This window comes from Urocampus carinirostris, chromosome 19 (genome assembly GCF_059441175.1).
Source record: "Urocampus carinirostris isolate Australia breed hairy pipefish chromosome 19, RoL_Ucar_1.0, whole genome shotgun sequence".
Taxonomy (NCBI): Eukaryota; Metazoa; Chordata; class Actinopteri; order Syngnathiformes; family Syngnathidae; genus Urocampus; species Urocampus carinirostris.
The window spans coordinates 11,746,016-12,034,373 of record NC_142367.1 but is presented as its reverse complement, the minus strand read 5'-3'; the positions used below and the strand labels follow the sequence as shown (position 1 = coordinate 12,034,373).

General features: G+C 39.8%; 9 protein-coding genes and 3 long non-coding RNA genes across 22 annotated transcripts; 8 read left to right on the top strand and 4 right to left on the bottom strand.

The window, feature by feature from the left end:
- The first annotated feature begins 62,265 nt into the window (after positions 1–62,265).
- Positions 62,266–65,243, top strand: LOC148347345 (uncharacterized). The gene is made up of 2 exons (XR_015848179.1): positions 62,266–62,836; positions 64,961–65,243. It is a non-coding gene; the product is annotated as an uncharacterized LOC148347345 (long non-coding RNA).
- A 16,782-nt stretch (positions 65,244–82,025) lies between these two features.
- rpl38 (ribosomal protein L38) lies at positions 82,026–85,572 on the top strand. Its single transcript, XM_088323399.1, has 5 exons — positions 82,026–82,098; positions 82,286–82,313; positions 84,119–84,179; positions 84,253–84,375; positions 85,503–85,572. The coding sequence occupies exons 2-5, from the start codon at positions 82,311–82,313 to the stop codon at positions 85,526–85,528; spliced, it is 213 nt and encodes a 70-aa protein (XP_088179525.1). The 5' UTR covers positions 82,026–82,098; positions 82,286–82,310; the 3' UTR covers positions 85,529–85,572.
- Positions 85,573–90,948: 5,376 nt separating this feature from the next.
- ttyh2 (tweety family member 2) lies at positions 90,949–137,903 on the top strand. Of its 4 annotated transcripts, none has more exons than XM_088323809.1 (15): positions 90,949–91,357; positions 113,267–113,439; positions 117,940–118,051; positions 121,543–121,769; positions 123,284–123,379; positions 126,190–126,262; positions 127,621–127,690; positions 127,755–127,810; positions 129,606–129,698; positions 129,766–129,858; positions 129,933–130,075; positions 132,099–132,278; positions 132,347–132,425; positions 135,878–135,904; positions 137,344–137,903. In XM_088323809.1, exons 1-15 carry the CDS (start codon positions 91,229–91,231, stop codon positions 137,422–137,424), a joined length of 1,632 nt encoding a protein of 543 aa, XP_088179935.1. In that variant the 5' UTR covers positions 90,949–91,228; the 3' UTR covers positions 137,425–137,903. The 4 variants fall into 4 exon arrangements, with proteins under 4 accessions (XP_088179935.1, XP_088179937.1, XP_088179936.1 ...); XM_088323810.1 differs by having other exon boundaries at positions 90,951–91,357; positions 121,549–121,769; XM_088323811.1 differs by lacking the exon at positions 135,878–135,904 and having other exon boundaries at positions 90,950–91,357.
- Positions 135,134–143,457, bottom strand: LOC148347342 (uncharacterized). Of its 2 annotated transcripts, XR_015848046.1 has the most exons (3): positions 143,104–143,457; positions 139,980–141,066; positions 135,134–135,213 (listed from the first exon to the last, which is right to left on the bottom strand). It is a non-coding gene; the product is annotated as an uncharacterized LOC148347342 (long non-coding RNA). The 2 variants fall into 2 exon arrangements; XR_015848045.1 differs by lacking the exon at positions 135,134–135,213 and having other exon boundaries at positions 139,553–141,066.
- Positions 143,257–178,482, top strand: kif19 (kinesin family member 19). Of its 3 annotated transcripts, XM_088323807.1 has the most exons (22): positions 143,257–143,296; positions 144,385–144,469; positions 144,536–144,720; positions 147,410–147,490; positions 165,239–165,349; positions 165,427–165,514; positions 167,350–167,486; positions 170,172–170,297; positions 170,367–170,561; positions 171,182–171,328; positions 171,406–171,528; positions 172,305–172,461; positions 172,524–172,698; positions 172,772–172,967; positions 173,768–174,038; positions 174,102–174,226; positions 175,325–175,461; positions 175,539–175,644; positions 175,722–175,845; positions 177,208–177,578; positions 177,646–177,814; positions 177,873–178,482. In XM_088323807.1, the coding sequence occupies exons 3-22, from the start codon at positions 144,682–144,684 to the stop codon at positions 177,995–177,997; spliced, it is 3,003 nt and encodes a 1,000-aa protein (XP_088179933.1). In that variant the 5' UTR covers positions 143,257–143,296; positions 144,385–144,469; positions 144,536–144,681; the 3' UTR covers positions 177,998–178,482. The 3 variants fall into 3 exon arrangements, with proteins under 3 accessions (XP_088179933.1, XP_088179932.1, XP_088179934.1); XM_088323806.1 differs by lacking the exon at positions 143,257–143,296 and adding an exon at positions 144,098–144,291 and having other exon boundaries at positions 144,385–144,720; XM_088323808.1 differs by lacking the exons at positions 143,257–143,296; positions 144,385–144,469; positions 144,536–144,720; positions 147,410–147,490 and adding an exon at positions 162,746–162,765.
- On the bottom strand, positions 172,895–177,572 carry LOC148347341 (uncharacterized). The gene is made up of 3 exons (XR_015848048.1): positions 175,338–177,572; positions 175,123–175,226; positions 172,895–174,233 (listed from the first exon to the last, which is right to left on the bottom strand). It is a non-coding gene; the product is annotated as an uncharacterized LOC148347341 (long non-coding RNA).
- A 219-nt stretch (positions 178,483–178,701) lies between the features above and the next one.
- LOC148347339 (uncharacterized) lies at positions 178,702–183,537 on the top strand. The gene is made up of 5 exons (XM_088323813.1): positions 178,702–178,825; positions 179,062–179,543; positions 179,602–179,802; positions 180,256–180,385; positions 182,090–183,537. Exons 2-5 carry the CDS (start codon positions 179,174–179,176, stop codon positions 182,496–182,498), a joined length of 1,110 nt encoding a protein of 369 aa, XP_088179939.1. The 5' UTR covers positions 178,702–178,825; positions 179,062–179,173; the 3' UTR covers positions 182,499–183,537.
- A 135-nt stretch (positions 183,538–183,672) lies between these two features.
- On the top strand, positions 183,673–190,377 carry LOC148347338 (rap1 GTPase-GDP dissociation stimulator 1-A). 2 transcript variants are annotated; one of them, XM_088323815.1, is made up of 5 exons: positions 183,673–184,248; positions 185,855–185,962; positions 186,034–186,156; positions 186,224–186,349; positions 188,369–190,377. In XM_088323815.1, the coding sequence occupies exons 1-5, from the start codon at positions 184,158–184,160 to the stop codon at positions 188,821–188,823; spliced, it is 903 nt and encodes a 300-aa protein (XP_088179941.1). In that variant the 5' UTR covers positions 183,673–184,157; the 3' UTR covers positions 188,824–190,377. The 2 variants fall into 2 exon arrangements, with proteins under 2 accessions (XP_088179941.1, XP_088179940.1); XM_088323814.1 differs by having other exon boundaries at positions 183,673–185,962.
- Positions 190,378–192,911: 2,534 nt separating this feature from the next.
- On the top strand, positions 192,912–204,470 carry prdm9 (PR domain containing 9). The gene is made up of 7 exons (XM_088323027.1): positions 192,912–193,297; positions 193,376–193,469; positions 194,980–195,036; positions 195,104–195,381; positions 199,233–199,300; positions 199,383–199,564; positions 201,633–204,470. Exons 2-7 carry the CDS (start codon positions 193,385–193,387, stop codon positions 203,243–203,245), a joined length of 2,283 nt encoding a protein of 760 aa, XP_088179153.1. The 5' UTR covers positions 192,912–193,297; positions 193,376–193,384; the 3' UTR covers positions 203,246–204,470.
- On the bottom strand, positions 204,469–235,773 carry ppp1r9bb (protein phosphatase 1, regulatory subunit 9Bb). Of its 2 annotated transcripts, none has more exons than XM_088323029.1 (11): positions 235,664–235,773; positions 234,292–235,516; positions 220,449–220,581; positions 217,958–218,078; positions 216,369–216,473; positions 213,985–214,117; positions 211,872–212,024; positions 210,691–210,744; positions 208,560–208,789; positions 208,393–208,489; positions 204,469–205,218 (listed from the first exon to the last, which is right to left on the bottom strand). In XM_088323029.1, the coding sequence occupies exons 2-11, from the start codon at positions 235,366–235,368 to the stop codon at positions 205,168–205,170; spliced, it is 2,154 nt and encodes a 717-aa protein (XP_088179155.1). In that variant the 5' UTR covers positions 235,369–235,516; positions 235,664–235,773; the 3' UTR covers positions 204,469–205,167. The 2 variants fall into 2 exon arrangements, with proteins under 2 accessions (XP_088179155.1, XP_088179154.1); XM_088323028.1 differs by having other exon boundaries at positions 234,292–235,448; positions 235,664–235,760.
- A 437-nt stretch (positions 235,774–236,210) lies between these two features.
- Positions 236,211–249,495, top strand: sgca (sarcoglycan, alpha). Of its 3 annotated transcripts, XM_088323760.1 has the most exons (12): positions 236,211–236,442; positions 238,321–238,381; positions 238,461–238,577; positions 238,644–238,795; positions 241,506–241,572; positions 241,652–241,850; positions 244,211–244,379; positions 245,773–245,981; positions 247,785–247,811; positions 247,882–248,070; positions 248,153–248,179; positions 248,247–249,495. In XM_088323760.1, exons 1-12 carry the CDS (start codon positions 236,398–236,400, stop codon positions 248,251–248,253), a joined length of 1,269 nt encoding a protein of 422 aa, XP_088179886.1. In that variant the 5' UTR covers positions 236,211–236,397; the 3' UTR covers positions 248,254–249,495. The 3 variants fall into 3 exon arrangements, with proteins under 3 accessions (XP_088179886.1, XP_088179887.1, XP_088179888.1); XM_088323761.1 differs by lacking the exon at positions 248,247–249,495 and having other exon boundaries at positions 248,153–248,183; XM_088323762.1 differs by lacking the exon at positions 236,211–236,442 and having other exon boundaries at positions 238,202–238,381.
- Positions 249,496–251,238: 1,743 nt separating this feature from the next.
- col1a1b (collagen, type I, alpha 1b) lies at positions 251,239–263,162 on the bottom strand. Its single transcript, XM_088324222.1, has 51 exons — positions 262,942–263,162; positions 261,749–261,943; positions 261,129–261,148; positions 260,950–260,985; positions 260,547–260,639; positions 260,362–260,433; positions 260,233–260,277; positions 260,101–260,154; positions 259,976–260,029; positions 259,847–259,900; positions 259,723–259,776; positions 259,588–259,641; positions 259,473–259,517; positions 259,336–259,389; positions 259,201–259,245; positions 259,068–259,121; positions 258,772–258,870; positions 258,639–258,683; positions 258,464–258,562; positions 258,331–258,384; positions 258,134–258,241; positions 257,972–258,025; positions 257,790–257,888; positions 257,655–257,708; positions 257,484–257,582; positions 257,348–257,401; positions 257,221–257,274; positions 257,092–257,145; positions 256,958–257,011; positions 256,834–256,878; positions 256,646–256,744; positions 256,293–256,400; positions 256,105–256,212; positions 255,964–256,017; positions 255,814–255,867; positions 255,633–255,740; positions 255,499–255,552; positions 255,367–255,420; positions 255,138–255,299; positions 254,955–255,062; positions 254,764–254,871; positions 254,606–254,659; positions 254,423–254,530; positions 254,281–254,334; positions 254,100–254,207; positions 253,932–253,985; positions 253,731–253,838; positions 253,376–253,658; positions 253,109–253,299; positions 251,849–252,091; positions 251,239–251,770 (listed from the first exon to the last, which is right to left on the bottom strand). Exons 1-51 carry the CDS (start codon positions 263,021–263,023, stop codon positions 251,624–251,626), a joined length of 4,350 nt encoding a protein of 1,449 aa, XP_088180348.1. The 5' UTR covers positions 263,024–263,162; the 3' UTR covers positions 251,239–251,623.
- Positions 263,163–288,358: the final 25,196 nt, after the last annotated feature.

Here is a 288,358-nt window from a genome sequence, read left to right as displayed (position 1 = left end):
AACGAGATGAATTCAATTTGACGGATTTAACTTAATATTTTAATGATTATTTTTAATCTTGATTATGGTTTCAAATTAGGGTTTTTAGCTTGATTCAGGGGCTCACTCAAGACTGGAATTTAGCTGAGAGTTTAAATCAGTTATAAGGAATTATATAGAGGTTTAAGGACGGAATACTTTTACTTTTAGCTTGAGTTAGGTTTCCAGGGAAGGTTTTTTTTTTTTTGTCGAAGTGCAGTAGAAAGTTGAGATGGGGTGTCCTCGCTTTACGACGTTTTCACTTTGCACTATGCAACAAGATCATTTTCCTGCCCTTCTTAACAGCATTTTCTCCACAATACAACATCAACAAATTATTTCACGTACCCAAAAACGTTTCAAAGATACCTCTCTGCTATTGGCCAATGTCAGATAAAATGCTGGTCTGCTATAGTTGGCGTGACGGAATCATGGAAAAGACGACACGCTTTTGGCTGGACAACCTCCCACAATGCCTTCCTCTTTCGTCATTCAGTTGAGAAACTTGTGTGATTCGTAAAGACTCAGCGAGTCTCCAATACAATACTGCAGAGGTGTCAAACTCATTTTAACTCAGGGGCCACAATATACAACATAAATTCTCTCAGGGGCCGGACTAGTAGTTTAGAGAGAAAGAGAGAAGAGCAAAGTGAGAGAGAGAGAGAGAGAGAGAGAGAGAGAGATTGAAAATCGAGAGAGTGAGAGCGAAAAGCGAGAGCGAGAGAAAGGGAGAGAAAAACAAGAGAAAAGTGAAAGAGAGAGAGAGAGAGAGAGAGAGAGAGAGAGAGAGAGGCGAGAGAGAGAGAGAGAGAGAGAGAGACAGAAAAGCGTGTGAGAGAGCAAAAAGCGAGAGAGAGAGAGAGAGAGAGAGAGAGAGAGAGAGAGAGAGAGAGCAAAGCGCGAGCGATATAGAGCAAAGCAAGAGCGAGAAACAGAGGGAGAGAAAAGCAAGAACGAGAAAAGTGAAGGAGAGAAAAAAGAGATAGAGAGAAAGGAAAGTAAGAGAGAGGAAAGCGAGAGAGGGAGAGAGAAAACGAGAGCAAGAGAAAAAAACGAGAGTGAGAGCGAGAGAAAGAGAAAGCGAAAAGCGAGCGAGAGAGAAAGAGTGAGAGTAAGTGCAAAGTGAGAGAGAGAGAGAGAGAGAGAGAGAGAGAGAGAGAGAGAGAGAGAGAGAGAGAGAGAGAGAGAGAGAGAGAGAGAGAGAGAGAGAGAGAGAGAGAGAGAGAGAGAGAGAGAGAGAGAGAGGAATACAAGTACAGCATTTGTGACCGGGACGTGGCTTTGGCAACAGCAAGTGGACATATTTCAACTCGCAGCTCGTTTTTCTCTTGCGCTTCCCCCACCGTTGTCTCGCGGGCCGGATTCAATCCCTTTGCGGGCCTGGTCCGGCCCGCGGGCCGCCTGTTTGACGCCCCTGCAATACTGTATTTGTGTACTGCATTTATTCGCTGTGAGTCCCAAGAATTGCAGTGGTGTTTAAGGGAGAAGCAAAAACCTGATAACCAGGGAAACAAAGTTTGTAATTATCAAAAAAACATGACGATTATTGCCCTCACTAAGAAATATGTCCGCAAAGATCGCAATTGGGAACATTATTAACAATAAAATGTTAGAATTTGAGTTTTATGCCAGAGTTAAGTGTAGTCTAAGTGTTTTCACAAAGTTTAAAAGTAATATTCAAAGTAGACATGTAAGCTTCGGAGCGTTTGCTTTTGGACAAAACTTCCAGTTTGAGCGCAAACGTTGGCCGTGCCAGGGAGGCGACGCGGCCAGGCGGACGCTCGCTTGCCAAACACGACTAATTAGAATGTAATTAGAGGCCACCATTGGTTGTGCCTCGCTTGATTTATGCTAATGAGACTGACAGTCATGTCCAAACACTCCACCGATTAATAAGCGGTGTTTTTACGATTTTCTTAGCCATTTCTTTCATTTACGTGCAGCTTTACACCAGCTTTTCACTGTGTTCGATTTGCCCTTCTATCTCTCTCTCTACCTCTCTCTCTCTCGCTCCCTCTCCCCCTTTCTCTCACTGTATGTGTCTTTCTCTGTTTTTCGTTGTCTCTTTCTCTCTCTCTTTGTCTCTTTTTGTATCTGTCTCTGTTATTTTTTCAGTCTCTCTTTCTAAGTCTTTCTTTCCCTCTCTCCCTCCATGTTTCTCTCTGTATCTTTTGGGGCTTTTCCTTGCCCCTCTTTCTTTGTCTGTCCTTCTCCCTCTTCTCTTTCTCTTTTGGTCTTTCTCCCTCTTCTTACTCTTTCTTTCTTCTTTCTCTCTCTCTGTCCCTGTCTCTGTCTCTGTCTCTGTCTCTTCTTTCATTCTCTTTCTTTTAGTCTCTTTCTCTCTGTTAATCTCTTTCTCTGTCTCTTTCTCCTTTTTTCTCTCTCTATCTGTGTCTTTCTGTCTTTCCCTCTGTATCTCGCTGTATGTCCCTCCTTTCTGCTCTGTCTTTCTGTGCTTTCTCTTTGTCTCTCCCCTTCTCTGTGTCTCTCCCACTCTGTTTCTCCCTCTCTTTCTCTCTACCTATCTCTCTTTCTGTTTGTCATTGTATCTCTCTCTCTCTCTCTATCTCTTTCCTTTTACCTCTCTTTGGATCTGCCTTTCTCTCTATTCTTCGCTTTGCCCCCAACCCGCCCCTTCTCTCTCTTTCTTTGTCTTTCTCGCTCTCTGTCTGTCTTTCTGTCTTTCTCTCTGTCTCACTTTCTCTGTATCACTTTCTCTGTCTCCCTCACTCTCTGCCTTTCTCCCCATCTCTGTCTTTCTTCATCCTTTTCTTTCTGTATGTCCCTGTATTTCTGTCTTTCAATTTCTCCATCATTGTCTTTATCTGTCTCTCTCTCCCTCTCTCTCTCTCTCTCTCTCTGTCTCTCTCCCTCTCTCGCTCTCTCTCAGTCTCTTTTCTTAAATGTGTCCCCTCTTTTTCATTTTCTCTTTTTTTGTTTGTTGATTCATGTATTTAAAGGCACCTGTGACTTTCAAATAGCGCATTCAAAACACACTGCAGACAGAACTCACCTTTGGCAAACTAAGAGTGTTTTACCCACATGCACTAAGAATTGTGGCTGTATTTCTGAAAGAAAAACATTCTCAATTTCGAGCTTTGCTAAACCAATAAGCAGTAGTGTCTGCCGCTTTAGCATTAAACTTTCATATTAGGGCAGTGGCCTCAAAGTATATACCCTGGGCCGCAAGTTTGAGACCAATGTTATAAACTTTGAAAGTCAGGACAGCAATCAACTCATTAGAGCGCGGCGACGATGCCCGGGACGCTTCTCCGTCGAGACGTTTGATTTGACGAGAAAAAAACAACAACGAGGCTTGTTATATAACTTCAAAGTTTGCCGTGGAAGTGGTGAAGATGTTTTTGTTGTCCCTGTAGAAAGTTGACTTGCTGGAGTTTGAGTCTCGGGGGACAGCGTCGTTGCCCCAAATGCACCGCTATGTTAGCAAGATGCCTGCGTCACTTTGTCAAATTTTTGTGAGAAAGGTCATTTGTAGAAAAAGTAAACACACCCCTGGTCAAATTTCATGTTTTCAGAAGTCAAAATAGTAAAATTAAAATAGTAAATGAAAAGTCAGGATAAGTCTACTGTTGGCATGCATAATCCGTGTTCTAATCAGCCTGTGGTATTCGAATTGAATAATTGGACCAAGAAAACAAAAGCTGAAGAGAGCAGTTCATTTAAGGAGTTTTATGACAAAGAAACAAAATAAACAGACCATATTCTGGGCTTGTGATCGAGAAATGGCTGATCACCATTTTTATTGGAAAAGGGCAAGAAATGACAAAAATGAAACTTAGCTGAAGAATGAAACTTACTTACATGGGATGTGCCAGTAAGCAAAGGAGTCACATCTTCACAAGAGACCTTTGTTAAGACTGGACCCAGATAGATTTTGAAGATTGTATGATACGAGTAGGACAGACTCATCAGTACACCACTTATAGAAACATTGCTGGGAAAGTACTCATTAAAACATCAAGAGAATAGAGCAAGTGAATCACAGTTGACAGATCCCTTAACCGCATGGGTCGTCGGGTCACCAATGAGGACACAATTCTGGACAGCTTTCTTCACTGTTGACGGTGCCTGGCGTGTTCTTGGGTCGTGGCATGTTGGGCACCTGTTCATCCTTAATGTCGGCCCAGTTCTTTTTCGGTCTTCCTCTCCTCCTGTCCCTTTGGACTATGCCCGGGAGAATTATCCTAGCCAGTCCTAATGATCTCGACCCGTGACCATACTGAAATTTTCGTCTGTGCACAGTTGACAACAGTTCTTTGTAGGATCCAATAGGCCCTCTGATGGTGTTGAGCACCGTTGCTGTTGTCACATGGGCTGAGTAGCTGATGCCTAGAAGTTTCCTGTAGCATCACATGTCCATGGTCTGGATTTTCATTTCCAGTTTTACTGTGAGAGTCCATGTCTCGCAAGCATAGAGGAAGAAGTAACCAGCGCTCGCTCGAGTCTGATCTTTGATTTCACTGCTATGCTCTTGTCCCTCCAGATCAGTTAAAGTCTGGCAAGTGTTCAGCAAGTAAATACTTCATTTAAATCTATAGATAAAAATAATTGCGTTCAAAACAACTAAATGTGATGATGAGAGAGTTAAAGTAATATAGCTGTAATACCTATATAATAGTGACATCATATTTAGTGACCCATTTTAATAATCTGACACTAAACAACCTCTATAATCAAGAGGTGCTCCTAATTAAAAAACAATCTATTTTAAATTGTTTGTTTGTTAGAGTCTATAATTTATTTTATTGTTCTCAAGGCACTTTATGTTTTGTTTCGTTTTATATTGTATTGCTTAGTATTGGTGTGATCAAAGAATAATTATAGTATTGTTTTACCATTATAGATTTTTTTATTTAAAATATATTTGGTGGTATTTACATTTAAAAAGTAGGATACATTTTTCTTTTTTTTACTTTTAATTTAATACATTTATTTATTCAGAAGTGTATATTTAATTATTTCTGTTTGTTTTTTAAGAACTTTTCAGGAGTGATTTTTAGATCTGATTTTAATTTTGATTCGTTTTTGGGAGGAAGTGTATTTTAAACAAAAATATGATGCAATATAAATATATCCAGGTTAATGAATTTTGGTTGTATTTGCCTTTTTAATTAATTAGATTCTTATTTTTATTTTTTTTAACTTTGAGAATTTGGAGATTGAATTTCAATGAATTTACTTATTTCAATTCAATTAATTTACTTTACAAATTTTAATTTTAGTTTACATTTAGTTTTAGATTTTAAATATTTTTGATTGTTTTTTTTAAATATTTTTGGGGTAAATCTTTCATTTAGATTTTATGACATTGGACTGTAGTTAAATCAATTATTTACTGGTTTGAATCTATATTTGATATTTTATTCAAAAGCTTGGTTTTAGTATATTTTTTTCCGACAACATCAAATTTCGTCAGAATAAAATAAAGAAAAACCCAGATAGCTTTTGTCTAACAAAAAACAGATGTATATTAGGTTAGGTTTCCAAATTTTATAAATACAATTTGCTATACGTTTAATGATATTTGTTTATTGATAAAATGATAAAATAATAAAATAATAAAATAATTAAATAATTAAATAATAAAATAATAAAATAATAAAATAGTAAAATAATTGTTGTGATTTTGCAGTGGAGGCAAACGCAGGAAGCCTGAAACAGAACAAGGTGCTGAAAAATGATGGTGTTTAGTAACAAGCTCATCCACAAAGTAATGGTCGAAAGGAAGAATCAAACTGTCTGAACCAGAAAACAAAAACTACACCTCAGAAAGCAGACTGAACTGGAAAAAAGGTAACCGTCCAAAGTGTCCTTATGAAGGCTCAGCATAATTAGGGACAAGTGTACGGCGATTGGACACACCTATCCCAAATCCAAACCCATTATAGGTGGATAGAGGCGCACCAGACCCCAACAATAATAAAACAATAAAACAATAAAACAATAAAATAATAAAATAATAAAATAATAAAATAATAAAATAATTAAATAATTAAATAATTAAATAATTAAATAATTAAACATTAAAATAGCAAAATAAAAATTACTAAAATACTAAAATACTAAAATAACAAAATAACAAAATAACAAAATAACAAAATAACAAAATAATTAAACAATAAAACAATAAAACAATAAAACAATGAAATAATGAAATAGCAAAATAATCAAATAATAAAAAGCTAAATAACAAAATAATAAAATAATAAAATGTTAGGATATTAAAATAATAAAATAACAAAATGATACAATAATAGAATTATAAGAATAAAATAAATTGTAATAAAATAACAGTTTTTCATTTGAAATAATCTTTTAACTTTATTTGGAGTATTTCTGAGAGCATTATTTTTTCAAAGTCTAAAAATCTTCAAAGGTGTCTGTTTAAATGAAATGGCTTGACCTTGTTAAGATTTTTTTTTTACGATTAAAAATCAACAACCTGTGAATACCATGGAGCTATTAAAATTCCTTTGAAAACACGCGAGGCCTTTTTTTGATTTTTTCGTCCGTATGTCGCGTCAGTGGCACTTAGTGCGTTCGAAAGCATTAGTGACGAAAAAAACACTCAATTTCTGTTGTAATTCCGCCGAATGATTACAAGGTTTGCCAAACGCGTGACATTTCATGTACGGCCCACGTGGCAAAGGCCAACAGCTGCTCCCATGCCTTTTAAAGGCGCCAATGCAAACAGCTAGCATAAATGAAATAAAAAGAACCCCCCTCCAAAACAAATCGGAAAATAATGGTGCCGGATGCTGTGCTTTCAAGATTGAGTGAAATACTTGGGAAACAGCGTGAGTGCAAAATTGCATCAGGGAGGCAACGTTCGGTGATAATGGCCAGGTCCGATTTCACCGGATTGGGTGGAAAGAGTTTAGCGGGTGCGCAAACGCGGAAAAGGGAAAAAGCACGCTGGCATCCAAGTGCAAATTTGAAGATGATAAAGTTGTTTTCCGAGAGGAGAGATACCGCTGGGAAAATGAAAGCGATACAGGAAGAAAACTTGACAAAACATTATACATGTGGTGTTCAAACTACAGCCCGGGGGCCTTTTTCGTCCTGCTCGCAAGACAAAAACGTTCGAGATATAATGACAATAAATAACTACTAATAATAAAATGTGGTTTCGCCACCATCTTTGTCCCCTCTCGCCCTTTGTGTGTCTACTACAAAATACTACTACAGAAATAGTAGAAAATGACTATAAAATTACTACAAAATTACTACAAAACTACGCGTGAATTTTTGCTTTCATTCTGAAAAGAAATAAAATGCTATTGAAATACTACAAAAATACTGCTACGGTAATAACTTAATCCAAAAACAGCTACAACATAAATACTGCAAAAATAACTTTATGGAAATACTACAGAAATATAATAGAAATAGTCAAGTCAAGTCATGTTTACCCTTAATCACCAAGAGTTTCAAAGGGCTACACAGACCACAGATTATTGCAAACCACAGACTATTATGACACCATCCCCTGATCTAAAACCTACATGATGGCAAATAATACACAGATATTGTCAGCATAAAATATAGGTTATTCATGTGCTATAGAATAGAAGTATGTTTTAAGCTTAGATTTAAACATTTCCACTAAGGTTGCAGATGGAATCTCAGGGGGCAGAGCATTCTGGAGAACGCTCTCGAACCTGCGGATCTCTTCTTGGCTCTTGGGATCACTGGCAGACCATTTTCGGAGCGAAGGCTCCGGACCGGAACGTAGGGGGAAATTAAATCTGAATAATACTAAATAAAGAAAACAATAAAGTATCAAAAATGTTTTGATTAGGATTTCAATTCCAAATTTTGGTTTAAACCCAGGATTGTGGTTTTAAGTTGGGTTTCAAGGCAGCACTGTATGAATTTGGTGTTTTAAAATATATCTTTAGATTATAAAAGGGAAATTGTAAAGTATGAAAACAGTTTTTAAGTAGGGCTTTAAATCAAGGTTGTGATTTTGAAAGATTGTTGCTTCAAAGTTGGGTTTCAAGGCAGCGCTGTTTGAATTTGGTGTTTTAAAAACTGCCTTTAGATTTCAAAAGGAAAACAGAATGGCATAAAAATTGTTTTCAGTAGGGCCTTAATTTAAGGTTGTAATTTTGAAGGATTGTTGCTTCAAAATTGGGTTTCAAGACAGCACTTTTTGAATGTTGGGTTCAAAATTAACTGCAAAGGAAGCAACATAACATAAGGAAAATAATAAAGTATTAAAAAGGTTTCGGTTAGAGTTACAAGATTTGTGGTTTCAACTGAGGATTGTTGTTTTAAGTTGGGTTTCAAGGCAGCACTGTATGAATTTGGTGTTTTAAAATATGTTTTAAGATTTCAAAAGGATAATAGCAAGGTAAGAAAACAGATTTTAGGTAGGGCTTTAAATCAAGGTTGTTATTTTGAAGGATTGTTGCTTCAAAGTTGGGTTTCAAGGAAGCACTGTATGATGGTAAGGTTTTAAATTCCACATTTAAGGGAGGAACATTACAAAAATGAAATATTAGGATATCAAAATGGTTAATGGTAGGGTTTCACTTCTGAATTATGGTTTCAAATGAGGATTGTTGCTTCAAAGTTGGGTTTCGCGGACGCAACATTTGAATGTTTATTCTCAAAATAAAAAAATTTGTATTAATGGTTCGGAACCAAATTACAAAGTACGGTTTCAAATGAGAATTGTGGTTTTAAAATCATAGCTTCAAAGCCGGGTTCGAGAAAGCTATATTTCCTTCAAAAATTGGAAAAGGGGGGACGACAATTAGCAAGATGTTCCCACAAGGGCAAATATATTAAAGATATCTTACTGTCTCAAAACCGTATTTTCTTTCATTGTCCTCCTTTGCAAAGTTTTCCCCCATCGCCGCGACAACCTTGAAGAGAAGAAGCGGTTCCGCAGCCACCGCGGTAAACATTGTCATTAATTGCAATGACAGTCTAATTATAAAAAATGCTTTTCCTGAAGGACGACTGAATTTGTGGCGTCTGGAAATTAAATTAAAAAATAAATACAACAAAAACAAGCAACTCCCTGAGCTGCGGTTTCTTGTTCTTGACAAAAAAACAGTGCTATGGGTTTTTTTCTGCTGCAGTGTGGAAATATTCCCTTCTCGGAGGGACAACAAAGGCAGAGCTCTGTACTCTGTCTTTTTTCCTGTTTGTGGGCGCCAGATTTCCGAGTGGCTCTCGTCGCTATTTCAAGCTAGCCGCAATTGAGCCGCGCCGTTCAATATGTGGCAATTTTAGCCTGCGATATCGACAAAGTCCTCGCCGCGACCTCTGCCAAGGCTGAAACAAACGTTTAGGACACTATTACCGAAATGGAAAAAAAGCCCAGGTGATTGTCGCACCATTTTAGTCCCGTGGGATCAAATGAATAGAAATGTAAAATATGATTGATTAAAACGCAGCTTTATGGGTTTTTTTTGTTTGTTTTTAGCCACTGAATTAATAGCATCATTATGCTCAGTAGATAAATGGTTTGCCAAAATCAATCCAAAAAAAAATGTACGAATGAATGAATGAATGAATGATTAAGTGAAATATGTATCAAATATAAATTTGGAATGTACTGCATAAAAAAAATTATTGGAACTTAAAAATAACAATATATACAGGTATAGGTCAAGTCATATTTATATGTACAGTATAGTACTTAGTCACGAGAAGTCTAAAAGGCTGTACTAACTACTATTACACAACATCAATCTATCCATTATCCACTTATCCTCAGTAGGGTCGCGGGGGTGCTGGAGCCCATCCTAGCAATCTTCGGGACACCCTGAACTGGTTGTCAGACAGTCGCAGGGCACACATAGGCAAACAACTCAATACCCCATTCACACCAAAGGACAATTTGAACTGACATTCAAGTTTTTGAAATGTGGGAGGGAACCGGAGTGCCCGGAAGGAAACCCACGAAAGCACGGGGAGAACATGCAAACTCCACACAGGAAGGTTTGATCCCATGATCTCAGAACTGTGCTGCCGTGCAGCCCTATTACACAGCATCTTCAATATGAAATACAGAGACCCCTAGTTACTTCGCGCTTCAGTTCGTCCACTCCTTGCAGCGAAAACAATTTTTTAATTGAAAAAGGAAATATTTAAAAAAAAAAACAGCGGATGTTTCCCGCACCATTAAGGGATGTTTCTGGCAGTCAAGATATGTGCTGATTGGCCATAAAATTTAAAAATAAAATGATTTCAAAAGAAAAAAAGAAGAATGTACCACAGAAGAATTTTTGTGACAGCCAACATTCAAGCACGATTCGCCAGCACCCCTTAACTTGAGATTTCCGATTGTGATTGGCCTGTTCATATCATAGCGTCTTTCATACTGCACTGTGACCGGACACCTGCTCTGCATTCATCTGCATCTCGTTGAGTTTGTGTCCTGCGCCTTCGTCGCGCCGCCTTAGCGATGCATCTGCTCTCTCCCTCTCTTTCTCTCTTTCGCTCTCTCGCTCTTGCTCTCTCTCTTTTTACTTTTGGCAGTTGGTTCTGGTCCACATTAACCACAAAAACCGAGGGATCTCTGTATAGGTAATAACTAAAAGTCTAGTTGACAGCTTCCTGAGGTCAACATCATTCATAAGCTGTTGAATATAAGTGTGTTTTAAGCCTAGATTTAAACACTTTCACTGCGGTTGCAGAGCAATCCACAGCACCGAGGCCCCAAATGGAGAACGCTCTCGAAACTGTGGATTTCTTCTTGGCTCACTAGTTGACATAGGGGGATACTATATTAGAAAGATACAGTATGAGAGGGAATTTCCACGATAACATTTGTGTAAATCCAACAGAACCTTAAAATCACATCTTAATATGGGGTGTGTAGTTTGAGGTGTTCTAAAAAAGTTGAAACCCCCAAAAATATGAAAAAAATAGTTTTTTTGAGCGTGTCCAAGAAATGCACAAACAATATGTTTCACTCTACTCCCATGTCCTGGCTTAAAGTAATGATTGCTGCCTTAAGTTTTCAAATGCCGCACCCCCCCTTTAAACTCACAGAGAGACAGTGCAGGTCAGATAAAATTGGGGTAATGTGAAACTTCCTTGTCTTAATCGAAAGTCTCGCCGAAGCATGTTGTACCAGACAAATTAATCAAATAAATAAATGAATTGTCACGACCCGTACAAGCAGGGGACCCGGATGCGTAACGTTTCACACAATGGTTTATTAAGGCATCGATACAGGAAACAGAATCAGGATACGGGTAGCTGGGACAGGAGAACAGAGCTTGGATCAGGGATCGATACAGGAAACAGAATCAGGATACGGGTAGCTGGGACAGGAGAACGGAGCTTGGATCGGGGATCGAAACAGGAAACAGAATCAGGATACTGGTAGCCGGGACAGGAGAACGGAGCTAGGATCAGGGATCGATACAGGAAACAGAATCAGGACACAAGACAGGTCGGGAACAAAACGGGAGCCAGGGTCAAAAAATGCTTGCCTTGCAAATGCGGAGGTTCGCTAACGAACCAGGAGTGAAAGGAAGCGTTGCGTTTAAATAGGAGGTGAACCAATCAGGCAACGAGCAGCAGCTGGGGCCAAACGAGCGGGCACAGGTAAGAGCAATGGGTAATCATGACATAAATATGAATTAGCAATTTTAAAACAAATAAATATAAATCAAAAACAACAATATGTAGATATATGTGTCACCCTGATGACAAGTGTTTTTCCCTAATAGATAAGTTACTATATTTAAAATGTCATACAAGTTCTAAACAGATGCAAGTTCATTATTAAGTGTTCCATGCAAATATTTTGTGTTTATTTGGGCTTTAAAATGAAAAATGTTGTAGAATAATACCACTTTCGTGTTTCTCCCGTCACTTCCATTTCCCCCAGCTCAACATAAAACAAAGACAGGCATAGGGTGACAGGACGTTTGCATGTCTAATTTATCTTCATCGATGTTGAAAGATTAACAAGGCGATGCCGTATGTTTCTAAAAGTGTTGATATGATGTGTCATATTGATAACACTACAATATAGAAGAATTAATAAATAATTAGATAACTAAATAAATCATAAAAAGTTAAACAAATAAATCAATCAATCAATCAATGGATAAATACACGAATACAAGTAAAAATAATAATTATATGAAATATTCATTTGAAATGCAACTGTCATGATTCTGTCACTTGCCCGCTAATTGCCCTAACCTGCGCTCACTCTCCCAGCCCCAGCTGCTACTCGTTTCCTAATTATCTTTCTCTCTATTTAAGCACTTCTTGGCCATTCTTTGTCGGTCCATCAGCGAACCTCCGCACATGCAAGGCAAGCACTTTTTGACTCTGATTCCCATTTTGATTCCGACTTGTTTCTGCATGCTGCCTGATTCCGTCCCCTGTTTTCTGTATAAATCCCCTGTCCCTGATTTCCCGATCACCTCTGGTTACCTGACTTGCTTCCATTCCCGACCACGCTTCATTCCCCTATCCCGGCTACCCGACTTGCCACCTGTCACCGGCCGCGACGACTCCCCGCTCCTCCTGCCCAGCGAGCACCAGATCGCTGGCTTTTCATCTCGCCCTGACTTCCCCGATCCCTTAATTAAGCATTGTGTGAAACGTTACGCATTTGGGTCCACTGCTTGTTCCGGTCGTAAGCGTAACAAGCGAATAGAAATCAAAACAAACAATAAATGGATAAATAAATATATACATAAATAAATAAATACCTCATAAACAAAACAAAATAATTACCAAAATATAAAATATGAGAAAAATATTGAATGAAAATATAAAAATACAACTGGAAATAAATGTATTAAATGTTTAGTTGTGAATAATTGAACATAAAACACACCCCAAAATATATATTTTAAAAATAATATAAAGGTGAGGGCAGCACGACGGCGCAGTGGTTAGCGCGTGTGCGGCACAGCGGGTTCAAATCCAGCTACCGGACTTATTGTGGGGAGTTTGTATGTTCTCCCGGTGCTTGCGTGGGTTTCCTCCAGGCACTCCGGTTTCCTCCCACATTTCAAAGACATGCATTTTAGGTGGATTGGCCGGTCCAAATTGTCCCTAGGTGTGAATGTGCACGCGAATCGTCTGTCCCTGTGTGCCCTGCGACTGGCTGGCAACCAGTTCAGGGTGTCCCCTGCCCACTGCCCGATGATTGCTGGGATGGGCTCCAGCAACCCCGTGACCCTACTCAGGATGAGTGGTGCAGCTAATGAGATGGGATGGGAGATGAGATATAAAGGTGCCATCAAAATTAGAAAAAATAAAAAAATATACATAAACAATATTATTATTTTGAAATGAATATTTTTAAATGAAAAAAAAGCATTATAGTTAAGCCTTAAGAAAAAACACACAACTATTTCCCACCGACAACCAGGCAAATTCTCCTGCAATCACACTGACGGGAAACGGCACATGGCAACAAAACGTGCAATAACCGGCCCAAATCTCCTTCATCAGACATGAACGGCGACGACAAAAGCGCGTGAGCTGGAAAAGAAGAAAAAAAAACATTTCAAATGTGCCTGGTGCAGGTGCTCCATTGTTTTGGCCATAAAAGCTAATTGTGTGGCGCTGAATTAGCTTTGCCGCCACGATGATGATGATGACGACTCGGAATTGTTCTGGTGATGTTAACGTGACACGCAGTGGTGGTCCAGTGGCTGTGAAGAGGGGGTTGGGGGGTGTTCAATGTCCTTTAATGCGGCATCTGTCGCACAAGTTTCCTTGCCAGCTGGAACCAAAAACACCTCGTGAATTGCAAAAACGCATCAGGTTGATTTGTATAGAAAAATGAACCCAAACATTTCAGATTTAAGAAAATATTTAAGAATATTTAAAAGGTGCACGGAATTTGGCGGTTATTCATCTGTAGCACAAATGACCGTGAACGCCTGGAACCAAAAACGCCTCATGAATTCCTAAACAACCTCAGGTTGTTTTGTATGGAAAAATGGTGACAAAATTGGCAAAAATATTTGGGATGTAGAAAATATTTAAGAATATTTGAAGAAGCTTTACGGAATATGGGGGGTTGTTTATCTGTAGCACAAATTTTCGTGTGGAACCAAAAACACCTCGGGGAATTCCAAAACCTATCAGGGTGATTTTTATAGAACAATACTGAAAACATTGGCAAAAATATTTTGATTGTAGAAAATACAGACGCTCCCGTACTTATGAACATTCGACTTACGAAAAACAGTACAAACGAAAACAAATTTGGGAATGTCGAAAAATATCCAGAAATTGCTGTAAGTTAGATTTTGTATTGTGTGCACCTTTTTCCAGGTACAGGACAGTACTTTAGTGCTTGTTTCCGCCGCTACCGGCGCTGTGAGACGTCACCCAGCATCCACCCCGAAGAAGAAATCGGCTTCCTCCTTCTAGTTTGTCTGTAAACATTCTATACTGAATCTTCAGCGCGCTAAGACATATTTATTGTTTAATATCTCTTCATTCAATATGGTTGGTGTTAACTGTAAAGAAGAGGCGAGACGTTTTTTTTTTTAAATGAAAGTGGAATAGGGTAGCTTGATGCGGTTGAGAAAATGTTTGGATTGCTTTCTTTTGTCCACTTTATACCACAGAGGAGGAAGTCGCCTAACTCTTGAAACTCATCTTCCAAAAGTAAGGTGAACTTAATTGTATTTATCTTTATAAAGCATCATATTTTATGAAATGTTTATTTTTTTAGGACAAAACCATACAGTTTACTTATACAAGACTTAAACATACTTATATAAACTTTAAACATACAAAATATAGCACTGAAGCAAGTAATTAAACTTACGGACGATCGTCAAGAACTCGTTCTTATTACCCTTACCATTTTCCTGCTACATTTAACAAAAAACTGTTTTAAAGAAACACGGAGACGAGCATGACTATAGCACTCAACTCAGCCACCATTCCTTAGACCTAATGTGATCCGCCTCGAACAGCTCTAATAAAAGTAAGATAAAGCAGATAGGCGCAGTGGAAAACATAGCATAAAGGCTCTTTGAACTCATTTGGGCAATTTTAACACCAACATTATAGAGAAAATAATGTACTTTCAACCTTTTAAAATAACACACCCAACCTTAAATAAATAAATATTTATGAAGAAATAAAAAAAAATTCTTTTAAGAATAAATGTAATATATATTAGGTCCCTGTTTTGAAGCACGAAATTGATATTTAGTTTTAAGCAATTTTGTAGTATTTTTGTAGTTTTTCTGTCATATTGAAGGGACCTATAGAGAAAAAACGTTTTTTTTACTTGTAGTACTTTATTTATTGCCTGTATTGTCATGATTTTAAATCATTTTCGTCCAGTGGGCCGGTTTAAAAAGCCTGCCAGGCCGCATCTGGCCCGTGGAACATAGTTGGCCCACACCCGATATAAACTGTAGATAAAAAAAGGAGTCTTTTTTCTTGTTTCTTTTTTTTTTTTCAAATTAATTTTTGAGTGTCATTTTCCATACACTCTATTTTCTTTGGTAGCGCTAGCGATGGATCTGAGGTGACGGAAGCGTCGCGCCGCCGCCATCTTAATGGATTTTTGATTTATGCAATATTTAGAAGACAACGTTTTCTTTTGACGTCTCGCTCGCTCTCTCACTCGACGGAGCTAAATTCCATTAGCAGGTAAAAGCCCCTCGCAGATGCGCGATAAACGGCCGTGTTGTTTTCTTTGCGCTGTGTAATGTATGCGACGTGTCAACAACTTTTTATTTGTCTTGCTCGAGCAAAGTGATATGCCACCATTTTTTTTTCTCTTTATTGTTTTGTTGCAACCGGCGCGAAACAGATCATAGGAAAATAAAATAAAAACGAAACGGGGACTTGTTGTGTTATTATCGGGAAAAAATATGGTTTCCGAAAGAGCTTGTTTTGGGAGATTTTAGCCATCTGTAATTTTATAGCTGGGTTGTCAAAACGCAGTCCATGCTCATAAATTTAGGTACACAGCACCATCATTGACATATTGTTGTCCTGAGCGTGCCAATGCAGTTATACTCCCGTCCAACAGGGGGCAGCAACTTGCAGAGTTGTTAAAACACAAACAACGGTCATTAAACTAGGTACACTGCACCATTTATAAACTAACGCAGTCCTGAGTGTAAAAATACAGTTGTACTCCCGTCCAGCAGGGGTCAGCATCTTACAGAGTTGTTAAACCACAAACAACGGTCATTAAACTAGGTACACTGCACCATTTATGAACTAACACAGTCCTGAGTGTGCAAATGCAGTTGTACACTAGTCCTGTAGGTGGCAGTAATTAACGGTAGGACAAGCAACACAACGAAAACCAGAATAAAACTTGTTTAAAAGCCGTCGAATACGGACCGAGTCAGTCGCTAAGCAAAGAAACGAAAATTACAATTAGAAAACGTTTCTTAATTCTCGAAGAACATATAGAGATTTTTTTAAACAACTAATTAGGAAGTGTGTTAAATATAAATAACAAAAAAATCTTGCTTTTTTTCAATTTATTTTTACTATTCTATCAAATGTTCAACTTTTTTCTTTACCAATCTAAGCAAATTTATTAAGTATGCTATTAATATTTTTAAATAAGGAAAATCAAAATTCTATATAGTGAATTAAAATTACAACAGAAAAAAGAAGTTTTATTTAAATGTTTTTTCATGCATTCCATCAAAATAAACCACAATAATTGTCCAGTTAAATAAAAAGAAAATACAAATTAAGCAACAATGCCCCATGCATAGCTTACCTTAGATTTAGCTTATTAGCTAACGCTAACCGCAATGTCTACTCCTTTAACTATAGGAAATACATTTCAATAGCGCAGTCTTTATTTTTTGTATCTATTTTTAAATGCTCTTTATTGCATCATCACAAACTGAAATGGCATGAAATCAGTCAAACGAGAATACATAGTAAAAAGAAAAATCACAGGAACAAAAAGTGCTGCAGAAATACATAGAAACAAAATAAATAGAGTCAAAAGAAATAATAATATTGATGTTGTGTTTAACTCAACACAGGGGGAGAGATTCTTAAGTATATCATATATCTCTTGTACATTGGGAATGTATATTATATTCAAAGATCTGACTCAGATACAGGACCTTCACTAACTGGTCGCCGTTGTTTTCCGGATTACAGCGTGACCCACAGGTAAGCCGGACCTCGGCAATGGAGGGCAGTCTTGTCTGACAATGCTGATATTAAATCCTAAATCTGTCATAAGCCAGAAACGGAGACAGGACCCAATTGCGTTCGATAAACTCAGTTTTATTGAAATAAAGAGCAGTGCTTGCTTCCACGATGATCGTCGGACATGGGTGGCTGGTGGCAGGAACGCGGAAGTGGCACTTCCGTGTCGAGCGAGAATAATCGTAGGCAGCAGGGATACTGGTCACTAGCCGGGACGAGAGAGCAAGGGCGGTATCGAGTCCAGAAATGAGGTCGGCAACAGGTATCAGGGCAGGAAACAGGGCAAAACAGGTCGATGGTCGGTAAGGAAGAGCAGGGCAGAAACAAGTCCAGAAACAGGTCGGCAACAGGTATCAGGCAGGAGAAAACAGGGCAGGAAAATGTCGGAAGGTATGAGCTTGCCTAGCTGGGAGCATAGGTTCGCAAACGGTCTGACAGGGACAGGGAGCCGGGGGGTTTAAAAGTGGCAAGGAGCAAATCAGCGACCAGGGCTGTTGGCGGCAACGGGGCAAACTCAAGTGCTCCGAATCCGTAATCATGACAAAATCACTGGGAAAAACTACTTTTTTTCGGAAATCCAGAGAATCACATTGTATCATTTGTGACTTTCACGCTTTTGTTGAAAAATGAACCTTGTAGTGATTCCATTATGTACTTTGCCTTTATGAGATATTAATGGCAAATGTACACGTCTTTGTTTAAGGTAATTTATTGTAAAAAAAAAAAAAATCATCATATCCAATCTTTTACGTCGCAGTTAAGGGAAATAAGGCCGATTCCAATTTGAGTACAGTGAACCCTCACATTATATTGACTTACAGACAGGGTTGGGTAGGGTTAATTTAACTTGATTACTTTCAATTACTTTGGGATTACTCCAATACCAAATATGCTAATAAAAGACAAAAGAAACTAAATATGAATAAAATTACTAAATTTTGTGCAGGCTTGGGGAGTAACGGAATACATGGAACGGGAAAAATTATGTTGGACAGCTGTTTGGATTTATTTTCATTTTGTTTCTGTCGCATTTTATGTTAGTTTTGCCGGAGATCAAAGCCAGGAGAGAAAGCTTACCACGTGTTGTGAGTCATAATTTTATTCATATTTAGTTTCTTTTGTCTTTTATTAGCATATTTGTTATTAGAGTAATCCAAAAGTAATTGAAAGTAATCAAGTTAAAGTAACCCTACCCAACCCTGCTTACAGATATATACAGATAAGGTTCTCGCACGACGTTTTTAACTAACCTTGGAGACGTATCCATGGAGACAAAACGCCAAATGCCAACTCGACTGTAAAGAAAAGCAACTCCTCTCGGAGGTCGTCGCTAACTTCAAGCTTACCTCGGCGGTAGTTAAGTACTGAATAAGGCTAATTAAAAATAATGTTAAAAAATATTTTTAGGGGTGGCATCCACACTAGCTACGGCTATTGTTATCGCAACAGCGGGATAAGAAAAAACGACACAGTGTCTAGTTTGTTTGGAGAATGAAGGCCGGGAAAGACTTCCAGAAAAGAAAAGGACGACGGAAACGTGTCGGTTGGACGAGCGTAATGAGCCGTGGCTTTTGTTGCGTTTACAAACGGTGCTGGTGGTTGGTGCCGGTGGTTGGCATCGGTCCAAGTCAATCACGGGCAGCGCCAGCTGTGCTTCTTGGCGACGACAAGGTAATTAAAGCCACCCGCGTTTCATCCACTCGGCTAACGCACCTGAATGTATCCTCGCAATTTTGTTTTATTTTGCTGTGTTGTCGTATTTAGACAACAACGGAAGGGATATTGGAACTAGAGTGGTCGGGCCTAAAATGTCAATCATTGCAATCGGGTTTGGGCCAAGCTTTCCTATCGCAGTTTTTTTTTTTTATCATTGATTTAATTTCCCCCTATGCTCCTGTCTGGAGCCTTCGCTCGGAAAATGCTGGTCTGCTAGTAAGCCCAAGAGCCAAGAAGAGATCCGCAGGTTCGAGAGCATTCTCCATTCGGGGCCAAGTGCTGTGGAATGTTCTGCCCTCTGAGATTCAATCCTCAACCTCAGTGGAACTGTTTAAATCTAGGCTTTGAACACACTTAAATTCTATAGCTGACAAAAAACCTATGTTTCATTTTAACAATGTCTGTGTATTGCAACATCCATTGGCGGCAGTGGCTCAGGAGGTAGAGCACTCGTCTTGGGATCAAGAGATCGCAGTCCGAATCCCGGCTCCTCCGTGTTACATGTCGAAGTGTCCTTGGGTAAGACACTGAACCCCTAATACCCCTAATAAGCAGGTTAGCGCCTTACATGGCTGCACGGCCGCTATTGGGAAATGTGAAGCACACTGTAAAGCGCTTTGGGAAGTCTTGACTTGAAAAGCGCTATATAAATGCAGATCATTTCATTTCATTTCATTGCAGCCTGGTCATCCTGGAAGAGGGGTTACTTCATGTGCGGTCCCCTCTCAAGGTTTCTTTATTTTTTTCATTCTGATGTTTTGAGTGTTAACCTGCCCTCATGCAGGCTTTAGATCAGGTTAGGTGTAATAATAGTCCGTAGTCTGCGCAGTCCTTTAAGACTTCTTGCAATTAAGGGCTATACAAATAAACATGACTTGCTTTAGCCCGCGGTCATTGTTCTTTGTTTCTTTTTCTTTGTGTAAAAATCACGTGATGTATTCTGTTCCTCTCTGGCGCAGTATAGCCTGTCGATGAACAGCACTGAAAGTTATCCATCAAAAACGAAACTTCTCTTTTCATATCATCGGCGTCAATGGCAGGTCGCTGAAGTTTCCTTTAATCCTCGAGGAATGATAACAAGTGAATGCAATATGGTCTGTTACCACGTCAGCCACTAATAACAACAACACAAAATACACACACGTCTGTGTAACTTTTACATTACTCTCCAAATTACTGTTGCCCTTGGAGCTGTTGTCTAGAAATACAGGTGTCATGATTGCCGATTCAGAGCACCTGTGGCTGCTCAATTGGCGCCAACAGCCTGGACAGCTGATTGGCTGATGTACCCTTTTTAAACCCCCGGCTTCCAATGCCGTCAGATTGTTATGCAAACTGTTGCCACCAGCTCAGTAAGCCCTTACGTCCGACTCTGTTCCTGCCCTGCTTTTCCCTGCCTGATCTTCGTTGCCAACCTGTTTCCGGATTTGACTTTGCCCTGTTCTGCCTGCCTGTTACCCGATCTTGACGCCGCCTTTGCTCTCCAGTCCCGGCCAGTGACTTGTAATTCCCGCCTGTCTTCGATCCTCCTCGCTAGACACGGAAGTGCCACTTCCGCATCACCCACTCCTCTTGTCCGTCAGCCATCGGATCGTGGAAGCAAGCCCTGCTCTCCCTCTTTATTAATAAAAACTGAGAAAACGAGCGCTATTGGGTCCCATGTCCGTTTCTGGTCAGTGACCATAGGCCTAGTATTTTACTCGACACAGCCCTTATTCATGTTTTCCTTCCGTGTAGTAGTAAATACAGTGCCCTGAGAAAGTATTGGCCTCCCAGTAACCTTTTGTCTTATTGCCTGGCAGAAAATCTGTTGTCTGAGAATGGTTGCGCAGATTTACTTTTCAACAGGAAAATGAGCCCATACATAAATCAAAATCTATAGAGCAATGGTGTATAACCATCCATCCATTATCTGCACCACTTATCCTCAGTAGGGTTGCGGGGGTGCTGGAGCCCATTCCAGCCATCTTCGGGCAGTGGTCAGGGGACACCCTGAACTGGTTGCCAGCCAGTCGCAGGTTACACAGAGACAGACAAGTCACTCGCTCATTCACACCTAGGGACAATTTGGACCGGCCGATTAACATGAAATGCATGTTTTTGGGATGCGGGAGGAAACCGGAGTGCTCACGGGGAACCCACGTAGGAACGGGGAGAACATGCAAACTCCACACAGCATGGCTGGAAGCTGAGTTTATGACCTATGACCTCAGAACTGTGCCGCAGAAGTGCGAACCAACATCGTTTATAACCAGCGTTTCTCAAATAGTAGGAGGGGCCCCTTGGGGGAGGTTCTGTCAAGGTGTGACCTCGTGGAATAAAATATTAAAATATTGGATATGATGATTTTATCTACAATAAATTACCTAAAAAAATCAAACATAGCACAGTGAAACAAAATATGCCGAAGAACTAGCTTTTGTCTGGAGTGTGGGATTGGTGGTTTCATTGAATTTTGTCCAAAAATATATGGTCTGGCTCTCTCAAGAAAAAAAGAAATACAAATATTTTGGCTTTTATGACTCCTTGAGTCCAATAGGTCCCCGACCTCAGCTTTATATGGAAGCTCATTTAACAACCTATGTTCATACTAGAGACAATTTATGTAAAAAGCCGCAGAACAAACTTTAACCCAATACAAACTTTTTACCTAAAAGCTCTAGTAAAGCACTTAGAGCATGTTGATTGGGTAAGCAGTAGGAATGAGTAGCGCTATACACAGGGTACAGGTACTCTTTCTGCTCACCCAGTGCCGTCTGCACTGAGGGGAAATACTTTGCTATCCTCGTTTGCAGTATTTTGTGACATTTTTACAAAAGAACTTTGCTTACACCTTATTTTGAAGGCATCATTTAGGACAAAAATGGCAGTCTAAATGAGTCTCAACACTCTTGAGTAACTGCAGGGGAGAAAGTGATATATTTATATTGATATGGGACACAGGGTACCAGCTCAGTAGCCTAGACTGGGAGGTCGCTGGTTCGCGCCTCGGCCGAGTCATACCTAAGACTTATAACATTGGTAAAATGGCGGCGCCCTCTGTTGGCTGCGGCTGCATCGGCTCGCTACAACGGGTCAGGTGTATCGACATTTCGTTCTTACAAAGAATGACAATACAAAGGAAATTATTATTATTATTATTATTATTTCATTGATTGTATCAAATCATCAAACATCATAAAGTGAAATAAAATGTGCTGAAGAATTAGCTTCTGTCTGGAGAGCGGGTTTGATATTTTTGCTCTCACGAAAAAAAATATATATACATATATATTTTTGTTTTTATGGTTTTTATGGCTCAAAAGGGCTCCCAACCCCTGCTATAGAGCATTTGTGTAGAGATCTAAAAAATGCTGTGCACAAAAATTCACCATACAACCTTGAGGGACTTGTTTTGTAAGGAAGAATGGGCACATATTTCTGTTTCAAGATATGCAAAATGTATTGAGAAATACTCAAAAAGACTTGTGGCTGATAAGTCATCATAGAACTTCTGGAGTCAGTTTGTCATAAACCAGGACGGAATCTTGGACTTTATAAGAAAGAACTGGCTTTGGACGCCGGCGTCTGTCAACTGCTTCGGACGGAATGGAAGTTCCGTGACAGGTAGGTGGAATCGGTACAGCTTAGCAGGCAGGTCGATGGCCAGGGCGGGAGAGCAGGTCGAAAACGTGGAACGGAAACAGGTCAAAAACAGAAGGCAGGCAGGAATCAAGCAAGAGTAGTCTTTGGTACTTAGTAATCTGGCGAAACACATAGGAATAAAGAAGTACGGTCTGACGTCCTCCTCTGGAGGCTGACTGCTTAAGAGGAGAACGTCAGCCAATCAGAGTGCACGAAACGATTGCCCCCAGGTGACTTCACTTTGGCAATCATGACACAGTTGGCTGGGGTGCGAGAATAAGGGGCTTACATTTTTGCAACACTTCATCCCTCACTCTCTCATCAGCTACACCGCTTATCCTCAGTAGGGTCGCGGGGGTGCTGGAGCCCATCCCAGCAATCATCTGCCAGTGGGCAGGGGACACCCTGAACTGGTTGCCAGCCAATCGCAGTTTGCAACACTTACTTTGCATTTTTCACGTTATAAATTTGACAAAAATGTTAAAAAAAATGGTTCCACTTAATCAATGTGTCTCACATGTTGATGTTTCTAAGTAAATATTTTCAGTTCTTTAGCTTGAAGCCTGAAATGTGGCAATATAAGAAAAAGTTCTAGGGAGGGGCAATATTTTCGCTAGGCACTGTATATATCTGGAGTAAAGATTTCTGCCAACGATGTAACTTCCTTTTCCTTTTTTAGTTTCGCAAGGTCACACGATGGGCTGCGTCCAAGACCCCGTCACCTTCTGACCTTTCGGTGGACAAACGTCTCCCGCACTGTCCAGCCCTGAACATATTGACATTTTGAAGCACCCGCTATTAATTGTCAAGCAGGCGGCGACTCCTCGTTTGTTTCGGCGACATTTCGCCTCGGCCTGATTGTCCGTTTAACGACGAGGAAAGCAAAATTAATTGGAGTGAGGCCCTAATCTGTCTGCTGGAAATGTCACCCCCTTTATTGGGGACATCCAGCAAAGACGAGGAGGAAATGCAAAAAAATTACGGAAAAGAACCCCAAAAAAGCAAATTGGGATGTAAAAAGCGTGGCCTTTATGTCAAACGTTTGCGTCCTCGTCCGCTTTTCTTTTAACAGAAATGTTCAGCATGTTAATTGCTGACATTTGCGCCCGGGAATCGCCTGATTAAAGTTCCCGCGCCCAACACTAATCCATCTGATTTAACAAAGAATAGAATAAAATTCCTTATGTTGTAGATTTTAAACTACGAGAAAAAAAAGGTTAAACTTAAAATGTCACCAGCCACATAAGGACATTTTTATATTTGTATTTTGTTTTTTAAACTAGAAAAAAATATCACACTGTAAATTGTAAATATTTTTGTTATTTAAGACTTGCTTTCTCCTCAGATTAGAAACATAATAACCCAAAAACAATAATAATAATTAAAAACAATACGATAATACGGTAATAACCCAGTCACTCCCACAACTTGTGCCTTATTTCAATTAATCATAGATCCATTCATTGTCTGCACCGCTTATCTTACGGGATACATACAGCAGCTAAATTATTTTATATCCGAGGACAATCTTTTTGAATCAATGCAATCAGGATTCAGGGCTAACCACTCTACTCAGACAGCCCTGATTAAGGGCCCGGTCACACAGCCGTTTGCGTCTGTATCGCGGGTAAAATTTTCCGATTTTTTTTTTGCCCGTGGTTGCCAGCGATGGAAAATGCGCAAAATTGGCCAACCCGCTGTTCATCGGTGGAATGCCCGCAAAACAGACGCCGGCGTCATTTCCGCGTCATTTCCGCGTGTGGACCACGGCTATAAAAGCTGCCGAGCCGGTGTTATGCCGAAAAATGCATCCTTGCCGAGATTTGCATCCCCTCGCTACTACAACCACTTTTACCTTGTTTTATCTCACTTTTATGGAATTTAATGGCGAACATATAACCAAAACCACTTCGTCTTGCATTTATTGGGAATGTAATACAACTTAAACCATTCCGTCTTTGTATTTGTTGTGAATGTAATCGAACGGTAATGCACGCTGTATACAAATCACTTTTGAGCAGGTAACATGTTTATTTTGCCTTTTTCTATTCAAATTGCTCGTATTGAAACTGTTATGCACTCTACCATAAAGCTTATTTCTGCATAATAAACTTTACGGTAGAGTGCATAACAGTTCTCAAAAGTGATTTGTATACGGTGTGCATTACCGTTCGATTACGTTCACAACAAAAACTAAGACGGAATGGTTTATGTTGTATTACATTCCCAACAAATGCAAGACGGAGTGGATTTGGTTATATGTTTGCCATTACATTCTCTAAAAGTGATATAAAAGTGAGATAAAACGAGGTAAAAGTGGTTGTAGTAGCGAGGGGCTGCAAATCTCGGCAGGGATGCATTTCTCGGCATAACACCGGGCTGTAGAAATCATAACCGCTCAAGACACAGTCCCGTGAAGATCAAGATTTCAAGCTATGGCACCGAAGAAGCCAATATGTTATTATTGTAATCGTTTTTCATTTTTATTTTATTATCTTGTTATGAAATGAAAAGAAATGTCAAGAAATAAAAATGGATTAAGACGAGGTCACTAAAGTGACGGGGATCCATGTTCACCCCTTGACGTCTCCAGCACAACTGACGTGTTCTCGGCAAATTGCGCTGTATATACGCGGAGAAAGGCGTTTGACCGCCACATGCGTAACACGCTAATTTCACGTAATAACACCGCGATGCAGGCGCAGAACACGCTATGACTGTGCTCCACCCACGATTACCCGCTGAAATTTCGCGTCGGACCCGCGTGTAACCACGCCCTGGCCGCGGCCATAGCACGTCGTTCTGCGTCATTTCCGCGTCATTACCTCGTGTGGCGTATGCGGTTAATACGTGGTCTAAAGTTTTGAGCAGCGCAAAACTTTTTCGCGTGGCCAACCGCGTGTGAATTTCCGACCGCGTGTAATGCATTGCTGTATCTCGTCTGTATGGCGATCTCAAAGCGTCTAACAGCGTCTGCTTCACGGGCAGAAATTTCTGGCCGTGATTCAGCCTTGATACGCCTGTGAAAGGCTGTGTACCCGTGGTCTAAAGTTTTGAGCAGCGCAAAACTTTTTCGCGCAGCCAACCGCGTGTGAATTTCTGACCGCGTGTAAAGCACTGCTGTATCTCGTCTGTATGGCGATCTCAAAGCGTCCTACAGCGTCTGCTTCACAGGCAGAAATTTCTGGCCGTGATTCAGCCTCGATACAGACGCAAACGGCTGTGTGACCGGGCCCTAAGGTAACCAATGGACTCTCGCGCTTCATCACTCTTGCTGCTGCTGGACCTTAGTGCTGCGTTTGACACTGTGGACCATAATATCTTACTAGAACGGTTGAAAAAAATGGATTGGTCTCTTAGGGACCGTCCTCTTATGGTTCAGATCCTACCTCTCAGATAGGACGCACTGTGTTAAATATGGTGAAATGACATCTGAGCCCTTTAGTGTTACCTGTGGTGTTCCACAGGGTTCAGTACTTGGCCCCCTTCTTTTCAGCATTAATATGCTTCCATGAGATGATATTATTGGCAAGTATAATACCAGTTTCCATTACTACGCAGATGACACTATATCTTCCGATAGAGGAATCTGACACACTAAATTGTGGAAAATTGGAGGCCTGACTCACTGAGATAAAAGAGTGGATGTCACTCAACTTCTTCCGCCTTAACTCTGAAAACACCAAAATGTTAGTTATTGGTCCATCTAAATGCCGTGACTTGTTCTCAAAAACTGCTCTGAACATTGACAAATGTAATATCACCCAGAGTGATTCAGTTAAAAATGTAGGTGTCATATTTGACCCCGATCTGTCTTTTCAAACACACATTAAGAATATTACTGGAAAAGCTTTCTTCCATCTTCGCAACATTGCTAAAATTCGTCCTATGATGGCTCAGTCAGATGCAGAGATTATAATTCACGCGTTTGTCACTTCCCGTCTCGATTACTGTAATGCACTGCTCTCCGGTCTCCCGAAATCCAAAATCAAGACCCTTCAGCTGGTACAAAATGCTGCAGCGAGGCTTTTTACTAAGACAAGAAAGTTTGATGACATTACCCTGATTTTAGCTAACCTGCATTGGCTCCCTGTTAGCTTAAGATGTGGTTTTAAGGTTCTTTTGGTATTATACAAAATCATGCATGGACTTGCTCCCTCATATATTTCAGATTTAATTTCCCCCTATGTTCTGGTCCGTAGCCTTCGCTCTGAAAACGCTGGTTTACTAGTGATCCCAATAGCGAAGAAGAGATCCGCAGGTTCGAGAGCGTTCTCCATCCGGGCCCCGGTGCTGTGGAATTCTCTTCCCCCTGACTCAGTGGAAATGTTTAAATCCAAGCCTAAAACACACTTCTACTCTAGAGCATATGAATAATCTATATTTTATGTTGATAATGTGTGTATTACTTGCCCTCATGTAGGTTTTAGATGAGAGGATTGTGTCACAATAGTCTGTAATAATACCTGACACCAGTGTTTTTGGAATGTGGGAGGAAACCGGAGTGCCCTGAAGAAACCCACGCAAGCACGGGGAGAACATGCAAATTCCGCACAGAAAGCCGGTAGCTGGATTTGATCCCATGACCTCAGAACTGCGCCGCGGATGTGCTAACCGCCCTTCAATTAATCGACCTTTATAAAAAACATACCCCTTCCTTGAAACCTAATTTTATTCTTGAAACTCTAATCTTTTCTGGAGAAGCTGATTTCAAACATTACTTTCAAACCCTGACCCTATCGAATCCCTGTTTCGAAACCATAATGAATAATTTACTCAGAATCAGAAATTATTGTGACGCCTCATTTAAAACCTTGAGGTTCATTTTGATGCTTGAAACCCTAACCTCAGGTTAACAACCTAAAACTACCATACCCGATTGAAAACTTGACCTTATTTAAACTTTAAAATCCTAATATTACTTTGACACTAACCCCAAAACCTTCAAATTCAAAGCTCAACCCAATTGATACATAAAAGTACCTCAAATACATAATAAATCAGCCAACCCCTACTTGAACCCTTAATTTGAAACTCTAACGCGAAAGCCTTCAGCCAAACCCTAATGCAGCCAATATCACAAATAATGCCTCATTTAAAAGCTTTACACAAACCCTACTTCTTAATACCGAATTAGGAATTAGAGTGCTGTCTTATTTAAAACCATTTTTTAAATATAACCTTTACATGGAACATAACCTGAAGACTTAAAACCCTTTGGTTATTTAAACCCATATAATGCCTAGAAACCTCTTATCCAATCTTGAAACCTCAAAACATTTAATTTTAAAACCGTAATCCAGTCAATATCACAAAAATCTTCTCGTTTTGATTAATCAACCTTTGTGTAAACCCTGCCTCTCTCTTGAAACCTTATCCAATACATGAAAAGTTGTCTGGACACCCTCCTTTTAAACATCACTTTGAAACCCTGACCCCTTTTGAGTCCCTGTTTTGAAACCATAAGATTTAAACCTCAGAATCAAAGATTATAAAATAATTCACCACGTCGATATTAATTACAATAAAGGCAATCCAATAATTTAAAACCTTAAAACCTCATTTTGATATTCGAAGCATTAACCTCCAGGTGAAAATCAACTTAACCATCCTGGCTTGAAAATATTAATTTTTTTGAATATAATGGGACCTTAAAACCCTAATACTGCCTTGAAACTGTAATCCAAAAACTTTCAAACCCTTATCCAGTTGATAACACAAAACTGTATTTCATCCATTGTACAAACCTTACCTAAACCCTTAATACGACACCCAAACATAAAATGGAAACCCAATCCGTCTGGAAACCCTACTTTCCACTAAAACAATAATAAAACCATAGCACTGTATCCGGTTTGTTTGTCGAAAACGAGGTTGGAAATCAAATCGTCGGCGCGTCAAACGCTAACGAGCGTCAAACTGTCACCAATTATCCGTCAAAGATGGCGACGTCGGCGCCGTATTATTAGCGCCGAGAAAATTAACGACAACAAAGATGTCCTCCTAAACTCACGCTGACTTCCTGTCGGGCTCGTTGATGTCTTTTTTCGCGCTTCCTGTTTGCGGTCGTCTGGCGGCCCGCCGACACTCTGATCAAAATTGCATCGGATACCGGCAGGGGGGCGCCGCTTGCGCTTCCCTACCTGTGGACCCCTTAAAAAAAAAATGTCCATCTGGATGAGTCGTGGAGTGTGGGGTGTCGCCACGGTCAACGAGGCGCTCGCTAGCTAATTAGCCCGCTGTCCGTCTGGCGAGATAAGATTCCCGTTGCGACGTGCGGAATTCTCTTATCTTTCTCGCAGGTGTTCCCATGCCAGATTTCTTAGCGCCAGACTTTAAATATAGAAACGCTAAGCGATTTAAAACATTTAAAGTGAGTGTGCGCTGTGATTTCGTTGGTACGCCACTTTTTCTTTTATTTCTAATGTGCAAAGATGTTATATTAGTTTTAAGTCCATGGATATTTTAAAAATGTTCTGTTTATTTATATTGCCCAAATGATTTCAACGTTAATGATTATTTCCAACTATCCTGTTTATTTCTAACAAGCACTGCTTGACTGATAGATTAGATTCGGCTGCTTGGAGTGGGTGGTGGTTGGAAGCTGCAGTGCCAAATTTGGCCACCAGTGGCCATTAGGGACCCCGCGAAAGCAAACCACATGAATTCAGGTGTTTAACAATTTTTGTTTTTTTGGGAGGGTGACTTGACACAAAACCTAGCTAAAAACACTCACAGAGGCAAAAAGTACAACTGTGTATATTTTCTCCATCAGTTCAGTCTATAAATCACACACATATACAAACACACACAAACATACACGCACACATACACCAGCACACATACAAATTAGCAATTATAAAGTACTTTAGATTGAATTGGATTTAGATGATTCCAAAAACATGCATGTCAGGTTAATTGTCCGGTCCAAATTGACCCTTGAGGTTTGAAAGAGCGAGTCACTTGTCTGTCTCCGTGTGCACTGCTACTGGCTTGTGACCAGTTCAGGGTTGCACCTGCCCACTGCCCGAAAATAGCTGGGATGGGCTCCCATCACCCTAATGAGCAAATAATGAAATAATGAATTTCTGAGTAACATGACAGCTTTTTGCTGCTAGAGGCTTGGATTATTTGTAGTTACGTTCTTGTTTTTCAAACTATTGGGTTTATTTTCTCGGCCGCACCATAACTGTGTTTAAATCAATGGATTATGTTAGTTTTCAGTGTATCTATTTATCCCGCTCTGACTTTTTTTCAAGGCAATGGACTCAGTGACGTAGTGACAGTGATTCTGTAAAAAAATTCTAAAAATTATGTTTATTTCCTATGCTGATTTTTTTCTTTTCAATGTGATTGATTGTTACTATTATTAAGTTATTTTGTTGATTTTCAAATAATTTATTAAAATTATTTTGTGCAAGAAATTTTTTCAGTTGATTTTTGTTGCACAACATGACATTTTTTTACATCTTATCTACACAAATTTTGCCCAAAAAAAAATCGATTTATTATTTTTATTTCTATTGCGCAAGATTAATACTGTTTTCGAAGTTATGGACTATAAGTATTTTTGGGTAATTTTTCAAACTATTCTGTTTATTTTTATTGCGCAAGATGGCAGTTTTTAACTCCATGGATTATTTTGGTGTTTGGATTGATTTCGATTGAGCAACATGACTATTTTTATTTTTATATTTTCCAAGGCCCAAAATCCTGTCCGTGAGCTGATTTCCATTGATACATGCTCACGGCAGTTGGACATTATGAAAAAAATATATATATTTGTTGTCGGTTCCACTGCGGATTTGATGAATGGAGCCCTAACAAACGATCAGAATCTTGGACGGCTCGTTTATCATTGTAGAGGAGGAGAAGTGGTCCCTGTAGTCCAGAAAACCTAATCACTTACTGCTCTTTGCTGACCCAAGTAGTCGGATCAATCCATTTTTTTTTTTTTACAGAATTGTATTATTTTTTATGGATGGGGGCGTGTATGTATTTATGTGATCCCTGTATTTTAGGGATACAGCGTTACCTCCTCGTACAAACTAAATTTGGTCAAGCATCATGCTTGTAGCTCCAATTGCTCGTGTAACGAGTAAACTTTCCTGATATCAAATGATTAAAAAAAGATTGGTCTGTTCCTGACCTCCCTAAAGCACCCAAGGGAAACCTGAATAGCTACAAAACACAGCATCCCGATTACTAAAACCACATTTAAATAGTAATTATACATACAAAAAAACACAGTAATAAGATAAATAAAATGATATTAACGGAGTAAAAAGCAAGTTTATTATGAGCACTTTGCGTGTAGGAAGTCGCTGTAACTAAGGTCTGCGCGTGGTTCTTTTATCATTTCAAGTTGTGTACGCCGCATAACATTTTTTATGCGGGAGATAAAATAAAAAATTAAAAAATAGTAAAGACCAATATCGGCTTGCTCATTTTGGCTCTAATCCGGATCATCTCGGTCACTGGTGGTAAAAAACAACGTCATAGTACATTGCTAATATTGTCTCGGTATTCTGCATAGTGTCACGTGGCGTGGTGGAGTGGAAGGGGTGACCGGACCAGAACGGAGGCAGGAAGGGAGAACTCATATGCGTTGACGATCATAAGTTTTATTTAACAAAATAAAAGTCGCCCAATACTCCGGGACCAAAACAGAACAATACAGAGTTCCTCCGGCACGAACTCAACAGGACAAGGCATAACAGACGGAAAATGTTTAAACCTAAAACAGGACAAGGCATAACAGACCTGGGATTGTGTAATGAGCCAGCGCCCGCCAAACCCAAAATCCAGCCTTAAATAGCAGACCAGCAATCAGCTGATCTGCTGCAGCTGAGTTCGGGGGCGCGGCAGACTGGTAGCCATGGCGACCGTGACACATAGTCTGTCTTGCTACGAGTAAATACAGACGTTGTGTGTTTGAGGTTTATTATCGCTTAATAAGGGGAATTGCAACCATTAATATGGCAATTGGCTGGTTGACAGGAATGAGATCGAGAGACTGTTGATGATACTTAAGCACTTACTGTACACTTAGAATTAAAGTTACTGTGACTTTAAATAAAGATATAGACAATTTTCTTACATTTTTTTTTTGCCTGTGGTGATTTGCATGTGCAAACTGGACGAGCTGAAGCTGGCAGTAAGCAGTCACGAGCGGTGAGCGGTCTCTAGTGGCAGCATCTGTAGCTTTTATTTATCCTAGTATGTAGAGTAAAATTTTTCTTCCAAATGAAACTTTTATTCCGTGAAATTCTCTTGTTTAAAAGAGCTTGTATAAAGTTTTAACAATATACATTTTATATAATATATAATTGTATAATTATATAATTTTTTTCCCAATTTTTAGCAATAACCATGATGTTACACAAGAAAGAGTTCTAGCATCCACCAGGAGGAGAAAGCGGTCAGATTGACAACCCAATTGCATCCATATTGTATGAAGCGCTCCCTACTGGCACTTCCGTTCAAATATTTTGCTCTTTAATCCCCTGTAATGGCACGAGGCATCACGGGGTCCGGGGGGCCCCTCATGTCAGTCAGAGTGGGCGACAGCATCCGACAGGAACAAACATCAGCTGTCGCCGTGGCAATATTTGGCCAAATAATCTCACTTATCGCCTCTCACGAGCACTAATAGCATTGAGTGCTTCTTATCTGCGGCGCAAGTGTCAACAAGCGTCTGCCGGAAGACGAGTGGAGAGTCATGAGTGCGTTGGTGTGCCCCCTCCCCACCCGTAGGGTCCCCATTGCGGTGTGACCTCGGAATAAAAATCAGAGGAGGTGGCGATAGGTTAATGCTTGAAAGTTTCGTGGCTGGGAGGAGGAAATGAGATTTGATGACACAGAGGTTTCATCTGAATTTCCATCCACCCATCCATTATCTGCACCGCTTATCCTCAGTAGGGTCGCGGGGGTGCTTGAGCCCATCCCAGCTATGTTCGGGCAGTGGGCAGAGGACACCCTGAACTGGTTCCCAGCCAATCGCAGGGCACACAGGGACAGACAAGTCGCTCGCTCATTCACACATAGGGACAATTTGGACCAAACAATTAACCTAACATGCATGATTTTGAAATGTGGGAAGAAACCGGAGTGCCCGGAGGAAACCTAGGCAAGCATAGGGAGAACATGCAATCTCCACACATGAGGTTCGATCTCATGACATCAGAACTGTTCCGCACTGTTCCGCCCTAAGCACTGCGCATCATCTGAATTTGTGAAATAAATCTTTTTACCCAAGCATGATAGCGCAGCGTTGCCGAGCCTTTTACTTGGGTGAGGTTGTTGGGGCCATAGTTTGTTGACAAACATTTGCATCAAGGTGTTGATGTATTGGATTTGGCTGCTTGGAGTGGGCGGTGAGCTGCAATACCCAATTTGGCCGCCAGGGGGCATTAGAGACCCGCATGACCGCAGTCTCCCAAGGGGGGGCGTGATTGCGATGGTGAGAGACTCAGGAGGATGGATTCAATGGTAATGACTATGATACGAACACAGACGACGAGATGGCTTATGAGACGGTCCATCAAAAAACTGGAGGAAGTGGATTAGGAGAAGGATTTTCCTATCTAAAGTGCTGTTCCCATGCCACTACACTGTAGGATGCCGAAGTTAGACTTGTCAGCCCCCGAACCACCTCTCTCAACCGTCAGTTTTAAATGGGCTGCGCTTAAGGCGGAATGCAGATAGATTCAAAACAAGTGAGGGGGGAATCCGGATGTTTGCGTGCGGCCTGCTATCGTCTTCCATGGGGCCTTCTTCACTCCGATTCCAAGGTTGTGACATTACCACGCGGCGCTTTGGCTCGTCGGCACCGCCGCCATTAGTCACAGCTGCTTCCTCCTGCCATCTGGACGAGTGATGCGGGCAAACTAGCGCTACCCCCCAACCCCTCTGCCTGCCCGCCAGACAATTTAGACATTAATGAGAGGCGGAAACTCAAAAGAACTGTCAACATTCGAGCCCTTTAGCTAACTGGCATTTCAAACAAGTTCTTCTTTAGCTAGCAAGCTAGCACATCAGTATTTGAATGACTTGCGCTTTAGCTCACATTCATATCCAACGTTCATTAGAGGTTGTTCAACTAATCCTTTTGGACTACTTGAGGTGTTTTTTCACAATGCTCTCTGTCTTGAAACCGACCAAAATCACTCGTAAGACTTACAAAGCAATTGAACTCATAGGTCTACCCACACCCAACCTCAGAGACTTAAAAAACAGGTCCATTATCTGACTGGCAAACACAACAGTCCAGAATATTACTCACCCCCTACACTTATACTTTATCCCACAACCGTCAGGCCCCAGATACAGGACAATAAGATTTAGGAGGGGCTGCTTCAGGAAAACCTGATCTCCTCTGGCATTACACTTCAAAACAACAGCCCCCGCTGACCTGTCCAATCAGTCTGCTCTTATAATTATGAATTTGTTATCATAAATCACTTTTCCTTCTCCAGTGTCCTCAGGAATAAAATATGAAATTTGGGGTTTGCTTTGGACATTGGTGCTGCAAATCAAATAAATTGGTCAGGCTTGGGCTTGACCAGGCATTAATACCCGTGAGCCTGATTGGGACCGGATTTTTTAGGCTTGATCTGCCTCTGATACTTATTTAGCTAACAAGTTAACCTCCAATCATTACAATACATATCTCAACCATTTCATATTTTGGTTGTGCATACCTAACTGAAATTTCGAATCATTACTTGCAAGTTAAAACCAACAAATATTATTTTCGTCACTTGTGCTTTAGCTAACTTACATTTTCAACCAATATTTCTTTAGCTAGCTAGTTAAAAATCAATTAACTGAATTGCAGTCACTTGCACTTTAGCTACCTAGTAAGCATACTCGCCAAACACTGCCGTTGTCATGTCCTGCATGGTCGCCATGACACCCAGCTGGTCCCGCCCCTTGACACCGGCTGACACAGATTGACTTAATTGCGTGTGGGATTCCTAAGGGCTCGTTTTGGGACTGCCCGTTGCTATACCATTGTTTTGTTTGACTCGAGCAAAAACCTGTTAATGCCCGTTTGTTCTGAGTTACTGCCTTTCTTTCTTGAAGACCTGTTCGTGCCCGTTTGTTCTGAGTGATTGCCTGTAAGCCTGTTTTTGTTTTGTCTTTGGTCCCTGCGTGTTGGACAACCTTTATTTTCTAACAAATCGTACACGCAAATGAGTTCACACTTCCTGCCTCCTGGTCCGTTCCCTGACAACCGTTCTATGCGTTCTATGCGTTACACAACGGCTTTTCTTTAAAATGTCCTTTTTTATTTCAAATTCATACAACAACAACAAAATCTTTAATCGTGACTAGAAAATTATGAAGAAGCCTGCTTCATCTTATAGCGAGACTAAGTCTTTGTGCATGTATAGACCGCTCTAACGATCCATTCAATTTCTGTTTTGGTAAAAGTTTGCCACTCCCGGTTTTTAACAAGCTCATGTCGTCGTTTTCCAATATTCTGGAAACGGATTGTGTTTCTGGCCTAAAGCATGATAACATGTACTCTCTTTTCAAAAGGTTAACAGGTATTTAGCATGTCCAATCAATACTTAAAGCTAGAAAGTTGAGACCCAATTAACAGTAGCTGAGGAATTTTTTTCTTTAGCTTACTGGAATTTAAAACCAATACTTCTTTGGCAAGCCAGTTGATAAACAATAGACAGTAGCTCAAACACCTGCGCTTTAGCGAAGTGGTATTTCTAAAGAATGCTACTTTAGCTAGCTTATTTACACCCAATAAGCAGTAACTGAGGTATTTGTATTTTAGCTAACTGACATTTCCTACCAAGATTTCTTTAGCTTGCTATTTAAAAAATACAATTAAGAGTATCTAGTGCAATTCCACATTAGCTAGCTGCACATTTCAAGGCAATGCTATTTTAGTTAATGAATACTTTAACTCAGGTACTTACCAAATTGGCATTTCCAACTTTAGGCTATATGTGAGAACTTATGAAATGAACTTAAAATGTAGCTTTCTCGCAAGTAGTCAAGACTGCATCAAGAATCTTTACAAACAAAACTCCTTTTGTTTGTTTTCTAAAACTGAGTCAACAGTCACTTCTGTGGATACTCTTCCCTTCCTTTGGGTACCTAGGAATTTAAAAATAACATAAAACATCCATAATTGCGAGAGTGGCAGTCGGCAGGCGGCATACTTAGCACCCGTCAGTCTTCATCGGCTCGACCTCTGCCGAGCCGCGTCCTTGTATCATTACTGCTGCAGTGCCTGACACCTTTTAATATCCAGGCAGAGTTGGCAAGGTGGCGGAGGCGGCTCGGGAAAGGGGGTGTTACAAGTGAAGTGCGAGAATTCATTAGTGGTACCCCCACGCCTGTGAAATGAGAGCCGTGGCCCGGTCGGCAAAACTACTGCAACCCCATTACACCGCCTCACATACGAGCCCGAGCCTCTCCATAGACAAATAAAATCACATTACTGTAGTGTGCCCTAGCTAGAGCTGAATGAAATTGCAAAGCTATTTTTGTGAAAATCAAATGGACTATCCTGTTATTACTTTGAATTGTTTGTTGAAGCATATTCACAAGAAACTCCAAATCTGAGCGTGACCACCTTAAGTTTAATTGGACTCAGGGTCCAGCCCCAATAATTCTGACGGGGAAAGAGAGAACCCAAAATACAACCTTCAGCGCTGCCCTACAAAAGTGTGTGTGGGATTAGTACCAGTGATTTCCCCTTCTTGTCCTTTAAAAAAATAAAACAAAGGAAACCAGCTTGGGGACAAAACTACAAAGTAACTGAAAAAAAGGTGTGGACGTCAATCTCTTGAAAGACATTTTCAAGTGTTGATATGATCAAATTAAAAGGTCACATTGAGTAGTTACCAAAAACAATCACAAATCATCAGGTAAGCACCCGCATTGAGAGTAGCAAGATGAGGTGGCTCGGGTATCTGGTAAGGATTTCTCCTGGAGGTGAGCTGGGTAAGTTCCAAAGGCAGGAGAGCCCCAAGGACGACCCAGGACAAGATGGAGAGACCACATCTCTAGGCTGGCCTGATAATGCCTCAGGATCTAAACCCGCCATGTCCAAAGTCCGGCCCGGGGGCAATTTATGGCCTGTGATAAAACGTTTTCCCATGCTGCCTCTGTCATAAAATCAATCATATGTGGCCCGCCAGTAATGTTGACCACAGTGTAAAACATTCTTTCAAACAAAAAAATTACCATTTCACCCAATGTTGGCAGTAGCCCCTTGGCCGCCTTGCTCTGGCCTTTTTGTAAGAATTTTAGCCCACCCCATTTCCGACATGGCTTTATACAAAAAAAGGAAAGTTGACTGTGAGAAATTGGAGTTGTTTTTTGTTTTTTTTTAACCAAAATCTCAAACAACTGCATCAGCTTAATTTGCCAAGAGTTTAGCTGTTTTTAAAGAATATTCTATCAAGAGGCGCTGCCAGATGAAACATGCTGACTACAAAAACATAACTATAAACGAACGCTGCGAAAAGGTTTGCCTGTTTTAACGGCAAAGCAAGACTTGTTCACAAGGCCCTTAAAGTCAAATGAAAATGTTACAAAGGCGAGCACAAGGTCACGGCGCTGATCACAAAGCACTGCAAACCATTCATGAAGGGTGAATTTAATAAAGAATTTATAAAGAATGCCAGGCTAAATAGTCGTCTGTCACACATTTTCAGCTTAACAAATTCGGGCCGCTTTCCGAAAAGCTTGGACACCCCTGATCTAGACAAAGTGGCTGGGAATAAAGAGGGCTGGGCTGCTGCCCCTGTGCTTTGAAGAGATCCATTTGAGGAGGCGGGTAAGGATGCCTCTTGGATGCCTCCTTGAGAGTTTTTCCGGGTATGTTCCACCTGCAAGAGGCCCCAGGGTTGACCCAGGACATGCTAGAGAGACGACGTCTATAGGCTGGCCTTGAAACACCTTGGGATCCCTTCCCATTGAATGAACTGGACGAAGTGGCTGGTGGCAAGGAGGTCTGGCCTTCTCGGAAGAGATGAAGTTGCTTGGCAAAGTCATCAGATACCCATGGAAACTTCTTCATTGAGAAAGGACTAAGGACATGCCAGAGAGAGACATTTTTTCTAGGGTTAAAACACCTCCGGTTCCTGCCAGAGGAGTTGGCTAAAGGGGCTTAGGGATCGGGAGGTCTGAGGGTCCATGCTGAAATGAGGTGGCTTGGGATCATCATCAAATAACTTCTTTAGTGAAGAAAGGGGACGACCGAGGACATACCGGCCAGACATTGTTTCTAGGTTCGGATAAGTGGTACATAATGGATTTAAGGACTCGTCCTCCTGTTACTTTTTCTGACTTCAGTGTTCTTTTTCTTTTCACACTAGCACACCCAAGTCTTTGCAACGACCTCTTGCAAGTCACCAAATGTTTTTCTCCCAATTGGAATTGCTCAAAGGAGCCGAGGCACAAATTGAACACATTTTTCTCTATTTCTTCTTTTTGGGGGAGGTGGTGGGGGGGGCAAAGCATTGGTGGCGTTGCCGAGGCGGCATCACGCGGGCGCGTTTAGCGGCGCCTCACAGGAATACTAAGCGGCACTTTAGAGCTCCCAGGGCTTAATCTATGAAGCTGTCACGGGCCTGGGGAGGGGATAGGGGGCCGCAAAGTGGCCCGAAGAGAAGGAGCAGTTTATTTATGTAACCTTTACACACTTGCCTGCTACATTATGCGCTGTGCCGCCACCTGCGAGGACGGCAGCAGCGGCGGAATTGTTTTTTCCCGCCGCTTTAAGGATGCGCTGCAGAAATTTGTGAGTCAATGCCCCTCCACAAAGAAACCATCTATATGCACTCGCCTAAATCCTATTGGTGGCTCGGCGCAACCTTGATACCACTTTTTAGTATTCGACTCTTCACTTCCCCAATTATACCGATACCTAATGTCAGTACGGTCATGTTCTGCACTTTCTGTGTTGTCATGTTTTGTGTTTCGGTGCTTTCAGTAGTATGCATACCTGTCAACCTGTACGGTTTTGCCGTACAAAGTACGCTTGTTATGCATTTTAAGACGAGTACGACGTACAAGGAAATCTGTACGAAAAATTCAAATTTGTCAATGATGGGTACCATCCGGCATACACCGACTATCACATAACGGCAAATCCATCAAAATAAAGTCAAAGGAGTTCGCCGCGGAAGCCACTATCTCGGTATTGTTTTTTTTCGTTGCTAACGAAACGAGCGTTTTGATGCTACTGTGGGCATGCGTCTGCCGCCTGGGGATTTCCCATTATGCATCATTCCGTAAAAAAAAAAAATATGGTGTACGATTATTTTGTATTTTGTACGGGAAAATACGACATGGAGGTTGACAGGTATGAGTATGTCCTTCCTGATTGCTCATCGCAGTCGTGCCTTTCTTCTGGTAAAACCTGTATTTTGTGGTCTCGTAATCATGTCCACGTGTGGGTGTATGTCCTGCGTCATCTTACATCCATATTTTGTTCAGCTAGTCTTCCTTTCGTGTTTTGTTCAGTTAATTCTATTTGGTGTGAGAAATTATGTAGTTGTACTATCCACACGTGTTTACTGTGTCCTCCTTAAATGATTTGTTTAGTTAGATCCAGTTGATATTACAACATTTCCCATATCTTCTGTCATTCATGTATTGTTATAGCTAGTTAGTGTCCCAACATATTCTTAGTTGTCTTACTTTCTTACTTCTGTGCCGGTAGTTAGTATTCCAACCTTTCCTCCTGTTTTATATCCATCAATTCATTCATTATCTGCACCACTTATCCTCAGTTGGGTCGTATATATATATATATATATATATATATATATATATATATATATATATATATATATATATATATATATATATATATATATATATATATATATATATATATATATATATATATATATATATATATATATATATATATATATATATATATATATATATATATATATATATATATATATATATATATATATATATATACACAGTGGAACCTACTGATAGTAGATTTAGCCATGCTGTATTCACTAGCAAGATCGGAAATTCGTACACCTCTCTTATATTTAGCTATTATGTCTTTCTTAAAGGCAATAGTTGGACAACTAACTTGTTTTTTTTTCCCTGTCCTGCTTGCACCGACCTTCTCCGGAGGCATGATTAGGGGCTAAAACACCCGTACGCCGCTCAGCATCGCACCCTAGCGTACCGGCGTTCGAACTCCGATTTTTTTGACCGAACAGCGAAGCAAGAATTTCTCGAAATTTTTGGTCGAACACCGATTTGTCCGAACTGAGAGGCGTTCGAAAACTGAGGTTCCACTGTATATATATACATCCAGTATTTATATGTGTGTGTATCTAGACTGGGGAAAAATGTATAAAATAAATAAATTGTTCCCTCGACAACAGACAGGCAGTGAAGATAAGCACCACTCTGGCATCCCATTATAATCACCATAACTGGAGTGGTGACGTGAGCAGTGCCCCCCGCGTAACCCAAATTCCTTTTCCAATCAACGTCCCCCTTTAAAGATGTGGCGAGATTTCTCGTCTCGCAATATTGGGAGATGGAGATTGTCGCCGGCGAAAGGTGCAACGGTCTCCGGGCAATTTCCAAGACGGTAATTGAAACTGGCACACAGGGAAGTTGGCGCTAATCCCGAAACTGAGTTAGGCTAAAAGGCCACGTTGTGTTTTATGTGAAGGGCATTTGAATCAGGCCGGGATTACACATTAGCATAATGATTCCAGTCGGCAACATCAATTTCCAGCATGCTATCGTAGTGACACTCAGATATGTTATATTTCAAGTATGTGTTACTTCTTCATTTTCCTGACAAAATAATCATTAAAGTGTCTTTTCTAGCTTCATTTTGCCAGTTTGGCTAATGTTAGCATTGTCCGATCTCGTTAAGAAAAAAAACAACTCTAGTGCCTGAAAACATTACTAGAAAAAGACCAGATGAATTGAGAACCACACCTATGAGAGTATTCTAGTTCCTTTATCATCTCCGGCTCGAGCGACGGCAATCGTGACTCATCTCCGCAAAAGCGGCTGTGATTTGTCATGCCGTGATATTTGCACAAAGTCTTTAGCTTCAGGTCGACTCTCGGAACACGCCTTGTCACATTTCCACTTCCGACAGCTCGGCGAATGTCTTCAAGCGACGCTTGTGAGCTGGAGGACTAACTGTAATCCTTTAACAAATGCAGATAAATTGCAGGGAAACCGTAATAGGACCTGTCTGGAATTGAAAAGGCATCGGAAAAATATTGTTAGCGTAAGTTTTAGCCATGTTATGTCAATACAGTAGACCCCCGGGATACGATTTGAATCCATTTTGAGGTGGGTATCGCTAATGCTAAATATTAACTAAATATTATATACTAAGCGCTATGTATGTGTAATATACTCTCATATGATTAAATAACATTAGTATTATAATGTTAAGCAATTCATATTTCTTTTTAATTAATTCAGAGGCTCGGCCTTCTTGAAATAAAAAGAACGTAATAGCTTAATCTTTGTTTCCTTTGCAAAAAATGATTTATGTGGGCTGAAGGTCAGTTGGCTTTGAGTTTGCGTTTAATAAGGCTTGTTTATTCATATTTAAAGGACACGTTAATTGAATTCACTTTAAAGTGTCAAAAATGACCATAAAACGGAGAAAGAAAAATGATCAACGTCCTTGGTGTGTTCAGATAAAAAAAACTAGCTCAAGTTGGGAGGGAAGAAAAAGTCTGGACATCAAAAATGAAATTTAATCTACCCTTGGTGTGCAATAACTTGGGCTGGTACTATGGAGTTAGCGGGTGGATGCAGAGAGGGAATTAATTTTCTAAGTATTGTCATAACCTTAGAAGATGTCCTTACTTAAATCAGCTCTTCAATTATAATGATAGTTCCGATCGTCAATTGTTTTCGGCCATCCGACTTAGCAAGCGTAGCCATTCCTGAGTTGTCTTGATATTTTTTAATAATCACAAGCTTCATTGTAATCGTTACCATGTTTTTCCTTCTCCCTTCAGCACAACTGCAACCCTTGGGGCCTATAGCCAACATTACAGTGAAGTATTTACAAAGCACACTGTATGTAAAAGAAAGGCATTGTGAGAAGTAGTTCAGCCTATAATGTATCAGTATTTTTATGGTGACGTAAAACAATAGCAAACGAGCATTTTATATAATGAGGACCAATGGGAGACAGGTATCTTGGGTCCGTAACATTTCATTTTTACAAGTTTTTGTGTACGGAAAATAATTTGTTGTTGATGTTGTTTAGTGGGGAAAATACTGTAAAGAAGGCTGAAAAAACATCAGACTCCATACCGTAAAGTGAAAATGTCATTAGTCATGGACGCCATATCCTGGGGGTGTACTGTATGTTCGAATGAGTTTGCAATGTCCTTCAAGGACTTAATCAATCTAATTAAAACATAAAAAATGAACTTTGCTTGTGAATCTAACATTTTAGACCACCCGCCATCTGCTTTAAAGTTTTAAAAATCAACGGTGACTTTCAAACTGAATTCCGCTTCATTTTACTTCCAGATGACATGCTAACAACTGCGCCGTCATCCATGCATTCAACAGGTGTCGCCAATGCTGGAACAATGCCTCCTGCTTAATTAGCTTCTCCGCTACAGTTGATTTACACGGCGAGCTCTTTAATGACACAATTCATCACCCTAGCCAACCCCTGACCAAACGTGAAAAACGACGTTTAAAGGCTCGCTAATTAAAGCGAGGCTGAAGGTTTACAGTTGTAACTCGGCGTGGTAAATCGCGACTATTCGGGCCGTGGTTGTCCCGCCGCCCGTAAGCACCATCAATTTCGCTTTAATCCCCCAATCCGACGCGACCAAAGCCGGTTGCAGGTGCTCCGAATTAATCTTGATGCTTTTTTGTTTGCCGCCGCTAATAGGGAGAATTGGAGCGGGGCTGACAAATCAGCGTAATTGACGAGCGGCAAAACTTTGCAGGTAAACGAAAGTAGAAGATAAACAAGCCGGTTTGTTTTGATTTGTCCCCTAAGGTGTTTCTGTCTGAAGTTGGGAAGCCCAGACTTCCTTATCCTAAGCCACTTCATGCAGCTCCTTCGGCGGGATGCTGAGGTATTCCCAACCTGGAGAAAATGTCCTGGGTTGATCCCTTTCTCAATGGGGAGTTTTAGAATCACAATGACATTCCCAAGCTACCTTACCTTAGGTGTAAAGCCAAAATTCTCTTTTCCCAGCCACTTCATTCAGGTCCTCCAACGAGATCCTGAGACATTCCCAGACACAGTCTCTCCAGCATGTCTTCAGTTGACACCCTTCCTCACTGGAGATGTTCCTAGAGGTATGAAGACATTACCAAGCTACTTCATTGCAGCAGGAAAGCCCAGCACTCCCGTTCCTCACACAATTACTCAAGTTGCAATTGTGTGCATGTTTGATACTAAACTAACAAACAGAATGTAGGACAACACAACACTCGATACAAACTAAGTCCAATCGGAGAAGAAAATGAAGACAGTAAAATAAAATTGGGATTATACGAATGAAATAAAGAGAAAAACTATGCCACAGTTCCCCGAGTTGTATATATATTTATAACTATATCCTTATCCTCCTTGTTTCATAACCTTATCCTTCCTTCCTTTATCTTCTTGGGTTTTTTACCTCACTGTGAATGCGTGAAACTGGATTGTCATGCCCAATTTCGTTGTCACAATATGTTAACCCAATTTGTAACAATGACAATAAAGGTATATTCTATTCTATTCTATTCTATTCTATTCTATTCTATTCTATTCTATATATTATTTGGCTATTTCTTATGAGAAGGATAGTCCAAATACTTTCACCCATTGGGGAGAACACAGTTAAGATTATGAGGAAACGGACATCAATGATGTTTAACTGTCAGATTCAAAGTAATTGAGGATTAACATTTGCAAAATTAATACTAAGTTGCCCGGTTTCTCAAAACCAATATCAGTCATGCATACCTGTCAACCTCCAGGGCTCTATGCCCTTACAAACTGTCGTATTTTCCCTTACAAAATACAAAATAATCTTACACCATATTTTTTTTTCAAACGTGTTTAATTATGTAGTTTAACATGTTATATTGTACATGTGTTTCGTTATATCATATGTATTGTTAATTAACATTTTGTTGTGAGATACTGAGTTGCTCGACATGAATGAGGTTTATTATAAAAAAGTTTAAAAATTAAGTAGTTTGGTTGTTCACTGTAGAAGGAAAAATATATGCAAATATATTGAGTAGAATAATACATTTTCTTATTCAAATTATTATTAATTCATTTTCTGCATTAAATTATTGTTGGTAATATATTGATTAAAGGGATAACCACAAACCTTTTTTCATTTTCTCCTTTTATACTTCATTTTTTTCTTAACTTCTTTATACAACATAGTAATTCGTTATATAATGCATCAAAACGAGTGAGCCTTTTGAGAGCCGGCTCTCTTTAGTGATTTGAGACAAAAAAGCCGGTTCTCTAAAAAGAGACGGACTTCCTAACACTACGCATGCGCACAGTAGCATCAAAGCACTTGCTTCCTTTGGAACGAAAATAACATTAACGAGAGAGAGGCGACCGCGGCAAACTCGTTTGACTTGATTGATTTGCCGTTTCGTGAAGGTCGGTGCATACCGGATGGTACCCATAATTGACAAAGTTGCGTTTTTCCGTACAGATTTTTTTGTACGTAGAACATGTCTTAAAATGCATGATAAACGTACATGTTGACAGGTATGGTCATGTGGAATTGGAAACAGAAGTAAATTGAGACAAAGAGGAAGGCCGCGATTGACGTGGATGGATGGTGTTATGAGTGCACTGCAGGAAAGAGGTCTAAATCTAGTGGAAGCTAGAGCTCTTGTTGGTAATAGGAATGAGTGGAGAGGTGTTGTAAAAGGATAGTGTGATGTTTGGAAGCGTTCTAAGGGATGGGCAGGGCACCTGTATGATGCGGCCGGGGTAAACCAGTGAAAGCTGTCGGGCCCTGCTGTTGAACAAGAGTGTGTTGTGTCACCCTGACCTGAGTGACATGGCCGCTTTCTTGTGTCCCATTCCATCTGGAGGGACGAAAGCATGACCAAATTAGGTGCCGAGGTGCCTAACTTGTTAGGGTGTTTGGGCATTTGGGTTGACCGTGGTCCAAAAATGTTTTTGTGTGTGGGTTTTTTTTGCTATTTTTTTCCCTTTTTTATTTTCTTTGTGATTGTATGTGTCTTGCTGTCGGTCAACCCTCTTGAGGGATATGACCAAGGTAGATAGATGGATAGGAATTGCAAACAAAGTATATCACACGTATTTTCTAGGGAAAAGGACACCAAGGCTTTTTCAATTTCTTACTTTGTTTAACCAATCAAAGATTATGTTTGTACATCAATGCTGAAACTGAGCAACTGGACACCAGCTTTCCCCCTACAAACAATTTACTTTCATTGTCAAGGTCCGTCTACCTAACTAGAACTCAGTTTTTCCTGTCCTTCTGTTTTGTTATTAAAGCTATCTAATCAAACTTCGCAAACATTTTCAAATCCAGCTGAGCGACGTGCTTGTTTTCCTTTGACTAAGCTAGCCGCCTTCAAGACGTTTGCTCACGTCGTCTTTTTAATCTCTCTGCGGCGTTATTTGGAAGAAGCGTGTACTGTACGTACATCATTTCCCGATTCACTTGGCAGGAGGAACCAATGTTGACAGTGAGAAGCACAAAGCGTGCCGGGGAATGAAACTGCTGTCTTTATAACTACGCGTGTTTTCCACCACACGGGCAGAATAGGTGAGGTCGTTATGTTCGAGACAAGACGATATGGAGAAAAATTGATGTCAAAAAGACCACAGAAACACGACTCGTACCAAAAAGCTACAGATAAAAATAAAAAAAACTATGGAAAACCTACGAGTCGAAAAGCTGCAAGTGCAATTCAAAAAAATAAGGGAAAACCTAAGTGTCAAAAGTACAAAACAAGCAATTCAGGCAAAAGCGTACAAAACAGAGTGGCAAATTAAGAAGTTGTCATGTAGGTTCCAGAAGTACGACAGAGGAAACTAGTCGAGTAATTCTTTAACCAGAGCAAAAAAGGAATTTGTATAAGCGAGGTTGGATCTTAATGTTTTTAGCGTTATTGTCATGATTACCAATGTGAATCACTTGTGCCCGCTCATTTGGCGCCAACCGCTCCGGGTTCTGATTGGCTCCCTGTCCCTATTTAAACCCAGTCCTGTCAATCCCCTGTTGTCAGTCCGTCTGCGAACCTCTGTTGATACAAGGCAAGCCTGTTGTCGCGGTCCTGTTTTTGCACCCGTTTTTTCCCCCCGGCCGTTCCTGATCACCCCATTTGTCTCCGGCTACGACCTGTTTTGATCCCGAACACGTCTGCTCTCCCGTCCAGGCTTATGATCCATTTCTGACCCCGACCATGTTTTTCCTCTCCTGTCCCGGCTATCGACCTGTTTTTCCGTCCCTGACACCGCCATCGTCCGCTACGGAAGATCCACTTCCGTATTCGGATCACAATCCGATTACGAGAGCGACTTGCTTCCCGCGTCTAGCGAGCACCGGATCGTGGGCGTTGCCCTTTCTCTCTCTATCTCAATAAACTTGTGAGAAACTTTACACGATTGGGTCCACCCCTTGTTCTAGATGTGACAGTTATTTTTTTTTAATGTTACTTCTTGCAAAGGCACATGAGGTCCAGCACCTGACTTGCCAGCCAATTTAATCTTCTTTGCGCAATCCTCATGCGCAGTTCGAAGAATCACGGCTAGAATGATTTCTTGTTTCCAATTTCCCCCATCCTCCTTCTCAAGCCTCCGTGACGTCATTGCAATTTGCATACCACTTTGATTTGTACTTGTCGCTTTTCAACACGTAGATTTTTATGCTCGTAGGTTTTTTAATTTGCACTCGATCTTTTCAGTGGTCACAAATTGTCTTTTTGACAGTGATCCTACTCCATAGAACGAGCGCTTTGTTTCATGTAGGTCTCAACTCGGGATGTAACAAGCCGTAAAGGACGTCGATTGAGGTAAACAGGGGCCAGCGGTGCTGCTAGCGCATATTCATTTGTGGATAATTCCCCTCACGTTGTAATTGCCCCGGTTTATATCTGGAGGCGACTCATCAGCCAATTGATTTGCGGCGCCTTGCAAAATGTTTGGCATGAGTCGGAGAACTGGGGGCCTTTTAAATGTCACCTTCTCAACATTCCGGGGATGCCTAGGCGTTTTAAATGGCAGCGCATTAACGATGCGCGATTAAACGCTGGCTATCAAACGACGGCTGCTCCAATTACATGCGCGCCGATGAGCGGCCTTCGAGCCAGTCGTCTTTTCACGCCGGAGTTTCTTTCCCAAGGCGATAGCTTGCCATTTCGCCGGCGAGAACCTCGCCGTCACAAAGGCTCCCATTGTGCCTTGTCGCCCGCCATCATTGTGACCAAATTAAAATCCTTCTTTTCCATAGTGACCCGAGACTATCTGGGGAGGGGAGATAGCGGCGACAATGACACTGTAGCAGCTTTTGATTGGCGCTGGGAACAGATTAATTTGGTCACAAATGAACTGCTAATTCTTCTCTTATCTTTGAGTCGAGTCGGGTGGTCTCTGACAGGCTTTGGTAGAAGCTCAGGCGAACCGGGGGTGTGGTCACGTGGAAACCCGTCTGGATGTCCTTCCTTGTTTCCTTTTGGTGTTAGTTGCCATAGTAATGTAGGTCTAAGTGCAGGTGTGGATGGTTGCTTGATAGGATTCACTGGATGTCAGGTTCAAAGAGTCTTAAATATTGACTTCGCTACCTTCCAACTCCTGAACAGAAGATGATTATTGGCACAGGTGTTAATGAGTTTGCCCAGTAGGTTGGAGCCAGGAGACCTTTTCAACTGATCAGGAACTGGTCAAGTTTTGCTTCAGACATTGAGTACATGGTAGAAGCCTCTACTTCTTAGGATGTTTAAAGAGATGTCTCAGGGTAAACTTAGGACTGACAGTTCCCAAGTAATTCCAGGACTCTTGGGAGTCTTAATGGTTGGGTTGACATGAAAACTGACAAGGGGTACTTTTGTACCTTTTTGCTTGGACTAACTCTCATACAAATAATACCACCCGGTCAGCCTACTTTCACCAGCGCCCCATCAACCGCCTCCGCCACTTCCTCACCCCACAAACAACAGCCATTCTTGTCCAAAGCCTTGTCACCTCTCGCCTCGATGACTGCAATTCCCTCCTTTACGGTTCACCTCAAAAGTCCCCCAATAAACTTCAGCTGGACCATAACTCTGGTGCACGCGTTATTACCCAAAAACCCTCTTGCCATCACATCACGCCTGTCCTTCAGCAACTCCACTGGCTCCCAATCTACCATAGAATCAATTACAAAATCCTGCTCTACACCTACTGGCCTTTCATAACCTTGCCCCTCCCTACCCTTATGACCTCCTTCACACTGCCACGCCATACCGCACCCTCAGATCATCTTCCTCCCTCCATCCCACTATACCCTCTGCCCGCCTCAGCTCCATGGGGAGCTCTGCCCCCTAGCTCTGGAACTTATTGCCACCTGACCTCCAAAATTCTGCGACCCTGTCCACCTTGAAATCCGGACTCAAAACTCACCTCTTCAGACTTGCCTTTTCTTGATCATCTGCCTTACATACAACTCCCTCTTAACTCTAATGTGTTTTATTTTGCTATTTATTACTTGTTTGTTTTACTCTTGCTTTGAACGGCTACCCTCTCGAGACCCTCAGCAGGGTCCTCTGGAATATAACCTATATTTCAGATAAAAGCATTGAGAATCTGTTTCCTCTGAAAGGTTTAACAAGGAGCCGTCTTGGACTGCTGTCCTCATAACTCAAACTCAACGAAGTGAAGAGAGAATGTGATGAAAGGTCTGGGACCAGTCAGATCTTGCTTCAGGTATTAAGTGACGAACTGTAGATGCCCATTCGATCTCTCCTTGGTAGGGTGTTAAAAGGGAAGCCTGAGGGTAGACCTTGAACTGAAAGTTTCCTGGTAATTCAAGGACACTTTGGTGTCTTAGTGGTTTGGTTGACATGAAAACTGGCCGCTAGTTGAGTTGCAAATCATTCTGGACTGTCGAGCTTGGAATGAAGTTGACTAGGGTCCAGAGCCTTTTCTTTACCAAGTTTGAGCATGGGGCATTTTTGGACTTTTGTCCCTGTAACTTAAACCCAAGTTGTAGGAGGACTTGTTTATTGGTTGTATACAAATATGGGAATTATTACCACATTCATATCCAAAAAAGCTGGATATGGGCCTTACATTTAGACACCTGCTACTTGGAAATACGAGCAGAACTTTGACGGACAGTGAGTAGGTGTTAAAGTTCATGATCGAGGTGACCTTTTGTCCTCTTATTTTTACTTTGCAGCTTACGTTGACGTTTTTATTAACACCTGACCCACCATCAGGTCCGGCACACGGACACTTCCAACAATAGCCCAACGAGGTGAGACCAGCACGGCGATTGACGGCGGCATTTAACTCAGCTTGGCAGCTCCTTTAGCCCTCCTCCCACCTCTACTAATAAGGCAAACTTATTCTTCGCTCAGACTCTCGTTTAATATTGAGATAATGTGTCACATCGGGTTTCTTAAGAAGTCATTTTTCATAAGCGATAACCTGTCTTTGAAAGGGTCAAGCGGGCGGTCTGTGAGCTAGGGTCAGTGAGCCACTGTCACGGATGGCAACGGGGCTGGACAAATGAGCATGCTAATGATGACTGACGTTTCTTTTAAAGCTGATAGAGAGAACGCTCGCTAGCAATTATCTTAAACGTCAGTGCAAATTAGCGCGCGTTTGTCGGAATTGTTAGCAGCTCCATTTCAAGAACCTGATTTGGGTTTGTGTCTAGAAGTTGGAGTCATTTTATCTTTGTCTTTTCCAAAGGAAAGAGTCACAACATAGCAAGGTAGAGACTATTTCTTCCAAAACCAACTTAAGCTAGTTGCATTTTTATCTGAAACCACAAAGGAATTTTTCATTTTTCTTTCTCAGTTTTATGGTCATTCTTATTTAAAAGTTAAAGTAAAGTCACTTAACGTGTCCTCGACATATCAAAAAAAGAAGCTCCATTAAACGCAATCTCACAGATAACCAACCTTCAGCCCACATGAACTATTTTCAATTTGGAAAACAAAATTAAACTATTACGTTTTTTTTTAAATTCATTTCAAGAATGACGAGCCTTTGATTTAATTAAAAAACAATATTCTTTGCTTAAAATGACTTGTTTTTTTAGAGTGCATAATTCTATTCAACTTTTCAATATAATGTCTGTTCTTAACTAATAAGGGTCAGCCTTTTTACGAGCAGTGATATGCAGGCTAACTATCAGAATTAATGGCTTTTATCCAAGTTTACTGTTTGTAATGCTAGCATGATTTAGCTAGCGAAACAATACAGCGATTTTTTTCAGTTTTTGTAGTGAAATCGCTGATAGTATTTACATAATAAAAATACTCAGACAAGCTATTTATATATATATATATATATATATATATATATATATATATATATATATATATATATATATATATATATATATATATATACACCAGAGCCATAGCTAGAATCAAGAACACATTCACGACTCTTTCTGGGAGAATGATACAGAGGAGAGGATTCCCACTCTTTTCGCTCAACCCCCATGATGTGTTGCAACATCTCGTTGGGAGTCATTAGGTGACCATGTATGTAGAAGTTGCCGCCATGTTTGTCTGGCATCTTGCTGCTCCGCGGTGCTCTTGACACTGTTTTTTTGTTTGCATTAGACAATACAGTGCCATCTAGTGGTCAAATACTTGACACTGGGGCTTTGAACTCTTTTAGAATTTTTACAATTTCTAGGTTTGTTTATTTTACGTAATTACATTTAGTTAAATTTATAAGTTACATCAGGCCCTTTAAATTTGAATTTCCTTCTCCTTGTCACTTCTTCTCCAGTTTTGCTCCACCCACGACTGCTGAATTATCCAACCTCATACTCAAATCCAAGCCCACCACTTGCCAGCTCGATCCCCTCCCTTCATCCCTTGTTAAATCCTGCCTCCCTGCTTCCTCTCATATCTGCCATTATCCACTCCTCACTCTCTTCTGGTATTGTCCCATCACTTTTCAAAACCGCTGCTGTTACCCCTACACTGAAAAAACATGGTGCTGACCCCAACAACTTTGACAACCTCCGCCCCATCTCCAACCTTCCATTTATTTCGAAAATCCTTGAAAAAAACTGTTGCTGCTCAACTCCACTCGCACCTGTCCCTCCACTCTTTCTATCAGCCCTTTCAGTCTGGTTTCCGCCCCCGCCACAGCACAGAGACTGCCCTAATCCATATTGTAAATGATCTCCTCATAGCATCTGACTCTGGTTTAGTCTCCATCCTCATCCTCCTAGACTTGAGCGCCGCCTTCAACACAATCTCTCACCCTATCCTCCTCAATAGACTCTCCTCCATTGGTCTCACCCATACTCCCCTCAGTTGGTTCCATTCCTACCTCACTGGCCGCACTCAGTTTGTCCAGCTGAAATCCTTCACCTCAAAGCCCTCCCTAGTCACCACAGGTGTACCCCAGAGATCTGTCTTAGGTCCTGTTCTCTTCATCGTCTACCTCTTGCCTCTTGGTCATATCCTCCGCAAATTTAATATCCACTTTCACTGCTTTGCTGATGACACCCAACTCTACCTCTCCTGCAAACCAAACTCCATACTTCCACCTCCCTCCCTCACCTCTTGCCTTTCCGATCTCAAAACATGGTTCACAACAAACTGTCTTAAATTAAATGCCAATAAAACAGAATTCCTCCTTCTTGGCACTAAATCCACTCTATCCAAAGTAAACAATTTCTCTCTCAACATCGACAGCTCCTTAGTGTCCCCCTACCCCCAGGTCAAGAGTCTGGGTGTCATCCTGGATAGCATGCTTACCTTCCACTCACATATCAACACCATCACCCGCACTGCTTATTTCCACCTCCGCAAAATTACCAGACTCCGCCCTTCCCTCACCCCCCGCACCACTGCTATTCTCGTCCACAGTCTTGTCACATCCCGCCTTGACTACTGCAATGCTCGCCTCTTCGGCCTTCCTCAAAAGTCCCTCCATAAAATTCAGCTGGTTCAAAACGCCTCTGCTCGCATCATCACAAAAACATCTTCCCAGCAGCACATCACCCCCGTTCTCCAACAGCTACACTGGCTTCCTGTTCAGCATCGCATCAGCTACAAACTGATCCTATATACATATATGGCCATTCACAACCTGGCTCCTCCTTATCTGTCCGACCTTCTCCAGGTGCACGTCCCCACTCGCTCCCTCAGATCCTCGTCCTCCCTCCGACTGTCAGTGCCCCCTGCCCACCTGAGCACCATGGGAGCCAGAGCCTTCAGTCGCGCTGCTCCAAAGCTTTGGAACAATCTACCTCCGGACCTCCAAAACTGCACACCTCTCTCCCCTTTTAAGTCCCGTCTAAAAACACACCTGTTCAGGACTGCCTACAACACATAGCTCCTCCATTTCCTATGTTTTTATGATTTTATGTCTTGTTTTTATTTATTATTTCGCTTACAAATTTTAAATTGTATTTTTTTCATTGTCTGTACAGTGTCCTTGGGTGGCCTGAAAGGCGCTTTTAAATAAAATGCATTATTATTATTATTAAAGGTGGCCATTACGACAATGTGGCCCTCCACGAAAATGAGTTCGACACCCCTGACTTACGAGATTGAACCGTTCCTCCTCAAGTTTCGTTATAAATGCTATGTATGGCGTCATCCAGTAACGCATCCACGCTATTTCTGATAAAGCACGATAGGTTCGCTTTTTGCAAAACTAAGACGTGGAAGTAAAAAGGAATCAAAATAAAAAAAAAAGCGGAAACTGAAATAATTCCTCAGCATCACATTTGCAGGTAATGCCCATGCATTTATGCATAGCATATGAAAAGGTGCGAGGAGGTCATCACTCAGCAGCTCGACAGTAATGATTGGCTCTCGCGCCGCCGCCGCCAAACGCGAGAATCAATCAATCCGGGCAGAGACACGCCAGCTCTTCGATTCTTCACGTTTGCTTGTTACTTCTAGCAGCTAGTGCCGATGAATTTTTAATCGTAAAAAGGACACTGTGGAGTATTTGGTTTGGTAATGTTGGTAAGGTTTTGTCTTCAAGTTAGTTATTTGCATTGAGTTTAGCCAAGGGGCAGATCCTAGAGAACTAACAAACTTTTTGATTTATGAATACATATACAGTACAGGCAGACGTGTATGGTATGTTCTGGGGTTTTCTTTGTGTTCTGTGCTGCTCCTTTTCTCTCTCCCTTTGTTTTCCTGCAGGTAATTGGGCACGTTACGTTAGAATTACAGTTACTCACGACTTCTTTTAAAAAGTAACTGAGTGAGTAACTGTATTACTCTATAGTTAAAGTACCTAGTTACCAGGGAACCTATCTAATTCCGTTATTTTAAATAGGAGTTGTTGTATGTCAAATAATTTGAAAGTTTCTTCACAAATACAAAACACCGTGGCGACGTCTGTGTTTTTTACTTGTAGAGATGTGAAGTATTTTTTTGGCTTGGCTCACGAAAAAGTTACTCCTTTTTTGGGTTCAAAACGGCTCTTCTGGTTGTTTTTGTTGCTTTAATCCCTACATTACTAATTATGATATAAGATTATGCATGGAATGTTTTAAAAAGGGGTAACATAAAGAAAAATATACAACCAGCTGTTGATTGGTGGGTAGACCGTTCCCTTCGCTCACTTCCAAGAGCCGGCTCATGGAGACGGTTCGTTCGCGGATGACATAAATTGGTTTCCATAGCAATGACAACAGCAATGGTGCTGTCAAACATAGGTATTACATTTTTCACATTAGTAAATACTATGTTAGTAATCGGTATCCAACCATATAGTAGTCGCTATTTTGAATGGTGACGTGATCCGAAATCAAGTGACCTAAACAACTCGGGGGAGAGCGGAAAACCACATAACATCAGGTGTCCTGGTTCTGGCCAGTCAGCTCTCTGCCTCAGCTACCTGCTCTGGTGTTGTGAATAGACCCATGCCGCTGTAACTTGCGACCAACTTGTAAATAAACTCCATAAAACTGCTTCCGTCTCACGTCTCGGCATTTGGGGTCCAGCCATTTAGAAAAACACATCCGGTTTCCTCCCACATTCCAAAGACATGCATTTCAGGTGGATTGGCCGGTCCAAATTGTCCCTAGGTGTGAATGAGCGAGCGAGTTGTCTGTCCCTGTGTGCCCTGCGATTGGCTGGCAACCAGTTCAGGGTGTCCCCTGACCACTGCCCGATGATTGCTGGGATGGGCTCCAGCACCCCCGCGACCCTACTGAGGATAAGCGGTGCAGCTTATGAGATGAGATGAGACATCTACACGTTATATTTCTTTTTAATAAGATTAGTCTCATAGGATTGGTTTTGAAATGTTCACAATTTAAGCAAAATAACGTTTTAGGTCTCTGTTTAAAGCATTAAATTCAAATTTAAGTTTTGAAGTATCACTGTTGTTGCACTTTTTAAGTATTTTTGTAGTATTTCTGCAGTTGGATTTCTTTCAGTATTTTTGTTATATTTTGTTGTATTACTGAAGTTTTATATTTGTAGTATTTTCGTAGTTGTTCTGGAGAAGTTTTTGTAGTATTTCCATAGTAGTATTTTTGTAGTATTACTGTTGTATTTCCACAGTAGAATTTTGTAGTATACAGAGGTGTGAAAAAGTATTTGCTTCCTTCCTCATGAAGGTTTTAGATCATCAAACCAATTTTAATATCAGACAGAGACAACCCAAGGAAATACAAAATGCAGTTTTTGAAATGTTTCCATTAATTAAGGCACAAAAATTTAACCCGTTCTGGCCCTATGAAAAAAAGTAGTTGCTACCTAAACCTTGTAGCAAGTTTGGCCACTTTTGGCAGCGATAACAGAAATCAAATGTTTACAATAATTGGTAAGGAGTCTTTAACAATGCTGTGGAAGAAATTTGGCCCACTCTTCTTGTTTCAAGTTTTCAGGCATGAACTGCCCCTTTAAGGTCACACCACAGCCTCTCTATTGGATTTAAATCCTGGATTGGACTTGGACTCTCCAGAACCTTCCTTTTATTTGATCTGAGCCATTCAGAGTTCGACTTGCTGAAGTATTTCGGATTAAACGCAGATACTTCTGTTTTCCCCGGCCTTGTTGAGGTTTTTTGGTTACCCGTAGCAACAACATGACGGACAAATATGTCAACTCCCTTTAGGTGAGGCTCATGTTACGTACTGTATTTTTAGCAATATAAGGCGCATCTCCTCCAAAATAGCCTTTTGTGATATATTTTTCACATATAAGGCACACTGGGGTAGAAGGCGCATGGAATGAACACTACAGTAAAAGACGGGGTTGACAAAATAATTAAATAAACGCATTTAAGTCAAAATATTTTTTTAATAGACCATATATCATTATCATCTAATTTCGCGACTAGAATTAATTTTAGCAACAAACAATTAACACATCAACCGCAGGAGGGCACTCAAAGACCACTGTATATATTTGTCAAAGGCAGAAGGGGTTACAGTATCATTAAATTGTAACTATGCATTTCCAATTTCCTTCAACATATTTTCCTGTCAATAAGGCGCACTTGATTATAAGGCGCTCTTTCAAATTTTGGGCCAATTTGCGGTTTTTCGGTGCGCCTTGTAGTCTGTGGAATATGGTATAATAAAGGCTAATTTCTCAACAAATGAGTAATGTAAATATTCCATGTATTTTTGGTTATTATTTAAATCAATATTATTTTTTCTAATGAAGAATGTTTTTTACTACTAAGAGGCGCTACATAATACACAACATCTCTTTGAAGGAATAGACCATTGCCGCTGGCTAATAAGCTAAAGCTAATGCAAGCTCAAGCATGCTACGCAGGTGCTATGTTGCTCAATTAATAATTTTGTTTACGTACAATATTCTTTTTTCACCACTAGGTGGGACTGAAGACTGTCCCTTATGGTAAACTAGTTAAGATAGTTTTATCAACTGTAGCTACCTAAGCTAGACTTAGCTAGCTAGTTAAGCTAGCTTTAGAATTAAAATAATGTCTTACTTTTTTAGATACCTTTTTTTTTTCTTGATATTTTCAATTCAAAATTTTACCTAATTTAAAAAAAATGGTAGTTAGCTAACTAATTAAGCTAGCCTTAGTTAGCTATTTGAGTCTTGCAAAAACATTCTTTAAATTGATTTTTGAATACCAGTGATTTTCTTATAAATAGAAGGTTTTACTTAATGTAGTCAAAGGTAGTTAGCTAACTAATTAAGCTCGACTTAGTTAGCTATTTGAGTCTTTCAAAAACATTTTTTTAAATTGATTTTTGAATACCAGTGATTTTCTTATAAATAGAAGGTTTTACTTAATGTAGTCAAAGGTAGTTAGCTAACTAATTAAGGTAACCATAGCTAGATAGTTAATTTAGCCTTGCAATAATATTTTGTCTGTTCTTTAAAAACCATTTTTTCTCTCAATACTTTTATTGCAAGGTATTACATAAAGTAGACAAAGAGAGAGAGGTCCGTTAAATATTGACTTTGAAGACATTTGAAAACATCCGCAAAGCTACGCCACGGCATCGTGGTCCCGCTGCATTTATTATGTATAGATAAGATACCTAGCACGCAAGCCAATGAAACGCAGACGATTCAAAGACGTTGTTAAAAATTCAACGGGGCTCCGAGGGCGGGAATGTGAGCGCTGAGGAATCCCGGCTGGTAATGAATCCCCGAAGGCATCAAACGTGACAAAAAAAACCAGAAAGGACGGACAGTGTCATGGAGGACGGATGAAAATCTTTAATAATTCACACACTTGACCTTTGTTGTAGCTAGCGTGACCACTTCCTAGTGCACTTACCCGACAAAAGCGTCTCCTGACAATAACATTCTGAAACAGACGTTGGTTGACTTAAAGGTGCATTACGGAGTGTAATATGTTATTTTAAAGGTACATTGTGTAACATTTGAATACTCAATGGCACTGTAATGTCTAATGCAAAGGAAAACCAGTGTCAAGAACACTGCGTAGCAGTAAGATGCCAGACAAACATGGCGACTACTAGGCATGGATTCCACAACGTAAACGCAATACAAATTTCTCGATCTTTCCGATTTTATTTCCCTCTATGATCTTGATAGGGAGCCTTCGCTCTGAAAATTCTGATCTACTCATGATCCCAAGAGCCAAGTGGAATGCTCTTCCCCCTGAGATTTGATCTGCAACCTCAGTGGAAATGTTTAAATCTAGGCTTAAAACACACTTTATTTTACTATCTATATTTACTAATATGTATTGTCATTAAATTTTGAGCATTTTTGTTTAGCGGGCTGGATGAAAAAGCTCGTGGACTGCGGACCGAAGTGTATCCACCCCTCTCTTATACTATTAACATTTTTATGTTAAGTAAAATGAGAAAAAACTATTATTCTAATATTTGCATAATTTATATTACTTGAAAAATACTTTGATACAATGAAAATATTTTCAAATTATAAACAATCTACCACATTCCATAATTGTGCTTATTTTGGAAAACATATTAAAAATATATATTTTATCCCTAAAATTAAACATAATAGGAATATTTAATCGTAAAAGTTAAAAAGAAACTGGAAAATGGAATTAAAAATTGCTGAAATCTGTTGCATAATTTAGCATATTTTAATAATAAAATGACAATAAAATAATTTTAAAAGTATATCATTATCCATCTGAAAAAGAATATAAAGAAAAATATGTAATGAAAAATTAAGAAAATTAACTTCAATCCACCATATCACAAGCTTAATATTTAATTACAAACAATAACTTATTTCAACTGACAAATATTCTATTATTAAAATGAGCTAAACCTACCATTTTAAAAACGATGTACTTATTTTAATTATAAAATAAAAAATAATAGAAAAAATACTCAATATTAATGAACAAAACTATCTATAATCTGCTGTACAAAAAAATCAATTTATTTCGAGTTAAATGAGAAATAAAAACATTTAAAAACTGGATTTAGAATACAACATTCAAAGTCAATGAGGTTTTTTTTAATAATACTGTTTAAATAGGCAAAATAATCTCCAATCTCAAGGCTCACAGCTCATGGATCCCTTTGTCTTGGGCAAGTACAGCCTGGCAGCGCCCATCCCTCTACAGGTCTTTTTTTTAATAACAGATTGTATTGTTTTCCATGGTTACCAGCAGCAGGAGAAGTCACCTGATTGTACTCAGATACAGCATCTTCATCAACTGGTTTCCATTTTGTTGAAAAATAAACATTGTGGTGATGGCATTATATCCTTTGCTTTTGTGACATATTAAAGGCGTTTCATTGAAAAATTTAAAATCAATCCGACAAAAAATTCTATCAACCTACCCTGGTCATATGCCTCGAGAGGGGTGACTGACTGCAAGACAAACACATGCAAAAACAAAGAAAATAAAAAAAGGGGAAAAGTACCAAAAACACACACAAAAAAATGCTGGACCATGGCCAACCCAAATGCCCAAACACCCAAACAAGTTAAGCACCTCGGCACCCAAGTCGGTCATGCTTTCGTCCCTCCAGATGAAACAGGACGCAAGAAATTCGCCATGTCACTCGGGTCAGGGTGACACAACACACTCTTCCGTTCAAAAGCAGGGCCCGACAGCTTTCACTGGTTTACCCCTGCTGCATCATACAGGTGCCCTGCCCATCTCTTAGAACGCGTCTAAACATCAAATTATCCTTTTACAACACCTCTCCACTCATTCCTATCACCAACATTCCACTATATTTAGACCTCTTTCCTGCGGTGCACTCATAACACCATCCATCCACGTCGATCGTGGTCTTCCTCTTGGTCTCCTTCCATTTACTTCTGCTCTGTAGATCCTCTTCAACATTCGCTCCTCATTAATCCTCTCCATGTGTCCAAACCAACCGAGTACTCTCTTATCCACATGGTTGCTCACTTTCACTACTCCTCCAGTTCTAATACATAAAATAGCTCAAATAAACTACAATATCATAACATTTTGGGAGGATAATTAGAAGGAAAGAATATTGTAATTTAAAAACAATATTTTGAGTTGTGAAAAAACAGAAGAAAAAACAATTATTATTTAATGAAAATAACGTTCATTTTGATAGGAACATAAATAATTATCAGAAAAATATTTTATAATACAGTGGAACCTCGGTTTTCGAACGCCTCTCAGTTCGTACAAATTGGTGTTCGACCAAAAATTTCGAGAAATTGTTGCTTCGCTGTTCGGTGAAAAAATCGGAGTTCAAATGCCGGTACGCTAGGGTGCGATGCTGAGCGGCGTACGGGTGTTTTAGTCCCTAATTATGCCTCCGAAGAAGGTCGGTGCAAGCAGGACAGGTGAAAAAAAAAAAAAAGTTGTTCGTCCAACTATTGCCTTTAAGAAAGACATAATAGCTCAATATGAAAGAGTAGCAGTAAGATAGTAAAGAATAAGAAGGCTGTGAAATCGAGTGATACGGCTAAGTTAGCGCTATAAGCAAGCAACTGCCGCAAGGTTTGGAAGAGGTTGAAAAACTTTTGATGATTTTTCTTTCCCCACCGTCCACCACAAAGGTAAGAAATCCTATTCATAATCCTTTGTTTATTTTTACACGTTTATGTTAGCGTAATCTTTCGTACGGAAGATTACGCTAACGCGAACGTACAATTAGCCTGGGTTAGCTTCATGTTTACGTTCGTGGTAAAAAGTCAGGGAGTTGGAACGGATTAAAACGATTTTACATTACTTTTAATGGGAAAAACGATTTTCTGTGATCGACCAAATCGGTTTTCGAACAGGGTTCTGGAACGGATTATGGTCGAGAACCGAGGTTCCACTGTAATTCAAAAGAGCATAATTATCACCAAATTGGCATCATACACAAAAAATAGACCTGTAAAAAATCTAATCAAATGGGAAAAATATTTTAGAATAAATCATGCATTGTTTTGCTGTTATATAAAATAATATCAGGTTTATCATTTTTAAATGTACAAAGCAATTGAGGACCTGTAATTAATCTAACCTATTTTCCCCCTGCACACCTTTGACATTATCTTCAAGCGTCTACTTGACAAACTGAAAAGCTCCATTGATTTCTCAGCATCAAACCTGACTTGCTTTTATTTTTCTCGCTAGTGTTATGATGCGGAGAGGCCAAAGCAAAACACGTTTTTCCCCGGAAGACCTTCGCATTGCAATCGGCGCTAATAAGACATCCACTTCACCCATGGTGCACATGAGTGCTGCATCTCAACTCAACGCGAATCAATATGTCAAGGAGACTCCATCGCTGGTTCCGCAGTTTCACAAAACAGTATTTTTTTAAAGAGTTTCACTGGATCATTTAAATTGTGCTGTAAAAAAAATGGCAAAAAAAAAAAAATTGGGTTTCATCTGCAAGTATGCATGGATTTATATTGTTCGTCACTAGGTGGCAGCTTTTGATGGAACTACACCGGTCCTCATACAGACGCTCCCCTACTTACGACATTTTGACGTACGAAAATTGGTACATACGACCATTTTTTTCGGGATGTCGAAAAATATCTGGACATTGCTGTAAGTTGGTTTTTGTATTGTGTGCACCTTTTTCCGAGTAGAGGACATTACTGTAGTGCTTCTTTCCGCCGCATTCCACTGTGAGAGGTCACCAAGCATCGACCCTGAATAAAAAATCCGGCTTCCTCCTCCTAGTTCGTGTGTAAACATACTATACTGTATCTCCAGCGCCTGAAGGACTTTGACATTTTTATTGTTTAATATCTCGTGCATCCATTCAATATGGTTGGTGTAAAGTGTAAAGAAGAGGCGAGCCGTTTTATTTGAAATGAAAGTGAAATATGGAAGATTAATGCGGTTGAGAAAATGGATCAGGCCCGATGAATGGATATCTAAATGAGAAAAAAAATCATTGTATGACTTGACAAGTTGTTTCTTAAAGGCACAGCATGTTTAGGAGCTGAAAAATCTCCACAGAAGGCAAACAAATATTTTTCTGATCAACATTACATTTGAATATTTAGAAAAAAGAATTGTATGGAATACGATGAAACCATAGACAGGTTAAGAAATAGTAGTAATAAATGACACCGATGGTTAAAGAAGTCATATTAATTTTTGGCTAACAGGATATAACAATGACGGTTTCTTTTACTTTTGTTTATTGGCACATCGGCAGACGGTGTTTAATAAGCATGCCAAAGAAACAGAGGTTACATCATCAAGTTGTCCTTAAAAGGCACAGCATGTTTTAGAGCAGGGAAAGCTGAATGCTTAAAAAAATCAATGAAATGAAAATTGCATAATCAAGTCAAGTCATGTTTATTTGTGACACCCTTACTCACAAGGAGTCTCAAAGCGCTGCACAGATCAGAGATTACTGCAAACTACAGACTATTTTTACACCCTTCCCCGGTCTAAAACCTACATGAGGGCAAGGAAAATCTCAAAAACCTCGGCATGAGAAAAATGAAGAAACTTCAAGAAGGGACCGCACCTGAGGTAATCCCTCTTCCAGAATGACCAGGCTGCAACGGATGTTGCAATAACAAATAATACATAGATGTTGCCAACATAGTAGTTTTATTTTTGTAGTATTTCTGCAGTAGTAATTATGTAGTATTTGTATAGTAAAATCTTTTTAATATAGCTGTGGTACTTTTGTAGTATTACTCTCGTTGTATTTTTGTGCTATTTTTCTAATATTTCTACAATACAATTATTGTAGAATTGCTAGAGTTTATGTAGTAGTACTGTACTTTTATTTTGTAGTATTTCTGCAGTAGTATTTCTGTAGTATTTTCTTATTTTGTAGTATTTTAACAATATATTTTTCTGTAGTATACCTGTCATATTTTTGTAGCATTACTGTGGTATGCTGTAATATTTGTCTGTAGAAGTATTTATTTAGTATCGCTATCATTAAATTTATGGAGAAGTATTTTTTATTTTAGTATTACCGTAGTCGTGTCTTTGTTGTATTTCTGTAGAATTATTCTTGTGCTTATTTTCATAGCAAAATGTAAAACATTTAAATGGAAAATCCTTTAACCCTAAAATTACAATTAATACGATAATTCATCATCAAAATTGTGCAGAATTTGGCATATTTTGATAGTAAAATGACCATGTATATATATTATTATCTATTTTATAAAGAATATGAAAAAATATATGGAATTAAAATTAGCAAAATGATCTTCGATCCACCATATTACAAGCTTAATATTTGTAACAAAATGAAACAATTAAGGACAATAACTAATTTCAACTGAAAATTTGAGACAAGGATTTTATAATTAAAATGAGCAAAAATTCCCATTTAAAAAAAAAGTACACATTTGAATTAGAGAATTAAAAATAGTAGGAAAAAGACTTAGTCTAACTGAAAATGAACAAAATTATCTATAATTTGCTGTACCAGCGTGTGGCCTTTGTACCGCAGTGTGCCCACTTCTGACTTAAAACGTCATTTCATTTTCATCTATCAGAAAATAAGAGTACCAATATCCTTCACTTCCTTTTGTTGGTGCGTCAGACGGAAGGTATTTAATAAAGTGGCAGCGCATCAATACAAAAGCGCGGATCTCTAATGAAATATACATAGACTCATTTTTAACACCTGTGCCTCCGCCGGCGCCTCTCGCATCTCAGGTTCTTATTCGCCTTTGCAAATCAGCAGAGGTCATTGGACGGCAAAAATGGAAATAAGCTGTTAAAAAATTCCGCCGCTATCACAGGACAACGCGATTAGATCCCGCGGGTTTATTTTTCTCGCCTCCGCAAGCACAAAGAAAAAAAAATAACATCCCCAACCCTCGGCGTGACCTTTACGCGCCGATGAATTTCGCTGGGCTTCAGCCATTAATTATACAGCTGTCTGATGATGTAAGATCCGGAGACTGCTGAGGATTTGCTGCAAAAGTTGGTTTTCGGCTAGAAGAAAGAAGGAAATGGGTCACACCAGTGCGCTGAGGTGTTTTTGTTGTCAGTGAAAGCGGAGCAATTAGACAAAGACGTGCACTAGCGCTGGGACGGCCGGATCCCTTTAGTTTCACAAAGGCAGAGTCTGTAAGACAGCTAGCGCCGTGTTTTGGAATGATTTTGCCGAGGGAGTAAGTACTCCTTGAAACAGGCACGTGGAATGAACTCTTCCTCCTCACCATTTGGGGGCATTGTTTTCATGAATTCACATAGGTAAATGTACATTTTTTTTGTTAGTCAACTGGAGAAAGTTGCATTCTTGTTACGTTTGCATGATGTTAGCTTCTTAGTGTTTCTTTTTAAAATAAATGAATCGTATTGTATTTTTATAATTTGTGATTGTCAATCAGGGTTGGGTAGGGTTACTTTAACTTGATTACTTTCAATTACTTTTGGATTACCCTAATACCAAATATGCTAATAAAAGACAAAAGAAACAAAATATGATTAAAATTATGACTCACAACATGTGGTAAGCTTTCTCTCCTGGCTTTGATCTCTTTGATCTCCGGCCAAACTAACATAAAATGCGACAGAAACAAAATGAAAATAAATCTTGCCAACATAATTTTTGCCGTTCCATGTGTTCCGTTACTCCCCAAGCCCGCACAAAATTTAGTCATTTAATTCATATTTAGTTTCTTTTGTCTTTTATTAGCATATTTGGTATTGGAGTAATACAAAAGTAATTGAAAGTAATCCAGTTAAAGTAACCCTACCCAACCCTGTTGTCAATCAGCTTAATGTAAAATGTTTTTTCTTACCTTTAGCGAACTGCTTTCGTTAGCTTGTTAATTGGTTGTGCAGTATCTCTTTTCATTTTCTAAATTCACCTGGTTTAAATGGTTAGTTTGTGAGTTTTTGGAAGACAGTAAGTTAGTCTCTTTATTTTTCAACCAACTAGTTTCTTTCAGTTAATGCTTTATTCACTTCGTAGTTGCTTGGTTAAAACATTTGTCTGCTAGTTTTTGTAAGGTGGATTGTTCAGTTTAATTTTTGGGTTAGGTAATCATTGATTTAGGTCAGCATCTCACAGGTTTGTCACTTCTTTAGTCCATTAATTAGTTATTTAGGTAAGTTTAATCATTCATTAGTTAGTTAGTTAGATAGTTAGATAGTTAGATAGTTAGTTAGTTTTCTTCACCTACAAACAAAAACATTATCTTTGTCAGTTAATTTGTTTGTTCTCTTGAACGATTCACATGTTAGTTAGTTAGTTAGTTAGTTAGTTAGTTTTCTTGAACTACAAATCAAACATTATTTTTGTTAGTTAGGTTGTTTTTTCTATTGAACTATTAACAATTTAGTTAGTTATCTAGTTATTGAGTTCCCGCCAACTATTCACAAGAAGTGAATGTCAGTTGATTTGTTCTCTCAAAGTCAGTCAGCCAGTTAGTTAGTTAGTTAGTTAGTTATTTATTTAGTTAGTTAGTTAGTTAGTTAGTCTGTGCTTTCACAGATATTGGCTTTTTTTTCAATTCTTGAATTCCTTCCTTTTTCCCTTTAGTTCATTACTTAGTTAAAACTATTTTGGGGGGCTGTTGGGTCTTTGCATTTTATTTTTAGGAATTTTGTCTTCTTTTACACTTCTTTACTAGTAACACGATTAGGCATCACCTTTTGTACTAAGGGATGAAACAGCGAATAATGTAATTTTTACCCTTTCGTTTTGTCACATATGCCGTTTTTCCACGCTGTCACTTTTGACGCATGTGCGACGGCTCACCTCAGCCGTAGACAAGTTGATGTCGACATCTGCCACACACACACCACGCATCAGTCGGTAAGCCACCAAATCTGTTCAGCATCGGGCCTCGTCATTGGCTGTCATCTTCATTTGGAGCTCGGCACATCCCAAAAAGACGCCGGTGGCAAAATACACTAAAAGGACCGTTGCATCTTCTTCGGGCCGGAAAATAGATGTGACCACCTCACTGTCTTCCAAATAGAGTAAATTTCCAGGGCAACATGGCTTTGATCTCACTTTTGCAAATGCACATTTTATCAAGCTCTCCCTGGTGAAATATATCCCTTTTAGCGGAAAGACCCTCCTCCCTCCCTCAACCCCCTACCCCAGCTCGGGGTGCCAAGCCTCTTATTGAAATTGCCATCTTATCAAACGCAATATCGCCGAGACATCACTTCACCAAAGAGTCGGTAATAAGTCTCGGTCAAGTGAGGTGCTTTTAGACGTCGGGGCTCCTCGGCATGCAATTGAGTCTTTTTTTTCTATTACTCAGATATTTGGGAGATAAACGTGACGTCTGGTCGACGCCGCGGGGAGACAACTGTCGGTGGAGCGTCGACGCTAATATCTATTCTTTTTTATCCTGGCAGAGAAATTGCTCTCAGCGGGAAACTCGTATCCATGCAAAGAGGAGACAAGTTCCGTCGAAGGGATCCTTTCAAGGGCGGCTGGGGAACCAGGCTTCTGTTGGAGGTTCACAGGTGTTGTTTCACCACCCCCGACACACAAAAGTGTGCCGAGAGACTCGTTCTGGTTTGCTGCAGGATATGGTCTAATTTGATATGGATTCACAAAAAAGGGAGCCATTATTGAGAATCTGTGCCAACCTTTCAGTGATTAAAACAGTAACTGTAATATTTTTGCTTTACAGGAGATGGCCACAGCTTTGTTTTTTTTTGTATTTTTTGTATTTTGTACTTTGAGAGGAGTGATACATAAAATTAAGCCTGTACGGTGACAAAATATGATTTATAACATTTTGAGAAAGAAAAATGCTGACATTTTAATGGACCCTTGAATAGAAAAAAATGAATAATTAAAAGTATTTTTTTTCAAGTTACAAAGAAATCAAAGACAAGTGAAAAAATAAATAAAGTATAAACGTAATGAATAAAAGAAAATTAAGGAAGAAAATGAAACAAAATACAACTGAAATAAAAATAACTAAAATATATAATCAATAATTTAAAAATAAATGAATACAAATAAAAATGAAAACAATAAAAGTCAAATTAAATGAGGGAAAAGACTCAATAAGACGAAAAAAAATGGTTGAAATAAAACCAATACAAAACACAAAAATCAATAAAAAATTCAACAACAACAAAAAAAGAGAAAAAACAAATCAAATTAAGTAAAAGCAAATATACATTATTTTAATAAGTAAAAATATATCAATAAAAGGAAGGTTGGTTGGTTGGTTGGTTGGTTGGTTGGTTGGTTGGTTGGTTGGTTCGTTCGTTAATTGGTTGGTTAGTTGGTTAATCTGTGTCAGAGACCAGAAACAGAGACAGGACCCACTTGCGTTTGTTTTTCTCAGTTTTATTTTAACGAGGAAAAGGCTTGCACCCACGATCCAGTGATCGTCGGTCACGGGTAGCAGATCGCTTGGAACGCAGAAGTGGTACTTCCGTGGCGAGCGAAGGCAGTGTCGAGAACGGGGGAAGAACAGATCGATAGCCGGGACGGTGGAGCAAAAACATAATCGAGTTCAGAAAAAGGGTCAGAGCTGGGAATCAAACAGGAATCAGGCCCGGAGAAAGTCAGGCAGGAGCTGAAGTTCGCAGACGGACTGACAATGGGAGACAGGAAAACAAGGGTTTAAAAAGAGATAAGCAGCCAATAAGCGTCCGAGGCAGTTGGCGCCAAAGGAGCCGATTCATGTGCCTCGCATCAGTAATCATGACAATCTGTTGGTTTGATCAATGTATTCCAAATATCTATCTTTCTTCATTTGGTTATGTAGTCAGTCAGTTAGGTCTTTAGATTCTGATTCTCTTAACACACATTTCATGGTTCTTAATCTTCCAATTGGTTGTCTAATTTTCCTTTCTGTATCAATTAGCCGGTAGTTTTATTTGTTATGTTTACTTGTTATGTTTAGCCTTAAAAAATGAATACAGAGAAGTTTTTGTGATTCAGTTTCAAGTCCAACTGAGAAATAAAATGAGCTTATAAAGAAAAGAAAAGAATGCCTGGAAAATGTCTGGAAAATGAAAGAAGAGTTTCGCACTTCTGCATGAATTAGTTTTCACACCGTTTTGGGGATTTTTGGATGTTCGTAAGAGTCTGGAAAATGCAGTAAAAGTGCAAATCCTTTATTTGAGTTGAAAAATACAAGATTTTTCGTCGCAGTAATACCCCCAAAACTGTATTTATAATCTTCGCGTTCATCACCTGCTATCCCTGACCCGGAAAATCGTACGTTTTGTAAGGTGCCCATCGCCGTGACCCCCAAGAGTGTAAAGTAACTCTAAAGTCAAGAGCCTGAAGTAACCGCAGATGTCGGACGTGGCATTATAATTGCCCCTCATCCGCCAAGCGTCCTACCCCATCTTAGTCACTTCTCAGAGCGGCTGTGACAGGTGCACGGCTCCTCCATGAATTATGGAACACTCCCGCGGGGCCAACGATGGTCCGAAATGCTGCAAAGGGCCCAGGCAGCCTTCATCGGCATGACACCCTTCATTCCATACAAATTCAAGTGACAGCGTGCTGTCCTTTGTTAGCCGGCTGCCAAGGTTGAAGTCTTCGCGATTCACCATTAAAAAAAACTCAGATATAAACCCATGAGTCGAGGGTCGGACGGAAGTGGAGGACTACTCCATCAAGGTTGAAGCTAAAGAAAATAACTCATGAACTCTTGTCGGAGGGTTGTGGTTACACTTGAGGCTCAGTGTTTGCTCATTTAGAGTTCGTAAATCCATCCATCCATTGTCTGCACCTCTTATCTTCAGTAGGGTTGCGGGGCGCTGGAGCCCAATCCTAGCGATCTTCAGGCATCTTCAGATCTGGTTGCCAGCCAGTTGCAGGGCACACAGAGACACACAACCATTTCCACACTCATTTATACCTAGGGACATTTTGGAGTCACTGATCAACCTGCAATTCGTGTTTTTCGAATGGGGAAAGAAAACGAAATTCCAAGAGGAAACCCACACAGTTACGGGGAGAATGTGCAAACTCCACACACAGAGGCCGGTAGCTAGATTTGAATCCGGAACCTCCTAACTGTGGGGCTACCCACAGAGCCACCACACTGTCCAAGTTCTTAAACATGCAAGGAAATAATTAGTGACATTAACCGTTGATCCAATTGACTTGCTAAGTATTGATCTTGGATCTTATCAGACAATAAAAAACTCAAGCCAAGATTATTAAAGATTTTCATGGAGTCTGAGGGGTGTTACTGTACATTCCAGGCAATAAGGTACACCAAAAACCCCAAATTGTCAGGGAGTTTAAAAATGTGCCGTATAATCCAATGCATTTTATATAGTGGGGAAAAAATGGAAATTCAAAGTTACAATTAAATGATACTGCATAAGGTAACTGTTTTGCCATTGAGAAATATAAAGAGTGGTCTTCAAGTGCATTATTGTCGTTAACATGCTTGTTGCAAATTCTCTTTGGTTGTTGCTTTGGACAGAAATTGTCCGTAAATACGAAAGGTGTTAGAATTACTTGAATGAAGATTTTTTTTTTTATTATGGTAACAAAGTCAAGTCATGTTTATTTGTATAGCTCTTTATCACAAGAAGTCCGAAAGGGCTGCACATACCACTATTACAGACTACAGACTTTTATTACACCATACCCTGATCTAAAACCTACATAAGGGCAAGGAAAAACTCAAAACCGCAGCATGAGGTTGTGTGTCACATGTTTGTCGCTAGTTTTTTGTACTTTGTATTTTATTTAATTTTTAGTTTTACGAGTAGTGTAATGGTTGACTACTTTGTCCGAATAAACAGCAACTGAAGAAAAGAAGTGTGGTAATTCAGGACGTCGTTGACTCGCTTTCAAGCTGGTGAAAAGGGGGATACTTTGGAATAAGGACAGATTGCAAACCATTTATGAAATAAATAAATCATTTTAGTGGTGAAACCAGACGTCATAATGGTAATTTATGTTCTATCCATCCATCCATTATCTGTACCACTTATCCTCAGTAGGGTCGCGGGGGGTGCTGGAGCCCATTCCAGCCATCTCCGGGCAGTGGGCAGGGGACACCCTGAACTGGTTGCCGGCCAGTCACAGGGCACACAGGGACAGACAATTCGATCGCTCATTCACACCTAGGGACAATTTGGACCGGCCAATTAACCCGACATGCATGTCTTTGGAATGTGGGAGGAAACCAGAGTGCCCGGAGGAAACCCACGCAAGCACGGGGAGAACATGCAAACTCCTCACAGGAAGGTTGGTAGCTGGATTTGAACCCATGACCTCAGAAGTGTGCAGAACACGCGCTAACCACTGCCCCGCTGTGCTGCCCTAATTTATGTTCTACGAAATTGATCATTTTAATTTCAATGTATTCATTTATTACTTATGCAACCCGTAAATCGGGCAGCGTCTGTATATCTAAATGGTAGCCCTTCGAGACAAAAATTAACTCTCAGTTTAAAAATATGTCGCCATATTTTATGTTACTATTGTACATTTCCTCTCTCTGATTCCAATCGTGTTAAAGGGCTCACAAAAATAAACGAAGGGCAATGGTAGCATCACAGAGGCTCAAAGACACGTTTGGTTACATGTGTTATGGTGGTTGGGCGTGCAGGCTTTGGAGGCGATTAAAAAGCTATTTGCGAAATGACTCTAGCAGGTAATTCACAAGGCAGTCATCAGAAACCCAGTTAGGGTCCAGGAGGGGCGCCTCGGAAATAAATGACGAAGGAAGATATTATATCAAATCGCTTGTGTGCAGAACATTCCCAGAGATTTTCAATCGCATTGCCTCACCCGGCAGGGAACGTGATGCTGAACTTGTACGTTCAATTGATCCCGTCCGTGCTCAAAACGTGATCAGAAATATATCACAAATTGAGAGAAGTGACTTCTTCTTTGAGCCGTGACCGTCGCGTACTTATTGCGTTGACTCGATGTGATTGTCTAACGTGTATTTGTGCTCGTACGTTGACCGGCGGCTCCGCTTCTGTTCTAATCTATTTCCATTCACGCCTTATTTGCTTCCATCTTTCATTCCAAGCTCCATTATCTTTGAAAATTGCCTCCCGCTGTTCCACGATATGAGACCCTAACAGACAGAATGGGCGGCGCTCGTAGCGCCCCGGATCATTTCGCGTGGTCACGTCCGATAACGAGTATGCCACTTTTAAATATATTTATTTATTTCAGTTTTGTCTCAGGGCTTGCGACCAGTTTGTAATTCAGCTGAAAACTTCAGTGGAGTTATTAAAAAGAAAGACTCAGCTCCAGCTAGCTACACAAGCTACATTTAACTCAAGATGATGAACAGGAAAGCGAGACCCATTCAATTTTTTTTGCAAAATAGAAAGTAAAGAAACTGGAGAACTGTCATGATTACAGATGTGATGCACCTGTGCCCGCTCCTTTGGCGCCAACTGCCTCGGACTCTGATTGGCTCCCTGTCACTATTTAAACCCACGTCCATCTGTCACCCGTTGTCAGTCTGTCTGCGAACCTAAGTTTACTCTATGCAAGCTTTTTTCAACCCTGACTCCCACCTGTTTTGCTCCCGTCTGTTTCCTGGCTTCGACCCGTTTTTTTTTTTTTTTATCCTGACCACGTCTACTCTCCTCTCCTGGCTGTCGACTCGTTTCCGATCCCAACCACGTTTTTTCCTCTCCTGTAACGGCTACTGACGCGTTTTGTCCATTCCCGACACTGCCATCGCTCGCCACGGAAGTCCCACTTACACGTTCAGAGCGACCTGCTTCCCGCGCCCAGCGTTCACCAGATCATGGGTGCAACCCTTTCCTTTCTTCCAATAAAACTGAAGGAAACGTAACGCAAGTGGGTCCTGTCTCCGTTCTGGTCAAGACAAGAACTTAATTTTAAATCCCTTGTTTTTTTTCAGTCTTCAAATAACCATAGATACTATTGATACAGTCAACATAACTCCAGTTAGCTTAAAATACAACCTATTAGATATAATACTCAAAATACTAACAAAGTTCCTTTTTTTGCTAGGAAAAATCACGTAACGTTTCTGCGTTTTTTTTCTTTCTTTCTGCATTTATATACAAACGCTCCCCAACTTATGAACATTCGACTTACAGATTCCGGCAGATCATTTTTTTCGGGATGTTGAAGAATATCCGGACATTGCTGTCAGTTAGATTTTGTATTGTGTGCACCTTTTTCCAAGTAGAGGACATTACTGTAGTGCCGGCGTGTGGTGGGGCTGTGAGAGGTCAGCATCCACCCTGAAGAAGAGCCGAGAATCGAACCTGTGACCTCTTGATCCCTCCTGAGCTACTGCCGTACACAAACTGGACAACATCTTATTAAAGCCCTCTTTTGGTTTTTCCTAATAATCACTGATACAGTCGAAAAAAAAGAAGAAAGAAATACATATAACTCAAGATGGTAACCTAGGAAGTAGGTGACAATTCATGTTTTTGCAGAGTAAAATCATAGAAGGTAGACAAACTACAGTACTTAAATTTAAATCCGCCGTTGTTATTGTTTTAATCTACAGATTGATAAATTGACAAAACAGTTAGCTAAAAACATTAGCTAAAAATAACTCAAAATGCCAACCAAAAAAGCAAGTGCCAATTTATGGGTTTTTTTTGTTTTGTTTGTTTTTTTTGCGAACAAAATCATAAAAGGTAGATGGACTAGAAAACTTAAGTCAAAATCCCATAACTCTAGCTAGCTAAAAACTCAAGATACATAGAACTCTAGACGCTGATCAAGAAAGGAAGCGGCTGTACATGTTTTTGTTTTTTGCTTGGTGAATTTTGTCAAGCAAACAAACAGAATAACTAGTATTTCTTCCTAGTGTATAAATAGCAATTGATAAGAGTGACAAAACTCCAACTAGCAAAAACCATAAGCAACTTATAACCCAAATGCTAACCAAGAAAGCCATTGACCATTCTTGCTTTTTTGCAAAGTAAACGGCACACAAACCTGAAAACTTGAGTTTAAATCTCTTTTTTTGTAGACAAATGACCATTGACATAGTCGACAGAACTCTAGCTAGCTAAAAACAAAAGGTGCTAGTTGCTAACCATAATAGTAAGCGACCATTCATATTTTTCTTTTTTTTTCTAGCTTTATTCAAACTGGAGAACTTAAGTTTACAGCATACTTCTACAAAATCACACAAATTAATAAAACACATAAAAAGCTAACACAACTTACAACTACAGCTAGCTAAAAACATGACAAACATCTTTTTTCATAAAATCTTTGCCAACCTGTTTGAAATGTTAATGCATTTGTGATCGTCTTCCAAGAAAGAATTGAACTCCAGTCAACAGCCAATGAGCAAACTCTCCAAAGTATCTAAGATGAGTAGCGACGGTTAGCTTATAGCTAATTGCTTGAACTCTCGGAGCAATTGGCAGCGCTCAGTTTTGAGTATCTCTCTCAAAGCCCTGAGGCTACTCATCTTCTTCTTCTTCTTGCCTGAGCCAATTGAAACAGCTGCAACTTATACCTTTGACTTTTCTTAATTTTTTTTTTCTCAGTAGCTCACTTTAGGCTTTTAAGGTGGGGTCAAACAAGCTGGCTGGCTTTCATTGGCATGTGGACCGCTCTAAAATTGTGATATCGACTGATTAGAACAAGTAATTTATTGGGAGTAATAGAATTCTTTTGAGCACTTTAAGTAGCAGTCCACTTACATTGGTCACCGGTAATTGAGGAAAACCCTTGAGATATTTTTGGGAGGCGGTACAGTAGACCCCCTGGATAAGGTTACTCCGTCTTTCACTCGAGGGTGTGGAATAAGATGTTTTTAGCCCCTCTTTATGTCATGTTCCCCACTATAAGTAATCAATTATTTTACTGGCCATACAAATTTGATTCAAACTTTGCGGAGTTTGTGCGTCTGATATGTTATGCCACTAAGATGCCTTCCCGGCATTAGTTGATGTCATATAAGATGCTCCTCTGCTATTGGTGATGCTAATATGCTATTGGCTGAACTACCTCCCACAATGCTCCCTTCCTCACCCTCCATTTAGTTCTGAATTATGTGTAAAAACAATGTTAAGCTATTGATCTCACGGCTAGCATTGATGCTAAAGGGGAAAGCAAAAATATGATAAGCAAGGAAACAAAGCTTGCAATTATCAAAAAATACAAATAAGGCACACAAATGGCAACACTACTAAATAAGCCCTGACCAATCGATATTTGATACTGTTATTGAAAATAAGGAATTGATTAAAGCGAGTAAATCTTCTGAGGGCATGTAAATCCTCACTATTGCAAGTTTTTAAATCATCTTAATCCACCGTCGCCGTCTTCTACCCAAATATGCATCCACCCGCTACACCTCCATACCACTTCAAGTCATCTCTACACCAAAGGTAGATCAAAATGAACTTTTCCTTTACATTTGTTTGTAATATATTACACATAAGTAATACTTACTTATATTATTTTCTTACAACAATGTTTTTTTATCTATGGTTCGCGGTTCATGGAACCCTTAACCATCGTGGTTGCTGTGGCATTACTTCCTGTGGTGTGTCTTGGGCAAGCAGAGCCTGGCGGGAGGATGTTTTGTTTAGTGATTTTCTCCCTCAGATGAAAAAGACAGTACTGGTTTCCTTTGTTACCAGTAGCAGGAGAGGCCTGTATATGAATCAGATACAGCACCTTCGTCATCTGGTCGCCCTTATTTTTTATTTTATTTTTACTTTAAATCACTGAAGAAAAACTATTTTGTTTCCAAATTTCAAGCATCACATTGTACAAATAGGCATTAGCCGGAGGTAATTACTATAGGTTTCAGTCCCCGACTATACGGCAATTTCATTTTGCAGTCCCCACCTCAGAACGGATCAATGTTGTATCCTGGAGGTCTATGGTACAAATGGAAGAGTGTTAAAGATTACTACTATAAGTTAAAAACCAATAAACAGAAAACTAAATCCTCACGCATATTAACAGCGAACTTCCTAAAAATTAAAATCAACCTGATAAAATTCTCACGACTATATTATCAAGGGACGAAACAAAAACACGTTGCTTGTTTCAAGGTGAATCTTTAATAACTTTGAAGCATTGGAATTCCATCGCGGCGCCATCGTCGATAACAGAGCAATGGCTGCCGTGTTATCGTCCGAACCGCAGATTAATTCACGGCGTGTTCATTATCGTGGCTATCTTCCTCCTCTCCTTGCTCGCTATCGTCTTTCACGATAAGTCCGTAATTGCATTAGCGGTGACAAAAGAAGGATGGACATGCGCGCTTGCGTGTTTTGCGAGTCTGTTCGGTAATTGAATTTTAATTGTTTTGGCGGGGGGCAACGAAGCCGTGTAAATAAGAAAGAGCACGAGAGCCGAGCGTCTTTGACGGGTTATTACTCAAAATTACTCCTTGCCGTAGTGAATTATTGTAACAAACTCTGGGAAATGCAAAGAATTGTTGACTTGTTTTTTTTTCTGCCAGGTATAGATGAAATCAAAGAGGTAAATTATGGAATGTTTGTATGTGAAATAGTTATAAAAAAGTAGAACTCAATGTTACACTTGTTGCTGTGAACATTAAACGCTTGCAATGAAGAAATACATTAAATACTACGATGGTGCTTCTAATGCCAGGGTTGGTCTATTTGTGGTCACTGTTTGCATCATTGTATTGGTCTTGTTTTAAATCATTGTTTTCGTCTGATGATTGAATACTTGCAATGAAGAAGAGCTTTGCATTCCCAGACTGTACTTGTCAAGCTGAAGTTGTTCTATTTTAATCATTGTACGATTGCAATGAAGAAATACTATACATTTCCAGACACTGCTTTATTTTGCCGTGGTTGTTCTATTTGAGGTCACTGCTTGCATCATTTTGTTGGTTTTGTCGTAAATCGTCTGTTTCATCTGATTGTTAAATACTTGCAATGAAGAAGTGTTTTGCATTCCCAGACTGTGCTTTTAATACCAAGCTTGTTCTATTTTGATCATTGTACGGTTGCAATGAAAAAATACTTTCCATTCCCAGACGGTGCTTCTTATGCCAGGGTTGTTCTATTTGTGGTTACTGTTTGGATCATTGTGGTGGTCTTGATGTAAATCGTCTTTTCCGTCTAATCATAGAATACTTGCAATGAAGGAGTGCTTTGCATTCCCAGACAATACTTGTCATCTCAAAGTTTTGCTATTTCAATCATTGAAGGCTTGCAATGAAGAGATGTTTTGAATTCCCAGATGGTGCTCTGTAATGCCAGGGTTGTTCTATTTAAGGCCATTATTTGCATCATTTTGTTGGTTTTGCCGTAAATTCTCTTGTTCATCTGATTGTTAAATACTTGTAGTGCAGAAGTGTTTTGCAGTCCCCAAAATGTACTTTTAATTCGTAGCTGGTTCTATTTGGATCATTGCACGGTTGCAATGGAGAAATACGATACATTCCCAGACGGTTCTTCTTATGCCAGGGTTGTTCTTTTAATGCTAATTATTTGCATGATTGTGTTTGGTATTGTTGTAAATTGTCCTTTTCGTGTGATCATTGAATACTTGCAATGAAGAAGTGCTTTGCATTCCCAGACAATGCTTGTAATGCCAAAGTTGTTCTATTTCATTCATTGAAGGCTTGCAATGAAGACATTCTTTGAATTCCCAAAGAGAGGTATTGCCAGGGTTGTTCTGTTTGTGGTCACTGTTTGCATCATTTAGTTGGTTTTGTCGTAAATTTTCGTTTTCTGAATGAATGAAAACTTTTATTTCGAACATAAAAATAAAAACAGGACAAAAACAATGAGCCAACAACAAAATAATGTCACATAACATGTTCGAAAAGGGGTAGTCAGAAGCAGATGCTTATTTTTCCTACCCCTTTATCTTCCCTATTAAATACATTTTACTTACTACTTTAAGTAGTTACTACTTCAACATGTTCATTGGATTTTGGCTGGTACGATGAGCAGATCCTTTGAAGGCTTTATTTACCATGAATGAATCCGACAATGGCTGCAGGCAGTTAATGAGTGCAAAGAGTAAACGAGCTTCCAATTACTTTTATAATAACAACACAATCCAAAGGTTTCACGAATGTCTTTAATGCCATATACATAAAAAGCCAATTACAATAAAATAATAATTATAATAATAAAAATATTAATATGTATATACAAAAAGAAAAACCTATGTTCATGTAGTCTGTGTTGTATATGCACATCAAGGTGGGGCTGAGTAATAAAGTGGGTTGTCCTAGTTAGACGATCGGTAGAGGGTTCTGATGATACATGACAGCTCTGGGAAAAAAACTGTCTCCGGATCTGTTTGTGGTGGCGTGTACAAAGTGGCTGAGATCCATGGCGATGGCCTTTGCCCTCCTCAAGACTCGCCCCGCATACATGGATTCCAAGTCAGGGGGGTGGGGGGCTTCAGTCCTAACCACCTGTGTCAGTGGTTTCCTCTCCTTTTCCATGCTGCTGCCTTACCACAAGGTCACGTTGAGGCAGAGGATACTCTCAATTTCTGCTCTGTAAAGGTTAAGGAGCCGCTGAGGGAACAGACCAGCCCGTTTAAGTTTCCTGAGAAAGAAGATAAACTCAAACGAAACATACATAGGGTAGAACAAAACTTAACATAACAGGCTCATGTTGCTTTATATACGGTTTGTGAAATGTTCAAAATAAGAGCCTTCAAGTTTTGGTTACAGAATATTCCTGCCACAAATGAGCTACAGGACCATGGCTGTAGAAATATAACAAGTGCAAGTAGTAAGGTGGCTGACCATTTATTTTATCCAAAAGGGGCAGGAATTTGAGGAAAACAAAAACCTTAATGCTGAAAGTGCAGTCCTGCAGATGAGTCAAAATGAAACTGAAAAGGTAAACTGAATTGGAAAATCCATGAACAAGGAGACTTTTGTTCAAACAGATTCTAACAGGAACTGATATGGCGATACCAAGGCCACGTCCCGCTACAGAAGAATACAAGTGAAATATTAGGACTTAATATAGGCTGTGACACTAGGAAAAATATAACATATAAAGAACAAGCAATACTTAATAAACTCTCATTCGTATCTCCGGTTTCCAAAGAGTTTGAGGCTAGTTTATTTGGAGTTTATTAGTAAGCTTCCCAATCAAATCTAGGCATGAAGAGCAAAATATGCCGTAAAACGATAAACTCCACGAGCAAAATTAAAAATAGTTTCTCGCGCCATGATTCCAAAGGGCCCCGCAGCCACACTGGCGCTTAATTAGGGTATTTAAAGGAACTTATCTCATCGTATGATACCACCCGTTGCCCTAAGAATTCATATTAGCATCTTTCGCCGTTGCGTTTTCGCCTAATTACTGGCGACAAAGAGCAGCTGGAAGGTACGCGGGTATTAAAGGGGAGTAATGACCCGAGTGAAATGAAAACAGCAAGTGAGATATTGAAACGGCGGCGATAATGAATAAGCCATCAGCCCGATAGAATTTAATCTCTTGGTCACAAAAATTGGGAGGGTTTAGGCTTTTTTTTCTCCAGCGTGTTGCAATAATATTGGAAACTTTGTGGGGTATCTGCCAATGTTCCCTGTAATTTTCCACGGGTCTGAGCGTTCACACAAATCGGTGAGCAACGCTTGGAACAACAGTGAGCAAGTCAAGTCAAGTCAAGTCATTTTTATTTGTATAGCCCTTAATCACAATTAGTCTCTAAGGGCTTCACAAGTTATTACATATAAGAAGATTAGGTTACTCGTATGCTATAGAGTAGAAGTGAGTTTTAAGCCTAGATTTAAACATTTCCACCGAGGTTGCAGATCGGATATCAGGGGGAAGAGCATTCCACAACACCGGTGCCCGGATGGAGAACGCTCTCGAACCAGCGGAACACTTCTTGGCTCTTGGGATCACCAGGAGACCGGCGCTCTCGGAACGAAGGCTTCGGGCCGGGACATAAGGGCAGATCAGATCTGAAAGATACGAGGGGGAAAGTCCATGTATGATTTTGTATAGTAGTAGGAGAACCTTAAAATCGCATCTTAGGCTAACAGGGAGCCAATGCAGGTTAGCCAAAATTGGGGTGATGTGATCATACTTTTTTGTCCTTGTTAAAAGCCTCGCTGCAGCATTTTGTACCAGCTGAAGACTCTTGAGTCTGGTCATCGGAAGACCGGAAAGTAGTGCATTACAGTAGTCGAGACGGGAGGTAACAAACGCATGAATTATGATTTCCGCATCCGACTGAGAAAGTATAGGACGAATTTTAGCAATGTTACGGAGATGGAAGAAAGCGGTTCTAGTAATTTTCTTCACATGTGTTTGAAAGGACAGATCAGGGTCGAAAATGACACCTAAATTTTTAAGTGAGTCACTCTGTGTGATGTGGCAATTGTCCAAGTTCACTGCGGTTTTAGAGAATAAGTCACGGGACTTAGAAGGACCAATTACTAACATCTCAGTCTTTTCAGGGTTAAGACGCAGGAAATTGAGTGACATCCACTCTTTTATCTCAGTGAGGCAGGCCTCCAAAGTTCCACAGTTTAGTGTGGTAGATTCCTCCATCGGGAGATAGAGTTGAGTGTCATCTGCGTAACAATGGAAACTGATGTTATACTTGCGAATAATATCACCTAGTGGAAGCATATAAATGCTGAAGAGAAGGGGGCCAAGCACTGAACCCTGCGGAACACCACAAGTTACACTAAATGGCTCAGATGTCAATTCGCCATATTTAACGCAGTGTGTCCTATCTGAGAGGTAAGATCTGAACCATAATAGGACGTTTCCTGAGAGACCAATCCATTTTTCCAACCGTTCTAGCAAGATAATATGGTCCACTGTGTCAAATGCAGCACTAATGTCCAGCAGCAGCAAAAGTGATGATGCGCCCGAGTCCATTGCCCGTAGGAGATCATTGGTTACCTTTATCAGAGCTGTCTCAGTAGAGTGGTTAGCCCTGAATCCTGATTGCATCGATTCAAAGAGATTGTTATCGGACATGAAATCATTCAGCTGCTGTGCCACTACTTTTTCAAGTATTTTAGAAAGAAACGGTAGGTTTGACACAGGTCTATAATTACATAAGTTTTCTGGATCTAGGTTGGGTCGTTTCAGTGTGGGTTTAATGACAGCGGACTTAAAAGCAGCTGGAACTACACCAGAGGCGAGTGATATGTTTAAAATATTTAGAACTGAAGGTGCAAGAACGCCAAAGAGACCTTTAATAAGTGAACCTGGAAGTGGGTCGAACTGGCAAGTCGTCGGTTTGGCAGTATTCACCATCTGTTTAAGATTTTCGAGTGACAGTTCACTAAAATGGGACCAAGTCCCTGGACAGCCACCATGTCGTGCATCTAGGGATTTGAGTGCTTTATTATGTGTTGAATTAATATTGTCTTTAGCAATTTCTTCCTGTATGCTCTGGATCTTCTTAGTAAAGAAGACCATTATGTCGTGAGCAGAATGGGTGGAGCTATCTGGGATAGTCTGTTGCCTTGTAAGTGATGCTACAGTGTCAAAAAGGGCCTTGGGATTGTTCTTTTGTGACGCAATCACTTTCGAAAGGTAGGCTGATTTTGCAGAGGCCAGGGCCGCTTTATACTTCAACAAACTATCACACCAGATTTGATGGAAAACTTCAAGCTTGGTAGCGCGCCATTTTCTTTCAGATTTCCTGCATTCTCGTTTAAGGGATCTAGTTTCATCATTAAACCAAGGTGTGCGTCTTTTAGGTCGTAATTTATGCCGGATGGGCGCAACTAAATCCAGGGCATTGGCCAGGCAACCATAATCCCAGGTGTGGCAAGATAATTAATGATCAAACATGTCCAAAACTTGACATCAAAGTACATTTTGCTGAGTTTACGGCAATGCAAAATGATTTTTCTCTTTTGAATGAATTGACTCATGTACTATTGCAAAGGTTGTACGGCCTACAAACGTCGTTTGTTCTTACAATTCTTTCACAAGATATCCATTTCCTGATATATTTTGTCGCATAATATTAACATTTTTGGGGGCTTATTTAGTCGGTTGTAAGATACAGAACTGTATTTAGTCACATTTTTTAGTGGAAGTACAATGTTGGCAATAAGATTCACTTGAGATAAATGCAAATTATTTGAATGCAACACATACTTTTTCTTCTTTTTTCCGTGTTTTTTTTTACTTTTTTTTTAATTCCTTAAAAAAAAATCTCATTGTGTTTATTTTTTCTGAGCTGTTACTTTTTTCTTTTTGTTCTATATTTACTTTTTTCCTACATTTCTTTCTTTTCTTTTTTTCTGGCTTTTTTCTAAATTTTTCCTTCTTTTTTCTCTTCCATTTGTTTCTTTTTTTTTCTCAGCTTTTCACTACTTTTTCATTTTTGTATTTTTTTCTTTTTTGTTCTATTCACCCCTTCCTTTAAGTCATTTCGTGCATAATTTTACATAATATTTGGTCATGTTGGGATTAAAGAAGCGAAAACAACCTGAAGAGCCGTTTTGGACCCGAAAGAGCCGGTTCCTTTTAGTGAGCCGAGCCAAAGAAGCAAACTACTAACTTTACTCAACTTTGTGCTACTTCGACTCGACTTCAAAATACCGCATTTATGACACAACGTCAGGGGAACTCGTGTATTTCTACCTTCATGCACTGTAACTTTGACTTAAGTCGCTTCTTAAATAGTAATTTTGAGCCCTCATTTTTGTGCACCGGCTAGATTTTCTTGTGCGCTGAGAATGTGCGAGCAGTGCGCAATTGCGCACACGCGCAGCTTAGAGGGAACACTGGTATCTGCTGTTGTAGCAAAAAAAAATGCCAGATAACTAGCAAAATTAATAAGAAAACTCCGAAAAATTAGTTAACTAAAACATTTGTGGTAAACTTGGTTGTGCAAAAACATTCAGGCATGTGAGAGGAAGAGACATACCGTGTATGTTCGCCAATTTCTTGGACAGGCCTCATAATGGCTAATAATAAGATCTCCAACCTACCTGAGCAGTGTCCACAAAGACTTCTTTCATCGCTAGCTGATTTCCATTCCAGAGGGCGTCGGACCAACTTTTACCATGCGTAACTTTACACTAGCTAGCTAGAAAGCTTAACACAGAACCAAACTAGAAATAAGATTTGCCCAAACCTAAGAGGAGACTGGCGTTGCAAAACTTTAAGAAGTAAGAGAGAGGCTGAGTGTGTACGCCATCTTTTTTTTCTGAGAGACAATTGTCCATTGACTGGCTCCATTGTTACTAATAAAAAACCTCATTTCAATTTTCTTGAGATGAGTCAGCGAAGCCTTCTTTCATCTCCAGCTGATTTCGGACCAACTTTTGCCATGCTTTACCTTATAATCCACGAGCTAGCTAGCAAACTAAAGACAACCCCACAATAAAGATCTGATTTATTGAAACTGTTTTTTGCAACAAATTATCTCTAAAATTGAGCGGGGAAATGATTTACTACTACATTTATGTGATGATAAAAAAAGCTGAAATATTGAAGCCAGTAAACTAGTCATGATGAAAAATATAGTTACAAAGGCAGGGCCTCACAAACGAATGACTCATTTCTTCGAAGAATTTATATTTAAAAACAAGAAATGCAATTTACAATTCAAACTGCAAACTCCAGCTTCCCAGAAATGTCTAAAACCTTTTTTCAGTGCTGTCATCGCTTGTAGCAATGAAATATTGAGCAAACGGTAGGAAATCACAAAAGAGCTCCATTTTCTTAGACAGCTGCAAATGAGTTTATTTGTTTGCCTTTTACCCAAATGTGCTATTGAATTTTTTCCCCGTCCATCTCGATCTGCATTTACCAAATTGGAAGCAAAATGTTTCCAGGAGAATAACAAGTGCACTTTTCTGATTTGTGTTGGTAAGTCATCATCGTTAAGATATATATATAGAAAAAAAAAAACGTTTTAAATCCAAGTCTAGCTGGGTTGGTTCACTCGTCTAGGCATCAAATGTTTGTTTAAAAATAACACCAGTGACTCTGGGAAGTTCTGCTTTGTAAATCCACAGTGTCACCTAACGAAAACTAATCGTATTGCATTCCTTTCGTGTCTTGTGTCGCTATGCTTATGAAAATAAATTCAAATCATAATTTAAAACCTATACCCAGTTATATTTTCGACCCTGGCGTGATAGTGGTACGTTACTGTCCTCTACTGGCCCAAAGTATTGCAAGCTTTCCAGGGGGGGGGGGAAATTGCACATCCGTGCACTTAAGATAACTTCATAAAATATTTCGGTCTTTCATTTCAAATGTATTTCTAACTGAAGCATAACTGTTACAGTATAAGTTACATTAGGAAACACGTGTATTTTCTCAAAAAAATAAAAAATTAAGTGCAGTAACCATGGAAACGGATCCTTAATCTCAAATGTTAACAACCAGGGCTCAAAAGGACTTTTTGAAATTCAAATTATGGACAACACTCACAAAGTATACAAAATGTAGCCTGTATGTGCATACAATATTATAAATAGCTATAAGAAAACTCATTTCAACAATGAGGGGGGAAATCGTGAACTATTTTGTCCCTACGCTCTTGCCTTCTGAAGCTGTATAAAGTAGCTAAACCGGAAGTTCCGCCCTCTTTTTTCATCCTCTCTAAGCAAGCTCTGGTTAGATCAGTTTTCTTACCCTAACATCGCATGTCAATCTCCATCCATCCATTAAAACACGAACATTTTACACTACAATTCGATAGTGATATATTATAATCCATTCTTTACCATATTCTTACGTAATCGTTTCTTACCTAAAGCGTTTGTTTGTCTGACTCTCGTGTTTTGTCTGCTCTTCCCACAGCGTCTCGTCCTCCTGACACGGCGCGATGGTAAGGGATTTTCCAAATGCCAACAACTGTTTCCAACCTGTTTTGTGTATGTCGCTCGAAATATGCGACTGTTGTTAGATAGATGATTTGTATTTCGGTGGAATATCATAACTTTCGCTGAGCTAATATTGCTAGCGTTAGCATGGTGCTAGCCGGTTTTGACGTCACCAAACTGCAAATCTGGATTTTTTTCGTGCTGGTTATTGATGCATTGAAATATAATTCAGAACTTTTCCCCCACATGAAAATCAACTGCAGTGAGACCAATTTTACTGGCGAATAAAGACATTTTGTCTTAGGTCTTGATTGAGAATTTACTGTTATTGTAGTTTTCAATGAACTTGAATGTCGAGAACGTGATGCGAAGGAGAAACGCTAGAGGATAGTCATTGTTGCAAAATAGTGCTTGTGGACCAAAGGTCTGGAACCTATGTCCTATTAATGAGTACGAATGACACCCTTTTTGTAGACTGTTTTAAATGCACCAGAACATGGTACTTTGACAAATATCGCAATGACACACGCTGCAACACATTTCCTGAATACAACTCGTGAATGAAATACAACTAACTTTTTTTGCAAAAGCCAGAAATATGAGTCTTGTAAGTTGGGATCATATCAGAATGTATTTGTGTAGCACCTTTCAGGCACTGACATGTGTAAAACACTTAATTTACTGTACAGAAACAGTCTCCATCCAACAATCCAGATCGTAAAGTATACAGTTCTGTAAAATTGTAAATATTAGTCAGAGTTAAAAATAAAGTTGTATCCCCCCCTCAAGAATACTGAAGAGTTTAACCAGGACCCGGCTTTTTAATCTAGTGTAATGTAATAAGTAAATTTTCTCAGGTTTAGGGGAATAAATCAAGTTTTAGTGAAAGTTTATCTAACATTGTTTAATAATTTATCTCGTCAAATGATTTGTGCTATTTAAGCTCAGGAGGTAGAGCGCTCGTCTTGGGATCAAGGGATCCCAGTTCGAATCCCGGCTCGTCCGTGTTACATGTCGAAGTGTCCTTGGGTAAGACACTGAACCCCTAATACCCCCAATAAGTAGGTTAGCGCCTTACATGGCTGCAAGGCCGCTATTGGGAAATGTGGAGCACATTGTAAAGCGCTTTGGGAAGTCATTGACTTGAAAAGCGCTATATAAATGCAGATCATTTCATTTTTCATTTCATTTAACTTGCCTTTGATTGGTCGGCGCTTTTAAAACTTTAATAGTAACAATTGTGGTTGACCAAAACTCTTATCATTCACTACAAAACCTTGAAAAAAAAACGCAGTGCTTTGCAGTTTCACAACCGCAATACGTTTAAACACCTGACTTCGGGCTGCCGCCCCTGTAGCGCCGCCTTCTTCCTCACCACCCCCCAGATCTTTCCACTGCCCCCAGGGGGGCGGTACTGCCCATTTTGGTAACCACTGCTCTAAGGGCTGTACAAATAAAGATAACATAACTTTAAACGACATGCAATTTGGATTCAAGCCTTTCACAGAATTGATTTACATCCTAAACATACATTCCTCTGCCGCCAGTAGTCATATAGACCTTTCTTTAGATCACTTTGAGATTTTCATCCGATGTTCACAAAAAGCAGCAAGGCGTCCAAGCATCTGAGACAGCTCGTGCCTCCTGATGCATTTACACACTTGCAAAATCAATCGATGGACCAAGTGCTGACTTTCGGATCTATACAGAAAGCCCAGTTCCACCGGTCCACTGACATCCACCACTCGTGTTCTGTCGACATGATTTTAATCCTGGATTCTGGTGACATTTACATTTCGTGTGTGTGCAGCCTCGCAAGATTGAAGAAATCAAAGACTTCCTGCTGACCGCCAGGAGGAAGGATGCCAAATGTAAGGGTGGAACCTGACACAAATTTTGTAAGGTCACAGTATGGTATTTTAACATTTATGTGCTCGTTTTCAGCCGTAAAAATCAAGAAGAACAAGGACAATGTGAAGTTCAAGGTGCGCTGCAGTAGATTTTTGTACACGCTGGTCATCACTGACAAGGAGAAGGCCGAGAAGCTCAAGCAGTCACTTCCTCCAGGTCAGTTTTATTATATTAGAATGGCTTGAATCCAATTTTCGGAAGTCTTAAAAATGTGAACACATTTAAAAGAATTACATTTGTTTGAACTAAGATTCTGTAAGATGTATCTTTTTTTTTTTTTTTTATCGCCGATTAACTTGAGGAAAGATGGCATGACCGCAATAACAGAACCATCAAACCGGTAATGTGGTTTCAGTCGGGCCTATCAGAGCAGGCGCATGTCGTAGCTCTACCCGCAATACACAGAGCACCTTCGGACAGAGACATTTACTTTGGACCATGCCTGGAAATTAAAATTAATAATATGTGGCTGTGTGACTAACGTTTTCTGCCATAAATGGTAATGGTAAACGGTCTGCATTTATATAGCGCTTTTCAAGTCACTGAAGACTTCCCAAAGTGCTTTACAATGTGCTTCACACACATTCACGCCATAGCTAAAAGCTCTGCCAGGTCGTGTGTACAGAGAACAATGCATTGCCTGCAAGAATTTTTTTTTAATTCAATTTTTGTTGACTATGTCTTAAATTTTACTTAAAACGGCTTCTGGACAAGTCTTGGAAGTTCACTTGCCTTCTGCTGTCATTATTTTTACATTGTAAGGACCTTGCGCTTATCCTGGTTTATTAAATGGATCTAAATGTATTTATTTAGGACTTAACAGACACTGACTTGCTACTAAGAGTGCTGTATATAAAAAATACAATGTATAAGATGTTATTGTACTTAAGTGACACTGACATTTTACTTGAACAAAAATTAAGTGCTTAAAACTTTTACGGCATTATTTAAATAAATAAAAACATTGCAAAAGAATGAATGGATCACCCATATCAGATAATTTTGTTATATATTCTTTTCGTTATACTTTTTTTAAAATACTTGGTTTTCATTCAGTTGATAAGGCTTTTTCACATTATCTTTGCTATTCTAAATACATACCTGCTTTTATTTTTTTGCATGAATGGAATTTGTTTTCAAATATTACCAAACCATGGAAATGCATCTCCGTGTTTTGGTAATGGTAGCGACGATATAAATCACGTCAGGAAATTACTGCAATACTAAGCAATGAAATCACCTTTGCTTCATTTCAATTATCACACTGTTTTTTCTGTTTGCAGGTCTGTCCGTCAAAGAGCTGAAGTAGATTTGTGATGTTCAGAAAATTGTAATAAAAATTGGAAAAACTGACTATGTGCTTTTGTTCCCATTACTGAGGTTGATGTGTTTTCCTATGAGGGTTTCAAGAATACGTCAACTTTATTAGTCTTGATTGGGGAAATTGAAATTCAGCAGCGTTATATAATAGATTAAGGGAATTGAAAATGTCATGAAAAGTTGAGAACATCTCTGTAAAGACTAGATTTGCTGCTTACTCAATGTCGAATACAGTGTATTAATGCAGCCTCTAATTCAATCCATAATTGGTGAACAGTACACTCCTGGGGTGGAATGGCTTTTCAGATGCTACTTTTTAATGTTAAAAGGTTGGCATGTATGCTCCTCAAACACGGCACTCCACTATTAATCCCATACACATTACTTTCATGGTTTCTTAACCACCATGGTTGTTGTATGGGGCACCACTGTGGTCTGTCTTTGGCACCAAGTACAGCCTGGCAGCCCTCATCCCTCTCAAGGCTGTTCTTTAGGTGGAGGGGTTTGCCTGCAAATAAAACTGCTGGTACTGGTTACCAATAGCAGAGACGGCATCTTCACCCGGTCGCGGTCGATTTTCTAGGTATTGTCATCCTGCTCTGGATCTTGGCCATACTGGTACTAGGTCTTGAATCACTGGGGAGACGCATACAATCCTCAGCAAAAAAAGTATGGAATCTTTAGTCTTGGACAGGTGCAATGAGATTTTATTCTGTAGAACAAACACCAGTAAAAAGCATGGAATATTCTTTTAAAAGTGCAACTCCTTGGCGTTTAGCGAAAAAAAAACTTTGGGGGGCAGTAAATACTACTTTAATTTTTTTGGTTTGAACAAATTTATTGACACTAAAACAGAAAACAATCATGACAATATCAACAGCAATTAAGCACATTCACAATATTATATTCCAATATTACGTTTTTAACAGCAAACACAAAGTGAGGTTTGAACAAACCTTCTCGAAAATCAAACATATTCACAATTTCATTATATAACATCTTTGTTAGTGTCAATAGATCCGTCCAGGCCAAAGTCGATTGTCCTCGGTCTGAACAAATCCACCGACACCAACAGCAGCAAAACACAGCCATCAAGCATATTCACAATTTTTTTATATTTGACAATATGACGTGACGATATGACGTTTTAACATTTTTTCCTGACATTTTCAACATCAATTAAACAATTTCAGAGTTATTTTCTTTTAACAGTAGTTAACCAGCGTGTAAAAGGCAATACTATTGTGCAAGGGCATAGCTCTGCCATCCCACCCTCCCAAGCAGCATTCTTCCAGTCCTCTGTGTGGGTCCTTTCCCTTCTGCGTGGGTCCTCTCCCTTCTGGGTTCCACAACCCAGGCCGTTGCTGCCGGGACTCCCACAGTGTAGCTCCGGCTCCCCCCTCCGGGTGGGTACAGACGAGTCTTCTTTATGGCTGCGTCCTAGGCCCGCCGCTCGCAGATTGTATGGTATCTGCAGCCATTTGGAGCACAGCCACGGGGGGGATCTGCCTGCACCTCCATACCAGCAAGCACAGGGGAGGGGGTGGAATCATGAGAAATGGATACTTTGCTGTGAACATCCATCTGTTGTCTGCACCACTTATCCTCAGTAGGGGTGCTGGAGCCCAGCCATCTTCGGGCAGGGGACACCCTGAACTTGTTGCCAGCCAGTCACAAGACACACGGAGACTGACAACTCCCTCGCTCATTCACACCTAGGGACAATTTGGAACGGCTAATTCACCTGACACGCCAAACAATTATCAAAGTCAAAAGATACTAGATTACGTTGTCCAAGGTAAGGTCTTCAAGTAACACAAAAGCGATATCTAGAAGAAAAGCTAACAATTAGCTCGAGTAGTAGCTTCGCAAAAAAAACACCAAAGGAAAAAAAAATACTCAGAATAAAGTGGTATAATCTTTTGTTCCAAAATACGAACAAACTACATCTACCAGCCAAGTGAATATAAGACAAGAGTGGCTGTGAGTCCCACAGCATCATTTCCAAACAGAAGAGCAGCTTCAGCGACACAGACTGCTGTCACAGTCTTGTTCCACGGGCAGACTGAAGAGATCATTTCTTCCTCACGCCATGAAGCTATTTAACTCCACCCTGGGGAGTAAAAGCCCACATTAAACCCCACCCCCACATTTTCATATTACCCTATTCTTTTTCCAGTGTATTTTACGTAGCACAATTTAAATACTCTATATCAACACATTATATTGGGTATTTTTGTATTCTATATCTTTTATTTTATTTTTCAACACAAGGATACTGCTGGATGTGTGAATTTCCCTACGGGGATGAATCAAGTATCTAGCTATATCAATGGATTCAAAGTTATTTGACGGGAAGGAAGCAATATGTGACAATGGGAGAGTTGTCATCTGAATACTTCTGTTGTGGAGCACCACAGGGTTCTATCCTGGGTCCAAAGTTATTAAATTTATAAATGATATTTTTAATGTTTCAAAACTATTAAAATTAGTAATATTTGTAGACGACACTAACATTTTCTATTCAAATGATAACTATATTGATTCGGTAACCTGCAGTAATCGTGAATTAATTAACCTAAAAGTTAACCTAAAATGGATGGTGCTGCAATAGACATTGTATCAGAAATAAAGTTTTTAGGGGTCATAATAGACACTAAATTAAGTTGGAAAACATATCAGACACATACAAACTAAGGTATCTAAAAGCATTTCAATAATCAATAAAGCCAAATTCCTTCTTAAAATATAATGCATTGTAGCCTAGATGGTAGGGCGCCCGCTTTGAGACTGGGAGGTCGCTGGTTCGCGCCTCGGCCGAGTCATACTTAAGACTTATAACATTGGTAGAATGGCGGCGCCCTCTGTTGGCTGCGGCTGCATCGACATGCTACAACGGGTCAGGTGTATCGACATTTCGTTCTGTGTACATTGTTACAAAGAATGACAATACAAAGGAAATTATTATTATTATATTGTTCCCTAGTTCTACCATATTTAACATATTGTGCAGAAGTCTGGGGCAATAATTACAAAAGTTGACTACAGCCCCTTTTTATCCTTCAAAAACGTGCATTAAGAACCATACACATGGTAGGATATCGGGATCATACTAATATTTTATTCATGCAGTCCAAATTATACCAGCTCAGTAGCCTAGATGGTAAGGCGCCCGCTTTGAGACTGGGAGGTCGGTGGTTCGCGCCCCGGCCGAGTCATTCCTAAGACTTAAAAAGTGGTCGGCGGCGCCCTCTGTTGGCTGCGGCTGCATCGGCTCGCTACAACGGGTCAGGTGCAATCGACATTTCGTTCTGTGTACATTGTTACACAGAATGACAATACAAGGAAATTATTATTATTATTAAAATTGGATGATTTAATAAATGTTTTCACTTCACAACTTTTATTTAAGGTCAACAAAAACATGGTGCCAGATTATCATTGGTGCCGCAGTGACAAAGATTGGTGTATAAAATATGTGATTATTGTAATTATTATAATTATTGATATCTGACCTATGCAATAAGTATATCCATGAGATTTTGTTATATTAGACACAAGAAGAGACGAGGATTTGTAAAATGTATTTAATAGGGAAGATAAAGGGGTAGTAAAAATGAGCGTCTGCTTCTGACTACCCCTTTTCGAACATGTTATGTAACATGATTTTGTTGTTGATTCATTACTTTTGTCCTGTTTTTATTTTAATGCTCGAAAAAAAGTTTTCATTCATTCATTCATCCTATCTATCTATCTATCTATCTATCTATCTATCTATCTATCTATCTATCTATCTATCTATCTATCTATCTATCTATCTATCTATCTATCTATCTATCTATCTATCTATCTATCTATCTATCTATCTATCTATCTATCTATCTATCTATCTATCTAATAGGGAAGCACGTGGCTAATAACATGGCTAACAATAGCAGTCAGAAAACAATGCTAAAAACATGAGTTGAATAAAAGAAAGTGGAAAAATATTTTCTCCAAATGAGCAAGGACCCAAAATATTTCTCCGTGGTAGTATCTCCAAGTCGCAGACCTATTGGGAGCTTAGCGCATTTCCTTTTCAATACAGTATTCAAAACACATAGCGAGTTTTGGTGGCAAGACTGCAGACAAATATGGCGGCAACTTCTAGACAGGTATTCCACGAGGTAAGAGAAATACACATTTTAATCAAGATTGTCATTGGTATGATAGTTCGTGTATTTTTAGTTAGTATTCAAATCATTTTTTAATAAATTAAAGTTTTTTGTACCACTGGGAGGCACAAATATTACATACTGTCCCTTTAAAAAATATATATCTTAATGGATATTTACTATACCTTAGACAAAAGTAGTACTATTTTATATTAAGATTTTTATTTGGGGTACCTGTGGTTCGTAAAGTATTAGCTAATTACCGTACGTTTCTATCTCCCAATGTACGGCAATTTCATTTTACGGTTCTCCACCTCAGAACGGATTATTGTATCCCGGGGGTCTAATGCAGGGGTAAGGAATCTATGGCTCGGGAGCCATATATGGCTCTTTTCATGAGTACGCAGGGCTCCGAAATAAAATGTAACTATTGCACATCTCTCTGTGGCGTTCCAAAGTCAAGTGATTTCATCCCGATTTTGGTCCATATAAAGCCGAAGCAACTTAATGCAGAAGTTCGATAAGAAACCATTTAAACTGATAAATAAAAACGCTGGCAAACGACTTTGATTGGGTGAGCAGTACAAGTGGGCGGATCACTGCACACAGCGCAAGGCACTTCCTTCTCTCTCTCGCTCAGTGCAGTCTACACCAAAAGTGAATAGGACGATATGCTTATCCTTTGCAGTAATTTGTGACATTTTTACAAAAGAACTTTGCATGCACATTGTTTTGAAACCGTTATTAAGGACAAATTTCATTGAAAAAAATTGCCTCAACACTTTTGAATTAAGGTGGAAGACAAATTGTAAATGGCATATTTACATTGATTTGGGACACATGATTTGGCATTATTAACATTTCATACATTTGATTAAATCATCAAATGACACACTGTGAAATAAAATCTGCTGAGGAATTAGCTTTTGTCTAGAGAGAGTGTTTGGCAGTTTCTTCAATTTTGTCTGAAAATATACGATGTGGTTTTCTCAATTTCTTTTTTAAAACATTTTTTGCTTTTATGGTTCTTTGGGTCAAAAAGGTTCCTGACCCCTGCTCTAATGTAATGATTTCTCTGAATATTTTTTATTTTTATACTTGGCCACCAGATAGCAGCAAAGCTATTTTAACAGAACAGCGACTTTTGTAGTTTCGTTAGCTGGCCACCAGATAGCAACAGAGTCACTCGTCACATCAGTTTTCTCCGATGATCCTTAAACGTATCATAACGACCTCGCGCTGGTCCACGCAGACCCTCATTAGCGTCACGTGTCTCCCATCAGCGCGTGGACGCGCACCCTAAAACTCGCACGAGCGTTCGCCATCACCCCTCCCCTCCCCCTTCTTGTCAAGTGTGGGCTTCAACCGGCTTGGAACATTGTTTCGTGTTTTCGCGTGGAGTGGGTGCGCGTTGGGGTTTCTCGCCAATAATGAATTCGTCCTCATCGGCGCCTTTGTCTCACCCGAGACGGGTCTAAGGAGGCGGTTTCAACTTTTCTTGGTTCGGACTTCTCGGAGCTTCTGTCCGGGCCGGGATGTCTTCGTCACGCGTGGATTACATCGCTCCGTGGTGGACTTATTGGTTGCACAGTTTCCCCCACGTCAATTTGAGGTTGCAGCCCGTGGACAGCAGCTTCAAGCCCGAAGACTCAAACTACCAGCAGGTTAGTGGAGCGTCAGGAACACCTGCCCACGTGGTCTTAATTGGAAACCCAAACACTGTCCACACTAAACCAGGTTTGGAATCGAATTCAAACCCTATGTTGATGCCCTTATTTTGAATCATAAGTCTTTAAGTCATTTCTTGAACCCCCCCCAAAACACCATGTCCACACTAGATTCGAAATCTAATCCTCGAAACCCTAATTTTGAATCTTAAATCCTTGATTGAATACCTGGACCCAGACCAAAAACCCTGTCCCTTCTAATATGGGTTATAAACCAAATTCTATCCCTCGTTGATGTTTTAATTCAGGGGTCTTCGACCTTGGTATTGGGGTTAAATAGACCTACTTAACCATTTAAAAATGAATAATTTCACCAGAAAGTCACAATGTCCCAGGACTGATGAGCTGTTTTCAGAACAGGTCTGCTGGCACCTTAGCTGTCCTTGAGGGGACCCTGTTCCCTTTGGGCACCATGTTGGAAACCCCTGCTTTAATTATTTATCTTAACACCTTCATTTGATATTTCAAACTCTTATTAAAAAAACAAAACCTATCGAAGTGTATTTTTAATGCCTGTTTTTCAATTTTAAAACCCTACACCCTAATAAAATACTCTAACCATAAAATTAGAACCACATTTTTCCTGCCTAATTATGAATCTCTAAACCCTAACTAAAAATCTCAAACCCTTGTTGAAAAAAAACACTAAATTTAGAACCATATTTTTGAAGGCTAACATAAAAAACATTGACGCTTAATTTCAAAGTTCAATACGCTTATTTTAAATCTCAATCCCTTATAAAAAACCCTAACCTAAATTTGAACCAGTATTTTTGAAAACAGACGCCTCATAATCAACGTCTAATTTTGAATCTCAAACCCTTGTTGAAAACCTTACTCATGATTTAAAACCCTCACCTAAATTTAGCACAGTATTTTGAAAGCAAGACCCAAAACAGTGTTCATACCCTACCTTTGTTTTCAAACCCCAACCCAAATTAAAAACAATATTCAGCCTTAAAGTTTGACCTGCAGAGAATAAACAAATGTAAATTTACAATCCGGATCCGTGTTGCAAATTCCAATTCGAAACCCTAACCATGATTTAACCACCCACTCCTTCATACCTTACCCTTTGCTTTGAAATCCTAACCCATGTTTACCAATAATCTCAAATCTTAACTTGAAGAAAAACAAATGGGTATGAACCAAATTTCTAACTTTCAATTTGAAACCCTAACCAACATTGAAGACCCCCCTTAACCTCCAACACTACTTCATACCCTCAATTTAGAAACTTTAACCCAAGCTTAAAACCCTACTTACCCTCAAAGTTTAACATGTACCTAAACATACTAAAGTTGAACCCCTAAACCAGACTTTGATCTTAAAACCATAATTTGAAACCCAAACACTTTGAGAAAATTCCCGTACTTTGTCTTGAAATTCGACCTTTGAGACCAAATTCTGACCTAAATAAAATGTAAACTTTGCATTAAGATTTTTATATCACATTCGGCAATTTAGACCTTGAAACCCTACTCCAAACTTAAAGCCCACTGTTCATGAATCATTTTCTGTTCCTAATATTTCGTCCAAACAGTCACAATCCACAATGTGACGTTTTGTTTATTTGCCAACGCTGTGCACCATGTGAGCGTTAGGTTAGCGTTATTGTATTTTGTGGGACTCGACGAGCGCTCACAATTGAATTTTGGGCGACAAAATTGCAGCGTGAGCTGAACGTCGTCGGGGCGGGAAAAAATCTCGTTGAATTTCATCTTACTTCTCATCTAGTTAACTTCCAACAATGAAACTGATTATCTTAGCATTGCCGTTAATGAGCAAGGCATGATCCGTCAGAATGTCATCGGTAGTGCTGAATGTAGTTATTCTTTCCTTATTTTAGGAAATACCGTAGTCTGTCACATCGTTTGGAGTTATGTCACCATTCATAGATAGCGATTACCGTAAATTCCGGACTATAAGCAGCTACTTTTTTCCCAAACGTTCAACCCTGCGGCTTATTCAGTGATGCGGCCAATTTATGTATTTTTTCTAACGGCCGCCAGCGGCGCTCGAGTACAAAAGGTAACATTTAGACCGGTGGAATATATGCTCCGAGGAAGACAGCAACTTCTTAGCTTGTGCACAAATTAAATTAGCGTAGAAATATCCTCACCATGCAAATTGCAAAAAGAAAGGCACATGACGCAGCTTTCAAGCTAAATGCAATCGAGCAGTCCGATAAAGAAGGAAACGGAGCTACTGCACGTAAACTTTACTTTGCGAGCGTGTTGCTAGCGTGTTTTTGAATAAGGGAGCGTGGGACGACGTCTATATGACATGGTCTCTTTCCCATATTGGGGAAGACGACTTTGATGACGTCAGTTATAAGGAGGAAGATGAGGACGGTTTACCGTGATTACTACAAGTACGGTATGTTTTTTTTTTAACAGACCCGTTTACTGTGTCGCGAGCGTGTTGCTAGTAGCGTTTTGCTACCCTTCACAGGCACGGTTTGGGATGAAAGTTATAATATTATTATTAAAGCTTTGAAAACTCTCTCGGTGTACGGTCTTTCTTTGTAAAGATGTGTAACCATGTATAATATGTATTTGCAACTGTATATTTTTGTAATGTATTTATTTTATAGACTTATTCTGATATGTTTTCCACGGGCGAATCAAAAAGAAGGGGCGAAAACAACTGGGGCTGACGGGAAGTGGAGTAAAGGTGAGTGTTTGTGGACGCAGCGGACAATAGTGGATAGATATTTTTCCCACCCTTACCTTTGGAAATATACATTTTTTTCCCTTGGATTATTTTCAACGGGACCCGGACTCTGCATGTCTGCATCAAACTTTAAGTACCGGTATCATTTTCCGTTCATTTTGCCGGCTGTGGCTTTTGGACTGTGTACTTTATTTTCAGTTACACTCAAAGTCATGTTTGGGTTGAATTTGTGATTGTGTTACATGTTTTAATGTGGGCGCATGCGGCTTATATACAGGTGCGCCTTGTGTAAGTACAAAAGCGGTTATCCTCTTAAAATGTGGTGGGTGCGGCTTATAATCAGGTGCGCTCTATAGTTCGGAATTTACGGTATGAATACAGTGTTTACCAAAAAAGGCAAATGTGGGCTGCATCACAGTCGACTCTATGAGCCGGCTCTTGGAAGTGGGAGCCAGCTACCCACCAATTTAGAGCCGGTTCCATTCGAGACGCTATTTTTCTCTTCAGATTATAAAAAAGGTTAAAATTGTTTGGTATTTTATCTTTTTCTTTGTAGGTTTATAAATATTTTAATGTATGTTTCCTGTGTTTTTCAGTGTTTTGAGTGTTAATTTTCCTTTTCTCCCCTTTTTAAGTCATTCATGATAATACATACTAAATGGTAATAAATAAAATAAACAACCCCAAGAGCCATTTGGAGCTAAAAAATCTGGTTGTCTAAAAAGAGTTGGAAGTCCCATCTATACAACAGACCATTTGAGTGAATTTATCAAACTTACTTTATATTGTTTACTGCTGGGGCGGCATTAGGTAGAGCGCTCGTCTTGGGATGAAGAGATCATAGCAGGTAGTTGCCTTGCATGGCTGACGCTGCTATCGGTTAGTTAGTGTGTAAAAGGGAAAAGTGTGAAGCACATTGTAAAGCGCTTTGAGAGGTCTTCGTTGACTTGAAAAGCGCTATATAAATGCAGACCATTTACATTCTTAGCTGTGGTTAGCTAAACAGCTAGGTAGCTAATGCCTTATAACCCATTTAAACAAACAAAGCATAAGTTAACAAATGCTAGTTTGTTTTATAACTAAAAAGCCATAGTATTCTAACACATTTAATAGCCATCTCTGGGTGTTTAAATTGTTGACCAGCATGCTAAATAGCAAGACGATGGAAACAGTCATGTTCATTGTTTTAGCATGACAAATGGCGTAATTTTTAACTGCAGTCAATAGTCACGGTTTCACATCAACAAACTCAATTTTTGCTGTGTAGCGCTAAATAATCCTTTTATCTCATCTCATCTCATCAGCTACACCGCTTATCCTCAGTACGGTCGCGGGGGTGCTGGAGCCCATCCCAGCAAGCAGTGGGCAGGGGACACCCTGAACTGGTTGCCAGCCAATCGCAGGGCACACAGGGAAAGACAACTCGCTCGCTCATTCACACCTAGGGACAATTTGGACCGGACAATTCACCTGAAATGCATGTTTTTGGAATGTGGGAGGAAACCGGAGTGCCCGGAGGAAACCCACGCAAGCACAGGGAGAACATACAAACTCCGCACAGGAAGTCTGGAGCTGGATTTGAACCCACGCAGGAGGTTCCCAAGACATGAACTGTGCCGCACATGCGCTAGCCACTGCGCCGCCGTGCTGCCCCTAATCCTTTCATATAGAAGCTTATTAAATAATCCATGTACACAGTTGAGAGACTTTATTTTGAAAAGCTACCGAACAAACTCTAAAACCTCCCAAAAGGCCAGCAAGGCACCCAGAGAAATTTGGGTGGGAGGAGCTATACACAGAGCGCCAACACTCCCTTATGTCTCTTGCCCAGCGTTGTCTGCGCTGAAGCTAAATGTGGGTATTCTCGTTTCCAGAATTTTGTGACATTTTTACAAAAGACCTTTGTTCGCTTCTTAACACCATTATTTATGACGAAAACAATTGTCAAAAATGCGAAGTAACTACGGGGGGAGACAAATTTTCAGTGCTAGAGTACATTTATATGGGACATGGGCTTTGGCATTACAGACCCTGCCGACCTACGAACGAGTTTGGTTCCGGACGATCGTTCGTAAGTTGAATCTGTTCGTAAGTTGCTTTAGTGCTATATTTTGTATGTTTAAGGTTTGAACAAGTATGTTTAAGGCTTGTATAAGTAGCCTGTATTGTTTTGTACTACAAAATAAACATTTCATAAAATAATATACTCTATAAAAATAAAGTTGAGTTTAACTTTTGAAAGATGCGCTTCAAGAGGTCCTCCTCCGTGGTATAAAGTGGCCCAAAAAAAGCATTCCGACCATTTTCTCAACTGCATCAAGCTTTCTGATTCCACTTTCGTTTCAAAAGAAACGGCTCACCTCTTTAAACTTTACACCAACCATTTTGAATGGATGCACGAGATATTAAACAATAAAAACGTCAAAGTTCTTAGCGCGCTAGCGATACAGTACACGTGGTTATGATTACACACGAACCAGGAAGTAGAAGCCGGATTTCATCTTCGGGGTGGATGCTGGGTGAGCTCTCACAGCGCCACACGGCGGAAAGAAACACTATAGCACTGTCCTCTACTAGAAAAAGGCGCACACAATAGAAAATATAACTTACAGCAATGTCCGGATATTTTTCGACATCCCGAAAAAAAAGTTCATATCTACCGTTTTGTGTAAGTCGACTGGTTGTAAGTAGGGGAGCGTCTGTATTATGCTTTCATAGATTTGATCAAATCATCAAAATAAAACTCACTGAAGAATAAGCCGGCGAGTGGGTTTAGTGGTTTTGTTTTAAAATATATAGTGTGTCTAGTATAGCATAGTCTCAACATGTGGCCCACGTGCTGAGCGCGAGGCCGCAGAACGGGCCTGCCCGGCCGCGCCTTGCGGCCGTCTGGAGGCAGTAGAAAAGAGCGTGAATTATCGATCAGTTCCTCTTTATATATGGACCAGGAACGCTTGACCAGATCATGACTCTATTGGCGTGGTCTTAGACATATGATACTCACAGTATTGGGTCATTGAAGATGCTAAACTTGTTACCAAAGCTAAAGAAGTGAGAAATTTGCGAAATGTTCTGTACTTGAGAATGCCCCTCCTACCGACATAATTGCGTACTAGAACATTATTTTATCAATACATACCCTTGGATGTTTTGATTACATTCAAAACATGTTATCAGATTTTGTTATTCTACATGGTGAATTGGTACGTTCTGGAACTGTCCTAAAGGGGACACAGTCGTTCCATCCATTCCAAAGTTCTGAGTTATTTGAAAGTCAATTTTGTGCTGGGCTTGATTGCTCCAGTCTCCCCTTTTGGTGAGGGAGGCAGTTCCTCACGTTGCGGCCTTCAGCACAACTTGCAACAGTCCAGCACGGAAGTCAGCTTGGGGTGTCTCTCCTAGGTACCCTTTGCAACTGTCCCGCAGTGAAATCCTCTTGGGGTGCCTTTCCTCGGCACCGCTTGCAACAGTTCCACTGGGAAGTCCTCTTTGGGTGCCTTTCCTACTCACCGCTTGCAACAGTTCCGCTAGGAAGTCACCTGGGGGTGCATCCTTAGGGGGAGCTTGCAGTGCTCCACCAGGAATGTCTCGCAGGGAAGTCCTTTTGGGGTGTCTCTCCTAGGCACAGCTTTCGGTAATCCACCAGAAAAGTCTCACAGAAGTACTTTTGGTTGCTCTTTGTTAAAGCTCGCTGGCATTCGTTGGGGAAGTCCTTTGAGTTGCTTTTCTTACTCACAGCTTGGAGACAGTCATCTGGGCAGAAGCAGTGTACCTTAAGGTTACAAACAAACAACATGCTGATGGTTTTTCCCACCCCCCCATTTTATTGCTAACAGGGTCACTCCTAAGTGGTGTGTGTTTTTAGACTATTTTGAGGCTAAGGTTCAGCGCAAAGGTGTGGTAAGGATGGGAGCAGGGAATTACCAACGGGAACGACTAAGCCCACACATTAAGTCTACACTAAGCAAACTACCACAACCCGAGTCATAAACGAGAAGGCTTTCTAACAGACACAGCCTATGCTTGACACTGACCAGGTGCTTCAGATCATCATCGACTGGTTTTGTAGCGGGTGTGACGGGGTGGGGGACAAAATCTGATAAATGGTGACTGGTTGCGAGTATAGCTGGGTCACCTGCCTGTTTGCTTTTCAAGTTAGCTATTTCTATCTTTGAAATTCACGTGACAAGGGCAATCCGGGACGGTCCCGACTCATCAAGGGTAGCCAAAGCTGCCCTTCTCAATGTGGTCTGGCAGCGCGTGAGGACGAGAACATCCTTGGTGGGCATAGTTTTCCTAAGTCTCTCAAGTGCACAATGGGGACCCAAGGGTCAATTCCCCTTGATGTTGCACCCCACCGACTGCTAAGTGATGGTGAGGTCTTTAGGAATCTTGTTTGGGTGTCAGGTTCTTGTGGTTGGGTGACTAGGTTGTTTCCCAGACCTAGACCTCGGGAAAGGGACCCACTAGGTTGTGTTTCGGGGAGAGGCACTGAGCGTCCGGACATGTTCCAGTTCCCTTTTTGCCCGCGCGAGTTCCCATAATTTTCATTTTTTTTTTTTTTTTTTTTGCTGGTCTTCTGTAGCCCTGAGCTCCTCTGATTCCATGCGACCCCATTGAGCACGTTTTGCGTGAAGATCCTTGATGTCAGCATAGTGTTGAGCCTTCAAAATTTCATTTTGATGTCGGAGACGCTCTGCTTCTGAGACCGTAGTCAACTGTACCTTGGTTAGGTGAAGCTCACTTTCCATTGAGGGGCGCTCAGCCAATTCAGCGTTTTCCTATTTCAATTGGTTAATGGTTGCAGAAGCGTCTTTTAAGAGTTTCGCTTGGGTCTGCTTCTCACTTTCAGCTGAGGTGAGGGCGTCACACAAATCTCGTTTACTTAGAGAGGGCTCTGAGTCATCATCTGACTCAAGTCGCCGTCTTCAAAGGCAGCGAGTGCTAAGCGGGCTTTTTCACCCTCTTCTTTAGAGTGGACACGTTTTCTTTGTGTCTCGTTTGATTGCGCAGCAAGTTTTTCATTGAAATTTGTCAGATCAAGAAGCCAGTGTTTCATACAGGCTTCCTCGTCTGCACTCAATTGTAAATACGCAATAAGGTTGAAGGTAAGCCCTCCGAGTATTTATTGATCAGTGATTTATCTTTTAAGGGTTTGTTCGTTGCTTCGCTCATAAACTGTGCGATATTGTGATTTAAGGAGTCTGTGTCGGCTCATTGAATTGTTTCGGCATAGTCCGGTAACCTTTTAAAGGTTATCTGTTGGACCAGTTGTGAAAGTGTTTCCAAATTCTCAGCCTCTGCAGATGATCCCCTCGGATTGCAAGAAAAATAAACACGAAGCCTGGTAAACGAATCCAAAAAAAAAAAAAAAATCTAATAAATTAAAAGGGAAAACAATTGAAATAATATTAACAAAATAAAAAAAGAATGATAAAACTTAAATAACTAAAAAAAACAATGACAAGTTGACTATGGGAAGGAACCTAAAATTGAAGTATGGAAAACCCACAGAGTGGATGTTAATCAGAAGCTTGCGTTAAATCAGCTTAATGCAAAACTGAAATGGGTCTTATCTTTTTTTAAATTTTTTTAGGCAAAGCCAATTGAGTTTCTAATCCCAGTTATCACTGTTTTATTAATTATCGTCCTATCAATAAACTGTTCAGATGATTTGAAGATACGACAGGCCCAGCAAATTTAAATAAAGTTGTTTTTTTAATAATTAATGCTAGCCTTAAAGATAAGTAAACCAGACTTAATGGAAAAACTCAAAAGCTTAAAAAGAATTATAACATAGGAGAAAAGAAGAAAAATAAATGAATAATAATTGAATCCCTAATCGAGTTGAGAAATGATTAGGCTACTTTAAATAAACTACAATTAAAAGAGCATAAAACCAAGCAAATTAGATAAAATAAAATGGGTTAAAAACAAAAAATGCAAGCTAATTCGACGCGTTGAGCTTGTACAAAAATTGCGTTTCAGAACTAGCTAAGCTATTTGCCTCTGATTGGCACGCTTGCCTAAGCTAAGCTAATTAGCTATTTAGGCTGCAACTAATACCATTAGATGTCGCGATACGACAATAGCTATTAATGTACTGATGCTCTCGTTAGCGATCAGTAACAGCCCTGAGCTAAACCGGGTTAGCCACCCCTGTGCGGGGAAAGTGTGCTAAATAAAATTAGCAGTCCCTAAGATGATACCGATCGATTTCTGATTTCACACTAACACGAGTCGAACGATCTCGCTTTAGTAGTAATGCTATGATATGCAGACTTCGAACATCACGCTAAGGGTAGCGAATTGTGTTGAGCCAATGCTAGGCTCATGCCAGAGCTAAGTTAGCATAACATTAGCATAGGCTGCAGGGCCTTTAAAAGTGCGGGAGATAGCTACCCGTCTCTACTGTCATGATCCCTCAACATAGAACGCCATGTGATGCTACAAGTAGGTGTTTGCTACAAAGGGAAGTTGAATCCTTTCGGGTTTGAACAATTTATTGACACTTCCAACAGCAATTAAACACTGAAACCGTCCTCTTACTTGTTGTTGCGGAAAGATTTGGTCTCGTGCTCCGTAGAGTCTCAACGTTTGGCCCACGTACTGAGCGCAAAGCGGGCCGCCCAATCGCGCCACAGGCCGTCATGCAGTGGAAAAGAGTGATCTATCAATCAGTTCCTCTAATTATTTGGACCAGGGACACTAGACCAGATCATGCCTCTGTGGGCGTGGTCTTAGAAATCGGATCATGCCTCTGTGGGCGTGGTCTTAGAAATCGGATCATGCCTCTGTGGGCGTGGTCTTAGATATCTGATCATGCCTCTGTGGGCGTGGTCCCAGATATCCGATACTCATAGTATCGGGTCATTGAAGTTGCTTAACTTGTAAGAAAGAAGTGAGAAATTTGCGTTCCGTACTTGAGAATGCCCCTCCAAACGACATAATTACGTGCGGTGGGAACATTATTTTATCAATACATAGCCTTGGATTTTTTAATTACATTCAAAACATGTCATCAGATTTCCTCATGGTATATTTTAAACGCATCGATCTGGGGCATTTTAAAAACAAAATCAAGAAGCTAGATCTATGATCAATATTTGCCCTTCTATTCTTAGCATTGTAAGTGACATTCATTGTTATTGTAACACGTGAAATGCATAACAAAATCAGCATTAGTCTCTGGTACCGTGACTAAAAATATATTGATGAGATAAAATGAAGCTTTTTCGTATGCCATCTATATCACTGGTTGTCCAGTGGTTAGAATTTCGTGCTCTCACCGCAGTGACCTGGATTCTATTCCTGTTGCAAGATTTTATACCCATTTCTAATAAAAAATTAGGGGTGCATGTTGTACACCATTAAATATGGTCCATCTATAAATATCCTATTTCTTCATGGTACAAGTTCATAATACTCTGGTGGGACCAATTAAGACCTGGTGGCCCACCAGAATCTTCCTATGGTATGGAAAAGACTGCACGTGTGAGCAAAGAGAGGCGGTGATAATGTTTGTTTGGGATCGAAGTTCACGTATCCCTTAACCGCACGGGTCGTCGGGGCACCAATGAGGACGCAACTCTGGACAGCTTTTCCTATTGCTGACAGTTCCTGGCTTGTTCTTGGGTCGTGGCAAGGTTGGCACCAGTCCATTCCTTTACGTTATCGGCCTAGTTTTTTTTTCGTTTTTTCTCTCCTCCTGCCCCCTTGGACTGTGCCCTGGAGAATGATCTTGGTCATTCCTGATGATCCATTGACGTGACCATACCACTGAAGTTTCTGTCCGCGCACAGTTGACAACAGTTCTTCGTAGAGTCCAATGTGCCCTCTGAGGATGTTGCGCACCACTTCGTTTGTCACCTGGGCTAAGTAGCTGATTTTTTTTCCCCAAAATCGCGCAGCCCTAATTGCTATTTTCAGACCTGTAATGCATTTTGTTAATGTGTTTTTAAATTAGTTTTATTTATTTATGTATTCACAAGAAAACATACTTCTGTGCTTCTGTTTTGATTTTTAGGAGAACTTCAACATAATGAAATGCAATTTTACCTCGAAATTATGTCCTTAGAGACTGAACGTATACGACTAACAAAAAAAATCTAGATCCACAAATAAAAAAAGAATTGTAGTTGAATAGTCCTTAATTGTCATCATTCAAAAATACAACTAAATTGGAGGGTTTCCCCTTTCAGTGTAAGAAAATGATTTGGAGAGAGCCTGGCTAGTTACACACTAGCGTCAGACCCGGTCTTTGTAAACAATCATATACAAGAGTCCCAAATGTAGCAATTTGGTCGCTCAGTTTTCATGTGAAATTAATCTTGCGTTGTTGGCAAGCCACGTATGGCAATGATGGCTTAAGAGTTGTTAGCCTAGCTGTTAGCTTTCCCTTCCGACGCCGCGTCAGTCAATTCCCGGACACGAGAAATATCCAGGGAGCACCCACTTCTCTGACTTTCCTCAGAGTCCTACTTAATTCATGAATTTATTTTCAATATGACGAACTGCTAAAGCTATGAGCTACGGCGTTTGTTTTGGTGGCCATTCGTGCAAGGCCTGTTTGACTGACTAGCAGTTTACACCAGCCTATATCTCGTGCACACACGTCTTAAACTTTGCCTCGCCTTTATTGGTTGGTGCCATTAAAACCTGCTTCTGATTGTCCGGCGTTGTTAAACCACAAAATGTGACAATTCTTGTTGACCAAACACTCAATCACTTGAATAACAAACTGGACCTATAAATCCTTGGGAAAACCGCAGTGTTTTGCGGTTACACTATCGCACTACGTCACATCACAGTACCGATTAGATTTCTGGTAATCGTGCAGCCGTAGTAGCTGATGCCTTGAAGTTTCCTGTAGCATAGCATCTCCATGGCCTAGATTTTCTTTTCCTCTTTGATTTGACTGCTACTGCACTGTTTTTTTGTTTGTTTTCTGTCTTCACCCCCCCTAAAATAGGAAAGAGTCAAGATATGACTTCCATCTTTCACAGGCTGTCAGGTAAGTTACCCTAGATGTGATAAATGCCCCAAAAAGCTGACTTTACACTTTTTTACCCCCATTGCAGGACTTTTGTCTCAATCTGGACTCAATCTTACTCTTTTGGGTTTTTTTCATTCTCATGTGCCAATTACCCTACCAAAGATGGTTTTGCATCTCAACGTGGGTGATGGTTCAATGGCACACAACCATTAGAGTTCTTTATTGTCTTCGTCATTGACAAGGAGAAAAACGACACGCTAGCCCTTCCACTACCCGAGGCAAAACCATCAAAACGCTCTTCTCAAGTGATGGGGGTTGGGTTATTTTTTTCCCTACTCCTTTTGTTGCCGAACTCCCTTATCCTAATTCACCCCACTTGACCTCTTTGGGTCACCCAGCTCTGAATTCCCAGAAGAATTTTCGACTTTGTTCGGAAAAGTGCCTCTCCAATCGGAAAGTTATATTTAAATTTAGTCTGGTGGCTTGAAGGTCTTGCTCAGTGTTCCTCCCCCTAATGGCATCCCAGCTGCGAACAGGGCCCAGTCGAGCGCACTGTGTTGGAAAAAAAACCTTGTATCGTCCCCCCCTCCCTGAGGCATCGGGCAGAGCATCACTAAAGATGACAAGGGGGGGGTTCTGATGACTGGAGGAAGGGCGTGGGGGGTGCTTCTTGCCTGTAGTGCATTTGTCACTCACTTCTAGCTGTCTTTTTACGTCTTCAGTGTTTTCACAGGAAGCCATGATGATGTCATTATGCACTTCTCAGATACGATTACTTATACCGGAGGAAATCTTGGACGGTGAAATAAAAACTTAATGAAATCTAGAGGCAGAGTACTAAACTACTCGTTTAAAGAACAGTTATATAGACTACCTCGAGAAATGTTTTATATTAAAGCGGACCCCTGGGATACAGCATCCCCGATTTATGACGTTTTTACTTTCCTGTGTGGGATATCGTGACATCGGCTTACGACGTTTTCACTGGACTGTTTGGGATCGGACCTTTTTTTTCACCCCCCTCTGGATACAGCGACCCCACCTTACAAGGTTTTCTGTTTACAGCATGGGGCAAGATGTTGTTTCGGCCCCTCAGGATACAGACACCTCGCCTTTATAAGGCTTTTACTTTCCTTCGGTTTATGGTGTGGGACACGGTGACCCTGCCTTACGATGTTTTCATTTAACCGTGTTCTATCAGATGTTTTTTCAGTCCTTCAGGATCCTGTACCGGATACGAGGACTTCGCTTTGAGACGTTTTCACTTTATGATGTGGGATAAGGTGTTTTTTGGCCCCTCGGTTACGTTGACCCTGTCTTATGACGTCTTCATTTAACAGTGTGGCGTAAGCTGTCTCTAGCTTCTTGGCTTACGGCCACCCCACGTTATGACGTTCTCCCTTTATGGAGAGGAATACGTTTTTTCTGCCGCGTTTAGATGCAAACACCCCGCCTCACAACGTTTTACTTTTGTGGGATAAGATAGGGTTTTTTTCGTTCCGTTGGGGTGAAGTGTTGCCACATTACATTTAAATTTTTAATTTTGCAAAAATATGTTTTTCAGCCCCTTAGGATACGATGGCCTCGCCTTATAACATGAAAAAGGATGTTTTTTCTCCTACCTTGTGATATGCCCACCCCGCCTTATGTTTTCACTTTACAGTGTGGGATAAGATTTTTTTTGGCACCTCGGGATATGGTGACCCGACCTTAGGACGTTTTCATTTTAAGGTGTGGAATAAAAATTTTTTTTTTTCACCCCTCGGGATATAATACAGGTAAGATTGGGCCTAAAAAACCAAGCCCGACCTTGCCAGGCCCATGGGTATAAAAAGCCCTAACCATAAACCAGCCATAACCCTACTGAAGTGCGCACTTGATTTGAGGGACCGAGCCAGAAGTAAACCCAAACCTGCATTTCGGTGCCGAAAAGCACTTTTTGGGTAAAGTATGTTCGGCGCCAAGGTGCAGCTTGGGGTTTACATTGGGCTCAATCCCTCAAATTTGGTGTGTGTACTTCGGCGCAGAAGTACTCGCTAGGCCAAAGTGCATGCGCCGAAAGTGTGCATCAAAGTATGTTACTCAAGTACTGTTACTTCAGAACAACATTACTCAAGTAGAAGTAAAAAGTAGTCATCCTAAAACAAGTAAAAGTAAGCGGTCTGAACAGCATGCATATGCCCGGGTTTGGGCCCAAGAGCTTACCTATACGGTGACCCCGCCTTAAGACTTAATCACTTTATTGTATGGGTTAAGAGGGTTTTAAAGCCCCTTTAGATGAGGTATCACCATATTGCTACATTTTGATTTCAAAGTATTGAGATGTCTTTTGGCCCCTGTGTCCGCAGTTGACCCTGCCTTTCGACCTTTTCACTTTACAGTAGGATAAGAGGTATTTTCAACTCATCTGGATCAGGTGACCCTGCCTTGCAGCGTTTTTATTTTACAGTGTGGAATAAGATGTTTTTCGGGGCTTTTGGGATACGGAGACATCGCCTTACAGGTTTTCACTTTACGGTGTGGGACAATATATTTTTTGCCTCCAAGGTATAGGGGTTGACCCCCGCCTTAGGGTATTTTCACTTTCCAATGTGGAATAAAATGTTTAAGGAGGCATCCACCTACTACTCTACTCAACCAGCTCAAGTCATATCACCCAGAGTTCAATACAATTTCGAGTTTATTGAATTTTTACTGTGCCTAGCTACAAAAATAGGGCGGGGGGAAATTAAGCGTAAAAAAGCTCTTAAACATTGCAAAATTGTAATGGATATTTTTTTCATATTTTACTATACAATTTGTTATTTTACACTTATTTATAGGCGGATGCCTCCTATTTTTTCAGATTTTTTTAAGCTCTTACATTTTCAGTATTTAACTACCAATGAATAGGAAATAGAAATAAGAAAACAAAAATGGTAAAATGAAACGAGGAAACCAATATTTAAACTGGGAAAATTTATTTTATTAGGGTAATATTCTTATATTTTTATTTCATTTTGCTATTTGTCCCTGAAACTGTTAACCTCGAGATTTTGTATTTATAGCTACAAAAAAATAAGAGAAAAAAAGTATAGAAAAATAACAAAAATTGTAAAAGAAAAATAAAGTAATGAGTATTATTGTTGTACTATTGTTTTTCTTATTATATCATGGTTGGTTAGTTGGATGCCTTGACCACATGGGTCATAAGGGCACCATTTCCTGTGTGTACCGCCTAGTGGCGCCCACCCCTCTCCAGGCCAACATATTTTAATATACAATTTTTAGTATTATTTTACTATTTTTCACCCACAAAAGTTGAACCTTGACATTTGACAGTTTTTGGCTACAAAAATTAGAAAAAAATATAGACAAGTCATCAAAAATATTTATACGAAACAAAGAAAAAAAAAAAACTTAAACCACGCGTAATTATCCTAGTATTATTTTTCTTTTACCACACATTTGAGTATTATTTGACTATATTTCTCAATTTTTGCAATTTTTTAAAACTAAAAATGTAAATAAAAATGTGTACATATAAGAAAAATTGGTTAAATAAACAAAAATGACTTCATGCCCAAGTAATATGTGAAACATAATACTTTAAATGGGCCTGCCTAATAATACTGTAAAGACGGCTAACTGTCATAATGCACTCCCACTGAATGGAATTTGGGGAATTTCCCTTCCTAAAAAAATATATAGAAAAGGGGAATTCCACTGCCTGTTCCGTGACCCGCGAACCATTTAGCGCCTGTCACATTGAGGAAACATCACCATCCACACCTGCTGCGTTGCTCTTGCCATCGCGCATTTAGCGCTGGCGTCGGCCCGATTTCTCGTGCAAGCCGAAGATGTGGGAAATATGATTTTTACAGACTCAAAATACAGCATTTGGTTACTTGCTAGAAAGGGTATGAAAAGCAGATGATATGCTTCTAGTTGTTTTGTCCTTTTAATTTGATTTTTAGGCAGCAGACTAGTCAGGACTGGACTTTAAAGGAAATGTTTTTGGTGCGAAAATATCTTGAATTGAATTCATGCAGCAACCTGTCGAGGCAGCCATACTATTCGAATCAGTAATTCCCTTGACCATTGTGGCCTCTTAACACATTTATAAAATATCTCGATTCAAAATGTTGTTGCCGAAGTTTCCTTTGTACTGCTGCCCGTTTCTAGGTAGGAAACTAGTTGAGTCAGGAGTTCATGTAGCTACCCATTTTCACAATATTATCATTTAAGACATTTGCAAAATGTCTTGTTAAAATACTTCCTGCTAGGTTCTTATCGTAGCGCGTTTAGGCAAGAAACTAGTTGAGTCAGACGTTCATGTGGCCACTTGGTCATCAAGAACTTTTCTTTCCAGATATTTATAAAATACAGTCTACAACCAAATTGATTTTTCCGAAGTTGACCTTCTTTTAGGTTCTTAACACAACCTGTTCAGGCAGGAAAATAAGTGTTATTCATTGCATTTAGACCACCTTGGTGATAAAAAAGGTTGCCTTACAAAAGTACAATAAAGTTACTAGTGTGAGCTCAGTTCATGATTGGTTGGTGACAACTTCCTATGTCGAAATATTGAATGAATAAAAAAAATAGCCACGTGGCTTTAAAATTCAGATGCAGAATTTTTTTTTTTTTGATTTAACAGAAATTGCCATTAAGAAGGTACATCAGGAATTTCATGTCGTTTCTTAATTTCCTCATGTTGAGGTTTTTGAGTTTTCCTTGCCCTCGTGTAGGTTTTAGATCAGGGGATGGTGTAATAAGCTTGTAAGAGTCTGTTGTCTGTGCACCCCTTTGAGACTTCTTGTGATTAAGGGCTATAAAAATGACTTGACTAATATTTTGTCCTTAAGTATTTACTTTCTGTTCCTCAGGCATTAGGCAGCCCATTTAGGCAGCAATTAAGTTGGATCACAGGATTATTGTGCCATATCTCAGTAGTGATGTATTAGGTAACATTCACAACTAGAATATTTTTGGGCGTTCAACCTTTTTGTTTACATTCTGTTGTACTTCAAATGACAGCCTTTTTGGCAATAAAATAGTCGCGTTTGAAGATGGGGTATTTTTCGTATCCATTTTGAAATTTTTAGGCGGCTGACTCCTATTATTGTTTCTAATCCTACAGCAGCCCATTTAGGCAGGAAACAAGTTACATCCAAGGATAATTCTGCCATCTTATTCGAAATGTTCACAGTGAAAATATTTTTAACATTAAACCTTTTTGTTTTCATCCCTATTTACTTCCCAATGACAGCCCATTGGCAACAAACTAGACAGGTCTGAAGATGATTTTGGGGTTATAATCGTACTTTTCATCTATTATCTGAACCACTTATCCTCAGTAGGGTCGCTAGGGGTTCTGGAGCCCAGCTATCTTCAGGCAGTGGGCAGGGGACACCCCGAACTGGTTGCCAGCCAGTCGCAGGGCACACGGGGACAGACGGTTCGCTCGCTCATTCACACCTAGGGGCAATTTGGACCGGACGATTCACCTGACATGCATGTTTTTGGAATGTGGGGGGAAAACTGAGTGCCCGGAGGAAACCCGCGCAAGCACGGGGATAACATGGAGGTTCGATCTCATGACCTCAGAACCGTGCTGCACACGTGCTAACCACTGCGCCACCGTGCTGAACCCCGTACTTTTCATATTTATTTTTAATTTTTTAGGCGGATGATGCATATTATTGACCGTTTAGACAGGAAACAAGTTGGATCCAAGGATTATTTTGCCATATCTTATTCGAAATGATTACAATGAAAATATTTTTTTTTACATTAAACCTTTTGTTTACATCCATTCTTCCCAATAACAGCCCAATTGGCAACAAATTAGTCAGGGCTAAAGATGGTTTTTGGGCTATTTTGCGACTAGAAATACTAGGGTTCTTATTTTTTAAGGTTGTCACGCATTTGATGTATATTATTGCTGTTGATGATTCGGACCTTCCAGCAGCCCGTTTAGGCAAACGAGTGGCCGGTGCGTGTCTCTTATTCCGCATCCTTCCCTTCCCTTTCCTTCGGGTGGCTGCTGCATTATTTACAACCCCATCTTTTTTTCCAGGGACCATGCCATCGCAAAGAAAGTGTGCAAAGGCACTGAGTTTTGGTGGAAAATAAGGTTTTTTTTTTGTTTGTTTTTTTTGTTCTTCCTTCTCCCGGACAACGACCAAGAGGATATAAAGTATTCTTTTGACAGCTGAGATCAGCTCCGTCTACTTCCTTTGCGTCCCTCCCAGGGAATCACAAGACGGCCATTGAAACAGGCCCGTCACATGCTGCTTCGTTCAAATAGACGCCGACGGTTCCCTCTTTTCACTTGGTAGGCTGTGCGTTGGCATGGTGACTGCGTTTAACCCGGACTTCTCCCACACTGATGTTTTTTTTCCCCCCGTCCCACATTCTCTTCAGGCTGCACCAGTTTATTTGAAAAGATAAAGAAAAATTCCAACTGTGGCCTCAAAATGTATCATCAAACTCCAGATCAAACTTAAAAAACCTAGTTTGAATAAAAATTAACCTTAATTCAAACTGCGAGTAATCTGAAAACTGAGCTGAATAGAATATTTATTTTAAATGTAGAATCTTAATCTTGAAAGCCTAACTGAGTGTTTTATTTTAAACCCTTACCACTCCTTAGTAACTCAACCAAGGACCCCACAAAAGATTTCCCTGGGCCAATTTGACCCGGAGAATTTATTAAAACACAAATTTGATTGCATTTACAGAAAAATACAAACAAGTAAACCCGTTTTTGTTTTGTTTTTTACCATTTTTAATTTTTTTGCACAACTGGTTTAGCTGCCAGCACGGCGGCTGTGTGATTGTCAGAGTTTATAAAGATATAAACTCTTTGCTGGCGGAATTATTCAGATAAAAACAACCATCGAGTTTTGACCTCCCTCGCGAATGAAGCGAGCATGGCCCAGTCGCCATCTTCCCAGGTTGCCCGGGCCGCACTGACTACATCCGGTCAGTTGGCGTGGTTTATTGAGAAGTCACACATAAACAGGAAAGGAAGTCACATATGAGTGTCATACAACGAAATTAGACTGAAAACGTAGAAATAGACTGATCTTTGAAACATGACTGTGTGTGTGTGATGAAGATTACTTGTATATTAGGAATATAAAAACAGGTTAATTTCATAGCATGGGAGTCTGAGAAATACACAATCAAAAATAGCTAACTTTACAGTGATCCAGGGTTAGATTCCAGCCTCCCCGTGTGGAGTTTTCATGTTCTCCCTGTGCCTGTGTTTGTTTTCTCCGGGCACTCTGGTTTCCTCCCACATTACAAAAACATGCATGTTAGGTTAATTGGCCAGTCCAAATTGTCCCTAGGTGTGAATGAGCGAGTGAGTTGTCCGTTTCTGTGTGACCTGTGACTGGCTGGCAACAGCTCGGGGTGTTCCCTACCCAATTCCCAAAGATCGCTGGGATGGGCTCCAACCCCTCCCGTGACCCTAGTTGGGTATAGGCAGAGCAGAAAATGGATGGATGGATGGATGGATGATCTACCGAAGTCTGTTTGACTCTCAGCAGTTATGAAAACAAAGTCCAAAACAATACAAGAAATGTGAAAATAAGGTTTTACGCTCCACATAAATAAAAGGTTTCCCCGGGTCAATTTGCATTTCAGGTAAAAACAAAAATGAGCAAGGTTCTATCCCAAAATTCTTGTTTAAAGGGTTTACCCTGGTAAATTTGACCCACATCAGTTGTTAAAAGGTAAAATGGAATACAATTCAAGAGACAACAGGAAACAAGATTTTAACCTCCAAATACTTCGACAAAGAGGATTCTCTCAAATAGCCCCAAGAAATTTTTTAAAACACAAACTCCAAGGCATTGGCTCGCAACCAGTTCAGGGTGTCCCCTACCCACTGCCCGATGATTGCTGGGATGGGCTCCAGCACCCCCGCGACCCTACTGAGGATAAGCGGTGCAGCTAAATGAGATGAGAAACTCCAAGGCAATTCAGGTTTAAAAAAAAGAACTCCGCAAGGTTTTACCCTAAAGTTCTTGTGAAAAGCTTTAAACCAGGTCAATTTAACCCCAAAAAGTTATCAAAACGCAGCCACTTATTCGAAACTCAAGGTAAGATCCCAAAAAACCCAAGTCCGAGCCCAACTATGACATTTTGGGTCTGGCCTAAAATGTCCATCATAATGTTTGGGTTCCGGCTTCTCTCTTCCTGACTTTTTAGTTAACCACCCGTCTTCTTTTTTTGTCTCTTCTGAAGAAAGGGGACTGAAAATGAAACGAACAACAATGACTGATGGATAATTTTTTTTAAAAAGTCAGCAAGCGAGAAGACCTCATCCTCACTAATAAAATTTGAACATTTAGGTTTGCTTCGGGCTCGGTCCCACAAATTCATTTAATCTGTCGAGTTCGGGCTAATCCGGGTTTTTATACCCGCTGTCATGGGTCAAATTAGGCCATATTTTTTAGGCCCGATCTTACCTCCAATGCCACCCGATTCAACAAAATTAAGTAAACCATAAAAAGGCATTACACTCTCAACACTTCCACAAAGGGTTTCCCTCGGTTTATTTGACCCATATCAGGTATTCAAACACAAATTCCAAACCAATTCATTCAAAATTAAGACCACAAAAAGGTTTTGATCTAAAAATATTTCCACACAGGGTTTCCCTGAGTCCATTTGACCCGCATTATAAGACAATCACCATGTAATCTCTTCTCATTTGCCCATCCGTTTTATGCAGAAAACGAGCGCCCGTAAACCAACCGCCCCCTCCAGCTCTTTCAGTTCGCCGTAATCTGCCGGATTCTCTCGCGGGAACATATGGCTCAGCGAGCAGAAGATGTTAGAAAGGAGGTGGTGGATGTTGGAGGGGGTAAACCCATCTGCTCGCGTCCGCTGATCTATTTTCGTCCCATCTTCCACAGAAGGTGGGACCGCAGGGGGTGATTGGATGCAGAGCAAACGCAAGGAGGTGTCTGCTGGCAGAGAAACAAACAGACCCCCCCTCTACCTCGGTGCTTGGCCTTGTTTTCGTGGAGATGATCATGGCGCCAAGTTGAAAATATAACGTCTACAAAACTTTGGATTTTTGGTGTGACTCTCGAGCAAGGCTTGAAGTGATAAAAAGGAGCCGAAAACCTTAATCCTGATTTGATACCCTAATTTGAAATCCTAATCCCGTCTTTAAACCGCACGTTAAAAAGCAAAGCTGCCGTCTGAAATCCCGACTTGATCCTCTTAATCGCAACCTGAACTCGAAATGCTTATCCTGCCTTGACAGCCTGACCCGAACTTGAGTCTCTGACCCTCGTTAATTTGAACCTGTGCCTGCTACTCACGCATTTGAAACCAACAGGAATGGCCAAATGGATTCAAATTACCACTAGTAATAGGTAGTTAATTTTTGAATATATTTTTTTACCCTAATTGGGTTATTAGTTTACCAAATTTTGATCCCTAATTAAAACCCTACCCCCTACATGGATTTGAAACCCTAATCCTCTTAATAACTACTACACAAGTTTCATACCCTGACCTGAACCGACAACTCTCATCCGGTCTCAAAGTCCATCATGATATTTAATTTGAAACTGTACCCCACTATGCTGGATAATCCTTATTTAAAATAAGTTACTATCATAGGTTTAACCAAATTGGTTTAAATTACCACTAAATAATCGGTTATTACTTAATATTTTCTTCTCAAATTGGGATATCTTTAACCAAATTTTGTCTCAACAACCTTGGACCTGTCAAATTCGAAGCCATCAACCTAGCAAAAAGCCCATCTCGATTATCAAGTTTGATCCCTTAAATCTACTACCCAGGCTTGAGAATCTAACCCTTTGCATAAATTTGAAACCCTAACCCGGTGAAACCCTTCTTGATAGTCAAAGTTGATACCTTAACTCTGCTATCCAGGCTTTACAAGTGCCCTTGCAATAATTTGAAATCCTAAACCTGGCAAAAACCCTATCTCCATAGTCATATTTGATACCTTAACTGTACTATTCAGGCTTGATACCCAGGCCCTTAACCTCAATCTTAAAAGTCCAAACCTGAAACCTTGTTCAAAAGGCCCATCTCCCTAAACTACGAACCTGTTATAACGGAATTAAAAACCTTACTCCTGACTTCATATTTCCTTATTTGAATGTTGAACCTTATTTTTCTGTTGTTTTTAGTCCCTGCTATTTTGGGGCTGCGTGGCTGCAGCGGTTCTGGGCGTCAACCTTCTGGGCTTGGCTGTCTACCTGAGCTGCCTCTGCTGCCGGCGCAAGGACGACGACAATGCCGATAAAAAGCCGGCTTCTTGCTGTGTCACTTGGTCGGCGGTTAGCGCTGGACTCCTCACTTGGTAAGCAGAAGCAGTAGAAAACTTTTACAACTTTCCCCAAATCAACTTCTTTAGGAACCTGACTATCGTAACCCTAACACTGACTTAAAGATCAAGTAAACCTGACTAGTTTTCAAACTTAAATTAATTCCCAAAACCTTAAATATGAGTTAAAAGCACTACCTATGTGATTTCCAACCTCTACTTGAAACCCGTACTGTAAACCTTTACTCAAAGCACCAAATCAAAACAATTCTCCCTTCAAATATGCTTCTGTGTCACTCATGTTAGCTCCCTTTTGAAAAACCTAACTTCACACCAGGGTTTGACACCCAAATTTTAAACCCTGGCTTTAAATCATAACTCAAAATCTTAGTCCGAAACCTTAACCCTTGTATATAAGGTTAACGTTTAAAATATGCTAGCTGTGTCTAGAAAAACCTAACTTGAAACCAAGGTTTGAAACGGGCATAAACCCTCAACGGTTGTTTAAAATGTTAGCTGTGTTTAATCCCTAAAACAGGCTTTAAACCCCAATTTCAAACCCAATTTAACATATGTGAATGATATACATTTAAATGTTTTTGATTCGCCTATTTTTAACCTTAACCTGAAAACCGGAATGTAAGCCTTATTTTGAAAATTTGCAAGCCTGAATTGAAACCCACTCCTCGAACACTAAGATTTTAGAGCTGTAATTTGAGTAATGAGGCCAAGTAGTGTGTAGCGTTTCAAACTTTAAACCTAAAGTTGTTACACTCAGAATTAGCTATTTGAAAAAATGGAAACGAGGATTTAAAACCGTACTTTGAAAATTTACAAGCCTGTCTTAAACTAACCCTGAAACCACAACTTAAACACGAAGATTTTAGGACCATAACTTAAAAACTAGTTGGTCTCATTACTCAAAATTACAATTTAGTTTTTTGGGGTTTAATTTACAATTAGCTGATTTTAAACCCTAACCAGAATTTGAACCCTATTTTGAAAAGTTAGCAAACCAAACCATAAGATTTTACACCATCGAAAAATAAACAATACTTGGCCTCATTACGGCCTCATTTAGTTTGTTAATTTAAAATTAACTCATTTAAAACCCTAACTTGAAAACTTAGATTTGAAACCCTGTTTCTAAAATGCTCAGCCTCATTTAAAACCCAACCCTCAAACTTTCACTCAAATTTTAAAGACTACATTGCCACATTACTAGAACTTGAAACTTAAATTTGTTACACTAATTTGAGAATTCCAAAAAAGAAATTGATGATTGTTAAAACCCTAATTTAACATGCTATTTTGAGAGTACTATCCATAAATAGGGCAATAGGGAAGAATTCGAGTTTATCACGTGAGAGAGCGTCTCCACTCCTTAACTCAATTACTATTCTTAATGTCTACACACCTCAATTTTTATTAACACAACTGACTGGGAATTACCTCATTTGAAACCTAATCCTTTCTGTAACCTCTAACAAGCCACGGGATTTAAATACGGTTATTTTTACTCGACACAGGTAAAGTTTTCCAATTTTTTTCCTGGATTTATTAGATACACCTCCCAGATTCACAGCAATGGCACTAAACTCGTCCTTTGGCACAATACGGTGTCGAGAAAGCGATAGCGCGTGCTAGGCGCTGACGTCAGTGGCTTGTTAAGCCTCTTGCTCAATCCTCTGCTCTCTCTCGGCAAAGTGGCTAATTGAATTTCAAAACCATGTGACGGTCATGTTGTACAACGAGCTCCGGGTTTCTGGCGCTAGTATCGGTAAATGCTGCGCAACGATGCCCTTTTTCTCGGTGACCTTTACGACGCGTTACGTAACGGCAAAGGCAGTAAATTATTTATTGATTTGCCGTCAGTTGTTGCTGAAAAATGGGGCCTGCTCGCCTTCAATGCGTATTGCTTTTTGTGTGGATGTCAAAACGACATGTGTATTTTGCGTAGTCATTGATCCCAATACCACTTAACGATACCTTTAGTTCATCAAATTTAATTTCTTGAATATCTTTTAAATCATTTTTATTATAATATTGCCTAAAATAAATGTTGGGTTCCTGATTAAAAAATAATAGTAAAGGTACCACTAACTAGTATCGGTACTCGCCCATCCCTAACCTATACATACTGTATTTATTCCAAAACATTTGCATATCTTTATATATATTTATTTATTGAGGTTGTCCTAAACAACTTTTTTCCTTTAGTATTACTGATACTCAACTTTTGAGGTTTAAATGATACCCATACTTGAAATCAATAACATGAGTACATAAAATGTCCTCCCCTCAAACAGGCTGATGAGCAAATTTATAAACCCTATCAAATATCACTAATTGCGTTAAATTAATTAAAATAATGAGAAAATGTGTATATGTATATTTATGTGTGTAAATGCTTGAAATTGTTGCCATGTTTCTCAAATTTAAAAAAATTACACATACACTGCTTTTTGGTGGCTTCCTTTGCTATTGCATTTCTTATTCCTTCGTGATGAACTGCAGCCGGCACTAGTTTGTACGGCATTGTCTTATGAGGCATCATTGCCCCCTATGGGTCGTACCTAAGAGGACTGGTGCATGCTACACCTAAACCGGGTACTATGAAATGTGAATTGGAGTAAAGATTACATAGAATTATGGACATTTATTGTGGGTCATGGAAAAAATCAAGTTAGCTTTTACCAGTGGTAAATTGTAATGAGAAGAACTTCCTGCAACTGAAAATGCAAGCCGCATATTACAGTCATTTTACCAAACACCTATATGGGGAGACATTTGTCCCAAAAATATATACACACATATTGTTAAGATTCACAAATATATTTGCTTTTTACCTTAAGAGATAAAAAACATAGATATTGATAAATGCACAAGCAAGATTAAAAATCCCATATGTAAATTACAGATATATTTGTGGATCTGAAAAGTACTTGATTCACACCCGATTCCTTCCTTTAATGCTTTTGGATACATTTAAAATTTGGCTTCAAAAGTCCTTAAAGTCCTCGAATTTAGCGATGAAAAAGGTGTACAACCCTGACAAACAAACCTATATAAAAGTAGATACGGCGTACTGGTCCATTCAGCTGCCGGCGCGGGCCAAAATGTAAATATTTCATAAAGCCATTTCAGTCGATACGTTTTAGCCGGCAGCCTTTTTGTTGCTTTTTTTTTTCCTGCCACTGCGTCTTCTGCCATTTTTTTTTTAATTCCTTTTGACGTTTTCTCTGCGTCGCCATGATACTTCTACTGTCTGCTGTTCTTTCTCTTCGGCTTAGACTTCGGATAAAAGAGTAAAAGCACCATGTTTTTTTATTTATTTTTTTTACAAAAAGTTGAATTAATGAGACTTGCCTTGAGTATAGCCTTTTTAAGATATGTACAATGGTGGAGAAGGAGGTCGTAATTCAGAGAATCAAACCGATTTGAGTGTGCTAATACTTTTACCACGCTATATTTTTCCACGCGCCGCTCTGCAAATATTGTGATTTATTGATGTCATGTCTTCACTGGAGGCGCTACGCTCATAACACGAGCAAGCGGGCATGACGCTAACAAGACGCCGTGTTGTTTAAATGATGAGCCACCGTTATCATGCTATGCTAGTGCTAATGCATTCGTGCGTGCGGTAAACCGTGCGAAGGTTGGTCATTTGGAAAAAGACTTTGACTCCCCAAGCTCAATGTTGCGTAATATTAATGAAAACTGCTAAACTACGACAAAATATATAATTTATGGTAGCTATTAACTGTATCTAGGAAAACCTCAAGGCTAGACTAAAAAACATTGACAACAAAATTCAATCACAAGACAAGACGAGAACAGGACTAGACTATGACAAGACTAAAGATGAGACCAAACCCAAGACAAGACCAGAACAAGATGAGACTAGGACAGGACAAAAACCAAGACAAGACCAATATGAGACCAAGAAAAGACCAAAACTGATAGCAAAACTTGACTAAAACCAAAAAATAGACAGAGGCCCAAGGCTGAGGCCCAAGGCTGAGGCCCAAGGCTGAGGCCACAGGCCCAAGGCTGAGGCCACAGGCCCAAGGCTGAGGCCACAGGCCCAAGGCTGAGGCCACAGGCCCAAGGCTGAGGCCACAGGCCCAAGGCTGAGGCCACAGGCCCAAGGCTGAGGCCACAGGCCCAAGGCTGAGGCCACAGGCCCAAGGCTGAGGCCACAGGCCCAAGGCTGAGGCCACAGGCCCAAGGCTGAGGCCACAGGCCCAAGGCTGAGGCCACAGGCCCAAGGCTGAGGCCAGAGACAGGACCCGGGCCAAAGACCAAATCTGGAGACCAGTAAAAGTCATGAACCAATGACAAGACTGAATCCAAGCAGGAAGACTGGACCAAAACCTAATCAAGACAGACCTAGGACAACATCAAAACTGATGTTGTGACAAAAACCAAAATCAAGCACAAAACCAATGACAAGACGGACCAAAACAAGACAATAAAAGAGCAAGACCCAAACCAATGATAAAACGAGAACAACCAATTGTGCTTTTCCCTTAGTGTGGCGGTGGGTGTGGGTTTCTACGGCAACAGCGAGACCAACGACGGCATCTACCAGCTGACCTACTCGCTCTACAACGCCAACAACACACTGAGCGGCGTCGACAACCTGGTAGGTGTAACTTGGCGTCCGACTTTCTTGTATACATTTTGATGCCTTATTGGGACATTGCCCGGCTTAAGTCTCAATTCCCGGCGAGTGCTTTTGATTGTGTCTTAGATGAGATTTTGGTTCATTTAAATCCCTCCTAAACCCATACCTTGAAACCCTAACATAAATTTGGCAACTTCACCTTAAATTGAAACTATATTCAAAGTTAAAGCATTAACTCGAGTGACTGCATTTAAAGGTTTGACTCACCCTAGAAAAGTCATTAGTCAAAGAATTTGGAAAAGCTCCAAAGCTTGAACATACCAATGGCAAGTGACTGGTCAAAATGTAATCCAAACAAGTAACCCGAGTTAACTCAATTGAAGCTTTAACCTACTCACATCAAGCCACTGGTCAAAGTGTAGTCCAAACAATTAACTGCATTTAACTGAAACCAGCTTCAACTAGCTCTGGAGGGTCAAAGTCTCATCAAAGCAATTACCTCAATGTATCATGAATCAGCTTCAACTCACCACCATTTGAGAGTCAATGTTAAGGACAAGCGATCATTTGCATTTAACTTGAAGCAGCTTTGACAAGACAAGTTGATGATTAAGGTCAAGTCGAAGCAGTAAATATAGATGGTCAATGTCTGGTCCAAGCAATTGACTGCATTTAACTCAAAGCTGCTTCAAATAGTTGGACTAGGCATGTCAATGATCAAGGTCGATTCGAAGCAGTGAATACACTGGAGTCAAATCTTTAACTCTCCCATTTCAAGTGACTTGTATAAATCTAGTCTAAGCAATTAACTGCATTAACTTGAAGCAGCTTCAACGCTTTGACTTGGCAAGTAATGATCCAGGTCAAGACTAAGCAGTGCGTTAATTGGAGTTAAAGCTTAAACTTACCCACTCCAGGTTACAGGTAAGTCTAGTCCAAACAATTAACTGCATTTAACAAAAAGCAGCTTCAATGCTTTGAGTCGGCGAGTCAATGATCAAGGTCAAGACAAAGCAGTGAGTAAACTCGAGTTAAAGCTTTAACTCACCTATTGCAAGTAGGGCTGCGGGGGTGCTGGAGCCCATCCTAGCTATCTTCGGGCAGTGGGCAGGGGACACCCTGAACTGGTTGCCAGCCAGTCGCAGGACACGCAAGAGACAGACAACTCACTTGCTCGTTCACACCTAGGGTCGATTTGAACCGGCCAATTAACCTGACATGCATGTTTTTGGAATGTGGGAGGAAAGCACGGGGAGAAAATGCAAACTCCACACAGAAAGGCTGGTAGCTGCATGATCCCATGTCCTCGGAACTGTGCCGTGGACATGCTAACCACTCACCCACCGTGCCGCCTACTTGTCAGTCTAGTCCAAGCAATTAACTGCATTTAACAAAAAGCAGCTTCAATGCTTTGACTCGGCAAGTTGATGATCAAGTTTAAGTCGAAGCAATGAGTAAACTGGAGTTAAAGCTTTAACTCACCCATTGTAAGTGACTTGTCAGTCTAGTACAGGCAATTAACTGCATTTAACTAAAAGTAGCTTCAACGCTTTTTTGACTAGTCAAGTAATGATCAAGATCAAGGTGAACCTAATAGTTGAGTTAAAGCATTATCTTAGAACTTTAGGATTTCGATCCAATCTTCAAACCATCAATGTGTCACTCAATTGCCTAATTGGAGGCGTCACTCTTTGTTTGGGGAATTCCAAACTAGAAGCTTTTTTTGGAAGGACCCCGTACAATGCTCAGGGTCCAAGAAATGGTCGTCTCAGCCGGGACAAAGAGCCATGTGTTGCCGACGGGAAAGAAATGCGTCTAATGAGGACGGAATTCAGAGCATGGAGCGAAAATAGAAAGAAAGACCTTTGTGGTGCTGCCGCAAAGGAGGCAAGACATTGATTATCCACAGTTGTCCGCTCCCACAACGTCGCGCGTCGAAACAGACTCCCTTCCCGACGATCTCGCATCACGTCCGCGCCAACGACGGCTGATTTGCGAGCGGCAGCGTGGAGGCTACGCGCCGGAAATAGCAACTAATCTTCGGCACAACAATACGAGCCTGCTCTCCATTAGGCGCTAAGCGCCGACGGCTGGAGGGGAGCATTTATTAGCCTTTTTAATCAGCGCCGCATTCTTGTAAACAAGCGCTCCCTCTGAGCAAAGTCGGGCGTTATAATTAAAACGCGGGATGCGGCTAGCATCGGATAAATGCGGCCGTTTTGCCGCGTTCCTCCAAGGGGTTTGTTCACCGCTGATTTGAAAACCGGTGAGCGCAACCATAACCAACGTTAAAGACCCAGCTTTAAATACCTTAGTAAATGCCTAACTTTCAATCTTGAAACCGTATTTTGGAGTTTTATCATGAATCAATTGATTTTAAAACCTCATCCCATTTTTTATACTCTCCTCCAAAACCCAACACACTTAGTGCAACAATCCTAGTTGAAACTCATTGAAACACTATTTTGAACCCTACTTGAAACCTTATTTGACGGCCAATTTGGAAACCTTAACAGTGAATTATTCAAAGCCCTTTTTTAACACCTTAACTAATAACTTACCTCAAACCTATATCCATATCATGAAACGTGAAAACCTCCTTAGAAAATCCAACCCAACTTTGAAGCCTTAATCTGAGACTCTGCCCCAACTTGAAACCTGTTAAATCCTAACCTTGTTTTAAAGCCCTGATTATAAAACCCCTACTTCTGTTAGGAAAAAGAACCATAAGTGTCAGTAACTGGCACTGCCTTTAATTCCTAATTAAAATCCTTACTTTTAAACTCTTGAAACATTTTGGATTTTAAACATGAAAATCTTTATTGAGTTCATTGAAAGCTTATTCTAATATTGAAACCGTACCCCGGAGCCCTAACCTAAATTCACTAAATTTAACAACCCTTGTCAAAAACCTTGTCTTAAGACCCTATTGTGATTTATATTCGAAACCTTACCGCTGAATTTGAAACCCCATCCTCCTCTTGATTTTCCAAATTCCTAACTGTAAATCTGCTTTAAAATTACAAAACTACATTGAAGTGTTTTTCCGCTACTTTGAATCGCATTTGAAATCCTACCTGGCCTAAAACCACAATTTGAAACTCCAACACTGAATTCCAACACTATGAAACTTGATATTTATAGTTCAAGATCCTATAAGTGTACCAAAAAAAACCCTACAACTTTAAACCCTAACTTAGTCTTTAAAAAACATATCACTACATTTTTAGATTGGCATTGCTGACATTAGCAGTCTACAGCTAGCTATAAAACTACACTGATGACAATGGTGCTCTGAGAAATGAAGGATCAGATATACTGGGTTCGGGAAAAAACACTTAATTGAAGTCTTTTTCCACGACTTTACATTACATTTGAAGCCCTAACCCGTTCTTAACCTTAATTTTAAACCCTACTACTGAATCCCAATGTGGAGCTCTCCATCAGCCGCCTGTTTTCAAACCGTGATCCGGGAGCCTTACCGCAAATTTGTATTTCGGTGCCGTGAGCTGCAGGTGAGCGCCACGATGGGCAACATGAAGAGCGGGTTACAGCGCCACCTAGCTCGGCTGGATGAAATCTTTTCCACACGAGGTGACTACGTGCAAACGCTTCAGTTCATGCAACAGATGGCCGACAACATCATCAAGCAGCTGGTGGGCCTGCCCGATTGGGTCCAGGCCGATGTCAACCTGGCGACGGTGGCTAGGCAGGCGGCAACCATGGAGTACTACAGGTGAGCTGCTTGAAACCCTAACTTCGACTTTAAAATTATGTAATCCTAGAGCAAAAGTTTTAATGCACTTTAATGAGAAATCTTGCGTCAAAAATACATAATTGAAATTGTAATTTAAAATCTTGTAACCCTATGGCGAAAGTTCGTTTGACACCCTGACTTCAAACCCTAATATTTGTTTATGTAATGTCAAAAACAAGCTCTTAACACCCTCACCTTGACTAGAAAAACTCAAGCTCAAGGAAAAATACATAATTTGAAAGCCCAATTCGAAATCTTGCAACCCTACCAAGAAAGATATAGTTTGAAACTTTAACCCTGACTTCAAACGTTAGTTTCTGTTTATGATTTTTTAAAAACAACTTCTTAATGCCCTCAAATTGACTAGAAAAACTATTTCATTAACAATATATAATTTGAAAGCCCAATTTTGAAATCTTGCAACCCAGCCAAGAAATGATTTGTTTAAAATCCTAACTCTGATATGAAGTTTTGTTTATATTATTTTGGAAACAAGTTCCTAATGCCGCAGCCTTGACTAGAAAAAACAATAACTGGAAAAATATACAATTTAAAACGACTAATTTGAAATTGTGCAACCCTTCCAAGAAAGATCTTATTTGGAACCATACCTCTGACTTGAAACCCTAATTTGAAATTCTAACCCTACTTTCAATTACAAAGTCATTAAAAAGAAAGAAAAAAACAAACAAAATAATTTTAAATCTTGTAAAAATACGAAGATTTTGTTTAGAACCCTAACTCGTACTCAAAACCCTAATTGAAAATACTAATCCTACTTTTGATTTTTAACTATTTGACAAAAAGGAAAAAGAACATTTTTTGAATTACTTATTTGATATCCAAAACATGTCCTGAAACGTTATGATAGGAAACCTTAACTTTTATTTTTAAATGGGTAATTTTCTTATTTTAAAAGCCCTAATGAAAGTTTCAAACCTTAACTTTACCTCTTTAACTCTTGTTTGAAACCTTACCCTTGTCTTGTAACTTTACCTTGACAGGAAACTCAAATTTAATATACAAACCGTGTCTTTAAAACCCCAATTTAAATGTCTGATTCTTAAAACCCGATTGTTAAGTCCAAAATTGAACTTTGAAAGCCTTTTTAGGACACAGTATCCAAACTAAAAAAAATTAAAAAAAAATTTTGACTACAAACCTGAATATGAAATCACTTTTTTTCAACCCCATTTCTGGCTTGTAACTCTTACATTAACTTGATTCCTTAACTTGAAATTCAAAGTTGATCTTCAAATTCAGGCTTGAAACCCTAATTTAAAACCCTAAACCTGAAACACCACTTTCAACTTCTGACCTTTGTTTCATATCCTACTACAGATCGAAACCCTGGCATCTAATTCATATTCGTTGAAACCGTACCCAAAGAAACGCGACAATAAGACAAAATGAGTTGTTGAATCAATTTGCTTACTCGGCAAACGTGTTATGAGGGTAAGGTTTTTTATACTAATGTGGTTTTTGTGTGTCAGGTGGCTGGCCTACCTGCTGCTCCTCATCCTTGACCTCATCATCTGCCTCCTGGCTTGTCTGGGACTTGCCAAGCAGTCTCGCTGGCTGCTCACCACGTGAGTGCCGTGTCCTCGGCGCTGTAATCAGAGCTAGCATACAATATAAGCTGTACTCACATTTAATCAGCGGAGCAACTCTTCCCTCGACAAGCGAATCGTTAACAATTCAAACGAGTAATACCTTCCCTGCGGTGGAAATTACTACTTTAAAATCCTCTCAAGACTGTCTTAAACCCCTAATTTGATACCATAGCTGTAACTTGAACCTTAGCAGTTAGTTGAAGCCATATTTTGACGTCTTAATTAAAAGCCCTACTACAGATCCGATATCCATTTCATGAAAAAAGGAATATTGCTTTAGAAAGTCAAACCCTGCCTTGAAACCCAACTTTCAAACCTTACCACAGGTGTTATATCCCAACCTTTTTTTAAAGCTCTAATTTCAAAACCCTTAACTTTCAGTAACTGGCACTGCAATAAATCCCTTACTAGAAGCCAAAATTTCAAACTCTTAAAACCTTTTTTGGAGTCATATCATTTTATTTTTTTTTAAATTCAAACCATATCCCATTTTACGCCTGTCTCAGAAACCCTAACTTGATTTCACTTGGTCAAAAACCTTGACTTAAAATTATACTTTAAACCCTTCGCATGTGCTTTAAACGCCAAAACAAAGCTTGCCACTGGCATGAAACACTTACTAGTAACCTTTTAAACTCTCAAAACCTTTATGCCAGAGTCTTATCATAAACATAAACATTCCATCATTAAAGCCGTACTCTAAAGCCCTTTACTGAATTCACCTAGTTCAACAATCTTAGTTGAAACCTCGTCTTAAAACCTTACTTTAAACCTTTAGCATGAAACTTGGCTATAAAACCCTTGTTAAAACCTTACTCCTAAAATCTTCAAACTTAATTTTGAATGAAGTAATATGAAAATCATAAAGTATTGAAAAAGCATTTCGAATTCCTAACTCATTTACAACCCTAGTTGTAAATTGGTCTTAAAACCTTAATTTGATGATTAATTTAAAACCCTATCCTACTACTTTCAAAATTTTAAACTGCGAAGCTGCTTTGAAATTGTAAATTTAATAGTCTTAGGGTTCGTATGGGTACTTGAAGTCCTTGGAAATGCTTACATTTTATGGTTGTGTTTTCAAGTTTAGGAAAATGATAGAATTTTGGGTGAAGTGCTTGTATATGCTTGAAATTGTTGCCATTGCCATGTTTTTAGACAGTTTGACTCTATAGGCCATACAATAAATGAAGAATTGTTTTTAAAAGTGCGTGACGCCAACCTGCCTCCTGGTGGCTTGTCATTGCAAAGCGTCTTCTGGTCACACCTAAGAGGACAGCTCTATTTAGAGTAACGGCTCTCTTGGCTCGACTCACTGAGAAGAGCCTGCCGGCCCCTTGGGCTCCCAAACAGCTCTTCAGATGTTTCGTTATTTTTAATAAAATATTAACAATAATAATAAAACATTATGGATGAAATTATTTAGTAATTAATTATTCCGTATATTTTGCAGGGGATCCCTGAAAAACACAAGAAATATACATTTAAATATTCGCAGATCTACAATATAAGTCAGATAATATGAACTCTTTAGTGCTATAAATGATGAAATGAAAAAAACAACGATTTAAAATTCTATTTTTACCAGTTTGGACACAGATCTTTTGAAAAACACGCAAAAAATGATAAAATAAGTAAAACAGAAAGCAAAAAGTCAGTAGTCAATTGCAAGATTGAATGGACTCTGCTTCAGATCAATCAATATTGATAAAATGAGTCCAAATTTGGCTCATTTTCCTGTTTTTATACTTACAGTACCTTCTTTCTTTTATAATTTTCTGTATTAAACTCTATTACTACCCAACACCTATAGAGCCCTCTCAGTGTTTGTAAACAAGTATGACGTAGCCAAGCATTGTAGAGGCAGAATTCATGTCAGTTTATAGCAGCCTATTGACACAAAATTATTAAAGCTTATAGATGGGAACAGCTTGAAAAAAAGCACAAAGTCTGTGCTAGCAGCAAGATAGTTACTTAATTTTTGTCATCAAAGTCAACAAAAAAATGTTCTTTTGATGGGTGCTGGATTTTTTTCCTTTTGAACGTTCTGGGAAAAAAACGGCCTTGAAAGTGCTTGAAAATTGCTTTTCTGTGACTTTAAATCACATCTAAAGCCCTACCTGGTTTAAAACCGTAACATAAAACCTTAACACTGAATTACAGCCCCAAGGATCTTGATATTTGAAGTTAGTGGGCTATAAAAAACCTTTTAACCTAAACTATCCTTAAAACCCACTAAAATGTTATATTTGCATCACTAACGTTAGCAGTCTACAGTAAAGGCTAGCGTCCTCACTCCGCTTAGCCTGTAGTTAGCGCCGGACTCCTGCAGGGGGTTAGGGTTCACGGGTGCGTGAAATCCACCGGAACGTCCGTCCATCCATCCGTGCATCGCCCTGTCGCCCTCGATCGCTCAGCGCCGCGCCGATACTAGCCACCCTACTTCAACCCGTATTTGGCTCCAAGGTCCTCTCGGGAATGCTCTTTTTCACGCACTCGAGTGGAATTCAGGCAAAAAACTCGTGGCACAGAATTGTGTTAGCGGCGTAAGCTAGCAGGCTAAATTCCATCCAATGTGTAAATGTCACTCGAACCTTTTAAGAGTTGGGATTTCACTGACATCATTGTGTCATTGTGTTGTCGTTATAGAGCGCCTTGTTGTTCCTGTAGTATTTGAGTGTGTGTCTTGTTAGGGATGCTGCTGGAAATGTGAATTTCCCTTCGGGGATGAACAAAGTATCTATCTATCTATCTATCTATCTAAATGTTATTAAATGCCCTACCAGGATGATGCTCTGTGGCGTACTGACCTTAATACTCAGCTGGGCCTCACTGGGAGCAGAACTGGCCGCCGCCGTGGTGAGTTTACAGCCATTTAAAAGTTAGAAATGACTTTCATCTAACGGGACGGGTTTCAAGCCTGGGTTACGGTTCTAAGGTGAGGGTTCAAGCAAGGTCAGCAAGTTCAAAGATTGGTTTCAAGCCAGTGTTTTAAAGTAGGATGTCAAAGCAGGGTAAGGGTTTCGGATAAAGATCCAGTTAAGGTTGAAAGGTAGGGTGTCCATTGGATAAGGGTTTCAACTGAAGTTCTGTTAGTGATTTAAAGTAAGGTGTCAAACTTGAGTGAGGGTATCAGAGTTCAAAGTCAGGGTTTCAAGGTAATGTATTAAAGCTGGGTAAGAGTTTCATCTAAAGTTCAAAGTTTGGTCTCAATCATGGGTTTGAGTTACAACTGAAGTTCGAAGTTGGGGTTTCAAGGTAAGGTGTCGAAGCTGGGTAAGGATTTCATCTAAAGTTCAAAGTTGGGTCTCAATGAGGGGTTTGAGTTGCAACTGAAGTTTGAAGTTGGGGTTTCAAAGTAGGGTGTTAAAGCTGTGAAAGAGTTTCAGCTAAATTCCAAAGTTAAGGTTTCAAAGTAGGGTTCTGATCAATTTTAGGTTAGGGTTTTATGGTATGGTTTCAAAGCTCTGTTAGGGTTTCAGGGTAAGGTGTTAAAGCTGGGTAAGGGTTTCAGCAAAGGTTCAAAGTTGGTTTCAATGTAGGGTGTCTCAGTTGCATAATAGTTTTATCTACAATTATAAGTTAGGGTTTCAAAGTAAGCTGTCAAAGATGTGTGTTTCAGTTCAAGTTAAAAGTTGAGGTTTCAAAGTAGGGTGTTAAATATGGGTAAAATTTTCATCTTAAGTTCAAACTCTGGATTGGATTGGTTTTTTTTTTATCCAGAGTTTGCCTGAGTAAAATAAACTGCTTAATGGAGAATTTCATATTTGGTTAGGTTTTGAGCAATAATTTAGGTTTGAAATTAATTTATGTGACTGGGTTTGTTTTCTAATAAGTTATTTTCATATGGACTAGAAGTATCAAGTTAGGGCTTCTATGTGCGTTCCAAGTTATCATTATGCTTTGAGGTTAACAACTTAGATCATTTTTAGGTTTTAAATGTTGTCCAAGCATTGATTATGGTTCAAAATTAAGATAACAAGTCAAGGTTCAAATCACTTTTAAGCTTTGAACCTTATTTTTTAAACAAGGCTTAGTTAGGTTTTTGTATTAGTGTTTCAAGCCCAGTTTGGATTTTTGATTGACTTTTTCAAAAAGTAATAATTTCGGAATTCGTGTTTTCAAAATGAGGTCAGGGTTACGGTTTCAAGCTAGCTGGAGGTTTTTGGCATCCAATTTGAGCTCATCTGATCTGACGTCTTTTGATGTATTTATAGGGCACCAGCGATTTCTGCGTGGCGCCTGACAAGTTCATCATGAATCAAATCAAAGGCGTCATCGGCACAGGTGTGACGTGGTACGGCGCCGAGTCGAGTTCTTGTCTCCTTGATTCAGATTTATTTTTTTGCAGATATCGTTCATTACTACGTTTACTGCAACCAGACGCTCACCAACCCGTACCAGCAGGTAAACATCATCATAGTTAATGAGTGTCAAGTTAGCAAAGTTTAAAGAGCACAAAGGAGGTCCCTGATTGGCTGTTGTAAATAGTACAAGCTCCACCCCTTTTGAGAGATCTGGTGTTTAAAGGTCGAATTAGGGTTTCAAGCGTTCAGTCGGATTTCATTCTCACAAGGATTTCTATTTTTTTGATTGATTGGCAGCCATATTGTTTAATTACTAAATCTTGCTAGGGTTCTAAACAAACTTTCAATTAGAATATTTTTCAAATAATTTACATTTCATTTCAAATTAAGGTTCTAAAACTAGATTATGGTTTCAAATACTGGACTTTTTGAATAATTTACATATTTAGCTAGCTACAATCATAGATTATGGAAGCTTTAAGGTTATTAAAAAAATAGGGTTTCTAAAAAGGGTTGGATTGAAACCTTGTCAAATTATTTGCATATCATACATGCTCAAATCAGCGTTTCAAATTAGGGTTTCAAAACAAGATTGGGGTTTCAAATTAAGGCTTCAAATCGACCATTTTTAAAATAACTGACATTTTAGCTAGCTTAATCATTTTCAGTTTAAGGTGTCAAACAAGATTAGAGATTCAAATGAAGCTTGGATTATAAATTTTCAAATAATTTTCATTTTTGGCCATCTGATTAGTTTAAAATAAGGTTTTAAAATGAGATTGTTTTTAAACATGTTTTAGAATATAACTTTTTCGAATATTTTTTACTTTTAGCTCGCTAAAATCAGAACTTCAAATACAGTTTCAGGGTTTGAAGGATTGTGGTCTATAGACTGAAGCCTGTGTTTTTTTTTGTTCCTTTTTTGTTTTTAGAGCATTTTTTTATTCCAGTATTAGGGTTTTTAAATTGGGTTTTGAGTCTGGCTTTCAAAACGTGTCATTATTTGTTTCATGTTTCATTAATATTTTATTATTATATGTTAGTATATCAACTAGGAATGGGCAATAATGAATGCCAGATATAATGTTATTTGGTATCTGATAATAGCCCTAGTTAAATTGGTTTTATCACTATGGTCCCTGTATAAGATGCCCCCTAGTGGCGGTTTCCGAAATAGGAACTTGATATAAACTACCGGATGAAAGGTTAATGGAATCCTCTTTTATTTACTCAATTTATTGGTATGAGGTAACTACTCAAGTCGAGTATCTGTATCCTACCTAAAAATAATATTGAGACCGCACGTTATACTTAGGGTTTAAACATAATATTGCACAACACTGATTGTAACGGGATTCAAACCCGGGTTGCAGCAGTAAGAGTGTCACCACTGGACCACCATTGATACAGATGACTGATGAAAAGAATTTGGATTTTATCTCATCACCTTTATTCAAGGTACCAGAGAGAATGTTAATTCCGTCGTGCATTTCACACGTTACAATGTTGATAAATTCTATTCTTTCAAATTTATTGTCATTGTAACATGTGAAACGCAGAACATAAATAACATTTATCTCTGGTACCATTAAAAAACTGGTACCAGAGACAAATGTTAGTTATGATATAATGGTATAAATAACGGTATGAATAAAAATACTGTAAGGACTTTTTACTGTTTTTGAGTTTTAATCTATACTACTGGCGACAACTGGTTATAAATCGGTGCTCTTATAGCAGCGACTGGGGTTCTATTCCCGTTGCATCAAACTGCAAAGTTTGAGCTAAGAAAGAGTAATCAAAAACAACGGGTCCGCGTTATACACGAGTTTGTGTTATACACTAGTAAATACGGTAACTATAAATTCATATAAATAATAACGCCTTGTTTGCAGCCTCTGACACTTTTCCAGAGATCCCTGACCACCATGCAGATCCAGATCCAGGGCTTGCTTCAGTTCGCCGTGCCACTCTTCCCTACAGCTGAGGTGAGCCCCCAAGAAAATCACAACCCCACCCTCAACCCATACCAAAACATTGTCCCTGTCCAAACAGCGAGACCTAATGGGTATCCAGCGTGTCCTGAACTCCTCGGAGGCCAGCCTCCACCAGCTGACGGCCCTGCTGGACTGCAGGGGGCTCAACAAGGTGCATCGGTGCGAGCTAGCCACGTAAGCTAGCCACGCGAGCTAGCATGTGAATTCTCCGTGCGTTTTTCCCAGGACTACCTGGACGCCATGGTGGGCGTTTGCTATGACGGCGTGGAGGGCGTACTTTACCTGTGCCTCTTCTCCGTGCTAGCGGCGTGTGCCTTCACTGTCATGCTGTGTGCTATCCCTAGAGCCTGGAGACAGATTGCTAGCAGGTCAGTGAAATTCCCTTGTAGCGGGGGATAGAAACCTAATGGTTATTAGCTAATGCAGTCTGAACCACCAGTACCCTAGATTAAAAAATATTGAAACAACAAAATGGTATAAAGTACTGCTTATGTGCAATATGAGATTGAATAAAATATACATATTTACCTTTGATGCAATGTGACTTTAGCTGGTACAGTTGAGTGGATGCACAGGGTGGGAGGCAACGGCAAATTTAAAAGGAGATTTTCAATCTTTCACTGGCGGGGATTGTCATGCCTTAGAATATTTCCTTGCTTTAAGGGACACGCTGTAATATTTGACCACTACATGTGGATACAGTGAGTACTGCAACCCAAAATGATTGCTACAAAGCACAAGGAAGTATGCAAACGAAAGACTCATGCCCAAACAGCACCGATTTTTCTATTTTTGCCCGGCCTACAAGATTTTGGGGGGTACCTAAAGCAGTAAGATGGCAAACAATCATGTCTGATTCCTCCAGGTGAGCCTAACGGTATGTAAAATAAAATTTATCGACCTATGAGTATTTGAAAATATACATGTTTATACGATAGTTCATGTTCTTTTGCTTATTCATTAAATCAATAGTTATTTTCTCAATTAGGTTTTTTACCACCCGGCGGCGCTAAATAATACACAATAATCCTTTTATCTCCTTGTTATTTTTTTTAATACAATCCTGATAGTCAATTCGTGTGCCTTCCTCATATTTCTGGATCACCACTAGCTCCCTTTCCATGGTTATCATGTTTTGATTCTCCCTTTATCATCACTGCACACCTTGGGACTGTTAGGAAATAAATATTAAAATGTACCGTTTACCAAATTGCTCGAATTAGTTATCTGACTCCATTAACCAAACACAACCTACATTCATCTAACAATGCGTGCTCGTTTCTTGATGGAAAAGATGAACAAGAGACCGACATTTCCACACAGGGGCAGATTTAATTTCTTAAACAATTTAACTAAGTGAACTCCATCGAAATCGGCCGATTTAGTGGAATTAGTGTCGTCGGAGTTTCTGGGAAGCCTTCTCTCTCTCGTCCTACGTCTTTCTGCAAGTTGATTGGCCGGCTCCTCCCATGGGCGTGCCAGGGAACCCCCACGTGGGCTCCACCACCTCGCCTCGATGTCTGGAAAACTCAAAACAGCAGATTGTCTCTCAAAACAATCATCAGGGCCCATCCGCATCTGGATGCACTGATTATCTTATTAGCCTCAAACAATATTTCCAACCAGGGTGCCCTGAACTTTCACTGCTCATTGAACTTAAGCCTACTCGGTGAAAATCTTCATTGCACTCAATAAATGTATTGTATTCAATCATATAAAATCCTTCATAGTCAAATGTATAATATCCTTCAGGACCATAGCAAATAAACACAATAAAGTCTTTACAAAGCAGAGGAGATTTTGGTCTGAAAGAGGAGAGGGGCATTGTGGGGGCTAGTTCAATAGCATTTCAGCATTTTCATGATGCTGTGACGCAAACCAATAGCAGACCAGCATCTTGAATGATGTTGACCGATAGCAGACGAGTATCTTAAAGAAGTAGTCTGTCAGTCGTGTAGAACATTACAAAGTTCAAATTTTATACGTTTTTGGACACACAAAATTATCTGTTGATGTGGTATAGTGGGGTAAATGCCCTGTGAAGTGAAAACGTCATAAGGCGGGGTCGCTGTATCCTGGGGTATACTGGAATTTAGTTTTCGTTAACCTAACAGTAGCATCTCTCTTAAAGGGACAGTGTGTAATAATATTTCGTGCCTCCTAGTACAAAAAAACACATGAACCATCATACCAATGATAATTTTTATAAAAAATAAAAAAATTGAGAATATTTCTTTAACATAATGGAATCCCTACTTAAGTGGCTGCCATGTTTGTCTGCTGTGTTGCTGCTTAATGTGGCAACGGTAGTCAAATATTACACACGGGGGCTTGAAGGTTAATCGACAATGCTTTTAAATATTTCACCCCAAAAATTGTATTGGCCCGTAGCGAGCAAGACTATGACGACATGGACGAGGAAGACCCTTTTAACCCCCGCCGCAACCGGATTGGCTCCCACAACCACAACACCATCCACAGCTTCTGCAGTTACAGCAGCAGCATGGGCAGCCAGATCAGCCTGCAGCCTTCCGCGGCTCCCATCTCCCGACCCCCCATGCCCGACTACATGTAAGCCCGCCTAAACCCCCCCCAAATGTCCTCCTTTACGTTGTTTGACGCGTCTCGCTTTCCTTCAGGAACCAGACGGCGCTTTTCGGAGGGAACCCCCGCTTTGAGAACGTGCCACTAATTGGACGAGGTTCGCCGCCACCTTCGGTAATCCTAATTTTAGAAAACAACAATTGACATTTCATTGTTTTTCAAAAGCAAATTCTCACCTGTTGCTAGGTAGGTTTCCGAAACCTTTTTAGGCAAGGGGAAAGAACAAGATTATATTTTCATGGCAACGTGACGATCGTTTAGCTTCAAAGTCCCTTTGGGATTACCGTATTTTCCGCACTATAAGGCGCACCTAAAAGTCTTATTTTTTTTCAAAAGCTGACCATGCGCCTTATAACACAGTGCGCCTTATATATGGCTCAATATTAAATTCGCAAGGTCTCGCAACTACGAGAAACAGCCGCCGACTCCATTTTTCGCGCTGTGCATACTGGGAAATATTAAACGATTGGTAGTTGCCGGGGCTCGTGTTGTATTTGTTTACTAAGTGGCAAAATGGCTACCCCATTAAACTGCTTAATTCATATTCAACAAATACAGTATTTGTCTGAATCCAGGGTTATGACTGGTGAAGATGTAAAGCACAATTTACCTTAAACAAACGCAGAATTATTCAGAATGTCACGTTTGAGAGAGAGAGAGAGCGAGAGAGAGAGAGAGAGCGAGATTCTCTTTCATACGTGCATTTGTATAAGAAAATGGCTCCTGTTAAGAGACACGCGTACAACGCCGAGTTTAAACTCAAAGCGATCAGTCACGCAGCACAACACGGCAATAGAGCGGCAGCGAGAGAGTTGAACTTAAATGAATCGATGGTACGGAAGTGGAGAAAGGATGAAGATAAGCTCCGCCAAGTAAGGAAAACTCAACAAAGTTTCCGTGGCAATAAAGCAAGATGGCCAGAGTTAGAGGAGACACTTGAACAGTGGGTTGTTCAACAAAGAGCGGCAAGCAGAAGTGTCAGTACGATAACTATACGTATGAAGGCAACAGCGCTGGCACAAAAACACCGGACGTGTTGGATGGCCCATTCACTGAGATATGGTCAATTCGAACACAGCAGAAGAAGAATTCGAGGGATTCGTCGATGAGGAGCTTATAGAGTGATCTTTGTTTTTCTTTTGTGTGTTTACGTTTTACATTTTACAGTTATTATGTTATTGCTTTGCACTCGTTGTTTTTGCACATTACGAGTGTCACTTTATTGCGATTGCACTAACGTTTCATTTAAAATAACAGTATCAGACGTTTTTTTCTTTGCGTGTTGACTAAATGGACAAAAAATAAAATGATATGTCGATGTTGTTCAAAGATGTTAAAGATGTGTCACGAAAATGCTTTACCTCAGAGAAAATAATAAAACGGCTGTTTATTTATTTTGGGAGTGAATGGAGTTGTGGAAAGCTTGTTTGTTAATAAAGTTTGACCTTTTTGAATGTTTTGTTGACATTCCCTTGAGCGTGGCAACATCTAGAGGTTGCATAAAGTAACTACATTCTCTACTGTAGTCAAGTCGTCACATTTATTTACCGTAAATAGCCCTTAATCCCAAAAATGTCTCGAAGGACTGCACAGGATTACAATTACAAAATTGCACAATTACCTGATCTTAAACCAGCATGCACTTATAGCGCCTTATAATGGGGTGCGTCTTATGTATGGCATAAGTTTTAAAATATATCATTCATTGAAGGTGCGCCTTATAATGGGGTGCGTCTTATGTATGGCATAAGTTTTAAAATATATCATTCATTGAAGGTGCGCCTTATAACATGGTGCGCCATATAGTGCGGAAAATACGGTAGTTATCGACAGAGATAAAAGTTATGATATTTTTTCTTCAGTCACGTTAAAAATAAATTTAACAAGCTGACATTTCATTAATTTTTTAACCAAACTATTACCTGTTGCTAGGTAGAATAATTAATGTAATTCTGGAATTGAATGTCCCGAGTCCCTTTTCTTGCTAGGGGGCAACTAACAAGATTACAATTTCATGGTGGCGTGAACATCGTTGAGCCTCAAGTCCCACAGGACTAGTTAGGAGCCTGACAGAAATGTATAAAATGTATATTTTTCTTCTTGGATCATGAAAAAAATCATTAAGTTCCATTCTCCCAATTACTTATCCATGCAAAGAGGAAGGGGAAGTAATGAGATTGATGTTTTGAGGTGACGTGATCATTGTTTAGTAGGAAATTTTCCCAGTATTACAGATGGAAATTATCTTACCGTTTTTTTCTTCGATCTCGTTTAAAAAAGAAATGAAGAAGCTGACATTTCATTGATTTTTTTTTTATAAGGCAAATTGTTACCTGTTGCTCGGTAGAATTACAGACGCTTACCTACTTACGAACAAGATAGGTTCCGTCCGATCGTTCGTAAGTTGAATTTGTTCATAAGTTGCTTCAGTGCTATATTTTGTACGGAATATATGTTTATGGTTTATATAATGTGATAAAGGCTTGTATACGTAACCTGTTTTGTACCCAAAAAAAAATAAACATTTCATAAAATAATATGATCTATTAAGAAGTTAAGTTTAACTTACTTTTGGAAGATGGGCTTTAAGAATTAGGCGACTTCCTCCTCTGTAGTAGAAGGTGGCCAGAAAAAAGCTATCCAAACATTTTCTCAACCGCATCAATCTTTCTTATTCCACTTCAATTTCAAAAGAAACTGCTTGGCTCTTCTTTACACTTTACACTAACCATATTACCACATTTAAACAGTGAAAATGTGAACGTTTTTAGCACGCCGGAGATACAGAATAGTATGTTTACACACGAACTGGGAAGAGGTACCTGGATTTCTTCTTCGGGGTGAATGCTGGGTAACCTCTCACAGACCCACACGCGGCGGAAAGAAGCTCTACAGTAATGTCCTGTACTCGGAAAAAGGCACACACAATACAAAATCTAATATTTTTCGACAACCATAGAAAAATGATCGTATCTACCGTTTTTCGGAAGTCGAATGGTTGTAAGTAGGGGAGCATCTGTATTCATGTCTTAAATTGACCGCAATGATTCCCTTTTTCGTTCTAGGTAAAAGGGGAAGGGAAAGTATTGAGATTAAAATTTTAGGGGGCTTGAATATATTAAGCACCAAAGTCCGCACGACTGTTTTTTTTTTTGTGGTATTAATTCTATGTTGTGGTTTTGTCTTTGCTGACGTTTACGAAAATCTTTCAAAAAGGTGAAATTTTGTGGCTTTTTAAAGCAAATTGTCAGCTTGTTGCTAGGTAGAATCCCTGATGTAATTTCTTAAAGCGACTGTCCCAAGGAGGGAAAGAGAAAGTTACCAAATTTTAACCGCTTGGCGATGTGGATATAGTTTAGCATCAAAGTCTCCCGAGCCTATTTTTTTTTCTGGGGCTTGCCGATAGAAATAGAAATGATCACAGTTGAAATTTTTTTAAAAAGTGTTTCTCGTGACTGCTGCCATTATGCTTTGCTTATTTGTGCTCTTTGCTAACATCTATTTTTGTGTGGCTTGTTTGTGCGTCATTTCTCTTTTTTTCTTTCATTTCCAAACAACTTTTGAAGATTTACTCTCAACCATATAGAAGCAGAGTAAGTCTTTTTTTTCCCTTCCATCCCTGACTTTTCCTTACCCTTACATGGCCACTAAGGGCGCTGCAGTTTGCATGACTGTCACGCTATTGCTTTTTTTTTTTTTTTTTTTTCACTATTTTGCAATAATTTTATTTGTATTGTGATAATAGCGATACACACGGCAATAATAGTTTGAATCTGGCATCCATCGGTGGACAATTGTATGACATGTTTTTATCAAAATTTTAAGGTATTAGCTTCTGTAGGAATAAATCAAAGGTTAATGTTAATCTTGCTTCTGTAGTTTCATAAAACTATCGTAATTTATGTATTTTCTAATTAAATTTAACCCTCTCAAATATCGGTTATTTTTTTTAGCCATATAGGACTGTGTTTAATAAAAATGTGGACTATGTTTTACATTTTTTTTTCTTGTTAAATGATGAAAAGTAGGATTACTGACTTATTTAAAACTTGTTTTTTATTAAGAAAATAAATATATCTTAATATGGTCGAAATGATTTGGATGTTTCATTTTCTAATTTCAAGATAAATGTTGTTATATTTTGTATTGTTTTATGATAAGTATGATTATGAAAATAGTGCATATTTTTAACGTGTTATTTTGTAGTTAAAATAAGAAAAAAATTCAATAAAATGGTCAAAATTATTTGATTTTGCAGTTATTTTTGTCTAGTAGAGTGTATATAATATAGAAATATAAACACGTTTTTTTCCACACAAAAATTAAGGGCAAAAAGGCAAAAGAGAGAAGATGGGAGAAAATTAAAATGAAAAAAGAAACTGTTACTATATTTTATATTCTTGTTTTATGATGAGTATGATTATGGAAATAGTGCATATTTTTAACTTGTTATTTCGTAGTTAAAATAAGAAAAAAAATCAATAAAATGGTCAAAATTATTTGATTTGGCAGTTATTTTTGTCTGGTGAGTGTATATGATATAGAAATATAAACACGTTTTCCCTTTTCCAGGAAAAAAAAGAAGGCAAAACATGATAGAAAAGGATACAAAAGAGAAAGAGAAGGGAAAAAAAACTGGCAAAATTTTTAAAAAGTGGAAAAGAAAAATAGTGGAAACAAAAGAAAACGGGGGATGGAAAAATTAAAAAAAGAATACAAAATGGGAACATAGAAAGAGGCGAAAATGAAATATAACAGAAGAGGAAGGAAAGTAGAGAAAGTACAAAACAAAGGAGCAAAGAGAAACAAAGAATAATTTTTTTTAAAGAAAACCATAGAAAATGAAAAGGGAGGAATAAAAAATAAAACAAGAAGAAAAATAAAATTATTTTTCAAATAGGTCTCGAAACCAGATTCCTGATTAACTAACATGCCTCCCCCCTGTGTTTATGGGACCTATCACATGTTATTTCAAAATAAATGTACTAATTTCACCCTTATTGTCCTAAATATTCATTTTATGTCTTTTCAGTATTCCCCCAGCATGAGGACCACGTACTTGTCCATGACTGAGGAGCAACGGCGACATTTCGGCAACGATTTCCAAGTCTGAATAAACCAACCCTGGATTTTCATCGATAGATTTTTTTTTTTTTTCTTCAGGGAGGCGTCACCCGACTCAACGCCAGAAAAGACTTCATGGAAGGTTTGAAAGACACAAACGTGCACTTCTTTTGTGCACTTATTTTCCCCCTCAGCTGTTCTTCTGGAGTCCAAAACACTGTGGTTATTCATTTTTTTGCACATTTTTTTCTGTGTGCAAATCTCTCGAGACTTATTGTCTTCTGTGCCATTTTTTGAATCTATTTCTTTATTTTTCTACTCACTGCAGAGCCATTAATTTGTAAAACTGTTTTTTTTTTTTATTTCAACTAATATTACAACCCCTGGTGTGCTAATTATGATTAATCATATTAATAACTTGTACAGTATTTTTTCAGCATGTCATAAATGTACAAGCACTGAGAGTGATGCCAAAATCTGTTTAAAAAATATTTTGAGTCTGTGTGTTGAATAAATGTTTTTAGTATGTGTGTGTGTGTTTTGTGTGTGACCATCATTTAAAGGGGCGGTGTGTTTGTTTTTTGACACCTTTATGTCAATGTTTTGTCATGTGACCAAAAACAAGTGCTAAAAAGCTCAAGGAAGAATTAAACTACGGAGGCTCAAAGTGGCCAGAACAGATAGTTTTACTTCTGATTTTTGTGCACAGGTTTCTGGGTACCCGTAGAAACAAGATGTCAGACAATGACATCACCTCCCAAGTGAGGATCTTCTGTAAAATAAATGCAAATATATCCACCCACGAGTTCTTACAAAGTATTTATTTTTATGATTGTTCTTGTGTTTTTGCTTAGTATACGAATCCAATCTTTACCACGGGGTGCTAAATATGACACATTGTCCCTTTAATAACACCTTTTTAAACCCAACCTCTGGTTTTCGACTAGAAAAATAAAAATCTATTAAAATTTCATTGCCAGACTAGAAATATCACCTGTATTTATTTTTTTACTCCAGCAGGTATTGAGAGTTTTGCACTGTCTACCTCGGGTTACAATGGTACCTTACAGCAGTGTTTTTCAACCCTTTTTGAACCAAGGTACACTTTTATTTATAAAAAACTTCCGATGCACATCGTCCGTAGAGAATGTTTGAAAATAAAGTTATGTCAAATATTTCACTGTACTACCTCATGAGTAGGTAATTAGTATATAAAAAGAAGAAATTAATACTTAAAAAGAATGATGTGCTGTATGTTTTTTACAGTGCAATCTTAAACCGCTTTGTTAAACAAATTGAGTTATTAAATGTACTGTGCTATTTCATGAGCAGATAATTAGTATATAAAAATCTACTGATATGGATGACTATTACAGTTCCTCGGCTGAAGATAGCGAAAATATTGAACAATGGCCTGATTTTTTAGAAAGATAAAATTGGGTAAATTCCAGCGGCACACTCGTGTGCCCTGGCACACTGGTTGAAAAACACTGCCTTTTAGTACTTTTTGGATTTGTGTACTTTGTAGTATCGTATAGTACTTGTCGCTTCTTTTTAATGATAACTTTTGTGCTTTTCAGTGCTTTTTCTAGTTATTTGTCATTTCTAGTGCTGTATAGTACTATTCTGTACTTTAAATGCGTTTAATGCTTACCTTTGAAAACTTTTGTAATTTTCATTTGTCTTTTGTATATTTTAGTACTTTTATTACTCTTTAGGGATTTTAAGTACTGTTGAACTATTTTCAACACCTTTTGTGCGTTTTCATGGTATTAGTTGCTTTTTATTAATTTTTTTAATTAAGTGCTTTTTTTTTTTTAAAGCTTTCAAGATTTTTTGACTGAGTTTTACACATTTTTTCCCGTTACTTTTTTCACTCATTGTTATTTTTTGTATTATTTTTTAAACTAGATCCTGCATGCATGTTTATTTAGCCCCGCACCAACACATCTGAAAAATATTTGCATTTGCTTTGAGATTTTTGGGTTACTATTTTTAGCTCCATCTTGTGGTAAAATAACTTTGAACCTTTTTCAATGTATGTGATAAATTGATTGTTTCTGCCAATGCAGTGGCTGTTTTAGGCACGGGCGAGGCGGGCAGCTGCCCGCGGGTCGCATTTTTCCTATGACGCGCGGAGGGCGACACAAGAACACAACAAATCTTCTGGAGACAGATCACATTCAACTGTTTGCATTTAGAAATTCGTGTCTCTTGACAGTATTGGATTGAGTGAAGCTTTTCTGGCAAACACGGCTGGAAAACTCACTCCACTGTGGGTTCTGTTGTGCGATATTAAAATTGCTATGCTGGAGAATTTTCTGAAACAGAGCAGGAAAAAGGTTTCTCCTCAGTGTGGGTTCGCATGTTCCGTTTTAAGCTTTTATTCTTGCAGAACACTTTGCAAAGACTCGAGCAGGAAAATGGTCTCCCTCCCTGTGTGGCTTCTCATGTGCGTTTGTAATCTTCCCTTCTCAGAAAGTGTTTTGCCATAAACTGATCAGGGAAAATTTTCTCTAGGCAGTGTGCACCTTAAGTGCTTGTTTGACTGTCTCTTGGAAGATAACTTATGGCCACAAATTAAACAGGAAAATGGTTTCTTACCATTGTAGATTATTATGTCTTGTCTACTCTCCCCTCGTAAAGAATCTTTTGCTGCAAAATGAGCACGAAAAGAGTCTCATGAGGGCGGGTCCTTGTGTTTTTGGTCAAGTCACTCTTCCAATGGAATGCCTGACCTCTAACTGAGCAGGAAAAACTGTTTCCCACCTGTGTGGATTCTTGTGAGGGCTTGTGAACTTCTCTTACTTGTCAACGTTTTCCAACAATGAGAACATTCCCAGCGTTTCATTCCAATGTGCCAACTTGTCTTTTTGAGACGTGCATGGGGACACGCTGTTCTGATTTGATAGTGCAGCCAAGAGACGTCCTCTTGTGATTCTCTGCAATGGTCTCTGTCACTTTCTGTTATGCCTTGAAAATTATAGTTGCTTCACAGTGAATGTTTTGCAACACATTGAGCAGGAAAAGGGTTTCTCCCCAGTGTGTATTTTTATATGTCTTATTACGCATCTCTTGTGTGTGAATCTTTTGCCACAAATTGAGCAGCAAAAAAGTTTCTCGTCGGTATGTATCTCCATGTGTTCCTTCAAATTCCCTTTACTGGAAAACGTATTCCTGCATTGAGAACATCTCCAGCGTTTGTTGTCAATGTGAAATGTCCCAGCACTTATAGACTCATCACGATTGCCATCAATTTGAGACGTGCATGGTGACATGTCATCATAATTGGATAGTGGAGCGATGAGACCACCTGCTTGTGATTCTTTGTAGCAATGCTCTTCTCTCTTCTCTTTCATGCAAACATATTCAGGATCCTCCTCCTTTTTAATGTGAAGAAACTGCTGCTCCACTTTTTCCTTATAATGAGGAATCTCTTTATCTTCCTCTCCCCTTTCATTGTGATCTTTATCCGCCAAAAGAACAACAGTGAACGGCAACTTGAAGATATCCTCCTCTTCGATGAAGGGAGGCTCTTCTCTCTCCTCCATCGTGCAAGGATGCTCTGGCTTCTCCTCTTTTGTCATTTGGGAAGACGGTTGCGCCACTTCTTTAAGTTGGAAAATCTCTTCTTTTTCTTCTTCCTCTTTAATATGAAAGTTCTCTGGTATCTTTTCCTCAGGAGGAAAATCTTTGGAAGAGGAACACAGATATGCTAATGGTTATTGATGACAATAACTACTATTACATTAAGGAATTTGCACGGATGTGATCACGTTTCTCAAAGAATCCTATTTAAATAGTGTTGATGAATGAACTAACAACAAGCCCCGGTTTCAGCCCATCTTCCTGGCTTTCCATTGCCCTACTTTTCATTTTTATACCGTTTTCTTTTTAAATTGGTGAGTTCATTTGATTAACGGTAGCTAGGAAGTAGGTTTTCAAAAGCTGAGAAATAGGCAGTTTATTCCAAGGTTTTATTATGGAATATTCCGGGCATATATCAGTTAAAGGCAAAGACTATGATATTCATAAGTGCAAAGACGGAGATTGTTTATCATAATTCTTATATAAAAAAGTGCAACCCACAGGTTTATTGTAAGCCTATTACAAATGTAAATATGAAAGGGTTCCCAGAGATAAATTGAGCACTGTTCTACTGATGTAAGCATAGTCATCCTTGGGGACACTTGCTCAAGTTGCTTAACAGTTGCCCAAGGATATCAATGGTATTTTGTTAATAAGGACCAGAGTTGGTTTTTACTAAGATACATTCTTGCGCACTGGCATTCTTGAGATGATCCCTTCATGAGCTGAAATTGATGTATTCTGTCTCTCGTGTACTCCAGTCGTAGAAGTAAGGTAGACAGACATAAAAACATACCTGTCAACCTGTACGTTTTTGCTGTACAAAGTACGTTTATTTTGCATTTTAAGACGTGTAGGACGTACAAGAAAATCTGTACGGATAAACGCAAATTTGTAAATGATGGGTATCATCCGGTATACACCGACTATCACGAAACGGCAAATCAATCAAGTCAGTTCGCCGCAGTAGCCTCTACCCTCGGTATCGTTTTTTTTCGTTGCAAACGAAGCGAGCGGCTTGATGCTACTGTGCGCATGCGTCTGCCGCCTGGGGATTTCCCATCATGCATCATTCCGTGGTAGTTGTGTTGTGAAAGGAAGTCCATCTCTTTTCAGAGAACCGGCTTTTTCGGCTCAACTCATTAAAGAGAGCTGGCTCTCAAACGGCTCACTTGCTTTGATGCATTATATTACGAATTATGTTGGAAAAAGAAGTATAAAAGGAGAAAAAGAAAAAAAGAGAGGTTTGTGGTTATCCCTTTAATCAGTATATTACCAACAATAATTTAAAGCAGAAAATCAATTCATAATTTGAATAAGAACTACTTAATTATATTTGCATGTATTTGTTCCTTCTACAGTGAACGTCCAAGCTACTTAATTTTTGAACTTTTTTATAATAAACCTCATTCATGTCGAGCAACTCAGGATCTCACAACAAAATGTTTATTAACAATATATATGATACAACAAAACACATGTACAATATAACATGTTAGACTACATAAATAAACACGTTTGAAAAAGAAATATGGTGCAAGATTATTTTGTATTTTGCAAGGTAAAATACGACTGTAAGGGCATGGAGCCGTGGAGGTTGACAGGTATGGAAGATCAGGGTTAGGTAGGGTTAATTTAACTGGATTACTTTCAATTACTTTTGGATTACTCCTATACCAAATATGCTAATAAAAGACAAAATAAACTAAATATGGATAAAATTATTAAATTTGGTGCAGGCTTGGGGAGTAACAGAACACATGGAACGGCAAAAATGATGTTGGCAAGCTGTTTGGATTTATTTTCATTTTGTTTCTGTCGCATTTTATGTTAGTTTTGCCGGAGATCAAAGCCAGGAAGGAAAGCTTACCACGTGTTGAGAGTCATAATTTTATTCATATTTAGTTTCTTTTGACTTTCATTAGCATATTTGATATTGGAGTAATCCAAAATTAGTCAAGTTAAAGTAACCCTACCCAACCCTGTGGAAGATACACAATTACTAGTAAATAAACTAATATTACAACAACACTTAAACGGAAAGTTGCGATTTGTTTATAGACTAAAAAAAGAAATAGAACGAACTTGAGCCATCAATTATTTCCGCGTGTATGTAAACGAACCCAATAAGTAAGCCAACCTTCTCCGCGAAGAAAAAGACTTGTCTCGATGTCTTTTTTCGTTCCACAAAGCTCGTCCTCTTTACTGATTCTTAAAGACATTTTCCCACGTCACTCGACTGTTGGAGGAACGTGTCGATTTGTGTCACATTGTTTTTAGCGGCTGGAAAGCTAAGCTAGGCTTAGCTCAACTAGGCAGAGAAGCTTCGACGTGTGCGTAGATGACCCAAACCAAAAAAATAACCGAGTTCTATTTTAGTCACTTGAAATGTGGATATTTGACGTCTCGCGTTGAGGTTTGATCACAACGGTGACAGATTATAAACATTTTGAGAATCAAGTCCGTACACTGCATTTCTGCTACGCCACCGTGTGTGCGCATGCGCGTTTTCGATCAGTTCAACGCGGCATTAGTTCTACAGTATTTGGATATTTCGGACATATGTCAACGAATTAAATTAATTCAAAATTGATGCGGACTTGCTACGGGGAAGAAGTGTTGAAAAAAATAACCCTTTTTATTTACTTTTTATTTTTTAAAACAAACGCCTTTCCCCTTGCCGCTTTTGTAACAACCATAGAAATGTTCTTGGTATAGCCCAATTTTCTCATTGATTTTATTTGAATTAGCCCTGTATGGATGGTAATCAAATTGACAGTTATTTTCTTTGAGCCCCTCCCCCAAAGTATCTAAAAATACTTTTGCTTTGTGATGTGTATTTGGGGGTAGGTGTCAAAAACATCCATCATAAAATACGAACTTTGATATTAGTTTTTAGTTTTTACACACAAAAATAAAGTACAATGTACATATTGTTTAAAATAATCCAATGCTGATTTTCTAATACATGATATCAATTTTTGCATTTTTTATCCCGTATTTCAAGATTATGTTGTCTTAATGAACGTTAAAATAAAGTTTAGGTTATGCAAACGTTTTTAACTGCTATCAATGTGTAAAAGGTTTTGTTTATCGACAAATATACGATACATATTTTAGTATTGAAGTATATTTACACGTCAGTTTTCTATTTTTCCAAGAGGTGGCGACAAAGTAATGTAGTATCTGAAAAAATTATACAGTACTGTATTTACTTGTACTGAACAGTATTCGGAAACAAAAACTTTAATGACAATTCATACCGTCACATTACTATCGAAAATACCCGTAAAATTCATCTGTGACTGATTTAATCAAAATATTAAGGGTTTGTTCATCTCTAATACATAAATATTTCTCCAATATTTTGCTCGTGCACGTCACGTGATTCGCCACTGTCGCTGTTGTTTACCGCGTTCAGGTCTCCAGGGGCGACGTGCGCGTGCACGGGAGCATCGCGAACGCGCACGCTCAGTCACTCAATCAGTCAGGCTAGCAGGAGTAAGGTAAGAAGTAAGGTGAGTTCGGCACCTTGAACTGGGTCTAACTTAACCCACCGGACCGCCGCGAAGGAAGAAAGTTAAGAGAAAAGGAGGAGTTTTGTTTGGTAAAGGCGCCGACTGGAGGCCGAGGAGGAAGGGGCATGGCGGGCGGACGCTCCGAACCTGTCCGCTGTGAATGTGATGGACTCGGAACTTGGCTGTGAACCAAAGTTAGCATGAAGGACACTGGAGAGTCCAAAGAGCAACAGCTCACTGTGAGTTATTAACTTAAAAATCATTTTCTCTTCAAATTTTGACTATTTGACGTAGCCTAATATTTTCTGTGATCCTTCTTGGTGGTTGCTTTTTATTTAGGCACAGCCCATTTAAAAAACACATCAGTCATTGTTTAACAAAAGGAAACAATAACACAATAAAATTATTCGATGGATAACATGTGCCCAAAAGTAGTAAGTAGGCTGATGCCGAAGATTTTAAGTGCCTACCCCTATTTCATGTTTTTCATTGCAGGGGAGACATATTCAAAATCAAAACAACAAAACTGCATCAAACCCCACAAATGAAAAAGAAATAACAAGTCAAACTTATGATAGAATCACTATTGACCCACTGTACATATAATAACCAGGGAAACTTGATCTATTAATCTTGTTTAGTTTTTATCTAAAATGCGTATATTTATACATCCATCCATCCATTATCTGCACCGCTTATCCTCAGTAAGGTCGCAGGGGTGCTGGAGCCCATCTCAGCTGTGGGCAGGGGACACCCTGAACTGGTTGCCAGCCAGTCCCCTACGTATATTAATAGCTAATTTAAATCGTTCCATAAAAAAATAACCCGTTGGACCGTGGATTTATGGATTGCTATGAGGTAACGAGTGTCAGCTCTGAGGAGGATCAACTGTTGAATATTTGTTAAAAGTCAGTGCTTAATTGCTTTGTATAATAACTAAAGGGATTTAGGTTTCACTATATCTTCCAATTTTAACATGTTTGGATTTTAAAAACTGTATGTTTTTATATCCAGTGTTATGCACAATTTCAATAGCTTTCTTCTGTAATCAAATAGGTGATTCTATATTTCTTTTATCTGTATTCCCCCCAAAATCTCTATTCAATATATTTCATTAGGAGCACTCCAGGGCAGCACAGCAGCGCAGTGGTTAGCGCTTGTGCGGCACAGTTCATGTCATGAGAACCTGTCGTGGGTTCAAATCCAGCTCCAGACTTCCTGTGCGGAGTTTGTATGTTCTCCCCGTGCTTGCGTGGGTTTCCTCCGGGCACTCCAGTTTCCTCCCACATTCCAAAAACATGCATTTCAGGTGAATTGGCCGGTCAAAAATTGTCCCTAGGTGTGACTGAGTGAGTGAATAGTCTGTTCCTGTGTGCCCTGCGATTGGCTGGCAACCAGTTCAGGGTGTCCCCTGCCCACTGCCCGGACAAACCGTGCAAAAGTAGGACAAAAGAAAAAAACTTTCTAAAACAAAACTCAATGTAGTCACTAAAGTTCAGTACAATCACAACATTCTCACAATTTCATTTATGTGTGTCGATCTCTCTGGTGCCTCGTGTACTTTATGAAGATGTGAAGTAGACACGACCAACGTGTGCTCCTACTTCTGTAGGAATAAAAAAATCGCCACTGCTTTTACACATACTGACCCTTAAGACTGGCTGAGCTTTACGGCGCCTTGCACAGATAATAAAGAGGTAGAGAGGAGACACAACCAATTTTTTCTCCTACTTTTGTAGGAAGTCAAAGTGTATTTTAATGAGGAACTTAAGTGTTAATAATCTTTGTAACATGTTCTATCCACTGAGTGAATATTGAAGTGTGGCTTCAGGTGAATACTTTTTTTTCTATCGGGTCGATAACTGTAATGTCATTGGCTGTTATCGGCTCGATAATGGCCGTGCAATTCTACACATTTAACGCTTGTGCATCCCCGCAAAAAAGAGTAAAAATAAAGTGAAGCATGATTAACGACTTGTGCAGCGGTCCATGGCACCACGGTGAATTATTGAAGACCTCGTGTTTGTCGTAACCGAGCCGCTGTTATCCCTAAGCCACTTTCTACTGACCGCAAGTCCAATTAATAAATAAATACCTTTCGAATTTAAACGTAAGCTCAACGTTGAAGCATGAAAGGAATAATCCTAAGGCTGGGGTCAGAAATGTTTGGCTCAAGAGCCAGAAATAGCTCTTTTCATGAGTACATCTTACTCTGAGATAAATCAAGGGCCATTGTAATCTATTGAGTGACTACCTAATTTTTATGTGTGCAAAGCCGAAGCAACACAACACATTTTTGTTTGGCCTGATTATAAAGAGTTAGTTTACACTCATGGTGTTGCTCTAGAAGATCCTGTTTTGTCTGTAAACCTCTAAGAAATTCTATATACGGTAGGTCATTAAACAATATATGTTCAGTGTTGAGACACATTATGACGAAAACCCACGGATTAAACTATAAACACCTGAAAACGGCAGCCAACCACCTACAGCAATTTGATTAGGTGAGTATGTGTATTGACATATTTGTGACATTTTTACAAAATAAATCTGCTCGCACCTTGTTTAAAAAACGGAACTTACGACAAAAAAGAGGGTCAAAATGAGCCGCAACGATATTAAGTAACTGCGGTACTGAGACACATCTTAAATGGTATATTTGTTGATATGGGACACAGACTCTAGCATTATTTATATTTCATAGATTTTACCAAATCATCAAACGTCACCTGAGAAATCAAATAAACTGAAGAATTAGCTTTTGTGGTTTTGTTGAATTTTGTCTTAAAAATTATGACTTGGCTTTAAAATTATTCTTTTTTTTTTTAAATCAAAAAGGTTCTCGACCCTTTCCTTAGGGGATTAGTCACATTCTGTTTTTTCCCTGCTGTTTATTTTTGTATGCGTTTTTTTTCTTCTTTTCTGTAGGTGGCCTTGAGGATTCGGCCGCTCAGCGATGGCGAGCAGGAGGAGGCGGCGACCATCGTGGCGCATAGGCTGGATGAGCAGGTGAGGGCTGTGCTGTGTGCTGGGGTGTGTTGGGTGGATTGTGTAATATATGATGAGGGAGTCACTGGGGTCACCTTACGTCAGGGCCTGGGGATAAGATGACATCCACGACTTTAGGTGTCACATTTGGTGACGAGTCAAAAATCATGCATTTTTCCGGCTTCTTTGTGTGTTTTTTGACTGGAGGTATTTTTGTTTTGTTGTTTGATGTGTCTGTTCATGATGAAACATTTGAATCTATATTTTCAAAATATTTCTATGACTCCTGAAAATAATCAAAATTACTATGAATAAAATATCTCTTCTGGAAGGGATTCTTAACAATTTTTTTTGTGGGTCAACTCCTAATTTACAAACCAAGTTTTAATAAAGTAAAGTAGATCCCTGGGATAAAACATGAATCCATTCTAAGGTGGGGACCATAGGGTGAAATGGTCGTACGGGATAGAAACCCATGTTAATTAGCTAATGCATTCTGAAGCCACAGTACCCCAGATGAAAGTATTAGAATAACAATATACAGTAAGTACTACTAAGTGTAATACATACGCCTAAAAAACATTCTAGATAAATATAAATGTAAAGGAAAATGACATGAACTATTAAGTGGAGTAGCGGGTGGATGCAGGGGGAGATGACGAGGTTGAATTACAAATCATATCAATTTTAAAACTTCTTTTTTCAAGCAATGTCATGCCCTTAGAAGACTTTATTCCTTCAATGGCCTCCTTTTTCTTAATAATTGTCCCAATCGTCAATTGATAATGGCCACATTCCACAGTGATGGTAAAGATGTGTGTGCCTTTTCATTTTCCTTAATAATCACTAGCTATTTTTTATTGGTATTGTGTTTTTGCTTCTCCGTTTGGTGCCACTGGAAGTCTTGGGATCCATTGAAAATAAATACTGTACAAAAATAAAAAAATGTATTAAAAGAGATTCTGATTTGAATGAATAAAGAGAAAAGCATTGTGAGGCAGTTCAACCAATAGCGTATTGGCATTTTCATGATGCCGTAACGCAAACCAATTGCATACCAGCATTTTTATAGTTGACCAATAGCAGACACACATGTTAGATACATAACTTTTGAGTCTTTTGTGTATCAAAAACAATAACAAATAAAAAATTGAAACTGGCTTAGAAAGTTTAATATCCCAATCTTTTAAAATGAACCCTTACTGGACTGTCTCAGAAAATTAGAATATTGTGATAAAGTTCTTTATTTTCTGTAATGCAATTAAAAAAACAAAAATGTCATACATTCTGGATTCATTACACATCAACTGAACTATTTCAAGCCTTTTATTATTTGAATATTGCTGAATTTGGCTTACAGCTTAAGAAAACTCAAAAATCCTATCTCAAAATATTAGAATATCATGAAAAAGTATACAAGTAGGCTATTCAACTAATCACCTGAATCATCTAATTAACTCGAAACACCTTGCGAGGGTTTCCTGAGCCTTAAAAACACTCAGCTTGGTTCAGTAAACTAAATCACTGCTGATCTGACTGCTGTCCAGAGGACCATCATTGATACCATCCATCAGGAGGGTAAGACACAAAAAGAAATTTCTCAAAGAGCAGGCTGTTCACAGAGTGCAGTTTCAAAGCATATCCACAAAAAGTCTGTTGGAAGGGAAAAATGTGGCCAGAAACGCTGCACAACCAAGAGAGATGACCGCAGCCTTAACAAAATTGTGAAGAAGAGCCGCTTCCAGAATTTGAGGGAGCTTCAAAGACAGTGGGCTGAAGCTGGAGTCCAGGTATCAAAAGCCACAGTTCACAGACGTGTCTGGGAAATGGGCTACAATAGCCGTATTCCCATGGTCAAGCCACTTCTGAACTCAAGACAACGGAAGAAGCGTCTGACTTGGGCTATGGAGAAGAAGCACTGGACAGTTGCAGAGTGGTCCAAAGTCCTCTTTTCAGACGAAAGCAAGTTTTGCATTTCATTTGGAAGTCAAGGCGCCAGAGTCTGGAGAAAGGCTGGAGAAGAGCAAAATCCAAGTTGCTTGAAATCCAGTGTGAAGTTCCCACAGTCAGCAATGGTTTGGGGAGCCATGTCAGCTGCTGGTGTTGGTCCACTGTGTTTCATCAAGTCCAGAGTAAATGCAACTGTGTACCAAGAGATTTTAGAGCACTACATGCTTCCATCTGCTGAAAAGCTCTATGGAGATGAGTATTTCATTTTCCAGCATGATCTGGCACCTGCCCACAGTGCCAAAACCACCAGTAACTGGTGCACTGACCATGGCATCACTGTCCTTGATTGGCCTGCTAATTCCCCTGACCTGAACCCCATCGAGAATTTGTGGGCTATAGTTAAGAAGAAGATGAAAGACACCAGACCTACAAATGCAAATGAGCTGAAGGCCGCTATCGAAGCATCCTGGGCATCAATAACACCTCAGCAATGCCACAGGCTGATTGCCTCCATGCCACGCCGGATTGATGCTATAATCCGTGCAAAAGGATTCCCAACCAAGTACTGAGTGCATCAATGGACATTTTCAAATGTTTGATTTAGTTTTGCTGTTATAAAATTATTTTTTTTACTTGGTCTGAGGAAGTATTCTAATATTTTGAGATAGGATTTTTGAGTTTTTTTCAGCTGTAAGCCAAAATCAGCAATATTCAAATAATAAAAGGCTTGAAATAGTTCAGTTGATGTGTAATGAATCCAGAATGTATGACATTTTTGTTTTTTTAATTGCATTACAGAAAATAAAGAACTTTATCACAATATTCTAATTTTCTGAGACAGTCCAGTATGTATTGCAACAATGATTTTTGTTGCCCCAGTTCTCGCTTCTTCCGGAAGCAGCTATAGATGTGAGCGACTGTGCCTGAACCAATCATCATCACTTTATTGTCTTTCTCATTGACTTGAAAAGCGCTATATAAATGCAGACAACTTACCATTATACAAAAGTATAACAAAATTGTTTTAGACACATTGACGTGTGCGCCCACCCTGCTGTTTGACTAATGCAATCACCAGGCTATCACAGCCACCCAACTCACAAAGCCATCCCTAACCTGCCTCTGCACAGCATTTTCTGTGTGCCGTCATCCGAACACTATGCACGATTCGTTGATGTCAATGACAATACAGACAATTCAATTCAAAATCCGCTAATCAGTGAACCAGCGATAACAGAAGCGCGAAGTAGCGAGGGGTCTCTGTACTTAGAATTCACAGAGTGCTGGATTAATTCATCTGGCCCACGTGCCGTATGTTTGACATGTCAGGCGTAGCAGTATGAGCGGCAAAGTGGTGGCGACAGCCACAATGAGCGATGTGAGCGGTGCCAGTCGAGTATTGGCCTCCCGTCCCTGCAAAGTATCCACATCGATCGAACTAGAAAACGGACACTAAAAATTATAGACTATCCCAATCACCCTGCTTGCAGGTACTTTGATTACCTGCCGTCCGGTCGCCGTCTTCGCTCCATTGTCAGCAAGACTTCACGTCTTAAAGAGAGTTTTTACCCTTCCGCTATCCGTATGTTCAACGGGAATTGATTTAGGTTATTATGTCTAGTATTATTATGCCAACGGCATAACGGCGTTCCTCCGACCTATACTACTCTAGTCTTGTTATTTACATATTCTTTATTTTTAAACTATTCTATATAGATACCTTGTATTATACACTACGATATCTTTTTTACTCTATTCTTTTTATTTTTTTTAATCTATTATTTTACCATTATTGAGTGTTCGCGTTTAAAATGATTTCTTGAATATATCATGTTTATGGTTTATACTGACTGAATAAATGAATACAATACAATACAAAAATAATGGTGTCGGGCGTGTCCACGGTTGACACCGACGACATCATTGAGAAAGGCGTGTCCAAACAACCTGGAGGCCATGAGAGCTCTTCCCGAAAGAGATAATCCTGCCTCTTCCAAGGATCAGACACATTTACTCGTCCCATAATTCAATTAGAGCGACACCCTCAGCCAACCTAAGCAAGGTGACATCATCTCCGTCATCGTCAACAAAAACAACCATCGGGAGATATGGGGGATGAAAAGCCCCTGTTGGTGCTGACGCAGCTCCCATGTGCACGCCCGCCTTCGCCCTCATTAAAATGGCAATGTTTGCTTTCTTGCAAGCTCACAACGTGTTCTCGCCACTTAGGCTAGTTAGCGCTGCTGCGGGGGGCAGGGATTATGAGGATCTGTCTTGAGAAGGGTTTATGCCGGCAGGCTCGGGATGAATGGATAGGATCCAGGGGAGGTCACTACAACAATAACATTACAGAACTCATGTGAGATTACGATGCCTGTTATAAAATTGTCAACGTGATCAGATTATGTTGCAGAAACCCCCCAGAAAATAACTGTTTATTGGATTATGTTGCGGGAAAAAAACAAAAAATAACACACAATTTTCTTCTGCCTAAATAAAAAGTAATAGTTCGGGTGCGCGTTTTTTATAGGCGGTGAAACTGATTGATCAGTTGAAAAATATCGCTGACCTAAATTGCAGAGTATTGGACCCAACAGGAATCAAACCTAGGTCGCAATGGTGAGAGCACCGAAACCTTACCACTGGACCACTAGTGATATTTTTCTATATTTACAGTAGATTTGGAAGTCTTTTGATGTGTGTGTGTGTGGAGGGGGGTGGATTTTAATCCATAGAAAGTAGTAATGGTACTTAAGAATGGTGTTTATTTTTAAGTCAATTTCTTGTATTTGTATTGATGCTCAGTATCAATATCATTTAATTTCATAGTCGAGTTCTTGTGTCAATATCGATCTAAAAAAAGTGGTATCATAAAAAGTCTTTGTGAAAATAATTAAGAATGATGATCAATTTTAAGGAAATATGCTGTATTTGTATATTTGCTTAGTATTGGTATCAGTTGAGTTCTTGTATTAATAATGCTCTGAAAAAATGGTATTAGAAAGGTTTTGGTGTAAATCAGGAGTCTCCAACGTGTTGCCCGTGAGCACTAGGTAGATCCTTAAGAACACCTGAGTAGCCCGTGAACAGGTTCTGAAAATAACTCACTTGCGATAGGTCATTGTGATTTTCCAGGAATTATTTTTCTAATTTGAATAATATTTTAGGTGTTGACTGAGCCTATTTTAACTCAACTTCTATTAATTACAACCTGGTAATAACATGTCAAGTCATCATTTTAGAAATACATATAAAACTGGTAGCCTTTGTGCCAATCAGCAACAAAAAGTTGCTCTCAGTTTCATAAACATTGGCTACCCTAACAGTGTTCATTTACCTCTGAAAAGTGATGGGTCCCGGGGACTCGCATGCTCAAAAATCTACGGGTCCCAACAGAGATCTATGGGTCCCCAAAATGTAGTGTTATCGAGGTTGAAATTGTAAATCGGCAACAAATATATAATATAAATCTATATATTCATTCAGTTTTAATCATCACAGTTTATTAGTAATACAAATTAGTTATCACTTCAAGATTTTTCAGTTCACAACAATGTTGTACATTATACAAAATAATATTGCTGAAATAATTATTTTTATCTATATTTTCATTCAGTTTTAATCATCACAGTTAATTGGTAATACAAAACAGTTATCACTTCAGATTTTTCAGTTCATATATTCTTAGTGGTTTGCTGTCCCGCCACAGTTGTAATGCCTTCTCTTCCAATTGTTTGGTAAGATGCACCTTCACAAGAAATTACCAATTTTGTGTTGATTTTCACCTAATACTAACTGTTTTTTCGGAGGCATACTTAACCTTCACCTTCACTCGACGACAACCACCACAACAATGACGTAATCTCAAACCGCGAGACCAAAACAACACTGGCGGATCTGCCTGACGAAAAGTTTGGAGTGCGGTAAATCTTTGTTAAAAGGTAATAATGACAATTTTGTGTCAAAAGAAGTTGCGTCCCGGGGACGCACGTTGATTTGACACTATGCGTCCCCAGCAAAAATGATGCGTCTAGGACGCAGGGACGCGGGCAAATGAGAATACTGCCTACCTAATAAAAAATGATGATCCAGAAATATTTCTGTATTTGTATTGGCTCTTAGTATTGGTATCAGTTGAGTTCATATTTGAGTTCTTGAATGAATATCACTATCAAAAAAGTGGTATTAAAAAAAACAATGGTAAGATATTAGTTTTCTTGTTTCTCAGATGACATACTGTACTCTAGCGGCCAAAGAGTGCACACTTAAAGGGTTTGAGTTTCCGGTTACACTATCAAACTACGTCACATCGCGCTATTGATTCAATTTCGGTTAATCGTGCAGCCCTACTCCAGAGACACTTATGGTACAGTAATTACTTCATTTTTCAGTAACGGCTCCAACACTGGACATGAACACATTAGATCATTTCGTGAAATCTCACCAATAGAACGTATTTTTATGACCATAAGGCACAAATAAGTCTCAGATTTTGTTCATATCGTGCGGTGTGCCCTATCATGTTTTTGAGTTAAAAACTTGCCCTCATGTAGGTTTTAGATCAGGGGATGGTGTAATAATAGTCTGGAGTTTGGAATAGTCTGGTCTGTGCAGCCCTTGGAAACTCCTTGTGATTAAGGGCTATACAAATAAACATGGCTTGACTTGACTTAAAGGAGCTGCTGCAAAAAAATAGTAATAAAGTTGCTGGGTTGATTGAGGCCAAAATGTTTACAGCATTTTGTGCATATTTATTTTTTGACCTGATGGTTGTTTTTGAAAAAAGTCTCAAAGTCGTCTTTAGACATTGTATATTTTGTCCACACCCGTTTCATAACTTGACACCTCGGGTCTGTTTACCATGTCCATTAAGACTCTTGAAGACCATATGGTGTGCAGGCAGTGCTCAGACAGATTAAGGTGGAGGGGATAGTGGCAAGGGGGGTTGATCAGCACTAGATCTTGCTGTCTTGGCAGAGAGCACAACGAGGAGATGAGCTCATTGGACATCTCGCGGTTTAGGTTGAATAAGCTTCTTTGCCACCTGTAGTAGTAGTGGAAGATTTATCAATGAGGGAATGCAATATTGCATTCATATTTCTATTTGCGAGCCAAAACTTGCTTCACCACATACACTTTTACAGTATTTTTCGAAAGCTTGTTGAACTGGTCCCCAGGCTCTGACGTTGGCACATAAAAGAGAGAGGGGGGGGTTTATGACTTGGGTCTTGTCGCCATGGAGACATTCATACAAGGTTGGGGCCATTGTTTGTATGTTTTTTTTCCTTCATGATGCCCTGTAGTCCAACCTCCTCACGAGCGAGAGAACTATTTATTTGTTAATATATCATTAGGCACCTTGTTTCATGTGTTTCATGTTCATTTTCTTGGTTTACAGAATATGTTCATATTTACAAAGGTATTTCTGTCAAATCATATTTTAAAGACGAATAGATCAACAACAATATTGATGCAGTAGAATAAATAACCGATAGCATAGAAAAGAAGAGATAAGCAGCTTCACTTAAAAAAACATTTGATACCATTAATCTTGATAAACATCTAGCTGCCACGACCAGAACAGCATTAGGACCCAGATGCGTAAGGTTAACCACAAGTTTATTGAAATAAAGAGGAAATGCAGCGCCCGCGGTCCGGTGCTCGCTGGACGCGGGAAGCAAGCCGCTCACAGAATCGGAACGTGTTCCGAATGCGGAAGTGGATCTTCCGGAGCGGGAGATCGTGGTGTCGAAGACGGAAAAAACAGGTGGATAGCTGGGACAGAAGCGCAAAATGTGGTCGGGATCAAAAACGGGTTGTAAGCCGAGACGGGAGAGCAAAAGGTGGTCAGGGTCAAAAACCAGGTCGTAGCCGGAGACAAACGGTGAAATCAGGAACGGACGGGTGGAAAACAGGTGCAAAAAGCGGGACTGACAGGAGTCAGAGTCAAAGTGCTTGCTTTGTAGAAACAGAAGTTCACTGACAGACTGACAACAGGCGAGTGAAAGGACTGAGCTTAAGTAGGACGGGGAACCAATCGGGAAGCCCGCAGCGGCTGGCGCTAAACGAGCGGGCGCAGGTTAAACTAATCAGTCATCATGACACTATCAAAAAGTATGGAATCATCAGTTTTGGACAAGTACTCGTTCTGACATTTTATCCTGTAGAATAAACTCCGACAAAAAGCATTAGAAAAAAATAATAATTACGTTTTTTTAAAGTGTAACTCCTTGGAACTCAGAAACGAGAAATTAATAAAAAAGCTTTGTGGTGGTCAGCAAATACTACTTTCGTAGAACAAGCGAAAGGGACATAAATATGCTATTACTCCATTCTGAGGAAAAATGTATGGAATCATGAAAAACAGAAAAAGAAATTAACAATCAAAACATATCATTAATATTTAGTTGCACCAACTTTGGCTTCTCTGACAGCTCGCAGTCCCTGAGTCATGGACTTAATGAGTGGCAAACAATATTCTTTATCAATCTGGTGTCAACTCGCTTTGCTCTGGACAATTTTGTCAATTTCCACTACATGTTTAATTGGGTTGAGATCTGGGCTATTTGTAGGCTATGACTGGATGCAGCTTTCTCCAAGGAATGCTTTCACAGTTTTTGCTCTGTGGCATGATGCATTGTCATCTTGGAAAAAGAGTTCTTCATCCCCAAACATTTTTCAATTGAAGGAATAAGAAAGCTGTCCAAAATGTCAATGTCAATTTGGGCATTTATTGCAGCCATCTCCCCAGAGCCTTTGCCTGACATGCAGCCCCTTGTCATTAAGTACTGTGGGGATTTTGATTTTTTTTTTTTCTTTAGGCAGTCCTCTTTGTAAATCTCTCATGAACGGCACCAAACAAAAGTTCCATCACCTTGTCCAATGCAGATTTGTAACTCATCACTGAAGATAACCTTCATCCAGTCATTCACAGTCCATGATTACCTCTCTTTAGCCAATTGCAGTCTTGTTCTTTTGTGTTTAAGCGTTAATGATGGTTTCTTTTTAGATTTCCTGCATGAAAATCCCATTTCCTTTAGTCGATTTTGCAGTTTTGTCACATACATGGACCCCAACTTCCTCTCATTTCCTCTTCATTTGTCTTGTTGAGCATTTTCTGTTTTCAAAACATATGGCCTTTAGTTGATTGTCTTGACGCCTACATGTCTTCCTTGGCCCCTCAGTACGCTTGACTTTAACAACCTTCCTATGCCATTTGTATTTGGTCCAAATCTTCGATACAGCTGACTGGGAACAGCCCACATCTTCGACAACCATACGACTAGAGATACCTTCTTCAAGAAGTTTGACGATCTTGTCTTTGGTTTCAAAATACATCTCTCTTGAGGGAGATTCCTGCCAATCCACTTAGTCCAGGAGCCCTCTGAAGTGTGATAACTGCACTGTTTTTAACCGCTGACAAAAGAGCAGACTTAATATATGCCAGGTGCCCAATTGAGGAAAGGAAATTGACTGGGTGTGTCCCTATTTTCTACTCAAAATGCACTGATTCCTTATTCTTTCCTCAGAATGGACTGATTCCATATTTTTTCCCCTGTGCTTGGTCTATAAAAGTAGCATTTACTGACCACCACGAAGTTTTTTATTAATTTTATTTTAGTGTTTTTGAATGCCTAGGAGTTGCACTTTTGAAAAACTTTAGTATTTTTTCATGATTTTTATCTGAGTTTGTTCTACAAAATGAAATGTCGGAGTGAGTACTTGTCCAAGACTGATGAATCCATACTTTTTGCTAGGGGTTGTAAGCATTGAGTGCTTTGAGTGTCTAGAACAGGGGTGGCCAACCCGGTCCTCAAGAGCCGCATGTCCTGCATGTTTTTGGAGTTTCTCTGTTCAAATACAGGTGATCCCAATCACCTGGGTCATTATCAAGCTCCCGCACAGCTTGCAAACAATCTTAAAATTTGCATCACCTGAGAAACCTCCAAAACATGCAGGACATGCGGCTCTTGAGGACCGGGTTGGCCACCCCTGGTCTAGAACATAACAATGTAGATCAAATATATTATTAATATTAATTCATATCATTTATTAACATTTTGCAATTTTAGTTTTTTGTAATCAGCTCAGCTCAGCTCATCAGCTACACAGCTTATCCTCAGTAGGGTCGTAGGGGTGCTGGAGCCCATCCCAGCAATCATCGGGCAGTGGGCAGGGGACACCCTGAACTGGTTGCCAGCCAATTGCAGGGCACTTTTTGTAATCAGTGATCATTTAATTTTGGTTATTTCATTTGTTAAGCGTTTGTGTCTTCTTTGATTTTTTTTTTTTTTTTTTTGCATTTGCTTGGCCATTGTAACCTTCTTGAAGCATCACCATTATGGCTGATGTTCCGCCGTCATCTTTCATGATGAGAACCCATTACGGCCGATAATGGAAGGTGATGATGAGAAAAGAACACCTCAGTACTGTGTGATTTACAAACGAGGTTTAGAGAAAAACAAATTTGCAGATGGCACAACTTGACTCTAGTAACCTTGTTAAAAAACGTTCCCAGTAGTACTTGATAGTCTAGGAAGCGAAGAGAAAAAAGGGACGAGCTGTTCTGGCAATTTTTACGGGTGTTTGGCAAGGCGGGACAAGAGACAGACCACAAAAAAGCCATTTAAGGCTGTTTTTCTCCATGATGGATGCAAATAGCAGCAAAAGTGGACCATCCTGCCCCTTACACTTCTATTCTATAGCATATGAATAACCTATATTTTATGTTGACAATATCTGTTTATCATTTGTTACTGCAACATCCATTGCAGCCTGGTCAACCTGAAAGGGGATTACCTCATGTGCAGTCCCTTCCCAAGGTTTCTTTTTCCTCATGTTGAGGTTTTTGAGTTAAAAACTCAAAACGTTTTTGATCCCGACCTCATGTAGATTTTGGATCAGGGGATGATGTCATAATAATAGTCTGTAGTTTGCAATAATCTGCGGTCTGTGCAGCCCTTTGAGACTCTTTGTGATTAAGGGCTATCTATACAAATAAACATGACTTGACTGGATACCATAGACCTCATCCTGCTCATTGCGCAGTTAAAATTATTCAGACTTTTCAGATTGTACTTAACGACAAGGGCGGACTGAAGACCAATAACAGATAACTTTCTTTTTAACTGCGTAGTTTATAAAAGAAATAAAAGAAATAAACAACACACATACAAATTCAATGCTAATACTTGGAGGGGGGAAACTACATTGGGCAGATGCATCTTTTGGCCAATTACAGCTGCCCTAGTGGCACGGATCTTAATGGATGATGAGTGGGACCCTGAAGGGGGTTTAGGAATTGAGTGGCACTCTGGCAAAACACAGGTTCTGGCCCCTCATCGGAATTGATAAGGAGGAAATTCTGCTTGATATTTGGAAACGGTTGTAAGCGACTGAAGAATCGTCATAAGGATTAATTATTCAATGTCTTATTTCGATACCTATTTTAATTAGGATTTTATTTATTGTATATTCACGTTTAAACTAATAACTTAAAATTCAAAGATTTTTATGAGATTCAATTCAATGAATGAGTGGCAAACTTAAAAATCTTACAAAAGTGTGTTTTAGCGTGTTCAAGAAAAGTGACAAGGCAGCAAACGTCTTGTATAACAGCGGTGAAACGACACTACACTTGAAAGTTGATCCAGGCTGGCATTGTCGGGGTGCACAGAGGGCAGTCAGCAACCTTTCCATCAGATTACCGATGACTTTACGAAGCTTTGGTGGCGTTTCGGAAAAAGCTCCACGGTGGCAAATGTCACGCTTGATATCCACTAGTCCAGTGGTCCGCAATCATTTCTGTACCACGAACCAGTTTATTGCTTGACAATATTTTCACGGCCCAGCCCAAGGACTGCAATTAACATGTCTGTACTTTTTCTTAAAAAACAACGATAATTACCATTACACTTTTACAATAATTACAACATTAATAATAATAATGAGCATAAATCATTGTGTCATGTGGAACAATTATAAATCCTTGTAACATCACACTAAAATCACATTCATTTATTCTCAGAACCGCCTCCCTAATGAGGGTCACTAGGGTTTTGGGCCCATCTCAGCCATGTTTTTGGACACACAAGGAAACCGGGAGCTTGAATTTAACCCGGAACCTCTGAACTTTGAGGTGAACGTGTTAATAGCGACACTTTGGTCGCTATCTTAATGCCTAATCACAAGAAGTCTCAAAGGGCTGTACAGACTACTATCCCACCATCCCCTGATCTAAAACCTGCATGAGGGAAAGGAAAAACTCAAAAACCTCCGCATGAGGAGAATGAAAAAAACCTTGAGAAGGGGCCGCAGGTGAGGTAATTTTTCCCCTGGCGCAATATTCTTTATGTTCTAAATCCACGTAGTTGACCATTCTCTATGCTGATAAGTGCAAAAGTTACATTTGATTCATCCTTCATTGTATCTGTGGCTGGTAATCCTTGTTTCCAACATGGCAGTTGCACCGCCCGACAAGTTACTGCGCCCGTCCGTATAAACCACACTGATTTTATTTCAAATTCAGTCTGAAATGTAGCAGTGTCAGTAAAACAACAAGGGGCAAAAAATAAAGGGACTTATTATTCGTATTGTGTTGCCCGGCACCAAACTAGCCACAGCCCGGTACCAGTCCGAGGCCCCGTGGTTGCCGATCACTGCAGTAGTCGATATCCACCCTCATAATTCACTGTCCTCCGATACTATGCATTATCCCCGTTTTCACATTTTTCAAAAAACACAGCGTCTCCATGGCGTCTGAGTCATAAGACGACAGATGGACAGGTGGCGTGCGGGGAGATACGTATGTGCACACCCACGCGTGGCGACGCATACAAAAGGGGTCGTCTTAATCTTGTGGGCGCACGTTGGTAAAAGCTGACGACCCCTTGACCTCGAAGGCCGGCGTCAACAAGGCAACGCGTAAACGTGAGCAATAAAATTGCAGATGATGACGTACATTGGCCTTTTGTGTGTGCTGAAAGAAAGAAAATGCTCTTTTGTGTCCACTGAATTCAGCTTTTGATTTAAACTCTTAGGAAAAAATCGAATCGTAATTTTAAAGTCTTATTTATTGCCTGAAATTATCTTTTATATACCTCATTCCTCGTATAATTTGAAAATATACCACACTTTAGAATTTGTTACCTTAATTCAAAGCCCTAATTTGAAACCCTGATCCAGGTACAGATGCTATTCTACTGACGAACATTCGAATTACGAACGACGGTACATCTGAACATTTTTTTCGGAATGTCGAAAAATATCCGGACATTGCTGTAAGTTAGATTTTGTAATGTGTGCACCTTTTTCCGAGTAGAGGACAGTACTGTAGTGCTTCTTTCCGCTGCATGCCGCTGAGAGGTCACTCAGCATCCACCCCAAAAGAAGAAATCCGGCTTCTACTTCCTGGTTCGTGTAAAGTGTAAACATAACGTGAACTAAGAACTTTGACGTTTTAATTGTTAATATCTCGTGCATCCATTCAATATGGTTGGTGTAAAGTGTAAAGAAGAGGCGAGCCGTTTCTTTTGAAATGAAAGCGGAATAAGAAAGCTTGATGCGGTTGAGAAAATGGTCGGAACGCTTTTTTTTCGGCCACTTTTTACCACTGAGGAAAACCACTTCCAAAAGTAAGTTAAACTTAACTTTATCTTTATAGAGCATATTATGTTATGAAATTTTATTTTTTTAGTACAAAACAATACAGGTTACCTATGCAAACCTTAAACATACAAAATATATCACTGAAGCAACTTAGGAACAAATTCAATTTACGAACGATCGTCCAGAATTCGTTCGTAAATTGGGCAGCGTCTGTTTGTCAAAAATATTTAAACCCATACCCTGATTGAAAACCTTACCGATATTTTCAAACATTGCCTGATCCTGAACCTTGCCCTATTTTAAATGTTTTCTTAAAGAGAAATTAATTTAGGTGGCCTTGGGGTTGGGTGCCCGCCCCGATACTGGGATGTCACTGGTTCAAGACTTGGCCGAGACTTACAACATTGGTACCCATTGCCTCCCTGCTTGGCATTCAGCATTAGGGGTTGGAATTGGGTGCTGGCTTGGTCATATAATTTTGAAATCCTAATTTCAAAAATCTAGTTCTGTTAAAACATATTTGAAACCTTTTTGTAAAAACCCTCATTTTAAAATCAAAGTCTTGTTGGAAACCCTTTTAAAACATTTTTTTGAAAACCCTAATTTAGCCAGCCCTGTTTTTGTCTGGCTTGAATTCACCTCACGATGCCCTTGTAAGAGCCAATCAACGGATAAGACAAATAGGTGAGATGCAGGTCAGTGAGCTGTTGTTGTTTTTGATATTCAGTGCCAAGAAGACACTTAACACCTTACCTCTTACTTGCGAAACCATAAGGTAATTTTCATGTTATTACACACTTGACTTAGTGAAGCAGCATCTAAAGGTTCAGGTTTCTAACTATGATTAGGTTTTTATAATTAGGCTTTTATTCTAGGGTTGGCTTTTCAAGATAGGGTGAAGCTTGATATGCTATGATATAAAAACAGAGAAAGGTTCCAAGAGAGGAGTATGGCTTAAAAACAGTGTTTTAGGAAAGTGATACAGTTTCGAATGAAGGTTTTAAGACAGGAATATGGTTTAAATCTGTGTTTTAAGGTAGTGATAGGGTTTTGAATAAAGGTTTTAAGACAGAATTTTGGTTTACCAACTGTTTTAAGGATTTCATAGGGTTTCAAATATATGTTTTGATATATGAATATGGTATAAAACAGTGTTTTAAGGAAATGTTACGTGTTTCGAGAGAAGGTTTTAAGACGATACGTGGTTAAAAAAACGGGGTTTTAAGAAAGTGGCTGGGCTTAAAATTAGGGTTTAAGGAGAGTAATATGGAGTGTCTAAATAAAATTATACCAGATTAGGGTTTTAATGCCAAAGTTGTGCCTTCAATATTGTGAGGGTGAAAGAAAGCTCTTGTTTAAGATAAGGATAGGGTTTCAAGAAATGTACGAATCCTCCTCTTCTTTGCAAGACACTTAAAGAGAAGTCTGACGTTGTTTTCCATCCGACAAAAGATTGTGTTCTCACATACAAGCTCCTAACAGCTGGTAATCGGTGGGCGGATCCTCAACGGCTTCTGTAACTCAATAAATGACAGATAGGAGTAGACGTGTTATCAACACCTTGCCTCAACAGTCAACACCCACCTCGTTTATGCAAGAGCCCTGGGAGATCAATTTGGAAGCTTGTTACCAAAACAACCGCGCCACATCCTCAGGTTGCCCGTCATCAGAAATGAGTAACACCTACAAATGTCCCAAAAGATTGCGACTCACATTCATATTATGAATAGGGATGCACGGTAACTGTTGATTTTTCTACCAATATCAATCATCAGTAACCTATTTTTTACTGCATGCTATATTTTGAAAGAAAAAAACACACACAAATTCCATTTTGTTTACCTGTGTGTTTTGTTTTTAATTGCAATGAGATTATTCAGCTTTCGTAAACAAGTCTGCAAAAAGTAATGTTGGAGAGACCAGAGCTTATCATTTAATAATAGAATAAATGTAAAGCCAATATATTTTATGTGCACCATAAAACTAACTTATAGGCAGGGTTGGGAGGGTTACTTTAAAAATGTAATCAAATACAGTTACTATTTACCTGTTGAAAAATGAAATCAGTAACGTAATCCGAATACCATAATATTGCACAAACTTACCATGATTACTTTACGTTACTTTCGGATTACTTAAATACCAAATATGCTGATAAAAGAGAAAATAAACTTATCAGAAGCAAAATTCAGTAATTTCAAGATAAACTGAACAATGTAACATTGGTCAAGAATTGGAGGAAACTAATGTCAGGTAGTTGCTTGTAGTCGAATAAAAGGGTGATCCAAATTTAACCACGCAGTATAGTTTATTAAGCAAAGACAAAAGTTCAAGTTTTATTTGTTTGAAGTGCCAAACCTCTTGACAATATTCAGATAAACTAGGCCAAGTAAAACATTCTCACAGTATAACAATACATTGCCCAAATAGTGATTTTGAACACCAATTGACTGCAAAATACAAAAAGAAGACCTATTTACTAAATATCCCTGAATGCACAACTAGCCCTTAATTGTGCTGTCCTCACGTAACTACAGGCACACGCCAATTCAACAAATTGAGTCTTACATTGAAGGAGAAATTTAAAACGAACAAAAAGAAAAGTGTTTTTCTTTTCCACACAGTGTACGTGTTTGCCATCCGTAAAATCTGTGCAACGGATAGGGACATTACTACGACACACGCGCCATATCTTTTTCTGTCTCTCAAGTGTCAGTGATTCAAATGACAATAGACACAATTCGTCTATTGGTGCATCATAATATGTAAATATAGTTTTAAATACGATCGTAATCCTGCAATATAATCCTTATTTTAACTAAATGTATCTTTAATTTTATTACGTCTTTTTTTTCTGTAACTGTAACGGAATAACATTTTTTTTTTTTATATACTAATTACTTAGCGCCGTTACATGTGTTCATTACTTCCCCAACTCGGCATATAGATATTGCAGAAAGTGCAAATGATTATGGGTGTGTTCATGATGTGAATGTACATCCATTTTTAACATTATACAAGTGATAGAATGTGGAAGGTCACACATGCCTTGGCTAAGGAAACATAAAACTTATTCTTATCACATTGCATTAGAAGTAAGATCAGGCCTAAAAAATACCCAAGTTGCAGGTATTTTAACCCAAACCTGCCCAAACCTGACGGATTAACTTGATTCCATAACTAAGCCCAAAATAAACCTGAAGCTTTAATTTGCCACTAAATTAAACACAAAGCTTGAAACTGTATGCTTCGGCTGAAATATGCAGCTTGGGGTTTACTTGGGGCCAAGTCCCTCAAATCAAGTGTGCACTGCAAGCGCAGTGCCAAAATGAACTGTTCAGGGCCGAAGTGCGCATTTCGACGAGGTGCAGTGAGTGAAAGTGAAACTAAACGAAATTGCACCAAAAAGAAAATCATATTCTGCAGATTACAAGCTGCAAATGGTGAAATATTTGGCCGAAAAGCAGAAGTAAAGTTTGTAAAGCTTGTAAGCTATTGGCAAGAAGCGGAAATGACGTCTGACGTGAGGGAGGTGGAAGTAGAAAGCAGCGCATCTTTTACCCCAACACCAAGGATGAAAATTGTTTGGATTTAGTCATTTGGAGTTAGACTGATAGTTTGTTAGGCATTTTCTTTATTTAAATAATTACTTGAGTAAAAGTAACTGCATGCTGTGCAGATCCTCCACGAAGGGGGACATTTTTTTTTAATAAAGAGATAGAAGCCGGGCCGGCTCGATTTAATGATTGACATTTTAAGCCCAAAACCAGCCACAATTTCAGGTCGGGTTCGGGATCTTAACTCCATGTTGCATATTGGATACACATCGATTTACAATTTATCGCAGCTATGATTTACTAAATGAGGTCAAAATGTCAAAACATGTAAAACAAGAAGTCATCCGTAGGGCAGCAGCTGAGTGGTTAGAGTTTGCATGTTCTCCCCATGCTTGCGTGGGTTTCCTCCGGGCACTCCGGTGTCCTCCCACTTTACAAAAACATGCATGTTAGGTTAATTGGTCGGTCCAAATTGTCCCTAGGTGTGAATTAGCGAGTGAGTTGTCTGTCTTTGTCTCTGCCCGAAGATTGCTGGGATGGGCTCCAGCACCCCCGCGACCCTACTGAGGATAAGCAGTGCAGATAATGAATGGATGGAAGAAGTCATCTGTATTTAATTTTCAAACCTCATTTATGCCACCCTCCCACTCACTAGATGGTGATCCTGATGGACCCCATGGAGGATCCGGATGACGTCTTACGAGCCAACCGCTCCAGAGAAAAGACCTATGTCTTTGATGTTGCCTTTGACTACTCTGCCAGTCAGGTGAGTCCCTTGAGAGAAACCCACCCCATAAATATAAGATGTTTATACCACAACAAATTATTCTGTTCCATGTGCAGGAGGAGGTGTACCGAGGGACTACCAAGGGTCTGATCGAGGGCCTCATATCAGGCTACAATGCAACTGTGTTTGCATATGGACCTACAGGTTTGGGATATTATTCAACTAGTTTAATGTAACTCTCCTTGGTGATTTTTTTTACAACCAAGTACCATCATAACTATTGATTTCTTGAAGACCCTTTTCTCTGAAAAAATAGTCTGGAATAATTTAATTTACTTTTCACAATTTAATTATTATGATTTTGGTTTTCCATTATTTTTAAGTATATTTATGGATGAATTTATCCAGTAAGATAAAATGTTAATTTTTAGGAATTATTTATCTCATTTTTTTTTCAAACTACGTGTAAAAATAAAGTTAAAAAAAAAGAATAATACTTTATAGTAGCATTGAATTTACTTAATCATTTTAATTAATACAAATGTTTAGATCATATTATTAATTTCAAATATCCTTTTTTTGTACTGTATTTAAAAAAAATCCGCCAAGTATCATCTTAACCATTACTTCCCTGAAGACTTTTGACATTTTACTCTAAAAGAAAATGTCTTAGATGATTTTGCTTACATTTATTATCTTAATAATAAAAATTTGGCTTATCTAGTATCAGACATGGGACCAAGTCACACATGTGCAAGTCTCAAGTAAGTCTCAAGTCTTCACCTTCAAGTCCCAAGTAAGTCCCAAGTATTTTTTTCTTGGGCAAGTCAAGTCACAAGTCAAGTCCCGAGTCTTAGATTGCCAAGTCCAAGTCAAGTCACAAGTCATAAAAACAGCGACTCGAGTCGACTCGAGTCCAAGTCACTAAGTCTCAAGTCCCCATGTCTGTCTAGTATATTTGTTTTGTTTTTCCCCATATGTTTTTAATTTATTATGTTATTAAAATGAGATGCTAATTTTGGTTAGTGCAAAGTACTGCGGTGCAGCAGTCCAGGGTTCAATTCCAGCTACTGGAGCCTCTCCGTGCAGAGTTTGCATGTTCTCCCGATGCTTGCGTGGGTTTCCTCCGGGCACTCCGGTTCTTCCCACATTCTTAAAATATGCGTGTTAGGTTTATTGGCAAGTCCAAATTGTCCATAGGTGTGTATGAGGGAGTGAGTTGTCTGTCTCCATGTGCCCTGCGACTGGCTGGCAACCAGTTCTGGGTGTCCCCTGCTCACTGCCTGACAATAGCTGGTATGGGCGCCACCCTAGTGAGGATAAGTGACACAGAAAAAGAATGGAAGATGCTAATAATAAGAAATAGTTTCCTTTTGATTTGACAAGCTTAGTGTAAAAATATAGTAAAAAAAAATTGGCATTCTAATTTACTTAGCCTAGATGGTAAGGCGCCCGCTTTGAGACTGGGAGGTCGGTGGTTCGCGCCCCGGCCGAGTCATTCCTAAGACTTAAAAAGTGGTCGGCGGCGCCCTCTGTTGGCTGCGGCTGCATCGGCTCGCTACAACGGGTCAGGTGCAATCGACATTTCGTTCTGTGTACATTGTTACACAGAATGACAATACAAGGAAATTATTATTATTATTATTATTACCTAAGCAAAGATTTGAATTAGCAAAAACAATTTCAATTATTATTATTCTATTTTTACTATATTTTAACTCTTTTTTTTTCCAGCAATGTAAAAAGGCTCATTTTAAGTAATATTTTTTCATTTTTAGATTTCTTTTTGCATGCTTTCTAGTTAAATAAATGGTAAAAAAATACTTTAAATTATTAATTTGATTGAAGGGGAAACTACATTTGAATTATGAACTGTTTAATGTATATAATTGTACTGATTTCGAGGACTATTTTTTTCATAATAAAATCTGTTAAAAATTGAATTCAAAAATGCATATAGAAGATGTTTGGCCTCTGATAGCTTGTGATTTCGCTCCAAGGATTTAGAAGTTGATATTTTTGATGTGGGTATTGTCCAGGTTGCGGTAAAACGTATACTATGCTGGGCACCGACAAAGAACCTGGTATTTATGTCCGCACCCTCAACGATCTCTTCCGGGCTATCGAGGAAACCAGCGATGACATGATGTACAGCGTCTCCATGTCTTATCTGGAGGTAAGAGGACCAATTACTGTTTGAAATTTCCCGGATAAGAAAATATGGGCCGCCCAGACACTTTAATCACGCTATCAAAGTCGGGGCGACATTTTTTTTAAATTGAGCTGGAGCCGTATTCAGCCTGCAGCAGATGGCCTTGTGTCATATTTTCAACGACAAATGATTGCTACCATTGAAAGGAGTCTTCTCAGCTTCTGACGTTGAAATGTCGTTTCATTCTGCTGCTGTCATTTGCCGCTCATTGTTGTAGCTGGAGTGTAGAAAAGCGTGTCATTAAAATCCTTTGTTAAGTTTTGCTTGAATTTTTTTGTATTGCTCATACACAATAAATGATATGTATTATTATATCAATATTAAAAAAAACTAAATCACAAAGAAGTAGAATGGCGAAATTTGGGAAATAACATCTAGAAAAATCATGAAAAAAAAAATGAATTATGTTTTTTTGTTTTTTCTTGAGAAATGTTGAGGATTTTTCTTTGTTTGTGTTTGGACTTTTTATTTGGGCACAGCACAATCATTACTTAAGAATTTGAACAATAAACTGTACAATACAATTACACAATACATAAACATGTACCCAAGGGGAGTAGGCTGAAGCAGAATAAAAAGACAATAGGTTTTTTATGTCCATAAATGTAGCTAAAAGACAAGGTTTCCGTTTAAAAAGTTATTTAAAAGGTGTAACTTAAAGTCCTGAGAATAAATTATCATAGTTGTATTTTTGAAAAAAAAATTTTTTTACATGAGAATCTTTTTTTTTTAGTCAAACATTCCAGAATCCCTTTTAATCATTAGAATCGCCAATAGCTATTCCCATTAGAAAATAAAAAATAAGCTACACTCATAAAAAAATAAGAACAAAACATGAGAGAATCTTATTTCGCAAATGTTTAATTAATACAATGAATAAATAGAAATAAATTACAAACATCCATCCGTCTATTATCTGCACCGCTTATTCTCAGTAGGGTCTCGGGGGTGCTCAGCTATCTTCGGGCAGTGGGCAGGGGACACCCTGAACTGGTTGCCGGCCAGACGCAGGGCACACAGAGGCCTACAATTCACTCGCTCATTCACACCTAGGGACAATTTGGATCGGCCAAAAATTCCAAACATGATAACATTAAAAAGAAAATGTCAGATTTTTTGTAATTGTTCATTGAAAATAAATATCAATTCATTCGTTCATTTTTAACAAAAATACAACAATCAATAAATCACACTTCTCAGCCTCAGGTCTATTCAGGGGTACTGCAGACGAAGGTCCGTCGAAAAGTCAAATCTCGGATCCAAGAGAAGCAGTGTGGTTTTCGTCCGGGCCGTGGAACAGTGGTCCAGCTCTACACACTCTGCAGGGTCCTTGAGGGTGCATGGAAATTTGCCTATCCGGTCTACATGTTTTTTTGCGGACTTGGAGAAGGCATTTGACCATGTTCTTCGGGGAGCCCTGAGAGGGGTGCTACCGGAGTATGGAGTTCTGCACAGTATTTTTCGGGTTGTGCGGGCCCTTTATGCCCAGTGTCAGAGTTTTGTCTGCACATTAAGTCTGATTTTTTTCCCAGTGGGAGTTGGACTCCGCGAAGGCTGCCCTTTTTCACCGATTCTGTCCATTACTTTCATGGACAAAATTTCCAGGCGCAGCCTTTGCAGAGAAGGGGTCCGGTTTGGGGGCCTCAGCATTGTATCTCTGCTTTCTGCAGATGATTTGGTGCTGTTGGCTTCCTCAAGCCGTGAGCTTCAGCTCTCACGGGAGCGATACGCTGCCGAGTGTGAAGCGTCCGGGTGAAAACCAGCACCTCCAAGTCCGAGACAGTAGTTCTCAGCCGGCCGGAAAAGGGTGGCATGCACTTTCCGGGATCCTGCCCCAAGTGGAGGAGTTCAAGTATTTTGGGGTCTTGTTCACGAGTAAGGATAGGATGGAATGGGAGATCGACAGACCGATCCGTGCAGCGTCTGCCGTCATACGGGCACTGTATCGGTCCGTCGTGGTGAACAAAGGGTTGAGCCGAAAGGCAAAGCTCTTAATTTACCGGTCTACCTACATTCCTACCCTCACCTATGGTCATGTCCTGTGGGAAGTACAAGATCCCAGATATAAGCGGCTGAAATGGGTTTCCTCCACAGGGTCGCTGGGCTCTCCCTTAGAGATAAAGTGAGAAGCTTGGTCATTCTTGAGGGACTCACTGTAGAGCCGCTGCTCCTACGCGTTGAGAGAAGCCAGTTGAGGTGGCGCAGGTATCTAATAAGGATCCCTCATGGACACCTCTCTTGGGGGGTGTTCCAAGCATGACCCTCCAGCAGGATCGCCCGGGGACAACCCAGGACATGCTGGCGAGACTACGTCTAGGCTGCCCTGAGAACGCCTCGGGACTCCGTCGTATAAGCTAGATGAAGTAGCTGGGATTAGGGAGGTTTGGGCTTCCCTGCTGAGGCTGCTGCCCCTGCGACCAAACCCCAGATATGCGGAAGAAAATAGATAGATGGAAATATAATCAAATGAAAAAAAGAACATGAATTCATTTATATTTTATATCCCAATGAAAAGTTGCCATTTCGTAAGAATTAGTTACTACTTTGTCAGAATAATGGTTTATTTTTATCCGTATTCATAAAAATAACTCCTTCGCCGTAAACCTATTTCAATGACAAACGACGCTTTGATGCTCTTTCTTTCCATAGATATACAACGAGATGATCCGGGATCTTCTGAACCCATCAACGGGTTTTTTGGACCTCCGAGAAGATGCCAAAGGAGAAATTCAGGTGGCGGGCATTACTGAAGTGTCCACTGTCAACGCTCAAGAGGTCTTTCCGCCATCTTTTCTACAGTCGTGCTGCACAATAGTCACTTTTAACTAGAGCGTGTGGCTACAGATCATGGAACTCCTGATGAAAGGCAACAAGCAACGCACTCAGGAACCCACGGCCGCCAACCAGACTTCGTCGCGATCCCATGCCGTGCTGCATGTGGCCGTCAAGCAGCAAAACCGCTGCCGGGACGTTCTGCAAGAAGTCCGCTTTGCCCGCCTCTTCATGATTGACCTGGCCGGCTCTGAGAGGGCAGCGCAGGTGTGTGTTTGTGATCCGAATTCTGACTCTTTTAAATTAACTTTCTCTTTCGGCTCGCCTCACTGAAAAGAGAGAAAGAGAAAAAGAAAGGGAGAGAGGATGGAAGAAAAAGCTAAAGAGAGAACGCAAAAGAAAGGTGAAAGAAAGAAAAAGGAGAAAGACAAAGAGGAAAAAAGAGATCAAAAGAGACAATGAAACAGAGTAAGAAAGAAAGGAAGAATGAATGAGCAAAAGAGAGAGAAAAATAGAAAAAGCAAATGAACCAGAGAGGGCGAGGAGCATAAGAGATAGAAAGAGAGAAACAATGAGAAAGGGAGAGAGATAAAAAAAAGAGCAAGAAACCGATGGAGAGCAAGAAATTAAAAAAAGAGATGGAAGGAGAAAGGGAGAGAAAGTAAGCAACACAGAGAAAGAGATATAGAGAAAGAGAGCAAAAAGAGAACATCAGAAAGAGGAGCAAAAAAAGAGAAAGCATTTAAAAGGGAGTCATCTCTCGTTCACTTCCAGAGCTGTCATGTTTGCGAACGACCCATCACTAGTGTGTGTACAGGTGACCGACTGGATAATTGAGAAATATAGGACCACGCAATTATTTCTTTATTTATTGGTCTCAAAATCAGACCCAGAATCGAGGGCAGAGGTTAAAAGAAGGCGCCCACATCAACCGCTCCCTCTTGGCGTTGGGCAACTGCATCAACGCGCTGAGCGACAAGAACGGTAATAAGTACGTCAACTATCGAGACAGCAAGCTGACCAGACTTCTCAAGGTATTGATCGCTGTCGATTATTTAGAAGAGGCCTCTCGGGCTGGGTCAATTCGATTGACGATATCTTTGATCAACAGGATTCCCTCGGGGGAAACAGTCGAACCATTATGATCGCCCACATCAGTCCGGCTTCGGTAGCCTTCGAGGAGTCTCGCAACACTCTGTCATACGCCGACCGTGCCAAAAGCATTCGCACGAGGGTGAGTTGGAAAATTCAAGAATTTTTCTACTAGTATTATTCAAGGGTTAGGTATTTTCTCATTCTAAGGTAGGGATCACCAATTTAGTGCTAGAAGGCACCTAGTAGCCCCTCAAAAGAGACGAATAGCTCACAGACCGGTTCTGCAAATGACTCACCAATAATGGGTTATTGTGATCTTCTCTGGAATGTGATTTTTAACTGGCATAAGAAATAATTGACACAATCGATGTCTTTAAATCCACGATCAATTTTTCAAAGATTATTTTTGAAATTAGCCTACATATTATAGATGCAAATCACTCAGTGCCATTATGCAAGAAAGATTTTTTAATGGTCGACTGAGCCTTTTTCAACCCCACTTCAAATCATTAGAGCCTTGTAATAACATAATAGTAACATAGTGATAACATGTTAACTACTATAGAAAGGTATATTAAACTGGTAGCCCTTTGCACAAATCAGTCAGAAAATTTAGCTTGCAGCTGTTCTAAGCATTAATTTATGGATAAAAAAAAAAGAAAAATTGTGTCAAATGAGAATGAACGTTTACTGCACAGTACTTAGTTCGGCAAATCAGTTGACATTTATTCAACAAGCGCGCCCTCTTTTGATAGGTTAAAGTACTGCTTTTTAAGTATTGTCTTTTATTACCTATAAAACCACTGACTGCAGCTGTGTTTTCGGCTTTATACATGTTGTTAGCTACATTAGCGACATTACTAGGTAGGAAAATGAAGATATAAAAATAAACAATCCTATATGATTCAACCACAGGTGAAGAAGAACCTGATCAACGTTTCCTACCACATCGCTCAGTACACCAACATCATCTCGGACCTTCGCTGCGAGATCGAGCGACTCAAGAAGAAGATCGCGGACCAGGCCAGCCGCCAGCTCACTTCTGACAGGACCGACATCCGCCATGTCCAAGGTAAAAGTTAATCCAATTCTACTAACAATATAATTTAACATCTTCGAAACATTCGCTTCTAGCTGAGGTCCAGGCACATTCCTCCCACCACAACCGGGCCGAAATGGACCAGCTGAGAGAGCAGCTCCTGGATGCCTTCCGACAGCAGATAGACATCCGTCGGAACCTGATGGAGGTGGAGACCAGCAACACTGAGATCCAGATGGACACCTCCAAGCATCTTCTCACAATCGCTGAGTCAGTATCGGGAAAAGATTTACCAAACTGTAAAAAGTTTGCCCGTCACTCTTTGCCGCTGTCTCATCTCCAGCTGGGAACATGAACGGAGCCGGCGACGGCGCAAGTGGCGTGCGGAAAAGCAAAAAGAAAGCGCCTGTAAAGAAGACAGCGAGAAGGACTCGGACTCTGAGCCCCCACCGGATGCCACCGAGACTGAAGAAGTGGCCGCTGCCAGAGAGAGCCTGGTAGCCCTCATGACTGAGCAGAAGAAGCTCCACAAACAGAAGGTTGTCAAAGGAGATGGTTTTTGTTTCAATAAAACCCAAGTGTGTCATATGATGCGACCCCAAGTGGTGTAAAAATACTACATTCATTTAAAGAGCTGTTGGTTCAAATGATAAGCTCACAAACATTAAGTCTTTTAAGACACATATGTTCAGAAATTTTTTATTCTATAACACAATTTGAGACACCATTTGAAAAAAGTGACATGTTTGTCAGCCATCTTACTACTGTGGAAGCCTGAAAGATGATTTTACTAAGCTAGCTGGGCCAGGTAACAGCCAATTAGCTTCCAAGCTAAACCCTGCACGTGATGGTGGTTTTGTCCTGTGATTAAGATATTTTTTACTTTTTTCAACTGTTTCCTTTTCTAGTGACTCGTTTTAGCGACTTGGGGAAAGGCTATGGCTCGCCATTAGCCGCAATTATCATTCTTAGCTGCTTTTGCGTCGTCCTTCAGTGTTACTCCCCTTCCACGGCTGGCCATGCTTTTTAGTAGCTTCTCCATCTAGCCGCTAAAGTTAGCCACTTACATGAGCTCTGACCAACTCCAGGTATTGGCTCTCTTCAGCCACTCCGGAATTATCCAGTTTGCTCATTCTTTTGGTGAAGCTCGCCGGGATTCCTACCAGCTTTAATGTAGTTTTACTTGCTTTCCTCCAATTTTGCGAAGCGGTATCCTCCGGGCTTACGTTGTAAGTTTTCTAAGCTACAGCAAGCTCTAGTGGTGATTTATTACACACTGTCACTTTAAGTATCCCTTTATAGTGTATAATCTAATGGATTTTCTTTTCCCTATCTAAAGGCGCTGCTTGAGCGCCGGTTCCTGGAGTTCCGAGACCAGGCCCGGCAACTAGAGGAGCAGTTGCCTCGCAGGGTGAGCTCAGACGAGCAGCGCGAGGTCCTGGTCCTCCTGTGCAAGGTCCACGAGCTGGAGATCGAGAACGCCGAGATGCAGTCGCACGCTCTTTTGAAGGACAACGCGATCCGTCATAAAAACTTTGTAGTTCGCCGCTTCGAGATGCAACGGCACCTTTGCGACGAGATCATCCAGCAGCAACGGCAGTTCATTAACGGTTAGGACACCGTCGCATGGACTAGCCAAGGTGGACTGACTGACGTGATTTTTTTCTCTCTAGAACACAGTCTTTTGGTGCCGTCCCACCTACAGGAACTTTACGATGTGTACATTAGAGAACGGGAGGAGCGGAAACTCGACCGGGCTGTGTATCTGGAGAAGGCAACACACTGCCACGCCATTAAGGTACAATCTGGAAAAACAGAAGGAAAAAAAACTGTCCACAGGTGTATCACCATCCAGAGCTGATTTGAAGTGTTAAAACTGCTTTAGGTTCTGAATTAAGGAAACATTAAGGATTTAAGAGTCCAGAGTTAACTGTCAAGTTAAATAGTTAAAGATTGAAAAAAATATTTAAATCCAGAGTTAAATAAACTTAAAAACTTTCACTTGTGTTTAAGCTTTGACCTTGAGTGAAATTTCAAAGTTAAGATAAACTTTTAAACTTAAAATTAGAGCTATAACTCTAGTTCAAGCTTTAACATTTCTTTAACCTTGGAATTAACACATCTTCAGAGTCCTAGGTAAGCCCATAGTTAACTTAAAGCTTTAACTGTACCCTTAAAGTTTAATGGTAAAAGTTTTGAATCTTTTGAAGGCTGCTTGAGTAAAAGAATATTTAAAGGTGGCGTGCATTATTTGAGGTGTTCTTTAAAAGTTAAGAGTAGAATGTTTTCACTATGAATTATGTGTTAACAATGTCCAACTGAGTTCAAAGAGCCTTTATTTATTTTTTTTCCCGACCGCGGTGATCTTCTTTTATCTTTTAGCAACGCTTTTCCGGGACGTGCAACACATCTGGAAGCAGGAAAGGGGAGGGGGTGGAAAGCGTTTTCATGCTCGTCCTTGCATTTTTTTTGTTAGTGTGGCCTGGACAAGAGTGGGTGCCACCAGACTGTACACACCGCAGGAAATGGTGCCCCTACGACCCTAGTGGTTAAGGGATCCAACCAACAAACAAGCATAAAAAATGGTAAAAGCAGAAAAAGGCCTATTTTAAATACAGCTCAAACGCCAACCCAAACCCCCAAAAATATAAAAAAAGAAGAGTTTACTCGTTTGTGTTCAAGAAATGCACACACTTGAGGAATGAGCTGACTGAGGGTGTGTTCATGATTTGAAGCCAGGAGATGGCAGCAGAGAGTATCAAAGTTTCAAATTCCGGACGGCACCTTAATTTTGACTCCTTTCATTGCAAGGCAAAACAGGAAAAGTAAAGAACAGGAAGAAAACCATTACCAACACAACCATCCATATAGTCTTCCTATGTAATATGTTTTTCAGAGCAGCTTCCTACCCAAGATCGGCCCACCTCCTCAGGCTAGCGATGTAGACTCGGACCAGGACTGCATCCGCTCTGACGAAAATCAAGGACATGGAAAACTCCGTCGTCACACCTTGCCCCCCATTCTTCCTGAAAAGTGAGGACACATTTATAATAATCATGTTAACGAGCTACTTAATACACGCATGTTTTTTTCTTTTTCTTTTTCCTCAGGGACAGTGATCGAGTTTTCAAGAACATCGCTCACGCCAGACACATAAAAGTATCAGCAGTGATGACTCCTCCTCCCATACACATAAACGGCAAGGGCAACGGAGAGGTGAAATCGATATTTTGATGTCGCAGACAACCCTGCTGTTTGGGCCACCATCATAACAGCACCATCTGCTTGTGCAGCTGCAGCGGCTAGCTCCAGTCAACTCGCTGAGTTACACTCACCTCAGCCACAGCGTCAGCAGCCAAATTGATTCCTCGCCCGAGAGCAGTGAGGCAGGTGCAGACGGCCCGCTTTTACCAACTGGTGAGTGGGCGGTCAAGGAAGTCCTTTGGCTCAAAAACAGCATGAGCAAAGCGAGTTTTCACAATAAAAAAAAGTATTTGACGTCAATAGACCACTTTACTCGTTTGTAAACAAGTGTGACGTAGCTTAGCTTCGCGCACATTTTTACATTTTGATCGGCACTTGATTGTCGATTTTTCAAGCTACTTTGTGAAGCTTCTGTGTGTGACTTTTCTGCCTCCTATACAAAGCCGGTCCAAATTGGATAATTAACAAGTAAAACGCCTTTTAATGTCAGCAACATAAATGGGTTAAAAGGGTGGCTCAGATAACCAGTCCATATTTACAGAAGCTTAGTACACACAGAAGTTAAACTTCAGAAGAATTGACTTTCCTTGGCTTGCAGCCCCCTTTAAATACACTGTGTTGTGCTATCAATAATAGTATTGTATTTCATTTATTTTTTCTTTTCAATCATGTTACAGCAAACATCCCATCAGAAAATGGACATATCACCTGAAAAGAAAAAGGGGATGACAGGTTGAAGCCAAATGATAACAACAATTAGGATAATCGTTCGTTCGACCGTTTGTTTGCTAATAATGTTATCAAGAATAACATTATTATTTTTGTTAACATCATAAAAGATCTACCAGCTGGCACCCGGTGTTGTGGAATGCTCTTCCTCCTGAGATCCGATCTGCAACCTCAGTGGAAATGTTTAAATCTAAGCTTAAAACTCACTTCTACTCTATAGCATATGAATAACCTAAACTGCTTATGTGTAATAACCTGTGAAGCCCTTTGAGACTCTCTGTGATTAAGGGCTATACAAATAAAAAATTACTTGACTTGACCAATAGTAGCAAACTTACAGTCCATAGGAGGCATTTCTAGCAAATAATTTTCCCTCCGACACTTATTCTACTACTTACTTACTAGGGCATTCGGCATTCAGGTAAATCTAAACCAGATCGCCACGATAACTTAACAGATATGAAATGGAAAACGCGGACATGCCTAATAATCTCCTTGGTCCAGTCAGTAATTTTATTGGCTTTCAAGCCACGGGCTACTATGGTGCTTTTGAAAAAGCTTGTTTCCTTTGGGTACTGCAAAAAATTATGTTCCTTAAAATTGCGATTGGGGCACTTGTACACACAACAGGCGGGCGTGTTGTTTTTGTAAATTGTGACTAAAAACTCAACATTACATACAAATCTTCTCTCGCTACATTCAAACTCCTACTGCTCCTGTTTAAGGTCAATAATGTACGTGCATCCTGTGCTGATCCGCTGATGACGTAGCCTGGAAAAGGGTCTATAGTCGTTATTAGTACTGATCAAGTTAAAACTACCCGCATCTCATGTTTTGTATATAAAGAGAGGCAGCAGATCCTCAAAGGCGTCCACAACATTTCGGTGAAAGCGGCACGGCGCCGGTCCAAAGCCCGCGAGGTGGACGCCTTGCGCTTGCCCCCTGCGCCATCACCCATGGACCCCAACAAGCAGAAGTACAGCGAGGCACCACCCAGGGGTCTGCCGATGCGGCGCGGCCGACAACCGAGCCCCGAGCTCCGGCACGCCACCTCTGATGACAACCTGTCCAGCAGCACCGGTGATGGGCCTGACCTCCATGGCACCTGGACCCGGCATCACAAGCCCGGCGGGAAGAATCAGGCCCTGCGAGAGGCCGATTTTGAAGGGCGCCGCAAGAAGAGACGCTCACGCTCTTTCGAAGTCACCGGACAAGCTGTGAGTGGATTGTTCACAATTAAAGTTGCTTAATTGACATAAACATTTTTGAATGTTTCCGATGCAGCTACCTCAGTCCAAAACGAGCCCAGCCCCAAGGTTCCGCCCCTTGGACTCCACTTCAGACGCTCACCTCCACATCAGTGGGCCGTCCCAGCCCCCCGTGCTCCGCCCCCAGTTCAGAGTGGTCCCTCCTCTCGCCAAAGCAAGGGTTGCGATTAGCAGCCAGCAAGCAGGTACTCCAACAGAAAACCTGAGGAAAATGCAGTAGTTTGACCTCATTTCTGTCTGCAGGCTCCAACTCTGAGACTCTTGCAACTAACATAAAGCGCATCCCCTTTCTGCGGCAGCCCCAGCCCCCCCTCTACATCACCACCACCAACTCGACGGGGGGCCAGCAGCGACCACGTCGACTTTGAACCCAGTTTCCAGGAATTCTGGAGGACGGTTAAGGGGTTTTGTCATCGCTCCTGCGGACGCCAAAGATTGTTACATTGTGTATTGTTTTTCTTCTATGTGTTTAAAAAGAAAAAAAAAGATTGTCGTGTGTTTTTCATCTCTCAACAAAAAACTATCATTGCGAATGTTGGCATCACTTGTTAGCTAATCAAGGGCATATCAAGCAAGCATTCACTTTCACATGTTTTTGATTTGACGGCATGTATTTGAAATCTAGACTCTTTTTTTGAGTTTTCATTTATTTATTCAGTTTATTTTCATTATTTAACAGTTGCCTTGCTGTTGTTGACTCTGACACAGTTTATCATGGTTTAACTTTGTTTGCTGGTTTTTTAAATATTTTTATGGCTATTGAAATAATTTTGGAAGGAAATAATTACAAAATGTGTTTTTAAGCTACTTATCTGTAAAATAAGGGTCAATGATGAATGAAAAAAATTGACTATACAAACACTGACTACTTTTCGTTATTTTAATCATTTGTCCTGAGATGTTTCTTGTATGCCTATTATACGATTACTGGGACAACTGCAGCGTCTCAAATCGGGGCGAAACAGGAAATACGGGTCTCTCATTCTCTCACGTCATCGTACTTCCACCAATGGCACGTCCTTTGTAAATGACTGACGTGTTTCCTAACCAATAAGCGCTTGAATCAAGGCAAGCCGGCAACGGCTAGCGTAAAGCTGATTTGCAACCCGCCGAAGCGGAAGCAGAGAAGAAGGAAAATGTCGGTGGGTTCGACCAGAACCGTTCTAGGATCAGTGCGTGTTTAGGAGAGAACGCTGGTGAGTAAAACTACTGTCTTTCAGTCACGAGATGCTGCGGAAAAGACCGAATCTTCTACGTTTGGAGGTTCGGCAAAGTTTCTGTCTGAACCAAAATAATTAAAAAAAAATACACCACGAGTCCGCCATTTTAAAAAGTCTCGAAGAAAGAATGGAAAATTATCTTTATCGAACATAAAGTTATTGTTTACCATCTAAATATATATATTCAAATAAATGTTTTTTTTTTCTTAAAGAAAACGTCTCATTTGACCTAAAGTGAAGATGAACCTCCCCACAGTGTGAAAAAAATAAGACATATCTTCCACAAGCTACTTTTACTCCATGCCCCACTAATTCAACATTGAGATGGAGCAGTCCGCAAGGGTGGTGGGTTTGGACGCGCAGGGCAACATGCTTTTCACCATGGTGAAGCCGGTCATGGGAGTATTCCAGGTGTCTTCAGACCAAACCCAACCTGGGATGGGTCTGCAGAGTTTGCCGGAAAACACGCTGGTCCTGTCTCAACCACAAGGCCATGTCCAGCTGGAGACCACAGAGGTGGAGATGCACGCCATCCCGTCCCATATCCAGGTGTCTGGCCCTCTCCAGACCGAGGAACCCATCCACGGTCAGGTAGCGCTGCAGAACCCTGTTACCGCCGCAGAGTTTTCCACTCAAATGCCCTTTGCGGAGGTGTCGTCGCTCCTGGACCCCAACATGAAAGGGTCCAAGGCTCGTAAGTGCAGAATTGAGTTTTTTGAAGTGACCTCATAGTCACGGGACTTCGATTTCAGGGAAACATCTCATCTCCTACGACGAGATCAAACGCCGGCTGCAGGCCCCGGAGAAGATGTCCCTGCGCTCGTTGGCTGCCTACACCCGAGTGAGCCGAGGTCCGGCCAGCAAGAAGACTCTACTGGAGTCCTTGAATGTCCTTGGGCTCACACCTAGCACCACCACCTCTGTTTCCTCATCATTCTCTAAACTCACTGAAGGTGAAGAGATCAAACCAAAGGTTTTAAGGTCTGAGTATAAACATTAAGATGAGGTTATAAGAGTGGTGCTTCCCAACTCTCTGAAGTTGAGAAGACCTTAATGGAGTCTTGCCAGCAAGATTCTTGGCTTTCCAGCTTTTATTCAATTTTTTTGATTGAGAAGATTGCTAGAAAAGTTACAATCTTGCTCCAAAGTGCAATAATAAACTGGAGAGTGATTAGAACAAATACCAACTATCCATTATTTTGCTATTCCGATGTTCTACTTTAGACAGTTGACATTTCCAGACAGTAATACCCAGTGGGCTAGCTGCTAATGCTAGCTTCGCTTCTCTGCTACTCTAGCCGCTAAAGATGGCCGCTGTGTCGGCTGCACTAGGATTTGCGTCAGTGGCGCTTGCTGCTAATGTTAGTGGCTCTGCTAGCTACATTTTCATGTACATATTTTATCAGGTGACACCAAAGCGCTGTGCGATGACATGAAGGACTTCTCGCATGACTACATCGATTACGGCAACATGGCGAAGCAGCTCATCCCCGACACAAACACTGTCCAACACTGGTCCAAAATCATTGAAACCAAGTACGTATGTATTTATTTCTACTTACATTTACTTACATAAACTATACATATTTAAATAAACATTTCAAAGAACATTTAGATTAGCCTTATTATGAATAAAGAATCATAATATCCCAATATTTTACTTCCAATTGATACATGTATTGCAGTCTATAGTATCACCTGATACAGAAATTCTCCAATCTAATAACAGCAGGAATAACATGCTTTTACATTTATTTCTTAAAATAATTTTAAAAAATTTTAAAAGGCATTTGTATTTCGCTTTTGTTCAACATTGTAATTATGATTATGATTGGGATATTTGTTTTTTAAATGAAAAAAGTTTGTATGGTTCAGATAAAAGATTACACCACTTTTTTTGCAGGAGAAGTGGGTGACGGGGACATGGAATTACTATTATTGTTTTTTTAAGGTACTTGAAGAATCAAAGAATAATTAACAAAAATGGGACTCATATGAGATTGGGACACCCCTTATAAACATGTTTAATATAATGCAATTCATTTAATATTAATATGGAAATAAATATTGTATTCTATTCATAAGACTAACTCGTTCGGAAACACTGTTTTTCAAAAAATCAGATAAAGGGTAACTGGTCTGCATTTATATAGCGCTTTTCAAGTCAGTAAAGACCTCCCAAAGCGCTTTACAATGTGCTTCACACTTACCCATTCACATACCCACTCGCACACCATAAGAGAGTCAGCCATGCGAGGCGCTTACCAGCTTATTGGGGGTATTAGGGATTCAGTGTCTTGCCCAAGGACACTTTGAAATCTAACACGAGGAGCTGGGATTTGAACCTGCGACCTTTTGAACCCAAAACGAGCGCTCTACCTGCTGAGCTGTTGTTGGTTTTGTCCTAATAGATAGATAGATACTTTGTTCATCCCCGAAGGGAAATTCACATTTCCAGCAGCATCCCTGAGCTGAGAACAATCGAGAACAATCGAAAATAACACGGGAGCTGCTATCGGACCAATAACAATATCTGATCAAGACACCCCTGATGAATAATAATTAAGTTTAAATATATATAAATATCGAGGCTCCTGTCTGCAGCAGACATGAAAGCCCTACAGATGTTTATAAACACGGCCAAAAAGATCACCGGCTGCCTCCTGCCCAGCCTGGTGGAAATTGCCAGCTCTCACTACCTCGGCAGAGCTAAGCACATCCTGAAAGACTCATTACTCCCCAGCCCACAGTCTTTTCAAACTGTTAACTTCGGGCCGATGGTTTCGATCCTTCTAGGCCTGAATAAACGAACTGAAGGATAGCTTCTTCTCCAAAGCTATCGATACACTAAACCAGTTTAGTGTATAGTCCCGGTTTGAAGTGCAATTAACCGGTTTTAAATGCAATATCTCGGTTTAAAGTGCAATATCCCGGTTGTGCATAAGTATTATTTTAGATGTGAATATTTTATATTAGAGGTGAATACTTCCCATTCTTTTATTTATTTATTTTTACTGTATACTTTGCCAACTGGAGTGCAACCCTAATTTCGTTGTAGCAACACAATGATAATAAAGATGGTTCTAATCCTGCAAATATGTTTTATTATAAATATTATTATTCATAAAGCTTACTTATGCAGACAGTGTTTTTAGATGAAATCCACTAACACTATTGGATTGGGGTAGTCAAAATAAATATTATTTAATATAAATATACTTATATTTCTGTCCCATGAAGGAATCACCTAGAAGACATGCGCAAATGTTTCAAGGACCCCACCAACAGTGGCGCATTCGACAGCGCCACCCACGGCCTGGGCCTGGGAATGTTGGACGTGGCCTTGGACATGATAGTCACAGCAATCGATCAGCAGATCCGCATACTGTCCGGCACCTCTGCCACTGAGCCTATGGAGTCGACCGGACCGGCGCGCCGCGTCCGCAGGAGGCAACGGCGGTGTCACAAGGCACCCTTTGGCATCCAGGAGCAGGGGAAGGCCATCGCCAGAAGCAAAGGGCGAAAGAAGAAAGTCAATCAAGAAAATGCGGCAGGGGCAGAGCAGGCCAAGGCGGACGATGTGCTCACACTGGTGTCAGTAGGGTATGAGACCGTTCCCACAGGGATAGGTGGATCCAGACCGGCTTGATGGGCCCCGGGTTGTCCTTTATCCTCAGGGAGGTCCCAAAAAATTATGTGACATCGATAGGACATGCAAATGTTTGTTGATGTCTAACAGTTGGTTGTACAGAAGTGTGTTTCTTTCACGCTGGGGGTTGAAAAAAAAAACTGAGCCATATCATGTTTTTACACTGCAAAAAGGAATGTTTTTACACTGGCAGATAATTTTAAGATTTTTTTTTATTCTGTTTTCTTTTAAAATAGAAAAAAAATACTTAATTGACTAAATTGCCAGTTAATTTTGGTCTTTTTTTAAAGGGATAGTGTGTACTATTTAGTGCCTCCTAGTGGTACAAAAAACTTTCATTCAGTTAAAACACTCATTTGAATATTAGACAAGAACACATAAACTATTATACCAATGTTAATTTTTATTTTAAAAAGTCATAAGTCGAGAAGTGTGTATTTCTTTTAAATGGTGGAATCCCTACCTAGAAGTTGCCACCATGTTTGTCTGGCATCTTGCTGCTACGCTGTGCTCTTTGCAAGGGTTTTCTTTCGCAACCACCTAAACAATACAGTGCCATCCAGTGGGCAAATATTACACACTGGGGCTTTGAGTATTATACCTCTTATTTAAATAAGAGAGAAACACCAGAAAACAAGAAAAATAATATCAAATTAATAAGAAAATGTGAATTTAGATTACTCTGATAATATTGCTTGTTTTAAAGCGAGGCAAGACAAGCTGATTACTGGGGTAAAAAAATAGATGAAACAATAACTAAACAAATAAAAGTGCAGTATTCATTTTTTTCTGACAATATTGCTTGTTCTAGGTACATTTTTAATGTGTAATATTATTGAAAAATTGGATTTCAAATGTGAAGAATATGGGATTTATTTTACTTCATAAACATTTTACTGAACTCTTTTGCAATGTTCATAATTGCTTTTACATGTTTACATGCTTATTATCAAAGTTTTACATATGTTTCATGGATTCATTTTCATAATTTTACATAATTACCTCATCAGATAGAGATTAAATCTTATGTTAAATGGAATATGTCTCTTGTTTTTTTCTGCTGTGGCACTTTGACACAACCCACATTGATATGTTATTTGATATTTGTTTTCTAAACACGGTTTTGTTTTAGAGCGACATCTGTTGAATTACGTTGTATGTTTATTCAAATACAAGTTTATTTATTACACAAACCACAAAAATCAACTTTTTAATAACGTGCTTGATTTATTTTGTTTCCTCTTAGGAATGAGCGAGGACCAATATCGGTTATTAGTGCCCTCTAGCGGCTATTTGATAATCCATCAATTTTCTGCACTGCATATCCACACTAGGGTCGTGGGGGTGCAGGAGCCCATCTCAGCTATCCTACTTCCAAATCAATAACTGTAAATCACAGAAATATAACATTTGCATGGCTGATTGTGCGCTGGCATTGCCTCAAATGCTCCCGTAGCACCGTGGGAGGTTTTCTGTGAAGCTTGGTAGCTAATACCTGTACTGCGCACACACAACAGGTCCAGATGGCAGGAGAGGAGCTTTGAAGGAGGCGGGGATTAGCACTAGAGAGAGCTCGTGGGAACACTGCACACTTCTTTTCCCAGCCTGGGAATGTAAAGAGAAAGTAAAGAGAGATTGTTGGAGTAGAAGAAGACCAGAATGGGACATTCCAACATGCGGCTAACGCTCGCCTACCCGAGTGCCAACAGGGACAAGCAAAAGAGCTGTCTGCAACTTTCCACGCCAAATGGTGAGCACCACCCCCACCCCCAGTAAAGTTGTTTTCTAAATAAGGCCAAAAATTCCTTCATATTACAAAAACATTGACCAAAAAAGGCTAGTTTTTTTCATTTATATGAATCCCACAAAATTCTGTTATGTTTTTTCAAATAATACCTTATAACTAAGGGTCAGTGTTTTTTAATGCCAAAATATTGGGTTGTATTGTACTGAGCAGAAAAGACAATTTTGTTTAGGGTTGGTTGGCTGGTTCCCTTTACCCCTAAGGTGGTAGGGGGACCATTTCCTGTGGTGTGTCAGTGACACCCAGCCCTCTCCCGGCCAACATAACATGAAAAAAATGAATGTTTTTATTCAATATTGTGACAATTTGTATGTATTAAAAAATTACAGTATACTAAATTGTGATAATTTGTATATATTAAAAATGCTGTAAAAATTGCAGTATGATTAAAAACATTTCCCAAAATGACCTCATATTTCACAATTTATTTTTTATCACTAACTTTGTGTCAACCCAAAAACTTGGGTTGTTCTACTCAAAAGGGTTCTACAAAAATGTATGTTTTTGTTTTAATAACCATAACTAAAAATGGAGTCAGGTGCAAAGCAATAACCAGAATCCTGGTCATTTTATTTTGAAAACCCCAAATAATGATTTCCTTTTGTGCCTAAAAAACAGAAATTTTAATCAAATGGACCCAAGTTCTGGATTTAGTGACTCAATAATCACACAGTTGTACCAGAGAATATGAGATGATAAGAATAAAGAAATTACTAAATGTTAATAAATACAAAACAGATTCTCATGTGCTGTCCCTACTTGAGTTGTCTCCATTTTCCTCATGTTTTTGAGTTTTTCCTTGCCCTCATGTAGGTTTTAGATCAAGGGATGGTGTCATAATAGTCTGGCATTTGCAATAGTCTGTGGTCTGTGCAGCCCTTTGAGACCCCTTGTGGTAAAGGCTATACAAATAAACATGACATAGATAGGCAGTACGGCGGCGCAGTGGTTAGCGCATGTGCCACACAGTTCTGAGGTCACGATATCGAACTTTCCTGTGTGGAGTTTGCATGTTCTCCCTGTGCTTGCGTGGGTTTCCTCCCGGCACTCCGGTTTGCTTCCACATTTCAATAACATGCATGTCAGGTTGAATTGAGAGTCCATATTGTCCCTAGGTACGAATGAGCAAGTGAGTTGTCTGTCCCTGTGTACCCTGCAATTGGCTGGTAACCAGTTCAGGTTTTCCCCTGTCCATTGCCCGAAGATAGCTGGGATGGGCTCCAGCACTCCCGCGGCCCTATTGAGGATAAGCGGTGCAGATAATGGATGGATAGATGACTTAAATAGAAATTATTTTAAAAAAGTGGAATGCCTAATAAAACCAAAGTTTAGAATAAAGAAATAACAAAACAAAATGTGAAAAAATTAAGAAAAACATTTCATTAAAAAAAAAATCATGAAGAAAAAAACGATTTACATTGTTTTAATCTATTTACTTTTTGCAACATGCTTTCAGATCTAAAACCGGAAAATCTCCAATTAAAAAAAAAAAAGTTACATATCTGTAGCAATGATTCGGTTTTTACCTGTAATTTTATGTATACCGTCGAAGAGAACTTGAACAATGCACTGGGCGCCATACGGGTTCTGGGTCTTGAGCGGATCGAAGACGAGCTGAAGCCCCACTTGTCCACTGTGCTGGTCAACATCCAGGAAAGGAGTGAGTCCCCCCAAAAAATCCGGGTTCTAATGGCACCGTTGCCTTAAAGGCTCCGTCCCACTTCTTCCCACATAAAGGTGCCGCCGAGCAAGTGGTAATCAGTGGCATCCTTCCGGTTCTGGCGCTGGTGCTGAGGGGGAGAGGGCCTGTGGCGCTGTTAACCGCCCAACTGGTGGCTGAACTGGCCAAGGAATGTGAGTCTGACCCCGTCCTGAGTGATCTTGGTCCGCTTTGGTGACGTTTGGTTTCCTGTCCGTCCAGCCGTGATCCGGAAAGGTTTCGAAGACGCCGGCCTGGTGACGGCTCTTCTTTCAGTGCTGACCAGTGCGGACCAGGACTTGCTGAGGCATGCGGTCCAGGCCATCACTCGTGTGTCTTATGACAATTGTGAGTTCAGAGCCGTTTTTTGGAGGGTTGTGATGGTTAAAATCCAATACTACCTGTTTAATGTGGGGGAGCCGACCCAGACCCAAAAAAGGGGCCGTGATGCTTTATTTGCCAAAGACACACCACAGGAAGTGGTACCCCTACAACTATGGCAGTTAAGGAATCCGTGGACTGTATGTTGGTGGAAACATTTGCTCACTTTCCGTATCGTTCACATTTATGTACATAAAATGTTTTTACTGATAATATATAAACAAAAAAAAATCAAAACAAAAATTGATTGTGAGGGGTGTACTTACTTATGTGACATACTGTATATCTATTTACATGCATTTATTGCATAGTACATATAGCAAATAAAGTACCGTAAATTCCGGACTATAGGGCACACCTGATTATAAGCCGCACCCACCACATCTTAAGAGGAAAACCGATTTTGTACATACACAAGCCGCACCTGTGTACAAGCCGCATGCGCCCACATTTAAACATGCAACACAAACACAAAATTAACCCAAACCCGACTTCAAGTCCCGCGATTGAAAGTAAATGTCCTTCATTAAAGACCACAGTCCAAAAATCACAGCCGGCAAGATGAACAGAAAATGATACCGGTACTTAAGGTTTGATGCAGACCTGCAGAGTCCAGGTCCCGTTGAAAGTAATCCAAGGAAAAAAGTGTAGATTTCCAAAGGTAAGGGTGGGAAAATAATATCAGATGAACACATTTACTCACGCAACTCCTTTTTCTTTAACCAACTTTTTACCCCCTCTTCTTTCCTTGTCTATCCCTCACCTTTAGCCGTCCCCACTTAAACTCGGCACCCCGCGTTTGTTCCGCCCCTCATTTTTCGTTCACCCGTGCAAAACATATCAGAATAAGTGTCTAAAATAAATACATTACAAAAATATACAGTTGCAAATACATATTATACATGGGTTACACATATTTACAAAGAAAGACGGTACACCAAGAGAGTTTTCAAAGCTTTAGTAATAATAATATAGCTTTGACAGGGCAGTTAATGGTAGCAACACTCGAGCGCCGCCGGCAGCCAGTAGAAAAATTACATAAATTGGCTGCATCACTGAATAAGCCGCAGGGTTGAAAGTTAGGGAAAAAAGTAGCGGCTAATAGTCCGGAATTTACGTTAGGTATGAGTAGGGGTCACAGGGGTACCACTTCCTGATGTGTGTCTTGGGCAAGTACAGCCCATCCCTCGCCATTGTTTTTTTTTGAGGGGGAAGTTTTTTTTTCTTCCACTTGAAACAAATGGTAAAGGTTTCCTGACTCAGATACAGCACCTTCATGATATGGTTGCCGGTTTTTTTTGGTGTACAGCCCCATCCTCTCCATCAGAGATAAGCCGGGCAACGGTGTTTGTGTGACAATACTGATACTAAATTCTAAATTGCTGTGAAAACTATTTTTCCAAAATTTGGGATATCTTATTGTACCATACACATTGCATCCTTTTTGCTTTTATAATTTTTGTTGAAAAATGTACTTTTTGGTGATGGCGTTATGGCGTTTGCTATTGTTATATTAAAGGCACAGGTACATGTCTGAACTTTAATTGAGGTAATTTATTGTAATAAATTTATCATATCCAATCTGTGAAGTTGAAGTCACAGGAAAGGAAAAGAAGTACAAAATGGCCGCAAGTAAAATTAAAACTGACAAAACTTAAATCTTCATTAAAGCATTTATGCATAGTACTTGCTTGTAATATACTTTAAAATCTTGTTGGTAAAATTATTCTCACTGTATGAACGATAAAACGTGGATGTGATATTATATAGTACAGAAGCAATAACACATGTTGACTTACTGTTCAAATAAGAACTAGGAGCATAGTAGTTTCACCAAGATGCCATACTACACTATAAAACAATATCACTAATGTAAAAATATATAGTAGAATATTCAAATCCTGACATTTTTTTCCTTGGATTTTTGCAGCGTATATACACATATACATTTTCTAAAATCAATCATCTGACTTTTACGTCCGACAGGCAAGCATCAGCAGTTGTTACTCCGAACGGGGGCTGTCCCTCGTCTGGTGGCCGTTCTGCTGCGTTTCCCCGGCGACGAGGTTTTGCAGGAGTTGTGCCTCCGGGCCCTTTGCAACCTGAGCGGCATGAGCATGCCGGAAGATGCTGAGGTGACGTGGGAGAGCGCCACGGCCGCCCGGCCAGGGGAGCGCCTCTTCCGCAGCGTGAGCCCTCAAAGATGTGGCCTGGTGACCTCAGTGACCGTGGTGCACGTGTGCCGCCAAGCACCGGCGCAGTACGCCGTCAGTGTGGAGCTGGTGCAGAGATGTTCCGCCTCCTTCCTGAACTTTCCCAGGAGTAAGCGGCCCACTCTTTGGTTCCCTTTCTTCCTCTTCGGGAGATCTTCCAGGATAAATAACAGGAGCAGCCCGAGACGTTCTAGTCTCAAGTCGCTGGTCTTTCATACTTTCCTATGATATATACATTTTACTGATTTTATTTTCTGAATTTGGCTTGATATTTACCGTATTTTCCACACTATAAGGCGCACTTCCCTCAAAAACTGTATTTTATCATATATTTCATATATGAGGCGCCCCGGGCTATAAGATGCATGAAATTTAGGCTACAGTAAGAGCTACACAAAACTGTAATAGATTAGTGATCGATCAAACCGTCCCAAATCAGTGTTTGCAAGAGGAATCAAACCCGGATCATGGTGGTGAAGGTGTCTGCACTTTCCCTCTAAACCACCAGTGGTACTGGCAGCCAGGGTTGGGTAGGGTTACTTTAACTTGATTACTTTCAATTACTTTTGGATTACTCCAATATCAAATATGGTAATAAAAGACAAAGGAAACTAAATATTAATAAAATGACTGAATTTTGTGCAGGCTTGGGGAGTAACGGAATACATGGAACGGCAAAAATGATGTTGGCAAGCTGTTTGGATTTATTTTCATTTTGTTTCTGTCGCATTTTACGTTGGTTTTCACGGAGATCAAAGCCAGGAAAGAAAGCTTACCACGTGTTGTGAGTCATAATTGTATTCATATTTAGTTTATTTTGTCTTTTATTAGCATATTTGGTATTGGAGTAATCCAAAAGTAATTGAATAATAATATAATAATAATAATTTCCTTGTATTGTCATTCTGTGTAACAATGTACACAGAACGAAATGTCGATTGCACCTGACCCGTTGAAAGAAATCAAGTTAAAGTAACCCTACCCAACCCTGCTGGCGGCATATAAAAGGACATTAGAACTTATCCTCATTATCACACTATTTTACGGTGCTAGAATTACTCATTTGCATAGTGCATTTTCTTCTGCAATAGGTAAAACAGTCTCTCCACTTCTTCAACTGTGTATCAAGAAAGTTGCGGTTAAATATGTATACTTATGTAAAAGAGCTTGTATAGTTTTGTCAAAATACTTTGTTTTCCTCTTTTATAATGTTATTAAATCACAGGTAGGGGGACTGTTTAACTTATCAGAATGCATAACAAAATGCACTATGCAAATAATTGTTTCTGGCGCAGTGAGTAAAATAGTGTGAGGATGAGATGAGCTCTAATGCCTCTTCGTATGTCATCTGTACTACTCCGTCCATAAAAATGGCCTCACTGCCATGACCCGGGTTTGAATTCCCTTGCATACAATATTTGCGGTTCGAGTTCACGATCATAATTGAGTGATCAATCATTGCTCAAATGCGGTAATTTACCGTAAAACCTTGTATAGTAACGCACAGCTATGAATACTGAATACATTTCCAATCTTAACCGCTGTATTTGCGTTGTATAAGGCACACTTTCAGATTTCTAGCAAATTTGGGGTTTTTAGGTGCATCTTGTAGTCTGGAAAATACGGTCTGTAAAAGTATGTAAAAGTGGTCTTTTACAACGGTTTACATTGACAAAAAAGGCAGCTTGCTCTCAATTAGTGGCCATGTTAATTTTGGGCTCTAGAAAAGCATAATTGATGAGTGAAAAACTGGGAATTCCATAATAAAAGAGAAATATTTGTATTGGGCAAAGCTAGTTGTGGCTTATTCTGTTGAGAAAATATTTATAAGTTGTAGTTTCATCTGTGGGATACAATTATTAAGCTTCCTTTTATTATCGTTAATGGTAAAATCAGTGGCAGGCTGTGCATTTTACACCGAGGCCTTCAACTGCAGTCTGAATTACCGGTAGTCACGTGTAGGATTAGGGTTCTATGAGATGACTCTCTGAAGGGTAATTTCCTTTCTTTTATGTGAGGACTCGGGTAGAGGATAGGTGATCTGGGCTGACCCTGGTCCTTGGCGCACAAACGAGTGACACATAAAGCCTATCTTTTGGAACGAAATATAAGTTAAACAACACTGTAAAAAGAGACAAAGATTAATGATGGGTGGATAACCAAAACAAAAGTTAGCGAGAGTAGAACTCGAACGTAATTATTACAGTTTTAGGCCTGACCCAGCTCAAAATATGAGTCAGGCTTTGGCTCTGGTTAAGATTTTACCCCTACGCTGAAAGTGGCAGACAAAACCTTTCCCCGCTTGGGAGAGTCTTGCTCCATTCCGAGTTGTCCAACTTTCACTACTAAATCAATACAACAATATATTTCCTTTTGCAGCTTGGTCCCCAAATTTAATGGCTGTTGGGCCAATCACCCCGGTGGATTGCCGCCTCCTAGCCAATCATAGCTTGTGAAACTGGTGAAGTTTTCCAAGGCCAGCTAGCAGGCATTTAAATGCCAATTCGTAATCTGATTGGCTATCCCAGGCATGTCCAAAGTCAGGCCCAGGGGCCAGTTACAGACCGTTAAAATTGCAACTGCGCCGCGGCCTCTGTCAGAAAACTAATATGTGCCCTGCCAGTAATGTTGACCACAGTAAAATAAATGTGTACAAAAAAACACCATTAAACCAGACGATTGCAGGACCCCTTTGGCCACCTTGCCCTTTTTTTCTGTGAGAATTTTAGCCCACCCATTTTCCGACTTGGCGACTGTAAACAAAAAAAGGAAAGTTGACTGTGAGGGCCATCGCTTTCAGGAGAAATGGAAATTGGAGTATATTGTCACTGTAATCCCATACAACTGCATCAGCGTAATTTGCCCAAAGGCTGTGGCTGCTTTCAAAGAACATATTAAGAGGCACTGCCAGACGGCGTATACTAAGGACGATCTAACTGAAAATGAAGGCTGTGAAAAAGGTGAAGCAACCGGAAGCTGTTTTAACGGCGGCGCAGCACTTTTTCACGAGACCCTGGGAGTCTAATTAAAATGCTACAAAGGCAGGCTATGAAGTTGTTACCCTGACCGTAAATCACTGCAAACATTTTACGGAGGTTGAATTTATTAGACTGTTCAAAGAATGCCAGGCTCTCACACATTTTAAGCTTACCAAATCTGTCCCGCTTTCTGAAACGGTTGGACACCCCTGGGCTAAACCAACAGCTTTCTCAATGACTGATTTTATGGTACATGGCCTTCAGGGTTTTTTTTTGTGAATTCTGAGCCTAGCAACAACTAATGACTGAAATGTGATTGGTTATGAAAGCACATATCAGGAAATAGTGCTATCAGAGGAATATGACAATCTGGAGTTATTTCACTTTTGATGGACGGAATGTAATCAACATCACATGATTCTGATATTTATTACGCAAGCAGACAAGGCCTAGCAGGCCAAAATGTTCCGCCACTGGAAAAAAAATACAGAGCTAAAAATGTTTTTTTTTTAGATTTCTGTTTGTTGAGCTTTTATTCTGAAGGATTTTATACATTTCACTATAAAGGATTTTATACGATTGAATACAAATGACATTAATTGCAAAAGATATTCACTGACTGGGCTGTGGTGCGATGTCAGGGCACCCTGGTGGAAAATGTTGTTTACAGGAACGGCGGGAACGGGACGTAAGGCTGATAAGATAATCAGCACATCCAGACGCAGAAAGGCCCTGATGACGTAGAAACACTACTGTGTTGTTTTGAGTATTCCAGACATCGCGACGCTCTTCTCCAAGATGGTTAAGCCCAGTGGGCGTCATTGGCACGCCCATGGGAGGAGCCGGCACACCATCTTGTGGGGAGACGTGGGCCAATAAGAAGAGAGTTAAAGGACTTCAGAAGAGGGCTTCTCAGAGTCTCCAACGTCACTAATTCGGCCGTTTTCGATGGAGTACACTTAAATTGTTGATGAAATTAAATCTGCCCCGTGCTTTCTTCTTCATCTTTTCCATCAAGAAACGAGTGCGCATAAATTGTTGGGTGAATGTAGGTTGTGTTTGGTTAATAGAGTCAGATAACTAATTCGAGCAATTTGGTAAACTGTACATTTTAATATTTAATTCCCAACAATTCTTAAAATCTTACCACGTATCTTCCGGTTACAAGTAACTCAACCAAGCCCGTTTCTTTTATGTCACGTCGCGTGTTTGGTTTTAGTGAGCATATAAATCAATAAAGCATGTTTAATGTGATTCGAGTTGACTTAAAATAATGTAGAAAGGTTTTAATTTGAAAATGAGACCCCCGACGACTTCTGGGTCAGTGTTAAACTTCCGGTAGAGGATTGGTAAGCTGTAACGCATTTGATGTGAAGTATAATGTGTAATAAATCAAAATAATTAGTTAGATGTGATTGAATTATCTGTATAATCCATAGAAAACGATTCTGGGGTTGAGTTTGATCTATTCTAAGCTTTTATTTCGAAAAATTAGACACTGACAACATCAGAGTCCAAGTTGGACTTCCGGTAGTGTGGTGTTTGGAGAAATAGTCGTCTGAAAACAATGTTCAGAAATGAACAGGGACGTTTTTTTACTACAGGAACTGAAAATTTCGATAGTATTACACAACACTAAAGAGTTAAAGCTAGATAAGTGTCTAAACCTTTTTAACATTATTATCCCAAGACAACATAATCTGAATCATGCTAACTAGCTAAAGGTAAGTCGCCAACCCAACGTTTGTGTGGCGTTAACTATGCCGTTAAATAACTCAAAGTGCACCGTGTGTTTTCCACAGACAACCCCAATGTCGTGCACGACTAGCACAGTGGAGTGGGTTGAGTCCACCGAACAGGTTGTCGTCATAGAGGGCTGCAGCAACGACTTAGCAGGTACGTTGACTATGATATCAGAGACACTTATTCAGCAAAACACGTCAAAGAAAATGGTACTGTTGGAGCAACTAGATTCAAACCGAGAGTAGAAATTACGCATCAAATATTGGGAGGGTGGGATGGCAGAGCTATGCCCTTGCACAATAGTATTGCCTTTTACACGCTGGTTTACTACTGTTAAAAGAAAATAACTCTGAAATTGTTTAATTGATGTTGAAAATGTCAGGAAAAAATGTTAAAACGTCATATCGTCACGTCATATTGTCAAATATAAAAAAAATGTGAATATGCTTGATGGATGTGTTTTGCTGCTGTTGGTGTCGGTGGATTTGTTCAGACCGAGGACAATCGACTTTGGCCTGGACGGATCTATTGACACTAACAAAGATGTTATATAATGAAATTGTGAATATGTTTGATTTTCGAGAAGGTTTGTTCAAACCTCACTTTGTGTTTGCTGTTAAAAACGTAATATTGGAATATAATATTGTGAATGTGCTTAATTGCTGTTGAGATTGTCATGATTGTTTTCTGTTCTTAGTGTCAATAAATTTGTTCAAACCAAAATCAAATATTAAACTTTACATTTCCCCCCTTTTTCTCTTTTCTTTTTCATTGTATCTCTTTTTATCCTTTCCCACTTTGAGCCCCAGATAAAATGAAAGATGGCTCGGTCCAGTTGTAAAAGCACTTTTCTTTTGGGCATAAAAACTAAACTGATTGATAAAAGCAATGGGAGGATGATCGCTTTGATGATTAGGGGCGGCAGTAGCTCAGGAGGTAGAGCTCTCGTCTTGGGATCAAGGGATCCCAGTTCGAATCCCGGCTCGTCCATGTTACATGTCAAAGTATCCTTGGGTAAGACACTGAACCCCTAATACTCCCAATAAGCAGGTTAGCGTCTTACATGGCTGCACGGCCGCTATTGGGAAATGTGAAGCACATTGTAAAGCGCTTTGGGAAGTCATTGACTTGAAAAGCGCTATAGAAATGCAGATCATCTCATTTCATGATTAGGACCTTCCCAATAGTCAGTTTTCTTAGTGTCCAAAAACCAAGTCTTCGCTTAACTTTCCTTGTCACATCTGAGCATTCCGGGCAGAGGACTGGAGGATGCTGCTTGGGAGGATGGGATGGAATTCCACTTGAGAAGACAGAGCTATGCCCTTGTACAATAGTATTGCCCTTTACACATTGGTTAACTGCTGTTAAAAGTGTCGATAAAAATTGTTCAAACCCCATATTGTTAGAATATGATATAATGAAATTGTGTGTTTAATTGCTGTTAGAAATGTCGGAAAAAAATTGTTAAAACGTCATATTGTCAGATATAACGAAATTGTGAATATGCTTAATTGCTGTTAAAATTGTCGATAAAATTTGTTCAAACCTCACATTGTTTATTTGCTGTTAATAGTGTCAGTAAAATTGTTCAAACCAAAAAAAAAAATACTCAATGTCTTCTGTGACTAATCAAATATGTTTCCCCCTCCATCTCCCCTTCCAGTGATTCCACCAATCCAGAAGTTGCTGGTTGATAATGAAGAAGCAGGGGAAGGGTTCTGTAAGAAAAATATTCATCACATTTTTACAGTTATGATTGTCTAAACAATAGTCCTTTTTTTCTGCAGCTTGCAACGAGTGTCTCTCACTCTTCCCAAACAACAGCGACTCCTTTAAAACTGGCGGTCCATCGTTCATCCTGGACTTCCCCACCAGCGTGGGTGTCCCTGAGAGGGCCCTCCTGACGTTGCCCTACGGCCTGACGGTGGGCCGCTCCAGTATTCCCGGCGGTGGTGTCGGGGTCATCAATCACGGGATCCCGCTCACTCCTGGGATGCATTTTGGACCTTTCGAAGGCAAGGAGACCAGTGTGGATAAAGCCATCACAAGTGAATTCTCTTGGGAGGTAGATGGAGATTTTGATTGTATGTTTTAATTTGATGTTTTGAGTGTGTATTATATAGCGACCCTTAGTGTAAAGAAAATACGTGTTTCATTCTAATAAAACACTTTTGATTCAGATAAAAAGCAAAAACGCAAGTACTATCGCATCAACGTGATTATTTTTAAAGAAGTGTAGGTTTAAAAATGTATCAACCGCCTACCTTACACAGCCGATCCCTTCAGGTGATGGTCACCGATTTCCGTGATTTCAAGCTTATGCCTTTTTTTTTTACATTTTCTTTCTCTAGGCACTCTTGTTCAGATCAGATTCAGATTCAGATTCAGATCTACTTTATTGTCATTCTAGTACACGTGTATACAGAACGAAATGTCGATGGATCTGACTCCCACAGTTTCCCTCAGTGTCCTTCAGTGTACAGATATAAATAAAGCTGTATTGTGTTATTTACCATAGTGCCGATAGTGCAAGAAGAGACGCTAACCAGATGTGCAAGATGGGCAGTCAGGTTAACAAGTCAGGTACACAGTACCATTATATTGTAAACAATAACACTGTAAGTAATAACACTGTAAGTAACAATAGTGCAGAGATCAAATGTGCAAGGAGTGGCAAGCTATAAAAAAACTGCCACTAGTGCAAAAGTCAAATTAGCAGCCGTTTAGATTTAAGTTAACTATATGTTAGATTGACCATTTAACAGTCTAATGGCCAGGGGGACTAGACTATTGCGGAGCCTGGTGGTCCTGCACCGCACACTGCAGTACCTCTTCCCAGAGGCTAGCAGAGTGAATAGTCCATGATGGGGGTGAGAGGGGTCCCCGGTAATGTTCTTAGCATGGGATAAGCAGCGCTTCTGGCCAATGTCCTGAATGGAGGGAAGTGTAGTCCCGATTATTTTCTCCGCTGTCCTCGTTACCCTCCTCACACTACCCCAGTCGGTAGCGCTGCAGCCTCCACACCACACAGAGATACAGCTGGTCAGGATACTCTCTATGGTGCCCCTGTAGAATGTGATGAGGGATGGTGGGGGCAGGTGGGCTCTCCTCATCCTCCGCAGGAAGTACAGGCGCTGCTGTGCCCTCTTAACCAGAGATGCAGTGTTCACGGACCAGGTGAGTTTGTTTGTGATGTGCACCCCTAGGAACTTGATACTGCTGACAACCTCCACAGCCTTGTTGTTGATGCAAAGTGGGGCATGGTTGGGCTGGTTTTTCCTAAAGTCGACAATGATCTCTTTAGTCTTGTCAACATTCAGGACCAGGCTGTTGTCCTTGCACCAGCCCACCATCTGCTCCACTTCCTCTCTGTAGGCCAGGTCGTTGTCATCCCTGATGAGGCCCACCACCGTTGTGTCGTCAGCATACTTCACGATGTGGTTTGTGGCGGACCTAGGGGCGCAGTCGTGTGTCATCAAGGTGAACAGCAAGGGGCTTAGGACGCAGCCTTGGGGGGAGCCCGTGCTGAGGTAGATGACATCTGAACTGTTCTGACCTATCCGCACAGATTGGGGTCTGTCACAGAGGAAGTCCAGCAGCCAGTTCCGCAGGGGGGTGTTGAAACCCAGAAGCCCCATTTTGTCTACCAGATGTTGTGGGATGATGGTGTTGAATGCTGAACTGAAGTCCAGGAACAGCATCCGCACATGGGTGTTCTTCTCCTCTAGGTGTGTCAGGCTCAGGTGAAGCGCAGAGGAGATGGCATCCCTGGTGGAGCGGTTTGTCCTGTAGGCAAACTGAAAGGGGTCGAATGAAGAGGGGAGACTGGAGGTGATGTGCTCTTTAACCAGTTGTTAGCCACCTTGCTGCAGGGAATGGCAAGCCGTTATTGTTAGCACTCTTTTCGTCCTTCAGTGTGACCTCCCACAGTTGGCCGAGTTTTTTAGTAGTTTCTCCCACTAGCTGTAAAGTGAGCCACGTACACTATCTCTGATCAACTCTAATTATCGGCTCTTTCCAGACAGTCTGAGTGTGTCCAGCTAGTTCCGTTTGTTTTTGTCGCTGGTGGGGATTAACACTATATTTTATGTCCTGTGGCTGGTTAAAATGTAACCTTGCTCATACCAAAATTATGGAAATACACATCCAAATTTTGCCCAGTTGTACAAAAGTCAATTCCATTGAAGTTGGGAAAAAGTTTAAAATGTCAGTAAAATTAGAATAGAATGACTTGCAAACCTTTTCTAACCCATATTTAAATGAATACACCACAAAGACAAGATTATCCATGTTCAAACTCATAAACTTTATTTCCATGAGCAAATAATGATAAACTTAGAATTTTATAATTGCAACAAGTGCCAAAGTAGTTGGGAAAGGGGCTTCTTCACCATTGTGTTACATCACCTTTCCTTTTAATAACACTCAATAAACGTTTAGGAAGTGAGGAGACTAGTTGTTGAATCGTTGATAGTGGAATCCTTTCCCATTCTTGCTTTATGTACAGCTTCAGCTGTTCAACAGTCCGGGGTCTCCTTTGTCTTATTCTGCGCTTTATAATGCGCCACACATTTTCAATGGGAGACAGGTCAGGACTGCAGGCAGGCCAGTCAAGCACCCGCACCCTCTTACTACGAAGCCACGCTGTCGTGAGACGTGCAGTGTGTGGCTTGGCATTATCCTGCTGGAAGAAGCAAGGGCGCCCATGGTAAAGATTCTGTTTGGATGGCAACATACTTTGTTCCAAAACCTGAATGTACTTTTCTGCATTAATGGTGCCTTCACAGATGTGCAGGTTACCCATTCCTTGGCCACTCATGCACCCCCATACCATCACAGATGCTGGCTTTTGCACTTTGCGTGCATAACAGTCTGGGTGGTTCTGTTCTTCTTTGGACCGGAGGACACGACGTCCACAATTTCCAAACACAATTTGGAAAACTGACTCATCAGACCACAGAACACTTTTCCACTTTGTATCAGTCCATTTTAGATGGGCTCGGGCCCAGAGAACCCTGCGGCGTTTCTGGATGTTGTTGATGAATGGCTTACGCTTTGCAACATAAAGTTTTAACCCACACTTACGGATATAGCGTCGAACTGTATTGACTGACAGTGGTTTTCCAAAGTGTTCCTGAGCCCATGTGGTGATGTCCTTTACACATTGATGTCGGTTCTTAATGCAGTACCGCTTGAGGGCTCGGAGGTCACGGGCATTCAATAATGGTTTACGGCCATGCCGTTTACGCACAGTGATTTCTCCAGATTCCCTGAACCTTTTCACAATATTATGGACTGTAGATGATGATATCCCTAAATTCCTTGCAATTGTACTTTGAGGAATGTTGTTTTTAAACTGTTCAACAATTTGCTCACGCAGTTGTTCACAAAGAGGTGAACCTCGCCCCATCCTTGCATGTGAATGACTTAGCTTGTTCGGGTCTCCCTTTTTTATACCCAGTAACAACTCTCACCTGTTGCTAATTCATCTGTTCACCTGCAAATAGTTGGTTGATTTCCATTCATCCACTTTCTGAGTAGTTATTGACACCTGTCCCAACTATTTTGGCACGTGTTGCTGTCATCAAATTACAGAGTTGATGATTTTCTCCCAAAACAATAAAGTTTATGAGTGAAGACAATAAATATGTTGTCTTTGCTGTGCATTCATTTAAATATGGGTTGAAAAGAATTTGCAATTTACTTGGATCAATTTTTATTTGCAATTAACACACTTTCCCAACTTCATTGGAATTGAGTTTTGTAGTTTTCTGTCCTCTATGGTGTGTCTCCTTCGAATGCACAAGCTTCAGTTCCATTTTAACCTCTGGTTATGTATTAGTACACACTGTCGCATTATGCATTGAGTAAAATAATATGGCATTGAGTAGAATGTTTTTTTTTTTTTCTTTGTAGGTTTACAAAGGGGAGGAGTCTTATAGCTACATTGACGCGTCTACAGAATCTCTGTCAAACTGGATGAGGTAACGTTATCTTCTCTTAACACTACTCCTAGTTGGTAGTTTCTCCCACAACTCATCTTCTTCACTGTCAACGCTCCGCCAGGTACATCAAGCGCGCTCGTAGCAGGGATGAAAGCAATCTGCTGGCAGTGCAGTACAAAGGCAGCATCCTGTACCACTGCTGCTGCGGCGTCGACGCCGGGGAAGAGTTGTTAGTGTGGCCCAGTGACAAGCTGCTGGCGCGTTTCAGCCACACTTGGATGCAAAGATGGCTGCAAATTGCAGGTATGTTCCTGTCCGAATTTGACAAAGTCATCCTTCTATCAACGAGTCGGAAAGATTACAATTTAAATTGATTTTGAACAATAAACTTCACCCAACAAATGCTTATTGAAATACATCCTATGTACAATGATAACCATAATTAAATCTGGTTCAAAAACAATCATAGTTCGTGCCAAAAAATAGCTTTTACTAACTAAACTCATTCAATGCCAAACGGTTTTCTCAAATGGGAAGCTAATTTTTGCTCTATTGATTCATCTTCAAAGATCTACAGAAAATGTATTTCTGTAGCTTTATAGGCAGGGTTGGGTAGGGTTACTTTAACTGGATTACTTTCAATTACTTTTGGATTACTCCAATACCAAATATGCTAATAAAGACAAAGTAAACTAAATATGAATAAAATTATGACTCACAACATGTGGTAAGCTTTCTCTCCTGGCTTTGATCTCTTTGATCTCCGGCAAAACTAACATAAAATGCGACAGAAACAAAATGAAAATAAATCCAAACAGCTTGCCAACATCATTTTTGCTGTTCCATGTATTCCGTTACTCCCCAAGCCTGCACAAAATTTAGTCATTTTATTCATATTTAGTTTCTTTTGTCTTTTATTAGCTTATTTGGTATTGGAGTAATCCAAAAGTAATTGAAACTAATCAAGTTAAAGTAACCCTACCCAACTCTGTTTATAGGTATAGGGCACATCAAAAGAAAACCTCAAGCCTCTTACTTCAGCAGGGAAAAAACTAACTTTTACCATTATTTATTAAACAACAGTTTAACATTGCTAAGTTTCTTGAACATACTCACTTCCATTAAAATCTCAGATACAAATGGCTTTTGTGAATTTTTGTCTTTCAAGCAGAACTTACACATGGGTGCTTTTTAATTGCATTTGTGGTACTTTTAGTATCTAAACTGTGCTTTCCATAAACACACGGGCACTTTGTTGCAAAATAACATTTTATTTAAAAAACGCTAAACTTATTCATAAACTTTGCAAGAACTTTTCAGCGCCTGATTTTTCGGTGACGTGATCAGGCGATTTCAGTCGCTATGGTGATCACGTTCCTGCAGAAATGCATGAAACACTAATTTTATGCCCCAACAATAACAAAGTGACTCAGGCTTTTTTTAGAGAGAAAAAAGCTGTCTGTACTTATTTAAATATTAACTGTTCTCACACAATGTTTCACTACCTACTTGCCACATGAGGCCGGCTACACACTTCAATCGTTGTATACAGGAAGCAAAACCAGGAAGTGGGGGCTTCCTCGATGTTAGGACAAAGATCTGATCAAAGCCCCTCCTGCCATCTAATGGTGATTTTTTTTCATACTGACGTCATTCCCAGAGGCTCGATACTTACTGACAGTTTTTTTTAATAATAAAACAACAAAAAAACATATTTATGTTTTGGCACTCAGGGACAATAATTTTGAAAACAAATTCATACATTATGGCACTGAATGAGTTAACTGTCATAATTAACTGGTTGCTATATTGGTAGGTGATCAGCATTATTCAATAATTTAAGTCAAACTCTTTTGTTTCCATCCTCAATTTCTAGGGAAATTTCAAGTGATCAATTTTTACAATTAATTATGAAATGAACTTATTTTTTATATGTAGCTTTTTAATCTGGGGATGCTATTTAAATATTTACATACAATTTCCTATTAAATTATTTAAAAAGAAAAAGATCACATTGTGTGTGTATGTGTATATATATGTAGAGTATATATAATGTAAATTAAAGTAATTTTACATTTTGAAAGACCCCTTTATCAAAGAAACGTTGATTGCTATGAAATTGTAAAAATTCACTCTAAATTTTTGTTTTAAAAAAAACAATGTGGGTGGGTGACTAAACCTCAATCCTGAAGATAAAGTCTGATAAGAATGTTTTTATAAAGTAAAATTAAAGGAAAAGGAAAACATAGCTGACAGGGTAACAGCAAGTAACTTGTTGAATACATAAAAAAAGGAGTTTTATTTTTTTAATTGTGTAAATGCACCAGATTATCTTGTATTGAAATTTTGAGTTTTATTTATTTTTTTGCAGAAAAAATCCCCGCTGCTGCCTCTCAGGTCTTTGCTTGTGCCCACTGTCAGCTGACCTTCACCACCGAAGCCTTCCTCCAGCACCACACGAACTGCTTCCACTCCAACCCACATCCCGAATCCCCCCCTGACCAAACCGAGCCAGAAAATGACCCCAAAATGTCTCCGCCGGCCCCGTCGCCCTCTCCCGTCGACCTGACGACCTGCTCGGACTGCGGCAAGACCTTCAAGCAGCAGTCGCACCTGAAGCGGCACAAACAGTGCGTGCACGGCAACCGGCGGCCGTACTGCTGCACGCTGTGCCGGCGGAGCTTTAGCCAAGCGTCGGGTCTGTTGCGACATCAAGTCGTGCACACCAAGAACACGTCAGATATAACCACGGGCGAACAACTCGGTGACACAAACGAGGAAGTGGGCAAACACGTTTGCGCCGAGTGCGGGAAGAATTTCCGGAGCAACGTCTTCCTCAAGAAACACAAGGCGCTCGTGCACGACAAAATCCGCCCGTACGTATGCAGCCTGTGCAAGCGCTGTTTCGGCCAGTGCGCCGACCTCGCCCGCCACATGCGGCGGCACCCTGCCCGGCGGGCATACCCACTTCCCGAGGCGCCTTTCAGCTGTGCCGAGTGTTCGCTGTTCTTCTCCACTGTGGATCTCCTCCAGCTACACATTCGCGCCAGTCACTCGGAAGAGATCCTGGGGCAGGATCCCGTCTCGCTGCCCTCGAAGGAGGCAGTCGCCACGCTTCGTAGTCTGAGGCCGCGGCGCAGCGCCACCAAATTTAAAATCAATCTGGAGCTCTCCAGACGCAAGTTTTTTCGCTGCAGCTACTGCAGGGAGAGCTACGGCGACCCAGACGAGCTGAGGGAGCACTCGTGCGAAACGTGCCGCTGCGAGCACTGTGGAAAAGTCTTTGTAGAATCTGAGAGTCTAGCGCAGCACCAGAGCACTGACGTCTGTAAAAAGAACCACTGCGCTACCGAACTCTTCTCCTGCACCCACTGCCAGTTCTCCTTCACCGCCAAGAGTTTCCTGGCCAAGCACGTGCGCCGGCACCACCCGGCTGAGTACCTGGCAGACAGCCCCGCCTACCCCCAGGAGGACGGCAACGAGGTGTTCAAGTGCCCCCGTTGCAAAAAGGTCTACGAGGACGCCAAAGCTTTTAAAAGCCATTCGTGCTTCCAGCAGGTGAAGGCGCTTTATTCCTGCGCCGACTGCGGCAAGGCTTTCGGCAACCACTACTCGCTCAGGCAGCATCAGCGCAAGCACACGGGCGAGAAACCGTTCGGCTGCACGTACTGCCACAAGGGGTTCGCGCACTCCGGCCAGCTGACGGTTCACCTGCGCACCCACACAGGCGAGAAGCCCTACCTGTGCACACACTGCGGCGAAAGCTTCCGCCAATCAGGTGACCTGAAGCGGCACGAGCGCAAGCACACGGGCGTGCGGCCGCACACGTGCGAGCAGTGCTGCAAGAGCTTTAGCCGGCTGCAGAGCCTCAAGGTGCACCGCATGCTGCACCTGGGACAGCGTATGTTCTCCTGCAGCGTGTGCCACAAGAGCTTCTCCAGGAACTACCATCTTCGCCGGCATCACCGCAAGATGCACGCCTAATGTCATTTGTTGACATTTCAAGCATACAATAAGAGATTGTCAGTTTGGCTGGTTTCATCTCAGGGGTGTCTAAATCCGGACCTTGAGGGCTGCAGTTCTGCATGTTACCCTACAGGAGATTCAAATAATCCTCATCATTCTCCAGTTAGTTTTCAGAAATTTAACTCCAACAAGAATACACTGAGATTGCAAGATCTGTTGTGAGAAATAATCCAGTTTCAACTTACTCAGGGGTGCACAATTACAGCCCTTGAGGGCTGTAATCTTTATTATAAAACATGAGATTCATATAATCCTTATTCTTTCTCCCGTTAGTCTCAAAAGATGAATCCCCAACCGGCATAAAATAAGGGATTGCCTGGTTTATGAGATGTGAGCCAGTTTCAACTAATTTAGGGTTTCAAATCCTTGTGTGAAAAGAAGATTGATATAATCTTCATTCCTTCTCCAGATAGTTTTCAGAGAATAATTTCAAACAAGTATACGGTTAGAGTCGGATCACGAGGCTTCTGCTGCTACAGGGCACCCATATAAATCAGTACCAACCGTTTCATGTGGGGGAGCAAACCCCTACGCTTCCCGACTTGGAAAAGGATGGGGGCTGCCAGGCTGTACTTGCCCAATACACACCACAGAAATAGTGCCCCTACAACCCTGGTGGTTAAGGGATCCGTGAGTCATGATACGATAAAAGATCGCCAGGTCTGCTTTTTGGGAAGTTGATAATTCCCACTAAATACATAAACAGACTTAATATCTGTATTGTGAAGTCAGCCAGTTTCCTTCTATTCAGGGGTGTCCAAATCTTGCCACTGAGGGCTGCAGTCCTACATGTTGCAAAACAGGAGATTCAAATGATTTCAATCACTTGAATTCCTGAGAATCATACAGTAAGCGATCGCCATGTCCATTGTGTGAAGTTAGCCAGCGCCATCTAATTCTGAGGTGTCCAAATCCGGGCATTGAGGACCGCAGTCCTGCATGTTACAAAACAGGATTCCATCATTCAGCTTGAGAAGCTCTGGTTTCGTTCACGATTACAATCTTGCTCATTTGATTAATCTGCGTTGAAGGAGAGGCTCACAAAAACTGATTTTGGTCAGCCATGATTCAATTGGTCAGGAAATTGTAGAATGGAAATATCCTGCAAAAATATTGTGCTCCTCATGAATGCAGATGTTTTTTTTTTCCAAAACCGAAATAAAAGCACAGACTGTGTCCACCACTGTTGACCATTTAATCCACAAAACACACAATGCAAAGCATGTGCACTGTACAAGCCTTATTATTCATATCGTTATTAGGAAAAATACTCACAACCGTGCCTGTTTTTCTTTGTAGCCATCCAGATATATTACTTTTTTTGTACATGAAACACCATTTCGCTTGTGTTATAAATATGAAGGTAAAATAGAAGCTGGCCTCTACAAAGATGGCGGTGGCAGTGTGTGGATTCAATTTAATTCGATCATTTTTGTTGTGCTGGTTCCAGACTGTAGAATGTCCTCTGCTGGTACCGGACGTTCCGGTTAGTAGTCATGAATATGTTTAAAAATAATAATACTCCAAATACTCAGGCAGCATGTGGTTGCCATGGTTACAATCGGTCCAGTTTTGATCTGCCGGCAAAGCACCTCAGTCCTCAAGTTACATATACCACTTTTTGCGTCTAATCCGAGTGGTGTGATTAACGCTATGACACTTATTAAAAAACACACTCTTTCAAATCCCACCTACAGTAGTCACCTCTGGAAAAAGTCACCAAACTACAGAAGAAGGTTTGGCAATTTGAAAAAGAAAAGTGACAGCCTGTCAGGCGTAATTCAGGGACATAATATTCCACGTGAAGAGGAGATGAGAGATACCCTGCAAAGCCTCCTTGTGCTCTTTTTTTTCTTTTCTCTCCGAACCCGAAAGGTTTCTTATAAAGGTTCCGATTTCAGCTCCTCCACACGGCATTCCAGATCAGCCACCTGCGAGAGAGAACAATTACTTACATGCCATGCAATAGGAGGTGCATTTTTGTTTTACCCGAACAAAAAATTATTTTTATGTATTCCTTTCCTGCATTTGAAAATTTTATGACAAATAAATGGTGTTAGGAGTGATACAATTGAAATAATATACAGTCAAGCAATATTTTTCATATTTCTGATGGTTTTGTGCATGCCAAACCAATAGTTGCCACCATTTTCTTTCCTTTTTTTCTCACTGATATTAATTTCATTTCAACCTTTGGCTGCAGCGTGGCCGAAAAAAAAGAATTATAGGCAATATGAGTGATAAAATTGAAATAATTTAAAATCGAGTGGAAATTTTCATATTTTACTGGAGAAATTTGCGTTTTTTTCTTCCAATTGGGGAAACATTTTTAAAATGAGCCTAATTAGATGTGATCTTTTTGATATTTTACTAGAGAAGTAAAATATCAGAGAATTCTTACTGGTAATTTAATAATTATCAAGGTTTTTTTTTTTTTTTGCCAAAATATTACACAAAACAAGCATAAATTCAAGCCAAAAGGGGAGAAATAAGTTAAAAATGAGTATTAATGAGCACCCAGCAGAAGTTATTTATTATATTTTACTGGTAGGTTAATTTTTTTCTACAGGAAGAAGATTAAAATGCAGTAGATAAGTAATTAATAGTTAAAAGTGAGCTGAATAACATTTTGTTAGTTTTATGACAGATTTGGTATCTTAAATAACATATTTTTTTAGCCTATTGAAAAAAATAGTTTTATTTTACTCAGTTTTTTGTATATATTAAATTATTAAAATGAAAACTATAAAATAGCAAAACTGTTTCTCAATGAGACAAATATGCTTTTCTTTTACGTGGGAAAAAATGCTCCCCATATTTACACTTGTTATAGTTGAATCCATGAGGAATACATTCAAGTAAAAAGTAAGCATTGTAACACTTTTTCTCATTAAATATACTATCTATATATATATATTCGTGAAGAAAATAAGTATTTGAACACCCTGCTAATTTGCTATTTTATTATTTCTCCCACTTAGAAAACATGGAGGGGGTCGGACATTTTTATCGTAGCTGCATGTTCGCTGTGAGAGAGATAAGCTAAAAAGAAAAATCCAGAAATCACAGTGCATGTTTTTTAACAGTTTATTTGTGTGATACAGCTGCAATTAAGTATTTGAACACCTAAGAAAATGAATGTTAATATTTAGTACTGTAGACTGTTCGCTATAACAGATGTCAAACATTTCCTGTAGTCTTTCACCAGTTTTGCAAACACTGCACAAGGGATCTTGGCCCACTCCTCCACACAGATCTTCTCTAGATCAGTCAGGTTTCTCGGCTGTCGCTGAGAAACATGGAGTTTGAGCTTCCTCCAAAGATTTTCGATTGGGTTCAGGTCCGGAGACTGGCTGGGCCATGCTAGAACCTTGGTATGCTTCTTACGGAGCCACTCCTTGGTTTTCCTGGATGTGTGCTTTGGGTCGTTGTTGTGTTGGAAGACCCAGTCAATGCTCTGGCTCAGAGAAAGAGGTTGTTACCCCAAATCTCACAATACACGGCCCCAGTCATCCTCTCTTCAATGCAGTACACTCGTCCTGTCCCATGTGCAGAAAAACGCCCCCAAAGCATCCCTATGCTTCACAGTTGGGATGGTGTTCTTCGGATTGTACTCTTCATTCTTCTTCCTCCAAACACACTTAGTGGAATTATGACCAAAAAGCTCTCATCTTACCACAAAACTTTCTCCCATGACTCCTCTGTATCATCCAAATGGTCATTCGTAAACTTAAGACGGGCCTTGACATGTGCTGGTTTAAGCAAGGGAATCTTTCGTGCCATGCATGATTTCAAATCATGACGTCTTAGTGTATTACCTACTGTAACCTCAAAATCGGTGATCCTAGTTCTTTTCAGGTCATTGACCAACTCCTGTCGTGTAGTTCCGGGCTGATTCCTCACCTTTCTTAGAATCATTGAGACCCCACGAGGTGATATCTTGCATGGGGCTCCACTCCGATTGAGATTGACCGTCATGTTTAGCTTCTTCCATTTTCTAATGACTGCTCCAAAAGTGGACTTTTTTTCACCAAGCTGCTTGACAATTGGTCCATAGCCCTTTCCAGCCTTGTGGAGGTGTACACTTTTGTGTCTGGTGTCTTTAGACAGCTCTTTGGTCTTCACCATGTTACAAGTTCAAGTCTAACTGATTTAGTGGGGTGGACAGGTGTCTTTATGCAGTAAACCACCTCAAAACGGTGCATCTGATTCAGGATGATACATGGAGTGCAGGTGGACTTCTAATGGGTGGACTAACAGGTCTTTCAGGGCCAGAATTCTATATCGTACACAGGTGTTCAAATACGTATTTTCAGCTGTATCGCACACATAAATTGTTAAAAAAATAATGCGTTGTGACTTCTGGATTTTTCTTTTTAGTTTATCTCTCACAGTGGACATGCACCTAGTATGAAAATTTCAAACCCCTCCATGATTTTTAAGTGGGAGGAATAGCAAAATAGCAGAGTGTTCAAATACTTATTTTCTTCATATATATATATATATATATATATATATATATATATATATATATATAAAATTAAATCAGTAGGAAATGATTATTTTGGAGAACGTGATAAAATGTTACATCAAATTCACAAATTTGCGTTTATCTCCTGCCATTTGGATTATTGTAATTCTCTCCTCTCTCGACTCACGATTTTTTATTTTATGATTTCTATTTTGTTAATTTATTTTCAGATTTTTTTTTTCTCTATTTTTGAAGCCCTATCTGTTCCCTTGAAAATTGTTGACTTTGTAGTGTGTGACGGTTTTAAGCCAATTTTGTTTGTAATTATCCAATGTTTGATCACAAAGGTTTTTTTTTTTAAAGGAACTTTTATAAAAACTGTCTTGTGGCACCCTCTGACGGACCAAAGTGGTACTACAACTATAAACTTTACAACGAAATTCAATGCACTTATTTGCAATGATTTAACATGCTTAGTGGCTTCTAAATCACGCGACACAACAAATTGATGAGGGTATTAGTCGCTTTTGAAAATCGATTTGATCGATACGTCCTTGCAGTGTCCTCGAATCACATCTGTACTACTTGAAGACTTTTTAGCGAGATTTTTAGTCCAAAACATTTAGCGTCAAACCTGTTCCTGCAGCTGCCCCGACTCCTCTTTGAGGAGCGACGCCTCCGCTCCCGCTTGTTCACTTCGCTGCGTCTCCTTCTTCAGGTACTCCATTTCCCTGCAGAGGAGTCCAAATATGAGTATTTTTTTACTTTGTTTGTTCTTCACCAAGCCATTCAGGTTCTTACTTCTGCTGGTACTCCTTGATGAGGCGCTTGGCTTTGCCGTACTTGCGCTCCAGCGCCTGGTACTGCGCCTGGGTCTCCTTCAAATGCTCGTCCACCGCCTGACACAAACTCTGCGCTTCCATCCAGTAGCCCTCCAGCTTCTCCATGCGCTCCTTGTTCTCCTGCAGGGTTTGCTCCAGCTGGGCTTTGTCAAGGCGCCAACGCTGCTTGTCCTGCTCGGCGTGTTGCAGCTGCCAAAGGGGGAGACATTGGTCATGGTGGATGTTAGGAAACGGCATTGGAATACAGTAATCCCTCATTTTTCGTGGGGGTTGCATTCTAAAAGGGTCCCGTGATAAACCAAACCCGGGAAGTAGGATACTCGATTATACATTAAAATTAAAAAAACAAACCCAATTTACAGGCTCAAATATATGTTTAACAGATAAAAGCACCGTAGCCAACTTTATAAATGTTTATTTTTTTATATTCATAGATTCTGTACTGTCAAATTATAATTTAAAAAATAGTCTTGCCGCTTGATTGGACAATTGTATTAAGGCAGGGGTAGGGAACCTATGGCTCGGGAGCCATATATGGCTCTCATGAGTACGTATGGCTCCGAAATAAAATGTAGCTATTGCACATCTCTCTGTGGTGTTCCAAAGTCAAGTGATTTAATCCCGATTTTGGTCCATATAAAGCCGAAGCAACGTAATGCAGAAGTTCGATAAGAAACCATTCAAACTGATAAATAAAAACGCTGGCAAACGACTTTGATTGGGTGAGCAATACAGGTGGGCGGATCCCTGCACACAGCGCAAGGCACTTCCTCGCTCAGTGCAGTCTACATCCAAAGTGAATATGACGAAATGCGTATCGTTTGCAGTAATTTGTGACATTTCTACAAAATAACTTTGCATGCACATTGTTTTGAAACCGTTATTAAGGACAAATTTCATGGAAAAAAATGTCTCAACACTCTTAACTGAAGGTGGAAGACAAATCGTTAAATGGCATATTTACATTGATTTGGGACACAGGATTTGGCATTATTATCATTTCATACATTTGATGAAATCATCAAATGACACACAGTGAAATAAAATGTGCTGAAGAATTAGCTTTTGTTGAGAGCGTGTTTGGCAGTTATTTCAATTTTGTCTGAAAATATATGATGTGGCTCTCTCAATTTTTTTTTCAAAACATTTTTTGCTTTCATGGCTCTTTGGTTCCTGACCCCTGTATTAAGGACACGTTCCACCTGACTTCTTATGATACTTTGTCGTCATCCTGTGGACATTATGGAAAACTTCATTTACTTTCCGCTTGGCAACCGCAAATGTTGAATGAGCCATTCATACATTAGTAGATCAAAAAATAGATGTCTGGACCCGTAAAATCCAATGCCTTTTATATACTTTATAAGGAAAAAACGCATCCTGTTTCTATTAGGGCTGCAAGACTGCACGATTTTGAAAAACAAAAACAAAAAACCCTAGTTGCGATTTTCCAGACTAGAATTTTAATTTCGATGGGATTTTTGGTGTAACAGAAAAGTGCATTTTCTGTCCTAGTTTTTTTGTTGTTGTGAGAACTTAATCATACCGATATGCTTTAACTATAAGAAAACAGTGCCCTCATCTGGGGAGCTTTGCTAGGGTTGCTGTCTGCTCACACGTGTGTGGGCATGGCATGCTGCCTACGAACTTTGCCTCGCCTTTATTGGCCGGTGCCGTTACAACCTGCCTCTGATTGAACCCGTGCCATTAAAACCCGAATTGTGACAATTCTGATTGGCCAAACTCCCTATGACTTTCAAACATGGAACTATAAATCCTTGAAAAAAAAACAGTGTCTTGCGATTACACAAACGCACTATGACACATCGCAATATCAATTAGATATGGGTTACTCGTGCAGCTCTAGAATCTATATTTATTTGAAACTGTAAGGAATTGTCTTGTTTGCCCTTTTACTGAGACCGTTTATTTTTCCATTATCAAACATTTTTGAAAAAGTGCCAGGGAGCCACTAGGGAGCGGCAAAGAGCCACATTTGGCTCCATGGCATTTTTAAAAGGTCGAGAGGTACAAATTTGTTGGCGATAGAAACCACAATAAGCAAGGAATTACTGTAGAATGAATAGTACCTTCCTCTTCAGCTGCTGGATCTCTGCCTGGGTCACGGCATGCTTGATATGGAGCTGGATTGGGAGGACATCAGGTAAGAAGATGTGTCATACCGATAACACGCACAGGTGTCGACGATATTTCTATGTATCGCCTATCGAGTATGCACTGCTGACAGCTGTCTATCAAGATTTGTTGAAAATTGTTAGAAGATTATGATGATTTTTGTGTTTTTTGTGTAAATTGTATTATTATTATTTAATTATGTATTACTTTTGTTTTTTGAAATCATTATTCTTCCTTTATACCGTAAAAAAGTTATTAAAATACATTAAATTGAGGAAAATCTTTTCCCCCTTTTATTACAAAAAATGAGTTAGTATAGTTGAATAAAATAAAAACAAACTTTAATATTTTAAAGAAATTTGCTGCACTGCAAAACACCAATTTCTCTTAATTTGTTATTTTTTTAATGGATAATTTTTATTTATGTATTTTCTGAAATTATTTCGTAATTGTGTTTCAGTATACAATACATAAGTTCATTAAAAAATTGGAGTTAAAAAAGAATAGCATATTCCAAATATATATTTTTAGTAAATTCTCTGCACTGTAAAACTGTTATTTTGTATTTATTATTATTCATCATTAATTTGAGATTTTTTTTACATTTTTTTAGTAAAAAAATTACTGTATAGCAAATTAAGACGAATATTTTCTCCCTATACCAAAAAACACTAAATAAAATAAAAATGAAAAAATCTTTAAATGAATGAAATGCCTACAGAACAATACGTTTTGCACCATGTATATATATTTTAAGTATTTATCATTTTTTGTGTTACGCATATGATAAAAAATAACAAATTTAATAAAAAAATTATAATGTTTTATTGTTTATTAAGTTTATAAATAAGGACAACAGGCCCTGCTGACCCATCAAATTAGCCTGCCCTCATCGTCCCACTGTCATATTTGTTCTTTTATTTTATTTTTATTTCAATATAATTCCTTTTGTTTCCCTCTGTTACAGTAGGAATTTCTGTTAAGAGGACCAGTACATTAAACCTAAAACTAAATCAAAAGCACTATTTGTATCACAACTTGGTATCGCCGACTACTTGAGTATCGTTCTGGAATTATCGGTATCGAAAATTTCTAGTATATTATTGGCTATTAGTATTATTGACTTTGAGTATACCTCTTTATATTTATGAGCAAGCTTTTCGGGGTCGGTCTCCATTGGAGACAGGTCCTCGTTCTCTGCAAGGTCGAACACTTCAATGGCGCCTGTGTACTGCGGACTGACGTCTTCGTCCTCGTCTTCGTCCTCGTCTGTGCCGTACTCTCCGCCCTGGGGGGGGGACATAGGGGTACGAAACTTGGTTTCATACAATAAATATATATTTGTTTATTTATTTTTGTACATTATGTCACAAAAGTGAATACACCCCTCAAATTTCTGCAGAGATTCCATCATTAAGTTTAATTGAACATCACTGAAGAAACATTGATTTGACACAATGACAAGGAGTCTATCAGCAACGGCCATGGCTTCCTGGAAAAATATCCTCTGGTCTGATGAGACAAAGATTAATTAATTTGTCTCAGATGGTGTTAACCATGTGTGGCGGTAACCAGGTAAGGAGTACAAACATATTTTTGTCATGCCTAAAGTCAAGCATGATGTTGGGAACGTCATGGTTTGGGGCTGCATAAGTGCAACTGACATTTGGGAGTTGCATTTGATTAAGGGAAACTATGGGTAAAGGGGATGGATTGTCTCCAGATCTAAATTTAATAGAACATCTTTGGGGTGTCCTCAAGGACAAGTTGGAGAATCACAAGATCTTGAATATCCCCCAGCTCAGCCATGTTGTCATGGAGGCGTGGAAGAGCATTCCAGTGGCAATTTGTGAGGCTCTGGTTGAATCCATGGCCAAGAGGATTAAAGTGGTTCTGCAAAATCATGGTGGCCACAGAAAACATTGAACTACAGGAACTTTTACTTGAGGGTGTACTCACTTTTGTTAATAGGGGTTTAGCTACTAATGGCTATGTTTTGAGTTTTTGAGGGCAAAAAACAATTTACACCGTTATGTAAGCTTTATACATACTATCTTTCATTGTGTCAAAGCGATGTTTCTTTAGTGTTGTTCAGTTAAACGTTAAGAAGAAATCTCTGCAGAAGTGTAAGGGGTGTACATTTGAATAAAGAGGAGGGAATTAAAGATGTGTTTTTCAAAGATCCGAGTCATCAATTAATAAAAAAAATAAAAATAAATGGTCTAATTCACATACCTGTCAACCTGTACGTTTTTACCGTACAAAGTACGTTTATTATGCATTTTAAGACGTGTACGAGAAAATCCGTCAAAAACGCTAATTTGTCAATTATGGGTACCATCCGGTAAACACCGACTATCACGAAACGGCGAATGGATCAAGTCAAACGAGTTCGCCGCGGAAGCCTCTATCTCGGTATCGGTTTTCTCGTTGCAAACGAAGCGAGCGGTTTGATGTAGTGAAAGGAAGTCCGTCTCTTTTTAGAGAACCGGCTTTTTCGGCTCAACTCATTAAAGAGAGCCGGCTCTCAAACGGCTCACTTGCTTTGATGCATTATATTACGAATTATTATGTTGTATAAAGAAGTTAAGAAAAAAAGGAATTATAAAATGAGAAAATGATAAAAGAGGTTATCCCTTTAATTAGTATATTACCAACAATAATTTGATGCAGAAAATGAATTCATAATTTGAATAAGAAAATGTATTATTATACTTAATTATATTTGCATGTATTTTTTCCTCCTACAGTGAACGTCCAAGCTACTTCATTTTTGAACCTTTTTTATAATAAACCTCATTCGTGTCGAGCAACTCAGGATCTCAAAATGTTAATTAACAATATATATGATATAACATAACACATGTACAATATAACATGTTAAACTACATAAATAAACACGTTTGAAAAAAAATATGGTGTAAGGTTATTTTGTAAGGGAAAATACGACAGTTTGCAAGGGCATGGAGCCCTGGAGCTTGACAGGTATGTTATTAAAATAATCATGAGTTGCAGCCCTAGCAAGGTGAAGTACTGCAAACAACCAGTAGATAACGCCAAACTGCCATTTTCCACCAGGTTTGGATGCGTTTCAAGAACACCCTCCCTTTCAATGAACGGAGTCACTTCCTGGCATTGTCGCTGATGGAAAAGGTTGCACCCAAGCGAGTGCTCAGAAGGGGGAGATTATTATGGATTACTCAGCACTTCCCAAGCACAACCCACTACCGAGGAAAAAACGGACGTACCTCTTGCTCCTCCATGTATTGGTTGTAGCGCTGCTCTAGCATCTCGCGCTGCCAACGTTCTTGCTCCAGAGTCTGCTGGATCAGCTGCGCCACTTCGCTCTGCTCGCCGGGCTTCTCACGCCCGATGAAGAACCTGCACCCGGGGGATCGATTAATTAATCGATAAGAATAATCAGGGCAAACTTGAATGTTGACGTATACAGTATACAAGGTTCGTACGCGCTTTTTATGGCCAAATTCAAGCACTTTTCAAGCACATTCAGAGCCAATTTTCCAATTTCTCCAGTACCCGGTCTGATGCACCTGTCCTGATGCACCTGTAGCAGGCGATGATGCTTCACATGACAACGCCATACAAACTAATGCCAACTGTCGTTAAACGCGAGGGCATAATGCAATGGCCAAGCGAAGCCAACAGAGCAGGCCTGTTGGCGTTATTTTTTAGGAAGCCTTGTTTTATTTTTCTTTCAATCGAGTCAGACTAAAGAGAAACATGGCAACTATTTCAAGTATTTACAAGCACGTCACCCTAAATTCAAGCACTTTTCAATCCTTGAAAAGACATCAGAAATGGAGCATTTTCAAGGATTCCAAGTACGAACCCTGTATATTACACGTATAATTGTTGGTTAAATCTTAAAATTTACTTGAGATTTACCCTTTTACCTTATGAGTCAAAGCTGCTTTGAAGTTTTAACTCGAGTTAAAGCAGATTTAATGCAGATTTACTTTCAAGTGCTTCAAAAGCCTTAGCTTTTGAGTTAACTTTCTTGTTTAGACATAAAAGTTAAAGCTTTAAAGCTGCTTAAATCTTTGCCTTGAAGCTTTATATCTGATTTGGTACAAGAGTTAAATCAGCTTTATAGTAATCAAGTAACTAATCTAGGTTAGTTGCTTTAAAGCTTTAATGCAAAAGTTTAAGAAGCTCTAAAGCCTCAGGTTTTGAGTTAACTTTATGGGTCAAATTAGAAAGACTCATAAGTTAGGGCTTTGAAGATGCTTGAACTTTTGCATTAAAGCTTTAAATCTGCTTTAACTCTAGAGTTAAATCAGCTTTACAGTGGTCAAGTAACTAATATAGGTTAAATGTTTTAACTCAAGCATTAAAGCAGTTTTAAAGGTTTAATGCAAAATTTCAAGTAGCCTGTAAGTTATCTTTGTAGTTCAGAGTCAGAGGACTCGAAAATCAAGGCTTTAAATCAGCTGCATTGTATTAAAGTAACTAATATAGGTTAAAAGTTTTAACTCAAGAGTTAAATCAGCTTTAAAGAAAAAGTTCAAGCAGTTTAAAGCCTTAGCTTCAACTCTCAATTGAAAACATAAAACTATATTGGTTACCGGCATTACCGGTGCTTTAATACTGCAACACGGAATTAACTCTAGAGTTAAACCTTTAATGCAAACCTTCAAGCCGCTTTAAAGCCTAATTTTCAAGTTCACACAATAGAAATAACATTCTCATGGGGGCCGGACTAGTAGATAAGAGAGAAAGAAAAAAAGAGAAAGAAATAAGAGAAAGAGAGGGAGAGAAGAGTAGAGAGGGTGAGACAAAGAATGAGAGAAAGGGAGAAAGAGAGAGAGAGAGCGTAAAAAAACAAGAGATAAAAAGAGAAATACTGAGAGAGGGGAACAGGAAGAGAGAGAAAGAAAAAAATCCAAAGAGAAATAGAAAGAGTGAAGGAGATAAAAGAGAAAGGGAGACTGAGAGAAGGGTAAAGCAAGAGAGAGAGAAAGAGAAAAGAGGGAAAAGGAAAAAAAGAAGAGCGAGCAAAAGAAGGTAAAAAGACACAGAGAGAAAGAAACAAAGAGGAACAAAGAAAGAAAAAGAGAGACAGAGAGAGTGAAAAAGAGAGAGATAGAGAGTGAGGGAAAAAGGGAGGAAGAGAGAGAGAGCAAGACAGAGAGAGTAAGAGAGAGAGAGAGAGAGAGAGAGAGAGAGAGAGAGAGAGAGAGAGAGAGAGAAATACAAGTACAGGGCTTGTGAGAGGCACGTGGCTTTGGGAACATCAAGTGGATATATTTAACCTACAGCTCGTTTTTCTCTTGCGCTTCTCTGAGCGTTGTCTCGTCGGCCGGATTCAATTCCTTGGCAGGCCTGATCCGCATGTTTCACACCCTTGCTTTAAAGGCTGCTTTAACTCTTGACATAAAACCTTTAAGCAGCATTAACTTCAACTAGACAGCTGATTTAACTCTTGAAGCAGGTTTAAAGTTTTAACCTTTTAGATCAAAGTACGAGGACTCAAAAAATGCCTATGAGATAGTACATGTTTTTGTTTTCGTATTTTTCAAATCGATTGTGGTTTATTTAAATGAATGACATATTTTCATACCACTAGGGGTCAGTATAAAATTATAATTGCGTTTATTTATTTAAAACTCACTTGACAGTCCCCGACGTGTTCCTCAACACGGAGGCGGCGAAATTCTGGGTGACTCCCACCAAACTGGTCCCGTCCACCTCCACGATCAGGTCGTTTACTTGAATCCTGCACAAGCATCACAATCAAACCACCTCTGATACCGATACCAATATCGATACCACACCATATCACAGAGCGGAAGAAGTGACTGCACTGCTTGAAAGTGGGTGTAATCAGTGGTATCAATTATAAATGTATTTTCTGGATACACTGCTATTCAGGTTTGTGTTTTCTATGAAAAAGTCACACCTTTATCTATCAAGAGTTGTCCAATGTCTGTGTTATTTTGCCTGAATGGCTTTGCCACTCTGCCTTAAAGCACAGCATCTCGGAGTCACCTCCTAAGTGCCGATGTTGAGACTGGTGTTTGATGGGTAGTACTTAACAAAACCAGACATTTGCTAAAATAGTCATTGGTAACCTTAACAATGCATGCGGTGTACTTCTGATTAGTTTCATGCAGTGTTCTCGTTTGCCCGCATCCCTGCGTCTTAGACGCATCATTTTTGCTGGGGACGCAACTTTTTTGACACAAAATTGTCATTATTACCCGATTCCTTTTTTTTTTTAACAAAGATTTACCGCACTCCAAACTTTTCGTCAGGCAGATCCGCCATTGTTGTTTTGGTCTCGCGGTTCGAGTTTTCGTCTGCACGCCGACCTCGTTAAACGAGATCTCGTTGCTTCGAAATTACGTCATTTTTGTGGTGGTTGCCGTCGATTTAAAATGAAAATCAACACAAAATTGGTAATTTCTTCAGTGTCAGTAATAAGTCGACGCATAATGCAGAAAGTGACAACGGCAATAATTCCGGCACGAAAAAACGGCGGAGAAATTCTTCATAAGATCGCGGAGGCAAGGAAACCACGTGTATTGAAGCGAACGATTCGACGAAAGAAAATAAACAAAAGAATACACCTAGCAAGAAAAGGACTTTTCTGCCAAAATGGACTCAATTATATTCCTGGTTACGCTATGAGGAGGATGATAATGGATTGGACCTTGAGAAGGCATTACAACTGTGGCGGGACAGCAAACCACGAAGAATATATGAACTGAAAAATCTGATGTGATAACTGCTTTGTATTACCAATTAACTGATGATTAAAACTGAATGAAAATATAGATTAATATAATTATTTCAATAATATTATTTTGTATAATGTACAATATTGTTGTGAACTGAAAAATCTTGAAGTGATAACTGATTTGCATTACCAATAAATGATGATAAGTGATGATTAAAACTGAATGAATGTATAGATTTATATTATATATTTGTCGCCAATTTACAATTTCAACCTCAATAAGACTAAATTTTGGGGACCCATAGATCTCTGTTGGGACCCATGGATTTTTGAGCATGCGAGTCCCCGGGACCCATCACTTTTCAGAGATAAAATGAACACTGTTCATGTTATCTTTATTGAAAAAAAAAAACTGTTCTAAGCAACCCTAAACCTTTCAGTGTATATTGGGGCGATATCTGATACTAGGGTTGAATCTTGAAAGTATTTACAGCCACACAGTTGTTTGCCCAGGTACCCACCGGCCGTCACGGTGTGCTGCTCCCCCCTCGGTGACGGTTTTGACGAAAATGCCGAGCTTCTCCAGGCCCATGTCGGCACCCGCACCCATGCCAATGATGCTGATTCCCAGGCCGTCCTCGTCTGGAAGTCGAGATGAGGCGGATTTAGTTCAAAGCGCCTTTTTTGGGTTACATAACACTATTTCAGATCTGAGTCTTGGAAACCTAAATATCTACATCAGGGGTGTCAAACTCAATTTGACAGAGGGCCACTTCAACGTAATGGCTCTCCACAAAGGCCTGATGTAACGTATAATATATATATATATATATATATATATATATATATATATATATATATATATATATATATATATATATATATATATATATATATTTCTGAAATTTTCATTGTAGGTGGAAGTCCGCTGTGAGAGAGATAAACTAAGAAGAAATAGCCAGAAATCTCAGTTTTATTTATTTGTTTGATACAGCTAAAGATAAATATTTGAACACCTGAGAAAACTGACTTGTAATATTTGGTACAGTAGAGATTGTTTGCTATTACAGAGGACAAACGTTTCATGTAGTCTTTTGCACACACTGCAGGAGGGATCTTGGCCCACTCCTCCACACAGATCTTCCCTAGATCTGTCAGGCTTCCGGGCTGTCGCTGAGAAACACTGAGTTTGAGATCCTTTCAAAGAGTTTCGATTGGATTCAGGTCTGGAGACTGGCTGGGCTATGCTAGAACCTTGATTTGCTTCTTACGGAGCCACTCCTTGGTTTCCCTGGCTGTGTGCTTGGGGTCGTTGTCGTGTTGGAAGACCCAGCCACGACCCATCTTCAATGCTCTGACTGCGGGAAGGAAGTTGTTCCCCAAAATCTTACAATACACAACCCCATTCATCCTCTCTTTAATGCAGTGCACTTGTCCTGTCCCATGTGCAGAAAAATAACCCCCAAAGCATGATGCTACCACCCCCATGCTTCACAGTGTGTTGTTTGGATTGTACGCTTCATTCTTCTTCCTCCAAACACGCTTAGTGGAATTATGACCAAAAAGCTCTCATCTGACCACAAAACTTTCTCCCATGACTCCTCTGTATCATCCAAATGGTCATATGCAAATTTAAGACGGGCCTTGACATGTGCTGGTTTAAGCAAGGGAACCTTTCTTGCCATGCATGATTTCAAATCATGACGTCTTAGTTACCTACAGTAAACTTGGAAACGGTGGTCCCCGCTCTTTTCAGGTCATTGACCAACTCCTGTTGTGTAGTTCCGGGCTGATTCCTCACCTTTCTTAGAATCATTGAGACCCCACAAAGTGATATCTTTCATCAGGCTCCACTCCTACGGAGATTGACCCTCATGTTTAACTTCTTCCATTTTCTAACGATTGCTCCAACAGTGGACCTTTTTTCACCAAGTTGCTCGGTAATTGCTCCGTAACCCTTTCCAGCCTGGTGGAGGTGTACAATTTAGTCTCTGGTGTCTTTAGACAGCTCTTTGGTCTTATTCATGTTACAAGTTCAAGTCCTACTGATTTTATGGGGTGGAGAGGTGTATTTATGCAGCTAACGACCTCAAACCAATGCATCTGAGTCACGATGATTCATAGAGTGCAGGTGGACTTCTAATGGGTGGACTAACACGTCTTTCAGGGTCAGAATTCTAGATGATACACAGGTGTTTAGATACTCATTTGCAGCTATATCACACAAATAAATTGTTAAAAAATCATGCATTGTGATTTCTGGATTTTTCTTTTTAGTTTATCTCTCTCACAGTGGACATGCACTTTCGATGAAAATTTCAGACCCCTCCATGATTTCTAAGTGGGAGAAATAGCATAATAGCAGGGTGTTCAAATACTTATTTTCTTCACTGTATGTATATAATACATATTATGTAAATATATATTTAGATATTATATATGTAGTATATAGATATAATTCTTGTGATTATTATTATTATTTTTTTTTTCTTCTCATTTGTTTATTTTTCACAAATACAATTGTTAAAAACGTAAACAAAAATAATCTACCGTAATCTATGTATTTTTTCACATGTGCCTGGAAGTAATCTGTGATTTTTAGAAATTAATAATTAATGTTAAATAATGTTGCGGGGTAATATATATTAATTATAAAAAATAACTAAGGATAAAAAAGGTATTTTGTCGCTTATAATACTAATTTAAGAGAAGAAAAGATATCAATTGAATAATTGAAAGGAAAAGCCTTTGCCCTTTATTTCCAAGATGTCTATTTTTTTACTGAAGTATTAGTACCACATGAAAAGTCGTTTTTTTTAGTACCCCATCTATTTTCGTGGCTCTGCAGGCAGAAACAAAAGCTTTTAAGGCATATATGGCAAAGATGCACACACTTCTAACTATAACCTCTTATAAATATCTAAACATGCCTTTGTGTTGAAGAAATGTTGAAGGTTATGCTCTTTTCTCTCATATTTTTGCACAAAATCTCCATTATTTGGAGGTTCTGACCTTTCTCCAATTCCACCGGGAACAGATCCAGCCGCTCCACTCGCTTTTCCAGCTCGTACTCGGCGGACGCCGCCATTGGGTCCACGTCCTCATTGCGACGGTCGTAGTCCTCATTGGGGTAGGTGGCGAACACCTGACGTGCACAAAACATACAAATATTTGGTATTATCCCTTTATTTTTCCTTCATTTTACTATTATCAATTTATTATGGTTTTATGGTTCTGTTTGTCATGATTGCTGATTCAGGGCACCTGTGACTGCCCAAATGGTGCCAATAGCCCTGAGCGCTGATTGGTTCAAAGACTCCTTTTAAACCCCAAGCCGTCAGACCGTTTGCGAACCTATTTTCCCAGCTAGGCAAGCTCATACCTTCCAACATTTTCCTGCCCTGTTTTCTCCTGCCTGATATCTGTTGCCGACCTGTTTCTGGACCCGTTTCTGCCCTGGTCTTCCATCCCGACCATCGACCTGTTTTGCCCTGTTTCCTGCCTGATACCTGTTGCCGACCTCCTTTCTGGACTCGATACCGCCCTTGCTCTCCCGTCCCGGCTAGTATCCCTGCTGCCTACGATTATCCTCGCTCGACACGGCAGTGCCACTTCCGCGTTCCAGCCACCTGCTACCCGTGTCCTTCAATCATCGGATCGTGGAAGCAAGCACTGCTCTCTTTCTTTATCAATAAAACTGAGTAAACGAACGCTACTGGGTCTTGTCTCCGTTTCTGGCTTGTGTCACTGTTAGTTTTTACAAAATTCTGCATGGACTTGCCCCCTCGTATATTTTTGTTTTCATTTTCCCCTATGTTCCAACTAGGAGCCTTCACTCTGTAAACGCTGGTCTATCAGTAATTCCAAGAGCCAAGAAGATATCCCCATGTTTGAGATCATTCTCCGTTCAGGCCCCGGTGCTGTGGAATGCTCTAGCCTCTGAGATTCACTCCGCAACTTCATTGGTAGTGTCTAAATGTAGGCTTCAAACAAACTTATATTCAATAGCTCGTGAGAGATGGCGACCTCATACTCTTGTAGAGACAATGTCCCAAGCTGACTCCACTCACAGAACAATCCATTCACAGAAGGTGACCAGACTTTCCAGCTGTATAATAAAGATTTGAAACCCCAAAGTGTTTATTTGTAATCAAAGGATGAATGATCTGTATCTGTGTCTCATGTTCATGATAGGAACTAGTTCATTGCATGTCCAAATGAAATGTTGCCCGTTATACACATTTATAATTGTCATAATGATTATAATTAACCTGTTGGAGGACTTTATTTTTAAAAGCAGCAACCTGCCTACGTGACCTGATCCCCTTTGAAAGTGTGTGCAACCAGCTTTCTCGACCTCCTCTTTTTTTCCTGCTGACTTCACACGTGCTCCGTGGGAGGGAAAGGCCTCGCCTGCCGAGGTGTCCTGGGGACAATGGCAACCAACAATGAAAGCCACAGCCTCGTTTCCCCAGCCAGGAAACATGGCAAAACCAAGTCATGGTTCTCCTTTTCCCTATCCCTCGGCTGAGGAATGCGACAAATTGATTGAGAGACTTGTCTGAGGAGGGGTTTTTTCGCCATGACTTGATTATCTTAACCGGGTTTATGAATTGATAATTTTGTTATTGCCAACAAATTGGTTTCCCTGTTTTCGTTATCTAAGACTACAAGGCCGGTGTCAACAATGCCCTTTTTATTCTTTCATTTGATTACATTTTCCTCGTCATGTAAATAAATGTAGTTTGTGTCAAACACGTGCATTATTTATTTGTGTGTCTATTATTTTCCTTCTGGACTGATTGTTCATTATCCATATCAATTAATTGAAAAATTGATCATTTAAAGCTAAAATTAAAATATATTTAGAGTGTTGCTAGACACAATATGAGGCGAATTAGTTCGTATGGAAAACCGTGAGCAGTACCTACTGGCGAATTGGTCACCACCGAATTAGATTCTGAATCAAATAAAGATAATATGAAGCAATTACTCGACACTCTTGTCTTATTGTCCTCGAGGGAGAAAGATGAGCCTGGTTGTTGCACAATGCATGCATTTTGAGCCATCTTGCGAGCACTTGGACCTTATGTATCATCTAGAACAAGGACCTCCATCCTTTTTTAAGCTGAAAACAACTTTTTGTTACTAATAAGCGCATAAGGCAACCAGTTTGATATGTATTTCTAAAATAACCACTTATCATGTTATTACTATGTTGTTACTATGTTATTACCAATTTAATTATTGGAAGTAGGGTTAAGTAGATTCATTCAACCAGTAAAAAAAATAGTTTTACTAGAAAATCACATTGACCCAGCACTGGTGAGCTATTTCAGAACAGGTCCATGGGCACCTCAGCTGTCCTTAGGGGACATGCTGGTGCCCACAGGCACCACATTGGAGACCCCTGATCTAGAAAACACTGCATGCAAAAAATATTGGAACAGGAAGCTGTCAACTGAAAATTCCGTTATTAGCTATATTTAATGTTGAGAATGTCTGTGTATTTTCTGCTGATGCCCTTGCAACATCTATAACAGCCTGATTACCTCATGAGTGACCCCTTCTCTAGGTTTGTTGAGAATTTTGTGTTTTTCCTTGCCCTCCTGTAGGTTTCAGATCAGGGGATGTTGTAATGTTGAACGTGCAGCTCTTTGAGAATACTAGTAGTACACATTATAACAAAAGATGAAATCCAACATTAATCTTTTCATTTAAAGCAAGGGTCTCAAACCCGCACCCCGGGGGACATTTGCGGACATCAGCATGATAGTTCGATGCCCCCACTTTAATAAGAAAGTTGAAGGGACAGTGAGTGTTTTTGAGTATTTTGTAGTATTTTTGTAGTATTTTGTCATGCAACTAAAAATAAGTGCTAAAATCACAAGTAAGAATAAACATAACAGGGAATCAAAGTGACCATTAAGCACCATTTTTTTTTCTTTTTTTGCCCAGACTTTTATCCACGTTTTAGTTATTTTTGGGTACCCGTAGTAGCAAAATGGCAGAGTGATATAATGTTAAATAAATACAAATTTCTCGACCTACGAATGTTTGAAAAAATGCACATAGTTCATCTATTTTTGCTTATCATTTAAATCAATATTAAACTTGAGGACAAAGGTAGCTTTACTTATACAGCACAGCTAAAAATAGCGAGACATTGTCTGTAGCCAAGTGGCTGAGTGGCTAGAGAAGGAAACAGCGGGGGGAAAAAGATGCCTGAACGACAAGACTCAGCTAAGGCAGGCGAATTACACATAAAATAAAAGCAGGATAACTAATAATGAGATCAGCAACGGGCAGCTAAGTCAGTTACATGAGTGGCTAGAGACGGAAACAGTGGAAAAAAATTCCAAAATACTCAAATCACGGATCTCTGTGACTTTCACTTGTCAAAGGCGAGTTACAATGAAAGGAGAAGTAGGAGCAGCTGACAATAACAGGATTGGTGAGCTATAGCTTGTATCGAAGTGGCTAGAGAAGGTAACAGTAGAAAAAAGAGGAAGATGCCTCAATCACGGGACTCGGTGACCATCACATGGAAGACTCCGTTTTGGAGGTAACTGACTAGTAAGTGCTTTAAGCAGGGGTCTGGAACCGTTTTTTGACCAAAAGAGCAATAATAAGAAATAAAGATTTTTTTTTTCTTATAGATTCATACCATATATTTTGATGAATAATTCATACCTGCTCGCCGGACAAAATCAGCCCAGTTTTTTCACAGAGTAATGTTCCATGATTTGATAAAATTAATTAAACAAGAATAATTCCAGAGCCTGTGTCCCAAATCAACAAACATACCACTTTAAACTTGTCTCCCTCGCACAAATACTTAAGATCGTTGATGCTCATTTCAACCTTCTTTTTTTTTTATATAAATAATGGTTCCAAAACATGGTGCAAGCAGGGTTCTTTTGTAAAAATGGCGCAAAATACTGCAAACAAGGATCCTGACGTATTTAGCTTCAGTGCAGACGGCGCTGGGCAAAGACAAATGCGCTATGTGCATAGCTCTGCCCACCCCTACCACTAACACAATCAAATTGTTCTGTGTGCTTGGCTGGCATTTCTGGCTGTTTACAGTTTTTCTGTGGGTTTTCATTATTAAGTGTCTTAACAGTGAGCCTTAAATGTTAAATGAGTTTCCGCATAAAGGATTCCTTACAGCCCAAACAGGGTCTAGTGGTGTGACACCTTGATTTGTAAATTGTGGTGGGGCGTATGCTCTTTATATACTTGACCAAACTAATCTTGCTAGCAGCACTGTGTTAGCTATGCGCGCATTACACACGACTCTGCGTTTTTCAGAAATGGAACACTATTGATGAGATTTGCTCGAGTCTTATTTTATCTGTCATATATATACTCGTAAAAAGAGCCATATATAGGTTCCTGACCCCTGGCTTAAAGCATCACAAAATGGTCATTCAGGCTTCCGTAATAGCAAGATAGTGGCCGAACACCTTTGCTTCCTGAAGTTTTCTAATGTAATTACACATTTCTAAACCTAAAAAGACGTTTATGAGATGTGCCGTTGCTTATTGTTTAAATCAATAGTGTTTTATTTAAATGAATGTCACAGCACTATAGAGATCGCTATATACACACTGGGCCTTTAAAAAAACAGAGGAACGTCTTTCAACACGCCACATTTACTGTGCTTCTTTTTCCAAGCCTCGTCATTTACATAAACACCTCCGGCATGCTAATGGGGGTGTCCCGCAGTTGCACACACGCGCACGAAGTGATTATGCATTCAGCACCTCGCACATTCCACTCAATCGCTAGCAATTGTCGACGTCTCTTTTTTTTTCTCCTCCTCACAAAAAAACGTTTTTTTTCACACCCCGGCTCTATCCTTTTGCACCTCGACGTGTCGGTTTTGTAAGCGCCGCGCTCATTCTCATGACGCGGCTTTGCTCCGTCTCCATGGCGACACGCTACCAGCTCCTCGCATCCAACGACCCCTCTTCCTCTTAGTACCCCCCCTTTCCGTTTGGAGATTTACAGTATGATTGTGTTTGCATGCATCGCTGAACACTCAACAAGGGTTTGCTTTTTACATTTAAATCTCCTTTAACACCGGGAAAAGCTTCTAAGGCTGATTTAAGAGGTGTGCGTATTGTAATACTTCTTATAGTGGCCTAAATTAACACAGGATAAGTTCAGAAAAGTCTGACATCGATATTTGATACAGCATATACAATAATACTAAAAGTGATAGCACTTAAAACAAAACAAAATCCACACAAATACAGGGACTCATTTCTTTCATATTTTTAACATATTCATGAATCTGTGTTGCTTAGTTTCTTGTTTTTATTCCCAAATTTCATAATAAAAGACAACTAATGCTTCTAAATAAAGCAGATTATTTGCTCGATACCGATATCTGGTGTAGATGTTCACCCATCCTTGATTCACTCTAAAAAATTTGTCACCTTGACAAATTTTGAGCATTATTTTTGGTCGTTAAATCCATCCTGAGTAAAAAATAAACAAAGAAATTGTCACGGTTGCCATGGCGCCCAATTGGCGCCAGCTGCGGCTGGTTGACAGAATGGCTTTCTGTCTATTTAAGCTCAGTGCTCTCACTCTTCCTTGTCAGTCCGTCAACGAACCTCTGCCCGGCAATATGTGGGTTCTGACTCGTCCTGTTTCCTGTTGGTATTTCCTGTCGGGTATTGTTCCCGTTAATTTTGTCCTGTTTAATATCGGTTTCCAGTTTCGTTCCCGTCTATTTTTGTCCTGTTTATAATTCTCTCTAGTTTTAATTCCAGTTTAGTTTGTCCTGTTTGATTTTAATATCCTATTTCAATATCGATCCTGTCTGTCCCGTCCTGTCCGGTATCGACCCCATCTGTCCGATATCTGCTCAGGCAATTGGTATCGGTCTCGTCGGTCTCTGGCTTCCTGTCTTTCCGCGTCAGACCGCTGCCTAACGTGCATGACTCCTCATTTCCCGTAAAGTAAAAGCTTGTGTGAGAAACGTCACCCATTTGGGTCCTGATCCTGTTCCGGTTCTTTACAGAAACACTAACAAATAATTCAAAAAATAACAGGAAAGTCATTTGGAATTAAGATACAGAATACTTAATATAATAAAAAATCATTGTTACATCCAGAAGTAATCTAATGATTTATTGTGATTTTTAAGTAATGAAATCAGAATTTGTTCCTTTTAAAATCCTTTAAAATATCATTTAACAAATAAAGGACTAAATAATTAAATTTATCATTTTAATCTATACAATGATGTTTTGGGATTTTGATTGCCAAAATTAAGAAAATATTCGTTCATTTTTTAATATAATATTTTTTTTTGAAAAGTCATCATTAACACTATGATATTCTTAATAAAGTAATTCGTTATTTTGTTCTGATCAACGTACTGACTTTGAGGTAACTGAATTTAAAATAGTTTGAAAATGTGACCGATTATTTTTTTTTAATCTTAAAATTAATTTTGAAAAAAATACAAAATAAGGATTAAATAGTTTCATCAATTAATTTAATAAACGCAATTTTTGGATTTGTTTTGTTTTCTCAAGTATTTGAAAAAAAAAAACATTGGAAAGTTAATTTATTGAATTCTCTAAATCCTGAAAATGAATAACTAATTATTAATAATATTGAATAAAATGAAAGTATAACAACAATAATGCAACACAATATTGTTGTGATAAAATCAATAATAAAAGTATAAAAATAACCCCTTTTTAAAAATATTCTTGTAATATTAGTATAAATGACACATGGACAAAAACAAAATTGGCATCATAGGATCAAAAAAGAATGGAATTAAAAATGAAATGTGAATTCATTAAAAAAAAAGAAAAACAGTAATTTATCCTGCAAAATAAAGCCTTATAAAGCCTTAAACGAGCTTGCGCAGAGGTTTTTGATCTAGGTTACCTTTGTATTTAGTGGGATTAAAAGCATGTGGCTTACATAAATACAAACGCACACGCACAAAATAAGTGCTTGTGTACGTCATTGATTTTGAGTCGGGGTGAGGGATCCTGTGCAGGGGGGCTCGCTGATTTTGGATTTCAGTTTGCAGTTGATTGAAAGGGTCACACTTTCACCACAGACAATGTTGTTGTGTTTACAAGACAAACAGTAGGATTAGAGATGGAGGGGGCGATATGGGAGGGGGTCAGTGTACGCCAAAGAAGGACGCCATTCCAGTTGTGACTGATAGTAGGTCAGAAGAGCCAACAGATGGCCAGGAAATTCCCCCCACTCCTCCCCTCCCGATGCGGCATGGGATGTCCTACAAAAACGGCTAGCCGCGGACACTAAACAGCTGAGCTAGCGCCGGTGGCATTCGATTGACAACCATGGATTCGTTTGCATGTCAAAAAATGAGCGGCATCCCGAAGTCAAGTTTGAGTGGCGACTTTTAATTACAGAAAGTATTGGCCTCTCAAAAACTTTTTGTCATATTGCCACATTTCAGGCTTCAAACTTAGAGCTTAAAAACTGAAAATATTTCCTAAGAATCGACATGCGAGATGAAACAATGAAGTGGAACCAAATCATTTCTTCATCTTAAATTATATTTACCATGATATATATATACCGTATTTTCCGCACTATAAGGCGCACCTAAAAGTCTTGTTTTTTTCAAAAGCTGACCATGCGCCTTATAACACAGTGCGCCTTATATATGGCTCAATATTAAATTCGCAAGGTCTCGCAACTACGAGAAACAGCCGCCGACTCCATTTTTCGCGCTGTGCATACTGGGAAATATTAAACGATTGGTAGTTGCCGGGGCTCGTGTTGTATTTGTTTACTAAGTGGCAAAATGGCTACCCCATTAAACTGCTTAATTCATATTCAACAAATACAGTATTTGTCTGAATCCAGGGTTATGACTGGTGAAGATGTAAAGCACAATTTACCTTAAACAAACGCAGAATTATTCAGAATGTCACGTTTGAGAGAGAGAGAGAGCGAGAGAGAGAGCGAGATTCTCTTTCATACGTGCATTTGTATAAGAAAATGGCTCCTGTTAAGAGACACGCGTACAACGCCGAGTTTAAACTCAAAGCGATCAGTCACGCAGCACAACACGGCAATAGAGCGGCAGCGAGAGAGTTAAACTTAAATGAATCGATGGTACGGAAGTGGAGAAAGGATGAAGATAAGCTCCGCCAAGTAAGGAAAACTCAACAAAGTTTCCGTGGCAATAAAGCAAGATGGCCAGAGTTAGAGGAGACACTTGAACAGTGGGTTGTTCAACAAAGAGCGGCAAGCAGAAGTGTCAGTACGATAACTATACGTATGAAGGCAACAGCGCTGGCACAAAAACACCGGACGTGTTGGATGGCCCATTCACTGAGATATGGTCAATTCGAACACAGCAGAAGAAGAATTCGAGGGATTCGTCGATGAGGAGCTTATAGAGTGATCTTTGTTTTTCTTTTGTGTGTTTACGTTTTACATTTTACAGTTATTATGTTATTGCTTTGCACTCGTTGTTTTTGCACATTACGAGTGTCACTTTATTGCGATTGCACTAACGTTTCATTTAAAATAACAGTATCAGACGTTTTTTTCTTTGCGTGTTGACTAAATGGACAAAAAATAAAATGATATGTCGATGTTGTTCAAAGATGTGTCACGAAAATGCTTTACCTCAGAGAAAATAATAAAACGGCTGTTTATTTATTTTGGGAGTGAATGGAGTTGTGGAAAGCTTGTTTGTTAATAAAGTTTGACCTTTTTGAATATTTTGTTGACATTCCCTTGAGCGTGGCAACATCTAGAGGTTGCATGAAGTAACTACATTCTCTACTGTAGTCAAGTCGTCACATTTATTTACCGTAAATAGCCCTTAATCCCAAAAATGTCTCGAAGGACTGCACAGGATTACAATTACAAAATTGCACAATTACCTGATCTTAAACCAGCATGCACTTATAGCGCCTTATAATGGGGTGCGTCTTATGTATGGCATAAGTTTTAAAATATATCATTCATTGAAGGTGCGCCTTATAACATGGTGCGCCATATAGTGCGGAAAATACGGTATATATATATATATATATATATATATATATATATATATATATATATATATATATATATATATATATATATATATATATATATATATATATATACCACAGCCATATCCCCCTAGAGTAATTTCTGACTCTTTTTGGGAGATTGAGTCAGAGGAGGGGATTCCCAGCCCCCTCGCTCAACCCAACTGAGGTGTTGGGAGTCATTAGGTGATCAAACCCCCCAACTCCAACCCCTAATGCTGAACGCCAAGCAGGGAGCTAACGGGTACCAATGTTTGACTCGGCCAAGGCTTGAACCACAACCTCCCAGTCGCCATACCCCCAAGGCCACCGAGCTGGTTTACAATGAAAAAACTGAAAATTGGGTTTTCCAAAAATATTGCCTGCCTGTTCTCTCAGCTCAGCCAAATGACTCCAGCAGTTCCGTGATGGCTTCTGAATGATCCATTGTGGACCTAAATGACTAACGATGGAAGAACAGAGTGCAACTGTGTGTCATTTAGTTTTAGTTTAAAGGCACTTGCTCACAGATTGGCTCAGAGGAGAATAGACAGCATTATGAAGATCAAATAGAGATAAGGCAGATCCGAGATAAAGTTGTGGAAAGGTTTAACGCAGGAATGGGATACAACGAGATTTTGCAACATTTACACATTTCCCAGAGCAGAAAACAACTTTAAACCTACCAAAACCTGGCCACCCCTCTAAACGTTTGGCCAAAACAAGAACAAGTGCAATTACATTGGATGACCTGCAGGCATACACAATTGAGGTGGGACAATCTGTGCATAAGACAACTAAGACAACATACTTTGCACAAATCTGCCCTCTGTGGAAGAGTGGCCAGAAGAATTCCCTTTCTGAAAGATTACCATTAAAAAGCCTGTTTGACTTTTGCAAGAAGCCAAATAGGAGCAAGGTGCTCTCGGGTCAGATGAGCCCAAAATTGAACTTTTTGGGCTGAATGCAAAGTGTTACGTTTGGCGTAAGTTTACTGCGCATCAGACAGCAAACAACATCCCTGCTGTCAAACTTGGCAATGGCAGCATTATGCTCTGAAGTTCATTTTCGTCAGCAGGGACTGGGAAGATCACTAGAGTTGATGGAAAGATTGATGGAGCCAATGACAGAGCAAATCTGGCAGAAAACCAGTTGGAATGTGCAAGAGACCTGAAAATGACACACGGGTTCACCTTCCAACAGGACAAAGACCCAAAATATTAAGCAAAATATACAATGGAATTGTTTAAAACAAACAGATGTTTTGTAACAAAGAAAATTTCAGTTTCAAGCTGTGCAAAACTTATAGAGACATACCCCAAAAGACTTGTGGCTGAGTTTGCAGCAATAGGAGGTTGTATAAAGTATTGCGTAAAAGGGGACAAATAATTTTGCAACGATGACTTCAATTTTTCATTTGTGACTACAATATTCAATGCTGAATACATTTGGTTTCTTTTCATTATTGTGTCTCACATGTTGTTGATTCTTTGACAATTTTTTTGTTTTTTTATCAATAAGTTAGAAGGCTGAAATATGGCAATAATAAGTCCTTGGGGGGGACAATACTTTCGCAAGGCACCGTACTTTTAAATATACCGCGTCCAAGTGGTCATTGTGAGCATGTGAAAAGGAGCAATTTGCACTAAATTGAAGCAAAACCAAGTATCAGTACTAAGTATCTTGTTCGTGCTAACGCCAGGCTTATCTTAAGGTCTCAATAATTGGAAATTAGAGTATTATGAGGATACTTTTAAAGTAAATTTATTTAAAATTAAAAGTTGATCATATAATATTTAATTGTTAAAATCAGTGAGTATATCATTTAATCAATTAAATTATATAAAAATCAGTTCAGGGTGTCCCTGCCCGAAGATAGCTGGGATGGGCTCCAACACTCCCGCAACCCTAATGAGAATAAGTGGTGCAGATAATGGATGGATGGTAGAGCCACATAAATAATATTATAAATTATTGGATTAGTTAATTTTTAAATAAGCTAATACAATAATGAGATTATCTTTGCCTTTAAAAAAAATCAATATAATCGAACGAATTTTCAGATTTTTTTGCGAGTTTTCTAAGCAAATTTAAAATAAAACCGAAAAGTGGATTGATTAATTTCAATGATCTAAAAATAAATTATTAAAATAGATATTTACATGAATAAGTTGAAATATGTATCTTAAAAAGACGCTAATACAAACCATAAATTAAAAAATATGGCTTTTTGCACAAATAATTTTCTTTTAGTGTATTCATTTTAACAATTATTTTATTTACTATTAATACATTTTTATTTTTTATTTATTTATAATACTTATCTTCTATTTCGCTTAATTAATATTATAAAAATAATAGTTGATTCAAATTAAAACACCCGGCAAATACAAATTATTTTTCCATTTAAATCCAAATCAATTAATTTAATCTAAATAATTGAGTGATTTGAACTTTGTAAATATGTATGAATATTTGATTTATTCAAATTATTTTTCAATCTTCAATTCAATTAAAAAGTAGTAAATTTATGAGTAATTTATCTAATCAATTAGATTATTTATTTATAAAAGAAGCTAGTACACACAATGAACAAAATAACTATTATTCAAATCAAATGTAATTTATTTATGAAGAGCTTTTCAGGAAATGAATTACATTCAGTACAATAAGACAATAAAATCCCCTTTATTCCCACCCAAAACCCAAAACACCTAATACACATTACACTCCAGTACAAATGTAAAAATACATTTGTTTCTTAGTTTAAAAAAAAAAAAAATTAAATTCATCTCATAACTTTAACTGGTATTTTTTTAATAATATTGATCATTTTTATCTATATACTACTAATCATAAATATCTTTGAAATGAGAAGAGTAATACTGAATAATCTGTTGTGAGTCATATCAGATAATTTCACTCAATCTGGAGAAAATTATGATGATTATTTCAATCTCCAATTTTAAAAAAGTTTATCCACGAGAAGCAGAAAGCTGTAGTATGCCTACCAGACAAGCGGGGGGCGATGTTATCCGAATGCGACGTATTACAAAACAGGAAGTTGCACTAGCAAAAGGCTGAAGCTCATAAATGGAGTCATTATTGTCTGTTGTCAGTCTACATTGATGAGTTATTATTCTTAGTTTTAATTTTTTTAATTCTCGTGAATGTGATTTTAGAGGCCCTGTTTCTATTTTTACAAACAACAGCAGACTGATGACAATAAAGCCACAAAACACAAAAAGAATGAGCCTACGAACTCTACCCTTGATCGTATTATTTCTCTCCCTTTTGTATTTTTTTTAAATAGATGCCAACTCATAAGCAGCGTTTGTGGCTGTCACTGACAGGAAGTAAGCTCTAAATATGGCTACTTCCTGTTTGGCGAGTAACACAGAAGCGTGACATTTGAGCTGCATAATAGTATAATAGCATAATAGCATCTCCCCTTTTTTGTTTTCCTCCCCCTCCCCATTCCTGCTTGACCCTGACAGGCACTCACGGCAACAATCTCCAAAACAAAAGGCTGCGTGGGGTACAGTATGATACAGGCGGGGGGCAGGGGCCCTTGGTGGGGACGCAAAGCAAGACATTTCGGGGTCAAGTCGAGCAAGGTTGACCTGTCAATGAAATCATTTCAGTACACATTGTAATCCAGTAGCTCAACTATGAATGCTTATTACTGTATTATTACATTTATCTTTTAAACCTTAAAGTGACATTGCGTAATTCAAAGGATACCACTCGGCAAAATTTTGGAAACGTACTTCCGTATTTTCTTGAGTGGGCGAGGAGTTGGTTAGAGCTAGTATAAGTGGCTAACTTTAGCGGCTAGCTGGAGAAGTCACTCAAAATTCAGTCCAGTTTAAAATGGCAATGTACAATGTATCAAGCGTCAGGACCCTGAATCACGTTTGCTTGAATGACCAGCTACGGTAGGATAAGGAGAGCTTTATTTACACAGAGCAGCTAACAATAACAATAAGAGCTAGCGGCAAACCTACTTAGAGAAATAAACAGTGAAAAAATAGTGGAAGATACCGGAATCACTGAACTTGGTGACAATCAATTGCAGAGCTCAGCTGTGGAAGGCAGGTGGGACTGAAAGTAGCTAACCTTAACATTAGCAGCTAGCAATGCGCCATAGCTCTCAGCTAAGTGACAAATATGAGTGGCTAGAGAAGGAAACAGTTGAGAAAAAAGAGGAAAGCATCTTTCTTAACGGGACCGGGCAACCATCACATGCAGAGCTCATCTGTGGAAGGATGTAGCAAGCTTTATTTCCACAAAGCAGAAAACAATTACAATAGGAACTAAAGGCAAGCCATAGCATGCAGACAAGTGGGCAACATGATTGGCTAGAGAAGGAAAGAGTGGGAGAAAAAGGCAGAGATAACAAGCACCAGATGCCCGAATCATGGGACTTTGCAGCATTCGCTAGCAGCAAGCCGTATCTTGCTACCAAGTGGCTAACATGAGTGACTTGAGAAGGAAACAGTTGGGAAAAATGTCAATGATGTGTGAATCACAGAACTCAGCGACTGTTACATGCACTGGAGCTTTACGGATTCATTTTTTTACATCTCTAGTCGTCAATAGTATTTTTCGCTGTTGATTTGTCGGTACCAGAGCAGTTTAGAAACCTGGTGGTTCAGTTTTATGCTAACAGGTTACGCTAAGCTAAGCCACGAGTCAAAGGTAGAATAACTCTTCTTGGTAATGTTTGATGTAGTCTTTCGGACTTATATGAGAAAAGATAATTTTGTGGGTAGTGTCGATAGCGCTAATCCAAATACAGATTTACAAACCTTGATGGGCTCAGCGCTGAAGCGGATCTTGCGAGTCGGCGGCGGTTCTTCCTCCACGGGGAGCCCCGCGATCTCTACACAGCTGGACTCAGCTTCATAGCTGTCATCCTCATCGCCATCCTCGTCCCCGTCCTCGTCCTCCCCAGTCGTCCGTTCGGCCCCGCCTACCGCCTCGACCAATTGGCCGTTTTCCAAGCGCGCCGCTTCCTCCAGTTCCTCGGCCTTGGCCTCCACACCGGCATCGGACACGGTTTTTGCCCTGATCTGCTCCAGGTCCGAATGTTGGCCCCCGTTGATGCCCTCCCCGGTTCCGCCACCCCTGCGGGTGGCAAAGTCCTCCCCCTGGTGGCTGGAGGCCAAAGCGCTGGCTCTCTTGGTGATGATTTTGGAGTTGAGCACACCCACCTTGGCGCTGACCCCCCTGGAGGGAAGCGGCGGCGTGGACGAGAGCCGGTTAAGGTTGTTGCGGAGCTCGGCCGCCCGCTCGAAAACGGCACTCAGCTGGCTGACGGTGGGCGACACGGCCTCACCGGCGTCCAAGCTGTCCAGGGACTCGGTGCTGCCGTTGAAGCGGGCCATGGCGTCCAGCCGGCCCTCCGGCAGACCCTTGTCGGCCTTGAGGAGAACCCGGGTGGTGGCCAGCTTCTCCTTCTCCTGCTGCTCGAAAATGCGCCGGGTCTCCTGCAGCTTGGAGTAGCTGGGCGAGGACGCCCGCTGGTGCCCGTTTTCCGGCTTGGTGTCAAACTTGCTGACCCGCTCAGAAACGGTGGAGCCCAGCTTGAGCAGGGCGCTGTGGTCCACGTTTTCGTTGAGGCTGCCCGCCCTGGGCAGGGAGAGGCGCACGGCTTTGTCGCCCTCCTCGGGGTCGGCGTCGGTGGTCTGCAACTGCTGGAACATGTTTTTGATGCGGTGCACGTTGGACCCGTACCTGCGACCCCGGGGGCCGTCCTGAGCGTCGCCGTTGGCAGCGTTGTCATCGGCGGGCTTGAAGGCCTGCATCCCCGCCTCGTAGGCGCTCCTGTGCGGGGATGGGCTCCGAAGCGTGGTGCTTTTGGAGGTGGCTTCCGTCTTCATCATGGTGGTTGGCTCAGGCGTGGAGACGGATGCTCTGCATGTCTCCTCGCGCACCTCCCGCTGGCAAAGCTGCTCTTATCCGCCTAGCCGGCGCAGGTGGACGCAGACAAAAACAAGAGATCGCATCAAAGGCCTGCCTGCATGCACTGCGCTGCAGAGAAAGTGGGCACGATGCATCTGACATTAGCTTGCGCCGAATTGCAACGGTTCAAATAGCGGAAGCAAAAAAACACCAAAAATGACAATCGGACGTAGGAAGTGGAGCGGCGATCAGACTTTCCGACGACAGATTGCTTACGTTTTAATCCCGTTGGAAAGGCAGCATCATTTTGATCTCTTGCAGCGAGCAGCAGATTTCTGCCTGGTTCTCCTCCTCCGCCGGGCGAGGGGTGACACCGCTGCTGCGTGGAGGATAGAGGAAGCCGCTGGGCCCTAGCGCCCGTTTACTTGATAATTAATGCTGCTTCTCTACTCTTGTTTTTTCCCTCTTACTGCAGGGGTCTCCAAACATTTGGAGTGGTGGCCTCCAATAGCTGATTGACGTATTTAATATTTTTATTCATGCCAATGGGCTTAAATCCAATACCTCAGCAAGACATGAGGAAAAATGATAACATAACCTAATCAATTTTTCCCCACGTTTGCATTTCCCTGCACAGGTTGTGTTTCATTGTCGTTTTGTCCATAAAGTAGTGTTTCATAACTGGTGCGTCAGGACCCAAAAGTTGGTCGCGGACCCATTTTCAGCAGGTTGCGCGTCTTTCCCTGGACAAAATAAGACTAAGAAGAAGTAAAATGGAGAGTATTATACACTCCCTGACTGCAGATGACAATAATGTCGATCTCTTGTACCTGTTTCGCCACACTGCTGTAGGAGGGGCAACATCTCGTTTTAGTGCGATTTGGCTGGTTTTATTTCTCTTTTTTTTCTGCCCATTTTAATTGGTCTCAAGAAAGTTAGTGATAAAAGACAGGAAAAGTGGAAAACAGTGACGGCAACGATCGAGTCGAAGAAGGAAAGGATTGCGAAACATGAAAAAGGTGTACGGGTGTCGGACATTGAAGCGCTGCTGGAAGGTACAGTTCATTGTTTAAAAATGTTATATTTATGACGTTTTACAAATATATGAATATCTATTAACTACCCAATTAAATAGATGTGAATGTTTAGGTACGTGCTGTATAAATATTGTGAATTTCTCTAAGTATGTGACAATTTCAAAGCAGTTTTATATGCGATGTAGGGTTATAAGCAAGTATATACGGTATTTCAAGTAATTGTGCTTTTGCTGGTATTTTTTTCTTTTGGAAAAAAATGGGTAAATACTTTCTACTTCATTTGCTTTAAACTGCACATTCCTTCCATTCAGTACATTTGAGAAGTGGAAGTATTTTCTTTACTTGGGTCTCCACTTGTAATTAGGGAGTGATGGTGTGTCCTGAAGTCTGACCAGTGAAAAATTGGTTTTGAAACACACAAAATATACTAATGTATATTTTAATTTGTACATAAAAACTTTAATCAGGAGTTACAGCAAAGTAATATCCCCTTTTAAGTACCAAGTTTGTTTGTTTGCAAAGGAAAAACTCCATGTGATAGGCTAATTTAGAAGTTTTATTGCATTAAATTTAATACCTTGAATAATAAACTTGATTTTTTTTAAAAACATATACAAAAAAGTGTATGCAATAGAAATATAGTTTTTTTTGGGTTACACAGGGACAGAGGCTAAGAAATCCAGGTGAGTGCAATTCTATTGCCTTAAACAAAAATTCCGGTCTTAAATTAAGTAAGATTGGGATGGGCGTTTGCACAAATGTCCTATTTTTGATCAATCGTAGTCAGGAAATACAGCTATGGAGGGTGGTCTTAAGTCACGCTTAGCTTTGACGACATCCAGTGGATAATCCAATAACTGCAGGTCATTGTTTGACTAAAAACGGCTTATTTTTTTCTCATGCTTCTCTCAGCATTGTCTCACAGGCCTGATTGAATCCATTGGCAAGCCGTAGTTTGGTGACCCCTGTCTTACTGTATCTCAGATAAAAGGCCATTGTTCGTTGTAATGATTAAATGAATACAATGAACCCATTTGGTTCTTTCTATAAGAATACTAATACTGTTACTACACAGTAATATCATATTTCAGGTCCACGGATTACAGTAAAAAATAACGCAGATTAATAGTTTTTTGATGAGATTTGCAATTTACAGCTCAAAATTTTAAAAGTTTGTCACTTTATTGACTTAAAATATTTTTTTTATTGCAAATGTTTGGTATGTCCTGACTATTCATCACCAATACCACGTTAAGTCAAGTAAAGTCATGTTTATTTGTGATGCCCTTAAGGAATGTAAAAGGGCTGCACAGACCACAGATTATTAGAAACTACAGACTATCATTACACTATCCCCTGATCTAAAACCTACAAGAGGGCAAGGAAAAACGCAAAACCTCAGCATGGGGAAAATGAAGGAACCTTGACAAAGGGACCCCACATGAGGTAATTACCCTTCCAGGATGGCCAGGCTCCAAAGTATGTTGCAATAACAAATAATAAACAGATATTGTCAACGTGAAATATAGGTCATTTATAAGCTATAGAATAGAAGTGTGTTTCAAGCCAAGATTTAAAGAGTTCCACTGAGGTTGCAGGTCGAATCTCAGTGGGCAGACCATTCCACAGCACCGGGGCCCGAATGGAGAACGCTCTCGAACCTGTGGATCTCTTCTTGGCTCTTAGGATCACTAGTACACCAGCATTCTCAGAGCGAAGGCTCCGGACCGAAACTAAATCTGAAAGATATGAGGGAGCAAGTCCATGCATGATTTTGTATACGACCAACAGAACCTATCACCAGACAGAGTCCAGTCTGGTTGTCATCAGGAGGCGGGAGTGACTAAAATAAATCCCGGGCCATAACATTAGTCTTTCTCTCCTGTGCACATGCAGCTGTCAATCAAAAGCCCAAACAAGATGGCAGGCTGCAGGAGCTGGCTCTTCTTTCTAGCAGGCAAGTATAGAAATATATATTTAGATATATTTTTCCTCTTAACTTCTTTGATCATGTCAGTTGCGTTTGATCACAACAGCGGTGATCTCGGCTCATGCCGAGATCAAATTCAACATCCAGGCGGGGAGGTTCTTCTCCTACGAGTTGCTGAGGGAGACTTTCCAGAGTGACTTTGAGCCGCTTTCGCAGCTTTACCGTAAGATCCTGTGCCACCTTTCTTCTTTTAAGAGTGATTTTTCGACATTTAATTTTATATATTCAGAGGGACGCCTCTATGACGACCCCATGGTTTTCAAATGCAACCTGCAGTACTTCCCGGATCTCCCCGAGTGGCTACGCTTCACCCAAAGGCACCCCTTTGACAACGGATTTCTCTATGGGACCCCTATGGCTCCCGAGAAGAGTGTCATTGAGGTATGTGCATTCTTGTTGGCTATTTAGGATGTGGCAATGCAAGCTAGATAATTTATTAGGGTACTGTTTCTCGGCTGGTGGGTCGTGGGCCAATGCCTTGGCAAAATAATGCTCAGACCCAAAAAAAAAAAAGAAATTCGATTACCGTATACTCCTTAACAGTGGATAGCGAGTATGCCCTGCTCAAACTCATCTTTTTATTCAGTCAATCAGCGATAGTGTTTGAGAGGGACCACATCTCATTTTGCAGTGATTTAGTTTGTTGTATTTCCTTTTGCTTCCCATAATAATGTGTCCAAAGAAAATAAGAGTGAAGGGGATGGAAAAATGGAAAACAGTGACAACAAAGATTGTGTCGATAAGGGGAAACGATTAATGAATGCGAAAATGGTGTACCTGTCTGCCATTGAAGTGCTGCTGAAAGGTGCAGTAAATGATTTAAAAATCTTATATTTATAGATCTACTGGTATATTAATCTATATCATGTACATAATTAAACATTTATCAAGAACTATGTACACATTTTATTCATGTTTTGAGTACAAATATCTTTTCATATAGGGCTATTTCAAAGCAGTTTTAGGGGTTTGCCTATATACGAGTACACACGGTACTTGAAGACATTTTAGTTTTGCTGTTCATCTTGTTTTATTTTTTTAAAGGTGAATGTATTCTACTATTTCTGCTTCATCCTGCACAATGCTTTCATTTAATTAAAAAATCGTAGGTTCTGAAGTCAGACCAGTTAAGAACCACTGATTTGAAGCATCTTGGCAAACATATGGTCCGCGGGAGGGATACAGCCTGTTTTATAATATAATTTAAATTTTTATTTAAAGTTGTTTAAAAAAAAAAAGGAAACGGAATACTTCCTCCTGCCGCTAGATGGCAGTGTTGAGTTTGTATAGCATGGTGACTCGGTTTAGATGTAAAACTGCATTTACTCTACTCTTAAAATAAACCAGTTAACACATTCAATACCAGACAAGAGAATCCTTTTTGACCCAATGTTTGTGAATGAGAAACGATCCCTTGTCATCCATTATTATTATATGTCGTTTAGGCTTCTAACGAGGCTGAATTTCAAAACATAATACCGAAAAACAAAGCTAGACATTTGTTGTTGATATTTTTTTAATGATCTAGCCCGTCTCAAAACAGAAAGTCCGGATCCAGACCCAGATTCAGACTGAATTTGACATCCCTGATTTAGGGATTAAAAGCGTAAAATAAAATAAACTTGTTTTGATTTTCATTGATTGTAACGTAGTGAACATTGTTTACAACAGGATTAGATATGGAAACTACAGAATAAACTAACCATAAAAGAATTAAAATAATTGAGGCGACAAAGGAAGAATATTTGGATAGGCCATGTTTACAAAGAAGTGCCTGTAGACTGGCCATATGTGTATATATATATATATATATATATATATATATATATATATATATATATATATATATATATACATATGTTTACTTACAAACTGTCGTATTTTCCCTTACAAAATAATCTTAAACCATATTCTTTTTCAAACGTGTTTATTTATGTAGTTTAACATGTTATATTGTACATGTGTTTTGTTGTATCATATATATTGTTATTAACATTTTGTTGTGAGATACTGAGTTGCTCGACATGAATGAGGTTTATTATAAAAAAATTCAAAAATTAAGTAGCTTGGACGTTAACTGTAGAAGGAAAAAAGACGTGCAAATATAATTACCGGTAAGTAGAATAATACATTTTCTTATTCAAATTATTAATTCATCTCATCTCATCTCATCAGCCGTACCGCTTATCCTCATTAGGGTCGCGGGGGGGGCTGGAGCCCATCCCAGCCATCTGCGGGCAGTGGGCAGGGGACACCCTGAACTGGTTGCCAGCCAATTGCAGGGATTATTAATTCATTTTCTGCATTAAATTGTTGTTGGTAATATACTGATTAAAGGGATAACCACAAACCAGTCATTTTTTCATTTCCTCCTTCAATACTTCAGTTTTTCTTACCTTCTTTATACAACATAATAATTCGTAATATAATGCATCAAAGCAAGTGAGCCGTTTGAGAGACGGCTCTCTTGAGTTGAGCTGAAAAAGCCGGTTCTCTAAAAAGAGACTTCATTACACAACTACCACATGCAATCCGATGTTTTTTAAGACCCCATGTACTGTACTGTATTTCAAATTTACTCGATCAACCCCGCCTGTTGTTTTCATATCAGAACGACTTGCGGCGTTTTAATTCAGGTTAGGCCATTGCGACTTGATGATTGTATCCAAAGAAAATTCAAAACTATGTTGTAACAAAGGCTTACTGCTCTGCTTTCGCTTTGTTCACGTGTGACCGGAATGATGCATGATGGGAAATCGCCAAGCGGCAGACGCATGCGCACAGTAGCATCAAACCGCTCGCTTCATTTGCAAAGAAAAGAAACATACAGAGATAGTGGCTACCGCGGCGAACTCGTTTGACTTTATTGATTTGCAGTTTCGTGATAGTCGGTGTATACCGGATGGTACCCATAATTGACAAATTTGCGTTTTTCCGTACAGATTTTCTTGCACGTCGTTGACGTCTTAAAATGCATAATTAATGTACTTTGTACGGCAAAAACGTACAGGTTGACAGGTATGGGCACAATTCAACTATGATGCATTTGAGGTCAACGGGAGAAAACAACACAACTTTTTATTTCTCACAGATTTACGCCGTCAACAAGCGAAGCTACGAAACCACCAGGCAGATTCTCGTTCTTAACGTGATCGCAGGTAAAACGTTGAAAACAAAACAAAAATTTGGATAACGTCGCTATGGCATCAAATGTCTGTTGACTCCGCCCCCAATCAGCCCAAAGCCCCACCTACCAGGCCGAGTTCTTCATCAAATTGCGTGAGATCGAGAAGGTGCTACCTCCTGCTGTCCAGAATGAGATAAAGCAAGACCTTCAGAAACTGTGGGGGACCGAAGCCTTGGAAGTGGTCAACGTCTCCAACGCTTTGGACCGGGGGGGCCGCGTGCCCCTCCCTCTAGCGGGACACTTCGAAGGGTAAAGACTTGTCCTTGATCCTTTTTTAATAGTAATCCCTCATTTTTCGCGGGGGTTGCATTCCAAAAAGGACCCGCGATAGTCAAAAACAGCGAAGTGCAAAAATGTATTCAATTTATTTAATAAATATTCTTTTATATAAAAAAATCAAATAATAAACTCAAATCACAGGTTCTAGCATTTATTTCACAAATAGAAGTACTGTACTAACATACAGTACAGTATATAGCATTGAAACAATTCCACTTGTCAAATTTTTCAAATGAAAGGATTGTACAGAGTTGAAAGCAGGGATAGTATTTATATTCACCTTTTATTTCTAAAAACTAAATGTTGAGCAAACCCAAGATGACTGCAAGTACCATATATTGTTGCGTATATGCCTGTAGCGCATATAAGCGACCCTCTAAAACTGCTTAAAAATAGCCAGATACTAAAAATATTCAAAATATTTATAAATTGTTCACCTAAACATAGAAAAAAATAATATGCTTAAAAGCTTAGAAGCTTAAAATACCCATTTAACCTACCTTACAGCAGTACCGTATTTTCCGCACTATAAGGCGCACCTAAAAGTCTTATTTTTTTTCAAAAGCTGACCATGCGCCTTATAATACAGTGCGCCTTATATATGGCTCAATATTAAATCGCCAAGTCTCGCAACTTACGCAACAGCCGCAGACTTGATTTTCCCCCAAACGTGGAGTAGTCCGCGGTGTATGCTGGGATTTATATACCGGCGTTTCATTGGCTAATCAATGTGTCAATCATCAGTTGAATCGATCGCTATTGGCTGAAGTTATTCGGAGCCTCGGATTGGCTAGAGGGCCAAAACAAACCCTGCAATTGGCCGAAAAAGATGTGTCAATCATCTGTTAAATCGATCGCTATTGGCTGAAGTTATTCGGAGCCTCGGATAGGCTAGAGGGCCGAAACAAACCCTGCAATTGGCCGAAAAAGATGACTGAATAGCAAGCTTGCTAAACTACGCCATAAAGAAACATGTTTCATTAGTCTGTATTTGTAAATATTTTACTCTCCTGGATTTACTACACTCACAGTTGTAAGAAGACCATGATTGCGTATCATTATTGAACGTGAGAACTTAGGTGAGCTATGCGGCTTTATATTTTCCCGGTATCTTGTTTTAGAACGATCTTGATGTTGCTGTGACGAGTTGAGTGAATTAAACTCAATTCCAAGTGTTTATTGTCATATGCACAGTAAAGTTGCGAGCGAAAAAGAAAATAGAAACTAAGGAATGGTTGGCATTTCTTGAATCCCAAGACTTTAACCTTCCGAATGATATTTGGAACGACGCATTTGAGTGACATCGTACGGACACCGCATCCGCACGTGTCTACGACACGTATTTGCTTCTTTGCAAACTTTGGGAATGTTAAGGGGGTAATCAGTTTGACTGAATCATCTGACTGTTTTGTCGACGTTCCCATTGTAGCGCCTTATAATCCGGTGCGCCTTATCTATGGAAGATATAGGAGCAAAAACTATTTTTTGGGGGTGCGCCCTATAACCCGGTGCACCTTATAGTGCGGAAAATACGGTACTTTAATTGCAGGCACTCGTACACAATTTTCATATTCTACAATTGTTTCCTTCTCCGACTTATTGTCACTGTTTATCACTTTTCCTTCCTCTTATCACCAACTTTCTGAGGACCCATTATTGTGGACAGAAAAAGGAAGTAAAACCTACAAAATCATAATAAAATGAGATGTAATCCCTCTCAAATGCAGCGATGGACTGAAGATGTGGACAAGATCGAGCAGGGCATTATCCCCATCTACTCTTGAGAATGTAGGAATGCTCTAGACGCACTATTCCCAATCTCTCGTATCACTCATACCCTGATTTTTTTCATCTCTGTATTCAGCCAGGAATATTTTTTTGTATTTAAATTTGAACAAGTGAATAGTTAGACATTGTTTGATCTCGTCTTGTAAATTGTTCCAAAGTTTGATTCCACACACAGACACACACATACTTTTCCTGGTGGTTATCACCTTTGCGATTAGGAATTTTAAAAAAAAGTAGGAAAAAAAAAACACAGAAAAAAAGAAGAAAAAGTTTGTGTTGCATTCAAATAATTTCCAATTATATCAAGTGAATCTTGTTGCCAACAGTGTACTTCCACTAAAAAATGTGATTAAGTACAGTTCTGTATCTTACAACCGACTAAATAAGCCCCCAAAAATGTATCAGGAAACAGTGAATGCAGAACACAATGCACAACGAAAATCCACAAAGTAGCGAAACTGTGAAAAGTAAACCAGGATACAGCGAGGGATTACCGTATCCCATTATTAAAAAATGTCATTTCCCTCCTCCTATGGTACCAGCGTTTACTTCAAAGTGGGATCGGAACGACAGTTTTCCAACTGCCTCCTGAGGGCGCTAACGCCGGAGTATCGGCGTCAGTGCGACGGCGCAGCCAAGGTCAAAGTTCCCGGGGGGTGCAACTTCTGCAACATCCCCAGCAACTGTATCAGCTGGTGCAGCATTGAACTGGTAAAGAGATTTGCTGGCATGTTACATGGATTATTTAATGTTGGCAAGGCAACTTCCAGCCTAGGGATGGGCAAACTACAGTCCGCGGGCCACATGCGGCCCATCAGGCTTTTTCATCCGACCTGCCGAACAAAAATTATCAAAATAAAAAAAAAAGAGTCAAAATAATTACTGAAATTGGACAGTGTTTTTTTCTCATGACCGATTAAATTTACATAAATTTGCATGAAAGAAATAAAGAGCTAAAGTACTTAAAAGATGAAATGTTAAAAAAAGACAAAACATCAAAAAAAGTGTTTAAATCATGTGATAGCAACAATATTTATATACATTTACATAAAAGTATGACTGCTACAATGTTAGCATACTATTTTAGACGTTTGCAATGAATCTGATGTCAATTTTTTTTAAGTGCATTAGCTGTACGTTACTGTACCAACTGCTAGCATGATAGCATGTGCTTCTTCACCATGTGATAGAATGTCTCAGTTAGCGTGCTATTTCAGATATCTATATTGAAACTGATATTGGAAAAAAAGGCCCATCTTTTTGAGTGCGTACCAGTAGCTGTATTTTACCATCCCGACTGCTAGCATAATAGCATTTGCTATTTCACCCTGTTTGCATGTCACGATTGGCCTATTGTTATCTTTGTATTGTAGCCAATATCAAATTACAAGGCGTGAATTCAGGTTCATTACAAAAGCTGTGCGTTACCATGCAAACTGCTAGCATAATAGCATATGCTATCTTGCCACTTGTTATCATGTCACCGTTAGCATGCAATTTCAGATCTTCGTATTGAAGCTGTTGTAGAAAAAATGATTGTCAATCTTCTTGAGTGCATTCCAGTAGTTGTATGTTACCATGCCAACTGCTAGCATGTGAGCGTGTGCTGTTTTTCCACATGTTAGCATGTCACCATTAGCATATTGTTACATTTGTATGGGAGCTTATATTAAACCTCAGGGCATGAATCCCGGTTCATACCAGTAGCTGTGGGTTACCGTGCCAACTGCTAGCATGTTAGCTTGTGCTCTTTTTCCACCTGTTAGCATCTCACCGTTAGAATATTATCACGTTTGTATTGGAGCTTATGTTAAACCTCAGGGCATGAATCCCGGTTCATTCCAGTGGCTGTGGGTTACCCTTCCAACTGCTAGCATGTTAGCCTTTGCTGTTTTACCACGTGTTAGAATGTCACTGTTAGCATATAATTATTTTTGGGGATTGAACTAATATAGAACCACAGGGCATGTATCCAAGCTGTATGTTAGCATAGCAACATATTAACGCCTTATCAATTTGTATAAAATAATAGTCTAGCCTAGCTTGAAATGTTTCACGTGTATCAAATCGTAATGGTATCTGTACGTGGTCTTCGTCCTCACAGTTCGACCTGACTCAGCTGGAAGCGAGCCCGCCCCCGCCGACTCAGGGTTCCGGCGTGCTGGGGTCCGGCGTGGACTTCAACCCGCCCGAGTCTCCGGAGCCTCGAGACTTCCTGCCCGACTACATCGTGACGGTCATCGTGCCACTAGCGCTCGCCCTTTTCCTTTGCATGATGCTCGCTTACATCATGTGCGGCCGGCGTCAGGGCGTGTACGTTGTCCACTACGCCACATATCACGTAGTTAGTGGGGTCACCATCGTGGGCCTCGCGGGCACCAGATGGTCCCCTAAGAACACCTGAGTGGCCAGCAGTCCAGTTCCAATGTTCTAGGAAATTTGAGTTTTTTTCAAACTGGCATGATGTTTTGTTTTTGACTGAGCCTAGTATACACCTACTTCTAACATTGTGATAGCATAGTAGTAATATGGTAATAACATAATAATGGGCGCCGCCAAACTGTACTCGCCCAAGACCCACCAAAGGAAGTGGTGCCCCAAGACCCTAGCAGTTAAAGGTTCAGTGAACCATGAACTGTGAAAAGTATTTTATGACCCCTGCCTTATACTGTATTAAATTTGGATTTATAATAGTAATCATACATTAAACAATAATAGTAATACATTCAATCATTATAATAATAAAATCCACAACAGTTATCATAACGAAATATAAAAAATAACAAAAAAAATATATATATATATATAATAAAAATATGCTAAAAATAATAGTAAAAAATACATTCAAACTATCTGCCTAGTGTGTATCGGTTGTAAATTATAATATTAAATTATTGATTTTATTTAACATCATCTATTGAAATACATAAATTAATTAAAATAATAGTGGTAAAATGTATAATCATTATTAAATAGATGATGATAATATTAATAATAATGACAATGATAATAAATGTTTTTTCAATTATATTGTATAAAATTTAATATCAGTGTTATTTATAAAATTACATTAATTATAGTAATACATTATACTGTGATCATAATAATATACATAAATTAATAAAAATGATACAATTTATTCTAATTCTAACATATCTTTTTATTCTAATAATAATAGCTGTCACTGTCTCTTGTACTACAGACAGACTGAAGAGATCTTTTCTTTCTCACGCCATGAGGCTCTTTAACTCTACCCGGCAGAGTTAAAGCCCACATTAAACCACACCACACCCCCTACATTGCATTTCGGGGATGAATAAAGTATCTATCTATCTATCTATCTATCTATCTATCTATCTATCTATCTATCTATCTATCTATCTATCTATCTATCTATCTATCTATCTATGTAATAATTATAATAATAATAATGATAATGATAATGATACATTTTGTAATCATATTGTATAAAATATCAATTGTAATATAATCTTATGCATAAGAAAATACATTAAATACTGGTAGTATTTTTTTAAATTGTTAATCATAATGGAAATAATTAATACATCAACAACATAATACTATGTTTTTCAATTATAATATAATCATGATGTGTTATCAATAAACAAGGGCGGCACGGCAAATGGGTGGTTAGCGCACAGACCCACGATGCAAGTTCAAGTCCAGCCTCCGTGTGTGGAGTTTGCATGTTCTCCCCGTGCCTGTGTGGGTTTCCTACGGGCACTCCGGTTTCCTCCCACATTCCAAAAACATGCATGCCAGGTTAATTGGCCGGTTCAAATTGTCCATAGGTGTGAATGAGCGAGTTAGCCACTATTTTAGGGTTTAGTGAGTTTTTAGTTTTTGGTACATTTTTTTTTAACAAAAGGCCCAGTATCTTTTGTGATTATTTTTGTACAAAAGCACATTTTTAACCAATGAAAGAAATTATATTACTATTTTAAAAAACAATAGTAATGACATAGTAATAACACAGTAATAACATGCTGAGTTGTCATTTTGAACCCAAAGTAGCTTTCAGCTTTCAAAAGGTTGGTGACCCCTGTTGCAGATGCTAAAAAATCTGATATTTTATTATCATTATTTTTTTTACAGGGAAAAAAGGAATGCAAAAACAAACCAGTGAGTAAAAAACACCCGTTGACGATGATTATGATTATTATGATCATGAAACGTTTTTTTGGGGGGTCAGGATCCAGCTGTACCACCACCACACCATTCTGGAGAACACGGACGAGCTTAGGAGCATGGCGGACCACCGAGGCGTCTCCCCGCCGCTCTCCACGCTGCCCATGTTTGACAGCCGCAAGGGGGGTCCAGGGGCCCGGGCCCCGGCCACGCCCTCCGAAAACCCTCGAATGCCACTCATCATGGCCCAGCAGTAAGAAACTTATTTTATTTTATTATTAATCTAATTGGTTTGGGTTTTTTTTTCTCCAATATGATTTGTCCTCTCCCCGCAGAGACCCCAATGTGGACACGTTGCCAAGGTAACACAATATTTTCATCGATTCATGAACGTTTTACCGTCATCGTATGTTGCCTTTGCTCCCGTAGGAAATGAGAGCATCGATGAAGCGGCCATCCAAAGAGACAGGAGAGTGTTTTGTATGTTCTAAGAGTTTGAGAGTTAACCCCCCCCCCCCTATTTTAATGTAATTTCATAATTTTTGGGAGTCTATTTATGTATTAGTCTTCATTTCCATTAATTAAATGTGTTGTTTTAACCCCTCTCAAAACAGCTATTTTTATTTTGTAATTGAGAATAATAAATATATATTCAAATAGTCCTAACAGTAAAACGTTGTGTTTGTTGCTAATTGGAAGCAGTTAAAAGTATTAATGCGTTCATTGTCCACAAGAGGTCACCGAAGTATCTTTTCGTTTTAACTGCTGAATTCAGAACTGTTTTATTTTTTTCAGTTATTTCACTCCGGGGGCTTTTGTTTAGATTTGGGGGGCATGAACATCCAAGAAATAACTAACTAAATTTTGGTACGCAAATAATGTTGTGTGTTTTTTTGCGAGGTTGTAAGAAATTTACATTTAATGCGGGTCTAGTCCTGCAGAGGACGCCAGAGCATCTCCTCATTTTAACTTCATGTAAAAACGAAGCGTTTTATTTCAAGTTTATTGCAATTGATGGCCCTTTATTCAGGTTTTGGGGACACGAAGCTCTAAGAATTAAATTATTTTCAAGTTAGTACGCAAAATATTGTTTTTCTTGCTATTTGGAAGCAGTTATAAACAGATCTCTGATAAAGTAAGTATCTACATATTTTAATGTTTGTACGCAAATCATTTATTTTGTTGTTTGTTGAAAGCAATTGCAAAAAAATTACATTTAATGCATTCTTAATCCACACCGAAGTGCTAAAGTAGCTTATCGTTTTAAGCCTGTAAGTCCGAAACGTTTTATTTTAAATTTATCGCAATTTAGGAGCTTTTGTTCCAATATTTGTGACATTAATGTTGAATAATAAAAATATTTTCATGTAACTATGCAAACTGTTATTATTAGTATAATATTATTATCATTATTGTTATCATTGATAAATGGAAGCAGTGGTAAACCCTTTTTATTTAATGCACACAGTAGTCAAGTCAAATCAAGGCATGTTTATTTGTCTATCCCTTAATCACAAGGAGTCTCAACGGGCTGCACAGAGTCACCAATGCCCGTTTCATTACCAATTAAACAGATGACCTGGAGCTACAACTTGTGGGAAGCTGCTACATTCGGGACTTTTGAATTTTAATCATGGCAGGGCCTTTGCTAATGTCTCAGTTACCGAATGCTAGCGTGCTCTTTAAATCGCTTTATTACTCTGAAAGGAGAAGCCCACTGATTTTGTTATACTTTTGTACAATGAAAATAAAGACAAATTATTCAATTGCAATTCTGCGTTCTCTGTATTAATTTGTAGATCTTTCGTTGTTGTTTTTTTACAGTCGTATACTCTCAGTCGGTAATGACGTCATCTCGAAGCTAGTTTGCATTTCACTGTGATTAAATTCTTACTCTGGGTGACGTTAGGTGGATTTGGGGTTTGCCAAAAGAAATGTTGTAACAAAATCATTCAGCTGTCGTTAATCATATATTTAGTTTATAAATTATACACAAAAAATGATTTTAAAATGAAGAAACATTAGGAATTTAAATAGAAAAATCCACAATTCACATACATAAACTGCACTTCCGTGTTAAGGCGGCTTCTCTTTTTAATCTCGCAAGTCTGAATTGTTTTTTAATTTCTATTTTTTCATATTACTTTATGATCAAGATATTTCCAATCATGTTTTTAAACATAAAACTCCAAGAATACATTTTTGTTCACGTCAGTACGACAATTCTTGTATTGTCTTGCTGTTAGTTGATATTTATTGCGCTTCTACTCCACCAGGGGGCGAGAGATTAGTTTCTCTAAAAACTTCATAGATCTGAAGAGTTTTGTTTTTTGATTTAGTTGTAATTCAAGACGCTTTTTCAGGAATATGTGAACGATATAAATCAAATCATTGTCATGTTACTACGCAGATTGGTGCGTTTTTATTGTTGCTAGTACGAAGCATTTATAAACAATGTGGATTTAACGCGCTCCTAATCCGCTAGAGAGCGCCAGAGTACCTTTTCATTTTGACCTCGCAAGTGCGTATCGTTTTTTTTTTTTAAATTAATTGCATCTCAGGGACTTGCAAATAATATTTTTGCGACAAGAACTTCAAAGAATGAAAGATTTTTTATGTTATTACGTGCTTTTCTTTCAGGACGAATGTGCTAAAGTGGAACTTAAAGAGGCAGCGTGTAAACTAGTGCTGGCGTTTTGACGTTTCAATAATAGTTACTATTATAGTCGACCTTGCTTTCACTGCTGCTCGTGTGAAAAAACAAAAGCAACTGCTGTGTAGTAATCTTTTTCTTTTTTATCATTTTGGGATTCCACAACAGTTGCTAGACAGGACAGTGAAAAGTCGAACCACTTCACATGCTTTATTTCAGCACCCAGCAAAAAAGAAGAATAATTAAAAACATCTTGATTTATTATACATGTACAACACAAGTACACAATCTCTCCTAAAAGTGGATCTGCTTCAGGGTTGTTTGGTGGGTTTTTTTCTTTTCTTCTTGAGACAACAACAAACATAAACAACAGGGCAGGAGATGTGTGCTAGTTTTTCTTTTAGTGAAAAATGAGACAGAGAAAAAGAAAAGAACAACGGGCAGGAGATGTAAATTGAATAGGTCACTTTTGTTTTTATCTACAATGGCATGCTGAATAAAAAAAAAAACAATTGCACGGTAAAGACAACAAGATGAGTCAATTAATAGCACCAAAAGATGTGTGTCGAGAATTACAGTATGCCTGTAAACGCCTCGTGGTTTTTAGCACCTTTTGCAGGTTCGTTGTGTAAAATATGACCCTTTTCCTTTAAGAAAAAACGTTGGTGACTTCTTGTTATGAGGTAGCCATCAAAGCAATGAAGGTGCACTTTCTTGTTTTTTTTTTTGCATTCCGATGGGACAATTTTACAACAAGAAGACACGTCACACTTTTTACAATTTATTTAACACCAGGAAAAAATGGTACATATCATTCGTTGTTTCTTAAATGTCCTTCCGCAGTTTGGGGGGGGGCGAAAAACGGCAAAAGTCACCTGCGTTTCATTGCATTTGTTTTCTCTTAAACTCCAAGGGATAGATTTTACACAAGCAAATATCATGTTCTTGTTGCCGTTGGAAACACTTTTTGGGGTCATTTTAAAAAAAAATGTCCTTGTGGAGTGGCAGTCCATAAGAAAATAGTCTTCAGTGGTTTTTTTGATGACTGATGGTGGCCGAATCAGTTTCGAATGTTTAGGAAATTTTTAGAGATGACTGCTAGAAAAAAAACAACAATGTCATGTCCATATTTCTTCCTTTTTTCCTCTCCTTTTTACAAGAAGCAAACAGGGCCAACTTCGACGCCAAATTCCTGATCAGGGGCACCAACATCCATAGGAGCAATGTCAATGATTGGCAGGCGGGATGTTTTCGATGTCTTGTAGTCGATGACCGTCTTGCCCCATGAGCCAGTGTGCGACTGCGGAAGGGAAACATAGAACTCGGATGAATTCGGGAGAAAATCTGCCATCTCGAACGTTATTGGGTGGGGACTTACCGTGCAGCCGTCTTCGCTGACGCTGTACGTGAAGCGGCTGTTGCCCTCGGCCCTGATCTCCACATCGTTGGAGCCCTGGAGCAGCAGGGCCTTCTTGAGGTTGCCGGAGGCAGAGTCCATGTAGGCGATGCTGTTCTTGCAGTGGTATGTGATGTTCTGGGAGGCCTGGTTGGCCATCAGACGCATGAAGGTCATCTGGATGTTGACGTCCTCGGCATCAGCTCCGTCGCTGCCATACTGGAACTGTGCAAAAAATGGGGTTGGCTACGTTTAGAGGGAGGCAATAATACTATCTGAAACAAAATATTGGATTTCTGGAGCGATTCGAATGAGTAATAGCCGAGGGCGTTGCGAGTTATCCGATTACAAGGTTTGAGCGGGAGCAATGTCATGTCACGAGTAGATATTATCTGCTCATTAAGTAAAGGGAAACTGTAAGATTTGACCAACAAGATGTTGCTGTATTGTGTATTGCAGGCAAAAGCAAGTGCTAAAAAGCAAAATGAAGAATACAGACTACAAAGACTCAAAGTGACAGCCCCATTTTTCGTATTTTTTTCCCAAGCCTTTTACAATGTTTATTTTGGGGGGCTTCTCTTAGTAGCAAGGTGCCAGACAAAAATCTCAGCTCCCTTTAGGTGAGTCTTATGTTATGTAAAATAAATTAGTTTCTTGACCTATGATTATTTAGAAAATGCACAGTTGTATGATAGTTAATGTATTTTTGCTTGTTTAAATCAATATTGTTTTTTACATAGAATTATTTTTTTTTTACCACTAAGAGGTGCTAAATAATTCACAACATCCCTTTAAAGGTAGATTTTATAACCCTTTTTGCTCCAAAAAAGAGCTCCGTTTCTGCGTCTCTTGTTTACAGGATGTATTTGTTTGTGGCTAACCAAAAGCATATACTTACACTATATATGGATGAATAAAGCTGTGGCATCCATTTCATATGGATACCTACAACTAGAATTTTCGCCGTGGGGGAAGAAAACAAAGCGGAAATGTCTTGGTGAAATTAACCAATACATAAGAGTAAGTCCGAGTTTGCGTGTATAGAATAGCCCAGATGAGGTATTACTCAAATGCATATAAATGCTCGAGTAATAGGAAAATGAAAGAACTAACCCAACCATTGCAATTTGCCATTTACATAATCAGAATGCAGGCAATATTCCGTTTCCAATTGGATTATTGCCTCCATGTAAACATACCCGTTGTCATGAATCCGTTCACATAACGTTTTTGTATTTTTACCTGGAATCCACCGGTCATGGATTCGCTGAACCAGACGTGCTTCTTCTCTCTGGGGTTCCTGCTGGTGTACCAGTTCTTCATGGGCACGGTGGACTGGCTGGGGTAGACGCAAGTCTCGCCAGTCTCCATGTTGCAGTGGACCTTGATGGCGTCCAGAGAGGAGCCCTGGTTGGGGTCCACCCAGTATGTGCCTGAAGTAAATGGAGCATACGTGAGAACAATTTCCAGGACGGATTTTCATCAGGGGCAATGGGAAAGCTCACTCACCACTCTGCCACTCGGGGTGGCACATCCTCAAGTCACGGCACATGCGGGCGGGGCTCTTCTGGGTACCATCGGGGCTGCTGAGCTTCTCGATTCTCTTGGTCAGAGATTCCAGGGTGGTGTCAACCTCCATGTCGCGATCGCGGAGGACGCTGGGGTCGTCAGCGCGGTAATGGCCAGAGCGATAGGGATCAGGTCCCTTCTCCTGAACAGGCATGCTAATGAAGTCGAATCCGCCACCAGGAGCGCCAGGGGGTCCGGGAGGTCCGGGAGGTCCAGGAGGACCCTAAAAAACACAACAGGAGGTTAGAAACTGGTCACATCTGAGGCAAAAGTTTGATAATTTTAAAAGACTTACAGAAGGTCCCATCTCTCCATTGCGACCACGAGCTCCGGGAGGTCCAATAGGTCCTGGCATACCGTTCATACCGTCCTTGCCGTGGGATCCAGCAGATCCAGAGGGTCCCTATCGAGCACAAAAGAAATCCCTCATATAAAGAAATATACTGGAAACAATAGTAAAACACCTCCAGAGCATTTTAGTATGGAGTCTACTTACTCTTGGTCCAGCAGGTCCAGAGGCTCCAGCGGGTCCTCTCTCTCCACTAGTTCCCTGAAGGCCATAAAGTATCGATTAGCAAGTAAAAATAATCAAATGACTTAATGAATCAACCATAACTGAACTGTATTTATAACAGTTGCATTATTGGAGGAAAATGTTACTCACAGCAGGTCCGGGCATACCCTGCATGCCAGTGAATCCTCTGTGTCCTTTGTGGCCTCTGTCTCCAGCCTCACCGGCCTCTCCTCTGTCTCCCTTGCCTCCGGCGGGTCCCTTTGTAATTGAAAATGAACATTCATTTACCGTTTCACCTCCCAAAAAATTGACAAAAGAATGAGAAACCTACAGCAGGACCACGGGCACCAGCAGGGCCACTAGGACCAGCAGGACCAGCGGGTCCCTAGAGAAGAAAAATGTTTCAAATGTTAGATTGCTACAAAAACTGAGATTAAAGAGAATTTGCGTTTTTTTCTGAGGATGACACATACAGGCTCTCCACGATCGCCAGATTTGCCAGATGGGCCGACAGCTCCGGGGGCACCGGGAGCACCAGGAGCTCCTGGGGGTCCAGCATTACCAGACTCCCCACGGTCTCCCTATTGAGAATCAGTGCGACAACTCTGAACATCCCAGTCTGTTTTTGAATATAAGTTTTAAAAGAGATTACTTACCTTAGCGCCAGCAGGTCCATCACGACCAGGTGCACCATCATGTCCTTGGGATCCCTGTAGGAGGTGGGTGTGTTATTTTACCAAGAAAAAAGCTAGCTTTGTTGTAAGTACTGAATTGTTTTGAATGGAACAAGAAGCAATGAAAAAAGGTCTCATACTTCACGACCAGCCTCTCCGGGGGCACCAGACAGTCCAGGGGGTCCAGCTGGACCAGGGGGTCCACGGGCACCTACGGGTCCACCAGGTCCCTGCTTTCCAGGCTCACCCTGAATCCAAACATAAACCATTCTTAGAAAAGATTTACATTATAAATAGTTAATATTTATTTCATATCTCAGGAAACACTTACAGCAGGTCCGGGAAGACCAGCGAAACCACGCTCTCCACGCAGTCCAGGGAGACCGACAATACCACGCTGTCCACCAATACCTTGTGGTCCGGGAATACCAGCGGCACCCTGCAAAAAAGGAAAACCTAAGTACGTTCAAGTCCATAAAAGACAGGAAAGGCGAGTGACAAATTCTCCACTTACAGGGGCACCATCGGAACCGGGGGATCCTCGCTCCCCAGCAGGTCCAGCGAGTCCAACAGCACCAGCCTCGCCAGGACGACCAGCGGGGCCAGTCTCACCACGAGCTCCCCTTGCGCCATCTTTGCCAACAGGGCCACCGGGTCCTGGGGGTCCAGCAGCTCCCTGCAGAGATAAACGAATGTATCATACAGCTGCTGATACAACAGTGTTTGTAATGCGAGACACCTACAGCTGGGCCAGCGGGTCCAACACGTCCAGCAGGTCCAGGGAAACCAGTAACACCCTGCACAAATACACAGCGGGTAAAACATCAAACTGAAATCTAGCGCTGTGTTTATGTAACGCCTCTTAAAATACTTACAGGAGCTCCAGCACCACCACGGGCACCCTTGGCTCCAGGGGGACCAGCAGGTCCCTATGGACACATACATCAGAAGATAAGACTGGACGGGCACTTATGGAGGTCCCTGTGACACGATTGAGCAAAAACTCTACCTGGGGGCCGGCAGGTCCAACAGGTCCACCAGGTCCAGGAGCACCAGCATCTCCCTTGGGTCCAGTGTTGCCAGTCTCTCCCTTAGCACCGGGCTGACCATCAGCGCCCTGATATAAGAAAGAAAGACATCAGCCAAAATGTTCAGTCATCTTTTAACTGTGGATGTAGTCAGATTCTTACAGGTGGTCCAGCAAATCCAGCAGGTCCTCCAGGGCCAGTCTCTCCACGCTCACCCTAAATACATGCAAAGTCATAAATGTTATTGAAGTTAAAGATTCTCAGTTTTCAAAAGCATATTTTTGAGGAAGAATTTTTTGCGGAAAATCTTACAGGGGAACCACGAGGTCCGGTTGCTCCAACAGTTCCAACAGGGCCAGGCTCACCCTAATAACACATGAAAACGAGATCAGATTACTCCATGTAACACTTTAGTTTGTTAAAAACGATTGATCAGAGTAATCGATATCTCACCTTCTCACCCTGAGCTCCAGGAGGTCCGGGAGGTCCGATAGGACCAGTCATACCACGGACGCCATCTTTGCCGGCGGCACCCTCGCCTCCCTTGGCACCAGCCTCACCCTAAGTGATAAAGATTGCACGTTGATGTTCATCTAGCATCATACTCGGCACTGGAAAGTACTCAAGTAAATATTACTCACTCTCTCTCCCTTGACTCCAGGCAGACCAGAAGCACCTCGCTCACCAGGCATTCCCTGCATACCGGGGCTGCCAGCGGCACCGTTGGCACCAGGGGCACCGGGCTCTCCCTGCACACAGTTTTTTTTTTCATTTTCTTGCATATTGTTAGGTGATACAAATTAAACACTTTAACCAGCTGTATGGACAGACTCCAAGTTCAGTCTTAAATACAATAGCAGAAAAACAACTGAAAAATATGGGATATTGAAATTTTAGCACGATAGTTATCTTAAAATTGTCTGCCTAGCTAGCATAAATACAAAACTACCAGTTTCCAATCATGATCTACAGTGCCTTTGTTATTTCAACTTACCTTAGCTCCGTCGTTACCAGCAGGCCCAGGAGAACCGCGGGGTCCGGTAGGACCGCCAAGACCAGGAGCACCACGCTCACCAGGGAAACCTCTATCGCCCTGAGAGAAATAACAAAAAGATTCAGGATTAATCAGGAGATAATGACAGCTACAGTGCCAGGCTTAGCTGATTGATGTAATATACTCACTCTAGGTCCAGATGGGCCGTAGGGTCCGGCCTCACCAGCAACACCCTGATCAAAAGAGACAAAGGGTCATTATACACACTGTCATTCCAAAACATGACAAATATCGTTTGAGTGTAATTCTTACCTGCTCACCAGGCTTGCCAGTCTCACCAGTAGCACCTTGGGGTCCAGGAAGTCCCTATAGAGGAAATATCACATATTAACACACATTCCGAAACGTAGCAACCAAATGATGTTTGTGATGTACTCTCAACTCACCTGGAATCCGGGAGGTCCAGCAGGGCCACCCTCTCCCTTCTCTCCAGCAGGTCCCTGAAGACAAGAAGAGATTAGAGACCTCAGCATCTCTAATGTTTCAGTAACTCAAAACTGAGAGATGATACTTACAGCTGGGCCAGAAGGTCCAGGGGCACCAGCATCACCGTCTTTGCCAGGGGCACCCTGAAAACAACACATAAGTCTGAATTCCAATGCACTTGAAAATGTCAGGTCAATTCAAAATAATAGCACTCACAACACCACCCATAGCACCAGCAGGTCCCTTTTCGCCAGCCTTGCCATTCTCACCCTGTAAGAATCCAGCAGAGTTTTAACGCAGTGCAACAAAGTATCTCATTTTTTTAAACCAAAAAGTTCAGTGTTGCACTCACGGCAACTCCCTTGGGTCCGGGGAATCCCATAACTCCGGGGAGTCCTCTGGCCCCAGCGGGACCAGCGGCGCCAGTGCGACCATCTTGTCCTGGAGGACCCTTAAATTAAAAAAAGAAATGAGTATAGATTCCATCACGTGCCACAGCGTCACATGTATGAGTTCAACTTACAGTAGGTCCAACTTTGCCATCAGCGCCAGTGGCGCCAGGGCTACCAGTCATACCCTGGGGGGGGGGGCAGTCGGCATATTTAGAGGCATTTCCTTCTGAGATTTTTGTCCATACCTAATACAGAGTGACACCCACCTTGGATCCAGGGGCGCCGGGAGCTCCAGAAGCTCCGGACTCACCGGTGACTCCCTGAGGTCCGGCTGGGCCGGTGGCACCACGCTCACCAGGGGCTCCCTATCACATGTCAATGGTTAAACAATAGCCTTATCTGACCGCACAATGATGATAAATAATTAAGAAGTCAGTTTGTGACTCACCTTGCCACCAACAGCTCCATCAGCACCAGGGAAACCGCGGGCACCAGGGCCACCCTAGAAGAAGATCCAAACAACATTGCTTGACAAGGAAGCTCATATTCACTGTTGTCCTAAAACATTTAAATAATAGTTCTGATAATAGGGCAAGAAACGGTAACATACACGTTCTCCAGGAGGACCACGGGGTCCACCAGGACCAGGCTCTCCACGAGGTCCTCTTTTGCCCTCCTCACCAGATGGGCCAGGAAGTCCCTGAATTCCAGCTGGGCCCTAATTAGTAAGACATCAAGTTAGTTCTGTTATTGTACTGTGAGGTTTGAATGATAATAATATATTCAAGTTTGTTTCACACAACTTACAGTCTCTCCCTTGGCACCAGGCTCTCCCTTGGGACCAGCGACACCAGGGTCACCCTGATGACAGAAACAAAAACTGTTGTGATCATATCCAAGCTAACCCTTCGCAAAAAAATATTTTTCATTAACTACTCACATTGTTACCCTTGGGACCAGGAGCACCGACGGCACCCTGACCTCCAGCGGGACCACGAGCACCGGGGAAACCAGGGGCACCAGCAATACCAGCGGGACCCTTTGGGATTGACAAAGCCAGTTTTACAAATATCTCCCAATATGCATGGAGTTTATTCCTTGATTATGACACTTACAGTAGCACCCTTGGCGCCAGGGACACCATCATTTCCTGGAGCACCCTATGGAAGCAACACCAACAACAATGTAACTTTTCACCTTCCAAGAGTATGTAAAACCAATGTAATAATGCAAAAGACCAAAACTTACAGCAGGTCCAGCAGCTCCAGCAGGACCGGGGTTACCGGGCTCACCACGAGCTCCCTGGGCTCCTTCAGCTCCACGGGCTCCTTGGACACCAGTCTCTCCCTGAGAAGGACAATGACAATGAAATATGTCAATTTTAATGTATGTTGTACATCTATTTAAAGCGCACTGATCAGAAATACATTCTGTGTTTTGTCATCTTAGCTTGATAATCCCCTCTAGTGTCCCCCAAAAAAGTGATAGAGCCTATAATACAGAATCAAACATGGAAGTCAAACTTCATCTTTTGGATAACCTACCTTCACACCAGCACCACCAGGGAATCCAGGAGGTCCAGCAGGTCCAGTGGGTCCCTGATACATGGAGGCATAGGCCGTTAGTAATGAGTTTCAAAGAATACCAGTGTTGCAGACCTGTTAATGAAACACTTACAGGGGGACCAGCGGGACCACTGTTGCCATCGTTACCACGAGCACCCTGCAAAGGAGATGTTAAAGTACAAATCAAATCATAGTTTATAATCAATGAAGGGATATCTGTAGTTGTATCCTAGCTAGTAGTGCGTACAGCAGGGCCAGCAGGTCCGGGACGGCCTCTCTCACCGGGAAGACCGCGAGCACCCTGGAAAATAAAAACGAGGCTTTAGACTTTGTTCTATCAAGACTACCTTGAGCTGATTCTGACAGGTGGAGGTAAACACACACCATGGCTCCGGGGATTCCATTCTCACCATTGGCACCAGCCTCACCCTGTGGATGGACAGAGAATCGGTTTCACACCAAATCGGAAAGATTTGAGAACTGAAGTCTTTGCTCCTACCTTAGGTCCGGCAGGTCCAGCATCTCCCTTGGCTCCATCCAAACCACTGAAACCCTAAAGACACATAAAAACCCAGATGTGATATTACCACCATGACACACCGTCGTGATTCCACTATTGATGATCTTGACTCACTCTGTGTCCCTTGATGCCAGGAAGTCCAGGGGTTCCGGGGAATCCACGGGTACCCTGCAGAGGGAGGACAGTGTCAACCAGGCCAACAGTTCTTTGCTTCCTCTCCCAGTTGGTGGTTACTCACCTGCATACCGGGGGCACCACGCTCACCAGGGCGACCAGCTTTGCCAGCCTCACCCTATTGACACAGAGCGAGACGGTTGGTACAGTATGTTTTAGTGACTGCTTAAATTTTTTTGAAAAAACTCCTCACATCATCTCCGTTCTTTCCAGGAGGTCCAGCAGGACCACGAGCACCCATGGGGCCCTGCAAAGACAATCACATTGAAACGGAGATATGGCCAAACAATAGGGAAAAAAAGGCTTGAGGATACTCACAGAAGCTCCGGGCTCACCAGGCTCACCGGGGGGACCGGTGAAACCTTGAGGACCCTGCATTATAACAAATGCCAAAGATTACCCAAACAGAAACCACAGCAAAGAATGAGAACCAATTGGGGGGATACTTACAGCAGATCCGGGAGGTCCGGGAGGACCACGGGGACCCATTGGACCCTGTTGAACATGGCCAGTCAGTAAGTTACTAGAATTGACAAATGTCTTCATGTAGCAAAAGCAGGTGCTTAGACACCTTCATACCATGGGGCCAGGCATTTGTGGGCCACCACTGGACTTGGTGTGGTCCGTGTAGCTCATTTGAGGAGAGAAGTTCTGTCAAAGGGGACATAGGTTCCAGAGTTAGCTCTTGGGTTTTGAAGAAGCCACCAAGTTGTGAAAAAAATATATATTCCAGTCCTCGTGAGGTTTGATTTAAGTGAACATACTCCGCCAAGGCCAGGGGGGCCAGGGGGACCAGGTGGGCCGGGAAGTCCAGGCTGTCCAGGGATGCCATCATTTCCAGGAGGACCCATGGGACCCTTAAAATCAATCAGGAAATAATGATTGCTTTATGATTGCACTTGACTTCTCCTGTTTTAAAATATCGTAAGTAGGCTAAACTATCTATATTGCCATGCTAGCAATTGAACTTTTATTGGCCCGGTGAACTTGTGACCCTGATAACATTGCCACATCAACATCATCACCCAATAATATTCTTAACATTTACCGGTATTTTCTTTGAAGTCTGATTAAATGGCCAAAATATAACTTAGAAAATGAACAGGATACTTAAATAGACATTGAAAAAAAAAACAAATAAAGTAAACTATTACATGGATAACTTACCACATCTCCCTTGGCGCCAACGTCTCCCTTGACTCCCTATAAAATAAAAATACATAAATAAATCAAAAACAAAGTGAGGCTATACGGCTAACACAGCTAGCTTACACAAGCTACTTGGAAAACAAGCAACGAAAAATCTGTGTTATCTAAAACTGTTAATAAATTAAAGGTAAAATTACCTCTTGGGGCATCATGGGTCCTATGGATAGAGAGAAAGGAGAAAAAGTGTGAAGAATTTCAGAGGCTTGTTTTATGAAATGATAATACCAGCTATAAAATAAAATAATAAAAACTGTGAATTATAGAAAAAAAATGAATTCCATGATCGTGTGGCACATAAATTGTGGACGTTTCAACAGGCAAAATCATCCCAAAATGGCAGTGTCACGTGACACAATTTACAAAGTATTCTGTAAAACGTTGGCTTTCATAATCTATCACACTGATTATTTTTTATTCACGTCTTTGTTATGTTCTTTTTACTATCTTTCTTGTTATAAGTCTCATCAATAATTGCATAAATGTTTGTATCTTTAGCATTAGGATACTTCGTTAGCCATTGTTGACCACCTGTTTATTGTTTTTTTTCCGGCTAAACTCTTTGAATTATTTTCATGGTTTGACAACGTAGAATATTCCCCACATCGTCTTAAAATGACACAAACACCCATTATGAGAACAAAAGAATAAAACAATTCTAGGAGCGACATTGGTGCGCAAAAAACATCCATCGCAATTTCTATGGAAGTCCCGACAGTGCTTATAAGGGCGTCCATCTTGGAAGGGGCAAAAGTCGTACCGTCTTGGTCGGGGCAGATGGGGCAGCATTCTCCCTCGGGGATGATGGGATCGGCGCAATCGGATGAGTCCTCGCAGATGACCTCGTCGCACATGACCGTGCCACTATCGCAGACGCAGATCTGGCACGGTTCTGGTTTCCAAACATCTTTGTCGTTGTAAGACTGTCCGTCTAGTGTACAGCTGCCGAACGCGCCTGCGTGAAACACAACTCGATCAGACGCTCCGAAATCCCCAATTGCATAGTCATAATTAAAAACCCTTCTGAATTGTTCAAACCTCACATTGTTTATTTGCTGTTAAATGTGTCAATAAAATTGTTCAAACCAAACCCCTCTAAAGAATCTCTAGATATGAGCAAGAGTTAATCATGCTATATTTTAACGAATTTTTAGGACTCGAAATGTATTATTTTCTTTGTGTAAATAGTTGAAATAAAACAGCAATACACAAGATTCTGAAAAAATCCATATAGCACCTGATGTCAACAAAGGCCTTTAATTTAGGTAGCAGTACGAGAAATGACCACCAGAAAGCGCTGTCTCTCCAGAAAAGAGCAACCTCCTCCTCTGTGATTAATTGGCGCGCTACGTCACATCTCAGCAATTTTTTCCATTGTCTCCCCCTCCTTTTTTTCGCCTGAACTCTGGAAAATATATTAGCATCTTTTCATCAAAGTTAAGAATTGGGGATCTGTTTACAAACCCCACAATTCGTATTTAAATGCTATTTTACAATAACTTTGATAACTGACCTAAAATGTGTTTTTACTCTATGATTTTTGTAGATCTCTGTGAAGATTACGCAAAATGTTTTTACCTAGCTGTTTACTTTTTTTCAGTCTTTTGAACTATTTTTTACAGCAAGTTTAGATTGCACTCGAAAAGTAACCAAAATTAAAACATTATGTCCTTTAAAAAAACAGAAAAAGGAGAATTCCTGGTGTTCCTGGTCCCCCCACCTCTCCTGACTTTAAACATCTGTCAGAGAGAATAGATGCAGCTGCACCCCCTTCGGAGCGTGTATGTGCACGCCAAGTAAAAAAAACACTTCATCCACTCCTGCACAAACGGACCTCCAAGAGAACTTCAAAAAGGACGTCCAGAATAAACCAAAGGTGTCTGATCCTGGGTGCTTAAATGCCCCCATCCCCTCTCAAAAACAACCCCCAAACAATCCAAAACTGATACTCACTATCATCTTCGCCTTGACCTCTGACCACCAGCACAGCAGCGCTGAGCAAAAGCGCTAACCGGATATCCACAAAGCTGAACATGTCTAAATATTAGACATGTAGATTCTTTGCAGCAGGGGGGGTCCTTTTTTCCGTCTCCTCAAACGCCACTCATACACGGGTAGGGTCCGGTCTGTGTGTGTAACTCCAATCCAGACCCCAGCAGAAACTCCCTACTGCTTTACCAAATCACTTAGCTGGGTTTTTATATGCCCCGAGCTTTTTTTGGGGCGGGCGCCCTTCTTCCTGCGTGGATTGGGGGGGCGGGATGAAGGAGCTGGTGGGTGTCTTTAAACACATGGCGGAGAGGGAAAAAAATTGGTGAGGATCATTGACGCTTTGAGGAAGGTTCCTCTTTGTCTTTAATGTGTCTCCTCTCCCCTCTTATTATATACATGGCCAGAAATTGCACACTTTTTGCCTTATGTGGAGAAAATGTTGCACTGGTGTAAAGGACATAAAGGTGATGATATAAAACGCCAAAAGCTTTGTTTGAAAAGAGTTTATATTGCACCTCGGAAAGACGAGAGATGAGAAAAAAGCTGGCAGGCCAACAACTTTTCATGGACACGTTGCAGCTTCGACACGTCGGCCCAGCCTGACCTCCTGTTTCGTTCAAATCTCCTCCTTTCTTTCTCTGTTCGTCTTTAGAGAGAAGAAGAAGTCTGGTATCAATAAAGAAGCTAAGACTGAGCAGTGAGATGTAGACATTTGAGTCCGACGTCAATCTGTTTGGGGTAATACTCTCGCTTTTATTGTTTTTGCCACATTGGTAGCAATTGGTGGAGGAAGAATAGTGCATCAAATAGTAATAACAATAAGAAAAGAACAAACAGTAATAATTATAGATGATACATTTTTCCAGAAGTGTGCCAGGCCTGGAAACAAAACCACGAGTACTTTATTCATTTTGCACAATATCCATTCGTCCATCCATCCATCCATCCATCCATCCATCCATTTCTGCGCCACCAATCCTCAGTAGGGTCGTGGGGGTGCTGAAACCCATCCAAGCCATCTCCTGACAGTTCGCACACGAAAAAAGTTGCCAACCAATCGCAGGGGACAGAGAGACAGACAATTCACTCGCTCATTCACCCCCATCAACAATTTAGACAGTCGTACATGCATGTTTTTGGAATATTGATGGAAGGCGACCGCCAGCAAAGAGAGACAATGCAAACTGCGCACATATATCCCTATATATACTTATATTTTATATCCTTGAAATTTCACAATTTTTTACTATTTATGTATATATATATATATATATATATATATATATATATATATATATATATATATATATATATATATATGTTCTCCCCAAGCTTGCGTGGGTTTCCGCTGGACACTTTTAAGAAAACATGCATGTCAGGTTAATTGGCTGGTCCAAATTGTCCCTAGGTGTGAATGAGCGAGTGAGTCTCTGTGCCCTGCGACTGGCTGGCAACCAGTTCAGGGTGTCCCCTGCCCACTGCCCGAAGATAGCTGGGATGGACTTCAGCACCCCTGCGACCCTACTGAGGATAAGCAGTGCAGATGCTAGAAATTTTACTATTTTTTACTATTTATGTATATATATATATATATATATATATATATATATATATATATATATATATATATATATATATATATATATATATATATATATATATATATAAATCAGATGAAATAAACACAGATATAGGGGTGCTTGGTAAAGTGATATCTAATGTTGAAATCTAACTACCGCAGCCTTCCCGTGCGGGAATTGCATGTTCTCCCCATGCCTGTGTGGGTTTATTCTGGGTTCTCCGGTTTCCTCCCACATCCCAAAAACATTCATGTCAGGTTAACTGGCTGGATCAAATTGTCCCCGCGGCCCTAGTGAGGATAATAGTCGCAGATATATAAATATATCCATCCATTATCTCCACCGCTTATCCTCAGTAGGGTCGCGGGGGTTTTGGAGCCCATCCCAGCTATCTTCGGGCAGTGGGCAGGGGACTGGTGGCCAGCCAGTCGCAGGGCACACAGAGACAGACAAGTCACTCGCTCATTCACACCTAGGGACAATTTGGACCGGCCAATTAACCTAACATGCATGTATTTGGAAAATCGGAGGAAACTGGAGTGTCCGGAGGAATACCCCCGCAAACACGGGGAGAACATGCAAACTCTGCACAGGAAGGCTGGTAGCTGGATTTGATCCCATTACCTCAGAACTGTGCCATGCTAACTTCTCATTTGGCGTACCGCCCTATAAACTGTGTATATATGTGTATATATATATATATATATATATATATATATATATATATATATATATATATATATATATATATATATATAAAGTATGTATATGATGTATGTACATATGATATGTGTACATACGATTTTTATGATATATATTTAGATTTTTATTTTTATTTTTTTTTAAATTTGCACTTCAAGTTACCAATCTGCATTTTTATTGTAATTTACATAATTCTTCCTATAAGGTTAGTTGAAAAAGTAACACATTTTGAGCTGTTAAAAATGTAGTACAGGAGGACTGTAATTGAGCATACCGGTAAAAGCTATCAATACTGGTGCCAGTACCAGCCATTTCCGTCACAGTACTCACAATTGTGGCCGATACTAGTATAGTCTTCCTGTCCATTTAAGAATTAGGAACCTGAAATTAAAGGAATAATGATTAATAAACGAAAAATTAACTTATTCACTGCCATTGACGGCTATCAACATCTTTAGAGGTAACTGTTTTACTGCCATAAATAGATATAAATGTCAATAGCACTGAATGATTTTAATTTTTAAATTTTTGAACAATCAGTCACTTTTCTGCAGAAGGAAAAGATTGACATTTGCTTATAGTAACCAGATGAGGAATCGGTTATAATAACTACTGAAGAGAAGAGCATTTGCTGGTTAGCAATTGTACTAGTTAAACGCCTGCCATTTGAGAGTCGGTGAAAAAGTTCTACGAGAAAAGTGCAGCTCTGTGTTTAGATAAACCTTGTAATTTTCTGCTCTGCCCTTCAGAATGCAGTCTCTCTCTAACAGATCATTTTGTGGCCATTTTTTGGGGGGGAGGTGGCGGAAGCTCCCGAGGCTACTCAAACTCCAAAAAACCTCCCGAAATCGAAGATGAAATACAAAAAACATGATAGGAATACACCAATACATGACTTCTATTGCCTTTTTCTAGCTTTTGCAGGATGCAGGAAGAAAAAAAGACATTCCCAGTATGCACGTGTTCCTACTTGCAGGTTTAAACTACAGCCTCTTTGCCCCCATTGTCCCCGCCCCCTCCTCATATACATTCATAAACAATATTTACATGACCCACCAAAGGGATGGTTCGTTATGTTGTAAATATTTCAAGTGATGCGTTTATTAAGTAATTTATTAAGTTTTTTTCCTTTTTCTTATTTTTATTTTCTTCTATTTTTTTTTAAATGTACAAATTTATTTTTTCTGTATTTGAGCTTCTACTTTACTGTGGTGAAGGGGTTGGGGCTTCAAGCCACTGGTAGGGTCATCCATGACAACTCCTAGGTAAGGCGCCAGACAAACTGCAGTTCATAAACCCTTTACGAAGAATAAGAACTCTGGACGACAAATTTCTTTGCCCAGAGACGGGTTGCTCCCTCTAGAGCCAGTCATGGAGCTGTTTTACCCTCACGGGGTCCAGCCGAGCTTAGCCCAACAGGACGATGTGGGTCCCCCTTCTCATGGGCTCACCAGCTGTGGTAGGGGCCAACAGGGTTGTGTGCACAGAGAGCTGGGTGGAAGCCTTGGTGGACTGATCCCCAGCTACAGAAACAGGCTTTTTGGACATGGAGTTTATCAAGGTTCCTCGACGTTTTGGTTGACAGGCCTCTGTAACATAGGCTCGACATCGGGGACAGTATCTCTGGATTGGCAGACTAGGGTAGTCATCCCCCTTCTTAAAAAGGGGGACCAGAGAGTGTGTTTCAACCACAGGGGAATCAATTTCTCAGCCTCCCTGGTACTGGAGAGGAAGCTTTGTCAAGAAGTCGAATCTTGGATTGAGTCTCCTCAATTTGCAGTGCGGTTTCTGTCCAGGTTGTGGAACAGTGGACCTCCTCTACACCCCCTTCAGGGTCCTTGAGGGTGGGAGTGGGACTTTACTCTTCCAGTTGAAGTAGTATTGGACTATAAAGGATTTTATACAGTCAACATGTGTTTTGTGGACTTGGAGAAAGCATTAGACCATGTTCCTCGGGAACCCTGTGGAGGATGTTTTTAAAGTATGGGGCACCAGACAGTCTCATTAGGGCTGTTCGGTCCCATTTGACCAGTGCCAGAGTTTGGTCTTTATTGCCGGCAGTAATCCAGATTTGTTTCCAGTGAGAGTTGGACTCCACCGATTCTGTTCATAAGGTTTATTGACATATTTTCTAGGCGCAGCCGTGGTGTGGAAAGGAACATCAGCATTGCATCATTGTTTTTTGCATATGATGTGGTCCTGTTGCCTTCCTCAAGCCTGGATCTTCAGCTCTCAATGAAGCGATTCACAGCCGAATGTGAAGCAACCGCGACGAAGATTAGCACTTCCAAATCCAAAACCGTGGTTCTCAGCTGGAAAAGGGTAGCATGCCCGGTTTGGGGAATTAGATCCTGCCCAAAGTGGAGCAGTTCAAGTACTTTGGGGTGTTAGAGAAGAGCGAGAGATCGACAGACTGCTTGGTGCAGCGTCCGCCGTCATTCGGACCCTGTAGCGGTCGTAGTGGTAAAGGAGGAGCTGAGCCGGAAGGCATAATCTCGATTTACCGGTCGATCTACGTTTCTACCCTCACCTATAGTCACAAACTATGGGTCATGACCGAAAGAACAAGATCCTGGGTACAAGCGGCAGGAATAGTTTTTCCTCCGCAGGTTGGGTGGCCTCTCCTTTAGATATAGGGTGAGAAGCTTGGTCATCTGGAAGGCACTCAGTGTTGAGCAGCTGCTACTCACCATTGCCTTCCTCGAGAGATGTTCCAGGCATATCTTACCGGCAGGAGGCCCCGGCGATGACCCACGACATGCTGAAGAGACTACGTCTCTAGGCTAACCTAGGAAAGCCTCGGGATCCCATCGGACAAGCTGGACGAAATGGCTGGGGATAGAGAGGTTTGGGCTTTCCTGATGACGCTGCTGCCCCACGACCCGACCACAGATAATTTGTAGATAATGGATGGATGGTTGTAATTCACATTAAGAATACATTTACATGAATTTCCAAAAGTGCCAAAGTGACACTGCAGATTTTATTGGTGCATTCACTGACATTCTGTTAAAGGAATTATTAAACGCTTTTTCCCCTGACTCTACCATTTAATGACCTTTTTCAAGAACGGGATTCCCTATGCTACATTCACTGACTTTTTCAACGAAAGAAATCCTCAATTTTTCTTGCAACATCTCTTTTATTTTCGAAACTTGTAATTGTTGGTGTGGTTATTGATGCTCTCCGGTTTAGGAAATTCTATTTCTTATTTGTAAGATGTTTGATTTCTTTTCATAAAATGTTTTCATGACTTTGCGTTCAATGTCTAAAAAAATCCTTGTTTTTTCAAACTTCGAGTGCATTCACAGACAATGATCATAATAATTATGCATTTTTCCTCTTTTCAAGATTTGAAATTTGGCAAAAAATTCACTGGTGCATTTAATGACCTTTTAAACAAGGGGATTCCCTAAATTTGTATTTTTCGACTTGACAAAACCATGTTCTATATCCACTTCTACGTTCAAGGGGGAGAATCCCCGTTTTTCTCGAAACACGTCTTTTATTTTCTAAATCTATAAATGTCAGTGCAGGAAACCAGTTACCTTTTAGTAAATCTTTGATAAAATATATTTAAAATGATGTATTCAATGACTTATGAGTCCTCAGTGTTTTAGCAAACTTTTCATTCTGTGACCCCTTCTGTTGAATTTATTTTCCACTTTAACTCATCTAACCTTCAAAAACATACATATAGATTAGAGATTTTCTGTGTTTGCGTACGTTTTCACAATTAATGGGAAAGACAAAAATATTGCGTCACATTCCTGATCGAGAAGAGGGGAAAATTCCCCCTGATAGTTTTTGGGCCACGTTTTTCTGTTTTTCTCACAGCGTCTCGGTCTGGTTTTCTATGAGGGGCCTGGTTGCATCCCCTCCCTCCCGCTCTCTCTCTCTCTCTCCCTCTCTCGCTCTCTCTCTCTCTCGCTCTCTCACTCAGTCTCGCTCTCTTTCCCCTCTCTCTCTCACTCCCCATTCTCTCTCTCTCTCTCTCTCTCTCTCTCTCTCTCACACGCACTCTTTTTGGTGCTCTCTCATCCTTCCTTCCAAAGCAGACATCCAGTCAGACAAGCCGGATGGAAAATGTGACGGAATCCTTCCCTGCGCTTTTAGATAAGTTATAAACATCAAAACGAATTTGTTTCAAGAACTAACAATTATTTGATGACACCTCGATCGTGAAAAGTGGGATCTGAAAGGAGTGGGCAAGACCCTGGGTGTCAGATTTCTCTAGGTTGGGAATGTGAAAGTTTTTTTTCACAAATGTTTTCAAAGCTTAAAAAAAGTGACATGTGGTGCGTTCACTGGCGAGTTCTAAGAGAGGATTGCTTAGATTCTTCTTTGCTGGCATCATGTTGTCACAGAATTTTAGATCAATATGTGAACCTATCACTCACGGTTTTTGTGTGTTTTGTGACTTTTAGAACACTGAGGAAAACTGACATGCTTGGGTGTCGTTACAAGTTAAGCATTTGTCCTGTTTTTGCACCCGTTTTTCCACCTGTACGTTCCTGATCTCTCCGTTTGTCTCTTGGTACGACCTGTTTTTTGATTCCGACCACGTCTGCTCTCCCGTCCCGGCTTACGTACTGCTTTTGATCCCGACTACATTTTTGCTCTCCTGTACCGGCTATCAACCTGTATTTTCCGTCCTTGACACCGCCATCTCCCGCTACGGAAGATCCACTTCCGTATTCGGATCACGATCTGATATCATGAGCGGCTTGCTCCCCGCGTCCAGCGAGCACCGGATCGCGGGCGCCGCCCTTCCTCTTTCTATCAATGAACTTGCGGTTAACGCTACGCATTTGGGTCCTGATTCCGTTCTGTTTGTGACAAATACAAATTTGACCTAGGAATTTCTTTAAAAAGTAACATTGTTATGATAGTACATGTATTATTGCCTGTTACCCAAATCAATGTGTTTTTACTGAATGAAAGTTCTTTCTACCACTAGGAGGCACTCCATATTAAACACTGACCCTCTAAGAAAAATGTTTGTGTTTTTTATTTATTAAATATGAGCTTTGTTACACAAATTATCCTTTTTCATTCTACATAGTCTATCTAGCTGTGAGTAAATAGGACTATTGTGTTTGTAATGTTTATAATCGCTTTTTAAGAGGAATTATGATCATTAACAACCGACTAGGTTCACAAGTACTTTATAATGAGTCATAGTATTCAATACAATTTTTGAAGGTTAGAAATTCTATAATGTCTATATCTATACTATCTCCAGCGCGCTAAGAACTTTGATGTTTTTATTGTTTAGTATCTCGTGCATCCATTCAATATAGTTGGTGTGAATTGTGAAGTAGAGGCGAGCCGTTTCTTTTTAAATGAAAGTGGAATAAGAAAGCTTGATGCGGTTGAGAAAATGGTTGGAACGCTTATTTTCGGCCACTTTCTACCACGGAGGAGGACCTCTTGAATTGCATTTTCCAAAAGTAGGTTAAACTCAACTTTGTTTATCTTTATAGAGCATATTATTTTGTGAATTGTTTATTTTTTGGTACGAAACAATACAGGTTACTTATACAAACCTCAAACATACTTAAATATATATCTCAATCGTAAATAGGGCAGCGTCTGTAAAATATTTTTTGGTGGTTTACTGAGTTTATTTAACTATACTTCCAATAATTATGAAACTAGTAGTGCAGTAACAGCAAAGTAATAACTTATGTTGTTATTTTAAAAAAGTATATCAAACTGAGTTCCCTTTGCGCTAATTAGTGACAAAAATAGCTCTCGATTCAAAAAAGGTTAGAGATCCCTGATTTCGATTATCTCCATGACTTTAGGAAACATGTCAGCATGTTTTTACTCTTTCATGTTTTTTACAGGACTCTCCTATTTCTCCTCCAAGTTCATTTTATCTCCTCCCTACCAGAACTTCGTGGTGCATTTACTGTCTCTCCCCAGTGAATGAATCCTCAGTTTTCTGTACGCTGATAATATCTTTAAATGATTTTTAGAACTCTGAGGCATGAAATGATGGCAGCGATGTGTTCACAGATACATTCCAAGGGGAGGAATCCACAGCACCCTCATTTCTAGTTCACTTCTTTTTGGGGGGAAGGGGGGCGGTTCCTAATTTTCAACATCTGGGAAAGTTAGTCAGCTACTGTGCTTTTTAGCTCATACTTTTAACTGTTTACTCTCTTACTTTTTGCCCTCAAAGTCTTCCTTTTATCCTCAAATGTTTGTATTTTAGATAAGAGTAAACTGTGATTAATAAAAAAATAGAGTTTAGTTTCGACAAAGGGAGATGGGAGTTGGGTAGAAGCTGGAAAATCTCCGTCTGGAATTGTCGTTGAGCGCCTTTGAGAGAGCTTGGAAGAAGGAGGAGCCCAAAATGGACGACAGAAATAAAATAAAAAAAATCTTTCTTGCTCTTCTTTTGAGTTTGGGAAAAATGGAGAAAGAGTTTGAGTCATCGTCTCCTGTCAATGTGCAAAAGTATTGGGACTGACCTCTTTCTCAAAAGGTGAAAGGGTTTTGGTTATTTATCCAAGGCATGTTGTTTTCTCATTGTGTTGAGTTCACTTAGGGATCATCTGTTTTCTACCAAATTGACTCATTTCTCGTTTTTCCCCCTCCTTTCTTTTTTATTATTTTTTTATGAATATTATAACTGTACAGTATAAGTTTCTGTTGTTTTTCTACTTGAACGGTGTGTTCACAGAGGCTAGGAATTCTTGGTTTTGAATCCAAATTCGACACATTCTTACAACTCTAAGCTTTGTTAATATTGATGATGCCCTCAAAATTGTATTATTGGAATGACATTTACAACTAAGTCCCAAACCTTTGAACCCTTCATCATCTGACGGCCACGTGTGATACAAAAAAAGGCATTATGAATTGACTTTATCATCTGTTCTTTTCAATTCTTGAGCAACGAAAGACAAAAAGAACAATGAACGATGAATTTTCAGTTTTTTTGAACTTGAATATCTCACTTTAACTGTTCTGTTCTAAAGTTGAACAGGTAAATTGTAGGAAAAAAATCCAGACATTCCCCTACTTACGACCATTCGACTTACGATAAACGGTAGGTACGAACATTTTTTTCGGGATGTCGAAAAATATCCAGACATCGTTCTAAGTTGGTTTTTGTATTGTGTGCACCTTTTTCCTAGTAGAGGAAATTACTGTAGTGCTTCTTTCCGTGAGAGGTCACCTAGCATCCACACTGAAGAAGAAATCCGGTTCTACTTCCTAGTTCATGTGTAAACATTCTATACTGTATCTCCAGCGCGCGAAGAACTTTGACATTTTTATTGTTTAACATCTCGTGCATCTATTCAATATGGTTGGTGTAAAGTGTAAAGTGAAATGAAAGTGGAATAAGAAATCTTGATGCGGTTGAGAAAATGGTTGGATCGTTTTTTTTCAGCCAGTTTATACCAAGGAGGAGGTAGTCGCCTAACTCTTGAAGCTCATCTTCCAAAAGTAAGTTAAACTTAACTTTATTTATCTTTATAGAGAATATTATTTTATGAAATGTATATTTTTGAGTACAAAACAATACAGGTTACTTATACAAGCCTTAAACATACATTCCATACAAAATATAGCACTGAAGCAACTTACAAACAAATTCAACCTTCGAACTATCGTCCAGAACTTATCCCGTTCTTAAGTAGGGCAGGGTCTGTACTAAGGAATACAGAAAAACGTAAAAAACTAATTAATAATTGAATAACAGAACATTGTTGTTGTGACAGCTTGACTAAAATGGATCATTGACATCTGACGTCTTTGGCAAATTAATCAATAACATATTAATTAGAATAGTCGTTATTTTCAACAACGCTGTGAGATTAAAGGGTGGCTCTTCAGGATAACAATAAAATAAGAGACTCGAAAGTAAAAAAAGATTAAAAAAATAATATTAAGATAGAGGTAGTGCCTGTAGACTGTCTTAAGTTGTAAGCGTATCATAAAATAATGCAATGACCCTAGCAGAACATACTTCTAAAATACAATACATAGGCAAGATGTGTATTTTTTTCATATTTTTTGTGTGCTTATTTAGGATTGTGATGGCCTCGAAGAAGAATTTGTCTAAGAGTTTCTTAGTCCTTCTTTTAAGAAATCTGCAATGTCTCCCCAAGGTCAGCAGGTAAAAGAGTTTGTGGTCAGATTCCACATATTTATTGTCAAAGACCAACAAAATTTGGTTTTGAGCACTCATTCATCCAATAATTAAAATAAAATACAAAATCCAAGGTAAATATCCATTAAACCCAAGAACCATGAATAACCCAATGTAAACATTAAGTCTGGACATGGTACCAAGAAAACTTAACAGCAGCATAAGTCAATGTTAAAGTGCAATCGTGTCTGATTGTAATCATGATTTACTCAGAAAGAAGGTTGGAGAAAGAGTCCTTAATCATGTTGTCGGCAATGTCTTCCAGACTGGGCAGAGAACAGCCCATGATTTTCTAGGCTGTGTTGATGTCTGAAGTTTTTCTGTCTTCAGCCGAAGAAGTGCAAAGATTGAAAAAGCTTATCCGATGAGACTAACTCAACAAGTCATCGAATTGTGCAACTATATGAACCAGGTTTGGATCAAAATTCTATTTGAAGCTCTGACTTTGCATCATCAACTTGCAACTGTGCACTGAAGTCAGCATCCCATAAAGACGATAATAGGCGCCCTGCGTTTTCAAAACCCAAATCTCCCGTACAGACCGGCAGGGGCTCCAGGTTTACGTGTTGAGGTCCTCTCCTGGACTTCTTTATGGAGCGCCACTGCAACTGCCCCTGGGGCTAAAATGATCTCACCTCGTATGAAATATGAAGTAATGATATAACAAAAGAGAAAATAATAAAATCAGCAGTTTGGGGATTGGAGACCACTAAGTTTGCAGAAGTTTATAATCCTAATCTGGCAGTGTTGTAGAGGGAGAAGGACCCAAATTAATCAACACAGCCCGGAAAATCATGGGGTTCACTCTTCCCAGTCTCGAGGACATTGCCGGCTGAGACAGATTCTTCCTCAGGGCCATCACCTCCCTAAAAAGCACACAGAACTGTAAAAAGACTATCTTGTCTATGTATTGAAAAATTTTATAATCGTATTTTAAACTTTATTCATTTTTTTTAGACATGTTAATTCTAATCGATTCAGCTTTTTTACTTATGGACGTGTACTTATTTCATCACTCTAAATGGTAACAGAGAGTCCTTCACACAGCCCCAAAAAATCATAGGGTTCTCTCTGCCCAGTCAGGAGGTCATTGCTAACAGAAACAGCTTCTTTCCTAGGGACATCACCTCTCTAAGCAAGCTCACAAACCTGAAAAGTGTACATTCAGATCTTATTCTTTATTCTAATTTGCATCAATGTCATCAATGCGGCCCAGGAATACATTGGTTGCTCTCTACCCAATCAGGGGGACTTTGCTTACAGAAACAGTATCTTCCCCAAAGCCATCGCCTCACACAAAACTGTAAAAATGGTATTCTGGCTATGTATAAAAAGTGTATGATATATGTATATATATATATATATATATATATATATATATATATATATATATATATATATATATATATATATATATATATATATATATATATATATATATATATATATATATATATATAGTTATTCTTATTATTATTATTCATCCTAGCCTTTTCACTCTCTTTACTCCTTCGATGCAGGCAAGGAAATCATGGGCTGTTATCTGCCCAGTCTGGGGGACATTGCCAACAACATTATTGAGGGCTCCTCTCATCTTGGCCCAGCACCTGTTGACCTGCTACCCTCTGGAAAAAAACTATTCTATTCTATTCTATTCTATTCTATTCTATTCTATTCTATTCTATTCTATTCTATTCTATTCTATTCTATTCTATTCTATTCTATTCTATTCTCCATTGACCTTCCTGGGGAAAGTCTCCCAAAACAAGAGCAGCAACCAAAGACCAGACCAGAACCGCAGCAATGACCAAACCCAGAACCATTTTTTTTCTCCAGTCAACGCTACAACCCTATAATTTGAGTTTTATTTTTGGAATGAGTTTATGGAACTCTGTCTTTGCGCAGAACTGAAACTGGAATCCAAATAATTTTCAAGCTATAGGGAAAAGCATTTTTTTAGTATTTAGCAAGCAACATGTGAAAAGTGTTAGCAAAATGTTCAGCTCCTCCTCCTCCAACATGTGTCGAGCACCAGAATTCTTCATAATAGGTGAAAAACAGAAGAGAAAATGGACGGCCATTAGAGAAAAAAGAGAGCAAAAGGAAGTGTTATCAGCTTTGTGGATCTGGGAGTGTTTACAAAGAGAAGCAAGTTCTCTGATAGTTTAAGGAAAAGAGAAAACGAGAAAAAGTCGTTTTCTGCTGCTCTAATGTTACAGGGAGGGAGAGGAGACCACATTGCATTCTTCTTCATTGAGGTCATCTTTCTTCTTCTACTTCTTCTTCTGCCACTCCTCCTCGGCTCCTTGCAGCTCAGCTTTCTTCTTCTTCTTCTGCACGTGCTTGTGAGTTGTTTCTGCACGGTAGAGGAAAAAAGCAAACATAACAGTGAACCCAACAAATGATTGAGTTAACTGAGCATATCAGATTGATGTTTAACTTTCAATATAATATATATTTATGATAACAAATCATTGTTTACATTTTTCCAAGTTTTGGGAGGAAAAAGCTAGTTAATTTTATTTTAACTGGTCCTATTCAATCAATCATTTATTCAATTAAATGTTAAAGAGATAGACACACATTTAAATATACTATATATATTTTATAAATTAATACGATATCATATTTTATTATTTAATTGTATATTATATATTGAAATATATGAAGAAATATTATATTTAAAATGAAGATTATTTTGATATACATGCATTAAATTATATTGATAAATATTACATTTGTCATCACTTAAATACTATATAAATATATATACATATATAAATGCAGAACAAATGCAAAATATATATATATATATATATGTATATGTGTGTGTGTATTTATATATAAAGAGAGAGAAAGAGAGAGAGGGAGTTAAATACTTAAGTATTGCAGCTTAAAATTAAACAGTTTTAACAACAGACATGCTAGTATCAGTAGGAAAACAAAGCTGTTATAGTGCATCACTTGCAAAAGCCAAACATGTATACTGTGCTAGAAAATACTACAAATCTTACATTGTTTACTCCAAAAATACGCATTTTCAATGAAAACTAAAAAATAAAGAAAAATACAGTGTCCTTCGGAAAGACACTGAATCCCTAATGCCCATGGTAAGCAGGTAGCTTACGTCGCTATCACTGTGTGAGTGTGTGTGTGAATGGGTAAGTGTGAAAATACTTTGTAAAGGTTTTGGGCGGTTTTCAGTGACTTGAAAAGCGTTATATGAACGCAGTACATTTACCATATACCATTTGTCATTTTGAATGTTTGAACAACTGACATTTGTTCTACAGAACCATTTAGTTTCAAATGTTATTGCCAAGCACAGTGTGGTATAACGCTCAAGCTTTCTTTTATAGTGAAATAAAAAATGTACAATGCATGTCATCAAAACCACTTGAATGTTACTTAAATGTGAATGAGGCGAGTCAGACTCCATTTTGTTCAACTGTCCGATGTGCTCTTTCTCTTAAAGTTCATGCGTCACCGAGGTACTTTACTGCCATGATACTCTAGGTCTGCTTTGAAAACTCTGCTAGTAGTCATTTCATTTGCCGTATCCCGGCTAAAATGCTCCCAAACTTAAGAAGTTTGGTACACACACTTGATGTCAACGCCCTCATTTCTGTATGTTACAGATTGAGACATGAGCGACTCTGATCAGAAATTCTAATGTGATAAAGTTATTAATTTATTTTTGTTGTTCTAATAATGCTGATGACGGGTTACAGCCTACTAGTTATACTAGTTTTCATGGTAAATGGGGACACAACCCCCGCGAAAAGTGCAATTCCGATAAGTATTGTCGCTACTTTATAAAGCCCCACTGGATCAAACTTACCCAGAGATGACGTCTGTATAATACTGTAACAAAATCACAACTATAGAACTACAAACAAAAACACAGAACACAGAATGGCCATTTAATGAAAAGTCCTTATTATCATTATACAGAAGTACAACGAAATTGGAGGGCTTGTACTTTCAGTGTAAAAAAGAATTTAGAAAGCAGCTGGCTGGCTTAATGCTAACATTAGGAAACCTCGGATTGAGCCAGGTCTCCGTGATCATTAAAATACTACTGTACTGGATGTATAGGTTTTCCACGAGTTGTAGCTTTAGGTCATCCGTTTCATAGGTAACGGATCTGGCGTTGATAACATACAGGCTCAGTACGCAGGGCTCAAGAGAATTGTTAGCCCAGCTGTAGCAGTAGGCCGGACCTGCAGTCCTGCTATCACTTTCGCTCCCGACGCCTCCTTGGTCGCTTCCCGGACCCGACAACAATCCACGGAGCACCTGCTGGTGATCACCATTTCTTTTACTCTCTACTGACTTTTATCAGAGTCCAATTGAATTGATGAATTTCTGTTCAATGTAACAAGCTGCTAAAAGCTAGCTGTGGCCTTGCTTCCCAGTTTGTTTCGGGGGAACACATTGACTTGTGCACCCGCACCACTGTATGGCAGACAGCAGACACCAGCCTATCACAGTTGCGCACACACCTAGTCACCCCCACCCAACACACAAAGCCCCTTTGATAGCATTGGCTCTGTGCTGTCTGTGCAGAGATACGTTGATGTCAATGACAATAAAGACAATTCAATTAGATGTCTTTTCACCATATGTAGCAATATTAAAATCACAAAATACAAACATAAAAGTTTATATTTTTTTCTTTGAGAATTAACCCTTGGATGCATAGGTTGTAATGCTTCAAAATTTTTAAAAATTAAAAAGAATGTTGTAATATATTCATATTCCAGGTATTCCTCATGTTTATGACATAAGTACTTTTTATTTTATCCCCCACTAATTTTCCACCCCACTCATGGAAGAGTACGCACGGGTAGGTCATGCATCCAAGGGTTAAGATCACGACTTTCTTCCCTCTTCTCGCGAACAATCCTCCTAAATGATTGTCCTTTCTGTGGCTCCTCCCTCATCCACGTCTGCAAGAGGAGGCGCTGGCCCGTCTGCCTCTCATCATCTTCCCAGGCCTGCCACATCTACAGAGGGAGTGTGCTCTGCTAAGGAAAAATGTGTGCAGAGAAAAAGAAAGAAACCTCAAAAGAAGGAGGAGGGGGGAGCACTTTCTGTGTCAATGATTATGACTTTTACCTCTTTTCTTTTTTTTTAAACAGACATTTCAATGATGTCCTTTTAACTGCAAAATAAAAGCTTAAAAAATGAGTGAATGTGACATAAAGTATTTAAATGCTAATACTAGTAGTCGGGGATTTATACATATATATATATATATATATATATATATATATATATATATATATATATATATATATATATATATATATATATATATATATATATATATATATATATATATATATATACATGTATATATATATATACAGTGCATCCGGAAAGTATTCACAGCGCTTCACTTTTTCCACATTTTGTTATGTTGCAGCCTCGTTCCACATTGTATTAATTTTATCTCTTATCACAAAATTCTACATAAAATACTCCATTATGACAATGTGAAAGTTTTTTTTTTCCACTGATCATCCTTGAGATCTTTCTACAGCTTAATTGGAGTTCACCTGCAGGAAATTCAGTTGATTGGACGTGATTTGGAAAGGCACACACCTGTCTTTTTAAGGTCCCACAGTTGTGTGTGCATGTCAGAGCATAAACACCAAGCATGAAGTCAAAAGAACTGTCTGTAGACCTGCGAGACAGGATTGTCTTGAGGCACAAATCTGGGGAAGGATACAGAAAAATGTCTGCTGCTTTGAAGGTCCCAATGAGCACAGTGGCCTCCATTATTCGTAAATGGAAGACATTTGGAACCACCAGGACTCTTCCTAGAGCTGGCCGGCCTTCTAAACTGAGCGATCGGGGAAGAAGGGCCTTAGTCAGGGAGGTGACCAAGAACCCGATGGTCACTCTGTCAGAGCTCCAGCGCTCCTCTGTGGAGAGAGGAGAGCCTTCCAGAAGGACAACCATCTCTGCAGCAATCCACCAATCAGGCCTGTATGGTAGAGTGGCCAGACGAAAACCACTCCTTAGTAAAAGGAACATGGAAGCCCGTCTGGAATTTGCCAAAAAGCACCTGAATGACTCTCTCAGACCATAAGAAACAAAATTCTCTGGTCTGATGAGACAAAGATTGAACTCTTTGGTGTGAATGCCAGGCGCCATGTTTGGAGGAAACCAGGCACCGCTCATCACCAGGCCAATACCATCCCTACAGTGATGCATGGTGGTGGCAGCATAATGCTGTGGGGATGTTTTGCAGCAGCAGGAACTGTCAGACTAGTCAGGATAGAAGAAAAAATGAATGCAGCAATACATAGAGATATCCTGGATGAGAACCTGCTCCAGATCACTCTTGACCTCAGGCTGGGGCGAAGGTTCATTTTTCAGGACAATGACCCAAAGCACACAGCCAAGATCTCTAAAGAATGGCTTCAGAACCACTCGGTGAATGTCCTGGAGTGTCCCAGCCAGAGTCCAGACTTGAATCCGATCGAACATCTCTCAAGAGATCTGAAAATGGCTGTGCACAAACGTCTCCCATCCAACCTGATTGAGCTTGAGACTTATTGCAAAGAAGAATGGGCAAAACTGCCTAAAGATAGGTGTGCTAAACTTGTGGGATCATATTCAAAAAGACGTGAGGCTGTATTTGCTGCCAAAGGTGGATCAACAAAGTATTAAGCAAAGGCTGTGAATACTTATGTAAATGTGATTTCTTAGTTTTCTATTTTTAATAAATTCAAAAAAAGTAAAAAAACTTTTTCACATTGTCATAATGGAGTATTTTGTGTAGAATTTTGAGATAAGAGATTAAATTAATACAATTTGTAATGAGGCTGTAACATAACAAAATGTGAAAAAAGTGAAGCGCTGTGAATACTTTCCGGATGCACTGTATATATATATATATATTTATATATATATATATATATACATATATATATTTATATATATATATATATATATATATATATATATATATATATATATATATATATATATATATACACACACACAGTGTTAATTTTACCTCTGAAAAGTGATGGGTCCCAGGGACTCGCATGCTCAAAAATCTATAGGCGCATGTGCGGCACAGTTCATGTCTTGGGAACCTCCTGCGTGGGTTCAAATCCAGCTCCAGACTTCCTGTGCGGAGTTTGTATGTTCTCCCCGTGCTTGCGTGGGTTTCCTCCGGGCACTCCGGTTTCCTCCCACATTCCAAAAACATGCATTTCAGGTGAATTGGCCGGTCCAAATTGTCCCTAGGTGTGAATGAGCGAGCGAGTTGTCTGTCCCCGTGTGCCCTGCGATTGGCTGGCAACCAGTTCAGGGTGTCCCCTGCCCACTGCCCGATGATTGCTGGGATGGGCTCCAGCACCCCCGCGACCCTACTAAGGATAAGCGGTGTGGCTAATGAGATGAGATATATATATATATATATATATATATATATATATATATATATATATATATATATATATATATATATACATACCCTAACCCTAACCCTAACCCCTAACCCTTGAGAGGTACCACATCTCATTTTATCGTGATTTTGTTCTTTTTATTTGCCTTTTCTGCCCATAATAAAGGGTCCCAAGAAAGTTAGTGACAAGGGGGAGGAAAAGTGGTACAGTGATCGAGCCAAAGTGGGAAATAATTGCGAAAAATGTAAATCGTGTACGAGTTTCTGCCAATGAAGCGCAGCTGAAAAATACAACAAATGGTATAAAGAATTGTAAATTTTAAGCTTTTCACAAGCATTTTAATCATTAATACCTCAGGTGGATCCTTTAACCGCGAGGGTCATAGGGGCACCATATCCTGAGGTGCATCTTGGGCAAGTACAGCCTGATGGCGCCCATACCTCTCCAGGTCAACATATGTTTGCACCTGGTCTCGTACTACTGTGCTACATAGTTTGATGGTTATCAATGTTTAGGTATACTCTTTATTAATATTTTGAACTTATTTGAGTATAAGGCTCTTTTTTTATGCAGTTTTAAGGTTAGGGTTAGTGTTATACACGAATACTTGTGCTTATATACAAGCATATAAGGTACTTGCAGTCGTTTTGGGTTGCTGGTAATTTTGATTTGTTTATTAAAAAAAAAGGGGGAATATATTCCTCTATCTCTGTTCCAAACCCCACAATCCTTTCATTGGATACATTTGAGAAATTGAATTTTTTTTTTCTAGATTTGGGTCGTATCTTCTCATTAGCGTTGAATGATGGGTCCTGAAATCAGACCATTTGAGAACTAGAACACCAGTGTTCCTAAAAACTTATAAAAAAAGCATTATAATTGATCTTGCTATCAGACTATTTTTGTTCACAGTACCAGAAGATTGTTCGAGAAAGGAGAAAACAGAAAGTCGTCCTGAAGGATATGGATAAAAAAGCAAGACAGGAGAAGCAACAACTTGTTGTATCTAACGATGAATTGGACTTTGAAGGGCATTAAATAAATACATTGTAAACTTTATGTTAGTATTGTATTTGTAGTTTACCTTTTCAAAGCATTTTTTAATCACGGCGCACGTGTTTAACAACGTTTGGCACTTACGATGCTTAGTTTGAGCTGAGTAGAAAGGGAAGGCAAATTTATGCCAAATGCTAACGTTATACATGAATAAATACAGTACACAAATAGTCTATTATGAGAAGCTAGTGTGGGTGTGTATGTGTGTGTGTTTGTATGTGACTTAAATGCTCTAAAACGGCACAACTGATTTTCGTAAAAAAAAAAAAAATCACACAGCTGTAGTTATGGTGTCTGCAAGTGTCTTTTGCTAGGTTCCGTGTCAATGCACCCCCAAAAAAATACCGACAAAATCGATAAACTCCTGTTTTCTTGTACAAGCGGCTCTGGAGCTGCATGCGGCTTTGACGCTCCTTAGTGGCAAACCATTGACCTAACAACCTTGCCGAAGTAGAATGCCCAGCAACGCCAGAGGATTATGCTTGTCTGAAATGAGAAATGATTTTGTTTATTCATTTAACTTTAATGTTTTTTGGTTTTAAAATATTCAAAAGAAATTCTAATACATTAAAACAAATATTGGAGAAAAAAAACAAGAAAATGCATCTTGAAGTTAAAAAAATGTAGTAAAAACAAAATTTTAAAAATTAGCTGCTAACATGGCAGATAATACTGCTCATTTTGTTTTTATTTTTTGAAAATAGATGCAAAGGATTAATGTATATAATTTTTTTATAGTATCAATATTTAAAAGAAAAAGTAAGAAATATATATATTTATATTAAAAAAAGAAAACGTAGTAATATTTAAAACATAACTATTTTTCTCATTTTAATGTACTGCATTAAAGAAAGCATGTAAGATTAAAAAAACACATTTTTAATGTTAAAATTTAATAGGTTAAAATATATTTGGAAAAAGGGAAGAGTAGAAAAAAAACATATGATAGGAAAAAAAGATATTTTCGTGGAAAAAACTGAGCTAATTATTTTAGGTACCAGTATGTATTTTACCTTAAAATGTTTTAAATTTTTTCATAAATGGAAAAAATCATCAAATCAATACAATCATTTTTCTGAGTCAAAAAAAAAAAAATACATGTAGGATTATTATTAGAATTATTTGACTACATTTCTTCCTCGATTTTCTGTATAAAATACACAATTGACCATACAATATTTCCCATTGTTTATCATACAGTTAACTAGCATCATATCAGAATAAAAATGTTATTTGCTGAAGACACTTAGCTGAGAACAACTATTTGCGTTTGCACTTTAGTTGCAAACGTGTTCGCTCTCTGCCGACAAAATGGCAACATGATGTGAAGAATGTCTGCTTGTTTCAAACGAAAACAGCACAGAAGCTGAGTAGCCCTTAGAACCCCCCGAAACTCCACCCCTCGAGGGGCAGAGCTTGCATAATAAATGGGGAAAAAAATTGAGAAATGTTCACTTTTTAATCGAAAAAGGATAATAATAATAACAATGATAATAATAATGATGATAATAATAATACATCATTTCGTTTTCATTGTGTCTCCTCATACTGTTACCCGATACCAATATTACCAATGTATTAATCCCCCCCAAACCGATAAAAAAAGGACTCCTAGTTGTAAATATTTTGCTTAGAATTGCATTAAGTAATCTAATCATCTAATCATTACTGGAAATAAAATCTGAGGGTTTTCTCAGCTACAAGTTCTATTAAAGGGCAGCAGGCTGATATTGGCCTTAAGTGCAAGTGCCGATACTTTATATAAAAGACTGGTATCGATACTACCCAGCAAATAAAGTTGACTTGTCGAAAATACATACTACCATATATCAATCCATCCGTTATCTGCACCGCTTATCCTCAGTAGGGTCGCAGGGGTGCTGGAGCCCATCCCAGCCATCTCCATCCGGGCAGTGGGCAGGAGACACCCTGAACTGGTTGCCAGCCAGTCGCAGGGCACACAGGGGCAGATACCTCACTTTTTTTTTTTACAGGGTTGTGATTTTTTTTTCTATTGACATCATTCTAAGGAATTTTACTTTTCTACAAAATTAAAAATTGTCAAGAAAATATATCTGTTTTTTTTCTTTAATCATTAAAATTTTTGAAAATTCAACAATTCTTCAGGACAATTTTATTTTGGATTTATTTTGGGATCAATAACACAAAACAAAAAAATACTTGATTCTTCAACTAAATTCATAATTTTTTTACACATTTCTGAAAAAAAATTACAAAGAAAAAAATCTGCTGTTCTTTTTAAAAAAAAATCCCAAACCATAGAGTGCATATGTTTTGACAAGTATTTATTTTTGAAATAAAAAATATTAGATAAATGATTGAATAAGTGAAGATATCGGGCCCAATAATTAAAATTCGGGTGTATTCGCACCCCTAACCCAGGGATTAGCAACAAGCGGCTGTGGAGCTGCAAGCAGCTCTTTGGCGCTCCCTAGTGGTTCCCTTGCGCTTTTCAAAAATTTTTGACAATGGAAAAAAATATGGTTTCTGTACAAACATGACACAAAAAATAATAACATTTTCCAATGAATGTAAATATCCATCTGTTTTCTGCACCACTTATCTTCTCGAAGGTCCTGACACAGTATGTGTTACCTTCCTTGTAAAGATTATATAAAGATTTTAGTTTTTTCAACTCCTAACATATCTCTTTTTTTGTCCAATATGGCTCTTTCAACATTCTAAGTTACCAAGTCAAGTCATGTTTATTTGTATAGCCCTTAAAAACAATAAGTCTCTAAGGGCTGTAAGCAATAAAAAAAGAAAGAAAACGGACAAAAGAAGAAAATGAAAGCTAAAGAAATGGAGAAATAAAAATAAAGAGAAAGAGAGATAGAGGGATAAAGAAATTGAGGATGAACAAAAAGAATCACAGAAGAGAAAAAGAAAGAAAGACAAAGGGAGAGCAAGAAACTTAGAGAGAGGAAAGCAAAATAAAAAATAATGAAAAAAGAAAGAACGAAAAAGGAGAGAATGAAAGAAAAAAGAAAGAAAAAGAAAAGGAAAAGAGCCCTAACCATTAACCATGAAATAATAAAAATGGGAAAATAATATTGAAAAAAAAAATTAAATAGAAATACATTGTAAGCAGCACGGTAGCGCAGTGGTTAGCGCATGTGCAGCACAGTTCTGAGGTCAGGAGATCGAACCTTCCTGTGTGGAGTTTCTACGATCTCCTCGTGCTTGCGTGAGTTTCCTCCGGTCCAAATTGTCGCTAGGTATGAATGAGCGAGCAAATTGTCTGTCTCTGTGTGCCTTGCCTGGCAACCAGTTCAGGGTGTCCCCTGCCCACTGCCCTAAGACAGCTGGGATGGGCTCCAGCACCCCCGCGACCCTACTGAGGATAAGCGGTGCAGATAATGTATGGACGGATAAAATAAAAAAAAAATTTAAATGAAAAATTTACTAACAATCCTACAAAAAAAAACACAAATAAAGAAATAAAAGTGAAAAGATTTTGGTTTATTGTGCCCCTTTTCTTAAAAAAATAACTATACTACATCTATAATTTGTTGTGCAACCCCACCCACCGACCTGAAAACATTTAAAAATCGAAAACAACCTTTCCCTCCAAAAAAACGTTTCTACAATGAAAGTCTTTTTCTTGCAAAAAGTTCATTTTGGCCAAACTCTGAATTGCATGAACCTTCAAGACAAAAACGTTTTCCTTCAGAGCTTTTGCTTTGCACCGTCCGAGTGACTGAGCTGCAGCTGTGAACGATTCCAGATGTTTTGTTCTTTTTCCTCTCAGGAATTGGAATCATATGGAAGAGGAGGCTGTTTCTCCTCTCGCTGCAATCTCCTCCCACTTGATCACGTGATCCCTTCCTCCCCTCTCTCTCTCTTTCTCTCTCTCTTTAAATCCAGCATAATTCACAGGGAGAGTAGTCAGATTACAAACAGATGAGTAAGATCCACGTTTGCCACGACGCAAAATTGACTTGAAGCGGACAAAAAGAGCAAACAACATATTTGTACGGTACATATCATAGGTCTGGTCCTGGCATGGCCACAGGGGGAGTCACCAGGCCCTCATTCGCTTCACCGGGCCCTTAAAACAGTGTCACTTGTGGTGAGCTACTGTGGTTAGTTTTGCATTTAGCAGCAATTGCATTCGCAATAACTTTAACTCATTCATGGCCTACAGAAAATGTTCTTCTGTAGCTACATCAACATAGGACATATCATAAGAAAGCTTCAACCCTCATCTCCCATTAGAAAAAAAGCATGCTTCTAGCTTGTACCATTGTCTAGTAAACAACAGTTGAAAACTTCTGAGACAACGGCTTTTCAAAGTCAGCTTTATTGTCAATTCTGCAGCATAAACAGAGAATTGAAATGACGTTACTCTCAACCCTCAGTTTCAAAAAGATTAAAAAACAAAACACTATGCTAGGACAAACTACACTAAGACAGACAACTAGACTGCACGACACATAAATAACATAAGATAATCATTTATTTGTACCACAATGGGAGAATTTATTTTGTTCCAGCAGTAAGACAGTGAATGATGAATAACAGCTAGAATATGATCAGTATAAAGTATTTGGAAATATAAAAAATAAAAACCAGAATATTTCCAATGCAGGTGTGCAAAATAGTTAAAGTGGCCAGTAATGTGCAAATATGCAAAGTCATGGAGGGTGTGCAGTCTATCGGGAGCACCGCTTATTATATAGAAGAGCTCCTTCACACACTTAGGGTGAAGCAGCCTGTCACTGAAGGAGCTCTCCAGAGCAGATACGGTGTCCTGCAGGGGATGGGAGATGTTCCTAATCATGGATGACAGCTTAGCCATCATCCTCCTCTCCCCTACATCCTCCACTAAGTTGAGGGTACATCCCAGGACAGAGCTGGCCATCCTGATCAGACTGTCCAGTCTTTTCCTGTCAGCCGTCGAAATGTTGCTCCCCCAGCAGACCACTCCGTGGGAAATGGCTGATGCCACCACGGTGTCATAAAAGTTCTTCAGGAGTGCCCCCTAAACTCCAAAAGACCTCAGCCTCCTAAGCAGATAGAGTCTGATCTGCCATTTTTTGTACAGAGCAGTTGTGTTATGGGTCCAGTCCAGTTTATCATTCAGGTAGGATGTCACCCTCTCGATATCCGTTGCCTGAAAGTTCACCATTGTTGGGTGGTGTAGTCTTTATTTGCGGAAGTTCTTTTTTTTCTCTGCTGATCTGGAGTGCACAAGTCATCAAGTGCATATGGTACCTTTGCAAACAAAAGTTCTAAGTCGTGCAAATGTACATGACTGTGCAATGAGCAGAGGTGGATAGAGTAGCCAAAAATTTTACTCAGGTAAAAGTACAGTTACTTTAGAATAATATTACAAAAGTAAAAGTAGTCATCCAAATAGTTACTTGAGTGAAAGTAAAAAAGTACTTGGTGAAAAAATTACTCAAGTACTGTATCTGAAGTATCTGAAGCAACGTCGTATTTATTGATTTTTTTTTAAAACAACCAATCAGATCATCAAATTATCAAAGTCCATAAAATCAACAAAAAAAACCATTTAATCTAAAAGTAGCTCCTCCTCTTTTGTGTTTTCATAGTCGATATTGCTAAGTGACATTTTCGATCTGTTTCATCCATAAAAAAATGTTTGCCCCGCTGAAGCTGAATATGGTCACGTGACGAGGCTGCTACGTTTGATTGGTTAAAGATGGTGGAGCCTGGTGGAGATCTGCGTCAAAATTAATGTCCCTTACATAAACATAAAGTAAGATGTATTAAGTAATGACTTCAATGTTGCCTAGTAGCGGAGTAAAAGTACTGTTTTTCTTCACAAATGTACTCAAGTAAAAGTAAAAATATAGGGATTTAAAAATACTCCTAGAAGCACTAATTTTCCCAAAACGTACTCAAGTAAATGTAACAGAGATGCTTGATTTTTCTATCGTTATTTCTTCCAAACAAATTTATTCTATGTTATATTCTTCTAAAAAAACTTACTTTATGAGCACAGAGATCAATTTTTCCATCGTAAAATATAAACTCATTTTTAGCACTGCTGAACAAAATCAACGTTCTAAAACTAACTTGTAACATAATGCCGGCTATTTCGCTTCTTAAGTTTCCTTGTGAGTGTTTAATGTTCTTTTAGTATTCAAAATGCTTTGAAGCTCCAAATATTTGCACTTTTTTCAGTATGATATATTTATAATAAGCGTTTCATTTTGAAATAGTTTATAAAGGATTGTTAGCCGAGGCTTGATTTTACAGATCAGCAACAATGGCAATTATTGATGCAGTAGAAGAAATCACCCATAATATAGAAAAGAAGAGATACGCAGTCGGGGTATTTATTGATTTAAAAAAAGCATTTGATACCATTAATCATAATATACTATTAAAAAAACTGGAAAGATATGGCATCAGGGGAGTGGCTTTGCAATGGATTTAAAGTTATTTGA

Excerpts from the sequence above, each read along its gene's own strand:
- rpl38 (XM_088323399.1), top strand. Across the intron at positions 84,180-84,252 it reads CAGGAGGAAGGATGCCAAAT|CCGTAAAAATCAAGAAGAAC; the intron begins GTAAGGGTGGAA and ends GCTCGTTTTCAG. Across the intron at positions 84,376-85,502 it reads CAAGCAGTCACTTCCTCCAG|GTCTGTCCGTCAAAGAGCTG; the intron begins GTCAGTTTTATT and ends TTCTGTTTGCAG.
- ttyh2 (XM_088323809.1), top strand. The coding sequence starts at position 91,229 with ATGTCTTCGTCACGCGTGGATTACATCGCTCCGTGGTGGACTTATTGG. Across the intron at positions 126,263-127,620 it reads CAGAACTGGCCGCCGCCGTG|GGCACCAGCGATTTCTGCGT; the intron begins GTGAGTTTACAG and ends ATGTATTTATAG. Across the intron at positions 132,279-132,346 it reads CCCCCCATGCCCGACTACAT|GAACCAGACGGCGCTTTTCG; the intron begins GTAAGCCCGCCT and ends GCTTTCCTTCAG.
- kif19 (XM_088323807.1), top strand. The coding sequence starts at position 144,682 with ATGAAGGACACTGGAGAGTCCAAAGAGCAACAGCTCACT. Across the intron at positions 144,721-147,409 it reads CCAAAGAGCAACAGCTCACT|GTGGCCTTGAGGATTCGGCC; the intron begins GTGAGTTATTAA and ends TCTTTTCTGTAG. Across the intron at positions 172,968-173,767 it reads AGAAGCTCCACAAACAGAAG|GCGCTGCTTGAGCGCCGGTT; the intron begins GTTGTCAAAGGA and ends CCCTATCTAAAG.
- LOC148347339 (XM_088323813.1), top strand. The coding sequence starts at position 179,174 with ATGGAGCAGTCCGCAAGGGTGGTGGGTTTGGACGCGCAGGGCAACATG. Across the intron at positions 179,544-179,601 it reads CATGAAAGGGTCCAAGGCTC|GGAAACATCTCATCTCCTAC; the intron begins GTAAGTGCAGAA and ends CTTCGATTTCAG. Across the intron at positions 179,803-180,255 it reads ATTCTCTAAACTCACTGAAG|GTGACACCAAAGCGCTGTGC; the intron begins GTGAAGAGATCA and ends ATATTTTATCAG.
- LOC148347338 (XM_088323814.1), top strand. The coding sequence starts at position 185,749 with ATGCTTTCAGATCTAAAACCGGAAAATCTCCAATTAAAAAAAAAAAAG. Across the intron at positions 185,963-186,033 it reads GGTCAACATCCAGGAAAGGA|ATAAAGGTGCCGCCGAGCAA; the intron begins GTGAGTCCCCCC and ends ACTTCTTCCCAC. Across the intron at positions 186,350-188,368 it reads TCGTGTGTCTTATGACAATT|GCAAGCATCAGCAGTTGTTA; the intron begins GTGAGTTCAGAG and ends TACGTCCGACAG.
- prdm9 (XM_088323027.1), top strand. The coding sequence starts at position 193,385 with ATGTCGTGCACGACTAGCACAGTGGAGTGGGTTGAGTCCACCGAACAG. Across the intron at positions 193,470-194,979 it reads CTGCAGCAACGACTTAGCAG|TGATTCCACCAATCCAGAAG; the intron begins GTACGTTGACTA and ends CTCCCCTTCCAG. Across the intron at positions 195,037-195,103 it reads AGAAGCAGGGGAAGGGTTCT|CTTGCAACGAGTGTCTCTCA; the intron begins GTAAGAAAAATA and ends TTTTTTCTGCAG.
- ppp1r9bb (XM_088323029.1), bottom strand. The coding sequence starts at position 235,368 with ATGATGAAGACGGAAGCCACCTCCAAAAGCACCACGCTTCGGAGCCCA. Across the intron at positions 218,079-220,448 it reads CCCGGTGGAATTGGAGAAAG|ACGAGGACGGCCTGGGAATC; the intron begins GTCAGAACCTCC and ends CTCGACTTCCAG. Across the intron at positions 208,490-208,559 it reads ATCAAGGAGTACCAGCAGAA|GGAAATGGAGTACCTGAAGA; the intron begins GTAAGAACCTGA and ends ACTCCTCTGCAG.
- sgca (XM_088323760.1), top strand. The coding sequence starts at position 236,398 with ATGAAAAAGGTGTACGGGTGTCGGACATTGAAGCGCTGCTGGAAG. Across the intron at positions 247,812-247,881 it reads AGGAATGCAAAAACAAACCA|GATCCAGCTGTACCACCACC; the intron begins GTGAGTAAAAAA and ends TTGGGGGGTCAG. Across the intron at positions 248,071-248,152 it reads CCACTCATCATGGCCCAGCA|AGACCCCAATGTGGACACGT; the intron begins GTAAGAAACTTA and ends CTCTCCCCGCAG.
- col1a1b (XM_088324222.1), bottom strand. The coding sequence starts at position 263,023 with ATGTTCAGCTTTGTGGATATCCGGTTAGCGCTTTTGCTCAGCGCTGCT. Across the intron at positions 260,278-260,361 it reads CACAAATGCCTGGCCCCATG|GGTCCAATGGGTCCCCGTGG; the intron begins GTATGAAGGTGT and ends CATGTTCAACAG. Across the intron at positions 255,300-255,366 it reads TTGGACCCGCTGGCCCAGCT|GGAGCTGCTGGACCCCCAGG; the intron begins GTAGGTGTCTCG and ends TTATCTCTGCAG.